The 288,358-nt window shown below is 43.6% G+C and overlaps 3 protein-coding genes and 2 long non-coding RNA genes across 7 annotated transcripts; 2 read left to right on the top strand and 3 right to left on the bottom strand.

The window, feature by feature from the left end:
• Positions 1-75,177: 75,177 nt before the first annotated feature.
• TMEM182 (transmembrane protein 182) lies at positions 75,178-123,773 on the bottom strand. Of its 2 annotated transcripts, XM_055539532.1 has the most exons (5): positions 123,449-123,769; positions 123,112-123,211; positions 121,399-121,497; positions 93,739-93,876; positions 75,178-77,314 (listed from the first exon to the last, which is right to left on the bottom strand). In XM_055539532.1, exons 1-5 carry the CDS (start codon positions 123,578-123,580, stop codon positions 77,094-77,096), a joined length of 690 nt encoding a protein of 229 aa, XP_055395507.1. In that variant the 5' UTR covers positions 123,581-123,769; the 3' UTR covers positions 75,178-77,093. The 2 variants fall into 2 exon arrangements, with proteins under 2 accessions (XP_055395507.1, XP_055395508.1); XM_055539533.1 differs by lacking the exon at positions 93,739-93,876 and having other exon boundaries at positions 123,449-123,773.
• Positions 123,774-140,434: 16,661 nt separating this feature from the next.
• Positions 140,435-143,963, bottom strand: LOC129622811 (uncharacterized). Its single transcript, XR_008700139.1, has 3 exons — positions 143,183-143,963; positions 142,089-142,290; positions 140,435-141,369 (listed from the first exon to the last, which is right to left on the bottom strand). It is a non-coding gene; the product is annotated as an uncharacterized LOC129622811 (long non-coding RNA).
• Positions 143,964-144,014: 51 nt separating this feature from the next.
• Positions 144,015-156,842, top strand: MFSD9 (major facilitator superfamily domain containing 9). Its single transcript, XM_055539531.1, has 6 exons — positions 144,015-144,259; positions 145,288-145,375; positions 146,496-146,539; positions 150,193-150,322; positions 152,050-152,259; positions 153,839-156,842. Exons 1-6 carry the CDS (start codon positions 144,086-144,088, stop codon positions 154,648-154,650), a joined length of 1,458 nt encoding a protein of 485 aa, XP_055395506.1. The 5' UTR covers positions 144,015-144,085; the 3' UTR covers positions 154,651-156,842.
• Positions 156,843-160,461: 3,619 nt separating this feature from the next.
• SLC9A2 (solute carrier family 9 member A2) lies at positions 160,462-250,663 on the bottom strand. Of its 2 annotated transcripts, none has more exons than XM_055539528.1 (12): positions 250,112-250,663; positions 221,509-221,972; positions 214,322-214,572; positions 195,218-195,435; positions 193,620-193,822; positions 183,699-183,788; positions 183,012-183,082; positions 174,525-174,686; positions 170,102-170,198; positions 165,927-166,058; positions 164,043-164,133; positions 160,462-162,836 (listed from the first exon to the last, which is right to left on the bottom strand). In XM_055539528.1, the coding sequence occupies exons 1-12, from the start codon at positions 250,389-250,391 to the stop codon at positions 162,466-162,468; spliced, it is 2,430 nt and encodes an 809-aa protein (XP_055395503.1). In that variant the 5' UTR covers positions 250,392-250,663; the 3' UTR covers positions 160,462-162,465. The 2 variants fall into 2 exon arrangements, with proteins under 2 accessions (XP_055395503.1, XP_055395504.1); XM_055539529.1 differs by lacking the exon at positions 250,112-250,663 and adding an exon at positions 234,026-234,125.
• On the top strand, positions 246,798-251,832 carry LOC129622809 (uncharacterized). Its single transcript, XR_008700138.1, has 3 exons — positions 246,798-246,932; positions 249,643-249,751; positions 251,225-251,832. It is a non-coding gene; the product is annotated as an uncharacterized LOC129622809 (long non-coding RNA).
• The last annotated feature ends 36,526 nt before the right edge of the window (positions 251,833-288,358 follow it).

Raw genomic sequence — 288,358 nt, 5'->3', positions numbered from 1 at the left:
GGACTGAGCGACTGAAGGGATGATGATGACTCAGTGACTCAGTAAGGAAGTCAACCTTGAATGTTCATTGGAAGGGCTGATGCTGAAGCTGAAGCTCCAATACTTTGGCCATCTGACGTGAAGAGTGAACTCATTGGAAAAGACCCTGATGTTGGGAAAGATTGAGGGCAGGAGGAGAAAGGGACGAGAGGATAAGACAGCAGGAGGGCATCACCAACTCAGTCGACATGAGTGAGCAAACTCCGGGCGACACTGCAGGACAGGGAAGCCTGTGTGCTGCAGTCCAGGGGGTGGGACGGAGTCAGATATGATTGAGTGACGGAACAGCAACAACAAATATTCAGTCCATGACAAGGGAATGTTTCTAAAATTATATGGCTCAAGTGAGATCATACAACTACTGTCCTAATTATGTTATACATCATCAGAAAACAGAGATGGAGGAGTGGGATGGGACCATGGTGAAGAGGCTTAACTGCAACCCGTGATTGAAGGTTCACAGCTGCTTCCTTGGACATTTGTGCTGAACGTCAGACAAGGAGGAGCCCACATCCACAGGCTCCTGGTGCCTCCAGCCCCGCATCCCCTATAGGGTGAACGCTCGTGGGAGACCTTCCTGGCCTTCTTGCAACAGGATGAACAATGATGCTATTTGTTCGCTTTGTTTTTTTCTGAAGACTTCCTCTTTCCCAGACTTCATTTAAACAAAACCACATGGAATTTTGACTCACCTAGAGCCAGACATCCTGGAATGTGAAGTCAAGTCGGCCTTAGGAAGCATCACTACGAACAAAGCTAGTGGAGGTGGTGGAATTCCAATTGAGATATTTCAAATCCTGAAAGATGATGCTGTGAAAGTGCTGCACTCAATATGCCAGCAAATTTGGAAAACTCAGCAGTGGCCACAGGACTGGAAAAAGTCAGTTTTCATTCCAGTCCCAAAGAAAGACAATGCCAAAGAATGCTCAAACTACCACACAATTGCACTCATCTCACACGCTAGTAAAGTAATGCTCAAAATTCTCCAAGCCAGGCTTCAGCAATATGTGAACCCTGAACTTCCAGATGTTCAAGCTGGTTTTAGAAAAGGCAGAGGAACCAGAGATCAAATTGCCAACATCCGTTGGATCATTGAAAAAGCAAGAGAGTTCCAGAAATATATCTATTTCTGCTTTATTGACTATGCCAAAGCCTTTGTGTGGATCACAATAAACTGTGGAAAATTCTGAAAGAGATGGGAATACCAGACCACCTGTCACTGTTGCTTCGTGACCTCCAGCTGTCACATCCGTACATGACTACTGGAAAAATCATAGCTTTGACTATACAGACCTTTGTTGGCAAAGTGAGTTTAAAGTTGCCTATTTTATGGAATAATTTTATTTCAGCCTCTTGAGAAACCTGTATGTAGGTCAGGAAGCAACAGTTAGAACTGGACATGGAACAACAGACTGGTTCCAAATAGGAAAAGGAGTACGTCAAGGCTGTATATTGTCACCCTGCTTATTTAACTTCTATGCAGAGTACATCATGAGAAACGCTGGGCTGGAAGAAGCACAAACTGGAATCAAGATTGCCGGGAGAAATATCAATAACCTCAGATATGCAGATGACACCACCCTTATGGCAGAAAATGAAGAGGAACTAAAAAGCCTGTTGATGAAAGTGAAACTGGAGAGTGAAAAGGTTGGCTTAAAGCTCAATATTCAGGAAACGAAGATCATGGCATCTGGTCCCATCACTTCATGGCAAATAGATGGGGAAACAGTGTCACACTTTAATTTTTGGGGCTCCAAGATCACTGCAGATGGTGAATGCAGCCATGAAATTAAAAGGTGCTTACTCCTTGGAAGGAAAGCTATGACCAACCTAGATAGCATATTCAAAAGGAGAGACATTACTTTGGCAACAAAGGTCCGTCTAGTCAAGGCTATGGTTTTTCCAGTAGTCATGTATGGATGTGAGAGTTGGACTATGAAGAAAGCTGAGCGCTGAAGAATTGATGCTTTTGAACTGTGGTGTTGGAGAAGACTCTTGAGAGTCCCTTGGACTGCAAGGAGATCCAACCAGTCCATTCTGAAGGAGATCAGTCCTGGGTGTTCTTTGGAAGGAATGATGCTAAAGCTGAAACTCCAGTACTTTGGCCACCTCGTGCGAAGAGTTGACTCATTGGAAAAGACTCTGATGCTGGGAGGGATTCGGGGCAGGAGGAGAAGGGGATGACAGAGGATGAGATGGCTGGATGGCATCACTGACTCGATGGACGTGAGTTTGAGTGAACTTTGGGAGTTGGTGATGGACAGGGAGGCCTGGCGTGCTGCGATTCATGGGGTCGCAAAGAGTCGGATACAACTGAGCGACTGAACTGAACGGAATTGAAGGAGGAAAGCACAAGTGAACCACCCAAGCTCTGAGAAGGGGTCTGCCCTCTCTGGTCCTTTGCCTGCTATAGTGATGAGCAGACATGTAGCAACGCTCATACGTTTTTGTGGAATGACCTTAAGAATAAAGAGATAGGGGAGGAGATTTTGGGGGAGAATAGATATATGTACGGCTGAATCCCTCGGCTGTTCACCTGAAACTACCATAGCATTGTTAATCAGCTGTGTGTGTGTGTGTGTGTGTGTGTTGCTCAGTCGTATCTTGATTCTGTGACCCCATGGAGTGTAGCTCGCCAGGCTCCTCTGTCCATGAAATTCTCCAGGCAAGAATATTGGAGTGGGTTGCCATTTCCTCCTTCAGGGGATTTTCCTGACCCAGGGATCAATCCCAAGTCTCCCAAAGTGCAGGCAGATTCTTTACTATCTGAGCCACTGGGAAGCCTGTAATCAGCTATATCCCAAGACAAAATTAAAAAAAAAAAAATTAAGAAAATAACAAAGAAAAAAGAGATAACTTTTACTGTGTACACAAACACTTCAAATACTTCCATGCACACTTATACCCAGCAAAACATCTCCCAGCTGAATTGCTTCAGACAGGATAACGCTCGGTACTTTTTGTTTTGTGTTTTGCTTGTCTGTTCGTTCTGTTTTTGGCTTTGTTTTTCCTCTTAGTGATTGGTCTAGCATCCAGAATATGCATCTTTAACTTAGAGTTTATTTACCTTAAAATAATACTATATCACGACACACTATGAAACTATATCATCTGTGATGATATAATATAATACTATATGATAATACACACACACTCCTCTTGATTTTTAGTATTAAAACTACATTAACTTATCTGAGTCTACCAATATGGCTTTTTAGCAAATGTTTTCATCGAAGATTATTTTAGGGGTTTCCCAGGTGGCTCAGTGGAAAAGAACATGCCTGCCAATGTTGGAGTCTCGGGCTTGATCCCTGGGTCAGGAAGACCCCCTGGAGAGGAGAATGGCAACCCACTCCAGTGTTCTTGCCTGGAAAATTCTATACACAGAGGAGCCTGGCAGGCTACAGTCCCTGGGGTCATAAAGAGTCAAACACGACTGAGCGACTAACACTTTCATTTTTCTTCTATTGTTTTTTAGGATATAAGGAGGGATTTTGCGTTCATTTGAAGGTCACATTTAAGGTGATGGAAAATGACAATCCCAGTGAGTGTTGCCAGGCAGACACCTGTTTTTCTGCCTAGGATCCCAGACACTGAGCATGAAATGACTGCATTTCCCAGCAGGAAGGCTTCTCCCCACAAATTCCAAAGCTTCCAGAGAACATTCTCATTCTTAGCCAGGCTCAATTCCTACCTGAACACCTACAGAATAGTTTGCAAGGTTGTGTTTGAGCAAAATCCTAAGGGAATTATTGAAGAATATCTGAATCCCAACATTTGAATCCTGCTGAAAGAGGAGTGATCAAACCATTGGAGCAGGCTCATGCACAGCTGACTCTGGTAAATAAAAGAAAATAAATTCATGAGAGAACCTAAAATCTTTTGACCTAAAGAAGGCTTAATAGCCTGAGAAGCTATTATGATGAGTGCTATTTGTTGTTTAGTAGCTAAGTCACGTCCAACTCTTCTGCATGAAAAGTCCTTATTACAGGAGATGACCAGTTATTTGACTGTGTCATGAAATTCCTGATGTATAGTGTTAAAACAACACCGAAACCCAGTACTGAGAACTCAAAATTCACAGAACGATTATTTTTGACCCAAATCCCCTCATGTAAAAGGATTAAATAAGACTGAAAGTGAAGTAGCTCAGTTGTGTCCCACTCTTTGCTACCCCATGGACTGTAGCCTACCAGGCTCCTCCATCCATGGGATTTTCCAGGCAAGAATACTGGAGTGGGTTGCCATTTCCTTCTCCAGATCTTCCCAACCCAGGGATTGAACCTGGATCTCCTGCATTGTAGGCAGCAGATGCTTTACCATCTGAGCCACCAGGGAAGATAAATAAGACTGAAACCTTTTCAAATGCAAGCACCCAATTTACTAATGATTTGTACCTATACACTAATCAAATTAATTGCACTCTTTCTGGAAATGTTACCAGTCAAGAGGGAAATCTCCCATTCATCAAACCCATTTAAAACCATTTGAAACCCTTTCTGAGGGGCATTAAAAAGATTTAGCTGTTTAAGGAGAGAGCGAGGCCATTTGGACACAATTATTTATAAGTATTACACATGCTTCTGGTTTCCCCTTCATTTACTAGCATGAAGCCCAGGACCTCTCAGGTACAGAGTCCATTGTAGGTTTGACACCGGCCTCGGTTGTTTCTTTCAGCAAAGATTCTGGCATCAAAAGAGCCCAGACCACTTACTCTTTCAAGAGACATATATGATTCAGTTCAGTTCAGTTCAGTTCAGTCGCTCAGTCGTGTCTGACTCTTTGCGACTCCATGGACTGCAGCACGCCAGGCCTCCCTGTCCATCACCAACTCCCAGAGTTTACCCAAACTCATGTCCATTGAGTCAGTGACGCCATCCAACCATCACATCCTCTGTCATCCCCTTCTCCTCCTGCCCTCAATCTTTCCCAGCATCGGGGTCTTTCCAACTGAGTCAGCTCTTTGCAACAGGTGGCCAAAGTATTGGAGTTTCAGCTTCTACATCAGTCCTTCCAATGAACACCCAGGACTAACCTCCTTTAGGATGGACTGGTTGGATCTCCTTGCAGTTAGGGACTCTCAAGAGTCTTCTCCAACACCACAGTTCAAAAGCATCAATTCTTCAGCGCTCAGCTTTCTTCACAGTCCAACTCTCACATCCATACATTACCACTGGAAAAACCATAGCCTTGACTAGACGGACCTTTGTTGGCAAAGTAATGTCTCTGCTTTTGAATATGCTATCTAGGTTGGTCATAACTTTCCTTCCAAGGAGTAAGCATCTTTTAATTTCATGGCTGCAATCACCATCTGCAGTGATTTTGGAACCCAAAAACATAAACTGTTTCCACTGTTTCCCTATCTATTTCCCATGAAGTGATGGGACCAGATGCCATGATCTTCATTTTCTGAATGTTGAACTTTAAGCCAATCTTTTCACTCTCCTCTTTCACTTTCATCAAGAGGCTTTTTAGTTCCTCTTCACTTTCTGCCATAAGGGTGGTGTCATCTGCATATCTGAGGTTATTGATATTTCTCCCGGCAATCTTGATTCCAGCTTGTGCTTCATCCAGCCCAGGGTTTCTCATGATGTACTCTGCATATAAGTTAAATAAGCAGGGTGACAATATACAGCCTTGATGTACTCCTTTTCCTATTTGGAACCAGTCTGTTGTTCCACGTCCAGTTCTAACTGTTGCTTCCTGACCTGCATACAGGAAAGGAATCAAGAAATAAGGTGTCAGCTGAAATTTATGATTTCATGAGTTTGAGTAAGCTCCGGGAGTTGGTGATGGACAGGGAAGCCTGGTGTGCTGCAGTCCATGGCATCGCAAAGAGTGGGACACGACTGAGCAACTGAACAGAACAGGTACAATGTTAAGGGCCACGATAATTCATTTTAAAATGCTGGCTGCAACGAACATTTTCTTTCATTTGGCTGTGATCACTTAACAAATAAAAAGCATTTCTGAGCCACAAAAGGGCTTCCCTGGTGGCTCAGATGGTAAAGTTTTCACTTGCAATTAGAGAGAACTGTGTTCGATTCCTGGGTTGGGAAAATGGAGGAAGAGGGCAAAAATGATATCTGAGAACTCAGGGGAGTGATGCTCAATGAAGTACTTTGTAGAATAGAAATTAATCGTTCTGATGAAACTAGGTTTTAGCCTTGCTCACCTGGCCTCTGTTTTATAGCCCCTTTGAGACTCTTTGGGGGAAAATGCAACCGCTTCCCCCCATTTTAGTGGCATTAATAGATGTACATGGGTAAGGCCGGGAGGGGGTGAAGTGGATGGAGAGGAGACCAGAGGCACCTGTGTGCAGAGCAAGCCAGTCTAACAGCACGCCTGCCATTCCTGGTGATAAAAATCACGCGCTTATAGCTGCAGTCTCCCAGTGGACAAGTACAGCACCCCAGCTTCTCATTAGAGAACTGCATCCCCCCTTTTCCACATTAAACACAGGGTACACTTTGAGAAGTAAACACCCAAGGTCTTGAACCAGGGATTGGGCTCCAGCCTCAGCTCTGTTTACTGCCCAGTACAGCTGCCCCTGCTACTTGGTGGTGGGAACAGACGTGTGCCGGCGAGGACAGCGAGCCTGGACACGCAGATCACAGCTCTTTAGGGAGGGCAGGCTCAAGATTCCGGGTGGAATTAGCTCTGCCAATTGCCTTATTCCATCTGCTCCTAGAGACCCATACACTACAGTCATTAACAGAAAGATTTCCTGTGACATTACAAAAAAGGAACCCAGTGATTTTTTTTTAAAAAAGATGTGTTTTGAAATGGATATCACTCTGAACAAATTGTGCAAACATGCCTGATGCCAGTCCCAGAGCTGACCCTTTGATGTTTTGTACTTTTATAAACCTATCCTCCTAGTTTTAAGAATATATTTTTTTGTTTTTTAATTTATTTATTTTTAATTGGAGGATAATTGCTTTACATTATTGTGTTGGTTTCTGCCATACATCAACATGAATCAGCCATAGGTATATACATGTCCCCTGCCTCTTGAACCTCCTTCCCATTCTCCCATCTCACCCCTCTAGGTTGTCATTTAAATTGACTTTTAAACATGCCTTTACCTACTGTATAGCACATGGAACTCTGCTCAGTGTTATGTGCCAGCCTGGATGGGAGAGGGGTTGGGGGGAAATGGATACATGCATATGTATGGCTGAGGCCTTGCACTCTTCACCTGAGACTATCACAACATTGTTAATTGGCTAATAGATCAATACAAAATATTTTTGGTGAAAAAAAAATTAAAATTAAAAATATCTTTATACTTAGCATGACATGGTCCCTACAGACTGGGGGATTTTTCACGAAGCTGGAATGTTAGGTTGACCTCCCATGCCTAACAGATCCTTTTTTCTCTCCATCATCCTAATTTAAAAGTGTAAAAAGTCCCGGTTGATCCCCTAGACTGTGTTCCGATCCAGCTTCATCTCTGCTCGCTGTTCTGGCGACCAGGTTGTTGTTTAGTCGCTATGTTGTGTCCGACTCTTGGCAACCCCATGGACTGTAGCCCACCAGACTCCTCTGTCCATTTGATTTCCCAGGCAAGCATACTGGGGTGGGTTGCCATTTCCTTCTCCAGGGGATCTTCTCGACCCAGGGATCAAACCCGAATCTCCTGCATTAGCAAGTGGATTCTTTACCACTGATACCACAATTAGCTCCTCAGTGTTTCAGCCTGTCACTAACATCTCCTGGTACCCAAGGTGCCTTATCTTCTTGAATCTGTTGATCCCTGAAAACAGGTAATATGTCCCCCTCTCTGGATGGGGTCAAATGTCATCTTATAGCCGAGTCAGCCAAGGGGTAGCACACTGCTCTCATTCCAGCATCTTCTCCACTATGAACAGCCCACAGCATGCCCTGTGACGCATTTGTTCTCAATTCCACTTTAGGATCTAATGCTTTTATTCTATTTCCACGTCTCCCGTGCTCTGGCTGGAGTTCAACAGCCTCCCAGGCCCTCATTCTGCCTCCACAGAAGCTTAACTGTTCACAGTTACTTTCTGCAATGCAGATAAATAAATGAGATAGCATCTCATCTTGGGCTTCCCTGGTGGCTCCCCCTGCCAATGCAGGAGATGCAGGTTTGATCCCTCGGTGGGAAAAATCCCCTGGAGGAGGAAATGGCAAGCCACTCCAGTATTCTTGCCTGGAGAATCCCATGGACAGAGGAGCCTGGTGGGCTACAGTCCATGGGGTTGCAAAGAGTTGGACGCAACTGAGTGACTAACACACACACACACACACAATCTGACCTTACTTCTCACTTTGCAAATGAGGATGCCGAAGGCGTGCTCATGGAGTTAGTTGTACAACATCACGGAGCTGGTCAGTGACAGAGCCGACCCTGAGACTTCTCACCGAGCGCAGTGCTTTCCCATTGTCAAGGCTGGGTCTTGCCCAGTGATCAGTTTCTCGTGCCTGTGTGATGGCCTGAGTGTTTAAGACAAAGAGTGTCCGGTTTCCAGAACAGGCAAAGACTGCAGCTTGCACTCCAGCTGAGGGAGGCAGGAGGGGAGGAGTCACAGACAGATGCCCAGGCAGGCCCCTCTCAACTGCACCCCTCCTGGCTGCCAGCCACTCCCACGGGGACCGCCGCCCCTGAGCAGAAAAGAGATTCACCACCAGCCCTGCTGCCATGGGCCTTTTCCTACAACACTGTCCTGGACTGTCTGTCTTCCACCCTCCAGTTTAACCTCCAAAACCTGCCTTCACCTCCCCGGACAAAGCGAACAATTAAAACAAATATCTTGTGGGGAGAGGCTTCCCAGGTGGCGCTAGTGTTGAAGAACCCCACTGCCAGTGCAGAAGACATAAGAGATGAGAGTTCCATCCCTGAATCAGAAAGATCCCCTGGAGAAGGGAATGGCAACCCACTTCAGTATTGCTGCCTGGGAAATTTCATGAACAGAGGAGCTTGGTAGGCTAAAGTCCATGGGGTTGCAGAGTCGGACACAACTGAAGCGACTTAGCATGAGCACGAACACACATCTTATGGGGAGTTTGGAAGTCCCGGAAGGCCAAGCCACCCCAGGATGCCTGAAAGAGAGCAGTGTCTGGGGGACGTGCTAAACCCCAACGCAGCCAAGGTCTCTAGGGCAGCCAAGGTTGCTAATGGTGGAGACAGTTGCAGCCCTGGCGGGTGTCTGAGCAAAGCACTGGGGTGGTCACATTTCTGCTCGCCCACAGGTAGTCACCCCGCTGGAGCCTGGCCACACACAGGACTACCCTCCAGGCCACAGACAAGGACCTCCCGCCACTGGGAGTGGTCCAGCAGGGGTGTGAGGGAAGGACTCCTGCCCCCATACCTGCTGGGGATTCCCTGTGGGTCTTTCACAGTCATGGCTTTGACTGTTGCTGTTGACACTGAGGCCACTGAGTTAGCAGCCAAGCCCTGACCACACACTGTGTCCACTGCACTGGTATGCTTTCTCCCACCGGCCACAGGGCTGTGGCTTTCCTGCCCTTCTAGTTTGGTTTCCATTTTAGCTACTCTTTCTTCTTCAGACATCAACGACTGTCTTCCTTTGTAAGGATGGAATGAGCACTTTGTAGGCAAAAACCCAGCAGGATATATTACATTATAATTTTTTTTTTAATTTTAAGGGGAAGGGGGGAATAAAATAATGCACACATTGCCAGGAAAAGTGAAACCTCTGAAAAGTAAGTCGATTTGCTTTTAAAATTCAAATAATAAAATCAAGTTCCCCTGCCAACAGTGCGTGTGTGTGCTAAGTCGCTTCAGTCGTGTCCAACTCTTTGTGACCCCGTGGACTGTAGGCCACCAGGCTGCTCTGTCCAAGGGATTCTCCAGGCAAGAATACAGTGGTTGCCATGCCCTTCTCTAGGGGAATCTTCCCGATTCAGGAATCAAACCCACGTCTCTTGAGTCTCCTCCACTGGCAGGAGGGTTCTTTATCACTAGTGCCACCTAGGAAACCAACCCATGCCAACCACCAACAAATCAAAACCTTTGCACCTTCACACCACAACTGGAAAAAGCCTGGACATCTCGGTGCAGAAAATGCCCTCGCTAGATCCACTTAAGACACAGTCACCTGACTCGTAAATACAAATACATATTGATATTTTCATAGCCACAGAAACTTATATGTGAGAAAGAAAATCACACATGCAAACACATTGGCTGCTTCTGAAAACTTGGCCCTGAAAGTCGACTATATTTTGCCATCGGCAGATGTTGTTGTTGTTTTTTATCATTTGGAGACGTCGGTATTTTTACACACTTCAGAAAGGATCGTGGAAATCACGAAGGCTTTTTTAAAACAAACTTGAAGTCATCATTTACATTCAGGGTCCAAAACAAGGTATCGGTAGGAGCCGGCCCTCTAATGAGATTTTTTTGTCTCCCTTCCCTAAACAAATGTGGAATGATATGCGATGCACTTTCCAAGCCAGGTCACCTTTAAGAGCCCAGGGATGGCTGTAGTCACTGATTTACCCGCCAGCCCTCCGCAGAGATGTCTGCCCTGCAAAACCTGTGACAAAGGACCAAAATGACAGCACTCTGACTCACTCCTACATTGTGTTTGTTTAGGAGGTCCTAGAAATTGTATTTCACCAACCACATTCGCTATCAACACACAATTATCTGGCTTAATCATGTGGAACAGTGGCAAATTCACCTGGGGCTTAAGAACTAATGACATTCTCGTCTGAGCTGCTTTAGTGAAATGGCCCAGCACCTGAAGCAGGAACAGCAAGATTGCTCAAGAAAATTTGGTTTTCTGTTTTCATTTCACAGCATAGGGCCTCTGCTCAAATCAACAAACACTCCTGATTAAATAGCCGCGCTGGCCGGCTTCTCCTCGCTCTGGCGCGTGGCTCGGAATGTTACATCGAGCGCCCCAGCCTCGACAGGCCAAGGATTGTCTGGAACTTTGTGGGTGATGCATTGTCTTTCTGATGGGGAAATGAGTAAATAAATTGGCGGTGCCTAATTTGGCTCTGATGACAGTTATTAGTGCTGGGCAACCCCTGTGTGGCTGAGAGCTCCGCCAGCCCAGCAGCCCCAAAGTCACGCCAGTACGCTGCTCAGGTGTGTATTTTCCTCCCACCATTTGGGGCAAGGGCATTAAGATTCTGCTTAGTCCTGAAAAACCCAGCCCCTACCTTCGGCCCTACTAACCCCTGTGTGCAAGGAGCTTTGTGGAGTCACTGCTGACGCTGCTATGAAAATCCCAAGGAGGGGAGGAGGCCAATTTTCAAAAGCTGGCAGTGGCGAGGGATGCAGTGCTCAGACTTCCAAATGTTTCAAAACAAGGAGGAGGGCAGGCATGGCGTTCCTCCTGGAGGGCCACGGGAGGAACGGCCTTCATTTTTCAGAGAGATGAGAATTCAAAGGTGGCCCGGGAGACCCCCAAATTTCTGCTTCCCTTCTTGGTGAATGTTCCACACCCAATGTCCATTTATTTTTTTAAACATCAGCTATGAACACCTGAACTTTATTTTATTTTTTAAATATTTACTTTATGTATTTGTCTGCTCCAGGCTTCATTGTAGCATGTAGGATTTAGTTCCCTAACCAGGGATCGAACCCTGGTCCCCCTGCATTGTGAGTATAGAGTCTTAGTCACTGGACTGCCAGGAAAGTCTCCCCAATGTCCTTCCATTTTTGTTTCATCTCTCTCGTGAGCATGGGCTGTGGGGCTCATGGTGATGAGCAGAGCACTTTATCTTCAGCTATAGCTTTTGCTCTCACTGCCAGCCCTGGGGCTGGGCTACCCGCATCAGAGCCAAAAAGCCTGCTATGTAGAGAAATCCCAAAGTCCTTAGGTTTGCCAGCTCCAAGGATAGTTCACCTGCTTGCCTCTGGCCCCCCACGTCCTCTGCTCCCGCTTCTCCTCTCATGACTTCTAACTACCACTAACACCATGACAATCCCTACCTCCAGCAAATAAGAAGGAATGCATAAACAGAAATATTGTACACAGAGCAGAAGCAAAAATAACAGTGATAAACCCTGAGCAGTAAAGGATAAAAGAGAGAGAGAGAAAGCAGGAAAGGTTAGGGATTAGCACAAGTATGGAGACTTGTTGTCACACTGACTTTGAATATTTTTTTTAAAACACAGGTGGCACTTCATAGGAGAGTCTTTTGATACTTAACACACGAAAGGGCTTTTTGATGGACCTCCCAAAGTAACCTGCCTCATAATAAAATGGCTAATGGCACAAACAGCAGCCCCCCAGGGCTTCTGAGTGGGTGAATTCACCACACTCTCACTCTTACGTGTGGCTTGTCGGTGGGCCCGACCACCGGTGTGACCACTTTAATCGCTGTGAGACAAAGTGTCGTCAACCTTCCTTGCACAATTCAAATAAAGCTGATGCACACTCACCACCAACAGCACACAGCTGCTGAGCATCAGCCAGAAGCCGCAGTTCCTGACTTTGTCAGAAAGAGACCATGATACAGCTCAAGATGACATGAGTTATGGGAAATTTCTCACAAAAAAGGAGGCACTTACATATGAGGCCATTTACATATGAGGAATCAGGGTTCAGATAAGAAATAACACTAGTTCAAAATCAACTAACTCTGAGAAGCAAGGTTATAACCGGCATCATGCATGCGTGCTCAATCCAGTCATATCTGACTCTTTGTGACCCTGTGGACTGTAGCCTGCCAAGCTCCTCAGTCCACAGGATTCTCCAGGCAAGAATACTGGATTGGGTAGCCATGCCCTCCAGGACATATTCCCGACATATCCCAACAGGGATAGAACCCAAGTCTCCTGCATTGCAGGTGGATTCTTTACCACTGAGCCACCAGGGAAGCCCAGCAACTGGCCTTAGTACTTTTCCATTGCTTCTGTGAAACCTCAGAAGTGGAAATGACTTAGACAAATCTAAAACCACTGTCTTCCAAAACTGCACATGAGGGCTCAGTGATTTGCTGCTTTTGCATTCACTGTGGCTTCAGTCTCCCCCAGGGTCTCTCCCTCCCCCACCCTTCTACCAGCCATCCACAATGCTGACGTGTCCATCATCCACAATGCGAAAAGGACCCGAAGTTTAACAAGCCACAGTTCTTCCACGAAGGGGACCACAATGTGGCTGCTGTTAGTGCTACAGAAAAATAAAACTAATGAGTTTTCAGCATCCACTGTAATTATAGAAACAGGCAAGGGCTTTGTTGGGCTTCCCTGGTGGCTCATATGTTAAGAATCTGCTTGCAATACAGGAGACCTAGATTTGATCCGTTGGTTGGGAAGATCCCCCGAAGGAAGAAATGGCAACCCATAACAATATTCTTGTCTGGAGAATCCCATGGACAGAGGAGCCTGGTGGGCTACAGTCCATGGGATCACAGAGTCAGAGAGTCAGACACAACTCAGCGACTAACACTTTACTTCTTTTCATGCAAGGGCTTAAGGAACGTACATGGAGATGACCATTCTATTAACAGAGGAAAGTACAGCAACTTTTCACACACACACAAAAAAAAAAAACCACCACGATATTTGCACCATGACTCTGCTCTTGTGAACAGGAAGGCTACTGGGGGAGACATAAAACAACCCAGTGATCACATAGATACAAACAGTTCTAACAACTTGAAGAAAAACAGGGACAGCAGTTCAGAGCAGCACCAGACATTGCTGAGGAGGCAATGTGTAAGCTTAGACCTAAAAGATGAACAGAGAGAGAGCCACGTGCATGGGGCTGGGGGGACAGGCAAAGGGGGAATAGACAGAGGAAGACCCCCTGCTAAGAGCCAGCACAGTGATGGCTAGACCAATTATTTGCTGACTATTGGCCAAGAGTCTAGACCTGTGACACCAAATGGACTAAAGCATGTAAATAACCCACTCTGTGGGATTCTGGCTTCATTCTTCTGTCACTGTTACATACTGCCTGTGACCATGTGTGAATCACTTCTCATTCATGCACCCACTTCGAGACACATGACCAAAACAAGAAAACGCTCAACCTGACTATAAATTAATAACAGAAAATCAATGATGAAAATGGTTTATCACCTGAAAGCAATGGGTTTTCTCTTGATGTGACCAAACGATTCCTCTCCCATCCTTCGGTCCTGGGGCAAAAATGATCTTCCACAGTCTCAGAGCAAGACGCTTTTACCATCTACCACAGCATGCTGGATTAGAAATCCCATCTGACCAACCAAATCTACATGAACTACTTGCCTAAAATAAAATTTTTATGTTGTTTCATAACCCACAGATTTTGAAAATTATCCCACAATTTTTAATTCAGTGGGATAAAGTAAAAATACCCAGACTAATTCATTACTAAAACAAACCTTATTATTCTCTAACCTTAGCAGCATATTTTGAATTGCAAAAAAAAAAAAAAAAAAGCATTCATGAGCTCTATGCTGAGTTCAGTCAGGTAAATGGTGAGGATAATTTATAAAGGCAACCTGTTGACCAGCTGTGACATCAGGTAAAGTCCTCTCAAATTCTATTTTTTTTTTTTTTTCTCCTGAGATTCTCCATCAGATGTAATGGTCCCTACTCTTCCAAACTGCTTTGTGGTGGTTGTTCAGTCACTAAGTCCAGTCCAATTATCTGTGGCCTCATGGATAGCAGCATGCCAGGCTTCCCTGTCCTTCACTATCTCTAGGAGTTTCCTCAAACTCATTTCCATTGAGTCGGTGATGCCATCCAAACATCTCATCTTCTGTCGTCCTCTTCTCCTCCTGCCCTCAATCTTTCCCAGCATAAGTGTCTTTTCCAATGAGTCAGCTCTTTGCCTCAGGTGGTCAAAGTACTGGAACTTCAGCTTCATCATCAGCCCTTCCAATAAATATTCAGGGTTGATTTCCTTTAGGATTGACTGGTTTGTCTCCTTGCAGTCCAAGGGACTCTTCTCCAACACCACAATTCGAAAGCGTGGATTGTCTGGTGCTCAACCTTCTTGATGCTCCAACTCTCATACGCATACATGACTACTGGAAAAACCATAGCTTCGACTTTACAGACCTTGTCAGAAAAGTGATGTCTCTGCTTTTTAATACACTGTGTAGTTTTGTCTTAGTTTTTCTTCCAAGGAGCAAGTGTCTTTAAATTTTGTGGCTATATGCACCGTCTACAGTGATTTTGGAGCCCAAGAAAATAAAATCCAAACTGCTTAGGCAATGAGGAAATCAAACAGACTGCCACGGCTTAAAAAAAAAATTATGTGCTTTTTAAGAATCACCTAACTAAATGCATGTAAGCTTATTATACTGTCATTACAGATAAGCCTCCTAGGTCATTGGGAGATGGAACCAAAACTGCCATCACTCTAGGTGAGAACAAAGATGAAGGAAACCTTCAGAAGAAAATAAGAGATAACACAGAAAATGCACAGTACCAGGAACAACAAACCCTTCTTCTTGTGAATTACCTCTAAATGACCCAGTATGTATTCCAGAACCATTCCTGACCCTTTACCAAAAAAGCCCTTTGCTGCTGGCAGTAAACGGTTAACAATGGACTATTATCATACTATTTCTTCCCAGAAAATTATCTGAGTGCTTTGCTCATTAGAAAGAGCTCCCCTAGTTTTGTTCCTAGAGATTCCTATTCGATTGATAGGGAGAAAGTCCTGAGGATCTGGATATTTAACACACACCACATGTTATCCTATCAGGCAGTTTTGAGAAACACCACTGCAGCCTGAGTAAGTGACTGAAGGGCCTTAGGCAGGAATGTGGCACCTCCAATCTATGCTAAAACCAATTTGCAAACGCCTCGTCTGGGAGCTTTATACTTTGAGTCAGCTATTGGCTTCTGGAAATCAGCTAGGGCACTGTTAAAAAATCCCAATACCAGGCCAGAGCACCATAGACTAATTACAAAAGAAGCTCTGGGGGTAGGATCCAGACACAGCGTCTGTAAAGCTCTCCAGGTGATTTCAGTGTGCAGCCAGGTTGGAGCAGATGAAATTCTGAGCAATATTCTCCCGGCTCCTTACTCAAACAGGACGGCCTCCCTTGCTGTCTCTGCAGGCTTTGGGTTCTAATAATAAAAAGTCAAGGCTCATTAGGCCAGCACTGAGTGTCACTTGCTTTATTTTTCTTTGTAGAACCCATCACAATCTAACACTGTAATATACTTTAGTAGTTTTTAAAACACACAGAATCTATCTCCCCTTTGAAAGTATATGTTTCATTCGATTGAAGACTTTTTCTGGAAGAGCAGCGCGTAGTACAGCTCCAGTACTTTGGAAACCTGATACAAAGAGCCGGCTCATTGGAAAAGGCCCTAATGCTGGAAAAGACTGAAAGCCGAAAGAGAAGCGGGAGACAGAGGATGAGATGGTTAGATAGCATCACCAACTCAATGGACATGAATCTGAGAAAACTCTTGGGAGACAGTGGAGGACAGAGGAGCTTGGTGTGCTGTAGTCCATGGGGTCACAGAATCTGACACGACTTAGTGACTACAAAACAGTACATGATTGAAAAACTTTTTGTGTTGTTACTGGATACTGCATATATAATATCACTTGGCAGAGGATGCGGGGGGAATATTCTTATTAGCCAATACAACCTTAACTAAGCAGATAGATTTTTTTTTTGGATGAAAAGAAAAAAATAACTGTGAATTAAGATATTGTTGACAATGATAATGTAGACAGACATCTTCCAGGCAGCAAGAGAAAGTGATCCAAAACATCAGTACCCTCCTAACAACATCAGCAGATTGGTGTTGAATTCCCGTCTTGAAGGGAAAAAAATCTCACAGCCAGCCATTAAATGTTTGCCTCCCAAAGTCATTTAAATCATAACAATATCTAAGTAGATCTCAACTCTTTATGTTCATAACCTCATACCTGTAGAAAGCTCAAATCAAACACAAAACCACAAACCAATAAAAGTACATTTAACAAAATTAATGTGGTACGTGATGCAAAAATAAAAATGCCAATTTTGTTTTTAATAGGAAGGAGTTTTACATTTTTTACTTTCAACTCGCCCATTTATCTCTCTTTATTTTGAGCATAATGGAACATCATCTGATCAACTTTGTTGAAATGTTATTTTCTTTTTGAACAATAAATGTGTAACTTATAGTTAATCCTTAACGTTAATGAACACATATATTTAAGGCACTTCAAAAGACAACACTAGCAAAAGGTAAAACTCCAGTTTAATCAAGTTCATCAATGTGTGGCAACTATGATACTGACATTAAATATAAGTCATCTGTGGAGCTAGGGTCCCCCCTCCACACACACACACACTGTAAATACAGTGCTAAGAGCAGGCTTGAGTGTCATAAAGGACTTGAGTCACCAAATGTTAATAGGTAAAAGGGTTTCCCAGGTGGCTCAGAACTCCCCACCAATGTAGGAGACACAACGGACAGCAGTTCCATTCCTGGGTCGGGAAGATCCCATGGAGGAGGGCATGGAAAGCCACTCCAGTATTCTAGCCTGGAGAATCCTGTGAACAGAGGAGCCTGGCAGGCTATGGTCCATAGGGTTGCAAAGAGTTGGACACTACTGAAGCAACTTAGCAATAGGTAAAATGTTTATATGTATGTGGTGGTGGTTTAGTCACTAAGTCATGTCTGACTTTGTGACCCTTGGGCTGTAGCCCACCAGGCTCCTATGTCCATGGGATCCTCCAGGCAAGAATACTGGAGTGGGTTGCCCATTCCCTTCTCCAGGAGATCTTCCCGACCCAAGAATCAAAGCCATGTCTCCTGCATCTCCTGCATGGGCAGGCAGGTTCTTTATTACTAGTGCCACCTAGGAAGCCCTTTAAGGGATCCATTTAATAGGAAATGTTTAATTTCCAAAAGTGGCCAAACTCTAACCATGCCTCTAACCATGCCCTTTGTCATGTGACTTTGGAGTCCTTATGAAGGCAGAGTGTATTCCTCCAACCCTCCTGTTTGGGTTGGGACAAGACCTGGGTTCGATCCCTGGGTCGGGAAGATCCCCTAGAGAAAGTAATGGCTACCCACTCCAGTATTCTTGCCTGGAGAATTCCAAGGACAGAGAAGCCTGGCGGGCTACAGTCCATGAGGTCACAAAGAGTTGGACACAACTGAGCAACTAACACTTTCCCTTTTTCATCAGGACATCAAGGATGCAAAGACAATAAGATGTGGTCCCTGCTCTTGAGGACCCTTCTATCAACTTGATGACATATTGGAAAATATAATGAAATAAGTGTTTTGCCTTCTCTCTTTTGTAAATTATAAGAATGAATTAATGGTGCTTTTTAGCACCTAGTGTTTAGCTTTTATAAATACTCTCTTCTAATTCTCTTTGAAAAACCAAATGGTCCAAATGAGAGAAAAGTCAATTTGTTTATTCTTCAGTTTGTAATGTCACACCTCAAGGTAAGACTCCCTTGAAAATATGAAACTTCTTGACATCGGCAGTATGGAAAAATAAAGTACGTGTCGCTCAGCGGGTGCCCAGGACCTATATTATGTCCTACTGTTGGTTACAGAATTTTCAATATTTCCTTATCCTTTTTCACTCATATGAACTGCAGCTTATAGCAGTGGTAATCATTTCCTGTGTTTGAAAAAGAGATGAAAGCATTCATGGATGAAAGTCAGTTGGATTTAATCTGCTTCTCTCTCATCCAGGGCACTGCACTGATCATTTTCCAGGAAAACAAGACTTAAGCTCATTTTTGTCATGACAAAACTGGTTTCCTAATAATCAGATGGCAATTCCTAGTGTACACAATTCTAATATAATTACCAGGAGGAAATGTGGAGGGAGTTGCAGGTTTGAGATAAAGAAAAGCCTGTGAATTTTGTATTAATGTCTCAGACTCTCTTATTTGTGCAAGTAATCAATCTTTCGGGGAGTAGAATAGTAATTCTTTGTGGGGAAAAAAAAATGACAAGAGTCAGAGGAAGAAAGGAGATAATCTGAGTTCCATTCGGTACACAGTGGGTCAGCTGTGAGTGACAAAGCTCATCACAAAACTATAGCTCACGGAGTAATCCCAGTAGCAGCGTCTCATTTGCAGCCCAAGCAGTGTTAATGACATGTTTAACAGCTGCTTGTTGAAGTTTGGAATCTGCATTAACCCGCAGAGCAGTGAACAGAGAAATGAGGGAGCGTATTGAAATCAAGCCTTCATTATGCTGACAGCCCAGGTGAAAGGCTGTCCGGAGATTGTACAGAGGCGGGGAGGCAGGTCTGGAGGGTGGAAGGTTCAACTGCCTGTGAGGACCATCTCGGAGATGACAGGGGCTGATCAATAGACACGGAGGACCACAGAAGCACATCGATGGCTCCTCTCCAAGACAATGAAGTGGGAGAGGCTGGCCATGGTTTTCAAGTCCTGGCGGGGTACACCAGCCACTTGGTTGGCATGACCGTCATTGTGGATCAGCTCAACCTTACATTCCATCAGCACTATCATAGTGGGGACACCAAGTGATGCCAAGTCTCAGGCTCCTTCATCCCCGGGAATATTATTTACTCATCACTGCTCCAAAAGCAGAGGAGTATAAGTGCCACTGTGTGATTCCAGACTTCCTAAAAGAGCGTTTGTCGAGTTAGCTTAAATGAATGACTAAATGTGTTTTCCTTTTGTTGTCGTTCAGTCATTCAGTCCTGTCTGACTCTTTGTAACTCCATGAACTATAGCCTGCCAGGTTCCTCTGTCCGTGGGATTCTCCAAGCAAGAATACTGGTTCCTCTGTCCGTGGAATTCTCCAAGCAAGAATACTGGTTGCCGTTCCCTTCTCCAGGGAATCTTCCTGACCCAAGGATCAAACTTGTATCTCCTGCATTGGCAGGTTGGTTCTTTACCACTAACCACCAGGGAAGCCCAAATACAACTCCTTATACTGGCCTGTTGTTCCCTGAAAGTGTTTCTTTGGCTTTTCCCTTGCAAGAGGGCATTTATTACTGAGGACCAAGAAGGAGGACACGGGGGAAAGAGTCATAGGATTTGGGGCAAATCCCAGCTTCTCTGCACTTTTTAAAAAGTAGACTTAGGGCTTCCTTGGTGGCTCACATGATAAAGAATCTTCCTACAATGCAGGAGACTCAGAATCCTTGGGTCAAGAAGATCTCCTGGAGAAGGAAATGGCAACTCACTCAGTATTCTTGCCTGGAGAATCCCATGGACAGAAGATCCTGGCGGACTACAGCCCATAGGGTTGCAAAGAGTTGGACAGGACCGAGCAACTAACACTTTCACTTTTTTACTTTTGGCAGCTCTGTATGAAAGCCCTGGCTTCAGTGTTCTTGCCTATAAAAGGAAATAACAACACCTACCTTACAGGGTTAAGGTAAGGATTAAAGTAAAATGTTGAAAGCCCCCAACACAAGTCGACATTTCATCACAAGTCACTGGGGTTTTTCTGGAGATCACCACCATCAGCACTGCAGGTGTGGCCAGTCTGCACAAAGGCCCTCCTTGGAGTGAACAGCACCCGGACACACATGGCACGGGCTTCCCAGGTGGCTCAGTGGAGAAGAATCCTCCTGCCAAGGCAGGAGAGGCAGGAGACTCAGGTTAGATTTCTGGGTCAGGAAGATCCCCTGGAGAAAATGGCACCCCGCTCCACTATTCTTGCCTGGAAAATCCCATGGACAGAGGAGCCTGGTGGACTACAGTCCATGAGGTCGCAAAGAGTTGTACACAATTGAGTGTGCATGCATGCACACACATGCGTTCGCACACACACACAGCTGCACTCTGGTAAATTGTCAACCCCATGAGACCTGTGCGTTTTTTTCCTACTTTACTGACTGATTCATTCCCTGAAAAATAAACAGTGACTAATCCATAATGGTCAAAACATATGTGTGGGTGACAAGCCTGCTGTCCCCATGAAAAGCACCTTTCACTCTGCTGTATGTTGCTTCTATATAAAGCTTTCTTCATTTAAAAAGGAAGAATGACGGGGCTTCCCTGGTGGTCCACTGGTTAGGAATCTGCCTGCTAATGCAGGGGACACAGGCTTGGTTCCTGGTCAGGGAACTGAGATTGCACATGTCATGGGGCAACTAAGCCCGTGCATCACAACCCATGAGTCACAACGGAAGATCCTGCATGCTGCAACTAAGCCCAGGTGCAACTAAATGAATGTTTTTAAAAAAGAAGAATGCTGGAATTGGTGAATTATAGTATCTTAGTTCTCATTTCTAAGAAAAACCAGCTCACTGGAAAAGACCCTGATGCAGGGAAAGATTGAAGGCAAAAGGAGAAGGGGGTGGCCGAGCGTGAGATGATTAGATAGCATCACCGACTCAATGGACATGAATTCGAGCAAACTCCTGGTGATAGTGGAGGACAGAGGAGCCTGGGGATGGAGTCCACGGGGTCGCAAAGAGTCAGACAGGACTTAGCAATGGCATGACAACATCAAAAGCACTCATTTCATCAACCACTTCATTTCGCAAATGAGGAACCAACCAAGGCTCAGAGAGAGGTTGATATACTCTGTGAAGAGCAGGCTAAGCAATGAAGATCTCACAGCCTTAAGGAGATTCCCATGGAACAGTGCGCTCCTATACACCATGTCTGGGATGCTTTCCCTTTAACCAAGGCCCTGAGCAGTGCATTTTCATGGTCATTCAGTCATGAAAGCAGGCTTGCCCACTGGTGTTCTTTCTTTGCCCTCAAGTCGTGTTGCCTTTCAGGTCTTCTGTGTCCTCTTGTATTTTATAAAATGAGGAAACTGGAGAAGGTTTTGTCTTCACACAGCTTACTGGAGAATGTAGTTCTTCCATCCTTATGTGTGTGTGTGTGTGTGTGCCAACTCACTTCAGTCATGTCTCACTCTGTGCGACCCCATGGAGTGTAGCCCACCAGGGTCCTCTGTCCATGGGATTTCCCCAGCAAGAATACTGAAGTGGATTGCATTTCCTCCTTCAAGGGACCTTCCCCATGCAGGGATCAAATCGTGGTCTCCTGCGTCTCCTGCATTAGCAGGTGGATTCTTTACCACTAGTGCCAGCTGGGAAGCCCCTTCCATCCTTACATTCCTACTCAAAATATAGCACCTCTGTCGTAACATCTATTTTATATACCAGATTCTAGGTAAGATTTGTTTAGGGTTAAAGACAGTTTCTCCAGCTAAGCAGCACTTGCCTAGATGACCTTGAGGCTCCCTTCCCTGTTGTTCCCCTTGGGAACAGAAAGAACAAAGTCAATTCCATGAGGAGGCACTGGATTCTGACTGCCACCCTCCCCAACTTCTCCTTCCCAAGGGATGAGGGTCTCAACAGAGGAGGCAAGAGGAAGAGGGAAGCGGAGGAAGGGGGTCAGAAGGAACTATTATAGAAGGTCAAGAAGAATAAGCAGAGGAAGAAAGCCAACAATTCTACAGGATGGCCAACAATTTTTGGCCCATGTATTTCTGCATCTGCCATCTTAGTTAATCCTCACAAAAATCCAGGGGTCTAAGTACCAACGGTATTAAAATGAAACAGTGGAGGCAATAAGATGAAGTTACCTCAGACAGTCAATCAGTCTGTCTTAACGTATTCATCCACCTGCCAGTACAGGAGATGCAAGTTCCATCCCTGTGTTGGGAAGAACCCTGGAGCAGGAAATGGCAACCCACTCCAGTATTCTTGTCTGGAAAATTCCATGGACAGAGCAGCCTATCAGGCTATAGTCTGTGGGGTTGCAAAGAGCCGAACACAACTGACTAAACAACAGCAGTCCAAAGGGCAGTGGTCAGTGGCTCGCATCTCTGAAGTCTGCAAATCCAGGCAGCACTCCTTCCCCAGAGAACACGGCTTAGGTCTGGAACAGCCAGATCTCTCCAGCTAACCTCCTCACCCCCAGCACCTCATTCATTCTTCTGCTTTGCATCCAGGTAGAGACGGCTCTGTTGCAGACTCAGTCCTTAGTCGTGAGGCCAATAAACAGTTAATTAGCAGGAAACAGGCTCAACTCCTTCTGTGGCATGCAAATAAGGATGACTAGATATTCTGAAAGCATGCCAAGTGTTCGGATCACTGAGCCTCTTGTTTCTGGTTTTGTGACATCCTGGGATCCTCTCCTCCCAACCCACCGCCCTCTACCCTCTCCTAAGACCTGAGGCTTTTCTTAAATTTTCTTAAAATGTCATCAAATACAAATAGTTTTAATTCACTTTTCACATATTCCTATATATATGTATGCTGGTGTAACTGCACATATTCCTTTTCACATATAACTACATATGTATATTTTTAAATGTACCTATAGAGGGCTTCCCTGATGGTTCATCGAGTTCTTACCCACCTGTTAATGCAGGAGACAGGAGATGTGGGTTAGATCCTGGGTTGGGAAGATCCCCTGGAGGAGGAAATGGCAACCCACTCCAGTATTCTTGCCTGGAAAATTCCATGGACAGAGGAGCCTAGCGGGCTACAGTCCATAGAGTCGCAAAGAGTCAGACACACCTAAGTGACTGAGCATGCATGGAGATCACATACCTTTATCCTTTATTAAAAAAATAAATAAATAAACTCAAGAGCTACCTGGAAAAGTACTTGGGTCTCCCTTGCTTCTCCCTGGTACAGGAACTTCCCCATTTGTCACAGTTTATCCTTGTATCCCTCCCCCACTCTCAGCCCTAAAGAGCCATGCTTCCCCTTCTCCTGCAACTTAGTAGTAATAATAATAGTACCTACAGCCTACAGAGTACCTGCTCTGTGTCAGGCACTACATTGGATATTTTATAGATAAGATCTCCTATACTTCCCCCCACAAATAATCCACTAGGATTATCTGCATTTTATAAGGAAAAACTGATGTTTATAGATTAAATGAATGTCTAAGGGCACATGACTACTAAGGGAGAGGATTGATACTCAAGCCTAGGACTAGTTTTCCCTAAAGCCCGTCATATTGGCCAGTAACCTGTGAGCCTTGCATCCATTCCTGAGGATCTTCCTGTGGATGAACAGTATCTTAATTCACTGAGCACGTGTTTACTGAATGCCTGTTTTCTGCCAGACACTCTTCTAGGCACGTCAGATCTGGCAGGAGACGAAACTAACAAACACCCCGGCATTTGTGGAGCTCACACTCCAGTGGGGAAGACTGACAACAAAAACATGAGTAAATCTGACACCTTGATTCCCGTTTCCGAGATGAACAGGGCTGAAACCATTACAAAAAGGGAGATTATTTGTCTTTCCATGTAGCCTTCTGGGAAGGCCCCTGCCGGTTGAAAGAGAGTGACTTTTAAAGGGAGGCGGGATGCAGGCACACTGGCAGGCAAGCTGGGGGGTCTCCAACAGAGCTTGGCAAGACCATCCCAGCAAACAGCTTCTTGCCTTGTGGGAGGGGAAGAAGAACACATTTGTAAAGTCTAGACTTTTAACCAAGCCAAGATGTGTGTGCCCAGTCATGTTCGACACTTTGCAGCCCCATGGAATGTAGCCCACCAGGCTCCTCTGTCCATGGGATTTCCCAGGCACTGGAGCGGGTGGCCATTCCCTTCTCCAGGGGATCTTTCCAACCAAGGATCAAGCCCACGTCTCTTCTGTCTCCTGTGTTGGCGAGCAGGTTCTTCACCACCAGCGCCACCTAGGAAGCCCTTGTCATGCTTATGTTCAGTCAAAAGCTATTCAAAATGCAGATACGGTAAGAATCTTTTCACAAGGCACTCACAGAATGTAGCCACAGAAGCTGTATAAACAATCTTTAGTCTGCTCCTCCAGGGCATCTTCCCAACTCAGGGATTCAACCCATGTCTCCTGCATCATAGGCAGATTCTTTGCTGCTAAGCCACCAGGGAAGCCCAGGGAATCTGCCTAAGTCAACACAAATCTTTTTTAACATTTTTTTTAAAGTCTTTATTGAATTTGTTACAATATGGCTTCTATTTCATGTTTTGGTTTTTTTGGCTGTGAGGTCTGCGGGATCTTAGTTCCCCAACCAGGGATCGAATCCACTCTCCCTGCATTGGAAGGCAAAGTCTTAACCACTGGATCGCCAGGGAAGTCCCCTCAACAAAATCTTGAATTGGGGAGCAGGAATTTGAATCCTCGCCTCCAAAATCCCAAACTCTTTTCTGCAACAAAGAGCTGCCAAACTTTTACTGAGGAAGCAGTGTACCATCTATTTAGAGATTTCTTTAGTTTTATTTGTTGGCAGCATATTCATAGTTGTAAATTGAAAGGAGAGACAAAGAAAAGGAATAACATGAAATAGCAGGTTTTTACTGCATAAGTCCTGTGATGGTATATAAAATTAGGAAATAATACTATGAAAAAAAGGTATACTGCCATAAAAATAATAAATACAACACTGATGTTTATTATTGTGCTAAAAGATAAAAGGAAAGGGACATTCCTTCAGAATATTGGAACTAAACATTTTTAATAATAATTTTTAAATTATCACTAACATTGCTGTTTATAGCTTTTCAGTAGAATAGGGAGGTCTGTGTTCCCTAGAATTCTCCTTTAGCTTGTTGCATGAAAATGGCTAATTTGAACTCACTATTCTTTTCTAGCCTGTTCATCCATGTGCAATGTCTTGAAAGGGTAAATTAAAAAAATATATATTTATGAACAAAAATAATGGCATCAAAAGTAAAAGAAACAATGTCCAAAGAAGGAGACCAAAAAAATAAGCAATGAATTTCAAACCAGCAACAACAAATTTCAAACAAAAGCTTCTGTGAGCAGATCACCAGGATGAGAGAAGTGTTCCCCCCTGCAATTCTCACTCCGACCAGGAGGGTGTGCTACAAACCTTCAAGGTTGCCCACCCAGCTGTTGCTCAGACCAGCCCTTTCCTTCCTGAGGCAAAGCCACTGGCTGGAAGTGAAGAAGAGAGTGTGGGTGTGTCAGGAACTGGCCTGAAGCTGACTCCCTAGCACCCTGAACAGTGACACCAAGGCGGAGATGTTCGTGATAGCTGCTCGAGTTCTCCACGAGGTCAGTCTGACACGATGCCAAACCCCAGCTTCACAGTTGGTAAATGAACATGCAAATAACAGAAATGACAAAGTCAAGCTCTGATCTCTTGGGCTAGGTGTTCTAAAGATGAAGTGAACTGAGAATCGTGGCGACAAGAGGAAAATCTAAGTATCTATCTGAGTACGTCAGGGTTAAAATAAATTTACCCTATTTCCCCCTTGAAATTAAAACCCAGTGAACTTGGCTCATGAATCTTTTAGTTAACGAACTATTTTGCTAGCAGGAGGTTTAACCAGAAAATGACAGAAACCGTTTTAAGTTTTTGAAGTCATCCTCTCACAGCAAAAAGGAAAAGACCCTCTCTCTTAAGAAAAATCTTATAACTGTATGTGGGATACAATTATAACTGGTTTTCTCTAAATTCAGTACAATCTTGTCTGTGTATTAAGCAGTTGAACAGTTTTTCTCCAGGGTTTTTTTTTTAACTTTCATAAAATATTAATTTCTTTCCCCCTCTAAACATTGTTCCAATCCACTTGGTTAATGCCATGAGGTGCGTGTGGTCGGGTAAGGAGAGCTGTATTATTATTACCACCGTGCTCTATTTAAGCAGTACAACATGGTCTTTCAGAGCAAAGGGCACATTGAAATAAAATCAACCCAAAAGTGTTCCTCTGTGTTTACATCTCACAATAGCAATCACCACCACCGTGCAGGGCGTTTCTTAGCGAGGCCTGACTGGCTGAGGTTAACTGCCCGGAGTACAGCTGAAGGCCAGCAATTCTCCCCGGCTACTTATTAACCCCCAGGAAATCTCCTGAACCCTGAGGGTCATTGTTCAATCCTTTATAAGCAGTTTTCCAAGTATTCTGAGTACTTGTTCTTTCCTGAACACCTACAGCCGGCCAGATCGTGTTTGTACAAAGAAACGCTCTTTTTTTTTTTTTCTCTTTAAAAGTGGATTGAATTTCAGGTCACCTTAAAGGCCAGTGGCTCAGGGAACCTTCTGTACAGCACAGGGAGCTCAGCTCGGTGCTCTATGATGACCTAGAGGGATGGGATGGAGCGGGGAGGAGTATGGGAGGGATGCTCAAGAGGGAGGGGATGTATGCATACACATGGCTGATTCACTTTGATGTACAGCAGAAATTAACACACTGTAAAGTGATTATACTTCAATAAAAAGAAAAACAAAAAAGAAAACAAAAGAATGGCCCTTACATTCTTTCAGAGGTATTTAGACCAGATGTGTGTGTGTGTGTGTGTGTGTGTGCTCAGTCTTCAGTCGTGTCCAACTCTTTGAGACCGCATGGACCATAGCCCACCAGGCTCCTCTGTCCATGGGATTTTCCCAGCAAGAATACCGGAGTAAGTTGCCCTTTCCTTCTCCCAGGGATCTTCCCAACCCAGGGATCGAACCAGCATTTCCTCCATCTCCTGCATTGGTAGGCAGATAATTTTACCACTGAGCCACCTGGGATTCCCAAGATGGCATGGAATGACCTGTAGTTCACTTCTGGCATGACTATGTTACCCAGAATTGTAGAGTCTTCTACATCCATGAAGTTGCTGTTCTTTGCATAATTGACTCAGGTTGCAGAGTTCGCAAAAAAGCACTACTAAACATAAAGAGAATTATTGGTGAAATATTTTGTACATGTCCCAAGAGAAGTCATTCTTTTTAGAGAAGGGAAAAAAGACCAGCAGCTCAGAGAAGGTCACTTTCATCACATTTTGGCTTCTCTTTTTTTTTCTAAGGACCAAGAGAATAGAGAGGGTAAGGGAAAGAGTGGAGACAAATAGAAGGCCGAGGAGCCGAGGGACCAAATTCCTCCTCCTCCCAGGAATCGCCCTGCGAAGGACAAGAGAGCAGGGAGGCTGCTGGTGAGGAAGGAAAGCCTCAGAGGAGATGAAGCAGACAGGACACAAGGAGGTCAGAGTCAGAGGTGCCACTCTGCCAGCCACATGGCCGGGGCCGGGCCAACCAGAGACCGCAGCTCAACCCAGAGACCAGAGACAACACTACTGATCTCCTTCTGCAAAACCAAGAGATTCTATCCATCAAGAGAGTCCCACGCTTGTGTGTTTTAATATTGCAAAAAAATTGAAGAGTATAGACTAACTTGTCAATTTATGACAATAAATAGAATTAAAAGTTTGTTCTGCCTTGCCAATAAAAATTTTATATTTCGCCTCAACATTTATTATCTTCTAGATCAGGTGTCTGGTATTAAGAAGTTGTGTAAATAATGGAGATTATTTTTAAACCACAAATTAATTAGAGAGTTGGCCAGTGTTAACTCATTGGGAAGTTTTGAGTACCCTGTTCGTTTTGTGTGTATGTGTGACCGAAAGGAGGGGAGTAAAAGAGAAGCACGAGAAAGAGGAGAGAGAAGAATCTTCTGAGTCAGTGACTTCATCTATTCTACGTGTTACTGTCCCTTCTTCCAAATCATTTTTCTATCATTTATTAGTGCCCATAAGAAAAAAAAGTGTCAAATGAAAATGAGGATCTTCTAAACAGATATTGTTAACAATAAGCATATCCCTGAAAGTGAAAGTGAAAGTCGCTCAGTCATGTCCGACTCTTTGCGACCCCATGGACTAAACAGTCCATGGAATTCTCCAGGCCAGGATACTGGAGTGGGTAGCCTCTCCCTTCTCCAGGGGATCTTCCCAACCCAGGGCTGGAACCCAGGTCTCCTGCATTGCAGGCAGATTCTTTACCAGAGCCACAGGGAAGCCCCAAGTATATCCCTATTATGACTTAAGAAATAGGGTCTCTTCCTAATCATTTAAAATCAAAGACAAAAGGAGATTCTCCTGGTGGTCCAGTGGTTAAGATTTCACGCTCCCAATGCAGGGGGCCCAGGTACCATCCCTGGTCAGGGAACCAAAGAGGATCTGACACAGCCAAATAAATAAAATAAATATTAAAGTCAAAGACAAAAGTCTAGATACATAGAAATGACACATATTTTGTTTATAATTTAAAAAATAAAAGGATGTTAAAGCTGTCTCAAAGGACCAATAAACTTTCTAAAGTCATATGGCAGAAACATCACCATAGTTTCTTCCTTTAGCTGAGAGAAGAGAGGAAAACTATATTCATAATCACACACATACCAAATTGCCCTACCTTGACGTACTGGAGATCCCTAGCTCCCTTCCAATCTAGTGGTGGGCTTCCCATATATGTTTATGAAACATTATGTTAAATCAGTCCAATGCAATTCAGCAAGCAGTAATGGGGCATCTGGCCGAAGGAGAATCTGGCCCTGGTATTTTTATGAGTATAGGGTGAACTGTGATATCCTAAATGCAAAGGGGATGATGGGCATTGCCTATTCAACCAGGGTAGAGCTGAAGGAAATTTCTATAAAATGTTTTCTAATTTGACAATGTCTACACAAGCAAGAAACATCACTTTGCTGACAAAGGTCCGTATAGAAAGCTATGATTTTTTTTTAGTAGTTATGTACAGATGTGACAGTTGGACCATAATGAAGGCTGAGTGCTGAAGAACTGATGCTTTCAAACTGTGGTGCTGGTGAAGACTCTTGAGAGTCCTTTGGACAGCAAGGAGATCAAACCCCTCAATCCTAAAGGAAATCAACCTTAAATATTCATTGGAAGGACTGATGGTGAAGCTCCAACACTTTAGCCATCTGATGCGAATAGCCAACATATTGGAAAAGACCTTGATGCTGGGAAAGATTGAGGGCAGGAGGAGAAGGGGCGACAGAGGATGAGATGGTTCGATGGCATCACTGACTCAATGTTCAGTGAGTTTGAACAAACTCCAGGAGATAGTGAAGGACAGGGAAGCCTGGCGTGCTGCAGTCTGTGAAGTCGCAAACATGACTTAACGACTGAAAAAAAAACAACAACACAAGCAAAATTATAGTATTGGGCAAAGCAAGTCCCATTATCTCTGCATCTTGGACACTGACATAAATACAGAGCAAGTCAGTAATTCAGTCAAACATAAGTAGTGTTGGGTTCAGTCTTTATAATGATATGGTATCCGGAATACATTTAATCATAAAAGGATTCTAACCAAGCCAGCAGCCAAGAACAGGGTTGAAGGAAGTGTTTCTTGCAGACATTAGGACTTGAGCATCTAGGACTTTAATTCAGAAAGAAGCAGACAGTTCAGCTCAATGACTCTTCCTTTCCCCAAAAAAGACTTGGAGTCCCTGAGTGAGAAGGAAAAATGCCTTCCATCCTGCTCACTGCCATCCTATCCCTGAAGGCTATCCTGTGACTAAATGTAGCAGAGCCTGTTGAAACCTGCACAGCTGTGATAAAAACACTTGGACCAGGACTTCCACAATAACTGTTTGCATGGCTAGGTACGGTTAATTATTATGTTTTTCTTCACCCTTTCAGAATTCATAAACTCTGCCTCAAGGTCAAGGCATGATTTTTCTGTACTTTTAACAGGTCATTTATTCTTAAAATGTTTGGGGATTTTTTTTTTTTTTTTTTTTGCGAGACAGAGTGAAACAGGTATATAACTTTAGGGAAAGCTCTAACAGTCCAATTTGAAGAGATGGTAAATGGTTGGGGGGGGGGGGATGTTGTTTTTCTTAAATATTTCATTAGTTTTTCACCTTGAGATTTTTTTAAAAGGCATATGTTTAGGATTATTATTATTATAGGCCTGGTATCCTGCGAAGAACTTTATATATGTTTTAGTTTTCACAATAACCATATGAAGAAATTTCATTCCCATTCTCTGTTTACATACTGAAGGTTAGAAAATTTCAAACCCTTTGCAGGAGTCCTGTTACTAGTAAGACACAGGGCTGAGGTGTGAATTCAGGTCTGTCCTGACTTCAAATCTCTTTATCTTAATTATTGAGTAATTCTGCAATTGAATTGCTTTTCAGAGGTGAACTACTTCAGATAACAAAATGAGGTTTGCATTTCCTTCCCTATTATCATGTTCAGTCAAAGGATAATAGTTAAAAACAACACTAGGGACTTCCCTAGTGGTCCAGTGGTTAAGATGCTGAGCTCTCACTGAGGTCGGCTGAGGTTTGATCCCAGATTAAGGAACAAAGATCCCACAAGCCATGCAGAACTGCCAAAAAAATATATACATAATAAAATAAAAACAACACTATATTAGATATTTACTGCCTTGTCAAGTTCTTCACTTTTACTAAGAGTCTAATAAAAAGTTTTATTTCAAAAGGCCATACAAAAAATCTCAAATGATGGTTTCTTTCCCAGTTCTATTTCACCTACAGGGAATCCTGCATAACTAAGGAAGACATTGGCCACTCCCCAATTTCACCCAAGCAAAGCTCTTCTCACCCAGGAGAGCTTAGTAGTGACATGTTGATATTAGAATAGCTGTCTATTTACCCTGGTGTAATATTAATATTGTTAACCAGAAAATTCACATTTATCAGTGCAGAAATGCTGCATTATCAGTTCAACCCTTTCGGTCCCCTTGGAAATGTTCAAGGGTTTACATTTTTGTAAATGGAGCTTTACATTTTACAAATAAAAGCTTTCTTTTGTACCCCCCGGAGCCCATCCAAAAAGTTGTGCCCATAGCATCAACTTTCTGCTCCCACCATAAACACACCCACACGCACACACACATGGGCACACACATGAACACACACCCATCTCATCCTTCGAGGGAGAAATAATGAATAGGGTAGTTGAATACGAAGCTAATTAAATGCACTTAGCCTACACTGCCATCAGCTTTCTATTCAGCTTAATGTATATTCCTTTACCTATGTAATCAAGGCATAGACCCCAAGCTGTCAACACCTCAGCCCAAATAATCAAAGCAGTTCCTGGATAACAAAGAAACGATATGCAAACAAAGTGTTTCTATAGCCTCATGAATTTATGTATGGCTCAAAGTTCTTAGATATTCGTTCTATGAACTTCGGATTCAGTCAATGTTCTACACTGACCCAAAACAAGAGTGAAACATCCTTGAATAGTTTCTTATGCCTGTCTATACCATTTATTCATGATCTACAAATTTATTTAATAAACATTTCATGTAAGCTTAAAAGAAGCTTCATGAGAAAATGTAAGGAAGCAGCATACACAGAAGATGGAAAGAAAATGTGTTCTTTTTCAAAGAAGAATCCAGGAAGATTTCCTGTTCCGTGGAGCAACTAAGCCCGTGAGCCGCAACTACTGAAGCCCACAAGCCACCACAAGAGAAGCAAGGAGAAGCCCTCACACTTCAACAAAGAGTTGAAGTTCCCCTGAGTGAGTTCCCCTGCTCGCCAAACTAGAGAAAAGTCTGCATGCAGCAACGAAGACCCAGCACAGTCAAAAATTAACAATTAAATAAATAAAAATTAAATAAACAAGAGTCCTAATCCAAATAAAAGAAGAGGGATTAAATTTATTTTTTAAAAAGAGTATGTTTTAAAAGCTCAAATGTATCCATGAAAATGGCTGTTTCAGCAATCTGAATGTTTCTTTCACAGAGAAACAGGTTACTCCTGACCTGTTTTGCAAATATACTTCACACTGATTATCAGATCACTATCAGTCTGGAAAGGATTGTTGTTTTACCAACTTTCAATAAATATGAAATAATCCTGGAGGAATAAATGCACAATAAAAGTCCAGTTGGAGTTGCTTTGTTTCCCAAATGCAAACGTTCATCTGCAGCCTGTTTATACACCACAGTTCTGAAAGGAAGAATTAGGTCATGAATGGATGTGGCTGAGAAACAGAGGTTGAATAAAAATGATATGACATTCCTCAACCAAGCACAAGGTATTATGGAAATACATAATGCAGTGTGATGCCCTTCCTCACGAAACAGTGACCAGTACAATTATAATGAATATACCCATGTCAGTGGTTAAAGGCCATGCAAAAGAGTCATGGGGAGATTACTTTCTGAGATAAAGAACACATTGCAGATGTATATTTATGTGTTTTCACTACAGTTGATAATAGGTTAAGGTTTGGAATGGCAAACATTCCGGCTATAAAATCTTTTTAACAAGACATGCTGTGTGCCGCGGAGAAGGCAATGGCACCCAACTCCAGTACTCTTGCCTGGAAAATCCCATGGACCGAGGACCCTGGTAGGCTGCAGTCTATGCGGTCGCTATGAGTCGGACACGACTGAGCGACTTCACTTTCACTTTTCACTTTCATGCACTGGAGAAGGAAATGGCAACCCACTCCAGTGTTCTTGCCTGGAGAATCCCAGGGACGGGGGAGCCTGGTGAGCTGCCATCTCTGGGGTCACACAGAGTCGGACACTACTGAAGCGACTTAGCAGCAGCAGAAGCAGCTGTGTGCCGAGGATATAGGACAGTGAGAATCAAAAAAAAAAAAGTGCTGATTTTGAAGAAGTTAAACAATTTGTTAGCTTTCTTTTATTCTATACTAGTGTACTGACATGTTAACTAAAAATTGAAGCTATCAGTGTAAACACACTATTGTTGTTGTTGTTCAGTCACTTAGTCCTGACTGACTCTTTGTCACCCCAGGGACTACAGCCCACCAGGCTTCCCTGTCTTTACTATCTCCCGGAGTTGGCTCAAACTCATGTCCATTGAGTTAATGATGTCATCCAACTGTCTCATCCTGTCTGCCCCTTCTTTTCCTGTCCTCAGTCTTTCCCAGCATCAGGGTCTTTTTCCAATGAGTTGGTTCTTCACATCAGATGGCCAAAGTATGGGAGCTTCAGCTTCAGCATCAGTCCTTTCAGTGAATATTCAGGGTTGATTTCCTTTAGGATTGGAAGAAAAAGAAGGAAAGTGAAAGTCGCTCAGTCGTGTCTGACTTTTTGCGACCTCATGGTATAACAAAATAATCCCCTTGAAGTTTTAATGTGATCCAATAGCTCTCTTGTGCAACACAGCCTTTAAAAAGTGCCGAGATTTATTGCTTTGGGAAAATACAATAGACTATAAATCAAGCTATAATAACAACTATGAAAATTTCTCTTACTGTTCTACACCTCTAGGCTCACCTCTGCCCAAGGAAGCTCTGGAAACCTTCTATTCAATAGACTGTCTACAAATAGTTATTTATCACACCTTGAGAGGTGGCTTCACCTCTGCAACAAAGTGTCTGGAGATTTCATTTGTCCTCACTCACAGTTATGAGAACAAAGGAAACTTTGATTCACTTGGTTGGGATGAAACGTATCCATATCATAGCAATATTAGGACCTTTTAATCATGTCTCCATAAGAAAAAATTAAAATGCCTTAGTTATGTGAGATTAAATGCACAGTCGGTAATTGCAAGGGACAGCATGCTTTCAGAGTGGAAGAATTAAATTAAAAGAAAGACAACTCTGGAAAATGTACTAGTGGTAGAATTAGAGGATGTTTCATCAGGTCCTGATGTCTCTACAGTAATGAATCTGCCAAAAGATAATAATATTTTAGTGAAAGGTGTGATTGGATAAGTCACATTATTTATTAACTGTTACCCTAAAATATCACTTTTGTCTTATTATTAAGAATGGTTAGAGGGCAGCTGGAATGCCTGACACAAGGTATTAGAATTGGATTGTGTCCATCACAGAGCCTGGAGGCATGATCTCTGAGCTTGGTACTGGAGCTCACTAGCTCCTGCTGGCTGAGTGTTCACAGACCAAGGCCTCAAAGGTCTCAATTACATCTCCAGGATCATCTAGTCATTCACATGGTCCTTTCCAATGGCCTCAACAAGAGCTGTCTTTAATTCCTAAACTTGCTCTTCAAAAAATTTCAAATAGATGCAGATATTGGAGAAGACTGTCAGAGACCAGAAAGACTAAAGTTACAAAAGTGGGAGGGAGGAACTTTCCTGGTGACCCAGTGGCTAAGACTCTGTGCTTCCAATACAGGGTGTCCAGGTTTGATCCCTGGTCAGTAAGACATATGCAGCCAAATAAACATATAAAAACTATTGTTATTTTTGTTGTTCAGTCGCTCAGTTCTGTCCCACTCTGAGACCTCACAGCCTGCAGCACGCCAGGATTCACTGTCCTTCACTATCTCCTGGGGTTTGCTCAGATCCATGTCCACTGTGTCAGTGATGCTATCTAACCATCTCATCCTCCACTGCCCCCTTCTCCTCCTGCCTTCAATCTTTCCCAGCATTAGGTTCTTTTCCAGTGAGTCGGCTCTTCACATCAGGCGGCCAAAGTATTGGAGCTTCAGCTTCAGCATCAGTCCTTCCAATGAATATTCAGAATTGATTTCCTTTAGGATTAGGTTTGATCTTCTTGCAGTCCAAGGGACTCACAAGAATCTTCTCCAGCAACAATTGGAAAGCATCAATTCTTCAGTGCTTGGCCTTCTTTATGGTCCAACTCGCACATCCTTACATGACTACTGGAAAAACCACAGCTTTGACTATGTGGACCTTTGTCAGCAAAGTGATGTCTCTGCTTTTTAATACACTCTCTAGGTTTATCATAGCTTTCCTTCCAAGGAGCAAGCATCTTTATTAATATTTTTTAATTCATAAAGAAAAAAGATTTGGTGGGAAAATGTCTTCGAAGCCCTCTCTGGAAGTTATTGACATTTTCCTGGGGAGCAAGCTTTCATGGACAGGTTAATTTAACTCCTTAGATTCCCAAAAAGCTTACGTGATAAAGACTATGAATGATGAAACAGACATACCAAAGAACAAAAGGATATAGACTTCTTCAAGCAAAGCAGGTCTGGAGGGTAAGGAAGCAACAGGAAATCAATCGGTAGTTATGCTGAATTTCCAAGGGCTTGCAATGGAGGAGGGCAGGGGGGAGGAGGACATGGGGAGAAGTCCAAGGGCCTCACAGCTATCAGAATTCTTTCTTGCTGGGTGGAGGTCAGTCTTTGTCCTACTCAGGCCTTCGACTGACTGTTAGAATCCCACCTTCATTACAGAGCCATCTGCTTTACTCAAAGTCCACTCATTTAGACTTGTGTCTGTTTGCTTTTGATTTGTACTCAGTTGCTCAGTCAAGTCCGACTCTTTACAGTCCGACGGTAGCCCTCCAGGCTCCTCTGTCCATGGGATTCTCCAGGCAAGAATACTGGAGTGGGTTGCCATTTCCTTCTCCAAGGGATCGTCCCAACCCAGGGATTGAATCTGCTTGTCTCTTTCCTCTCCTGCATTGGTAGGCAGATTCTTTACCACTAGCGCCCCCTGGGAAGGCCTATTTAGACATTGCTGTCTGTGCTGTGCTGAGTCACTCAGTCCTGTCTGACTCTTTTCGACCCTGTGGACTATAGCTTACAAGGCTCCTCTGTCCATGGGGATTCTCCAGGCAAGAATACTGGAGTGGGTTGCCATGCCCTCCTCCAGGGGATCTTCCCAACCCAGGAATAGAACCCAGGTCTCCCACATTGGAGGTGAATGCTTTACCATCTCAGCTACCAGGGAAGCCCTTATTTAGATGTTAATCTCATCCAGAACCCACCTTCACAGGAACACCCAGTACGTGGGATTAACTATTTGTCCCCAGTGGCCTAGCCAAGTTAACACACAGAATCAACCTTCAAGGTTTCTAAATGGATTCGATACTTAAGACCCAGTTGACTGACTATCTGAGCAAGGAGCCACAGCATCATTTATAGGGAAAAGATAAAAGAAATAAATCTGCAGATAAAAATGGACTCTTCCAAGTCCCAGACATGAAGAAGAGAAAAAAGCCACGGTGGGACTAATCATGATGAACGAATTCTTCACATAGTAAAATCATTTCATCATTTCAGCTTCTCTCAAATTGGGTCAAGTGAATAACTCTATGAGAAAAGCAGAAGATCATTTAATAAAATATTAAATCAAGCCCATGTATAGTAGTGTTACAGGGTGTGATGGTTAATTGTATGTGTAAAATTAGTTATGCTCTAGTGCTCAACTGTTTGGTCAAACACCAGTCCACATAAGGCTGCAAAGATATTTTTAGATCTGACTAACGCTTACATCAGTAGACACCAAGTAAAGCAGGTGACTCTTCATAATGTGGGTGGGCCTCATTCATTAAGTTGGAGGACTTCAGAGAAAAGTCTTAGGTCCTTTGAGAAAGAGAAAATTCTGCCTCCAGACTGCCTTTAGACTCGAAACTGTGACTTCTGCTTAAAATGTCCAACCTGCTCACCTGCCATACATAAGTCAAATTTACCAGCTCCCATATTCACACAAGCCCATCGTTGCAAATCTTTCTGTCTCTGTCTCTGTCTCTCACCCTCTCTTTCTCACTCATTCTCTCTCTATGTGTGTGTGTGTGTTAATGTTAGGCAGTCAGTCGTGTGAGACTCTACATGACCGCATGGACTGTGTAGCCCCCCAGGCTCCTCTGTCATGGAATTCTCCAGGCAAGAACACTGGAGTGGATTGCCATTCCCATTCTCTGGGGGATATTCCCAAACCAGAGATTGAACCTGGGTCTCCTGCATTGCAGGTAAATTCTTTACCATCTGAGCCACCAGGAAAGCCCGATAGGATGTGTGTGTGTGTGTGTGTGTGTCTGTGTGTGTGTGTGTCTGTGTGTGTGTGCATACATCCTATTGGTTCTATTTTTCTGGAGGACCATGACTAATACAGTGGTGGAGAGTTTTACGGCACGAATGGGCCCAGTATCTGAAACACTTCTCTTCTAAAATAGGTATGCTGTTCTATAAAGAATCCTTATATCTTATTTTTAATGTATATATTAACTCTTCTTTAACTTTGTTACAAACTTTAACACTTCTGTTTTAAATTCATAAACTCACTTTCTGTGTTAAGTTCATAATTGACCAGTACAAAATTCTCGGAAGAAGAAACTAAGATTGCCTTGCAATCTGTTTAGTGCCTTGCACACAGCAAGCACACTTTGAGGGGCTCAGGTTTACCAGTTAATCTTCCCGCATTACAAGGATATGGTTTCCCAGGTGACGCAGTGGTAAAGCATCCGCCTGCCAATGCAGGAGATGTGGGTTCGATCCCTGGGTCGTGAAGATCCCCTGGAGAAGGAAATGGCCACCCACTCCAGTATTCTTGCGTGGGAAATCCCATGGACAGAGGAGCCTGGCGGGCTACAAAGCATGGGGTCGCAAAGAGTTGGACGTGACTGAGCACACACACACAAACCATGTAACTAATCTGTTTAGACGAAGAGGTCTGTATCCTCTCTATGCATCTACAAGACAAGATGTGAGGTCTCTAAATACAATATGGCAGGTGGACAGCATTCCTTAGCTGATAGCCAGAAGAGGAGAGACATTTGACTGGCTTTCACCAGCTTCCACCCACCCGTGTTTCATATCCAGCAAGTTTTAAAGAACTCCAAGAAACAGAACTGACTAACTTCCTCAGGAGCTAATTCCAGCACACACAACATCCGCTTGCTTGCTAGAAATGGTGTTCACGGGATGCAGAGGCTCTTTAAGTGAGGTGCTCACTCAGTTAATGTTATGTAAAACCAAATATGCACAGGCAAATTATTAAAGATTTGTTTACTTGGAACTCTGATATTTGCCATGAAAATTCCTACAATTAAATTTGACTCAAAAAAAAGAAGTTTGTCCCCCCCCCCTTTAAAAATCAGTTTCAAAAAACCCTTGATAGAATCAGCTAATTAATTCTTGGCCTCTTTAACTAACACCACATTTGAAGTCACATGCCATAAATCAGTTTCAGTTGAGATATTAAAATCAGATTATAACAGAAAAGCCTTGTAAATATTTGCCTCCAAATGAGTTTAAGAATAAATATATATTCAGTATATCATCCATATTTAGCAGATATTAATAAGACAAAGCATAGCTTTAAATTCACTTATCATTTAATACAAAGGAGGAAATAGGAAAGTGGGCCTGATTAGCTTGTTTATTCTTGGGCTTGGTAATACCTTATTAAAATTTGAGGTTCAAAATTGATATAATCTGTCAAATGTCAGCAGAAATATTTATTCTGTAAATGAAGCTTTAGTTAATAGAACTTTAATTTGAAGTATTTTACATTTTCTTCTCCTCCATAAGGAAACTGGAAAAGGGGTGGGGAAGTCTTGATAGGAATGTGAAATTAACACATGCAGCATGCTCCGTCACTAAGTCGCGTCTGACTCTGCAACCCCGTGGACTGTAGCTCTCCAGGATCCTCGGTCCATGGGATTTCCCAGGCAAGATTACTGGAGTGGGTTGCCATTTCGTTCTCCAGGGGATCTTCCTGACCCAGGGATCAAACACAGGTCCCCTGCATTGGCAGGCAGATTCTTTACTTCTGAGCCACCAGGGAATAGGAAATTAACACTGAGGTCTGAATTTCCTTTCCGGATCTGTGCTGACACTAGAGGTCAGCAACCTTCCAGAAATGATATCTTGAGTCTTTACTCACTGTAATTTGTGATTTGACAGAAGAACCACAGAATTTTAGGTGAGGAAATGGTCTTACTAATGACTTAATTTGCTATCTTTCTAGAGGAAAAAGAGGTGAGCTCTCAAGAGCACCAGGGACTTGGCTGGTCTCACAGTTACAGGGAGTCAGGGCTGAACTCTGGACGCTGGGAGCTGATCAGTGACACAGTGCTGGGGCTCTTCATGGTCACCGAGATCCTATGTGGGTGCTTGTGCCAAGTCCCCTCAGTCATCTCCAATGCTTTTCAACCCTATGGACTGTAGCCCCGCTATGGACTGTAGCCCCCCAGGTTCCTCTGTCCACAGGATTTTCCAAGCAAGAAAACTGGAATGAATTGCCATTCCCTTCTCCTGGAAATCTTTTCGACCCAGGGATCCAACCCATGTCTCTTGTGTCTCCTGCCTTGGCAGGTGGACTCTTTACCATTGGCACCACCAGAGAGTCCCCAAGGTAGGCTGTCTATAGGACATCAAACACTCATTTCATATTTTACTGATAAAATCTACCCACTTCCAGTATTTTCAGCACCCCATAGACAGGACCTTAATGCAATGATTTTGAAGACAAATTAACCTCTGAATCTATCCTAACTCAGGTTTGTAAAAAAAAGTCTGCTTATTCTGGAATGGGAGCTGCTCAGCTTTAGCCCAAGGCTGCTCTCAAAGCTCTCCAGTCCATTGGGTTTAGAAGACACATCAGATTGGGAGACAATACCCACTGCTCTTCTTTACTCAGACAGGCTCAGACAGCTTCTGTTTTCTGCTGTTTTCTCCTCTGTCTTCCCGACACTGTATCTTTTGAAAATACAGAAGAAAAACTTAAGTTTGTGACTCCTGAAAATGTCTATTAGAAAATCACTTTATGTGAACATGGAAAATGACCTAAACACTCTAATACCAAAATTAAACATGTGGTGATGAGGATTTCTTTAACAAAATAATTAATTGGGCTTCCCTGTTGGCTCAGTGGCTAAAAAAAAAAACCCACCTGCCAATGCAGGAGACATGGGTTCGATCCCTGGATCAGGAAGATCCCCTGGAGAAGGAAATGGCAACCCACTCCAGTATTCTTGCCTGGAGAATCCCCATGGACAGAGGAGCCTGGCAGGCTACAGTCCGTGGGGTCGCAAAGAGTTGCCCTGAGTGACTAAACAGCAGCAAGGACAATCCCTTTTGAGTCACCCTGGGAAAAATACGCCCTGGGGGACCATTCCGTCTGTATCTGCAGCTTCCCTGTGGGCCCTGTGCTTCTTCCTTCTCAGCCGCAGCAGGTACACCAGTGATGGGACTCTGAGCCCGCACTTGCACTCCAGTGGGATGGGCCGCCTGGGAGGCTGAGTGTCTGTGTGGCACTTTCTCTCTGCACCCAGCTTTTGTCACATGGATTGAGGGACCAGTGCCTCACCTCCTCAGCCCCCTGTCATCTACCGTCACATGAATGTGACGTCATTTTAGTCTGTTAGAGCACTGTGACAAAAAAGGAGGCGTTAGAGCCTGACAGCACCTGTCAGAGTGTTGCAAATATTTATTTGAAATATTGGTTTAAACCGGTGTCATGTGACATTAGCGGTGGCAACTTGTCCCTGTAGAGTAAGTTCATTTATTTGCACAGTGTAAATGAGGGCATCGTACTCAGGCTATCATTAAAGAAAATGCCCCCTCGCCTAGTTATGGAATCAGAATTTCTAACACGGAGAGGAGCATCGGGACCATGAAGAACGATGCTACAGCATTCCTAAGCTCGTGGCTCAGTGCCGAGCAAGCCAGCCACTGTGCCCGTGAAGGCTAGCTAAGCTTCTCTGACCACACGGGTGGACATCCAAGTACTTTGATTATTTCCAAACAGGGTTTTAAGGCCATCACAGCCTTGCTCTGATCCAGCCTCATTTGAGCTTCTCCTGTTTCTTTAACTGGAGGCTCCCTGAGCGAGTAGGAACCATCTTGCCCTGTTCCTCTCCACCTGAGCATCCAGCACCATGGCTTCCTCCTGCCAAAAGCACAGTGTTCAGTGCCTGAAGATTGAGGGCAAACTTTTCTTTTTAACAGATGAGGGAACCAGTCAATGCACAAGAATTATACAGTGAGGGCAAATTCTTTAGTTGCATTCCTTAAAACTCACGTGGTTTTATTACACAGAGTGCCAGTCTCGATCCTGACTGAAAGTATACATTGTGGTTTCTTATCCTTTACTCACCAGGTTGTGTCTGAGTCTTTTGTGACCCCATGGATTGCAGCCTGTCAGTCTCCTCTGTCCAAGGGGTTTCCCAGGCAAGAATACTGGAGTGGGCTGCCATTTCCTTCTCCAAGGGATTTTCCTGACCCAGGGATCAAACTCGTGTCCCCTACATTGGCAAGCAGGTTCTTTACTGCTGAGCCACCAGGGAAACCCTAAATTAAGAATTTAAGTTTAAAGCCTTCACATCTAAAAATGGGTTGTGAAGTTATACATCTGGAAGTTTAAGACTTCAGTTATAGCCATGTATTATTACTAGATGAGTGAGTGAGTGAAGCTGCTCAGTCATGTCTGACTCTTTGCAACCCCGTGGGCTATAGCCTACCATGCTCCTCCATCCATGGTATTTTCCAGGCAAGAGTACTGGAGTGGGTTACCATTTCCTTCTCCAATTACTAGGTAGCTGAACATAAAATATTTACTTTCTTATAAAAAGACCCTGATGCTGGAAAAGATTGAGGCAGGAGGAGAAGGGGGCGACAGAGGTCAAAATGGTTGGATGGCATCACTGACTCAACAGATATGAGTTGGAACAAACTGTGGGAGACAGTGAAGGACAGGGAAGCCTGGCGTGCTGCAGTCCATGGGGTCACAAAGAGTCAGAAACGACTTAGCGACTGAACAACAATTCCAACTATGCTCTATGCTAGTGATGAAAGACTAGGAAGCATCAGCTCTTTTAGGTCACAGGGCATTAGAATAACTCCATTGGTGACAATGACCATGGTGGAGATGACAGTGAGCGTGGCAACATCAGCTGTAAGTAAGCTCCAGGGACCCAGATGCACTCAGAGAGGAAGGGCCTCCAGGCGAACGACAGCCAGATTTTAACGTCCATATTGTATCAGCCTCTTTCCCTCTGGTTTCTGTTTTCTCTAAGGGGGGATGTGAAAGGTTTAGAAGGAGAAATTGTGACATCATCTCCACACTCTGGGGTTCAATGAACTAAACATGAGAGTTTAATAAATTTAAATATGTTTACTGCAGCCTGATGACGAAACAGGATGCTACATCTCCTCGGAAGCCCCCTCCCTGCCCTCATCAAAAGTGACCACTGTCCTGACTTACATGGAAGTCACATTTTTTTTTCTTTGTGCTTGTATAATTGTTGTTGTTCACTCAGTCGTGTCCGACTCTTTGCAACCCCATGGACTGCAGCACGCCAGGTCTCCCTGTCCTTCACCATATCCCATAGTTTGCACATCTCATCCTCTGTTGCCCTCTTCTTCTTTTGCCTTCGATGTTTCCCAGCATCAGGGTCTTGTATGAAGATGTATTTTCCTAAACACTAAGGCTTAGTTTCACCTGTGTGGGAACATTTGTTCAACATTATGTTTGTGAGCGTCACCTGCTTTTTTGTCCAGCCGTAAATTTGTTAATTTTCAGTACTGTGTATCATGCCACTGTGTAGATAAACAATTTATTTATCCATTTTATTGATCATGTAACTTTTTTTCCTGCTTGAGATAATATTCATAAAGCTGTTAAAATATTCTTGTATGTGTAGGTAAAGAGATGGATACAGAGAGATATAGATATTTCTTTGTGCACATATGCATTCATTTCAGGGGCATATTTTTAGGTATGTCATTTCTGAGTCAGAAATTTTATTAGATAATTATAAACTTTTATAATTTTATTAGATAATTTTCAATTTTATTAGATAATTATAAACTATTTTCCAAAGTGATTCTACTAAGATTTGTCATCGTTAGCAATGTAAAAGTATTAATATTCCTTCCTTTTCCTGGGACACATTATCCGTCTTTCACAATTTCAATCATTCTGTTACGTCAGGTCATATAATGAAGACATGGGGAAGAACCAGAGCATTCTTAGTGCTATTTGGGGTCATTTGTGACCAAAGCACAATCTTGGGTGGTGGGATGTAAGGACAGCCCTCCAGGACCTGTGCCTCCTGGAATCCATGCCCTGATGTAATCCTTCACCCTGAGAATTTACAGACTCGTTTCCTGGAACAGAATGCAGCTAATGTGATGGGCTATCACTTCTGAGATTAGGTTACAAAACAACCGTGGCTTCCGTGGTGGCCACCTTCTCCTAGCCTCTGATTCTTTCTCTCTCTCTCTCTCTCATCAGCACCCACCACATCATGACAACACCCAGGCAGCCTATACAGAGACCCATATGGCAAGGACCTGAGGCCTGCCAGCAACTACATAAGTGAGCTTGGAAGCAGATCTTCTAAGGCAGGCACGGAAGTGAGCTAAGAAGTGGATTCTGCAGTCCCAGTTGACACTTGAGATGACTGCAGCCTCAGAAAATATTTTGACTGTAGCCTCATGAGATTCCCTGAGCAAGAACCCTCCTGCCTGGCCACTCCTAGACCCTTGACCCACAGAAACTATGAAATAAGAAATGTTTTTTTGATCTAAGATACTAAGTTTTCAGGTAACAGTTTGTGGAAATTTGCATGGGTGCATGCTCCATGGACTGTAACTCACCAGGCTCCACTGTCCACGGGATTTTCCAGGCAAGAATACTGGAGTGCTTTGCCATTTCCCCCTCCATAGCATCTTCCTGACTAAGGGATGTAGCAATAGCTAAAAAACATATACTTTGGTACCTGGAAATGGGGTGAAAGTGGTAGTTACTCAGTCATGACTGACTCTTTGCTACCCCAAGGACTATAGCCCGCCAGACTCCTCTGTCCCCAGACTTCTCCAGGCAAGGGTACTGGAGTGGGTAGCCATTCCCTTCTTTAGGGGATCTTCCTGACCCAGGGAGTGAACCCAGGTCCCCTGCATTTGCAGGCAGATTCTTTACTGTCTGGTGTCATGATGAAAAAATACCTTAAAATGTGGGAGTAGCTTTGGAATAAGACGGTTGGTGGAAGCTGGACTTTTGGGAAATGTTAGAGAAGGATACATTTCCTTGCACAGACTGTTAGTAGCACCATAGGTTTTGAGGACTCTGAGTTAGGACTTACAAGGAAATCACAAATGTATTTCTGGAAACCGGAGGAAGGGGATTTTGGTTAAATAGCGGTGGAAAGGTTTGCAACATTATCACCTGCAGAAACGTGGAAAGTAGAACATATGTCAGATGAACTAAGGAGGTTTCCAAGCAAGTTGTTGAAGGTACCAAATGGTTTCTTTTTGCTGTTTATAGTACATGCGAGAGAAAAGACATAAATTGTGGGAAGGACTGTTCGTCACAAAGGAGCCAGGACTTACTGGATTTGAAAGTTCTCAGACCCTCAAGATAACAAATAGCTATTGCTAAAGCTAAAAGGGCTTCCCGGTGGCTCAGACAGTAAAGAATCTGCCTGCAATGTAGGAGACCCAGGTTCAATCCCTGAGTTGGGGAGATCTCCTGGAGAAGGGAATGGCAACCCACACCAGTATTCTTGCAGCCTGCCAGAATTCTTGTATTTCTTGCAGCAGTATTCTTGTAGCCCGCCAGCCTCCTCTGTCCATGAGGTCATAAAGAGTTGGACATGACTAAGTGACTAGCACTTTCACTCTCTTTTTCAAAGTTAAACATAGTTTCCAGGTAAAAGTCAAATCCAGGGCACTCTCAGCAAAATATGGCCCAGAGACGAAGCTGAAGGTAGGAGTATAAAGTCTTCTGTTACATCTACAGAACAATCAGAGTCGATGCCCCTGAGTACTATTTAGTCACACAGGAGGTCCTTTCAAAGAGTAAGGGTATATGTGACAGGTCCTCTCTGTTGAACAACCAGACCCTGAAAAGGCTAAGGTCTCATTAGAAAGGGGTTTGGAGGCATGGCTTTTGTTTAATGGAATGAACCACAAAGAGATTCTAAGGCAGCCCACAAAATTTGAGAGGATTTTGTTAGGAGAAATATAATCGGGCTGGCATGAATATTAAGAAAGTACAAAATGAAAAGAGGCATTTGGACTCCTGAAACTCCACTGGCAGGAGGCAGGTCAAGAAGACTACTCAGCTGCAAACAAGTGCTACATTTCTTGAAAAAGGAGGATGGCTTGGGGGATGGAGTCAAGAGTCAGGGAGACTTTTTTCTGGGCCTTCATATCTAATCCCAGAACTTCCAAGATTTTTTTCCCAACAAGATTTCAAAACTGCTATGGACCAGTGACTTATGTTTTGGTCTGCACTTTTCTCATTTTTAAACAAGAATATTTATAGCGATTATCCTGTGTCTGACCCACCACTGTACGTACATGTAGAGGACACATAACTTCTCTCTTTAGACTTACAGATAGAAATGAGCTCCCCATCAGAGTTGCACTTAAGAACTATTCCTGAGGCACCTCCTCCACACCTGAACCTGAGTTAAATAATGGCATCCTGAACTTTGAGCTGAGTTTAGAACGCGATGAAACTGTTGCGGGCCTTGGAGAGTGCCGATGTGTTTCATAGGTTAAAGAGACAGAAATCACTGGGAGCCAGAGGGAAGAGGGCAAGATGCCTCCAAGTTAGTGCCACTTCTGGGTAGAACAGATGGCTCAGTGGTAAAGAATCTACTTGCCAATGTAGGAGACACAAGAGACTCAGGTTCGATTCCTGGGTTGGGAAAATCCCCTGGAGGAGAGCATGGCAACCCACTCCAGTATTCTTGCCTGAAGAATCCCATGGACAGAGGAGCCTGGTGGGCTACAGTCCACGGGATTGCAAAGAGTCAGACACGACTGAGAGTGCATGCATGCAATGCAACACTCGGGAGCTCCAACCCGAGGCTGAGGTGGTTCATCAGAGCAAGCCCTCTTTTAACAGGTACTGGATGCCAATCTTGGTGTCTTAGGTCCTAGATATTGGCAGAAGCAATGTTCAGTCTCTCCCGTTTTCAGCTTCTGCCTTATGAACCGTTAGTTATCCTTTGGAGAAAAGATGGCCAAAAGCCAATGCCAATTTTTTGGGACCTCTGCCCTTCCTTTAATCTCAAAATACAAAATAGATGCTGATGTCATTACTAAAACATCAGTAGGAAGCTCACTGGATTGTACAGAGACAAAGGGACCAGGGCTAACATTTGTGAGTCACATCTAAATGCACATGTTTATTATATGACATTGCATTTATGACTCACTTTAAAAGTGGTAATTCTTCTGTCCCTATTTCTACATATTGATACAGAAACACAAGATTCATAGTTATGATTTGCTTAGAATTACAGTTCCTTCCAATGAACACCCAGGACTGATGCTGAAGTTGAAACGCCAATACTTTGGCCACCTGATGTGAAGAGCTGACTCATTTGCAAAGACCCTGATGCTGGGAAAGATTGAAGGTGGGAGAGAAGTGGACGACAGACGATGAGATGGTTGGAAGGCATCACCGACTCAATGGACATGAGTTTGGGTGAACTTCGGGAGTTGATGATGGATAGGGAGGCCTGGCCTGCTGTGGTTCATGGGGTCACAAAGAGTCAGACACGACTGAGCGACTGAACTGAACTGAATGTTAGATACTATTCTGGTTTTGCTGAGCCTCTGATAAACTGCTATCTCTGCTTCTTGTGATATATGACATGCATAATAAAGGGAAGTATGAAGCCATAACAGTAGGATCTGATCTAGAGTAGGCTATACTCGCGCTACTCAGAGTTGTCTGCAGGCATCCTGGTCTGCTATCTGTCACCAGTTCACAGGGAGAGAAGGACAGAAAGTTGAAAGCCAGCATCCAGAGACCTGTGGGGCAATCTGCCATCTCCACGAGCTCCAGCTGTGTGGTCAGGGTCTCCTCAGCTGGACGGGGTTTAGCCAAATCTGGAGTTGCTGAGCTCAGGCATGAGCTACATGTGACCAGGCTCGTACCAGCCTGGCACAGCAGGACTTGTTGAGACAGGAGCCCAGGAGTCAATGAAAATTTTTAAAACACGTCATTCACAGCAAATAATCTGAGAAGCACTGATTACTGGCAGTGTCCACTCATGTGCTGCTCTGGGTTGGCGGCCCTGCCTTCCCCCGATGGAAGTTACCCTAGCAACAGCTAAACCTTGGACTGGACCTTGGAATGGGTCCCTCATGCTGGGAGCCTTTGGACCTAGGAGCCTGTGTGTGGTGCCAGCTGCCATATCTGTCCTCTGGCAGGCTTAGGTCCATGGAGGCTGGCTGCTCCAGTGGTCCAGAAAATGACATGACCCAGAAGTAGAAGAGGGCATGGAAGCCCATTCCAGTGTTCTTATGGGCTTTCCCAGTGGCTCAGATGGTAAAGAATCTGCCTGCAGTGCAGGAGACCTGGGTTTGATCCCTGGGCCGGGAAGATCCCCTGGAGAATGGAATGGTAAGCCACTCCAGTATTCTTGCCTGGAGAATCCAATGGACAGAGGAGCTTGGAGGGCTACAGTCCACGGCCTCAAAAAGAGTCGGACACAACTGAGTGACTGACACTATTAACTACTGCTACTACAATTGAAAACAATGCTGCATACCAAAATTTGTCATGATTTCTATATCTTAACCCCTATTTCCCTTTATTTTGGTTCTTCATAACTTAGACCAACACAGAGAAAACTAAACTTGGGACCATCCTGTTGTGTAATTTATTTATTTTACCTCTCATTGCATCCTTCTGGCTTCCTCTACCTTCTAAGATAGCTATCTAGAATTATAACTTTGTTTTAAATAAAGCATATTAACACTAATATTTAAATTTTTGCAACTCCTCAGGAAATCCCCAGGACACCTCCATGGTCTGCTGACAGCATCAGAATTTGGAATCCCCACTCTGGTCAGTACCTGGGGACAAGTTAGAGTCCTGTGTGTGTGTGTGAGTGCACGCTCAGTTGTGTCTGACTCTTTGTGATCCCAGGGACTGTAGCCCACCAGGCTCCTGTGTCCATGGGATTCTCCAGGCAAGAATACTGGAGTGGCTTGCCATTTCCTTCTTCAGGGAATGAACACACATCTCTTGCATCTCCTGCTTTAGGAGGCAGATTCTTTACCACTAGCACCACGTGGGAAGGCCTTAGAGTGCCCTGGGAGCTTTTAAAATAGACTCATACATTGGGCTGCCATCTATGGGGTTCACAGAGTTGGACACGACTGACGTGATTTAGCAGCAGCAGCAGCATACATTGCTGGAGAAGGCAATGGCAACCCCCTCCAGCACTCTTGTCTGGAAAATCCCACGGACGGAGGAGTCTGGTAGGCTGCAGTCCATGGGGTCGCAAAAAGTTGAACACGACTAAAGCGACTTAGCAGCAGCAGCATACGTTGCTTCCCTCCCCAAAGAAAACGACTCAGTTGGTCTGAGGTGGGACTAGGTTCTGACTATTTCAAAAGCCCTGAGGTGGTTTCCAGGGTTGAGAAACACTGTGAGGCCCCCTTCAGCTCACAGAGTGCTTGTTTTTTGCTCTCTGACCCCAGAAGCCTAGAACAAGCAACGATTCCAAGTATTTCTGTCTTTCAAAGGCAATTTAAACAACAAACACACTATCAATACCTCAGAACCATCAGGAAAACTTCTTCTAGTAACATGACATTCTGGAAGCTGAAGTCCAAGAACAAATCTGAGTCCATTTAAAATTACACTCAGACTGCACCCCCAGAGACATTTAAAATGATTTGCAGGGCTTCCCTGGTGGTCCAGTGGCTAAGACTCCACACTCGAAATGCAGAGGACCTGGGTGCAATCCGCGGTCAGGGAACTAGCTTCCCACAGGCCACAGCTAAGGCCTGGCATGCACGTGTGCCCAGTCGCATTGGACTCTCGGTGGCACCTTTGACACTGAGCCCCCCAAGAAGCCCCTAAGAACCAGCGCAGGCAAATAAAAACAAATGGTGTGCAATCTTCTTATAGAACTGTTACTGCCTCTTGTATTTCCAGCTTTGCTCCATGCTGTAGCTGAGGAAACCTGGTCTCCAACAATCCCAGCCCACTGACTGCAGCCTGGAGCTCGTCAAGGTAGAAGGAGTTGGGGCATGGCTGAGGGTGCCCTCTCTGAGGGAGGGGTCTACACGCTAGCCCAGAAGGTGAACTGTACAGCTCCAGACAGTTCCCGGGTGCAGCTCTAGGCTGGGGGCCAGCTCCCAGGAAGGCTTGGAAACCACCGGCCCTCCTGAGCCAGATTCTATACCAGGCCTGCTGCCTTATCCCATGAGTTGATTTGAGCTGAAATTTTGTGTTTGATTCTCACCTCTATTCCCTTAGTGAAAATCCCATTATCTCTAACAGCTGTGTGTCAAGAAAAGACATGGATTTTGTGTAACAACAGAAGGATACCATACTTGTTTTTCTAGGTAGCCTTAGGCAAAACCATTTTAGCTCACTTTCTTGGCTTATTACATAAAGACTTAAACTTTGTGTAGAAAGAGGGGAGTTACTTTAGTGTGGGAAACTGGAAAAAAGGAATTCAATCTCTATTACACAGAAGCAAGTTGATAACGATATTTAAAAAAAAATACAGCCTGGACCAAAAAGATGGCATAGAATTTGCCACTAAAATATTATTTGCAGTTTATTATTTCTAGATAAATTCATAAAGTGAAAGAAAACCAGGAAGGTGACATACACTGCTTGTGTAAGCCTTGAAATTGATTTCAGAAGCATCAGCCCTCACGACAAAAGAATTTCACAGTTTAATTAGGATGGCTCAAATCCAGTGTCTATATTTAGGATAAGCTGGAAATTACAGTGTAGAAATGAGAGTCATCCAGCAATACTCTAAATGGGGCCAAGGGATCTATGGAAAAAACTACCACAGCTTTTCTCAGCTAACCATAAAATTTCTCAGCTTTTGTTTTTCAGTGGATACAAACAGATTAATCTCTAAGGATTTTTTACCTGTTCAAACTGAGGAAGGCATTTTTTCTAAAATTCCCTAAATATGAACTTTTAAATCTGCACCTACACATATTACCTAAATTCTTTTTAATACCTGTGTGATCTGTGCTTAAGCACAGATCAATTTGGCATTTAATTTATAACATATCAGAGGAATCTCATTAAAATTCTGAACGTATATAAACATATTTTATACAGCTAATATTTTGGCTTCGTTTTGCATGTGGTTGGCAGAGTTCTCATGGCACTCTATCATTAATTCCTTAAATATTCCTGTTTTCTTCTCATCATCGGTGTATCATCAAATAAATCAGTTCAAACCCAAGATGTGACAGAAAGAACCATATGATTACTTTTTTTTTTAACTTCAGGAAATGTTTTAAATGATCTCGTACAAGTTATATTGGCTTCACATCCAACAATTTATTAGAGGAGCATATGATTATTTATGACCATAATTATGGTTTTTGGATGTCCAACGAGAGTGCTTTTCTTCTTTCTCTTTCTCTTCTTCACCGTGACCTGGGTCTGAGTTTATATATGCTTGTCAGTAATTTCCCTAAAAGCAGTTTAAACGCTCTAAATAATACACTCAAAATCATTAAGAAAATAAATCGCTGTAGCGAGCTGACCTCGGCAGCAAAGATGCTCAAAAGCACAGTGAATATGCAGCCAGAAAGACGCAGAGAGAAGTCAGAACCTCAGGAATCAAAAATCCTTTGACATTTAAGTTACTTGCCTTGGCTGAAGGTTTACTTTTAAATTACAAGGAAGGAAATAGTCCAAGTAAAACAGCTCTTAGCCAGTTGTAACTAACAAATCAATTGTAGATATCTGGTCCAGAAGCTGAGCGTGTGCCATCACTATTTGTGAATTACCTTCTCCTCATTTATTTATTTTGCAATAGTTCCAATACTGCCCCATGCTACCATTTGAACGTCAGGCAGCTCATTCAATGTGGTCATTCAGATTTGTAAAGGGCCTCCAATTCACCAAACTCTGACTCTGAAGACCCAGTGGAATTGAGTTTGTTTGCTTGCGTGTTATTGTAAATTAACAGGTACACTGACTACTCCTTTCATCCTCAAACTGTCACTTACAGATACGGGATCACACTCTATTGATGAATAAACTGAGGTTAAGTATTAATGTTTTCCACCTGTGGTGCTGGAGAACACTATTGAGAGTCCCTTGGACTGCAAGAAGATCAAACCAGTCAATCCTAAAGGAAACCAACCCTGAATATTCATTGGAGGGACTAATGCTGAAGCTGAAGCTCCAATACTTGGTCACTTGATGTGAAGAGCTGACTCATTGGAAAAGACCCTGATGCTGGGAAAGACTACAGGCAGGAGGAGAAGGGGACAGCAGAGGATGAGATGGTTGGATAGCGTCACCAACTCAACGGACATGAGTTTGAGCAAACTCCAGTAGATAGTGAAGGACAGGGAAGCCTGGCATGCTGCAGTTCACGGGGTCACAAAGAGTCAGACACGCTTAGCAGCTGAACAGCAACAACAAAGCACATGTCAGTAATCTGATGCCGGAGCCTTAATGGAGAACCCCTCCAGGTGCACGTCATTCCCTGTGCTATGCCTGTTTCTGTTCCTGGTCTCTGATGAAGCAGTTTTGGAAAGATGTTGGCCTATCCAGGAGGCACCTAACATTAGCAAGAAAAACTAAGCACGTCTTGCTTCCCTGAAGCCATCTGGTAACTGAAGGTGAAACCAACAAAGTTCATTTTTCTCTTTGTGGGAAAATGGGAAGTTGGGTAAGGTGATGGTGGCTGAAATGAACACCCTGGGCTGCCTTTGTGTGTGTGTGTTAGAGCTTCAGTCATGCTTTATTCTTTGCGACTACATGGACTGTAGCCCGCCAGGGGATTCTGTCCAAGGGATTCTCCAGGCAAGAGTACTGGAGTGGATTGCCATGCCCTCCTCCGGGGGATCTTCCCAACCCAGGGATCAAACCCACATCTCCTGTGTCTCCTGCATTAGCAGGCAGATTCTTTACCATCTGAACCACCAGGGAAGTGGCTGCCTTAATTTCCAATCAAATTAGCTAAAACATCCTGAATGTCTTATTCCTTCTTTTAACTCAAATTAAAAACCTTCAGCCTCCAACCAAAAAAACTTCCTTACACTTTGAACTAATCAGGAGGAGCACTGGTGATTTCTATGACAAGGCAGGCAAACCAGGCTGGTCAGATCTTGTTGGTCACCCTTACGATAGGCACTGGCACTGAGTGGACCCCAAGGAAACGGGTTTTGCACAAGAAGCTGCCAGCTGGCCTAGAGCTATTCATTTTGCTCATGCACGTGGTACTGTGTCTGGTGGGCACCCGGAAAATGCAGAGAATCAAGACCAGGGCAGGGCAAGGTCACTTTAACAATGTGGAGAAGCGCCCTAGGAGATGTTGTTCCCAACACTGTCACCAGGTGGTCATTCCTGGGACTTACCTGTGGCGGATTCATTTTGATATTTGGCAAAACTAATACAGTTATGTAAAGTTTAAAAATAAAATAAAATTAAATAAATTAAAAAAAAAATTTAAAACCCTCTGATGATTTCCCTTGCCTGGAAAATCCCAGCCTGGTAGGCTGCAGTCCATGGGGTCCCTAGGAGTCGGACACGACTGAGCGATTTCACTTTCACTTTTCACTTTCATGCATTGGAGAAGGAAATGGCAACCCACTCCAGTGTTCTTGCCTGGAGAATCCCAAGGACGGGGGAGCCTGGTGGGCTGCCGTCTCTGAGGTCACAGAGTCGGACACGACTGAAGCAACTTAGCAGCAGCAGCAACAGTAGCTGATGATTTCCTGCTAACGATCAGAATCTAGCCAGGTCTCAGATCTATCATAAGTTTACAGCCAAATGGAAGATTCGACCAGCCAAAGTCAGAACCCTGGATCTTCAGGACAAATAACTCACTCTGTTCAACTTGTTAATGGGAGGAAGAAAAAAAGAATGAAATGGAGAGTTTGTATGGAAGCAAGGAGGAGTAGGGGAGCTCCTTTAAAGGGCAGGTAAGAGATATACTGATGAGGACTTCCCTGGCGGTCCAGTGGGTAAGACTCCAGGCTTCCACTGCAGGGGGCACAGGTTCAATTCCCGGTCAAGGAACTAAGATCTACCCCCTGCCCCCAACACACACACCTATGAAAGGGACTGGATAGGCACATCGAATCCTGAGTCAAACAGATCAACTGTAACAAGACATTTTCTGAGCCAAATGGGGAAAACTGGTTACAGCCTGTTTGTCAGATGATATTAAAGAATCATGACTCATTTTGCTGATAGTAATATTGAGGTTTATTTGTAAAAGAGGGATGCTTTAACTTATAGATAGGCAGTATCCATCAGTAACTTAATATAGTATGGAGGATTTGTTTTAAAATAGTTCAGAGAAAAAGCAGGGTTGGGAGTAGATGAAAGGAGATTGGGAGAATGTTGGTGCCTAGAATCCAGGGTTATTCCCTTATGTTCCTTATGTTTATAGGTTTGAAAGTAACTTCAATAAAAATTCATTTCAAAAACCTGCTAATTTACAGGAAAAATATCAATAACTTTGAGTTATATACATATATGTTATGTGTGTTAAGTCACTTCAGTCATGTCCAACCCTTTGCAACCCCATGGACTGCAGCCTGCCAGGCTCTTCTGTCCATGGAATTCTCCAGGCAAGAATACTAGAGTGGGTTGCCATGCCCTCCTCCAGGGGATCTTCCCAACCCAGGGACTGAACCCATGTCTCCTGCATTGGCAGGCAGGTTCTTTACTACTTGAGCCACCTGGGAAGCCCTACAGCATAGTATCTGAACTCAAAGTCAAATTAGTCAAATTTGTACTCAAATTCCATTTTGCATTCAACCTTTGTATTGCTGCGCCCTCACAATAAGGCCTCATCTACTCCTACAGGAATTACAAAAAACCAGAGCATTTCAATTACATTGGGTGTCAGGTCAGTTTTGATTTTTTTCTGGTTTAAATTTCATAAGAACAAGGACTATAACACAGAGCAACCATTGGTTTACAAAAGGTAAGAGGTTTGAAGGAGAAGGAAAATTTTCCAAACAGGTAGAAAGATAACAAAGGTGTTTTTTTACACTGATTTCTTTCTTTTTAAATTTCACTTAAAAAATAGCTACAAAAATATTTTTCTCCAAAAACATTTCTTAGTGTGGGTGCTTTGTTTTATTTTTCTTGAGGTTGGCAGTGGGTGGAACACAAGTAAACATACCAAATATAACCACTGTCATAGTAACTCTCCTTATTAATAAAGTATTTTGTGTTTCTGAATCAATATCACTTCCAGTGATTAAAAGATGCCAAGAATCATTGGATACATTTCAATTTCCCCTAAATGGTGATTTCCCTCAATTTAAGAGAGAAGATAGGTTTTGCTTCACAGCTTTCAGAAAAGTCTCTGCCTCTGACCATAAACTTGCCCGATGGAACGTCTCTGGTGGATCAGTGGTAAAGAACTGGCCTGCCAATGCAGGGGACACGGGTTCAATCCCTGGTCCGAGAAGATCCCATATGGTGAGAAGCAACTAAGCCCGTGTGCCACAACTGTTGGGCTTGTGCTCTTGAGCCCGGGAGCCACAGTTAGAGAGTAGTCCCCACTCACTGCATCTACAGAAAAGCCCACGCAGCAATGAAGACCCAGCGTAGCCAAAAATAAAATTAAATTAAATTAAAAAAAAAAAAACAAAACAGGATAGACTTGTGAGCACCCAGAGGGCAGGTGCCAGGCTGGCTATTACCAAGATGCTGAGCAGAGCAATGGATTTCATCTCTTGGTTTCCTCGGTCTTAAAATGGGCAGAAATTGTGCCTTTGCTGGGAGGATCCGGGCAAGTCTACACCACCCGGTGCTCAGGGAGAAAGAAGAAGGTTGAGTACCCACCCCCTCGCCCAGGGCTCCGCCCACGTGCTCACTCCGCCCCATCAGGGCCCTGACCCTCCCCTCCCCACCGCCGGGTCCTCCTGATTCCAGGCTCTGCACCTTCCCGCCCCTCTGCCTGAACATCCACTTCCTGCTCGGCTCACTGTGCCAGCTCGCGCGTCTTCTTTGGGTCTCAGCTGCACCGTCAGCGCCTACGGAAGTGTTTCTATACCTCTAGTTGACCTTTGCTTCTGAGAAGGTGAAGTCCCCCAACCATCTCCAGTGTTTCTTGGGTTTTCGACATTTATTGGTGATTTCACAAATGAATGCCACTCCTCCCAGTCTCAGTTCCAACTGAGACGTCTTGCCCGTCTGTTCAGCGCTCCTCCCATGTGCTTGCACGTTGTACCAGTCGCGTGCTAAGTCTCTCAGTCGTGTCCGACTCTTTGCGACCCCGTGGACTGTAGCCCACCAGGCTCCTCTGTCCATGGGATTTCCCAGGCAAGAGTACTGGAGTGGGTTCCCATTTCCTTCTCCAGGGGATTCTTCCCGACCCAGGGATCAAACCTGGCTCTCTTGCATATCCTGCATTGTAGGTGGATTCTTTACCACTGAGCCTCCAGGGAAGCCCTCTATGATTACAAGGAAAGAATTAACTAGGAAGAGTACTTGCAGGAGTACTCATTATTCTTATAAGATGTTATTCTTATAAGACTAGAAGCTGTGCAACTTTGGACAAGTTACTTAACTTCTCTGTGCCTGAGTTTCCATGACTGCAAAATGGGATTGATAAGAGTCCCTTGTATGGTTGTCCTGAGGGTTAAGTGGGAACATCCACTATACATGCATAATCCCACACACCATCACTGAGTCGCATACCCTGGCTTCACTAGGACGAGCAGCTCCCAGGGACCAGGAACCCTGACCGGCAGGAAGATGGGACAGCATGTGATAACAGCCCTCAGACCTTCCCAGGGAGCATGGTCTCTGAGTATCACCCTCTAAAACCACAGGTTCTCTGCTCCGGGGACATAGGCAGCTTCGGCCCTTCGCTCCAGCCACTTCTGTTTACCCCCTCGGGGTAGAGATGTCACTCTCCGCCAAGTGACCAGGGGGCAGCTATAGGCAAGAACAGCTTTGGGGTTTGGGAAGAAGGGGAACAAGGCCACTCACAGCAGCAGCATGAAGAGTGTACACGTCTGGGTGAAGTGCCCTTTCACGTTGGGGGTGTTGTTTACTCACTTCACTCGTGTCCGACTCTTTGTGACCCCATACCATCAGGCTCCTCTGTCCTTGGGATTTTCCAGGCAAGAACACTGGAGTGGGTTGCCATTTCTCCAGGGATCTTCCTGACCCAGGGATTGAACCCAGGTCTCCCAAATTGCAGGCAAATTGTTTACCGCTGAGCCACCATTGAAGCCCCTCACATTGGACAACTGGACACCAAGTCAATGCCAGAGGAGTGGGGGACCCCTATTCCTCTCATGCTCTGCAGCTTCCCATTCCTGGCCATGGCTGGACCAGGGCAGAGCCTTAGCCTGAGATGTCAGCAAAAGGCAGCCCTGGTTAGAAAGCACCTTTGGCCCGGAGCAGTGGCCTGGTTTCAGTCTGAAGGCTCCCGCCTGGATACAATTAGCTTGGGACAGGCTCCGGGAATTGGTATGCAAATGTGCCGTAATGCAACCTTCCTTATTTTCTAAAGCTGTCATTTCTTTTTCTTTTCTTCTTTTTTTTTAAAGAAAAAAAAAAAACAACCTCATGTATGGATAGAAATATCTGAGACCAGTGGCCTCTGCTGACCACTGGGTCAGCATGGAGGTTTCTGGTCACAAAGCGCCATCCATTAATCACCCTGACAGGAGCAATTACAAAGCGGACGTGCTGCAGAGGGAACGTTGCATTTCCCTGCTGCATGTGAACTGTTGAGGGAGTGGATAATTGGAAGCATTTTTGGAAAAACAAATACTATAATCCCCAGCTCCCTTTAATTATATGTATAAGCAGGTATGCATTTCCTCCATTCATTCAAGAAACATTTATAAGACATGATATGGTATGGGAGAAACAGTTGAACAATAAGCATCAGGAATAAAAGTGATAGGGAAGCATTTAGGCATTAAAGAGAAAAACAGTTTAAAACAAATTCAAGATTTGTTCTCTGCTGAAGGAAATGGCAACCCACTCCCATATTCTTGCCTGGAGAATCCCATGGACAGAGCAGCCTGGAGGGTTACAGTCTGTAGGGTCCCAAAGAGCTGGACATGACTGAAGCAACTTAGCACTTAGCACACACACTTCAAATGACTTGCAACTAATTGGGAAGGAGCATTATTGACCAATGAAGTGATAAATGGCCATTACACCCCAAGGCAATGCTTGTTCAGTGCTGGTTTATACCAGCGATGGTGGAAGAGAGTGGAGAGTGGTTACCATCGACTACTGAAGAAGATTCAGGAGGGATTGGGACAGAAAGGCTTCAAGAGACGAGTAACTGGAAATTCCACATAAAGAGCGGAATTTATTAGGAGAACTGTTTAATTTTAGAGAAGAAATTTCTCAAGGGCTTGTGAGAAATAGTGTGATTGGAACTGTATCATTAACAGATTAAATCTCCAATAACATATCAGATTATGCTCTGTCAATTTGCTAACAAGAGAGATTGAATGACTTGAATAAGAAGGAGAAAAAAGACTAGTTACTGGGGGAGTTTCCAGGTGGCTCAGTAGTAAAGAATCTGCCTGCCGGTTCAGGGGCCACAGGAGACTAGGGTTCCATCCCTGGGTTAGAAGATCCCCTGGAGGAGGAAATGGCACTCCACTCCAAGTATTCCTGCCTGGAGAATCCCATGGACCTAGGAGCCTGGTTGGCTACAATTCATGGGGTTGCAAAGAGTCGGACATGACGAAGCATGATTGGGGGATGCCAGGGTGTCCCATAAGGGGCTGACCTGAGCAACTGAGGCTCAGGGGGACAGAACCCAGCTGTGTCTGGAAGCCTCAGCATCTTAAGGGATGGGCTGCTGTTCATGGGACTCAGAGGCCATGGCATCAGACAGCAATGTCTCTGTGTTTCAGATCTCCTCTTCTTGGCAGTAGCATCTTTCTGCATCCACTGAACCAGAAACCTGCTCTCTGCATCAGCAGCTGCGGCCCAGGGGCATTGCCAGTGGCCCTCCTGTGCATCAGGATCGTCCCTGGAAAAGGAAATGGTTGTGACTCGGGGGACCATGGAGAGGTATCTATTGTAAGTAAGTGAGGACCAGGTACCAGGTGTTTCGCTACATGATGACGTCACCTGACTATGACGTTAAGTCCATTCTCTATGAAACACACAGATGCACAGCAGGGAAGGGGCAAGATAAAAATACATCTTTAAGAAGAACATGATATGAGTGATGCACCCTTTGGATTTAAAGGTAGGACAGACTCGAGGTCAGAGATGTATGTGACAATGGTCCCCAACAAAATCCGGAGTGTATGTCAGTCACGTCATCCTGGACCCCCATACTCGACAACTCTGAGGGCATGGATCAGGCACGGGGAGCTGGAACTGGGGTTTGGGGCGCGCTCCCCAGCAACTCAGGAGTCTCTGAGGCAGGAAGCCAGACCAGTCACCCTGCCAACAAGCAATGCAAAAAAAAGCAGCAGACAAAAGAGACAGTGCAGGCTTTGGAAATGGCACTGACACTTCAGGGATGTGTTTGGAAATGGACGACCGTGGCTAAGAAGTCGAGGTGAGTCCCACAGTTCAAGGTCAGGGAAAGGGGACATCACCATCACACGGAACAAAGAGAGCAGAAAGGACACTGATCCATAGAGATAATGAGCTTGCATTGGTGTCGAGCAGGACTTCAGAGCACAGACCGTCAGGAGGCGTTTGGACCCAGATGAGCAAAGCATGTTATCATCCTAGAGGTTGTAATTTATACATGGGTAATAACGTATGAACAGAATCTATTCAAAATGAAATTAAAGTATTAAGATAATAATGAAATCTAAACAGTATCTCAGCAATGCATCTGGATTCAGATGTAACTAACCATACGAGGTGCCTTCATGAATATTATCTTATTTAACCTTCACAATTACCCTGTCATGGAACTGCGCTTCAAAGCTCTAAATTATGTAAATTGTCCAAAGTAACACACATGTCGGGTGGAGAAGCAAGAATCTGAACCCAGAGTTTGAATTCCTGAGTTCTCTCTGTAACATCTTTGTGCGTGCCTGCTAAGTCGTTTCAGTCATGTCTGCCTCTTTGGGACCCTGTGGACTCCAGCTCACCAGCCTCGTCCGTCCATGGGATTGTCTAGGCAAGAACACTGGAAGGGGTTGCTATGCCCTCTTCCAGGGGATCTTCCTGACCCAGGGATTGAACCCGAGTCTCTTACACCTCCTGCACCGGCAGGCAGGTTCTTTACCACTAGTGCCGCCTGGGAAGCCCATAACATCATCACTCCTTCCCATTAAGAAACAAACAAAATGTGTATATGGACAATCAGCAAATAGGAGGAACACAGTTACAGACACTGGGAAATGTGGCCATCTCCCTTGTTAGTGTCCCTGTGGGCGACTAAGTTTCTTAAAACTTAAAAATCCAGGTGAACGAAAGAGATCAAAGACAGCAGCCACTGCAGATTCCCAGCCTCAGAGTCAGCGAAGGCAGTGTTTCCAATTCCTCCGAGTCACTGCCGTGGCCTGGGTACGGTTATGGCTCAAGGTCTTTGGTTGGCGGCTCAGCTAACGTGCAGCTGCTTCTCCTCTCCCTAGTTCAATAATGACCCCTGCTGGGAAGAAATCATGGCTCAGTCCCAGCCTCCTCCCATGAGAGCTCCTGCAGGGCCTTGGTGGGGGCAGGAAAGTGGGGTGGGGGGGTCTCCCCGCTCCTCCAACGGCAGCTGCTCATCAGGTGAGGGTGAGGTTCTTCAGGACGAAGATTCACACCCACATTCTGGTGCCCTCTGAGCTGGGCGGGTTCCAGCCAGGTCCCAAACCGGCAGGATCACCACCGGCCCCACCCCCGCCCCAGGACTGGCAACTGGAGGGGACACAGCTGTGTCCTTGGACAGCTCTCTCCCTGGCCCCTGTGTGCAGACACCAGTCCCCTCCGTCACACCCCAGCCGTCACACCATCCTGGGGTCCCCAGGATACTGTACTTAACAACAAAGTGAAATTGGAAAAAAGAAGTCCCTCGGCGTAACTGAGAAGATGACTTCCGCAGAAAGTGCCAAAATGTTTTAGAAATACACAGCAGACAACAGAGTCGCTGCATATTTCACCAGGCAGGATCGTAATTTATGTGATGTATTTTTAACTGTGAGAGGTGATGGGGGAAACCACTTAAATTTCATGTGAGTTGAAGATTTGTCAGTTACGCAGTTCCTGTGGTGGCAGATCTGGAAAATGTTAGAAGGACTGAGCGATTACCCACAGAGTGTGCCTACAGCCGGAGCTCTTATTTGGACTCTGACTCCCCCTGTTGTCGGGAATTCACTTCTTTCTGGGAATAGTTTGCTTTCTGTGAAAGAAATTGGAATTTTACCTTGTCTGTCAAACATTCTTTTTTTAAATCACCTCTCTCCCACCTTAGCTTTTATCCTTCAGGTCTCTATGTCAGCCTCTGTGTGATGCTGAGATGGCCCGGCCACTAACCCTATTCTTTGTGCCCAAATAGCATCTTCCCAACTCAGAAAGTGGGCTTCCCAGGTGGCTCAGACGGTCAAGAATCTACCTGTAATGCAGGAGACCTGGGTTCAATCCCTGGGTTGGGAAGATCTCCTGGAGAAGGAAATGGCAACCCACTCCAGTATTATTGCCTGGGAAAGCCCATGGACAGAGGAGCCTGGCGGGCTACAGTCCACCGGGTCACAAAGAGTCGTACATGACTGAGTAACTAAATACAACTCAGAAAGATTGAGAAAGATGCTTGTGTCCAACTTGGTCCCTGCCCCATCTTAGGGGGACAGGAGCAGTCAACAGGTCTGGACTGCCCCCCTTCCCCCCTGCCAACACACACAGACAGAAGAGTTATGTTGGAATAAACAGCCTTTAGTTCATCCCTGTGGAGAAGACAATGGCACCCCACTCCAGTACTCTTCCCTGGAAAATCCCATGGACGGAGGAGCCTGGTAGGCTGCAGTCCATGAGGTCGCTAGGAGTCGGACCCGACTGAGAGACTTCACTTTCACTTTTCACTTTCATGCATTGGAGAAGGAAATAGCAACCCACTCCAGTGTTCTTGCCTGGAGAATCCCAGGGACAGGGGAGCCTTGTGGGCTGCCGTCTATGGGGTCGCACAGAGTCGGACACGACTGATGCGACTTAGCAGCAGCAGCAGCAGCAGCAGCAGCAGTTCGTCCCTGGAATTGGTGCTCTGAGTACTGAGGCTACAACAATCAGGAAACACTAGCCTCTTAAGCCTCGGGGACTTCACGCTGAGACACACACAAGGACAGAACTCTGCTGTCTCAGGCTGCCCTGGTCCTCCCCGCCCCCACCCCAGTTCCCACCACCCTTCCAGACAGGCTCAACACCCTTTTGGAAAGATACCGGGTTTCCGAGGGAAAATTTTCATTATAGATGAAGCGAGCCCTCTAGTGGCCATTTTGCAAGTTACAGCCTCTATTTTAAGATTTCAAGGGGGTGAGTTCAATTTCTTCTTTCTTCTAAAGAAGCACCCAGAGCTAGTTCTCTCTGTGAACGGATGGAATTCCATTCCTTTTTACTCCTTTCCTTTCCCCAAACAATTCTACTCTCCTTTCCCCAGTGTGCAGCATCCCTGAGGATCTTTTTGTCCGTTGTAATCCCTGCAACTCACTCGCACCCATCAGTCTGGGGTCCTCCGTCCCCGTGCTTTTCTCTGCTGGAGAGTCGCTGGTGTTCTGACTGCACAAGCCGCGTGCTAAGAACAGCGACACCACACAGGCAGCCGGACTAGCAAGCCCTTCTTTGACTAGTTTGGCCATGAGCTACAGCTACCGTGCATTTCAGTTTCAAGGTGTTCCAGTATTTACCCGCAAAGTCACACTGTTTGCCATGCTGGTCATATGTAACACTTCTCCTTTTGTAGCGCTCCAAACAAAATGAAAAGGAGCATTTTGACTGTTTAGGACAGGATGCTGGGGATGACGTGAATTTGCCAGGAGCAAAGAAATCAGATATCAGTGCTGACTCAGGTGGGCTGCAGGTCGCTCCAAACCATTTAAATCAACAAAGTAGATCCATCCAGCCTCTTAAACAGCTCTGGGGTCTTTTTTGGGATCCTAATCAGCCAGAAAATGGCATGTATTTAGCACCCACGTTTTATGCCATGTGAAACAAACATTAAATACAAAGGCAAAAAGAAAACTCCTGGTGACCAAAGTGCTCATGGTCAGATAAAGAAGAGAGAAAGATAAACAGGTGGAAATCGACTGAGAAGCAGAGCCCATCAGAGATATGAAAGAAAAGCACCGTCACTTCAGGTTCTTTGAGTTTCTATGGAGTTCTCCCAACAGTAAGTTCTGTTCCCCCCGCAGATGGAATCCAGGGCTTGGTTCACGCACTTTTGAGAGGATGAGCCATCCTGGACTCCTCTCCCCTCACTTCTCACACCCACGATGTATCTAAATCTATCCTCTGCTGCCCTTTGTGTGCCAGTGGCTTGGCTGTGCTCTCAGAGTCTGCCTGAACAGCTGAGACACTCTTCTGGGCTCAGGTCCCCACAGTCATTTCACCCCAGGCTCCCCATTCTCCACAGATCCCTGATTCTAAGATTCCCCTGCAGACCCCATCAGGGACCTCCTCATCCTCTGCACCAGTTTCCAGAGTGCGCTCAGGATTCTGACACCTTAAGACGTCGCTGCCAGGGCTTCCCTGATGGCTCAGCGGTAAAGAGGCTGCCTGCCAGGGCAGGAGCCGCAAGAGACACGGGTTCAATCCCTGGGTCGGGAAGATCTCCTGGAGGAAGAAATGTCAAGCCACTCCAGTCTTCTTGCCTGGAGAATCCCACGGACAGTGGAGCCTGGTGGGCTGCAGTGCATGGGGTTGCAAAGAGTCGGACACAACAGAGCAACTGAGCATCTCTGCATATGAATCAGCATTTCTTACTACTGATCTCCGGAGAAGGCAATGGCACCCCACTCCATCCCATGGAAGGCTGCAGTCCATGGGGTCGCTGAGGGTCGAACACGACTGAGCGACTTAAACTTTCACTTTTCACTTTCAAGCATTGGAGAAGGAAATGGCAACCCACTCCAGTGTTCTTGCCTGGAGAATCCCAGGGACAGGGGAGCCTGGTGGGCTGCTGTCTATGGGGTCGCACAGAGTCGGACACGACTGAAGTGACTTAGCAGTAGCAGTACTACTGATCTCACTGTGAAGGAATTTGTGCCCATGAATAGCAAGCAGGAGACTGCAGCTAAAGCAAGTCCTAGTGTGGAGATGACTCAGGCCCCCACCCCCAAGCCCTGAACCAGCACATCCCCACCTTCTGCTCAGCTCCCCTGCTGCTCCGGGAACCCCATGACTCAGGCGGGTTCCGGGGTCCCTCAAGTTGGCCTCCAGGGCCCCGGGGTCCCACAGAGCCCGCTCCCAGCATCACCATCACAGCACATAATGCTCCCAAGGCCCACACTAGCCTCTTTCACCCTAACTCTGCCATCAGTTTTACATGCTCTCATATATGCAAGAACAGCATCTCCATCCTGTCAACCACAGCAAAGCATTCACAAGAAATCTGTAAAAAAAGTCAGTCAGTGCTTTATGATTTTTCTTATTTGAATGAGCAACTTTATAATTCTTGACATTTGGGGAATTACAGCCACCTAAATTGAAAATAAATCCACAAACGTCACTCTGTGTCTAACATTTGTTTTTTAAAATTGAATTGGGTTGGAACTAATGTTCTAAGAATTCTCTATTACATATGAAAAAATCAGAAACACCACGGGGTAGCGTAGAGCTGGGGATGGAAACCACCTGAGAAGACAATTAGCCTTGGAGGGAGGTCCCGTAATAACAGAGGGTGCTCATCTGGGCCTAGAGTGCCCACGCAGGGCAGGGAGTATATTTCAAGCAGACAGCAAGGCGACAGTAAGTTCATGTGTTGCGCTCAAGAGAGGTCTTCCATCTCTAATCTCAGCGTTAAGTACATTCAAAATAAGCACTGGATTTGAGAAGCTTGGCACAGCCTGCATATATCAGGATTCTTCTATATAAAACCAAGGCCTGTATGCACGCATGCTCAGTTGTGTCCAACTCTTTGTGACCCCATGGACTGTAGCCCTGCCAGGCTCCTCTGTCCACGGGATTTCCCAGGTAAGAATACTGGAGCAGGCTGCCATTTCCTCCTCCAGGGGATCTTCTGTGCCCAGGAATCGAACCTGCATCTCCTGCATTGGCAAGCAAATTCTTTTAGCACTGGGCCACCAAGGAAGCATAAAGTCAAGGACTGCATACATTATCTTGGAAGCCAGTCCTGGCATGACTGATGGCTGAGAAGTTGGGGGCTGGTCTAGAAGGTGAGGCCTGTAAGGACCAGTTCTCTTACTGTCCCTAAATGGCCATGACCTCCAGGGGGCCCTTCAGAGATCTGGAGTCCACGTCCTTGTAAAAGGGGTCATGGAGGCACACAGCAGCACCCAGAAGATGAACTGTTTCACATTCCCAGGGAGCTCCTTGGAACACGCTCATCATTTACGGGGCCATGGGCAAGCAATGTTATCGTCTCTGAGCCACTGCTTCCCTCTCTGTGAGGTGGGAAGATGAAGTCATAGCACTTACTTAATAGGATTTTTGTAAGGATGAAATGAGAGCCTCATCTACAGTGCTTAGTCCAGTGTCTGCCGCATAGTCAGCCCTCGGAAGCTTCTGGCAGATTGAGACACCACTGCACACGTTTGAAAGTCCAAAATCCAGAGCACGGACACCACCAGATGCTGGAGAGGATGAGAGCAACGGGAACCCTCTTTATTGTTGGGGGAGGTATGCAAAGTAGAGGGTAGAGAGGCTTCCCCAGTGGCTCAGTGGTAAAGAATCTGCCTGAGAATGCAGGAGCCGCGGGTTCAATGCCTGGGTTGGGAAGATCCCTTGGAGAAGGAAACGGCAATCCACTCCAGTATTCTTCCCAAGGAGAGAGGAGCCTGGGGGGGCTACAGTCCATGGGGTCACAAAAGAGTCATACATAACTTAGTGACTAAACAACAACAATGCAAAGTAGGAGACACTGTGAATGATACTATGGCTGTTTCTTCAAAGGTGAACATTCTCTTACCATACCATCCAGCAATGGCAATCCTTGGTATTTACCCAAAGGAGTTGAAAATTTATAGTAAATAATGAGGACCTGGGCCTCCCTGGTGGCTCAGACAATAAGGAATCTCCCCGCAGTGCAGGAGACCCAGGTTCAATCCCTGGGTCGGGAAGATCCCCTGGAGAAGGGCATGGCAACCCACTGCAGTATTCTTGCCTGGAGAATGCCATGGACAGAGGAGCCTGGTGGGCTATAATCTGTGGGGCTCCTTAGAGTCAGACATGACTGAGCAACAACAGATCAACAACAAATCAACTAAGCAACAACAAATCAAGGTGAGTAGACTTAAAAATAAAAAACCTGCGGTAGAGTCACACAACAGAATACTATTCAGTGCTAAAAAGAAATTAGCTATCAAGAAAAGATGTAGAAGAAACTTAAATGGTATTGCTAAGTGAAAGAAGCCCATCTGAAAAGGCTTGTTGTCGTTCAGTCACTCAGTCATGTCTGACTCTGCAACTCCGTGGACTGCAGGCTTCCCTGTCCTTCACCATCTCCCGGAGCTTGCTCAAATTCATGTCCATTGAGTCGGTGATGCCATCCAACCATCTCATCCTCTGTCGTCCCTTTCTCCTCCTGCCTTCAGTCTTTGCCAGCATCAGGGTCTTTGCATCAGGTGGCTAAAGGATTGGAGCTTTAGCTTCAGCATAAAAGTCTGCATACTGTATAATTGCAACTATGCAACAATATGACACTCTGGAAAAGGTAAAACTAAAGAGACAGGAAGAAGATGGGTGACTGCCGGGAGTTAAGGGGAGACAGGGATGAGTAGGCAGAACACAGGATATTCAGGGCAGTGACCCTACTCTGTATGGTACTGTAATGGTGGGTACACATCATTATACGTGCATCCAGACTCACAGAAGGCACAGCATGAAGTGTGAACTGGAATGTAATCACAGGCAATAATGACATGTCAGTGCAGCTTCATTAATCATACCAAGTGTACCTTTTCAGTGGGGGGGACCCTGTGGGGATCGGGGTGCAAGCAGAGGTTCTATGGGAAATTTCGGCACCTGTTGTTCAGTATTGCTATGAACCTAAAACTGTTCTTAACAAATTAATCTACTAAAAAAATTTTTAGCTATGGTTATTGTTATATAAAATTGCCTCTAGCTTTAGATTCTGGCCTTCTATGTAGCCAGTATGTATTTGTAGGAAGAAGTTCATGTGTATGGAGTACTTGTGTTATCCTGGCCTCTGGTGGTGAATTTGCAGAGATGTCAGAATTTTTGACTTCTGCAGTGAGCATTTCCACAGCACTTTGCCCTGATGTTGGTTTTTCCTGAACTGTTATAATTTTTTGCGCCTTTCCCACCCCCTACAATTTCTTTGTGTGCCGCTGATGACTATTATTATCTTTAATTTCCGAAGGAGGAAACATGCGCAATAGGTCCTCATCTAGGAGGTGTTATTTGGGCATAAATAACACCTCAGGTGAAACAGGTGGGGCACAATTTGCATCTTGGCATTAAATTAGAAGTAAACCCCAGGAATATTTTATTCCTGAAATAACAACGACCAAGCGGAAAAGCCAGTGTGATTAACTAACCTTACTTGGCTTTCACAATTACTTGGTAACAAATTCGGAGTAGAAGCCACCTGCTTACGGGCTGGACTGTTTTGGACTGGCGGCAGCCCCAGGCTCTTCGGCTGGAGTGTCCAGGCAGGTCCGTGGACTAAGCACCAGAGAACCTGGGTCCCATCAGTGATGCGGCACCGCCACGGCGCTATAACCCTGCAAGTACCTGGAATTTCCTCAGCATCAGTTCATCAGTGTTTTGGTTTTTTTCTTTTTTTAATTTGTGGATAATGTGATGATAAGACTGATTTTTACACCTCAGTGGGTTGAGAAGAAAAAAGACAAATGTTAACACATGCAGATAAGAGAGACAACTCCTGAGGTGTAACTGGGGCAGTGCTTCTTCCCTCAAGCAGGCTGTTGTGCCTAAAGCTCATCAACGGATGACCCTTCGGCCCCAGAGTTAAGACCACAGCAAAGTGGGGTCAGGGCTTGGCTCGCCAGTGGCCGCAAAGAGCCATAGCCTCATCAGAGATGTGTTTAGACGTCTATCCATCATGCTGGCCACAAGTCACAGAGCCCTGACATGTAAAACAGAGGCCCAGCCAATGATTCAAGGCACTGAACACTTCTCACAGCACACACACGCAGTGTACACAAGGTTAGCTGAGCGCCTTTGCTAACTCAGGACCCCGTCACAGAAGTGGAATAGGTTATGTGCTGCTGACTTAGCAGATCCCACTCTGATTGTTACATCACCTAATGGGACATTAATGTCCTACACCTCAGGATACAAGGTACCGAGAAGATTCCATCATCCCTGTGACATTCTTTCCCCAAAGCCCTGGCTCCAATTCATCAAGATATCAGACAAAATCAAAATAACAGACACCTGAAAAGGTAACTGGTAGGTACACTTCAAAACTGTCAAGGTCGCGACCGACAGGGAAAGACTGAGGAAAGGTCACAGATGGGAGGAGGCCCAGGAGACCCTGCAACTAAATGCAGTGTGGGCTGCTGCCCCGGATCCTGGGACACAGACACCGGAGGAAAGGCTGGTGAATCCGAAAGGGCGTGCAGTCTTGGAGGTCTCGTTGTTGCTGCTATTGTTCAGTCACTCAGTCATGTCTGACTCTTTGCACCCCCTTGGACTGCAGCACACCAGGCTTCCCTGTCCTTTACTATCTCCCAGAGTTTGTTCAAACTCATGTCCATCAAGTCGGTGATGCCATCCAACCATCACATCCTCTGTTGTCCCCTTCTCCTCCCGCCCTCAATTTTTTTTGGCATCAGGGTCTTTTCCAGTGAATTGGGTCTTTGCCTCAGGTGGCCAAAGTTTTGGAGTTTCAGCTTCAGCATCAGTCCTTGCAATGAATATTCAGGGTTGGTTTTCTTTAGGATTAATTTGTTTGATCTCCTTGCTGTCCAAGGGACTCTCAAGAGTCTTTTGCAACACCACAGTTCAAAAGCATCAATTCTTTAGCACTCAGCCTTCTTTATGGTCCAACTCTCACATCTGTACATGACTACTGGAAAAACCATAGCTTTGACTATAAAGACCTTTGTTGGCAACGTGGTATCTCTGCTTTTTATAGCACAGCTAATTTCTCAAGAGTGGCCCTGTGCTTTCTCTGTCTACAGTTAAAACTGCTCTGTAAGTTCAAATTTATTTACAAATAAAAAGTTCTGAAAATATTCCAGTGCTCGGTATCCCAGGCCCTGTGCATGACAACTCCTAGGAGGTTCTGGAGCCTGGATTGCCTGTGGTGGGAGAAGGGAAAGATAGCTACCCGGCTTAGCTTGATGCAAAGGGTCAAAATGAACATGGCTGTTATCTCAGTTAATACAAAGAGTATATTCATAACCAGTTTATGCCAGACTGTGAACAAATAACTGAGGGTTTATTTGATAAGCTCCTGCCAGCAGCCCTCTTATTTACTAACACACCACCCCTCTTCCCACCTCCCACCTGCCTAGAAAAGAGAAAATCCTCCGTGAGATCATCATCTGTTCCGATTCTCATGTTGACTGTACTCTCCTTATATCTTTCTCGTGAAGGATGCCACGAGGGGCTCAGAATAATGACGACTGCTGTCATAATTAAGCTCTGGGATGCATTTCAAAGACTCAAGGAGGACCCAGCAGGTCATCCAAGCCCATCTCCCTGCCACTGCCCAAGGGCTGTACAGGATTTGGCAGATCCTACCCCAGGCTGTAAAAATTCTAAACTAGTCAAGAAATTACCAGCATGTACAAATGATGATTAAAAAGTTTACCTTCTTCCTGGATGATTCTAGAGGGAAGGGGCTGGGGGAAGGGGGAGTAAGGCATGAATAGGTCCCTGAAAACAAATGCTGTTCTCTTTGGAGTATATTTTCCAAGGTGAAAATGTGGTTATTTTCCATTCAGTGTGATAGCCAGGGCTTATTGTTATGCAAGAGTTGCCTCTGCATCAGATAAATTAAAATCTAGCACTGACCCCCAGCTGCCCCTCAAACGATATTATAAATGCGTCTGTCCTAGTTCCAACTTCTTCTGGCTTATACCGAAGTGCTGGACTTGAACACAGTTGTGTATGAGGCTGCCATTGGCTCAGACACCTTAGCAACAGCGTCAACATTGCCTAGGAATGAATGCTACAACAAAACCCGACAAGGGCCACCACTTGCTCAAGTGACTGTATGTTATCAAGATGAGTGGGGCCTTTTCCAGTGAAAATTGTGAAATGTAGTCACAGGCATATAAATCCAGCAGAAAAGGGCAACAACAACTATGATGTCAATGAAAACAGGAAGTATTTACAGGGGATAGAACTTGGAGGAAGATTGAGGAGAACGGTTAAACAGAAGAGTTAATTCAGAAACAGATCCTTGGAAGATGTCTTGATTACGTACAAAGTGGAAACCTGGCGGCGTAAACGACGAAGGCAGGTGAAGTCCGCTGAAAACTGTGACCACTGTGTCTATCCCGATCACTCTTCCATGCCGGGCACAGGGAAACAGAAGCACGCAAACACTAAATACGTCCACATTTTACATTTTTCTTGAGTGTTCTCTACTTGGCACATACATTCACCTTTATACATACAATACATAAGAAAATGTAGGTGTGTAGCCTATGGGAAAAAAATACCCACAGCAAAAACCATGCCTGGCCTTGCGTTACCAGTACCGTATGAGTTGGGCACATCATGTCTGTCATAAGTCACGGCGGAAACTTACATAAGAGTCCTATCCCAAGGGACTTCCCTGGTGCTCCAGTGGATAAGAATCTGCCTGCCAATTCAGGGGACACAGGTTCCATCCCTGGTCTGGGGAGATTCCACATGCTGCAGGGCAACTAAGCTGGGCCCCTGCTCTGCAACTGCTGAAGCCTGCACAGCTAGAGCCTGTGCCCTGCAACAGGAGAAGCCACTGCAATGAGAAGTTCGGGCACTGCAAGTAGAGAGTAGCCCCCACTCAGCACAACTAGAGAAAGCCCAAGCGCAGCAGTGAAGACCCAGCACAGACAAAATTAATTATTTTTTAAGTCTTAAAGAAAAAAAACGAAGCATATCCAAAGAACCATAGTTCTGTGTTTGAAATTCTTCACCACTCTTTTTTTAGAGCTTCCCCAGTGGCTCAGATGGTAAAAAATCCACCTGCAATACAGGAAACCTGGGTTCAATCCCTGGGTCAGGAAGATTCCATGGAGAAGGAAATGGCAACCCATTCAAGTATGCTTGCCTTGGAAATCCCATGGACAGAGGAGCCTGGTGGGGTACAGTCCCTGGGGTTGCAAAGAGTCAGACACGACTGAGTGACTACTAACCAACCAACTTGGAAGTATCATGGAGTCTGTGGGCATGTCGTTTAGCTTGCTGATGTGTTGCAATGAGCTAAACTGAGGCTCAAGGTCTAGTGGAAGTTGACTTGTCTGCCATATTGGACATATTTGGTTCGAATCAATTTATGTCATGTCCTCGGGCTGTGTCACCCTTTTAAAGGTTATGCCCTGCCCATTTCACTAGCAGTTTTACCATTTCTTTCCACTAGGGGTAGCTTTTATCATGAGTGACCTGAGAGGCTGACACCCTTTGATCACCTTTGGGCCGGGACTGGATTTCTCCTTCCTGATTAACAGCTGTGCAGAGTGGTGTCTCCTAACCAAGTCACATTCCAAAATATTTTTATTTGTCTCATCCTAAAACCACAGGTCACTGCTACCCTGTGTATGTATCAGCCAAATCGTTTGGAAGTTGCTTGTCTTTCTTGACCATTCTGTGAAATACACTGTATGATAATGAAGGTGAGGCTTTACACTGCTCCTCTAATGCTCAGCACTCCACCACATACTTCCAAGTCTTGCATGAGGCTTCTCAGGCTGGGGGAAAATGGTTTCTTTTCAAGAAACACGCTTCCAAGATCCCATGATACACAAAGCACTTCAGTTTGAAAAGAGGAGGAGAGGAAAGCCAAATAAAAAGAGCTCAGGCTGGAAAGTCTTGAAGCTGGGGGATTCTCTGAAATCATTCACAGATGCTGGATCTACCCTTGACAGGTCACTTCATCCCATTTAGCACTTTTTATCTTTGAGTTCCAAAGCTCTTAAGCAAATGGAGAAGGGAGGAAAGCTAACCTTTCTGATGATAGTTTATCAGACTGACAATCAAACAGAAGTTCCCCTGTGGTGCAAGTAAGACATGGTTTGAAAAAGAAATAATGCAAAAGAAAGGAAAAAGGGGATCATAGAGATCACACCTTCACATTTAATTTCAGAGAAGAAGACCTGAAGTTGATGTCTGTTTAGATCAGTTGTGCCCCAGTTGGAACATGGGTGCCCAGACCTGCAGTGCAGTAACATGAGCTATGCTTTAAATAGCTGCCAAATAGCCATGTGGGGGCTGGCAGCAGGCTAGGGTTGCGAGGAGACGGATCTGATTCAAAGTGAAGTCACATAACAAAGGGGCAAGTAGGGCTGATGTGCAGGAGAGCCATTTTTCATTATCATTCTGTGCTTTCCTTTATATATATATTTACATTTATAAATATATATTCATAATATATAATAAATATATATTATACATAATATTTATATATAAATATTATATATATATATAATACATAAATAATATATTATATATATATAAGGGCACTAATTCAATTTGTATATATATGTGTTTGTGTGTGTGTGTGTGTGTGTGTGTATTTTTTTCTCCTTTGGTTAGCCAACCAGATACGGAAATCCACCCCAGGAACTTCTGAGGTAACTTCTCTTCTTTGGCAGTCCTATTTTCTCTGTTGCTGTTGTTTAGTCACTAAGCCATGTCCGAATCTTTTGCAACCCCATAGACAGTAGCCCGCCAGGCTCTTCTGTCCATGGGATTCTCCAGGTAAGAATACTGGAGTGGGTTGCCACTTTCTACTCCAGGGGACCTTTCTGATCCAGGGATCAAACCTGTATCTCTTGTGTCTCCTGCAGTGGCAGGCTGATTCTTTACCAGCTGAGCCACCGGGGATGCCCCACCATGAGCAATGGCCACTAAAGATAAGGCCAGAAGGACACTTCTGCAAGGTGGCATCTGCTTTCTGATACTGGGCTTTCTAGTTTGCACTCAGGGTGGTATAAGCCATTCAAGTGGCTTCAGACTCCTACAGCCTCACACATATTTTAGGTCACTGATGTCACTGCGTATGCCCTGGGATCCTTGACCTCTGAACCACTCCGTTTAATGCCTGGAGCCCAAAGCCTGCAGCAGAGGGGCTTCTCAGTGGAGGATTTGGAAGTAGCTCACTTCAAGCTTCTTCATTCATGCAACCAACCAACATGCAACCCTAATCATTCACAGAAATCTGTTTTCATTCAAATATGCCCCAAATATTTTCCTTCCCCTATTAGGGAGCAGCCAAGAAGTGTCATAGAAAGAGCATGGAGTTCAAACACCTAGAGAACCATCTCCAATCCTTCCTCACCGTGTGGCCTTGGGCGACTTCCACACCTTCTCAATTTCAGTCCCTCAGCTCCCCAAGGGAGTGACACCACCAAATGGCGCAGGAATGGGTAGTGGCCCCCAGGAAGTGCTCAAGAATCGGAGTCAGCCTGTTCTTAGTCTTGTCTGTTCTTAATCTTGTCTGACTTTCAACCAGTGGAAGTCTAGAAAGTATCAATACAATTTGCAATTGTCCACAATTATTTAACTCAATAACCTAGGGTATGTGCTCAGTCGCTCAGCTGTGTCCAACTCTCTGCAACCCCATGGACTGTAGCCCACCAGGGTCCTCTGTCCACAGGATTTCCCCTGCAAGAATACTGGAGTGAGTTGTCATTTCCTCCTCCAGGTCATCTTCCTGACTCAGGGATCAAACCCACCTCTTGCATCTCCTACACTGACAGGCGGATTCTTTACCACTGAGCCACCTGGGAAGCCCATAACCTAGGGTGGACATTCCTTGTTATTTCTCCATTTTAAAATATGTCCACATGAAGAACAGCAAAGCGACTCAGAAACAGCAGGATCTCCAGAATCAGAGACTCTAACACAGACCAGGCGGGCCCATGTCTGAGATGTGTGGGCTTGGCTGCTATTGCGAGTGTAGATAATCTCTGAAATATCTAATGACACAAAATTGTTCAAGCTGTCATATTAAGTAAAAATCTAAGTTTACAAAGCACTTTTCTGTATGACCCTTTAAGTTATCTAATGTCCCCAGGTGGCCCTAGTGGTAAAGAACCCACCTGCAAATGGAGCAGACAGAAGAGAGGTGGGTGGGTTTGATCCCTGGGTGGGGAAGATGCCCTGGAGGAGGGCATGGCAACTCACTCCCGTATTCTTGCCCGGAGAATCCCCTGGACAGAGGAGCCTGGTGGGTTTATAGTCCATGGGTTCACAAAGAGCTGGACACGACTGAGTGACTGAGAACTTTAAGTGACCTACTAGAACTATTTATGTACTGCTTGACTCTACTGGTGGAGTTACAGATGAAATTTCTTTCTTTCTACTCATTTATACTTTCTGAATGGTTTAATGAACATGCATAACTTTTGCAAAGAAAAACAATTTGGAGAAGTAAACAAATTTTAATGCCTTTTTTTTCTGTCTTATTGTGTCTGTGAATAGGAAGTAACAGACCTTGGAAATCATATTTTTCTGGAAGCTGGGTAAGTGGTAAAATGGTAGGCTTTAGGGTTCACCATCTTATGATTAAGACAGCAACATTATGAAGCAAATGCATTAATTAGAAACGTCATGCTATCATGTGGACAGGCAAAAGTATTAGACATCATAAACTGTACTGATGATGCTGTATTGATCAATCGATCAAAAACTAAGTATCTACAAGCGTATGATGCGGCCCCTATTCCCAGCAGCCTTGAGATGGTCTGCCGATTGTGCTAGCAGTCAGTCAGGTCAAGTGGAGAGAAAGCAGTAGGAAAAAAAACCCCACAAAAACAAACTTACAGACGTAACACAAACACACACACACACGTTGATAATCGATAATTACCAAGCACTGACACCTCTTCCATCACATAAATATACTCTTATAAGTGGATTTAATCTTCAAATTCAGTAAATACATTTCATAGATTAGTCATAAAAGCAGTCAGTGTCCAGTAACAGTACACTTAACAGTATTAGCTAACAGCATACCTTCAATCCCAAATTAAACATCTTCATTCAGCATCTTTGTAGGGTTTTCCCAGTAGTTACCTGTGTTCTCTGTCACAGGACTGAACTAAACTGCTTGGGCAAAGAGGAGAAGGAGAGAACACAGTCTCCACCTGAGTCCAAGGTCACACCTCACTTTCCTCTCACTCTTTCTGCAAGTGTCGCCAAGAAGCTGTCTTATTCATTGAACTGTAACTTCAAGATGCAAATTCAATTCTCTTAAAAAAGATTTTTAAAACTTTGAAAGATTTGGAAATAAATCAATACACTAAATAGAGAAATAAAACGAAGCATACTATCCCAAATCAGATATAAGACCGTTACAAGAATATATGTGTATTTTACTCATTGACATAGTAAATACAACTCACCTTTCCTCCATGGATTGTTGCTGAAATAGATCAGGCAATATACTTGAATTAATGTGATCAGTGCATTACAACTATTACTTCCAAAGTGTGGATCTGAGTAAAAGTCTCATGTACATCAGATATTCAGCCAGTTACCCTAAGATAAATGTATGGTAGTCACACAAATATTAGAAAGTAAGACTAACCATCTGAAAACTACAAATATTCAAACCTTTACTAAAAAAAAAAACAAAAAACAAAAAAAAAACAGCTTGCACATGAAATTCTAATGACGTATAATACACTAGAAAAAGGCTCCATTCCAAAGTTCTACCAAAAGGAATTGTTTTTACAGATGCCATGAGTTAATCAAATACATCTAGCATTGTCTGGAAAACTTAATAGCATGCCACAACGTAATATCACAGTCAACGTGCATAACAGAACCCATAATTATTTTTTGTAATAATCAGGCCAAAAGCAAAGAAATAAATGAAGCAATATAAAAATGAAACAGAAAAACACAAAGGAAAGTACCAGGAAAACGTGTATGATAAAATTGAAACCTCCTGAGAAACCAGTTAAGGACCTGAAGTCTTTTCTTTTTTTTTTTTTTTAACAGGAAAGCCCGGTCGGTAGATAACCCCTAAAACGCCCCGTGATCCACATACACCTCAGACCTTCATTTTTCCCCCCCAGAGCACCCTCCCAGTAAACCAGGTCTAAAGGAAAGTACAAGGTGTGCAGAGAAGAGACAATCTGGGGACTAGGGGGTGAGGCACCGGGGGACCAGCGCCTCTGCCCCACCCCAGGCTCGGCTTCTAAGGGGTCACCCTCCCGGCCGCCTCCGACTCAAGCCCTTGGTGTCTGCAGCAGCTGCAGAGTAAAGTGTTGTGTCTGGAACACGTCAGTCCGTACACCACTCAGGGCCTCTGTGCCTTCACTAGGCGAGTCCTCTGCCAGGGGGCTTCCAAAATGCAAATTAGACCTAGGCTTCTCAGATGGATGTGATTTCCATCAAAACTAGTGCCAAACAAACATCTTTGATATGCAAAATGTCTACTCTAGTGAATATAATCATTCCTAAATGCCCACCCCCCCAGGTTTTCCTCCAAGAGGTTAAAGCAAATAGCAGATCCGTAAATGCTAATGTACTTGCTGTCAAGCTGAAGTCAGGGAGGGACAACAGGGAAGGGCATCAAATGGTGGGAAGAGCTACAACCCATAAGATCTTGGGGAAAGTTAACATTTCATAGTCTTTAATAAAGCAAGACTATTATCACCCTCATCTGGAAGCATTTTGGGCGTTTATAGTGAGTGCATATTAAAAACACATTTCATCAGTAAATCTTCACATGCTGGACAGATTAGCAATATAATTTTTAGCTGGGAATTTTAAAATATCAAATAGAATTATGTACAAAGCACAGGCGCTTGGTTTTTACATACTTTCAACCATATTCCATATACAATTAAGCCACTTTCAGTTCATGAAAAATCCAATCTGCATTATCTGTGATTTGGTATAGAGATTTGCTTCTTTTAAATATAGCCTAAGATTTATATAAGCATGCACAATTAAATGAATAACTTAACATAACCAAACTTAATTTTGGTTAAGAAAGAAGAATAAATATAGGTTGGTTTTGTGGGGGCCCATTCTAACTGATGAGTTTGTGTGGCTCCTGCTAAGGGAGCAACTTTGATCTATTTTTAAGTGGTGAATAATCTGCTCACAGGCGCTGCTACCTGTGTACGTGGGTATTTATGTACAGATAAAAGAAGCAGAGTTAATTTTCTGACAACATTTGTTTGTTGTTCATAATTACTCTCCCAAGATTTATTCTTAACAGCAGCAGAAGTGAATGCGAAGGAGGCTTAAATCAAATCATGATTTGACCCTGGTGATGGTATTTTGCACTTTCAGGCCCTTGTTACCTGCAAACTCCAAGTATGGTGAAAGGTATAAGGCCCATGTTACCTGAAAACTAGGTTCCTGAGGGCACTTAGACAAGACCGAAGCACCTGGAAAGTTCTAGGACCCTCTTATGAGAGAAAATCACAATGGCTAATTCAAATAGCAACTAACAAGTTACATCAACTCATTCTATGCCAGGATCATGGAGACAAAATGAAAAAAAAAAAAAAACCTCTGTTTTAAATCATTCAGGGAGACACTGGAGGCAGCAGTCTGACTAGTGATGTATCTGAATGTGCCGTCCAACAATCAGAAACAGTAATCCAGCTAGCAGGGAGAAAAAAATCCCCGCCGGGGCCAGGAAGAACGACCAGCCGTAGAGCACAGAGGGGCTGAAATCCAAGCAGTCTCTCATTTTCCTGTGTCTGTAGCTTTCCAAGTCGGCCACTGCCTGCACCCAGATGACGTACAGCATCACCACCAGGGCAAACAGGACGCCTGAGGGGACAGAACAAGACACCTTTAGCCTTTCTGAAGACGTCTGCCCGAGTGTGCTAGCAGACCAGTCACATGCCCGATGATAAAACTGTGAGAACGCAACTCTAGCTAAATTGCCTACTTGGTGTCAGACCTGCTACTACACGCTTCCTAGGCACATCACTTATCTTCAGTGTTCAGGGCACTGAGGGTGAGAGCTGCAGAAGAACAAGGACAGTGGCTGACCTGTGCTGACTGAGCGCTCACCGTGTGCCAGGGGCCACATCAGGTGCTTGCGAACCTAAGAGTCAAAGATCCCTTGTGCTATTATGGAAGCCACTTAGTCATCTCCGACTCTGTGGGACCCCGTAGACTGTAACCCACCAGGCAAGAATCCCTCTGCCCATGGGATTCTCCAGGCAAAAAAACTGGAGCGGGTTGCCATTCCCTTCTCCAGGAGATCTTCAGGGATTGAACCTAGGTCTCCTCAAATGCTGGCAGATTCTTTACCATCTGAGCCACCAGGGAAGCCCTGCCTAGCAGAATTTACTTTCCAACATTTATTCGTCTTTATTGTATGTCTCATTTGTGATGAGCATTGTTATACGTTATTTCTTTCAACATGTACAACATACTCATGAAACAGGTACTCTGAACCCCCAGTTTCAAGTTTATGCAAACTCAGCTGGTAGCTTTCCTAGCTGATTTTTAGTTCAAAGTCTTTCTGACTATTGTTATAACAATGTAACATTTATAATTACAGCTAACTGGCGCTGTAAATGTGACAGTGAAAACAGAAGCCAAGTAAGTAAGTACCAGAAAAAAAACAGAGATGGGAGCACCGAACTAATATAAAAGAACATATGTGACTCTTTAACAAACTTTCTGTGGATTTGCGATCAAGAGCCTTATTAAATAAAAGAAAGGAAGAAAGAAAGAAAGGAGGGAGGGAAATTACTAAACCTTCAATATAATTTATGAACCATTTCAATATAAAACTGCAATCCACCTATTCAAAAATACTGTTGGGATTATAAGGGCAGAGAAGTAGCATAGTGTTGGACCCTTGACTTTATCAAATAACAAGACAGAAGAGCTTTATGATGCGGAAATCTGAGACTACTACTAAGCACATGCTTTTCCATGTGACTGTTACCATGACATTAGAAGGAGGTGCAACTGCTGCACTGAGCTGCAGTCTCGAGAGCTGCTGAGCTGATTCACTATTGAATGAGGGACAGGTCCCCACACACGAATTTGTCCCAAAGCAAAATATACTTCCAGCAGTCATGTGTGGATATTGAGAGCTGGACCATAAAGAAGGCTGAGTGCTAAGAACTGATGCTTTCGAATCATGTGCTGGAAAAGACTCTCGAGAGTCCCTTGGACAGCAAGGAGATCAAACCAGTCAATCCTAAAGGAAATCAATCCTGAAGATTCACCGGAAGGGCTGGATGCTGAAGCTCCAATCCTTTGCCCACCTGATGCGAAAAACCGGCTCATTGTAAAAGACCCTCATGCTGGGAAAGATTAAGGGCAAGAGGAGAAGGTGGTGGCAGAGGATGAGATGGCTGGATGGCATCACTGACTCAAAGGACATGAGTTTGAGCAAACTCTGGGAGATAGTGAAGGACAGGGAATCTTGACATGCTGCAGTTCACAGGGTTGCAAAGAGTCAGACACAACTTAGTAACTGAACAACAACAAAAATATACCTGAGGTCACTTGTTATTTGTCCAAAAGTTCAATCCAAACTTGTTAGGGATCTACTGTACTCTTTGAATGAATGAACTGAACTATCGGGTATAAAAGCTCCACATTCTAATTGCTAGTCTGTCTGAAAGGTAAGCACCACCCTGTGATCAGGAGCAGAGGCTGGGAAACATGGAGAGAAGATTTAACATGGGTTACAAGCCTAGCCATCCATCGCTCCTGTGGAGTTAACCATGTTCCTGAAGTATTTAGGTGTCCTCACCCTCCTGGATCAGCAATTTCATAAAGAATCTTGAGAGGAAGGGCCCACACGTTATGTCAAAGTATGTCATCATCAGAGCTGAAACTTCACCCTGATCATGATACAAGCCACAGAGTTGTGAAGAGTCAATACAACAGCTTCACTAATAAGAACCATCCTTCGCTCTGCCTTCTGCACGTGAATGTAATCATTGCAGCACAGAACAGAGCAGTCTGATCACTGCACAACAACCGGATCGCAAAGACACAGTGAAGCCGGATCCGGCCAGCAAGCTCCTCGCAGAGCCATGCCCCAGACTGTGACAACAATATGGTGAGGCCATGTGTTGTCTAGCAACTCTGAGCCCCTCAATGCATTTTTTTTTTTCAGCAAATACACAGACATGTGCTCTGCTAATGTAAAGGTGTGGCTTGGTCATCTGCATACCCTTTGCCTTAGGCAAACACATTGCAAACCACTTTTTATTATTTGTTTATATATATATTTGTGTGTGTGTATATATATATGTGTGTGTGTGTATATATATATATATGTGTGTGTGTGTGTGTATGTATATATATATATATATAAAATCTTCCTTGCATCACGTGAATCTCTTTTGCTTTCAGGTATTTTAATTTTAAAAAGTTTCCTTCATGAAAAACTAGTAGCTCTATACATCTTTTCTTCAAGAATTGTAAACTTACTGAATTTAGACTATATTTTTTAAAGTATTGTAGGGCCTCCCAGGTGGCTCAGTGGTAAAGAACCTGCCTGCCAATGCAGGAGACATGGGTTCGACCCCTGGGCCAGGTGGTCTCCACACGCTGTGAAGCAGCGCAGCCCGTGCGCCACAGCTACTGAGCCTGTGCTTTAGAGCCTGGGACCTGCAGCTATAGAAGCCCATGTGCTCCAGAGCCCATGCTCTGCATCCAGAGAGGACACGAGCAATGAGAAGCTCTCGCACGTTGCTAGAGAGTAGCTCCCGCTTGCCGCAACTAGAGAAAAAGTCTAGGTGGCAGTGAAGACCCAGCACAGCCAAGAATAATAAATAAATAAATAAAATTATTAAAAAGTATTGTAGGACATCATGCAGACGATCCATAATAAGGAAGAATTCAGTTACATTTAATCACTGCTGTTCTTTAAAGAGCAATTATACCCTGAAAGCAACGAATAACAGTGGTTTCTATCAATACAGTCTTGTTCACTGGTTGGAGACATAGTCCATTTACTTCATAACAGATCAGCTTATGATTATACCCCTGGGGTAAAACAGTGCTTCCCTACTCTTCATAACCCATTACATCGCCAGTGTCTTGTGTGTGTGTGTGTGTGTGCAGACAGACAAACAGAAGTAAAATGAACAAACAAACCTGGGGAAACTATCAGTATTTACACCAAAAGCCAACAGATTAGCTAATATGGCAGCAAAAATTTATGACGGGGGCTGCTGAAGTAAGTAGCCAAAAGAAGAGTCAGGAGACCATTGCTTACAGTGGGACTGATCATCCACATACATATATTGAGGTGAACTGGAGTCAAGTTCTTCACTCCTGAAAAGGGAGTCACAAATTTGAAAAGGGGGGAAAGCTAGAATGAACTCTATGGTGTTTTTTTAGAGTTGAATGTGTTGGTGAGAATTTGTGGTTTTAGATAGATGGATAAATGAATGGATACAGAGGCAAATGTGTGCACACACCTTTGTGCATGTGTGTGCCTAGCTATACTTCCCGGCTGTTCCCTGTGAAAGTCTAGCAGCAACACCACCCCAGTTCCACAGAGCACACCGGGCATCCAGATCTCGGCTTCTAAACACAGGGTTCGGGGCATCTCTGAGAAACAGCTGAGTCCAGGCTGGGACAGAAAGTACAAGACAAATCTGGAACATCATGTTATACCAAAAAAGTACAGGTATGCTCAGAGAACAGTGTGGGCATTCAGAAAACACATTTTGGGGCTTCTCCTAGCCAGTTCTAAGAATATTTGACTATTAAACAAATAATGATAGCAGCCTATTACATCTCATCAAACAAAAGAGGGATCCAAGAGCCCACAGAGATAAAAATAAGCAAGTGAATAAATTTAAGTAGGGAGATGGGAATGCCTTTTATTCAGAATGCTGACATAAATACAGAAGGAAGAGCTGGATCAGAAATCACCGCTAGGCGATCATTTAAGTCAGAATTAATTCAGGCAAGAAACAAAAATGGATACTAAAACTAGTGGATGAAATTTAGATGGGAAATAAATGTTTACACTGGCTCAGAGTCTCTTCCCACAAAAACGCATATTAGTCGTAAAGAAAAACAGCAACTTTACAATGAAGAAACCTGGCAAATCCCACTTTACTCAAGGGATCAAAGTTGGTAAAACCAGGGACATGACAGACTGGTGTCACTTACCACTTCAAGAGATTCAGTGAGAACACAATGTAACGGCTGTGCTGCTGCAGCGGAAAGGGAAGAACCGAAATCCAGTACTGAGGAAGCATCAGGCAAACCAACTCAGGAACGTTCCAGAAAACCACAGGCCTGTACTCCTCGAAAGAGCCCAGCTCATGAAGGTCAAAGAAGGATTTACTCTGGTCTGATGGATACTCAGATGACACATCTGAACACAGGGCATGTTCCAGGACTCGATTCTTTTGCTTTCTTTAATAGATATTGTTGGGAAAATCAGAAAAATCTGAAGGCAGTCTCTGGGTGAAGGGGCTTACCATTTCTCTGTAAGTTTGAAAATATATCAAAACAAGAAACAAAATGTATGAAAAAAGAAGAAAAAAAAGTGTGGTGGAAGTGTGTGGCTACGTGTGCTGGAAAGTGAATGTAGTGGGGGTGGGGTGGGAGGAGAGGACGTGTGTTCACACCCAGAGAGATGCATCTCCTATTGATGGGATATCAGCAATATTATTGATGTATGGATCAATAATGTATGGATGTGAGAGGTGGACCATAAAGAAGGCTGAGCAATGAAGAATTGATGCTTTCAAACTGGTGCTGGAGAAGATTCTTGAGAGTCCCTTGGACTTAAAGGAGATCAAACCAGTCAATCCTAAAGGAAATCAACCCAGAATACTCATTGGAAGGACTGCTGCAGAAGCTGAAGCTCCAATACTCTGGCCACCTGATGCAAAGAGCCAACACTTGGGAAAGACCCTGATGCTGGAAACGACTGGGGGCAGCAGGAGAAGGGGGCAACAGAGAATGAGATAGTTGGATGGCATCACCTACTCAATGGACATGAGTTTTAGTAAATTCCGGGACATAGTGAAAAGACAGGGAAGCCTGGCGTGCTGCAGTCCATAGGGTCACAAAGAGTCAGACACGATTTAGGGACTGAACAACAACAATTATTGATTTGGTCCACCCACCAAGTGAAGCACTAATACTATGGAAAAATCTTAACTACAAAAAGAAATTCATAAAAACATAAGCAATAGCTGTCTTGAGAGATAAGTGTATTATATTTCAAACCCACTTGCCACAGTGATTTTAGCAGGCATAGAAAGTATTGCCAATTTTCAGGTAATAATTGTTTTAAATGAAGTTATATTTAAATTAGGTCATACATTTTGAAAGCATAACTTTTCTCCAATTGAATTTTATAATTTCTATTTTTTGAAGTCTAACAAAAATTCATAAAATAGCTTCAGTTCAGTTCAGTCCAGTCACTCAGTCGTGTCCGACTCTTTGCGACCCCATGAATCACAGCACGCCAGGCCTCCCTGTCCATCACCAACTCCCGGAGTTCACTCACACTCACGTCCATTGAGTCAGTGATGCCATCCAGCCATCTCATCCTCTGTCGTCCCCTTCTCCTCCTGCCCCCAATCCCTCCCAGCATCAGAGTCTTTTCTAATGAGTCAACTCTTCGCATGAGGTGGCCAAAGTACTGGAGTTTCAGCTTTAGCATCTTTCCTTCCAAAGAAATCCCAGGGCTGATCTCCTTTAGAATGGACTGGTTGGATCTCCTTGCAGTCCAAGGAACTCTCAAGCATCTTTTCCAACACCACAGTTCAAAAGCATCAATTTTTCAGCGCTCAGCCTTCTTCACAGTCCAACTCTCACATCCATACATGACCACAGGAAAAACCATAGCCTTGACTAGACGGATCTTTGTTGGCAAAATAATGTCTCTGCTTTTGAATATGCTATCTAGGTTGGACATAACTTTCCTTCCAAGGAGTAAGCGTCTTTTAATTTCATGGCTGCAATCACCATATGCAGTGATTTTGGAGCCCCAAAAAATAAAGTCTGATACTGTTTCCACTGTTTCCCCATCTATTTCCCATGCAGTGATGGGACTGGATGCCATGATCTTCATTTTCTGAATGTTGAGCTTTAAGCCAACTTTTTCACTCTCCACTTTCACTTTCATCAAGAGGCTTCTTAGTTCCTCTTCACTTTCTGCCATAAGGGTGGTGTCATCTGCATATCTGAGGTTATTGATATTTCTTCCAGCAGTCTTGATTCCAGCTTGTGTTTCTTCCAGTCCAGTGTTTCTCATGATGTACTCTGCACATAAGTTAAATAAGCAGGGTGACAATATACAGCCTTGATGTACTCCTTTTCCTATTGGGAACCAGTCTGTTGTTCCATGTCCAGTTCTAACTGTTGCTTCCTGACCTGCATACAGATTTCTCAAGAGGCAGGTCAGGTGGTCTGGTATTCCCATCTCTTTCAGAATTTCCCACAGTTTATTGTGATCCACACAGTCAAAGGCTTTGGCATAGTCAATAAAGCAGAAATAGATGTTTTTCTGGAACTCTCTTGCTTTTTCCATGATCCAACGGATGTTGGCAATTTGATCTCTGGTTCCTCTGCCTTTTCTAAAACCAGCTTGAACATCAGGAAGTTCACGGTTCATGTATTGCTGAAGCCTGGCTTGGAGAATTTTGAGCATTACTTTACTAGCATGTGAGATGAGTCCAATTGTGCGGTAGTTTGAGCATTCTTTGGCATTGCCTTTCTTTGGGATCGGAATGAAAACTGACCTTTTCCAGTCCTGTGGCCACCGCTGAGTTTTCCAAATTTGCTGGCATATTGCGTGCAGCACTTTCACAGCATCATCTTTCAGGATTTGAAACAGCTCAACTGGAATTCCACCACCTCCACTAGCTTTGTTCGTAGTGATGCTTTCTAAGGCCCACTTGACTTCACATTCCAGGATGTCTGGCTCTAGGTCAGTGATCACACCATTGTGATTATCTGGGTCATGAAGATCTTTTTTGTACAGTTCTCCTATGTATTCTTGCCACCTCTTCTTGATATCCTCTGCTTCTGTTAGGTTAAAATAGCTTACTGGAGGCATAATCAAATTTTGGTCCCAAAGCCCATGAAGCTTTGTGATCATAATAAAACAAATAAATGGACAAATAATTATGGCATATCAAGAACAAGGCGGATTTCTTATTGGCCGTGTGGTGAGGAGAGCATTTTTTTGTACAAAGGTCATTTTCTGGTCTAATGTCTTTAGTCAATGAAACCTATGCATTGGGTATTATCTATCAGATTTTTCAAATACTACTTTTTTAGATTGGCATGATAACTTCCGACACTAAACATCCTTTATATTCAATACTCTGTACTCTCTCTCTCTCTTTTTTTTTTTTTAAACTTTTTGGCCATTCCCCATGGCATGCAGGATCTTAGCTCCCTGACTAGGGATTGAACCCACATCTCCTGCATTGGAAGCACAGTCTTAACCACTAGACCACCAGGGAAGTCTCAATACTCTGTACTCTCTTGTGAAACAATGATTGATAGATAGAGAATGACTGTGCACGTATATCCATATCTACTCATAAGTAGTGAGGGGTTTGATCTGAGAAGCAGTTTCATTTAAGGCCGAGGAAGGGTCTGCTGATGGTAACTGAGTTTCAGGAAGTATTTGGTGGTTGAAGAGCACAGGGCTGCAATCTGTCTACCCTGGTTCAGGTTCACTGTTTAGAAAGTTTAAACTTTAGTAGCTGAGTAACACTGAGCATGTTTCTAACGTCTCTGTGTCTCCGATTCATCACTGGTAAAATACAGATGACACAAGGTGCCCACCGAAGAGAGCAATAAGAGAAATGAACAGAGGAAAGCACTCCAGGAGCAAGATGCCCCAGAAAGGACGAGCACATAGCCAACACTGAGCTTTGGCGTACGCTCTTGCTGTGGCTAGAAATATCATCCTCCGAAACCTTCTGAAGGGTCAGAGCTTCTCATGTGACAGGACTATTTCAGGACGGGCCAAGAGGCACGAGAAGCAGCTTGCCGTAGATTCTCCTTTCTGAGACTTCATGGAAGCAGAGAGGGAAAAGGTGGTTTCACGTGTCTGCCCGGGCCTTGCTGGAATCCTCCACCAGGTGGCGCCCGTCACATCACAGCCCCCGTCTAGGGGATATTTCAGAAAGCGCATCAGGTGAATCCAGACTGGAGCTTAGTCGTATTAAGGACGTTTTCTGTTTCCACTGTCCAGTCAAGCAAGCCTCCCTCCCCTCCACAGCAGCCCCTTGGTCATAGGAAGCAGAGATTCTTCCTAGGAAAATCCAGCCCCTGTCGATCTGATCATTCAGACACATCTATACCTCATGTGCTTCTCTTCTACAAAGAAAGTGTATGTGAAGGGAAAAAAGGCCTCAGAAAACATAACATAATCTAGTGAAGAAAGCAATATGCCTTGTCCACTCACTACTAGTTATCTTCCAGCAAATGACAGTGTGGGGAAAGGGTGTGGAATGAAACCGAATATTCGGAAACAAATTAAACCCCTCACAGTACCGAGTAAACAGTAGCCGTTAATGATGCACGTACTTTGGAAGAGGAAAATGAGGCAGATGGAAACACACTCTGCCCGTCCACCTTGGCAGAATTCACTCCAAACCAGAGATCCTATTTATAGGCCAGACAGTCTTGTTACCTGACGTGTTTAAGACTCCTCAGGCTGGAGGTTAATTATTCAGTGCATTCATTTGCAGGCCTGTTACTCTAGCTCTCAGCTCAGATACATCTTTTAAAAGGGGGTGGGGAGCATGTACTTATCCAAGTTTCAAATTGAAGCTTTTTTTCAAAAACGTTCCACCAAAGCTATTACTGAGCAGGCTTCTCACATCCTCGATTCACCTGGGCAGGAGTTGACCAGAGTCCAGATGGTCCCCAGCGAGGATGGTGCAACCCGCCAAGGCTGGGGTGGTGGGGGCGGGGGTGACCCCTCTCTCCCCCTCACACCCGCCTCCCCTCTGCAGCCATCATCTGGCTCAGAGGTTAAACTGACTGTGATGCGTCCTTTTTGAATTCCTCCTCCGGGGACTTGTCCCTTCGCTTTAGTGTCACATACACGCAGACCTTGTTTTACTGCCCTTCACTTGACTGTGCGTCTCAGGTACTGCATTTTGTAGTGAAGTGAAGGTCTGTGGCAACCTGCACCGAGCGAGTCTGTCAGCACCGTTTTTCCACACACCTTTTGCTCACTTTGCGTCACATCATGGCCGTCCTCACACTATTTCAACCATGTTTTAGACATAACGGTATTGCACACTAATGGATTACAGCAGAGAAGGGTCTGGAAGCAAACCCATCATCTCTTCGAGGTGTGCCTGAGTCTACCACATTGACTCCCATTCAAAACCAAGACAGGGCAAGTCTGATTCTAACAGTCTGTGCCACAAATCTCAGCTGAGAAGCAACGTGGAGATAAAGGAAACTTTCAAAGATGCTTCTGAGAAAGAAAAGTATTCTGACTTTAAAGTACTTTTGTAAATAACAACTCTTCTAAGCTCTTCCCTATTTAATACCAGCCAAGGTTGACTTACTCTGGTACTTGGTATTTATTAAAAAAAAAAAAAAATGTCAGATTGAGGACATTAAAATTCCCCATGAGAATAGTATCAGAATCCGACACGATGATTTTCCTAGACAAATCCCCAAATGTGACAACTGAAGATGCAAAGCAAGTGTACAAAAACAGGTACTTTTAGAAACATAAGAGTCACTGGTTCCTCTGTCCCTACTTAGAAGGCAGACCTGCACACCTGAGACTCTGGACTGAGCACAAGGAAAAGCTGAGCAGCCATTCTGCATTTCCGGAAAATCCGAGACACTAATTCTCCTTCAACAGTACATCTGCCTGACAGATCAGCAATGCCTAGTTATTATTCATCACTATTTCCCTCCACCGCCCACCTCCAACAGACCAGAACCCTGAATAAAATGCTCAAGTCCTGTACTTTGGTGTATATTTGGTTCCATACTGAGAAGTTATGCTTCTGATTTCCTCTGAAAGCCCACTTCTTGCCTGCTAAGAAGATAGAAACTTTAGCAAAGCCACCGGCAAGCCCTTGCAGGCCCTCCAGGCCAGTTTCCCTCACGGGGAGGTCCCCTCAGCTCCCCCGGGGCAGCGGCTATTTATAGTCTGGGTCTCACTACAGGGACTGGAGAGGGCAGGGGCACTCAGAGAGGTGTGTGTGCCTGTAAGTGGAGAACGCCTGCCTCCAGGCCATCAGCAGTTCTTCCCTGATCCCTCTGCTCTTGGTCTGTTTTCTCCACACTCTCCTCCGCTCTGACTATTTGGCTTTATCTGGAGGAAGATGGGAGGAGCCGGGCATGATCCCTGAGCCTCCTGAGAGCCACATGTTTGGTCTCAGCCAAAGGAGAGTGAATATCCAACATACGTCCCTGGGATTCTAGGAGCTACTTTTTCTGGCATTACAGTAAAAAATGTCTCCTGCAGTATGCATCCATCACATCTGTGTTTTCTCTAGAAATGAGTGTGGTTCACCATGAACTACTACAAATTCCACTGATCTTTTAAAGGAAATAAGAAAACACTTCACAAATCCGATGTGCTTCTGAGTCAGTTTTACCCTCTTGAAGAAGAATGTCATGTTCCCTTCACATCCACTTACCCCCCTGACCCGTTTTAAGGGGCTCCCATCCCTACCCTCTTAGAAAGCACTGTCCTCCAGACTGGAAGGACATGCTCAGGGTGTCTGCCACAGGTGGCAGGGGGTTTGTACAGCTCACCCCACTCACTCCACTCACGTCCCTGGTGAGCCAGGGCAGCGTGTGAAACAGCTGTCTGGACAAGGAAAGGATGTGCCCTGCGGTCACTGAATGGGGCAGGAGTCAGGCCACAACTTGGCTGCCATCACCTTCCAAAGGACTCACTGCACTCACTGCCAAGGTGTCCTTTCCTTTGGCTAGCATACCCTGGGCCTGGAGTGTGGGCTTCGATGTTCCTCTGACTTACGAGTGTGCAGTCTCACCAACATGAGATGCTAACAAGGCATTTAGCCAAGATTCAGAAGTTTCCCAGCCCTCTCGACCCAGGTGAGACTCTGTGGCACTCTACATCCAGCAGAAAAAAATATAATCCCAGGTTGTCATTCAGGAAAAGGTGATTTTAACTATGGAAGAGAAATTTCTCTACCCTGTTGTTCAGTCCTGAGTCGTGTCCGACTCTTTGTGACCCCATGGACTGCAAACAACAGGCTTCCCTGTCCTTCACCGTCTCCTGGAGTTTGCTTAAACTCATGTCCATTGAATCGACTATGCCATCCAACCATTTCATCCTCTGCTGCCCTCTTCTCCTCCTGCCCTCAGTCTTTCCCAGCATCGGGGTCTTATCTAAATAGGTGGCTCTTCGCATCAGGTGGCCAAGGTATTGGAGCTTCAGCTTCAGCATCAGTCCTTCTAATGAATATTCAGGGTTGATTTTAGGATTGACTGGTTTGATCTCCTTGAGGTGCAAGGGACTCTCCACAATTAAAAACAATCAATTCTTTGGCACTCAGCCTTCTTTACACCCTGATAAACTGATAAAATACTATTTTTAGCTGTGATGGATTATCACCCAATATCAGTGTCCCAGAACATCCCAAACCCTGTCCTCATTATTTCCTGTACACTCAGGGATCTTACTCATCCACAGCAATTCCTGCATTGATGTCGCTTTGGCCGGCGTTAGGACACTCAGCCACACAATTATTTTCTCCACATAATTCAAATGTTTTTTAATGCCACACCTTCCGACATCTTTCCTATCATATCGGGTATCACAGGGTGTGGAGAAGCCGTGAGTCAGCCCTCCATAGCTGCCCCACGGAGTTCACATTGGAAGAGAGCTCAGCAACTCTTCAGGCCTTGGAGTGGTGTGGCAGAGACTCACTTAAACAGACTCGGGGGCTGTCACGTCCTGACGATCACCTCGCACTTGGTCCGGAACTGAACTTCCATGGGGAACACATGGCCTGGCCGGAGGAGGCATCTGGCCCAGCGCCGGGAGTGATGACACCGGGCCTTCAGACTCTGCCTGAGCCGCGGACAGAGCGCGAGGAAGGCCGCGGACCCCGCCCCTGCTCACACCGACAGCTGTGACGTCAGCACGCCACAGCCGTGCGTGGGATGTGCCCAAGCAGCCTGCGTGCTGACACCAGAGGCCTTCTGCGTGCACACACCAGCAAGGCCCGTCGGAATGTGGTTCCACCCTCTCAAGTCCGTCTGTCCAAATAAAGAGAGAGTGTCTTGTTTGTGGTGTGTATAAAGTAGCTCCGGCAACTGCGGGCCCGGGCCACACCTGTTCCCGACTGCCAGGCCCAGCATGGAGAGTTGGCATGGGGAAACAGGGAGGTCTGGAGTGACCAGCAAGCCCTGAAAAGGAGAGGTTTTGGAATACTTGCCCCCTGGGATGAGAACTCTTCGTTTTGAAAACGTGATCTCTAACCACAGAAAGCTAGATAAATTCGATCCAGTTTAACTCAGTAAATGACTACATGCATGGCTCCATGTTAAATACAGTACAGGAAAATCCTGGCTGCCCCCAAAACCTAGTGATCAGAGCACATTTTCCTAATGTCCCTCTAGAATAGTCTGTGAGTTTCCCTTTCCAACTCTGACAGTATTAATTGCCTATTAAAATATCTGAGGGTGCAAATAGTAGACAACTGAAAGATTTTTAAAGTTTGTCTCTCAATAACACTCAGGCTTATGGATGATTTATTAAAGCCCCATAATTGCTTTAAAAGATGTGTCTCATGGTGGAAATTGCTACTAGACAGTAAGTTTCAGGTATTCCTGAGAACGTCACTTTTACTGTCCAACTGATAAAAAAAAATTGTAATTTAAAAAATCTCATTCAATGGAATACCTCCTTATGTTCTTAGGAAATAAATGGCCATGCACAAACAGTAAATAATTGGTCTGTGAAGGAAATTAAAAGTCAGATTTGAAGCTTTCTTGTAACTGTCTGGTTGAGTGGCTTTCAGGACTAGGTTCCTGGAACACATTGACTCCTCCCTTTCACATAAAGTCCTGAGCCAAGAGGACCTCAGCCCCATACCCAATGCAGCCAGTGAGAAAACCTACTGGTCAAATATGAATCAGATGCTTCATCTTTCTTCAGAGTCCTCAACCAAACTAATTCTTTAGATACACAATTTTCTCAAACAAATTATAAAATAAAAAAAAAATGACCATCAAACACACAAAAACACAATTCTCTAATAAGACAAAACCCAGGATCACAGTATCTCTGAGTTTAAAACAATCATGTTGCCCATAATGTAAGTACTGGACATATTCCCTAAGGAATATGCTAGTACATATTCCCTTTATGAAGAAAGGTTTAAAAAGATGGAAAAGCAAAGAAGAAGAAAGAAAGGTTTACACATTTTAGTAGAGGGAGATTATTTCTGGGAAAATCATGGGAAAATATACACCATAACTAGACCTTTGAATGAAATGACAGTAGAGTGTGATTTGGGTGAGAAAATATATTTGGTGAAGAATATGCTCCGCTTTAAGGCATATAAGGGATTCCAGTTGAGTTCAGTCACTCAGTCATGTCCGACTCTTTGCGACCCCATAGGCTTCAGCATGCCAGGCTTCCCTGTCCATCACCAACTCCCTGACACTGCTCAAATTCATGTATATTGAATCAGTGATGCCATCCAACCACCTCATCCTCTGTTGTCCCCTTCTCTTCCTGCCTTCAATCTCTCCCAGCATCAGAGTCTTTTCCAATGAGTCAGTTCTTCCCATCAGATGGCCAAAGTATTGGAGTTTCAGCTTCAGCATTAGTCCTTCCAATGAATATTCAGGACTGATTTCCTTTAGGATGCTGGTTGGATCCTGAACTGGTTGGATCTTCTTGCAGTCCAAGGGACTCTCAAGAGTCTTCTCCAGTTCAAAGGCATCAATTCTTCAGCACTCAACTTTCTTTATAGTCCAACTCTCACATCCATACATGACTACTGGAAAAACCATAGCTTTGACTAGACAGACCTTTGTCAGCAAAGAAATGTCTCTGCTTTTTAATATGTTGGTCATAGCTTTTCTTCCAAGGAGCAAGCATCTTTTAATTTCATGGCTGCAGTCACCATCTGCAGTGATTCTGCAGCCAAGAAAATAAAGTCTCTCACTGTTTCCATTGTTTCCCCATCTATTTGCATCCCTATGAAGTGATGGGACCAGATGCCATGATCTTAAGTTTTTTGAACGTTGAGTTTTAAGCCAACTTTTTCACTTTCCTTTCACTTTCATCAAGAGGCTCTTTAGTTCCTCTTCACTTTCTGCCATAAGGGTAGTGTCATCTGCATATCTGAGGTTATTGATATTTCTCCCAGCAATCTTGATTCCAGCTTGTGCTTCATCCACCCTGGCATTTCACATGATGTACTCTGCATACTACTTGGAAGGAAAGTTATGACCAACCTAGATAGCATATTCAAAGCAAATACATTACTTTGCCAACAAAGGTCCATCTAGTCAAGGCTATGGTTTTTCCAGTAGTCATGTATGGATGTGAGAGTTGGACTATGAAGAAAGCTGAGCGCCGAAGAATTGATGCTTTTGAACTGTGATGTTGGAGAAGACTCTTGAGAGTCCCTTGGACTGCAAGGAGATCCAACCAGTCTATTCTAAAGGAGAGCAGCCCTGGGTGTTCTTTGGAAGGAATGATGCTAAAGCTGAAACTCCAATACTTTGGCCACCTCATGCGAAGAGTTGACTCATTGGAAAAGACTCTGATGCTGGGAGGGATTGGGGGCAGGAGGAGAAGGGGACGACAGAGGATGAGATGGTTGGATGGCATCACCGACTCGATGGACGTGAGTTTGGGTGAACTCTGGGAGTTGGTGATGGACAGGGAAGCCTGGCGTGCTGCAGTTCATGGGGTCACAAAGAGTCGGACACAACTGAGCGACTGAACTGAACTAAACTCTGCATACAGATTTCTCAGGTCAGGTGGTCTGGTATTCCCATCTCTTAAAGAATTTTCCACAGTCTGTTGTGATTCACACAGTCAAAGGCTTTGGCGTAATCAGTAAAGCAGAAGTAGATTTTTTTCTGGAATTCTCTTGCTTTTTCTATGATTCAATGGATGTTGGCAATTTGACCCCTGATTCTTCTATCTTTTCTAAATACAGCTTGAACATCTGGAATTTCATGGTTCATGTACTGTTGAAGCCTGGCTTGGAGAATTTTGAGCATTACTTTGCCAGTATGTGAGATGAGTGCAATTGTGTGGTAGTTTGAGCATTCTTTGGCATTGCCTTTCTTTGGGATTGGAATGAAAACTGACCTTTTCCAGTCCTGTGGCCACTGCTGAGTTTTCCAAATTTGCTGGCATATTGAGTACAGCACTTTCACAGCATCAACTTTTAGGATTTGAATAAGGGATTCGCTCTAATGGAATTATGAAGTATAGAGTTATTTTTCTATTTGTACTATGATCATTTCAGTGGGACTTAGAAGGACTGGTGGACTTTCCTGGTGGCTCAGATGGTAAAGTGTCTGCCTACAATGCAGGAGACCTGGGTTTTATCCCTGCGTCAGGAAGATGCTCTGGAGAAGGAAATGGCAACCCATTCCAGTACTCTTGCCTGGAAAATCCCATGGACAGAGGAACCTGGTAGGCTACAGCCCATGGGGCTGCAAAGAGTCGGACACGACTGAGCGACTTCACTTAGAAGGACTAGTTGGAAAGCTGACTATTTTAGTTTAAAATAACTATTTTATTTTAAATGCAGGCTTTACAGAGAAGGTGCTTAGATAACACATATGAACCATAGTTATGAAAATGGAATGATGATGTTGTAGAAAAAATCGATTTTCAGCTGAGATAAACAAATCATGAGGGTTTGTAATATCCTAACAGGCTATCTTCTTAGGCACACACAAGAGGCTTCACAAACATTCAGATGTTATAGACAGATGTGTTGTGACTCCCATTTTACAGGTGGAACTTTAACAGGACAAGGGAGATTAAAAGGCTCTTACAGCAGAGCTTCCCTGCCTATTGTCTTCATTCACAGAACCTGGATACAATGAGCAAATGGAAAACACAAAGTCCCTGGAAAAGTGTGTGCCGCCCAGGCAGCACTCAGGAAATACTGTATGTGTATATTAGCATATTACTAACTCCTAGAAGTCTCACCTGTGAAACCAGAACTGGAGAATACAAAGACGTATTCCACGGCTAGAAATCACAGCCTTCACGCTGGACCTACCTGCGGCGATGTAGGCGCCTCCCCCGGCTTTGTAGAGAAGGTGGCTGGTGAAGGGTGCTGCGCAGATGATCAGAAAGCTTGCAGTCACCACGGCGACCACCCCCAGAAGCATCAGGACTGCCCAGAAGCCGCGGTAAACTGCAGGTCCCAGGAGAAAAGGAGAAGAGTCAGGCACGCTTAGATCGTGAACACGGCAGACTGTCGCACAGTAAGTTTCTCTCTTCTCTGTGTTTCTAGTTTCAGCCCCAGCACTGCTGGGCAGCCTCCCAGGCTGTGGTCCTGAGTTATCTTTGAAACGAAGCCTCACCAGATGACTTTGGATTCAATGATGCCGAACTTCTATCAACACAAGCTTGGTATTTACACAACGCACAAGCTTAATATACTCTGGGAGCTCTTTTTCTGACCAGCTTATCCATTTAGAAATGGGAACACTCAGAGTTCTAGAAAGACTCCTCTTGAGCAAGTTCCCAGATGGGTCACACACAGGAGTTTACACCAAATGGACAAAGACATAAAAAGGCATTCACATCCACAAACACTGCCTCTTACTTCCTGCCAAGATGATGCTTGTACTGCAGTGATCCCTGAGAAGCTGGTAACAGTCCCCCTAGTTTCCTAACAAAAAAGTGGGCTCTTGTTTAGATTGTGACTCTAGTGGAAAATAGTCTTAAGGTAATAAAAATGACAAGTAAAGCCAAAAAAAAAAAAAAAAAGGTTTGTATAGACTGAGATTTAAAATAAGATATTTTTAAGACTTACTACTTTCTATTAATATTTGTTCTTAGAAAGATTTAAAATGAAAAGTTAGAGTGGTCTCTTAGTCAAGGGTCAGTAAGTCTGAATTAATAGATGCAGCTGGTGATAAATAAATAGTAGATTTGGTGACATATAGTAATCGAATAAAGAGGAATTCTAATGATCATTTTTGAGTGGGATCATTACTGATCCACTAAACAAATTCATCATTTCCCAAAGGCTAAAACACAAAAACAAATTCCTACATGTGTAAATGAGGGAAAGCATAGCACCACATACTGGGGAAATTATACTTTTTTTATGAAAATACAGAAACTTCATAAGAAAGTAAAGAATGATTTTTCTCAACAAGCCCACCTGGCCAAAAAAAAAAAAAAATATATATATATATATATATATAAAAATCAACTGGAATCTTTAAGAGGAAAGAGGATGGGAAGATGGAATATTGAGGAGAGGAGCCACTGCAGTTAAACAGGAAAAGGAAGTTTACATTTTGTGTGAGTAACTGGGTTTTGAAGGCAAGAACACAAGGGCAGGCTTTCACCTCACACGCCGACATGCCTCGTGGGGCACGCTACTGGGTTGACTGTGTAAGGAGGCACTCTGTGGTTGTACTCCAGCTCCTCGGGGCACAGAGCAGGAAAGTACTGGTCGACTTGACTGTGGGAAGTAAGACGGAAGGCTTTGAGACAAACCTTTGCCTTCCCTGTCCGACCAGAGTTACTAGGTAACAGAGGAGCCTCACAGCTTACACCTTCATGCACCTCCTTTACTGCACTATTAGGAGGTGGTTTGGTGGCAAGCGGGGTATAAATGTCAATAAGCGGTGGTCCGGGGAAAGTGGAGCATGGCAAATTATAAAGCATAGTACAGTAGAGAAACACAGCTTTTGGAATCAGAGTGACCAGAGTATTCACCACTGACAGTTACTTAAACTTAGGTGTTAGTCACCCCACATTCTGTCCAGTGAGTTCAGGAAGTTAGTGACCCATAGGACACGTTCTGTACACACACAAAAACAATAATTTGTGGACCTAGCTTTACCATGCAGAGACAAGAATACTCGCCTGCTCAACCTCGAGGAGGAACTGCTGATGGAAGCATGACATCTATTCAAGAAAAACAAAGAAGCTCTTCTCCCCCTCCCCACTTCTCCTTTGATTATGAAACTGTAGCCCAGTAAGTTCCAGGGTACTGCATTTCTCACTTGTCTGCTTATAAAGCTCACAACTAACCTGTTCTAAGAAATCACTTCTTATCTGTCACTTTGCCTCTTGCTGAACTCTTTTCTGCACTGAGACTGAGAGCTCTGGGTACTGGAGCTCTTTGGAGCCCCTAAAATGACTCCTAACGATATCAGAGGAACTGCAAGAGAGAGAAAGCATCTGGTGAGGGTGAGAGCAAAAGAGAGCCAGAGGGAAATGGGGGGCAAATGCCCCCAAGAACTGCTCACCCTGATACCTGCTACTTCCTGCCCTGGTTTGCTCTAGCACAACCAACCGTCTGACTTTGGATTCTCAGTCCCTGGGAAAACGCAGGAGCAACAGACTGGTACTTCTTGGAGGGGGTCGTGGCTGCCTGGAGAGTTGTGACCATACAGACACAGCTTCCAAGTGAACTTCCTTACGGCAATCACCACAGCCTTTATTTCTGCCCGTGCTTCAGTGTTCCAAAGTGCGCAACTCTCAGCCTATTTCAAAATTTCTTGGAACTTCCTGTTTCTTAGCTAATTATATTACCTAGTTTGCATATGTGGCACACTGCGATTCCAGAATGGAAATGTTTGGTTGTAATGAAGAATCGTCTCAGAATTAGGTAGTTCCTTCACTGTCTGAAGTAAAACTGAGGCGATCCGAGAATTTTCAACATGAAGTGAATTACGCTGCATGTGTTTTGAGCGATTACTAGCTGTGTGACTCTGATAGAACACAGTTTTCTAAACCAGAAAGCACTATCCTTCAAATAAGTTTACAGGAAGGATTGAAAACATACATGAAAAGTAGTTACATGCAGTAAAGAATCAAAAATATTTGTTCCTACTATTATTTTTACATGCTTTGTAATAAAATGCTCTTGTCAACAATGTAGTTAGTATTTAAAAGATATCTATTAACCTCATGGATCTAGGATAGGGCAAGCTTTCAGTTCTAGTACATAGACACTAAAAAGTTTAAAGAATGTTCTTGTTTGGTTAGTGATTTATATACTGTTTAAGACTCCTGCTGCTGCTGCTAAGTCGCTTTAGTCGTGTCTGACTCTTCGCGACCCCATGGACTGCAGCCCACCACGCTCCTCCATCCATGGGATTTTCCAGGCAAGAGTACTGGAGTGGGGTGCCATTGCCTTCTCTGGTTTAAGACTCCTAGATCTTGAATGTATCTCTGAGAATACTCAATCTGTTTCCTTGTTCTTAATATGAGCCCCTAAAAACTGCAAGTTCTGTCTCTGAAAGCTCTGAACTGTGCCAAGTGAAAACACCTCTAAAAATCCATTTCTACTATTAAATACAATTCAAAGCTAAACTTAAATGATATTGAATTTCTATTAATTCCTTAGAACATGAAGCAAGATACACAATATGCATAGATTTACATGTAATCTACATCATCACAATTGGTATTAATTAAAGGAAAGCTTCATCCAAATCAATTTGTGAGAGGCCAGAATTAACTACTGTTTTCAAAGAAATGAAGTTCTGTTAATTCTAAATGAATTGGTGAACTAACCTAACAAAGTGGTCCTTGGTTGGGTGTTGTAATGAGAAGGATGAATAATTAACAACAGACATTGTTGTTAAATAACTAACAACAGAGGTTATAGAAATGGTTCTCCTGAAGTACTCAGTTTATTTTCCTAAATCAATTAAACTTTCACCCTTACAGTATTACTTTCACGGGCTTCCCTGGCGGTTCAGATGGTAAAGAATCCACTTGCTAGTGCAGGAGACTCAGGTTTAATCCCTGGGTCGGGAAGATCCCCTGGAGAAGGAAATGGCAACCCACTACAGTATTCTTGCCTGGAGAATCCCAGGGACAGAGGAGCCTGGCGGGCTACTGTCCATTGTGCCGCAGAGAGTCGGACACGACTGAGCAACTTAACACACTCACATCATTCCTGTAGATGGACAGAGAATGAACTGGCAGGAGAAAGGACAGACCAAGGCAAACAAGGGAAGCAGTTACTACAGCCTCCAGGTGGGGGCTGCGGCTGGGTGGGGAGAGGGGAGGGCGGCAGAGGTACCCTGAGCTTTAGTGATTCTGCTGTTGGGGCGGTGAGAGTCCAGCAGGACAAAGGCTGTCTTCAGGGCTGTGGTCTGTACTCCACACAGACTGTTCGGTTAAGGTACCAAGACACCTCGACTGGGTTTTGTAATATTTTAATTTACACAACAAACCCTCTTTCATACACAGCGCAGAGAGGGGAAAGTCAATCCAAATGATCAGGATTCCAAATCTATAGTGTTTTGATTAATTATTCTGTTGTGTCTATAAAAACGTAAATATTGTCTTTGCAGTTTCAAGATAAACTTCAGTGGTGTTCATTTTCCAAAGCTTGCGGTCTTGCCTCAGACACCTCATGAAGCTAGTTCAGAAAGCCAGTCCTGTGTTTCGACACATCCTGGAGCACAGACAGTGTGAAGTGCTGTAAGCCGTTCTAAAATGAAGCCAAAACAAAGCACTGCCACCCCCTCCCCATCCTCGTCGGCAAATGAGGGCCCGCGGCATATGCTGCGGTAGCTTCGGGCAAGCCGCTTCTGCTGCTCAGGCCAGCAAGCCGGCCCTGCATCTCCACACACCACTTGCCTTGGCGACGTCGGGCGGGTCTAAAAATACAGAGACGCCGGCACCGGAGCGGAAAGACAGGCTGCCCGGCGCGGCCGTCTGAGCGCCACAGCGGAGGATGTGCCAAGTCACGTGCTCTGCCCAGGCCGTGGACTTTCAGGACAAAGAGAACACTGAGAGGCCCGACAGTTTATTTCCTTTCCTCTTGTAAACCTGGCTGCGAAGGAATAGCTGAGAGGCAGAAGGTGCCTCGGGGGGCGGGGCCCCTGCCACCCCGCCTGCGGCGGCTGTGACCTTGGGAAAGGCCCCGACACCTACGCGAGGAGCGTGGCTTCTCTCACCAGGAGAGCTGGGGCACACCCACAGTCGCTAGTCACTGTCTAGGGTGCCCTTCTGGCATCCTCAAGGTGGTGGTAGGGAGGAAGCCAAGGTTCTCAAAAGCCCGGTGAAGGACATTAGAACAAGCCACCCCCACACATGCCAGGCTGGTACCAGGGTTACTGTGAGCTTGGGTCAAGTGGGAGCCAATGCACACAGAATCAACACACACTTGCAGGAATTTTCCTTCTCTGACCGAAGGAAGGAGAAACTTCGGAGAAATGAGGACCTCCAGAGGAGGCATTTTACGGCCATGAAGAAGACATGCAAGTCAGCATAACGATGGGTCTTCAGACAAACCTACCAAAACAACCCATCTCTTCTGTTAGTTTCTCTCATATATTTCTCCTGGTCACTTTCCCACAGTTTACAACCCAGGCTCAAATTACTTTTTCCTTTGTCTTGTCACATCTCCACGTTCATCACTCTGCTAAAAAGATATGTAAGTTCCCAGGCCTATCAGCTTCTTCAGGTCTCGCCTTTCTACGAAGGCCTCCGTGAGCACACATAATCGTCAAGCTTTCCTCTGTCAATCTGTCTTTTCTGTCTCTATAATGTGATAACACTGACAGCCATCCCACCACGCCCTTAAGAAGACTGAAAGAGCTACTGCAGGTCAGCGTGGAGAGGAGCCTGGCCTCACACTCTGTCAGAGTTCCCGAAGCCTGCCCATCACTGGACAGCACTCTGCACTGTCCTTCTTTACAGTCCCACATCCACTGCTGACCAGGGCCCTCCTGCAGGGCAAAGACTCAGTCTGGCCCATCTTTCCTACTCTAGAGAAAGCTTTATACCTGACATGCAATGGATGCTCAACAAAATGCGAATAGGTGGATGATTGCTAACTTATCACTCAGGCCCCATTGAAATCTCAATATATACAGTCAAGGTTGGCGAGATATTTAATGACCATGGGAAAGAATGAAGCACACGCATTCACAATGGCAACCACTCGATGGTCTTGGCCTCTGATCACGATGACTGGAGGGGGCCATTATCACTGGAATCACTGCTAGGGAGAAGCAGGCACAGGAAGAGAAGAGCTGAGCAATCAAGTGGGGAGATGTGAACACCTAGATGCTAGGCGCACCAAGGACTGTGTCACTGTCCTTCCTACACTCCCCAACACCCAGGGCACAGAAATGATCAAGAACACTGGGAACTTCTGTAGGTGACCCTGCCGAACTCTAACACTGCCAGCAGAGAGACAGATTTCCTCATTAATGGATTCCCTCTTAAAAAGTCAGGTCTACTCCTGAGAAGACCTGCCGTCCTTCATATTGAGCCAGAAAAGGAACAATCTTAGGATCCCTTTATTCACATACTTTTAAAACATTAAATATGAACCTGTTTACCCAAAGCTTTGGGCAGACAATTGAAAATAAGTATAGCAAATCCTTGCTTACTTGATGGTGAATATTCTGTTGTAAGTTTCTTAGGACCCCTGAGCCCATATCTTTCAGATGATTTGCCTCCAAAAATCTGTAATACCCTAGACACACATTTCTCTGAGGAATTTTATGGCCTTTTGTCACAACTGTACATCCAGGAATCTTTCTCTAAGGGAGTTGACTCAAAAGTAGTTTCTCTACTTCTTTCTCAGAAAAGTTAGTTTAGGAATTGCACAGCACTAAAATGATTTGATATTTCTCCTCTATTTTTATCATAAAATACCAACAAAAGAAGCGATTAACAATTGAATTAAGTTCCACTTTTTCCTTCACCCACGCTCAAACACGGACTAAGAAATCTACTGTGTACCAGGCACTGTGCTAGATAAGTACATACTGGTGGTGTGCCATGAAAAATGTCCAACATGTGCTACCAAGCAGTCTCCTGGGAGTGAAAGCCACAGTCAGATGACCGCAGCTGTGGCAAGTGCAAGGCAGGATCCCGTGGTACACCGCCCAGGAATAAACAAGGGCACGTGACCCAGTCTCGGCATATGACAGAAGGTTCCTTGGAGGAAGTGCCTCTTAAATGGGAGAGCAGGAATACAAGAAATGGAGGCAGAGAGCAGAAAGCATGAGCAAAAATCAAGGAAGAAAGGGCTGTGTGCGGGGAGCTTAGTGTGAAAGCATAGAGAGGGAAGGTGCTGGGGAAGTGGTGAGAGAGAGAAAAGGCAGGAGGGAGGTCACAAGGGTCCTTGTAGAACACAGTTGTTCACCAGGAGAACACTTCAGCCCACATTACATGAAACTTTCCCTACAAACAATACAACAAATCATTGACAAACTTAAATTAAAACAGGTGTTTTATCCACATAGAGCTTTAATCTATCAATAATCACACCATTGGCAAAAGGTTTGCGGTCTGGTTTTGGGGGAGGGGGCGTTGTTCAGAGAGAAAGAAAAACAAAGGCAGTAAAACACAAACTCCCTTCTCTTTATTTTATACATTTACATTTTCTTGATTTTTTTAAAAGGGTAAAATACTTAGAGATTAAGGCCCCCCAAAAGATCTAACAATACTTCATGGAAACTAGCCTGTCTTATGAGTAAAATGTAATGGCGAGAGCCCTTATCAAGCACTTGTAATAACAAAAGGGAGTTTAAAAGTTTCTAGGAAGAAAATAAAGGAATAGAGTTGAGAGCTGCCCGTTGGCTACTGCGGTGGGAGGGCCCTGCAGGCAAGCAGAGGCCGGTCTGTCAGCGAACACCTTGGAAGAGTAGCTGGCCAGCTTGGAACCCAGACCTGCATGGTTTGGGATGTGAACCCGCAAGGGAGGAGTGCTAGCTCGCGGGTGTGAAATGACTGTCTCCTGGGGACAGATAAGATGGCTTGTGTCCCTGGCAGGGCAAGCCTGCCTCATTCACTCCAAAACAAACTCTCACACTTTGCTTATTCACCAACAGACTGAGAGTCACAATTTCTCCACTGGTCTTTGCTTTCAAAGTCAGCATTCACTAAGGATCTAAACTCCTCTCCCCATCTCTCACTGACTAGGCCTCTTCTAGGGCTCAGTCTGAAGGAACAGGGCAGAGATGCCTATTGGCTCCCCTGAGTCTTCTCCGACTTATCATCTATTTGCTACGTGCTCTGAGAAGTGATCACTATCCAGCCTCCCTGGTTTTCTGTTTGTTTCCTGATGATAAAAAAAGGACGACCAGCAGTCTCAGGAGTCACTTCCAACTTCCCTGGTTAAAGTTTCAACAAGTGAATAGTCAATATTTCCCTTTGATAATGAACTGCATAGACTGAACTTCCAACTCTCCACTAGAGAAGACCAGCCTTCCGAAACTGCACATTTTAGGCAGAAAACCGTTGAAAAGATCAAACACAGCATTCCCATAGCTACTTTGTACATGGTGTAGTGGGGGATATGGTTTTACTTATTTATTTTCAGTGGTAAGATACATCTTCGGAAGACTTCCCTCTGGAGCTGCTCAAGGCAGCAAGCGATGAGAGCAAATGCCGTTCACATTGTGTCGCAACAGCTGTTGCTTCGGGAACAAGGGAACACTTTGCTTTCCACAAGACGTGCCACTTCCCTTAACAGCACCACACCAATGCTCTATCATGGCCACATGCAGTCTTGGAGCAATGAATCTGAGTCCTAGACAAAGCACTTTATAAAAATCAGTCATGTTTTAAAATAACTACATTTAAAAAAATCACTTGTTTTATTTCTATAACCCCAAACTTGTTTGTAAAGAGCAATAAAGAGTAAAAAAGAAAAGAAAAGAAACTCACATTGAGTCACCATACCAAAACTAAATATAGAAGAACTCACCAATTCTCTCCTAAATAACAAATAGATTTTGTTTTAAACTATATATTGCTTGTTAGAAAAATAAGGCATAATTTCCCTTACAATGTTATCAAGAAGGCGACTATGGAAATGGAGGCAGCTCACTGCAGAGCTGAACTCTGAGTTGAGAAACCCAAATGCTCTCGGTTTCCTTGGCTTTGAAAAGGCAGCAATGAATTCTACTTGACAATATGGTCTCAAGATCCAGGAAGGCAGTATTTGTAAAATAAAGTAGGTGGGTTTGTTCAATGACTGCACATAATAGGAGCTTGTCACAGGAAATGGAACAAGTCATTTTGTTGTGATATTAAAGATTTTTATAATATTTTTCTTCTTATACATTTGTCAGTAGATTAGTAGGTTTTAATACGCAGAAACAAGAAATATGGATATCAGTGAACAACTTTGAAGCAATGATGATGGTGTCTTTGAGCAATTAACAGCTGCAATAATTGATAAACTCACTGGATCTAATTAATCCCTCATGTCAGCACTGAAATTTATCAAGCAAGACTTACATGTATCATTCATATACTTTCATTTAAAGGTAAAAGAAAGAAAAGAGAGATTACACAAAATGTGATGTATGTGTTAAAGGGGATATAGGGGTCGTGAGCCTGAGAAGAAATAAATCTAGATTGCAAAACACGAGGTCAAGTTGTTGTGGACAGCCTGCTCAATTCAAGGGTCAGACCTCCATCCACACCTCACTCTACTTCCAGGCAGCACTTGGCCAAGCGTATCACTCCCTTCTCTTAGAAAGCTCCCTTTCTGGTTTGCAGAACACCACGCTCTCCTGGTTTTCTTCCCTCTTCCCTTGCTGCCCATCCCCAGTCTCCTCTGTGGGTCTCTCCTCTTCTTCCTGACTTCTGAACAACAGCTCATCTTAGGGCTCTGACTTTGGACCAACCTCCTTTCTCTCTATCTCACTCTCCAAATGGTCTTATTTTTCTTCATGGTTTAAATACACCCCCAAGCAATGTCTCCCAAATGCACACTTTATGCCCAAAGGGCCACTTTTAACTCCAAACTCTGGAAACCCAAAGCCTACATAATATCTCCACTAGGTGTCCTGAATTCAACGTGTCCGAAAACTACCCAAGCTTCCTCTTAGCAATCTATCTCAGCCTTCCCCATCACTAAAAATAACAGCTTCATCCCTCCAGTTGCTAAGAAAGTGTCCTCATTCACTCTGCTCTTTCCCTCAAACCTCACACCTCACACCAGGCCATCAGTGAATCCGGTCAGCTGTGCCTTCGGAATGTAACTAGATAAAGTGAACTTCTGCTTCCAGGAAGATGAAGCACACATACCTTCCCCTATTGCTTCTTTTAGTCACAACGAAAATCCCTGGTGATCATCTATGAAACAAACAGAAGAGGCAGAAAGACAGGAGAGAAGAAGAAGGCTGACAGGGAAACCTGGAGTCCAAGGAATGATGTGATGGTGAGTTCAGGTTTTCTTTTTGCTCATTCATCCAGTACTTAGAGCACAGGGAGCCAGCAACTGGGAAACAGCAAGGGCCACAGCAGCAGACCAGCCCTCTGCTGGGGTCGTGGCAAAGAAGGAAGGGAGGCGAGGCTTTTATCACCACCAGGCAGTAACATTCACCGCATGTGGAAAAGCAAGCAACCCAGAAATGCCAACAATCACTGTCAAAAAACTTTCCAACAAAAATAGTTTGCTTTGATCCCTGGGTCAGGAAGATCCCCTGAAGAAGGAAATGGCAATCCACTCCAGTATCCTTGCCTGGGAAATCCCATGGACAGAGGAGCCTGGTGGGCTACAATCCACGGGGTCACAAAAGAGTGGGACACGCTAAGCAACTAAACCACCACCACCACCAAAGAACCAGGTAAGGGACTGCCTATCAAAGCAAGAAACTTTTGGAAAATAACCACTTGACACAAGTCAAACACCACAGAGGACTTCTCTGATGGTTCAGTGGTTAAGAATCCTCCTGCCAATGCAGGGGACATGGGTTCAATCCCTGGTCCAGGAAGATTCCACATGGCGCCCGTTTACCACAACTACTGAGTCTGCACCCCAGAACCCACAAGCCACAAGTACTGACCCCATGTGCTACAACTATTAAAGCCCACATGCCCTAAAGCCCGTGCTCTGCAATAAGAGAAGCCACCACAGTGAGAAGCCTACACATCACAACTAGAAAATAGCAGTCCGCTTGAGGCAACTAGAGAAAGCCCAAGCGCAGCAATGAAGATCCAGTGCAGTCAAAAATAAAATAATTTCTTTAAAAAAAACACAGAATAAAATGTTGGCCCCAACCCTACTCTGATCAGCAAAACCCAGAGGGGAGCCTAGTTTTTGACTCCCAAGAAGCTGTAGTAAGGTGCCCTCCCCCCTCCACTCACATGCAAGGATGTAGAAGACAAAGCTGAATGTGGGGTCAAGACTTTGATTTCCGTAAACGGGACCACCATTCACAGTCAAAGCGGAGACCATGTGGGGACCCCTGCAATGTGGAAATTAGATATCCCTCCCCCTGGGGCGATATGAGAGAGGCCAGTGGAGATTTAGGACTTTCCCCACCAACCATAGTAATGAGGCCTCCTTTGCAAACCTATCATGTAAGTGGAAATCATGGTTAAAGTTGTAATGATTCAGTCCTGCCCCTCCTGGTCAGGATGGCATCAACGGAAGCATAGTGGGAAGCCAGAACTTTCACTATGCCCCAGAAGTACCAAGGAGGGCTCCTCCTTATGTCAACACAGTCTAAATGGGGAACCTGGAATTCCATCCCATCCGATTTTATTGAGGCAATGCCCACCCCTCCCCTGCAGGAGCAGTGTCAAAAAAGCCAAAAAAACCAGACGATCTCGACTTTACTAACATAATATGTCCAAATCCCTGGCTTCATTTTTTTTTCATCGTTCTTTTTTATTTTTTAAATTGTGAAAATACGATGACACATTTACAGGAGATTTGGAAAATACAGAACAAAGTTACATAGAGTTTCACTATATATTACAATTGTTTTAAGTAGATAAATTAAGATTTCTTAGTTGGAGTTTCAATATCAAACTCTCAGAAGTTAACTGAATGAATGTACAGAGAAGTAGAAGAATATAGTATACCTGAAGAGCATTATGAACCAATTTGACATAATTAAGATTTATACAATGTTCACACAACAGTAGGATACAAATTCTATTCAAGTTTCCATAGACTTTAAACTAGGAGACACTGGAATATATCCAGAGACTTAAGACCAGGTGCAACAGACATTTAATTTCCAAATACATGGGATTTTTTTTTAAGTATCTTTGATGTTAATCTCTCATTTGAATGCTTTCTTCTCTGCAATCACCCTCTGTGTTTTTACAGTATTCTAACTTTATTGAGGTTTTCAATGGCTACGTCAAAGATCTGGCTTCACTTTTAAATGAGGTCCTACCAAGAACCAGAAAAATCTCAACTTCAATGGAAAAGATCACTCAGTAGATGGCAATGAAGACAGAGATGTTAGAATTATCTAAGAAGGACTTTGAGCGAGTCATGATAAAAGTGTCTCAAAGAGTAAACATGTACATGCTTGACCCAAATTGAAGAGAAAACAAAAGTTCCTGGCAAATAAATGAAAGATATAAAAAAGAACCAAAAGGAAAATTTAGAAATGAAAAATATAGTAGCCCCAAATAAAAATGCAGTGGATGATCTAGACAGTCAAATGGCACAGAGAAGAGCTATACTCTAAAAACACTTCAGATAATTCTAATGGAATGAAATTTTTAAAAATCCAAGTAACCCTTAGAAAGGCAAGGTAAAGAAAAGAGAAATGAAAAACAGAGAGGAAAAAAAAAAAGAAAAACAGAGAGAACAAACAGAAAATGAAAATTAAAACAGCAGGGTTAAGATCAGTAAGAACGTTAAGTATAAATAGTATGAAAAACAGTAGAGGTGTTAGTCGCTCCGTCATTCTAACTCTTGCAGCCCCATGGACTAGCCTGCCAGGCTCCTCTGTTCATAGAATTCCCCAAGCAAGGATACTGGAGTGGGTTGCCATTCCCTTCTCTAGTGGAACTTTCCGATCCAGGGATCAAACCCAGGTCTCCTAAGTTGCAGGCAGATTCTTTACCATCTGAGCCACCAAGGAAGCCCCATACACTGTAAGTGTAGACTTTGCCTTAATGTGTATGTACATAGCAACAGAGTATTAAACTATGTGGGGCAAAAACTGATAGAACTTTAAAGAGAAGAGGATAAGGAGGATACACTGTTAAGTTGGGAGACTTAAACACCTCTCTATCAGAATGGACAGATCCATCTGGCAGAAAATCAGAAAGGACACAGCCAGGCTCAACAAGGTCATCAATCAACTGGCTACACAGTTGAAACCCTGGAACAACATGGGTTGGAACTGCATGGGTCCACTGATATGTGGAATTTTTCAATAAATATGCAGTTGTCCCTCCTAATCCATCAGGTCCACATCCATGGATTCAATCCATACGGCTTTACTGTTAAATTCTACCAAATATTTAAAGAAGAAATTATACCAGTTCTCTCTCTACAATATCCCAGAGGGAAAGAAGCAGATGTCATACTTTCTAACTCATTCTATGAGGCCAGTGTTATCCTAATATCAAAACCAGACATTTATAGGGAAAGAAAACTACACTCAGTATCTCTCATGAACATAGATGCAGAAATCATCAACAAAATATTAGCTAACTGAATCCAACAATGCGTAATTATACATGATGATCAGGTAGACTTTATCCCAGGTATTCAAGGCACCTTCAACATACAGAAATTAGTTAATATAACCCATCACATCACCACATCAACAAGGCTAAAAAAGAAGAATCACATGATTGTATCAGTAGATGTAGAAAAAATATTTGACAAAATCCAACACCAGTTCATGATAAAAACTCTAAGTAAACTAGGAATGAGGGGGAAATTCCTCAAGTTTATAATATATATTTAGGAAACCCTATAAGCACACACAGACAGCTAATATCATTCTTAATGGTGAGAAACTGGAAAGTTTTCCACTAACTTCAGAAATAAGACAAGGATGTCTCCTCTCACCACTCATTTCAACTGCCCTGGAAATCCTAATTATGCTATTAGATAAGAAAAGGAAACAAAAGGTAAACATATGGAGAAGGAAAAAATAAAGCTGTCTTTGTAGATGATATGATTGTCTATGAAGAAAATCTGAAAGAATCCATAAAAAAAAATTGCTGGAGTGATTATAACAAGGTTGCAGGATACAAGGTTAACATACAAAAAAAATTTTTTTTCATTCCAGCAATACACAAGTGGAACTTGAAATCAAAAACTTATAATTTAAATTAGAGCCCTCCAAAATAAATATTTAGGCTTAAATCTAACAAAATATATATCAGATTTATATGAACAAAACTATAAATCTGATGAACAAAAGAAAAGAATTAAATAAATGGAGAGATGTTCCATGTCTAGAGGAGTAAGATAACATTATCAGGCTGTCAGTTCTTTTTAACTTGATCTAGACATTCAGGCACCCCACTCCAGTACTCTTGCCTGGAAAATCCCATGGACGGAGGGGCCTGGTAGGCTGCAGTCCATGAGGTCGCTAAGAGTCGGACACGACTGAGCGACTTCACTGAGAAGGAAATGGCAACCCACTCCAGTGTTCTTGCCTGGAGAATCCCAGGGACGGGGGAGCCTGGTGGGCTGCTGTCTATGGGGTCGCACAGAGTCGGACACGACTGAAGCAACTTAGCAGCAGCAGCAGACATTCAGTACAACTCCAATCAAAATTCCAGCAGGTTATTTTGTAGATACAGACAATTGATTCTAAAATTTATACGGAGAAGCAAAAGACCTAGAATAATAAAACACTGAAGAAGAAAATCACCGTGGGAGGACTGACACTACCCGGCTTCAAGATTTACCATGAAGCTAGAGTAATCAAGATAGCGTGGTACTGGCAAAGGAACAGACATACCCAGATCAATGACACAGAACAGAGAACCTAGGAATAGACCCCCAGAAGTATAATCAACTGACATCCGACAAAGGAGCAAAGATAATAAAATGGAGCAGAGAAAATGCTGCTGAAACAAGTGGACATCTACATGCAGGAAAAAAGGAATCTAGAATCAGACTTTACACTCTTCACAATAATTAACTAAAACTGGATCATAGACCTAAAAGTAAAATGTAAAACTATAAAATCTTTAAAAGCTATTACAGGGAAAACCTTGGGTATGGTGATGACTTTTTAGATGTCCTTGGGTATAGTGGTGACTTTTTAGATTCAACACCAAAGAAACAATCCATGAAAAAAATAATTGATAAGCTGGACTTCACTAGAATTAAAAGCATCTGCTCTGTAAAAGACAATGGCAAGAGAATGAAAAGACAAGCTACAGCTTGGAACAAAATATTTGCACAAGACAACTGATAAAAACACTGATCTGAAGTACATAATGGACTGTTAAAACTCAACAATAAGAAAACAAACACCTTAAAAAAAATGGTCCAAAGACCTTGATAGACACCTCACATAACAAAGCTCATATCTCCTCCACCTCCGCACCCCCAGGCCCCTTAGTCTCCAGATCCTTTCCCTATCTTACGTTTCTCTGGATACCTGTCCTCTTCCAACGTACTATAAAATTGGTTCCCTTTATGTCACTTTTTCTGCTTCCCCTCACTAGAACGGCAACCCCATGAGCAGGGATTTCCAACTCTTTTGTTCACTGTTGTTTCCCAGAACTTAGAACACTGAATACACACAGTGTTTGTTGAGTCCATTTTCATCAACATTGTCACATAAATAGTAGCCAATCTTGGCCAGTACATGTGGTAATATTAACTCTCATGTACTAGGATGATGGGGATCATGACATTAATAATGAGCTTTATTTATGAAGTCCTTATTCTTGACCAGAAACTGTACCAAATGCTTGATGTGGTCATACACACACAGACACACAAACACACTCAGAGAGCAGAGAGCATTCCACTAGGGAGAAGCTAGGATGAAGTGACATGCCTTGGGGATGACTTCTTTAGGGTGTTGTAAGTTAGTACAGCATATTAAGAATGACTGACATTTATTGAATACCAAAGACATGGCAACCACTATGTTAAGCATTTGTACTATTCTCTCTTTCTATTTTAACCACTGTATGAGGTTGATATTAAGCTTATCTTCCTTTCACAGACAAGTGAGGTGAATCTGGGGGAGACCAGAGACAGGAAGTCACAGCTCCAGACAGTGGACGCAGACAATGCTGACCGAAAGCCCAGCTTGTAATGCCCACAGAACCTGTACCAAGAGCCAGTCCCTGTGCTGAGGACTCTGAACAGCATTTACCTAGTTCCCAAAAGAGGGGTCAGGAAACTGTGACAGTTTAGCTGGTGGCAGCCCCATACAACTCAGAGCTGTCAACTCGAAACAGACATCACCTTTTCTGTGCAGACTCCATCTCACCGCAGTTAATGCTGAGGTCCCCTCCACACACACTCTTTCTCCTTTTATTTCTCTCCAAGTATGTGACTGGTTTATTTTTTGCCTCCCACTGCAATGAAAGCCCCATGAGGGCAAGAACTTAGGGCTGGTTCTAGAGCACCCAGAACAGTGCCCAACATACAGCAAACACTCAACAATTTTTTTTTTCATCAAATCTAGTTAATACTGTTTTCTCAAAAAAGGTCTGAAGCCTGAGGCAGAAGCGATGCTAGTTAAAGATAAAATCGAGGCCAAGATGGTCTTCTTGCTCCTTTCTGGTTTAAATATCCAGTGTAAAAGAAGACAGAGGAAACTAAGCATTATTTGAGGTCCAGACTTGGAATTGGACACAGAGTTTGGATAATACAGGTATAATTCTGAAGAGGAACTTGGGCCCTGGGTCAGAAGTCTTGGGGATGAATGTCTAGAGTGTCCCAGAAGTTCTCACTGAGGGGGTTCTGTGCCCATCTAGATACCCCAGAACATTTGGCAATGGTTGGAGATGTTTTTGATGGTCACACCAAGAGGTACCTCTGACATCTAGTAGGTACAGACCAGAGATGCTGCTAAATGTCCTACAACGCACAGGACCGTTCTCCCACCACAGTCATCTGGCCCCAGTGTCCACGTGCCAAGGCTGAGAAACCCTGGTCAACGGTGCCAGGAGGTGTCCTTTCATTAGAGGGGGTTTCTACTTGCGTGTGTAGCTGACAGCGTCACAGATATTACCGACACCCTCTGTCCAGGTTGCATGCAGCCTGTCCTCTGGGAAGGGAAGCCAAGGTACACTGATGTAAATGACCAAACAGTCCTGTTTATAGGGGCTTCCCACATGGCACAGTGGTGAAGAACGCACCTGCTGATGCAGGAGATGCGGATTCTATCCCTGGGTTGGATCCCTGGGGTGGGAAGATCCCCTGGAGGAGGGCATGGCAACCCACTCCAGTATTCTTGCCTGGAGAATCCCATGGACAGAGGAGCCTGGCAGGCTACAGTCCATGGGGTTGCAGAGAGTCAGACACAACTGAGCAACTGAGCACAGAAGGTATTTCCAAATAACTAGGTACTTGACATTTGTGGCCAGAAAAGAAAAAAAAGACTGAATTGTATTTTCTATTAAACTTTGCAGAGCATGCTTTATTTTTCCCTACACAACTAACACAGAGCAGAAGTATTTAAAACTATCTTGTAAATTTATGACAATGTCCAGAATCATAGTATACAAACAAAAGAACTGGCAAATAAGACACGCTACACTAGCACACTGGAATTGCAAGTAGAATGCGGGGGTGTGGGCGGAGACGTTCCAGTGAGATTAATTTCCTATGACATGTTGGTCTGTCTCCTCAACTGTTTGAGCATTTATATTAACCCTAGACTCAAATCTTAATTCAGCTATTCACTGCTTCATGCTGTCCAGTACAAGGGCATGCATTTTTATGGTTTAGTTTGCCCTGCAGAGTAAAGCGTGGGACTGTTTTGTGGGGACCTGCAGCTTTCTAAAAGGCTGTGCTCTTTGAGTTGCTCTCCCAAGGCCCAGGGCTGGCTAACGGCAAAGGTCTCCACTTCCTCGCTGCCCGGCTCCCCGGACACCCGGTGTGAGGTTTCACGTGCTGTCCTTCTGCTGCCCTGCCCCTTGAGGGGGATCACTGCCTTCTGACCTCTCTCGGGAGAAGAGGAGGAGAAGCCTGGGGCAGGGCTTGGCTCCCAGGAGGATCCGATGTCAGAATGTGCAGGAAAATGACGGAGAAAAAGCACTGCCAGGGAGAGAGAGCTGGGCCCTGGGCTCAGCCCCAGGGAATGGCCCGTGCACAGAAAGGGGGACACAGAGCAGAAGGGCTGGGGTCTCAGGCCAAGCCAGAAGCACCTGCGGGTCTAGATTTCAAAGAAGCTGGCTTCACGGGCCTCCCCTTGGTGGCGAGGGAGCTACCAGGGCTCAGCAGAACCTCTGCACCATTGGGGTATTGCCAACCCTCTTGCTCTTCTCATCCTCATCCACTCCACGCCTGCACTGAGGTCAGCCTCGTCCTTCCCAAGACTGGTGCCTGTGCAGACCCCTCTGACAGCACACCAGCCAGCCATTGCCTCGACTCTCCCTGCTTCTCTCTCTTTCTCCTTCCTGGACTGTCTTTGCTTCTTTCCTTCTCCTAAGTATAACTGATATTTTACCACCTTCTTTACTATGACCTCTCTTAAAGATCATATTGTATCAAAAACCATCTCTGCAATTCTTGGTATCTGTCATGCTAATTGAAGTCTTTTAAATCAGTCCTGCACATCAAGCTAGTTGCTGAATTATTTCAAACTGGTATTCCACTATCAACCCAAACTTAAATGTGTCTAAATCCAAACTAAATCCCCAGTCTTCACTTCAAAACAGGCCCTCTCCTCCTGATTCTCATATTTCAGTCTTCCTACCACATTTTCTTAGTTGAAACATTTCACAGTACAGTACTGGTTGGCAAGCAATTTGGCACCTTGGTAAAATAATAAAAATGCAATTTTATTCCTATCTTTTGATTCACATTTATGTAAATATAATCCAAAGAAATAACACAAATTATAACAAATGTTACACACATAAAATTATTTTTAATGTGGAGGTGGCAACTAACATTTAAAATCTGAGAAACTATTAGGCACAAACATGGAGAAATATTAGCTAACTTAAAAATTAAAAAGTGAGATATATGTTTGTGTTTATAATGATCAAAACAATGTACAATATGCATGTAAAAAGGGATGGAAAGAAATACACTAAAATAATATTTATTGTCTGGAGGAAAGTGACCATTTTACCTTGACTGTATGTTATTTAGTAATTATATCTACTACTGTGGGCAAGAATCCCTTAGAAGAAATGGAGTAGCCATCATAGTCAACAAAAGAGTCCTAAATGCAGTACTTGGAGGGAATCTCAAAAATGACAGAATGATCTCTGTTTGTTTCCAAAGCAAACCATTCAATATCAGAGTAATCCAAGTCTATTCCTCAAGAAGTAATGCTGAAGAAGCTGAACTTGAATGGTTCTATGAAGACCTACAAGACTTTCTAGAACTGACACCCAAAAAAGATGTCCTTTTCATTATAGGGGACTGGAATTCAAAAGTAGGAAGTCAGGAAATACCTGGAGTAACAAGCAAACTTGGACTTGGGAGTACAAAATGAAATAGGGCAAAGGCTAACAGAGTTTTGCCAAGAGAACGCACTGGTCATAGCAAACACCCTCTTCCAACAACACAAGAGAGGACTCTATACATGGACATCACCAGATGGTCAACACCGAAATCAGACTGATTATATTCTTTGCAGCCAAAGATAGAGAAATTCTATACAATCAGCAAAATCAAGACTGGGAGCTGACTGTGGCTCAGATAATGAATTCCTTGTTGCCAAATTCAGATTGAAATTGAATAAAGTGGGGAAAACCACTAGACCATTCAGGTATGACCTAAATCAAATCCCTTATGATTATACAGTGGAAGTGAGAAATAGATTCAATGGATTAGATCTGATAGACTGAGTGCCTGAAGAACTATGGACAGAGGTTTGTGACACTGTACAGGAGGCAGTGATCAAGACCATCTCCAAGGGGAAAAAAAATGAAAAAAGGCAAAATGGTTGTCTGAGGAGGTCTTACAAATAGCTATGAAAGGAAGAAAAGCAAAAGGCGAAGGAGAAAAGGAAAGATATATCCATTTGAATGCAGAGTTCCAAAGAAGAGAAAGGAGAGATAAGAAAGCCTTCTCGTGATCAATGCAAAGAAATAGAGGAAAACAATAGAATGGGAAAGACTAGAGATCTCTTCAAGAAAATTAGAGATACCAAGGGAACATTTCATGCAAAGATGGGCTCAATAAAGGACGGAAATGGTGTGGACCTAACAGAAGCAGAAGATATTAAGAAGAGGTGGCAAGAATACACAGAAGAACTGCACAAAAAAAGATCTTTATAACCCAGATAATCATGATAGTGTGATCACTCACCTAGAGCCAGACATCCTGGAATGCAAAGTCAAATGGGCCTTAGGAAGCATCTTTATGAACAAAGCTAGTGGATGTGATGGAATTCCAGCTAACCTATGTCAAATCCTAAAAGATGATGTTGTGAAAGTGCTACACTCAATATGCCAGCAAATTTGGAAAACTCAGCAGTGGCCACAGAACTGGAAAAGGTCAATTTTCATCCCAAAAATCCCAAAGAAAGGCAATGCCAAAAAAATGCTCAAACTACCACACAATTGCACTCATCTCACATGCTAGCAAAGTAATTCTCAAAATTCTCCAAGCTAGGCTTCAACAGTACGTGAACCACGAACTTCCAGATGTTCAAACAGGATTTAGAAAAGGCACTGGAGCCAGAGATCAATTGCCAACATCTGCTGAATCATTGAAAAAGCAAGAGAGTTCCAGAAAAACATCTATTTCTGCTTTATTGACTATGCCAAAGCCTTTGACTGTATGGATCACAACAAACTATGGAAAATTCTTCAAGAAATAGGAATACCAGACCACCTGACCTGCTTCCTGAGAAATCTGTATGCAGGTCAAGAAGCAACAGATAGAACCAGACATGGAACAATAGACTGGTTCCAAATCGGGAAAGGAGTACATCAAGGCTGTATATTGTCACCCTGCTTATTTAACTTATATGCAGGGTACATCATGAGAAATGCTGGACTGGATGAAGCACAGGCTGGAATCAAGATTGCTGGGAGAAATGTCAATAATCTCAGATATGCAGATGACACCACCCTTATGGCAGAAAGTGAAGAGGAACTGAAGAGCCTCTTAGTAAAAGTGAAAGAGGAGGTTGAAAAAGTTGGCTTAAAACTTAACATTCAGAAAACTAACATCATGGCATCTGGTCCCATCACTTCATGCAAATAGATGAGGAAACAGTGGAAACAGTGACAGATTTTATTTTCTTGGACTCCAAAATCACTGCAGATGGTGACTGCAGCCATGAAATTAAAAGACACTTGCTCATTGGAAGAAAAGTTATGACCAACCTAAACAGCATATTAAAAAGCAGAGACATCACTTTGCCAACAAAGGTCCATCTAGTCAAAGCTATGGTTTTCCCAGTAGTCATGTATGGATGTGAGAGTTGGACTATAAAGAAAGCTGAGCACAGAACTGATGCTTTTGAACTGTGGTGTTGGAGAAAACTCTTGAGAGTCCCTTGAACTGCAAGGAGATCCAACCAGTCCATCCTAAAGGCAATTAGCCCTGAATATTCTTTGGAAGGACAGATGCTGAAACTGAAACTCCAATACTTTAGCCACCTGATGGGAAGAACTGACTCATTGGAAAAGACCCTGATACTGGGAAAGATTGAAGGTGGGAGGAGAAGGGGATGACAGAGGATGAGATGGTTGGATGGCATCACCAACTCAATGGGCATGAGTTTGAGTAAACTCTGGGAGTTGGTGATGGACATGGAGGCCTGGTGTGCTGCAGTCCATGACGTCACAAAGAGTCAAACATGACTGAGGGACTGAACTGAACTGATGTTATATAAACTGAATTACATCTTATTCAGAGAGCAGTTTCTTTATCAGCTTATATGCCCCTAGATTTCTTCTGTTTGGCTCTGAAATTTACATGTTAACTCTTTAATTTACATGTTAACTCTTTAATATTCTTTATGCCCACCAGTCCCTCTGTCCTTTGTTGCCCTGTCCCTTGTCCTGCCCTGATAAAATCCAGGGAGGACCAAGATGCTGGTCCTTGAGGAGGATCCTGTAGGTTGGTCCATCCACCCTTGGAACTCTTCTTCCCCCTCCCTCCCACCCCTTCCTCTCGTCCCCTGCCACAGAGCCTGGAAAGCAAGCAACTCCAAGCCTTAGCCCAGCAAGGCCATGTCACATGGTTGTGACAAGGGAAGCACTGGCAGAAATCTACTGGAGAATTCCAGGGACACGCCTGTTGTCCTGAAGATGGGAGAAGATGACAGGGCCTGTCCACCTGCCCAGGATGTGGAAGAAAAGGCTTTGAAAGGCCAGGGTCCCTGATAGCATCATGACAGCGGCTGCTTCTGAGCTTCTTACTGTGCGACAAAAGGAACCCTCATTCTCCGGTTGCTACTTGTTTTTGGCTACTTCCAGCTTCATGAGCTGCTGACTAACACCTTGCCTAGTTGCCTTCCTGCTTCTAGTCTTATATCATTCACATCACCCTACCTTTTTTAATAAGACTGAAGAATGAGCAGACCAGAAAAGAAAAGTAAATAAATATTGGCAATAAATGTGAAAGAGAGCTGACACATGAAAACAATGTGGTAGACCTAAAAAAATTTACCAGAAGTATTAAAAAACCATTTTAAGAGTAAACGAGGTCCACTGAGTAAAGATTTAAAAATTCCTACACACATCAGTGGTTATTCAAGGCCTCAGTGTCAGGACCACAGTCCAGTCTAGTTAGTGCAGACTCTCAAGAAATACTAATTCTACAAAAATATTCAGTCAAGAGTGGAAACAACGGTGAGTCAAACATAAAACACATTACAGTTGTAGAGCCTAGAGTTAAATCGGGAAGGGGTATATGAACAAAATAATTCTGCAGTAAATATTTAAAATCTGTGCTAAAAATTATCAAATGAAAGCATGAGTTTTATAAAGAAGAGCCTGGTCTAGCCTCCGTGTTAGAGGGGACAAGGGCAGCAAGGAAGTCTTCCGTAGGAACTGAAGTCTGAACTGGCTCGGTGGGTGATCCTGTTTCATCAAGGAAACGGGGAGGAGGGCGTGGGAGGAGCGAGGAGCACCTGGGGAGAAGGGAGGACACCCTTGGGCCTGCAGTGAGAGCACAAGTGCTACTTCTGAGCAACTCAAAGAAGGCCATGCGGCCGGCCTGTGGCCGCATGTTTGCTCCAACTCACCAGGAAGAAAACAGAAATTATGTTCAATATACTCTACTTCATAAGGAAGCCTTTTCCACTTGGAAGTAATAAAGTTAAAATAGTTTATCGCTGAAAATACAAACTGCAATTTGGCATTGTCATGTCATACAAACGCTGAAGGATCTTCTAAGTATCCAGCACTATGCTAAGGGCTGGTGATACCAATATGAGTAGGTCACAGTCTGTGCCTTTGGGGAACTGCAATAAACAATGAAGAAACCGAGTATTATGAACAGTTGCAGTTAGGTACAAGGAGCACCTTGGTGGGTGTGGTTAAAGGCCAAGGGGACGCCATAGAGAAATGACTGACTCACTCAAGGGTTGGGTTACCTTGAAAATTAATCTACGTTCAGTACATCATCACCCGATGTTAGCAAATTAATGGACTATGACTAAATTTAAGCATGAAACAAACCAGAAAATCTGAATTCTGACAGATATCGAGAGGTAATGAAATTGTTTAATGGACTTCGAAGTACACAGTCCTACTTCAGAAAACAATCCTGAGAATTAGATCAACCCCTCTAAGCTTGGGCAACCATCCAAATAACAAGATTTGAACATAACTGGATTTTAGAATATGCGTTTGGGATTAAAACAAAAATAAAGGAAACAGTGAATTAGACCAGACTGTACATACAAGTCAGGATCAAACAGAAAGGTAAAAAAAGCCAACATAAGTTTACTTTGTTCTTTTATTGAGATCCAACTAAAAGACTTTACTTTAAAAGATTTAATAGTAAGAACTAAAATCAGCCTTTTCATCCACTGTAGTTGATAAGATCATCAATAAACAAAACCCAGAGGCTTGGACCTTAGGTTAGTTCTGCCAGTGATCAACTGTGTGAAGACAGAAATCACATGGTTTCTCTGAGTCTCAGCCCCCTTATCATTAAATACAATAATTTCATCAGTAATGTCCAATAATTCTAAAAGAGTCTTTCCAGAAAACTATCCACCACTGTATCATTTTCACTGATTTCAGTATTAGCTAACTGTAGCTAGCTAATGGCAATTTTGCCAATAATTTGCCTGGCCACAATACATCAGATTTCACAAACAATACTTTGAATTTTCCCAGGGTAGGTTGACAAATGTACTGTTGTTGTTTTTTAGTTTCTAAGTCATGTCCCACTCTTGGCAACCCCATGGACTGTAGCCCACCAGGCTCCTCTGTCCATGGGGTGTCCCAGGGAAGAGCCATTTCCTTCTCCAGGGGATCTTCTCAACCCAGGTATCAAACCTGTGACTCCTGCATCGGCAGGTGGCTTCTTTAGCATCTGAGCCAGCAGGAAAGCCCACCAAATGTATAATGCCTGATAATTATGAAGCTATGAAGTTGACAAGTAGTTCTGGAGTCTAGTGAAATCTCGTGGCTTTATCAACTAGGAAACACACACTTTCAACCAGATTGAATCTTTTTGATGAAGTCTGTATCTTTCTCTTGGATAAAAGAAACAATAAAATAATCACCCAGATGTAATGTCAGGTATCATTGTACCAGTAGTAGGAAGATAAATGGAACTTGCATATACTATTTCTGTTGTAGGACATACCTCTTCTCACCTCAGTCATTTTTCCTTAGTGTTTTTGCTTAAAGTGAAGTAAGGAGTTGCAATATGTATGCCAAAGAGGAGTGTAACAACTTAAAAAAATGAAACACAGTTTTGTCACTTGATCCAAAAAGTGACATAGTAGTTATACGTAACGCAGCATAATTCTAAACATGACTGCAGCGCACTTGCGCTGACATGCACTCACCACCCTCCCCATCATCATTATGCACGGACAGCGTTACCTTGTTCTGCAAGTTCGCCACCATCCCCTTAGGGCTTCCCAGGTGGCGCTAATGGTAAAGAATCCACCTGTCAATGCAGAAGACTAAGAGACCTGGGTTCGATCCCTGGGTTGGGAAGATCCCCTGGAGGAGGAAATGGCAACCCACTGCAGTATTCTTGCCTGGGAAATCCCATGGACAGAGGAGCCTGGCGGGCTACAGTCCATGGGCTCGCATAGAGTCCAACACAACTGAAGTGACTTAGCACACACGCACTATCTCTTCGAGGTGCAAATTTTTCAAATATGAAGATTCAGTTTTAAGTATATGGAGCCTACTGCACCCATCTTATCACAGGGCCTCAACACACGAGTATCAGCAACAGCAATATGCAAATATTTATGCAAATAGCTAATGTCCTAGAAAGAACGACAAGCAAGGGATAGCGTTTCCGTAACTCTCTGTAATGTAACTTTTTATAACATAAAGCAGTGTATCTGCTTTTTTCCCACGCCATGCCCTCTGTCGTCAGTGAGAAGGTCCACATCGTAAATGATGTAAGAGAAGGTTTGGCAAGTGTGACTGAGATGACTGTTTTTTAAAACAATTATGAAAAGATGGGGGAACTGTACTTATCTAGTTTGGGTTGCAGCCAAGCAGATTTTTACGGGAAAGATCATCTGCACCACACTCATTATCAAGACCACCAGCCACAGTCCCTCTAAGCACAGGCAAGTCTGCTGGACAAGCACAGCAGCAGGTGTGAAAAGGTGAACCCTTTTCCTACCCGATCCACACCTGCTCCATAACACGTCATGTTAATAGTGTGATATAAGCAGATGCTATACCCTCTGACAATCTCAAAACAAAATTAAAATGTATGGAAATTCATATTTTACATAAAGATGAAAAAATGGATGACGGATGTAAAAGTTGATTGAGTTCTGTGATTGTTAATTTTCTGTGTCAGCTTAGTTAGACGATGGTGCCCAGCTGCTTGATCAAACAGTAGCCTAAAAACAGCTATAGAGGCATTTTGATGTGTCAGTGTTTACAATCAGCAGACTATGAGTAAGGTAGATGATCCCACGGTATGAGGGGGTCGGCCTTGTGCAATCAGCTGAAGGACTTAAAGAACAAAAAAAGGGTTTCCTGAAGAAGAAAGCACCCTCCCCTGGACTGCACCATAGAAATTCTACCCAAGTCTCCAGCACGCAGAGTCAAGACCTCAACATCAGCTGTTATCTGAATCTCCAGCTGCAGCCTTGCCCACAGATTTCAAACTTAACAGCCTTTCAAACAACAGCATGAGCCAATTCCTTAAAATCTCTCCCTCAATCAATCAATTAACCTCAGTCTCTCTCTCTGTACACACACACACACACACACACACACACACACACATACAATTCCTATTGATTCTCTGGAGAATCCTGACTAATACACATTTATCCAGAATTTTAAATGTTAAGTATTCTCTTTGAAAAACAGATTTTTTTTTTTGGCCCTGTTAATGATACCACTAAATTCTGTACCAACCCTTAGTTTTAAGCTTAGGATAAGCACTCTCCTATGAAAAACTTCATGAAACCAGCTGAGAATAAAGTTGACATACTGAGGTTATGTACTTTTAAAAATTAGATTTATGTGCTAAATATTGTGTACTTTCTACAGAAATTAAGTTTATATACTTTCTATAGAAAAAGTAGTATGAAAACATGAAAGAAGCTGGGCAATCATGATTCCCAGTTAACAGCACAGGACTCTCCTTCTTCTGCGGAATATCACACAGTTTCATCATTTGGTAGAAAGACAGTAACATAACAGCAGCACTAGTGGTCAAGACCCCGCCTGCCAGTGCAGGAGACATAAGAGACGTGGGTTCAGTCCCTGGGTCAGGAAGAGCCCCTGGAGCAGGGCATGGCAACCCACTCCAGTGTTCTTGCCTGGAGAATCCCCATGGACAGAGGAGCCTGGCGGGCCACAGTCTATAGGGTCACAAAGTCGGACATGACTGAAATGACTTAGCATGCAATCATATTCTTATGTATGACAATGGCAAGAATGTTTTAAAATCAGGGTGTATATTACAGTGGTTTCCATTGTAGGACTAGTTTTATTTCAGTTAAACTCTCTTACGGAGCAGTTCTTCCTGATGCATGTGTCTCAATTGTGTCCGACTCTTTGCGACCCCATGGATTGTAGCCTGCAGGCAAGAATACTGAAGTGGATTGCCATGCCCTTCTCCAGGGGTTCTCCCCAACCCAGGGATTGAACCTGGGTCTCCTGCATTGCAGGCAGATTCTTTACCATTTGAGCTACCCGGGAAGCCCATCCTCCTGATGAATACCATTATTTTCATATCAGAAAACAAACACACTTGTAAAAAATTATCATGATAAGCAACAAGCAAATGGGCTTTGATTTTGGACCACAGTTGCATTTTATTAAGATTATAAATGGTATTTTAAAAATGACGTCTTGGGAATTCCCTGGCAGTCCAGTGGAGAATACTTCACCTTTCAATGCAGGGGGTGTGGGTTCAATCCCTGGTCGGGGAACTAAGATCACACACGCCCCATGGCCAAACAAACATACAACAGAAGCACTAATGCAACAAATTCAATAAAGCTTGTAAAACAAACAAAAAAAAGTCCACATCAAAGATAAATAAATAAATAAAAATGACATCTTATTTATTATTTTATACATGACTGATATAAAAAAACACACATTGAAATTATAAATTATCTTTTGACTGCCCACAAAGCTGCTGTGGGGGCAGTGTTTCAGAAAGACCACCCTTCTGGAGGCGCCCTGAGGACTGAGTACTTACTGACTGCAGAGTCGTAGGAGGTGGAGTTGTGCTCGCCTCTCAGGAAGGGGTATGGCGACAGGTAAGCGTGGGTGCAGTTCTTCCACAGGGGCTGATTGGCTGGGAAGGAAGGCAAGACAGAGGTATTTGTTATTGAGAGGCTGCCTGAAGACTTGTTCCCAGTAGAAGAGAAATACAGGCTGTGGGGGGTACACAAGCAAAATAAAACTACAGATCAACTAACTCAGAGAATTACTGAATAGGGAGGAACTTCCTTAAAAGTCTCATATGGAATAATAGCACTGGAGACCTGGAAAGTGGATTCATCCAAATCATCAGGTTCATGTCTCCACCCCAATCCAGTGGAGAGATGCCCTTAATACCACCTACAATTGAAATCACCAGATTTCATTAATTTTCACAACAGTATTCTCCAGCTCCTAACATAATGCCCGGCACACACACAAAAAAGTTGTTGTTTAAAAATTTAATAAATTTAGATCTAACTATGATTGGTTCTAACAGGGGAAAGATGTAGATGATAGACCATACAAGTTAATAATTAAAGTTTATTTTTAGCATTTGAAGAAACCACAAGAAAGAACTTTAATGTTGTTTGAAATCTTGATGATTTCATCATATACCCTTTAAGGAGTAAAATATTTTTTCCTTCTCTAAGTCTTGGCAAACTCTTCCTCTTGCAAAGTCTGACTTACTTTACTTTACCAAAGCCTAGATCATTTTCATCGGCAGATTGCATGCTTATTCTCCTCCCACAAATGACAATCAGAAACTCTATGAAATATTTCTCTCAAAATGCCATTTCATCGTAACTTTGTTCCTTTAACATATACCAATTTACTATTGGCCTGTCTTCTGTGATCTCAAATTTTTATGATACACTCCATAATCTTGACTTGTTTAAGTGCCATACTTTGATTTATCACAGGAGTAGTTTTGATAAGAAGACTAATAATTTCAACCCACAGTAAGTCAGAAGGTAATAAACAGTTCTTTCATTGTTGGATGAAATAAGATAAAGGCTAGCTATTTTCAGTGAATTGATTTTCAAAGATTAACAAAAATATAGCAAATACATGAAAGAATGCAACTCTATTTTTAAGGAGCTATTCTATTTCAAAAAACAACTTAAAAGTTTCCGTGAGAGAATGGAAACATCAAAAGCAAAGCATTTCTTGATATTGCCCACAAACTTGGTTTAAGCCTTAATAGAGCAAGCTTTCATCTGTCACTGCTCATAATTTTCGTTATAAACAAAGATATTTTTTTAAAAATTTGAAGCTGTTACTATAAAATAAAACATCTCTAATTCTGAATTTTTTAATTTGTGATTTCAAGGATTTATAGCCCCCCAAATAAAAACATTTATTTGCAACATAGCAATAATAGACACTTCAAAAACACACTATAGATAATATTTGTTGTTTGTTAAGGATGATGTATTTTAAATGTGAGCAAGGAAACAGTGGATTGTCCAATTCTGCCATAAATACTGACTCCAATTTTATGTTAGAAAATAAAATAGTTATTTCTATAGCCAATTCTGTTTACTGAAAAGGAATCAGGAACCTTTCAAAGATACCCCATTGAGATTCCACAGCTAAGAATCCAATCCTGTTTTGTAAGTGACGTGTACCAAAATAAGAAACTGTTCTTTTTTATTGACAAGCCAGGGGTTGGGGTGGGGGGAAAACAAAGCTGAATTGTACTTACTGTACCAGAACTGCCAGATATTGGAATCATTCTCTCCCACAATCCCATTAAACCAACATCTCCAGAAGAATCCTTCATGGTGGAAAGTGACATTTTCTATCTGCACAGAACACAAATAAAATACTTGGTATCAACACAAAGAACACAATCTGAATAATTACATCTGGGAAATTTTTTAAGCAACATATTGTTTCCCAAATAATGATGATCATTAGCTTTCTACATGTCTCTTCTGAGAAGAAACAGACATTCCACTGCTATTTTTGGATTCTCAGAAGATACATAAGGCTATCCTCATTACCACCAAGTAGGACAGTATTTTGAAGAAGAAACGCACATTTTGTTCACCTGAACACTTTGCCACTTCAGTCACGAGAAGCCAGTAATCTGATCCAAAAGCCACCAGAAAGAGTAAAACCCCCAGAGCACCAAAGAGAGCCCCAAAGAAGATGGCAATATTTAGTCTCATTTTCAGTTCACTGGTTTCTGTTGAAATAAAATAAGAAAATAAATGAGAGCGGACACCCAGATCCTCAGTTTAAAAAAAAAGAAGAAAGGCTTCTGAGCAGGCAGGATCTTCTTGAGAAGCGGCTCTTAGTTGGTGTTTCAGTGGAGTCCCACTCACACGGGCGGTGGATTCGTGTTGCTTTTGAGTTCCCCTGGAGGGCCTCCAGTCCGGCAGCTGAGAATGGCAGGCTATTTTAGGACACTGACTGAGGAGTTGCCTCTCTCCCCAGGGGATCAAAAAATAGCTGACCTTCCCCTGACGGTGGAGGGGGTAGTATCAGGAACTGGCCAGAATCATCCTTATTGCTGTGGGGTAATCCAGAGAAGCGGGAAGATGACAGAATGGTGTGAGTTCACTGCCACACTGGCCCAAAGTCTTAAGTGAACAGGCTCCTCTTGATCCAGAATGACCATGACAACCCTGAAGACACTGAAGACCCTCTACAAGGGTAGATAAATCACACGTGTAAAGAACCACAAAGACTCTCTTGGATATAACTGGAAAAAAGGCGTGAGTAGTTCAATCAGTGGAGAAGGCAATGGCACCCCACTCCAGTACTCTTGCCTGGAGAATCCCACGGACGGAGGAGCCTGGTAGGCTGCAGTCCATGGGGTTGCGAACAGTTGGACACGACTGAGTGACTTCACTTTCACTTTTCACTTTCATGCATTGGAGAAGGAAATGGCAACCCACTCCAGTGTTCTTGCCTGGAAAATCCCAGGGACGGGGGAGCCTGGTGGGCTGCCATCTATGTGGTCGCACAGAGTCGGACACAACTAAAGTGACTTAGCAGCAGCAGCAGCAGCAGCAGCAGCAGTTCAATCAGTAAAGAATCCACCTGCAGTGCAGGAGACGGACAGCAGCACAGGACCTAGGTTCGATCCCTGGCTCTGGAAGATCTGGAGAAGGAAATGGCAACCCACTCCAGTATTCTTGCCTGGAGAATCCCATGGACAGAGGAGCCTGGTGAGGTCCTCTGAAGAGCGAAATCAGTTTCTTTTTGGATATCCTTGGAATATAAAATAGTGGGTCAACTGATCTAACATAACACCAAGTACAGTTCAGGTTCATAACCTAGAAATTCATAAGTATATTTAAAAGATCAAGAATATGGTAACATAAACCGTTAAAGTAGAACAAAATACTTTTACGTAGCACATCCTATGACATAAATTGCAGTTCCCAGATGCTGTACAAGGTATTCCAAATGATCATCCCCAAAGTAGACTCATGAAAAAAGTCTCAAATGTAATTATTTTCTAGATTAAAATGAGAATACAGCCCACGTTTTCTTTTCTTTCAAGTATTCAACCTCCTTAAAATAGGGAGTCTTACTTGACACCCATACAAGTCACCAAATAGCAATTTACCTACACATTCTTCATGTCTAGCATCTCTAGCTCATTTCTTTGTTTTCACTCCATGTCTAAATATGCCAGAGATAATTTTTTAAGTATTTGTGCAATATTTGAAAACTTTCACTGTCTCTAATGATTACTGTCTTTTGTATTCAGTGGTAACATGGGTCTCTGCATCTTCTTTAAGAGGCATCTGACCTCTATCAGCTTCCTTCACCACTTCTGTTTGACCTGGGATGGATCCTTAGAAACGAAATTGTGTGAGTGTGTGTCTGCGTGTGTGTGTGTTCGTGTGCACGTTCAGTCACTCAGTTGTGTCTGACTCTTTGCGATTCCATGGACTGTAGCCCACCAGGCTCCTTTGTCCATGGAATTTTTCAGGCATGAATATTGGAACAGGTAGCCATTTCCTCCTCTAGTCATCTTCCTGGCCCAGGGATCAAACCTGCGTCTCCTGTGTCTCCTACATTGGCAGGTGGATTCTTTACCACTGAGCCACCTTGGAAGCCCCGGATAGGCAGAATAATGGGTTCCCAAAGATGTCCACACCCTAATACTAAACATGACCACATAATCTATGAATATGTTACTTTACATAGCAATGCCCTAGATTATACAGGTTGGCCCAATCTACACACATGAACCCTTAAAAGAAAAATAGAGAATCCTTCCTGACAGTGGTCAGAGAAAGAAATGTGACTCCAGAAACAGTCAGAGACCTGCCAGTTTAAAGACAGAGGAGAGGGGCTACAAGCCAAGGAATGTGGGCAGCCTGTAGAGCATGGAAGAGGTAAAAACAAAAAACAAACCAAAAAAAAAAGCCAGATTCTCCCCAAGAGCCTTCAAGAAGGAATGCTGCCTACCAACACCTTGACTTTGGGGATTTCTGACCTCTGCAACTGCAGAAAAGGAAATCTGTATTGTTTTAAGCCACTAACTTTGTATTGCTACGTTTTTATGGCAGCAGTAGCAAACTATTAAAGATGCTGTTCTATAGTTAATGCAATATAAGATCAAATTAAGGGGTTTTTCTTGGGGGATGGGTGGGAAGAATGCATCTTCAAGAAGTGCTTATTGGGAGCTTGCGACTCTCCAGGCATTTTATTAGATACACAGGCCCTGACCATGAGGAGTTCATGAGCTAGTGGGGAAAAAATGATTCATTGGAATGAGGTATATAGAGGCTGTAGTAATAAGCTTCTGGTCACCCCTAACCCCCTCCCAAGATAACAGTAGTTGTGGTCATGCAGTTTTATTGTAGGTGACAATGTTCTTATTTGGAAAGGAAGAGGAATCTTTATAGGAAAATTTTACTTTATTTGTATCGTAATGGCTTATGATAAAAACCTATGCATTAATACCAAATCTTTAGCATATGCATTCACAAACACACACATATATACAAACAACTAGATTGGCACCCCACTCCAATACTCTTGCCCGAAAAATCCCACGGACGGAGGAGCCTGGTAGGCTGCAGTCCATGGGGTCGCTAAGAGTCGAACACGACTGGAGCGACTTCCCTTTCACTTTTCACTTTCATGCACTGGAGAAGGAAATGGCAACCCACTCCAGTGTTCTTGCCTGGAGAACCCCAGGGACGGCGGAGCCTGGTGGGCTGCCGTCTATGGGGTCGCACAGAGTCGGACACGACTGATGCGACTTAGCAGCAGCAGCAGCAACAGATTTTTCAAATAAGTAGAAAAGAGTGTAGGGTTTTGTTATTGCTACAATTCACCTCAATTTTGATCTCTGTCACACACAACATATCACCTTTCTGGAAGAGGTTCATCAACTAATATTTTTTTTTCACCATTTTTGGTTTATCCAAAAGTGAATAAGCATCATTATAAAAATGTGTATATATATATATATATACACACACACACACACACACACAGACACACACACACACGTTTGTGTGTGTACATGTATATCAAAGCAGCTTCTAATTAACCAATCTAATTGTTTTCAATCATTCATTCATGGGCAACTATTTGAGAAAAATACTAGAGACTAGTTCTGATTTCATAAAACTCCTTTAGCTCACTTATCGTTATCCTCAGTGTTTATCATGGTGCTTGACATACATGGAGCACTAAAGTAAAATAAAAATCACTTGTATTATGACTCTTGGCTGTGATATAAGTACACAGCCTGAGCTATTTAACTGGTGATGCATCAGGAAGAAATAGCACTCATCTTGCCTGTTCTTTGTGAAACCTGTAGAGAAGGATTTTAGCAGGGTCTGTGTTTCCTCTGCAGATAATCACAAACCATCTTTTAAAAAAATCCACCGTCGATTCTTCTTTAGAAATAAAATAATAATTTACCATCCAGGGGTCAAAAAGTTTCCATTTTAGAAAATTAGACTATTTGCCTTTCATTTGAAACACCTAATTTACCATCATTCCTAAAATATTCCCAACGATCATTCAGTTATCTTCCTTGAGGTCTCTCAGCAGCTTAAAACGTTGTCTAAGCGCCCACGTAACTGTTAAACAGCTGCTGTGTTCCCGTGATGTCTTCACAAATGCAGACACTGGATCTTCTCCCTTTGCATCTCTTTTCTGGTGAAAGACCGGGAGATGCGGGGAGACAGACAGACCTCAGCGTTGACCTCAGCTCACAGCAGTCCTATAGTGGGACAGCGCCATCACCACGGTGTGCTGTGCCTTTGGTGAACACTGAACCTATTTCACATTGACACGGTGATCACAGTGAACCTGCAAAGGCACAAGCACGGCGTTTCAGGTTCAATCCCTTGGGAGACCTTGACTGTCAGAGATGTAAACGGAAGTGAATAGTAACTGACATTAATGAGCATCTGCTCTGTGGCAGACACCATCCTAAGCATATTAGATGCCTTGAGTACAAATAAGCCTCCCGTTGGTAGAATACGAAATAATCCATTTCCTGGGCAGGAATCTCAGCATCTAAAGATCTTCTGGGTGGGAGTTAAAGACCTTCCTGGTGGCAATACAGAAGGCCAGAGGTAAGCAAGGGAAGCTCTGCATGGGGTCCTCCTGACTTCCTGGAAATAATATCCCACTGAGAGTCTCCTGTCTCTGAGAGAAATTATGGCAAAAACTATTTTTAAATTAATTTCTCAATCTAAAATGGTTTTTTAATCCATCTTTTAAAATCTTGAGGATACAAATATCATGAGCATTCCAAGGTAGTGTGGTAAATTCCTCCCTTGTTTTTTACAAATTAAATAAAACTTGACAACCAAAGGATAGATGGCCATAAACAATGGAAGACTTTGCCTGTTTTTATTCAGTGTCTTTTTATTTACTTAACTGTGTTTTTTTTTAAAACCAGTAAACACACTATAAGTTAGCAGAAATCCCAAGTCATGTTTAGTTTGTGAGTGATAAGGAGCAAAACATTTTTTCTAAGGTCATAATTTCCAATCTTGATATTGCAATAGTCTTAATTGTTTCAACATATCTACTGAAGCTATCTAAACATTCTACAAAAAAAAAATTAATTCTGGTTTACTTTATTCTTAAAAAATACAGGAATGACAATGCTCAACATCCAAAAGTGCTGAACAAATGTGTAAATAAAGAAAGAAATCAAACTTTCAGAAACCAAAGTGGTTCTGCGGAGATTTGAGGGAAAATTCATTTTTGTCTTGGAATACTATGTTATAGATCGACAATCTTTATCTGCCATTCCAACATTCAAAATTTCTGAAAACCAAAAGCTTTTAGCAAACCAACCCTGATTGGCAAGAGGATGCAAATAAACTATATTGTGAATTCTTATACATTTGAGTGCACAAGCACAAGCGCGTTTGGTTCCAGTGCTCACCAGGCTCCACGGGGGTGTGGTGGTGGGGGTGTCAGGTAATGTACAGTACACACATATTGCTACTTTTCCAAAATCCCCCAAATTCTGAGTTCTAAACACACCTGGCCCTAAAGGTTATATATAACGGTTTGTGGTCCCAAGTCCTAGACACAGACAATAGACTGAGTGATGACCCTAAAATCAATTGTTCCCCTTTGATCACTACTGAGACAGATTTTTACTGCCCATGAACCGTCACTGCAGGTCTCTGTGGCTCTAATGGCCTCTTTAAGTCTGTTTTGTGTTGTGGTTCTTGGGTCTTGTATGTCGTCCTCCCTGCTCCGTCCCCCATCCAACACTATGGCAACAGGACCACGGTCTGTAATTTCATGAGATTATTTTTACAAGCCTTCTCATCCTGAACATAGTATAGGAACAACAAATACACTCTGCGGGGGTGATAGAGGTTCTGTCTTTGTTTACTACTACATCCCTAACCCTAGCACAATGCTTTACGTAGGTTCTCGGTAGGTAGCTCAGCTGGTAAAGAATCTGCCTGCAATGCAGCAGACCCTGGTTCGATTCCTGGGTCAGGAAGATTCGTTGGAGAAGGGATAGGCTACCCACTCCAGTATTCTTGGGCTTCCCTGGTAGCTCAGCTGGTAAAGAATCCGACCGCAATGCGGGATACTTGGGTTCAATCCCTGGGTTGGGAAGATCCTCTGGAGAAGGGAATGGCTACCCACTCCAGTATTCTGGCCTGGAGAATTCCATGGACTGTATATATAGTCTATGGGATCCCAAAGAGTCGGACAGGACTGAGCAACTTTCACTTTCCCAGTAAAAACTTGGCTGACCAAATATTCATCTGATTGAGTTGAATTAAATTGGGTTGAACAGTGCCATCTGCTGGCCACAGGTAAAGTTTGCATTCCACGATACACAAGGTCCATTGGGATTTTTATCACACAAATACTGCAGTGCAAGGATTTGCTGTTTTTAGAGTTTGATGCTGACAGCCTTAACTAAGACGGTGTCATCCAAGTACTAAGGCTCTGATAAATGGCTTACGTTGAATGTAAGCGAATCAGGATCCATCCACAGGCTCATTCACTCATTCATGTGGGCAGTTTACACTCCACTGAATTGAGAGCTTCTTACACAAGGAACTCACACAAAGGGAGTTATATTACACAACTATCTTCCACATTGAAAAGGGGTCTGATGCCCAGCTCCAAGTTCAGTTCCCCAAAGAACTCCATTAGTGTGCTGAAGCGCATTAACTCTTGAAAGGGGAAAAAAACTTGGAACTTATTTTTTTTTAAACCTGCTTTTGACTAAAATCAACACACACACACACCACTTCAGAAACTAAACTGGGGACTAAAGGAGAAATTTTTTGATATATGAAAGCAGAAATGAAAAAAAATGTAACTTATAGGAATGCATGTATTATATAAACAAATACAGATTTAATGATGGCAATTTTGATTTTAACTTACTCATCCCTTTGTTTCCTTGTATTTCTTTCTGAAGGAATACATTATACTCCCTATACCAGAAGCCTTGTGAATGAGAAGATTCTCCTCTCTGGACCGTAGGCTGTGAAAGCGCTTTGCATGAATCTTGCATACACAATTTGAGTCTTAACTTAGAGAAAGACATTTTTATTTATCCTTGCCTCTGGGGTATGTTGCCTTCCCCTTAAAAACCTTTGTCACTGGGTCATTCTTTACCTATCAAAATGAACATGGACTTTTAAAATTTCCATTCCAAAGACTTTTCCAAGAAGGGACTTATAATAGGCTCAGATGAATCCAGGCTCTGTGAGCCAGTTCAAGTCGACCCGCAGAGGAAAGACAATCCAGTTCAGGAAAGGGTGGGAGGGCAGGGAAACACATCCCTGTAACCTTAGTGTCCCCAGGTCTCTGTTGGGGAAACAGCTGGTGTTGCATTGATGTGAACACAGTCAGAACTGCTGCAGGTACTTCAGCCTTCTCTTCATGTCCTGCTCAGCCAAGTCCCTGTTTAATTTCACCATACATGTGCTAAGGGATAAAGCTGGCTTCCCATGTGGCCCAGTGGTAAAAGTATCTATCTGCCTATCAATGCAGGAGACACCAGGTTCGATCCTTGGGTCAGGAAGATCCCCTGGAAGAGGAAACAACAACCCACTCCAGTATTCTTGCCTGGAGAATCCCATGGACAGAGGAGCCTGGCAGATTACAGTCCATGGGGTCGCCATAGACTGAGTTAGACATGACTGAGCAACTGGCATGCACGCAAAAGGGATAAAGTTAGAACCCACCAGGATACTCAAATAGCACAAAAGCTAAATAACAACAATGACAACAGCAACAAAACAGTAACACCCCGGGCACACACAGAGCACTCACTGTGTCCTAGGCACTATTCTAGGAGCCTTGGGCTTATTGATCCATTCACCTCCACGGACTTAGGACTTGTGGAAGAGGTAATTAAGGTTAAATGAAGTCATAAGGAAGGGGTCCTAATGTATCACCCCAGAACAGGGAAACAAAGTCAGGAGTGAGATGCTCTGGGCATATCTCAGCTCAGTATCAGTTGACAAATAAATAACATAATGTGACAAAATCAGTAAGACTTCCATTTCCATCTTGAAATTTAGAAAGCTGGAAAGAGCATTCTGCCACCTTTCCTGCAAGTAAAAGGTGAAGCAAACTGGCCCGCACCTTAAGCATAAGGTAGCACTAGGGCAGTGCTTCCCACCTGCAGCACCACGGACGTCAGACACGGGGTGACTCTGTTGTGGAAGTTGGGTTGCTGCCCTGTGAGTCGCAGGATATTCAGCAGCACCTGTAGTCTCCAATCACTAGATGTCAGTAGCACACCCCGAATTCCAACATGCCCCAGGCAGTGCCAAATATCCCTCGGAGGCAAAGTCACCCTCAGGTGAGAAGCACTGAGCTAGAGAAACGTCGGTCCTATGGTGCAGTGGGGTAACCATGGCAACAACAAACCACCCTCACACTACCCTGGACCCGGTTAACACATAACCTCACATTGAATGACTAGCCGAAGGAAAAGTGTGTGGGTGTGCGTAGTATTAATAGCATAACTTCACTACCTACTATCCTATACAGCATGCCAAACTTTCAACAAAATATCACGGGACATGTAAAAAGCAAGAAAAACCAGCTTGAGCTCTATTTCCAGAAGGGTAGCTTGGGCAGCTCCACGGATCCATTCCCCAGTGAAACTTGTGTAACTCGTGAAATCTATTTCAAACATCTGAACATTTAAAGTCTAAGGAAATTGTCTTAAAGGCAAATAGAACATTAATCAAAAAAAAGACTACTTAGATTTTTATAAGCACACCAAGTGTCCTTGACACTTTAGCCATGACCCACTCTCTCCTTATTTCACAAAATACAGAAAAATAATAATTCACAACAGACTACTGGCCTAAATGTAAGAATTAAAACCATGTAACGCTTAGAAGTAAACATGGGTATAAATATTCACGACCATGATTTAGGCAATGATTTTTTTATATAACCCAGGAAAAGCACAAGCAATACAAAAATTAGATAAACTGGACAATAATGAAATGAACTTTTGTTCATCAGTGGAAACTACCAAGTAAGTGAAAAGGTAACCTGCAGGGTGGGAGAAATATTTGCAAATTATATATCTGATAAAGGAGAGGGAGGAGCCAAGATGACGGAGGAGTAGGACGGGGAGAACACTTTCTCCCCCACAAATTCATCAAAAGAGCATTTAAACGTCGAGTAAACTCCACAAAACAACTTCTGAATGCCGGCAGAGGACATCAGGCACCCAGAAAAGCAACCCAACTCTTCGAAAGGAGGTAGGAAAAAATGTAAAAGACAAAAAAAGAGACAAAAGAGGGAGGGACAGAGTTCCGTCCAGGGAAGGGAGTCTTAAAAAGAGAGAAGTTTCCAAACACCAGGAAACCTTCTCACTGCCGAATCTGTGCCGAGCTTTGGAAGCACAGAGGGCAACATAACAGGGAGAAAAAATAAATAAACAATTAAAACTCACAGATTGCGAGCCCTACGGTAACTCCCCCAGTGGAGAAGCAGCGCAGACGCCTGCACACGCCATTAGCAAGCGGGGGCTGGGCAGGGAGGCGCGGCGTGGGCCGCATCGCTTAGAGTAAGAACCTGGCCTGAATACCCTGAGCGCTATCTGAGCGAAATAATTTGGGCTAGCAAACCAGACTGTGGGATATCTACCACGCGAAAAGCCAGCCCTAACCTAAGATACCGCCAGGCCTGCGCACGGAACAAAGGACTGAACAGAGATAGCCGGCTGCAGACCTTCCCCCTCCGGTGACAGGCAGCCAGAGCCAGAAGGGGGCAATCGCAGCCCCAGAGAGACATTATCTATAAAACTGTAAGCAGGCTTCTTTGCTAACTAAAACTTCTTGGGGGTCTGGACGGTCAACAGCTGCCTGAGAAGGTGCGCCGGTTTTACACCCAGATAACCGAGTGGCGGGGAGGCGATAAGTCGCAGCATTGGTGCCCGCCAAACACCTCATCACCTGAGCTGCTCGGACCTGGGAAGAGCACAAAACGCAGGCCTAACCGAGTCTGCGCCTCTGAGGACTACCCGAGTGCCTGAACCTGAGCGGCTTGGACCTGGGAGGTGCATGCAGCCCAGGGCCAGCCTCGAATGGTTCCAGGCGGAACAACCTAGATCCCGAGCAGTGTGGGCAGGGAGGCTACACGCGCCGTGAGCGGGGGCAGACCCAGTGTGGCTGAGGCACTGCGAGCGCATGCCAGTGTTATCTGTTTGCAGCATCCCTCCCTCCCTCCCCACAGTGCGGCTGAACAAGTGAGCCTAAAAAAAAAAAAAGAAAAAGTGTCCTCCACCGTCCCCTTTGTGTCAGGGCGGAAACCAGACACTGAAGAGACCAGCAAACAGAAGAAGCTATAACAGAGGGAAACACCTTGGAAGCTACAGGCCATAGATTAAAACCCTGTGGTTACTACGGACTACATAGGAAGGGGCCTATAGATCTTGAGAAATATAAGTCGGACCAAGGAACCAGCCAAAAATGAACTGAACCCACAATACTCACAACAAAACCAGAGAAAGACCTAGATATATTTTTACTATTTTTACGATCATTCTTTTTTTTTTCCTTTTTTAAAATTTTTTAGAAAAATTTTAAGTACTCTATTGTTCCTTTAATTTTCACTTTTATAACCTATTACTTTGCAAAAAAAAAAAAGACCCTATTTTTTTCTTCTTCAGCAAACTTCATATATATATTTTTTATAATTTTTTGACCTTGTTTTTTTTTTTCTTCTTTTCTTTAACATTGTATTTTTGAAATTCCAAACTCTAACTCTGGATTTTTAATTTTAGCTTTTTGGTATATGTTATCAATTTTGTACCTATAGTTTTTTTTATAATTTCTGTGACTTTTTTTTTTCTTCTCTGTTTCTTTCTCTTCTTCTTTTATATAACATTGTATATCTGAAATTCCAAACTCTACTCTAGATTTTTAATTTATGCTTTTTGGTATTTGATATCAATTTTGTACCTGTATTTTCTTTATAATTTTTGCGACATTGTTTGTTTTTGTTTGTTTGTTTTCTCTATTTTTCTTCTTCTTTTTTTTAACATTGTATTTTTGAAATTCCAAACTCTACTCTAGATTTTTAACTTTTGCTTTTTGGTATTAGTTATCAATTTTGTACCTATATTTTCTTTATAATTTTCGCGACCTTGTTTGTTTTTGTTTGTTTGTTTTTTCTCTTTCTTTTCCTTCTTCTTTTCTTTAACATTGTATTTTTGAAATTCCAAACTCTACTCTAGATTTTTAATTTTTGCTTTTATGTATTTGTTACCAATTTTGTACCTTTAAGAACCCAATCTTCAGTACCCATTTTTCACTAGGGAGGGAGATTACTGGCTTGACTGCTCTCTCTCCCTTTGGACTCTCCATTTTCTCCACCAGGTCGCCTGTATCTCCTCCCTAACCCCTCTCTACTCTACCCAACTCTGTGAATTTCTGTGTGTTCCAGACGGTGGAGAACACTTAGGGAACTGATTACTGGTTGGACCTGTCTCCCTCCTTTTCATTCCCCCCTTTTATCCTTCTGGCCACCTCTGTCTCCTTCCTCCTCCTTCTCTTCTCTGTATAACTCCGTGAACATCTCTGAGCGGTCCAGTTGTGGAGTGCACATAAGGAAGTGATTACTGGCTAGCCCACTCTCTCCACTATTGATTCCACCTCATCTCATTTGGGTCACCTCTAACTCCCTCCTCCCTCTTCTCTTCTCCATGTAACGCTGTGAACCTCTCTGAGTGACCCTCACAGTAGAGAAACTTTTCATCTTTAATGTAGATGTTTTATCAATGGTGCTGTATAGAAGGAGAAGTTTTGAAACTACTGTAAAAATAAGACCAATAACTGGAAGCAGGAGGCTTAAGTCCAAACCCTGACTCCAGGGAACTCCTGACTCCAAGGAACATTAATTGACAGGAGCTCATCAAACGCCTCCATACCGACACTGAAACCAAGCACCACACAAGGGCCAACAAGTTCCAGGGCAAGACATACCAAGCAAATTCTCCAGCAACAAAGGAACATAGCCCTGAGCTTCAAGATACAGGCTGCCCAAAGTCACCCCAAAACCATAGACATCTCATAACTCATTACTGGACACTTCATTGCACTCCAGAGAGAAGAAATACAGCTCCACCCACCAGAACACCGACACAAGCTTCCCTAACCAGGAAACCTTGACAAGCCACCTGTATATATCTGATAAAGCACTTGTATCTAGACTATACAAAGCACTCTAACAACTCAATAATAAAAAGATAAACAACCAGTTTAGAAATGGGCAAAGTGTCTGAACAGACATTTCTTCAGAGAAGATATGCAAATAACCCATAAGCACATGAAAAGATGATCACAAAATGCCACACAAAATCCTACACTCTTCCTGTCAAGGAAATGTAAATCCACCATCATTGGAAAATAAGTGTTGAAGAAGATGTGGGCAACCCACTCCAGTACTCTTGCCTGGAAAATCCCATGGACAGAGGGGCCTGGTGGGCTGCAGTCCATGGGGTCGCTAGGAGTCAGACACGACTAAGCGACTTCACTTTCACTTTTCACTTTCATGCATTGGAGAAGGAAATGGCAACCCACTCCAGTGTTCTTGCCTGGAGAATCCGAGGGACGGGGGAGCCTGGTGGGCTGCCGTCTATGGGGTCGCACAGAGTCGGACACAACTGAAGCGACTTAGCAACAGCAGCAGCAGCATATACTCCGAGGGACGGGGGAGCCTGGTGGGCTTTCGTCTATGGGGTCGCACAGAGTTGGACACGACTGAAGCGACTTAGCAGCGGCAGCAGCATATACTGCCAGCAGGAATATAAAATGGTGCAGGCACTCTAGAAAATAGTTTGACAGTTCCTCTAGTGTTTAAACATAGAGTTACCAAATGATCCAGAAGCCCCACTTTGAAAAGAAAACATGTATTTATACAAAACCTGTACACAAATGTCCATAGCAGAATAAGTCATAATATCCAAATACTGGGAACAACCCAAATGTCCATCAAAACTACCAATTTGGTAGCATGCAAATTATATCTTAATAATAAATCCCATGGACAGAAGGAGCCTGGTGGGCTACAGTCCAGACACGACTAAGCCACTAAACAACGATATTGTTTTGGAAAAAAAGAAAAAATGCAGGCTGGAGAGACAAAGCAATCATCACAATTAAACCCAGATTTAACAGAGATGCTGAAACTATACCACAATGGAATTAAAATAATTTTGATAAATATGTTAAAAATTATACTGGAAAAGATAGACAATGTGTAAGATAAGATAGGCATATTTAGCAGAGATGTAAACTATAAGTAAAATATCAAATGCAAATTCTAGACATCAAAACATAGTAACAGAGGTGGAGAATGTCTTTGACAATTTCACCAGCAGGCTAAAGACAGCCAAGGGACAAACCAGTGAACTTGAAGACAAATCAACAGAAATCATCCTAGCTAAAATGCAAAAAAGAAAAAAGGTGAAAGAAAAAAATAAACAGAACACATCATTCAAGGTCTACTGGGCAATAGCATTAGATCATGTTATCGTATCACTGAAATCCCGGAAGTACAAGACAGAAAATGGGGCAGAAGAAATATTTGAAGAAATAATGGCTGAAAGTGTTCCTAAACTAGAGACACATCTAAGAACAGATCAAAGAAACTCAGTGCAAATGAAGCAGGATTAAAACCAAGAAAGAAAAAACATACAAGTAGGCCGATCATATTCAAACTGCTGGGTATCAAAGAAAAAGATAAAATCTTTAGAGGCTGCCAGAGAAGAAGAAGTGGGCTTCCCTGCTAGCTCAGCTAGTAAAGGATCCACTGCTATGCAGGAGACCCCGGTTCAATTCCTGGATCAGGAAGTTCCCCTGGAGAAGGGATAGGCTACCCATTCCAGTATTCTTGGGCTTCCCTGGTGATTCAGCTGGTAAAGAACACACCTGCAATGAGAGAGACCTGGGTTCAATCCTGGGTTGGGAAGATCCCCTGGAGGAGGGAATGGCAACCCACTCCAGTATTCTGGCCTGGAGAATGCCATGGACAGAGGAGACTGGCAGCCTAGTCTATGGGGTTGCAAAGAGTCGGACATGACTGAGCAACTAAGCACAGCCTAGAGAAGAAAAAGACACAGAACACAGCAGACACATCATCAGGCAATATACAAATATGAAGACAACAGAGTGACATCTTTTAAGGACTGAATGAAGTAAAAAGCCACATTTCATCTCAGATTCTACATCCTTTAAAAGTGAGGGGAAAATCAAGCCTAGCCATACTATAAAAACAGGGAGAATTCATTGCCAGCACAGAAGATAAGAAATGTTAAAGGCTTCAGGAAGAAGGAATGTTATACAGATCAGGGAGTTGGTTCTAAACAAAGAAAATAAAATTGCTCTAACTCTGATTTCCTACAGTGGAAGCACTTATTACTAATTTAGATCTTTCTTGTTTCTGATGCGTGCACTCAAAGCTGTAAATTTCCCTCTAAGTGCATGTTTGTTGCATCTGACAACTTGGACAAGTTGTATTTTCATTTTCATTTAGTTGAAAATGCTTCTTTATCTTGAGACTTCAACTGTGACCATGTGTTATTTAGAACTGTGCTGTTCATCTCAAGATATTCCTGAGTGTTCCAGCTACTTTCCGTTATCAAGTTTTAGTTTAATTCCATTGGGGGTATAGAGCATACTTTATATTCTTTTTTTGAGATCGTTAATGCCTATTTTATGGCCCAGACTGCGGTCAGTGTGATCTTGATATGAACGGTATCCTGCTGATCTAGCTGAATTCTAGATCCAGTGGAATGCTGACGCTGTTCTTTGGTTTTCTGCCTTTGTGAATATGATGTATCTTATGTTGGCGGGGGGTGGTATTTATCCTGCTTGCTGTTCTGAGTTTGATGTGCCTGTGTGTACAGTTGCCTGTCATTACCCTTGGAAAATGTGAGGCTATTTTTACTTTAAATAATTGTTTTCTCTCCCTTCTCCTGGATATGATCTCAGGTGGCCTAGACCTACAATAGCTTGGAGTGGGGCCTGGGTTCTCAGCCAGAGATTGAGGTTGTGTCGGGGCAGTGAAAGCATCAGATTCTAGCCACTAGACCAGCAGTCGGTGCCAAGGTCTCTGGCGCTTCAGCTTTGCAGAAAAGAATCTCCATAAAGACGGAAAGTAGTGAAGTGAGTAAAGTATTGATTAGGAGGAAAAGGAGAACAGTTCATGTGGACAGACACACGGGCACACTCAGAGGGAGAGTTCCTGAGCTGTGCCCTCATGGTAGTTTGAATTAATTTTATGGGGCATTTCTTCCAGTTTCCTTTGGCCAATCATTCTGATTTGCCTGGTTCACAGTTCATATTGTGCTTCCCCGGTAGCTCAGTTGGAAAGAATCTGTCTACAATGTAGGAGACCCAGGTTTGATCCCTGGGTGTGGAAGATCCCCTGGAGAAGGAAATGGCAACCCACTCCAGTGTTCTTCCCTAGAAAATCCCATGGACAGAGAAGCGTGGCAGGTTACAGTCCATGGCGTCACCAAGAGTCGGACAAGACTGAGTGACTAAACCACCATCACAGTCCATATTTGATATATCTTAGAATCCTTCCATGGAGAAGGCAATGGCACCCCGCTCCAGTACTCTTGCCTGGAATATCCCATGGGTGGAGGAGCCTGGTAGGCTGCAGTCCATGGGGTGCTAAGAGTAGGGCACAACTGAGCGGCTTCACTTTCACTTTTCACTTTCATGCACTAGAGAAGGAAATGGCAACCCACTCCAGTGTTCTTGCCTGGAGAATCCCAGGGACGGGGGAGCCTGGTGGGCTGCTGTCTATGGGGTTGCACAGAGTCGGACACGACTGAAGTGACACAGCAGCAGCAGCAGCAGCAGCAGCAGAATCCTTCCATGTGTGCACACACATCTCTCAGCCAAGATGGATCCTACTGAAAAGGCCTATGGGTAAAACATCACTTGACATGACTCCCCTTTGGCCTCCAAGAAGCCTTTTCTGTGTGTGTATGGCTGGGAAGGTCTCCTGACTTTGGGAACAAGAAATATGCCATCTGTGCAGGGTTCAGCCTCCTCCCTTAATTGCCCTGCTATTCCTGTCTTGGAGTTTCGGTCAATAGAGAATGAATCTCAAGTTGTTTTACCCTGGGTTGGTGGGGGCGTCCATCTGCCTCCTGCCTTAGTATTCCAATTTTGTATATATGTTTTGAAATTGACTGACAGTTCTTCAACATTCTGATTAATTTTTTCTTTTTTTTTGTCTTTGCTTTGCAGTATGGGAATCTTCTATTGACTTATCTCAATCTCCATGATTTTTTCCTTGTCTGAGTCCAGTCCACTGATGAGCCCATCAAAAGCAATCTTAACTTCCATCACAATGGTCTTGCTTTCTATCATTTCCTTCTGACTCATTCTCAGATATTTTGTATCTGCTTATATTACCCACCTGTCCTCATATCTTATCTACTTTCCATGAGAGTTCTTAACAGTAATCATAGTTATTTTGAATTCCCTGTTTGATAATTACAAGATTTTTGTCATACCTGAGTCTGGTTCTGATGCCTGCTTTGTCTCTTAAAACTATTTTTCTTCTAATGAAATTGTAATTGTTTTCCTGAAAGTTGAACGTATGTATTAGGTACTAAAAACTCAGGTGCTTGGGCTTTTAGCATAAGGCTTTATGTGAACATGCATTGGAGCTAGGTGTTTAATATTTTCATAACTGTAGGTGCCAGAGACTTCAGTTTCCTCTTGTTCCCTTTTTTTCCCCCTTCCCTGTTGCCTTTGAACTTCCCTAGAAACTTGTTCTAAAATAGGGTCTCTGTCTTACATCTTTCTCAGCTGTAGTTTACTGTTACTATAGCAAAGCCCTGTTTATAGTTTCCTAAGGTGGGGGGACTTTTATAACCTTATGATTAAATCTCTGTGTTTCAGTGAGCTTGAGTCCTTGGATGGTGACTTCCAGAAGCATTTCTTAGCTTTCTCCCTGCTTCCCACTACGTGAGACCAAAAGACAGGCAAGGTGCTTGAGTGATCTAATTATCCTTTTCCCAGGTGCCTGATGGCTCAGACAGTAAAAGCTCGGCCTGCAATGCAGGAGACCCAGATTTGATCCCTGGAGGAGGGCATGGCAACCCACCCCAGTATTCCTGCCTGGAGAATCCCATGGACAGAGGAGCCTGGAGGGCCACAGTCCATGGGGTCGCAGAGTCAGACATGACTGAGCACACACTACTCTGGACTTAAAAAGTTACTGGTTTTCACTCTGTCATCTTTTTTTTTTTTTCATTTTAAGTGTGGGAGCTGCAACTGCCAAGCTCTTTACACAATGGAACTGAAACCAGAGTTCTCTAAAATCTTTATATGAATGGAATTATATAGCATATCCTCTTCATTTGGCTTCCTCAGTCAGCATAACTATTTTGAGATTCTTCCATATGTAGCATGAATTCATAGTTCATTTTTATTGCTAAGTATTAATACCACAACTTGTTCACTAATTCACTTGACAGATATTTGGGTTGTGTTCAGTCTAGGGCTATTGCAAATAAAGCTTGTATCAATAGTTGTGTACAAAATCTTGTTTGGCTATATGCTCCTTTATCTCTTCGGTAAATATCTCATATGCTGGGTCATCTGGTAGGTGTATATTTAACTTTTTAAGATATTTTCAATCTCTTTTCCAAATTGGTTGTGGCATCACACATTCCCATTATTGTTCCATATGCCACCAAATCTTGGTATATTCTTTTCATCTGTAGATATTCAAATAACAAACAGTTGTATCCCAATGCAGCATACTATAAATGAGAATGCTAATCTTAATAATATTCAGTCTTCCAGTTCATGATCATGGTATACATCTCTCCATTTAGTTATGTACTTTTTCATATCTCTCAGCAATGTTTTGCAGTTTCAGTGTACAGGTTTTTGTTCTTTAATCTTATCCCATTTAAAAATTAAGTTAGCTTACTACAGTTTCATAGGTGCCAGCAGAAGACACGAGACGCCTGCATCAGAAACAAAAGACTTTATTACTCATAATACAGTGAGCAGCATAAACATTAGCATGTTTGTGTCTGCTTCTCTTGCCTCCACATCCCATGAGAGTGATGTCCAGCTGCACATCTAGTGGATTTTCATTTCAAGTGAGAACACTGGGCTTAGAGTACCTATCATTTTATAATCTGTAAGTAAGCTTTATCTTTAACCAGTGGGGATATGAACATCTTTCAAAGCTATGGCATAAATAGAAACGGTTACAGGTTTCTTGGCATACCCCTAAGAAGGACAGGCATCAATTGGTCCAAAGAACGAGGAATGTCTCTTTGCACATTTGTTGGTCAAATGTATCCCCATTTCACATGTCATGTTTTCAAAAGGATTTTTAAACTCCAGTTTCTAATTCCTTTTTGTAGCATTTGTTGCTATTGTTTAGTCTCTAAGTCATGTCCGACTCTGCACCCACCAGGCACCTCTGTCCCTGGCAATTCCCAGACAAGAATACTGGAGTGGCTTGCCATTTCATTCTCCTTTGTGGCATATGGGAACAAAATTATAATCTGTATATTGATCTTGTATTCTGCAACCTCATTAACCTTACTTTATGAGTTCTAGTAAAATTTTTTGTAGCTTCCTTAGTATTTTCTACATAGATGACCATGTGGTTTATGAATACAGTTTTATATCTTTCTACCAAATACAGATGTCTCTTATATCTTGTGCTTACCTACTGCATTCAGCTGGGAAACTGATGAAAATCACTGGGAGGCTACCGGAGCAGTGCCTGTGGAAATGGCCAGGAAATTACTAGCTGGGGCACCTGGGAGGTTCTCCTGGAAACCAGCTGGGATGCCCAGGGAATGTGCTGCATATCACTGAACCTTGCTAGGGGCTAGGGACCACTAGATGTCTAACAAGTCAGCCACACACTGCAGGAACAAGAAGAGAGAAAAGCACTTTAGTGTTAGAGAAGCTCCTTCCCCATACAGTGTCCCTCAGCATCATCTACAGACAGAGTTTCACATTGTGCCAGCTAGCAAAGGAGATGTGTCTACAGAATCCAGCACCAGGATCACACAACAGAGCAACGATGCATGTATTTGGAGCTGATACCAATAAACTGATCACCGGCACAGTCCGTTCTTTGGCTACTTGACTTCCAAGTGCATCCTTCTGTTCACATTTCAATTTTCATAAAGCAGCTCCATGAAGGGAAAGCGTCGCGACAGTCACTGTACCCATTCTGGCTCTATACATTACTCCTCAAATTCAGTCTTACTGAATTTCCTGTTACCTAAAGACTAAATTAAGCTAACCTTACTAAAATTAAACTTTAAGGACTTGTAAAGTTATACTTGGAAGAAGACAGAAGAAAATAGTGAGCAAGTGCCAACACCCACATGTACAACAGAAAATACGCAAAACTTCAACAGTTCTCACCCTGGAAGTAGCCCCAAAGTCACAGCTGGGATCTGTGGCTTGTCTTTATTTTACTACCTACTTCTTTCTTTTTTCTTTTTAAGGCTAAGGTTCTTTATCTAAAAGAGGAAACTTTTCTAGAGATTTATTTCAGAAATAGTAGTAACATTAATGACCTAATTCAAACTGAGGACAGCATGAGAATTAACATATAAACTCTTCATGTCTTTAAAAGAAGTCTGCAACTAAGCGTCCTTTAATCATCTTATTGCTGAAAACACCTATTACAGGAGTAACAAGAGACACTGATTTCATAAATGAGATTTTTTTTTTTGCTTTTTTCTGCCTATTTCTTCTTTCCCTTGCCCTCAGCCTAAACATCAGCTGATCAGGGGTCTTTACCTCACGCAAGGATGAGTTTTTCTTCAGGAGTCCAGGAATTGATTCTTCCACAGTTCTATCTTCGTTTCCTTGTTTTTGGAACGTTCCACACAGTCCTTCCTCACTCCACTGGACAACGATCACCCAACTTGCCCTCGGTACTCCGGCTCCATCACTTCAGCCGGGAGAAGGTCCCTTTGGGCTTCCTGACAACCGTCGGGAAGCCCAACTATCCAGGTGATGGTCTCACGGCCCAACATAGCAGAACTTCTGCTCCACCCCTCGTGGAAGGTCAGCCCTCCTGGGATAAAAAACCTCCAAACAAGGAGGGTCCAAGTTGCCAAAACAGACGGCAGTGAATGTTCTACAAGTGAGCCGCCCTCTCAGGTCCCAGAAAAAGCGCTGGGGCGGTGTTTGTATTAATATATAGACGCCTCACCCTCCAGGAGGCTGGTCCACACTGGGTCCTCCTGTGTTTCAAGTGGGAATAACGAAGCTGGGAGGGGCCAAGGGTCTTTCTCCAGGTCAGTCACTGACTACTAGACACGCCCAGTCTGAGTTTCTTCCCACCAAAGAACGATCTCGTCGGACACCCCGTCACTTCTGAGCTAAAAAGCTCATCCTCGCAATCCCCTCCAGCCAGGCAATGGGAGGGGGAAGCGGGCTCTTTATCTCCAGGGTGCGCAGAGCATCATCATCACCATCACAAAACTGGCGCGTCCAGCACGCACACCCACTCTCTGGGTGGGGCGCGAACCCGCGGGGCCACACGGAGCCCACCTCACTGCGCCTGCGTCGGAAACACCACCCCCTGAAAGAAGGTGAGCAGGGCGCGCGGCTCTGCGCAGGCGCAGCCGCTCGCTTCCGCCGGGGGCGAGGCTGGCGTGCCGAGGGCGGGCCCCCCGCGCCCAGCCCCCCGCGCGCATGCGCATGGAGCCGGGGGACCAGACCAGCGGCATGGCCCCGGACCGAGGCTTGGTATCAGCAACACGGAGACCGCGGCAGGAGCCCGGGACAGGGACCCAGGAAGGGGCTCCTGGCCCCGGGGCTGTTCGAGCCCGCCGCTTCCTGCTCTGCCTCTACCTGGTAGGCTTCCTGGTGAGTAACTGCGGGGCTAGCTGGCTGCGTCGGCGACCTGGAACCCGACCAAGGTGCTTTTCCTTGCACATCCTGGGTGGTCGCCAGGCTCTTCGAGGACTGGAAACGTGCGATACGCCTGGTGATACCTCCCTACCTCTGAGGTCCCTTCTTGCCTCACACTCCCCCTTCACGCTGCACCTGGCCACAGATGAGGCTTGCCCCTCTCGCCCACGCGGGGTCCAGTTCGCCCCCACCCTCACCCCAGCCCCGCGATTTAAGACTCTCCAGCACCAGGCTCAGGTGTGACTCGGTGATCGAGCCACTCACAAGGGTGACCCCGGGTGGTTGATGCTGTGACAGGTGCGTCGCCCAGCAATGCGGTGGCTACAGGTGTGGTAGGAGCACACAGGCCCTTTTTACTAGGCCATGTAGGAAAGTCGCTGTTGATAACCCCGCTTGGGCAGAATTAGGTACATTTTAGAGCTTTCCAGGTGGCGCTAGTGGTAAACAATCCGCCTGCCTATGCAGGAGATGCGCCTTGGATTCCTGAAAGGCTAGAGTTTGATCCCTGGGTGGGGAAGATCCCTTGGAGAAGGAAATGGCAGCCCATTCCAGCGTTTTTGCCTGAAAAATTCCATGGACAAAGGACGTTGTAGGGTTATGCTTCATGGGGTCGCAAAGAGTCAGATACAACTGTGCTAAGAAGCATGCATTAAACTTTACAGACTGTTGAACACCTTGCATTGAGGTTGGGGGAGGAGAATGTCTTCCTGTTTCTCTCCTGGCTCAAGAGAGCTCAGCACCCTAACCTTAGTCAGGCACCAGACTGGAGAGTCATGGCAATGGTTGTAACACACTGTATATGGATTTCTCCATACCTTTAACCAGATGAGTGTATCTTACTGTAGAATGCAATTATGAGTTCTTGTTTGCTCAAAAATTTAGATATTGTCCTTAAAAAAAAATCAGTTTATAATCAGGATTCCACTTTAAAAATACCCAGGCCTCTGTTTCCAATTTGCATTAAGCAGCAATTTGTTGTTTAGGATTTGTTTGGTGTGAGCATGGTCGTCCCTTTACTGAGCGTTCACGTCAAGTCTCTTGGAGCAAGTCCAACGGTTGCTGGGATAGTAGGTGAGTAGGTTAATCCTGCACCTTTTCAGAGCACTGAATTTTGAGCCCCCTGAGCTGAGTACCTGGAAACAAATCAGTCTTTTAGCTAAGTAATGTCCAAAGGTAAAATGAAAAGGGTATAAGATGAATTTTCAGAATATTTCAAAGTCTGACCCTGGAGCAAATGTGATTCATCTTTTCCTGAACTACATATATTCAGAGAGGTTTCCCAGTACAGTTCACCCCCATGCCCTGCTCCACCAGTGCCGTCACAGGTAACTTACTGAGTCTCTCCAGGGGTTCTCGTCATGCCTGTTAATAAGTGTTAGGTATTGCCACCTGCCTACAGGGACGTGTAACCTAATGGGAGACCAGAGAGACATCACACCACAAGGAACAGATTGCTTACAGGCTTCCTTCACCACCACCAGAACACCTTAGAGAGCTTCTCTCTCTGTGCAGCATGGAATCTTCATTCAGAAGTTGTTGGTTTAGCCAGGGAATAGTGGGGGTAGGATTCTGCTAATTAGTGAGAAATTGATAAAAACTCATAGCCTTTGATCATTCACAAATGAGAAGAGCAGATGTGTTGGGGGAGTTTTGTACGTAATATTTGGAAACTCCTGAGCCATGCTATGGCTTGCATTTCCCTGGAAAAGTTTATGTTGAGTTATACTGGCCCACCCAGCAGAGGGAAGGGGTCTTTGAAGAGCAGAAGGAATGTATTCTGTGATAGGATGGAGCTGAAAGTGCTCCATAAAACTTTGTAAGTTCTTTACAAAGCAAGCATTTTATAAAACTGAAATGCTAGAGACATAGGAAGTAATGTTAACATTTTAAGACTTGGTCGAAACTTTGTGGGATTCAGATTTCTATTCCTGTGTACATGCCTCCTGCAGGGTAAGAAGCACTGTCTCAAGATCCCTAAGGGTGACTTCGGCCTTCAGTCTCTTTTCTGCTTTCCCTCAATTTTACTTTGAAGACCTGTGCTAAACATTGTATGACCTGACTCTTCCATCTGAAAAAAGTATGGGGTCATTTCCTTTTTAAAATGGTCTTTTTCTTCTAATGTTTTCTATTAATTTTACCCACCTTCTTGGCAAATCTAGCTTATTTTACAGATGTCACTTGTTTTTTGCAGGCTCGTCATATGGCATTTTGCAACTCTTTTCCAGCACGTTAGTGGTAAGTTCTCTTCCATCTGGCAGCACATCCCAAAAGCCCCCATGCCTCTGAGGGCCATCCATCATGCTGTAGAAAAATCATGGATTGAGGTTTACCCAAAAGAAAGTGTGTGGATGGCAAGGACCTAAGTGTCCTTAGATCAAGAAAAACGTGTTGGTCATCTCTCTCCCTTAGTCAACCTCTGAGAAGACATAGGCCTGAAGGGGTTGGATGGCTAGATCTGAAAGGACCTGGTTGAGTCAGAGTGAGCGCCTGCTTCTTAAATCATAACATGTTCTTCCCAGGACTCCTTTTTCACTAGGAGAAGAGGATGCAAACAGATGTTATGACCAGTCTTGTTTGTTTCAAGTAACTGACAGTCATCAAATCCATTCAGATCCTAGGATTCTATGTGAAGTTGTGCCTTTTGCATGACATGGCTTATCAGTTATAAAACTTAAGTGTATAGACAGAGGAGCCACTGGCAGTGATGGGTTGGACATTGACCACAGAAAGTAGAAAGACCCAGAGCTGATCTCGCCCACCCCACCCACTTCTTCTTTTATTATTGGCCATGCTGTTTGGGCGTGTGGGGTCCTAGTTTCCCGACCAGAGATCAAACTGGTGCCCCCTGTGTTGGAAGCTCAGAGTCTTAACCACTGGGCCTCCACGGCAGTCCCCACCACACCCGCTTCTGACCGTGCAGTGGCTTGAAATTCAGAATCCTACACTGATTCTGTCTGCCCTCTACATAACACTGGTCCTGGGGCCTCGGCCTCCAGAGGTTCATGCAGTTCAAACAGAGAAGTCAGGGACTGATCAGCTGTGACCTTGGTCTAAATAACTGGTCTCACCTCAAGTGAGCACCAGGTGTACAGCACTGTGCTTCCCAAAAAGTGGCTCATGTGCGAAATCTATTTTAACATCAAAGAACAATCCTGTGAGATTCCATTATGAATCTCAGATAACTAAACAGCTACTCCCTGATTTATCTTAGTTACAGTGTTTCATGCTTTAAATTGGCATAGCAGTAATAGTCATATTCTCATTTAATCATTAAAATGACCCAGGAAAGTAGTTAGTAGTCTACCTTTTATTGAGGAGGAAATTAAAACTTAAAAAGTTTAAGTCATTTGACAAGGTTATCTAATCTCAACATCTAAACTCTTCAGTGCTTTTTCTCTCCATGCCATCTGCCACTGCCTTAATGATCTAAAAAAGTAAATAGATAACAAGTATCAAACTGTATAGGAAACCAGTGCATTTACTTGTAGGGCAGCACGTCATATTTCATATTCTTTCTCATGAGAGAACAGTCTGGGATACATCTTAGTAAATATCTTTTCTGTTGTCTTTGGGAACTTCATACCAAAATATTTTATATGTGTGTGTATATTGGCTTCCCAGGTGGTTCAGTGGTAAAGAATCCGCCTGCCAATGTAGGATACGCAGTTTTGATCCCTAGGTCAGGAAGATCCTTTGGAGGAGGACATGGCAACCCACTCCAGTATTCTTGCCTGGAGAATCCCATGGACAGAGGAGCCTGGCGGGCTACAGTCCATGGGGTGGCAAAGAGTCGTACACAACTGAGCATTCACATGCATGTATATACTAGACCAGTTAAATGCCTTTCTCCTACTGGACTCTGACCTCCTTGAGAATACAGACCAGGCTTGATTTATTCACATGTGTTTATCAGCAGCCTTTTTCAGAGAACCTGGAACGCAGCAGCACTTTATGAGTTTTTATTGCCAGGCACAGCCCAATCCTGTTTTTCAGATTGATCCTTTGCTTTATGATTAGTAGTGCTTACAAAGCACATTTCATAGATCTCAGCTGTCATTTAATGAGACCCTTCCTTAGACGGGAGAAGGCAATGGCACCCCACTCCAGTACTCTTGCCTGGAAAATCCCATGGACGGAGGAGCCTGTTAGGCTGCAGTCCATGGGGTCGCTAAGAGTTGGACACGACTGAGCGACTTCACTTTCACTTTTCACTTTCATACATTGGAGAAGGAAATGGCAACCCACTCCAGTGTTCTGCCTGGAGAATCCCAGGGACGGCAAAGCCTGGTGGGCTGCCGTCTATGGGGTCGCACAGAGTCGGACATGACTGAAGTGACTTAGCTTAGCTTCCTTAGACATCCTTCAGTTACAGGAATACCTACTTAAAGTGTCCTCTTTAACCACTACTTTTGTAAGTACATATTTTAATTAAAAGTTTTATAAAAACATTTTAATTTTAAAAATAAATATTTTTGAAGAAAAGGTTTGCTAAATCATGTGAGGTTTAATGTTTTTTTCATATGTGTATTTTAATAAAAATGACCAGCATTTATTATCTGTGATACGTCAGGCTCTACCCTCAGCATGTTATTACATTTAATCTTCATAATAACGAGTCTCAACCACCAGTCTGGGAGTTGTGGGTTTTTAATGATTCATTTTAACTTAGAGCATGTAGCAGGTGTCAATGGGGAAGAGGAGTGGCTGAGGCAGATATGATTACTCCAACTTTATGGTAGAGAAACCGACCTCAGAGATACGCCTGTGTGTGTAATTACGTTGACTGATGCTTGGGCCGTATGTGGAATGACGAGAGTTGGGAGCTGAACCCGGACAGCCTCGCCCACGGTGTTAACTGCCGGATTACATCATGCTTTATGAACACGGGAGGCCAGTGACCTCTCCCACGTTGAAAGAGGAGAGAATTTCTAAAAATCCATTGAAATGAAAAGTGAGGAACAATAAAAGCAACTTTTTCACAACATGAAATGATGTTCAAGATGTACTGTTAAGTGGAAAAGCATGTTCCAAAATGGAATGCATAGGATGGTCATTTTGTTAAAAACATAGGGGGCTTCTCTGGTGGCTCATTGGTGAAGAATCCACCAGCCAATGCCGGAGACACAGGTTCAAGCCCTGTTCTGGGAAGATCCCACATGCCGCAGAGCAGCTAAGCCGGTGCACTGCAACTGTGGAGCCTGTACTCTGGACCTGTGAGCCACAGATCGTGGGCCTTGTACTGCAGCTACTGAAGCCCATACCCTCGGGCCCGTGCTCTGCAACAAGAGAGGATACCACAGTATCAAACCCATACACCACAACTGGAGAGCAGCCCCTGCTCTCTGCACCTGGAGAAAAGCCCGTGCAGGAACGAAGACCCGGCACAGCCAAAAGTATATGTATAAATGTTTTTTAAAAAGTATAAAGGGAAGAAATGATCAGGTCTCAAGGGACTGTTAAAAAAAATGTAGATTCAGGATTACGAGGTTTTATATTCATTTTGTTTTTCAGTGTTTTCTAAATTTCTAAACCATGAATATAGTTGCTAAGAAGTTAAGTTGCATAAAGTATTGAGAATGAAGACAAAACGAGGCTTTAGAAATTATCCTTCACCATCTCCACAGCCATTCTTTGTCATTAGGTCATCATAGATGCTTCCTTTGGTATCTTAGGCTGTTGAAAAAACAAAACTGTGTTGTATTTTCCCATTCCACATGGGAAAGGCCGGAGAACATAACTTACGTGGCAAGGGGCATAACAGAATTGATCTATGGATCTTAAACCCAGTTCCCCCGTGATTTCCACGGGGTCACATGTTGGGGCGTTTCCGGGGTGGCCAGGTTGTTTTACGAGGAGTCAGAGGCTTTCCCCTGTCCCCCGTTCCTCAGGGCTGCTGGAGCGATGTCATTGGAAGACGGTCTTCCTTACTGGTGTGCATCCTGTGCAGCGCCCTGGGTTACCTTCTGCTCGGAGCATCTACCAACGTGTTCCTGTTCACCCTGGCTAGAGTCCCTGCGGGTGAGTTCTCGCCCTGTGGCTGGGTGTCCGTCCAGAAACAGTCAGTTTATGCATCTGCATTGAGAGAGCCTGTTCCTGCCTAGCAGTGCCTCTTTGATCAGACTTTATTTTTTAATATTTATTTATTTTTAGCTGCACGGCGTCTTTTTTCTCTGCATGGGCTCTCTCTAGTTGCAGAGAGTAGGGGCTCTGCTCTGGCTGGGGTGTGCAGGTTTCTGATCTCAGTGGCTTCTCTTGTGGCAGAGCATGGACTCAAGAGTGCGTGGGCTTCAGTAGTTGTGGCTCTAGGACTTAATTGCCCTACAGCATGTGGGCTCTTCCCAGACCAGTGATCGAACCCATCTCTCCTGTACTGCAAGGCGGATTCTTAACCGCTGGACCATCAGGGAAGTCCCTGGTTAGGCTTTATGTGCAGAGCCTATCATGATGATAGCAGTTAGGACTGTAACACCGGCAGCTGCTGTCAATCAAGCACTCGGCACTGCCAGGCTCTTCTGACTGCTCTGGGATTACAGACCTTGCACTCACAGAGCTTGGAGCCCTCCTTGCCCCTCAGCATGAACACACATGCCTCAGTCATAGGAGCTGACTGCTGCGGTCCACCTCTCTCTGCATCCGGTCAGTAGGAATTCCCTACATGTCTTCAGCCAGCAGCACAGTTGCAGTTCTCTCCCTCGACGGGCTTATAGTTTTGAAATTGGGCTTCCTGACCTCAAATTGAGACAGTAGCAGCAGTCAGGACCCCATATGTTGGTCAGGACAGTGGATAGCCTGTGGCTTTAGCATCCACCCACCTGTGAGTGTGTGTGGGCGTTCAGCAGATGGAGACACACACACATCTGTTACATCAACACAAGCTTGAGGGATGTAAAGTTGTTACATACATTGTCATCTCTCAATAAGGCAGGTCACAGCTTTCAGTTTGGCAACAAACTCCCAAGCTGCTTGTGGTAGAAAGTTGGCATTGGTTAGATGACCATATCGTAGTGTTTTTATACTTTTAGTCGCTCTCAGTCTTTCATACCCCTGCTCTGTTTCTCTTTATAGCACTTAACACCCTCCCGTGTCTGTGTGTGTGTGTGTAAAATGATATGTAGCCTCTGTGAGGACAAGGATGAGTGTGTTTTATTTTGGTTTCTTGCCCTCTGTTCTTTCCGTTATCCTCAGGGTCACGGTGAGTGCTAGGCTTTCAGAAGGCATGTGGGAAGTGTTCATTTACGGAGCAAATAAAGAGTGGTCAGTCTCTGCATAGAAACCACCATGAACTGCACTTGGACCGCAGACATGGCTGGAGACCCTGGAATGTCCTAGTGGGAGGTGGACAAGCTGAGGGCTCCAGGGGCTTGGTTCAGATGCAGGTGGCCCACTCGGGTCTGGGGCCAGGCCAGGAGTCCAGCCACAGTGGGATGGGACCTACAGGCCTTACAACAGAGGTCCCCAGCCTTTCTGACATCAGGGACAGGAAGATAGCTTTTCCATTAGGGGTACAAGATGATTTCGGGGTGATTTAAACACATCACATTTCTAATGCACTTTATTTCTATTGTTATTACATCAACTGCACCTTAGACCATTAGGCATTAGATCATGGAGGGTGGAGACCGATACCTTAGAGGGTCACGAAAAACTGAGAGCAGAACTGCATCAGGGATGAGATGAAACTCAGGATCCCAAGTGAGATGCTTTTGGTTGGAAAATGCACAGACGTGTTTCTTGTCGCCTTGCAGGTATCTTTAAGCACACACTCTCCATCTCAAGGGCCCTACTCGCTGATCTGGTCACAGAGGAGGAACGGCCAGTGGTGCTGGGACAGTTCAACACGGCGTCCAGCATGGGCTTCATCTTGGGCCCAGTGGTTGGCGGGTATCTGGCTGAGCTGGATGGTGGGTTTTATCTCACAGCCTTCGTCTGCTCTTCTGTCTTTGTTCTCAATGCTGGTAAGTTGACATCAATCATGAGGAAGTGGTTTGCTTGATGTGATTATCCCAACCAGTCTTACCCACTTTCTCTCATTACAGTGACTTCCTTAGAATGTATTGTGTTCGTGCTCAGTTGTATCTAACTCTTTGCAACTCCATGGACCAGGCTCCTCTGTCCGTGGAATTTCCCAGGCAAGAATATTGAGTAGGTTGCCGTTCCTTCTCCAGGGGCTCTTCCTGACCCAGGAATCAAACCTGCATCTCCTGTGTCTCCTGCATTGCAGGATTCTTTACCTAGTAAGCCATAAGGGAAGCCCTTTCTTAGGATAGTCAGACTCATTACTCACAGAGGACAGTCAGGTCACATCGGCCCTGCTGGGGGCCGCACAGTGGCTCCTGTCATGTGTGTGGCTGTGGGTCTGTCTGTCTCACGCCCGCTTGGTGTGGGCCGGCCACCCTCTGCCTCCCCCGCGAATGTCGGCTTCTTCTCGCAGGAGGACTCTAATCCAGTCTTTCCTCCACCTACAGTATTCTTTTCACATATCTATACTGACTGTTTCTTGGCTGATCATTCAATTTTCAGATGTTTGCTTCCTTAGACTGGCCCTCCCTGATCCTTGTCTAAAATAACTCAATTTTTTGGTAGCACTTCTGAAATCAGCAATTTATTTTCTTATGTTCTGTTCCCCCAGTACGTACACAGTTAGAAAATAAAATCCACAAGGATAGGGGCATTCAGTCAGGATTCGTTGCTGTGATTGTGATCGTTTCTCATCATTTAAATTATACTCTTCCTCTTGGTTCATCAACAAGAGTCCTTTTGCACTTGTATCAAGATTCTGTGAAACGTCCAAGGCCCCTTTGTCAAGGATGAGGACAGATGAAAAGCCCTCACAGGCCCACGTTCTCTGGGGCTGTTTTCTGCATGAGTCAGTTGTCCCTCAGCCCCCAGCCCACTTACACTGTGTTTCGAGGAACCACGGGCATCAGTGTTGTTGGTGAGAACAGCCCCAGGCAGGTCTGAGCAGCACCGGTCCACATGGTGCTGAAGTGATGAAGGGCTGAAAACCACGGGGATGAATTCAGAAAGATGTCCAAGAAGGGCAGGTTTGAGTGTGAAAGAAAGGGTCATTTGCTCAGTCGTGTCCAACTCGTTGTGACCCCGTGGACTGCGGCACTCCAGTCTTCCCTGTCCATCACCGACTCCCAGAGCTTACTCAAACTCAAATCCATTGAGTCGGTGATGCCTTCCAACCATCTCATCCTGTGTCCCCTTCTCCTCCTGCCTTCTGTCTTTTCCAGCATCAGGGTCTTTTCCAGTGAGTCAGTTCTTCACATCAGGTGGCCAAAGTATTGGAACTTCAGTTTCAGCATCAGTCCTTCCAGTGAATATTCACAGTTGATTTTCTTTCTTAAGGTGAATAGCAGAATTCTGATATCAAAATGGAGCCTAAGTAGCTGTGGGAATGGTTAAAAATAGGTTTCAAAAATCCACCTAGTAAGTGGACTGATACAGGAAAACAGAGTAGTGGCTCCTCCCGAGGAGGCCCTGCATGGATTCTCTGAGGCTCTAACAGATTTTGTGCTGTGTTGACAGGTCTCGTTTGGCTGTTTCCATGGAGTAAAGTAAAACTCAGCGGTCCAGAGGATGACTTGCCACGGGGCAGGAACCAGGCGCTTTGGGAAAAGACAGACTCTGCCGTGCAGAGGGCAGCCAGTGCCCATGGGACCCCAGCCAGCCCCCAGGGGACCCCAGTGAACAAGGGGCCAGCCAGACTGCTCTGGGCGGAGGTGCTGGCCACCCTGTGGGGCCTGAGGAGCCTGGTGCTCTCCGCCCTGTGGGTCGTGTTCGTGGTGCGCCTGCTGATGGCCGTGGCTGTCATGCTGTACTACAGTAACTTCGTCCTGGCCCTGGAGGAGCGCTTCGGCATGGGGCCCAGGGTGGCCGGCTATGTCACCAGCTGCGGCAGCGCCCTGGGCGTCCTGGCCGGCTTCGCCCTGGGGCCCCTCCTGCGGCTGTACGGCCACCAGTCTTACCGGCTCCTGCTGCACTCCAGCATGCTCACGTCAATGCTGCTGCTGCTTTTCGCCTCGGCCCGCAGCCTGGACGTCGCGGTCGCCTGCTCCGTGCTCCTGTCCTTCTCCACCGCCATCGGCAGGACCTGCATCACCGACCTCCAGCTGACCGTGGGTGGGGTGCGGGCCGGCGGCAGCCTCCTGGGCATGGGGCAGTCGGTGACGGCCGTGGGCCGGGTCCTCGCCCCCATCCTCTCGGGGGTGGCCCAGGAGGTGAGTCCCTGCGGCCCTCCCGGCCTGGGGGCGGCCTTAGGCTTCGTGGCTGTTGTCATCATGTCACGAAACAGACCTCACTCCGGTGGCCAAGGGGGTGATCAATTAAAAAGCGAGTAGGTGGATTTAGACAGCAGGAAGAAACAATACCAGAGGTGTGTGGATGTGGGCAGAGGCCCCAAGATGGGTGCTATGGAAAGGATCGATGGTGAATAGAAATGACTTCTCTCCAAAAAGAAGCTCTGGTCGTGGGTGTCCCGTCAGGCCTGCAGGACAGGTAGAATCAAAGCAGTACATAGACACATGAAGACGGGAGCTGAGCTTGGCTGGAGGGGAAGGTAATCAGCGTTCCCCTAAGAGTCTGCTCTTCATCTGGCCAGTGAGCCCGGGGTTTTCAAGGGGAAATGGTGGTGGGCTCACAGAGCAGGACACGTGCCAGGAGGGGAGAGACCACAGGGATTTCCCTGCTGAACAAAAATAAGGAAACATAAATGAAATGCTGGTCAGCTGGATGTGGATGTCAGGTGAAGTTCCATAAGCTCCAAGGAGGCTTTTCTGCCACCAAAATGCCAGAGATCGAAGAAGCTGCTCTACTGAAACCAGTCGTCCCTTCTTCAGGGCCTCACAGCGTTCCATCTGGGGAGCTGGCTCAAAACCAGAGATGCCCATCTGAGCCCGTGGACCCAGGCGAGGCCCTGGAATCTGGTGTGTTTAGTGAATCCTCTTTCCAGTTTCTCCTGAAGGTAGAGAAAGGCTTATTCCGAGACCTGCTGGTTTGGATTAAAGTAAAAGAGACTCGGTGGTTATTAATAGTTAACGCGTTTGGATTGTCTGTTAAAATCATGTGATCACATACAATGGGTTCCACGTCCCCCGGCTCTCGGCAGTCACACTGTATACCAGGGGAACCCAGTCCTAGGGGCCCGTCCCCTGTGCCCAGGGTCCCCGAGGCCCCTGCCCTGCAGAGGCCCGAACCTGCCTACAGCTACATCTCCCGGAGACCGGGCGTGATGATCTATCTGCTCCTGCAGCTACATCTCCTGGAGACCGGGCGTGATGATCTATCTGCTCCTGAAAGGGGAAAGAACCTGGTGGAGAAACCAAACCACTTAAATGCTTTTCAGATGAACGTCTTCTTCAGGATAAGAGAGAGACTGGCCTCAGGCCCTGTCATGGGTGCTACAGTGTCTTTGTTGAAAATCATTTCCTCACTTTCATGTTGACATCACCCCTGAGAACAGAAGCGCTGTGTTGACCTACAGGGAAACGTTCTGGGCACCTCCAGGGGCCTCGAGCAGGCTGAGCACAGATGCCCGGGATGCTGCAAGCACTCACTGACTCTCCAAGGTGACGTCAGTTACTGGTACAAACGGTTTAGGGGCCTCCTCTCTCCACACAGACCTCCAGAGCTCACATTCCTTTCAGTCCTTTTAATCAGTCTTCTAGGGTTGGATTCCAGTCTTCCACCTGATGTGTGTAATTATAAATGATGCTTTAATACACTAATTTGTTACAACTTTAATACTTGAAGAGCAGAAAAAAATTGTTCTGCAGCTGCAGACATTGTATATTGAGTAAATTCAGATATTTATGATGAAGAATTAACTGCAGGTTTGAAGATTGTCCTTGTTCCTGTTTAGCTACAAGAAAAACGTCAGCTTCTTATTAAGTGCGAACTTTCGTACAAGTGCTTTTGAGGAAACCAAAATATGATATAAAATGGCCCCGCTCTGAGTAAGTGTACCAAGTTGTCACAGAGATTAGACTCAAAGGAACAATATATAATCAAGGGTTTATGTGATGAAGGAGAATTTCAAAAGAATTTCTCCAAAGATTGTCTTTTCTTTGCTCTCATTTTCTGAGAAGCTCTTAAATCTAGCCATGTGTTTATTTTTTTAAACTGTAGCACTTTACTTTTGAAGTTAAAGCCTGTGCACTTAATGAGGTTTTATAACGAACTAGAGACAGAAATACTGAGAATCCTAAAAATTGATCTCAGTATGGAGAGCAGACACACACTTTTGTTGTTCTCTACTACTACAAATTATAGTGTTTTGTTCCCATGATTTTTTCAGATGTTTATATTAAATAGTCTAACATGTTGCTACTCGAAGTGTGGGCCGGGGACCAGCCGCTTCCCGTCCCGGGAGCTCTCCGGACATGCAGACCCTGGCCCACCCCACACTTGCGGGAGTCATTTGCACAAGACACCCAGCTGCTTTGTTTGCACAGTGAAGTTTGAAAACCACCACCAGTCTGATGGACACTCTGTTTATAATATGGCCTCAGGGAAATTAAATCTGCTCAAAGTTTGTGTTTTGTTTTTTTTAATTTTGAGTATCTTCTGTCATCTTTTATAATGCGTTAGGTCAAGCCACATGAAATTACAGTTTTTATATGTCAAAAATATCTGAAGTTTACATCTGGTTCAACTTAACTGTTATGATGATATGATGAAATCTCACTTCAGAGACATTGAATGTGCCCAAGAAGTTTGTAAAGGAAATGGCCCCCTGTCCAGCACTGTGTTAGCAGAGCTGGTATATTCTGTGAAACAGGATGGGGCTTGGGCGTCCAAAAGACTTGGCCTTTTCCAAAGAGGAAGGCGCGCCTGTGTGCATGTCCACCTGTTCACATGTTCAGAGAGATGAGCAGGGAGGGAGTGGAGTGTGCCTGGCTAGCAGACATGTACCCGGCTCCACACCCAGGGACCTGTGGCCCTCCTGGATCCTGAGGTGTGGAGGGTTATACCTGGAGCACGGAAGCAGGAGGCTGGAGTGAGGGGCTCCTTTGCCCTGGCTCCATGTTCGAGTCACCTGATGCCCAGAGCCTGCCCTGCACCTCAGGGCAGCCCCAGGTGCTCAGCGCACACCCAGAGCTGAGCAGCGCAGGGCTAAATCACCAAGGGCTTACCCGCCAGGCTCAGGGTAACCTTGTGTGCTAACACAACTGGGAGCCCTAAGCATTCATGTTGAATGGTGTTCCAGGGGCCTTCATATTCCCCCTCTGGCTGCAGGGAGGAGGACCAGCTGGAAGCAGGGGAAGGAGTGGTCTGGGCTAAGCATCCCGGGGAGAGGGGGGCATGAGGCTGGAGGGAGACCGAGGGAGGGAAGAGTCCCAGAGGCTTCAGGGAGACCTGGGAGGAGCTGCAGTGCCACCCAGGTGTCTGGTCTGGCAGAGCTCTACCAGCTTTGAGAGGCTCCTCCCAAGTGTCCAGTACAGTGTGCCCTTCCTGTGTTACCTGGCAGGGAACATTTATGGAACATTCAGAACACTGAGAAGGCGTCTTTTCCTGAGGACATGTGTGAAATATGGAGCAATCTGTCTGGGTGAGAGGCAACCCACTTGGCGAAATTTTAGGCATCTGGACGAGAAGAGCTTTTCATTTAGAATCCACAGTAAAAGCCAACCTGAGCTTCCCAGGTGGTGCAGTGGTAAAGAATCTGCCTGCAGTGCAGGAGCTGAGGGAGACCCAGGTTCAATCCCTGGGTCAGAAAGATCCCCTGGAGGAGGAAATGGCAACCCACTCCAGTATTCTTGCCTGGAGAATCCCATAGGCAGAAGAGCCTGGCGGGCTACAGACCATGGAGTTGCAAAACAGACACGACTTAATGACTAAACAACAACATTCTAAAATACATCTTGATAGTAAAAACAACAAGCCCTTGGCTTGTCAACTGTATCATATCCAGTATATACATAATCTGAAATGTATTCTATACTGATGGTGAGTTGATTGTTTTCAGGTCATCACAGTAGAATTTATTTCTAATTTGATGTAAAAATACTAACTTACTTGAAAGTGAAAGTTGCTCAGTCATGTCCAACTCTTTGCAATCCCATGGACTGCACAGTCCATGGAATTCTCCAGGCCACAATACTGGAGTGAGTGGCCATCCCCTTCTCCATGGGATCTTCCCAACCCAGGGATCAAACTCAGGTCTTCCGCATTGAAGGTGGATTCTTTACCAGGTGAGCTATCAGGGAAGCCCAACTTAATTAAAAACATTATTTTTACTTTAGATCTGTTTTCCTCAAGTATCTAAACTCACCATTTTACAGATAACTGAAAAGAAAACTAACAAAATTTCTACTATGTTCTTGATTCAATCCATTGTAAGTGTGCCAGTGGATACTCTCAGATAGTTTTGTGTTCTTCCAGGGGAAAAGATAATTATGAACATTAGAGATTGTTAACTATTAGTAATGAACAGTATAAAAGTGGACTGTAAAGATCTTGTTAGAAAAAAGATTTGTATTTTGATTGTTGTTCAGTCGCTTAGTCGTGTCCAACTCGGTGTGACCCTGTGGACTGTAGCCTACCACACTTCTCTGTCCATGGGATTCTCCAGGCAAGAATACTGGAATGGGTTGCCACGCCCTCCTCCAGGGGATCTTCCCAACCCAGAGGTTGAACCAAAGTCTCCTCCTGTGTCTCATGCGTTTTCAGGCAGATTCTTTACCACTGAGACACCTGGGAAGCCCATTTATCCATATTTATTCTGGATATTCAGAGGTTGGGACTCACGCTGCCAGTTATGGCCACAAAAATTAAAAAATTTAAAAAAAAATTGCTTTAAAGATGACTTGAAAAAATAATTTAAAAAATAAAGTACCAGCAAGCTACACATTTTGCTCTAAAAGTGGGGAAAACAAAAATGGAAAACCCCAGAATACCAGTCAGGCTCGTGAGCCTGACCTGTTCAGGTTGATGAAAGAAATCAATATTGAGTGTTCAGGCCTCAAGAGATAATATCACAGCTACTTCAACTGGACAAAGAAACCCTTCTATCACTCTTGGAAGAGTAAAGTCAAGTATGCACAAGGAACTAATAAAACACTACAGTTCTCATGCTTGCTTGTGAAATGCCAGTTTTAACATAAACATGATTTTTGTGATGTACCAAATGCAAAACATACTGAACATGTAATAACCGTGCTTCTCTCTTTTTATATAAACAAACATGTCCCCCCGCCCCGCCCCCGCCCAGGTAAAATGGTACGCCCCCACTCCAAAGCTTAGCAAGAGCCCAAGGGAATTTCATTCCAGATGTTTGGGGCATATACAGCAAACACATGTTTTTAAGAAGTGCCAAACGGTGGGACCCACTTCTAACTGTCTGCTAACTGACATAACTGCTCCCAGCTCCCAACAGCCAGCCTTAGCATAATATACAAAGAAATCAGCTAGGTGCTCCTGTGGTTAAGACTTGGAGCTTCCAATGCAGGGGCCATGGGTTCCATCCCTAATCAGGGAACTAAGATCTCACATGCTGTGTGGTGCAGTCAAAATATAAATTAAATTAGTTTAAAGTTAATATATAAATAATATTATTTTATATATAAACAATATAGTATATATTTTATATATTTATATAATAATAATAAATCAAGTTAAAAATGTTCCCAAACCTAAAAAAAAAAAAAAAAAGAAATAAGCCCTGACTTTGCATTTGTAAATAGTTCAAATTTGTTACAGCAAACACCAAAGACACAGCAAAATTCCACGGTCACATTGGAACTTGATTGCATCAAGTGCTATTTGAAACGGGAATTATTCATAAGGGTAGGGATGTTTCTGTACCACAGAAATTTAGATTGTTATATTTAAAGGGTTTCAACTCCATATATGCTCCCATAATGTCTAGAATTACATAAAAAGTATAGAGAAAAGTTAAATAAAGTCAAATTTATTTTTCATTAATTTTACCATTCCACAAATAAGGAAAAATGATATTATAGATAAAATGACATGTGTTCATTTTTTTTAGAAATTGACACAATACCCGAGTTTTTTTTAATCTTTTAATTAGTGAAAGCTGAATTTGGTCTATGTACTTAACAAGAAGTATCTAATAAACATTTTTACGTTTTCTCCTTCAGTTCCAGAACATTAGATTCCTTGTGATATTGATTAATCTAGGACACCAGGAAAAATCAGGACATTTATTTTAAGGTTATTATTTTACATTTCAACTTTCCATTTCAGATTTCATTAACTGTAACTTACTCTTCAAATTCTCAAAAATATACATCACATCTCTTGATGAATCATAGTCCTATAATAAAGATTCTACATTAAAATTCAGCTTTAATTTATTTCCAGCAGATGAAATATATACTTTTTATATAAATATATTTCCATTTAAAATTAAGAATTTTGGCACAGAGTCCTAAGCGTGTAGTCTTCAAATTGTGTCTCCTTTGCTTTCCACCGATCAACCTGGGAGAGTTTGGGGAAGGAATCGTGCTCTTCTTACACGTGTACCTTGTGTGTTCACCCTTCCCTCCACCTAGTGCTTGACAATCCAGCAGCATTCAAGATTTTAGAACATGAGAAAAAAGGGTAGAAGATTTACTTCTCCACATCAGTGAGGGTAGAAAAAGGGACGAGATCTAAGCCTGAGAATTTCTAAGTACCGGATATTTTTGTTTAGTTTATTCTTGTTTTTCCAGCGATTATATGTGGTCACTTGTATCCTTTGCTATGTCTCCAAGGGAGAGACATAGCAACTGTCTCTCCAATGTGAGTCCATCGAGAGTGGCTTCATTTCATATCTAAACCCCAGAAATTCCAAGTCTTGTCAATTTTTATAGAAAGGTTTTTCGGGGAAAAATGACAGGCCAATAAAATCTACAGTCTGAGTGATTCCAATATTAATCTTTAATGGTTATGTTCCATTTCTGGTCTTTCTGCTGTACTTTTAAAAAGTACTCAGATGAGTAGAACTCATTTTTATATGAAGAATTTGAGCTACTACTTTCTTGACAGGGGAGAGGTAACAAATTAGACTAGTGCAAAAAAAAAAAAAAATAGAACTCCCACATTCTCCAAAGTGCTTCCTGTATGAAATTCAAAACCGGAATCCCCACCAGTTTGTTAAGGGTCAGAATATCATTTATCTCAACCTTTATCCTTGTCCGCTTGGAGCCTCTGTCCTGGATTCAAAGTTCTAGAATGTTCTACAGAAAAATCCTAAAGCAGGTGGTCGCAGATGGGCGTGACAGGGGATCTCCTGCACCATCCCCCCAGTATTGCACAAAACCTGCCAGCCAGCTGCAAGCAGGCACTGTCCTGTCACCCCTCACCCAGCACGTGAGGCCAAGCTCCGTCCCACGCTGGCCCTGAGTCTGTCATACAGCGTAAGCTGGTCCACCCACACCTTCCACCTTTCTCTTGGTACCATTTAAACACGACGGGGAGATGGAATCTGTACATCGCCCACAAACACAGTAGAATGAGGAACACATTAAAAACCAACCGACTCTCACAACTTCAGAGGACCTACAGTCTGGCAGCCAGGCCTCGTCCGCCCAGGTCTTCTAGCTGTTGGCGTCCTCAGGAATCTCTGCTCCATGCTGTGATCTTTCTTAACCAACAGCCATCAGCTCAGAATCATCAGGAAACACCCACCCCCCCACCACCAATCCGGAGCTGATGACCTACCCCCTATCCTATGGAAGCTGGCCTGGATGCCGTGGAAAGGTGTTCTGAGTATTTTTAGTGCCATTCACTGAAAAACTAATTACAGATATACATATGTTTTCATAAATAAAATCTGAGGCATATATGTATATATTAAAACTTTCACCAACAAGGGTGTGTTAAAAATTTCAAGTTCTGTCCTTCAAGTTCAATAAAGGCACAAGTGTTTTTTGTTTTGTTTTGTTTTTCCTCTCTCTTTCTTTAGGCTTGCAAAGAACACAACTGCCAGCAAGTCATCAAAGACACCATAGGGGAGTTTTCTTTGATTTTCTTCTTCCTGGGGTGACCATTTGCCCCATGGATCACTGGCCACTGGCATGATTTCTACCCAAGGACAGTATTTAAATGCATAGAGGGTTTAAGTGGATTCCATTGCTGTGTCAGGTTGCTAGGTAACACGCCACAGCTGGGCGGGGCCGGTCCCCCCAGGTCTGCTTTGGCCATTTCCATTAAGGCTTCTCGCTCCCAAATCGACCCTTCCGGTTTCCAGGTTCCGAGGCCCTTCGGACCAGCCTGGGGGGCGGCTTGGGTCGGATGCCTTCGTGGACACGGTCACCCCGCACGGAGCCAAAGTGGCCTTTGGAAAGGAGGGGCTGGCAGAGCACACCCGGGGTCTGGGGGCACCCCTCTTTACTGTGGACAGCTGGGGAGCTGCGGGGTTGATCCTGCCTGGAATCCATGTCCACCTCGTTCTTCCACTCCATTCTATAGGCCTGGGGGGCTTTCTTTGAGAACTGTTCTGGCAAGAAGCGTCTGGCCCGAGGCTGCAGGTTGAGCACCGTGGTCCCCGCCTCCAGGTCGGAGTCGCTGCTGTTGCCACCTGCCAGGGAGCAAAAGAAAGACAGCGTAGGCAGGCATTTTAGGGAGAAGACGGTACAAGCAACTGGTCTGGCACTTGCTTGGCCCTCCGTGGGGCTCTGGGTGTCACGCAGGAAGGCCAGAGGACTCGCCCTGACTCCATCTGAGTCCTTGGCCTGTGCATAAGCTCTGTGAACATCTATGTCCACAACTGTGCACACTTACTAGTTCTAAAGAGCTTCTGATGTACCAGCCGCTGTACTGAGCACTTTCAAATGCATTAACCTATGGAATCCTCACGATCACCTGCTTTACAGATGAAGTAACTAAGGTTCAAGAGATGTTAGTAAGGGGTGAATGAGCGTGCGTGTGCACTAAGTCGTGTCCGACTCTTTGTGACCCCATGGACTGTAGCCTGCCAAGCAGGCTCCTTTGTCCATGGGATTCTCCAGGCAAGAATACTGGAGTGGGTTGCCATTTCCTTCTCCAGGGGATCTTCCCAACCCAGGGTTCGAACCCGTGTCTTCTACTTTGGCAGGTGGATTTTTTTTTACCACTGAGCCTCCTGCTGAATGCCAAACAGACAATTTGGCAGCAGTTGCCTGCCCACTTGCCCCATCCAAACTGTCCTGGACTGCTCAGCTCAGTGTCTGGCACACAGTAGACAGATCAATAATTAGCTGCTATGATGCAGATTCTTGTCCTGATCTACAATCTCATGCGCAGGCTTATTTCCTTTATATTTTCATAAAATGGTCAAAACACCAGTATGGCTTGAAGTCTACATATAGATTACCATCAAATAAAGAGATATTAGCCTTCATGTAAAGCTTTAATAAAGAGAGCTGGAAGTCAATTATATGGTTGCCTTTATGAAAATATATTAAAATTATGAACATTTAAATTAGAAATATAGTAAGAATTACAGAATTCAATGTAAACCTTTGAAGATGGACAACTTTCTATTTACTGTTCACCAATCACACAGTGACAATATTTCCTTTTGCTATGTCAGACAGAATCATTATGGGATAAAACTAAATTACATACAGCGTGCACCCAACTCTATTCCAAAAGGATGCAACACTAATAAAGGTCACCATGTCATTATGTTTGCAAATGACCGAACTCATTGTCTTTAATAAAGAAGAAAACATGGAAAAGTTTTCTATTTTATAAACATCGATAAATAAGTTTAAAGTCTTTTTGCTCCAACTTCCTTCATTACCTGCATTAGAAACATTCTTTTTCTTCTGTAGCTTTTCTGGAAGCTTTGTATTTTTGGGTAAGGATAAATATCGGGAGGTTGAAGTGGAAGCCTGTCAAAAAAATAATAGAAAACCTTATTTAGGTGTCACGCCATTTATTGTATGTTAGAAGTTTACAATTCTACAGCAAATCTTGGTGTTAAAAATTAAAATCTTAGGTCTTGATTCCAAAACTACTGGGTGAGGAACTCTAAGGATGGGGAATAAAGTTCCAAGTGATAATCATTTGACTTAAAATGAGGAAAGCCTCTTTTAAAATATCACAGAAATCAGTACTATTAAGGAAAACAAATAAACTGGGACCCTTGGAACAGGATATGAAAACCTCTGGCTTTTCTTAAAGAAAAGCTATAGAAACATCCACTTATAAGAGCATTACTAAAAAAAGACTTAGGACCTACATATATAGGGAGGAAGATATGAAAAATGTAGCATGTTTAAGTTGTATTCACTTTAATAAATCTTGAAAATGACAGAATTAAAAATATCACTATAGCTAACTTGCTGGCATTTCCAATGCCACAGCCTCTGCTGCTGCTGCTGCTGCTAAGTCGCTTCAATCGTGTCCGACCGACTCTGTGCGACCCCATAGGCGGCAGCCCAGCAGGCTCCCCCATCCCTGGGATTCTCCAGGCAAGAACACTGGAGTGGGTTGACATTTCCTTCTCCACAGTCTCTAGTGTCTTTAAATTTTTTTCTTCTGTTTTCTATTAATTTCTATTGGAGTTTAGTTGCTTTACAATGTTGTTGGTTTCTTCTGTACAACAAAATGTACAACAAGGTCATATGTATACATACATCCCCTCTTCTTTAGATATCCTTCCCTCTAGTTTCTTTAACTTTTAACTTTTGCTGCCACATTTCACACATAAAATGTAATACTGTTCAGACATAACCATTTTGATCTCTAACAATGCAATACAGATCATTATTAACAATGAGATGCAGTGCGTGCTATATTAATTACAATATAGTTTTTAAAAAATCATTTACTTTTGGCTATTCTGGGTCTTCGTTGCTGCTTGTGGGGGTTTCTCTAGCTGCAGAGAGCAAGGACTACTCTGCTGCAGTGCATGGGCTTCTCTTGCTTCTGAGTACAGGCTCTAGAGTACTCAGGCTCAGCAGCTGTGGCTCATGGGCTTAGCTGCTCCGTGGCACGTGGAATCTTCCCAGACCAGGGATCGAACCTGCGTCCCCTGCATCAGTAGGTGGATTCTTATCCATTGTGCCACCAGGGAAGTCCCAGAATAGCCTTTGAAAGTAGCTTCCTTATCTAGGACAGGGCCCTGGACCAAGTGGAGTGCTGAGCACACAGCATCTGAAACTCTCCCGACACAGACACAGGGCCTTCTGGAAGTTTCTACTCACACTGACTGGCTCACCTTCAGGCTGCACCCTCTCCATGGAGAGAACAACCGTGACTCGCCAAATGAAGTCTGACCCCTCCAGTCAGTTTAACGCTGCACACTGCCTGAGCCTTCCCTGTCTTCCCAAACCTCCCTCCTCAGCCCTTTCTGGCTTATTTTGTCCACAGCATGTATCGCCTCTAACCCAACAATTTCCTTATTTGGTCCGTTCCTGGTGGGCTTCTCCCCACTAGAACGTGAATTCCACCAGGGAAGGGAGCTTTGTAGTTTTGTTCACCAACGTATTCCAAGTGCCCGGACAGCGTCTGAAACAGGACAGGTGTTTCAGAAACATCTGGAAAGGAGTTACCATGGGCTCCCTCCCAGGATTCCTGCGGGCCAGCCCCGCACAGCCCCGTCCTGTCACCAGCTCCCCCGGGATGGCTGCGGGCTCTGCCGATGGAGCCGGCCGCGTCCCAGGGGCGAGAAGCCCCTTACCCTGTGCTCCCGGTTCAAGCTGCTGTCCTTCCGAATGCTCTCGCGGAGGCTGTGCCGCCGGCGGATCAGGATCTCCTTGGCCTGCCTCTCACTTGTGTCCGCCGTCAGATTGTGTCGGTTGTAGGACAAGGTCTGAAATGAAGAAGCCAGTGACATTTTACTAAAACGCTGATCACTGCGCGGAAGTTCCAGCGCTTCACTACATTTGTTTGGCTTTGCACCTTGAAGAGATATTTAACGATGAATGTACAGAGGGTGGGCAGGGGGGGGGTGTGGAATAGAAGTTAACACTCTTTCAAATTTTGTTAACATTCAAAGGTGATTAATATTCATGAATTTTGAAAGAATTCATGGTCTATCAAATCTCAAATTTGGTAACAAATTTGGGTAACAACGGTAGTAATTTCAGGTTGTGTTGTTATGTGTTGTTACTCGCTCAGTCATTGTCCAACTGTTTGTGACCCTCTGGACTGAGGCCCACCAGGCTCCTCTGTCCATGGGGATTGTCCAGGCAAGACTACTGGAGCTGGTTGCCATTTCCTTCTCCAGGGGATCTTCCCAACCCAGGGATCAAACTCATGTCTCTCATGTCTCCTACATTGGCAGGTGGATTCTTTACTACTGCATCACCTAGGAAGCCCCACATATATTCAATAACTGTGTTTGATTGAACCAAATAAAATTCTCTACTTATGGGGAAAAAAAAAAACTCATGTTTTAGTAAAAGTCAGTGCATACTTTTCATTGAAAAGTATGATCTTTATAAATCGGAAAATGATTGAATTCAACAAGCATCCTTGACTTCTTTGAAGTACCTTATACGTATTTACTCATCAGTAGCAGCTGGGGAAAAAAAAAAATTCATACATTCTCTACTGATAGTAAAGACTGGTAGGAAAACCAACCACTTTGGGCCACTTGGTGGTGCTATGACCCTCTAATTAACTTAAGAGCGTTTCTTTTCAAATTGAGAAAAGTGGCTGTCTCCACCAGCAATAATCATATCCTAATATTTGAAGCCACACAACATAAAGTGGGGCTGTCCAGGGTATACATTTTTAGTTCTATAAGCTATCAGTCAGTTCAGTCGCTCAGTCGTGTCTGACTCTTTGCGACCCCATGGACCGCAGCACGCCAGGCCTCCCTGTCCATCACCAACTCCCGGAGTTTACTCAAACTCATGTACACTGAGTAGGTGATGCCATCCAACCATCTCATCCTCTGTTGTCCCCTTCTCCTCCTGCCTTCAATCTTTCTCAGCATCAGGGTCTTTTCCAGTGAGTCAGCTCTTGGCATTAGGTGGCCAAAGTATTGGAGTTTCAGCTTCAGCATCAGTCCTTTGAATGAATATTCAGGACTGATTTCCTTTAGAATGGACTGGTTGGATCTGCTTGCAGTACAAGGGACTCTCAAGAGTCTTCTCCAACACCACAGTTCAAAAGCATCAATTCTTCGGCGCTCAGCTTTCTTTATAGTACAACTTTCACATCCATACAGGACTACTGGAAAAACCATAGCCTTGACTAGACGGACCTTTGTTGGCAAAGTAATGTCTCTGTTTTTTAATATGCTGTCTAGTTGGTCAGAACGTTTCTTCCAGCAGCAAGCATCTTTTAATGTCATGGCTGCAATCACCATCTGCAGTGATTTTGGAGCCCCCAAAAATAAAGTCTGACACTGTTTCCACTGTTTCCCCATCTATTTGCCATGAAGTGATGGGACCAGATGCCATGATCTTAGATTTCTGAATGCTGAGCTTTAAGCCAACTTTTTCACTCTCCTCTTTCACTTTCATCAAGAGGCTCTTTAATTCTTCTTCAATTTCTGCCATAAGGGTGGAATCATCTGCATATCTGAGGTTATTGATACTTCTCCCGGCAATCTTGATTCCAGCTTGTGCTTCATTCAGCCCAGCGTTTCTTATGATGTACTCTGCATATAAGTTAAATAAGCAGGGTGACAGTATACAGCCTTGGCATACTCTTTTCCTGATTTGGAATCAATCTGTTGTTCCATGTCCAGGTCTATTGCTTCCTGAATCTGCACACAGATTTCTCAAGAGGCAGGTCAGGTAGTCTGGTATTCCCATCTCTTGAAGAATTTTCCACAGTTTATTGTGATCCACACAGTCAAAGCCTTTGGCATAGTCAATAAAGCAGAGGTAGAAGGTTTTTCTGGAACTCTCTTGCTTTTTCAGTGATCCAGCAGATGTTGGCAATTTGATCTCTGGTTCCTCTGCCTTTTCTAAATCCAGCTTGAACGTCTGGAAGTTCACGGTTCATGTACTGTTGAAGCCTGGCTTGGAGAAGTATAGCTACAAGCTATATAGAAATCCATATCCTAAAATAAACTATAGTCAGTAATTAAGTTCATTTTCTGATAGAATTAATGCATACTTCTTGGGAATATGCTTATCCCCAGAACTGTATCAGACCTGGGTTTCCCAGGTGACTCAGTGGTAAAGAATCCACCTGCCAATACAGGAGACAAGGGCTTGATTCCTGGGTCAGGAATATTCCCTGGAGAAGGAAATGGCAACCCACTCCAGTGTTCTTGCCTGGGAAATCCCATGGACAGAGCAGCCTGGCGGGCTACAGTCCATGGGATCACAAAGAGTCGGACACAACATAGTGACTAAATAACATATCAGATCTAGTAGAGATAAACAGAAGTACCACAGAACCACACTCATTTCCTGCTATCTAGTTGAGCATGTGAAACTAACAAAATAATATGAAATTGTGAAAAGAAATGCTAAGATGATGTGGTATGTAGGAGCTCTAAGATACAGCCCATTCAAAGACAGGCCGAGGAATAATTTAGAGGGTGCTGAGGAAACCTTAAAAATCGGAGAATATGGATCAACTGACAGGAAGGAGTGGGGCATTTCAAGTGGAGATGCAGAAGACAGCAACACAGTCTGAGGAATGAATCCAGACCCATAGCTCTGTGGGTGCATGGGTTGGGTGGGTGAGGGGCGGGTGGTAGCTCAGCTGGATAAGGGGGAACCTGAATACAGATCCCAAAGGCTGAAAGAACAGTTGAGCCTGGAAGCCACAACTGTTTTGTCTCATTTTAAATGGAAAGATGCTTTATTAAAAGAGGCTTTAAGGGACATCTCTGGTAGTCCAGTGGTTAAGACTTCGCCTCCCAATCCAAGGGGTGTGGGTTCAATCCCTGGTTGGGGACCTAAGATTCCCATATGCCTCCAGGCCCACAAGCCAGAACATAAACAACAGAAACAATATTGAATTCAAGAACGACTGAAAAAATACTTTCTATAAATAAAAAGAACTTTAAGAAAAGAGTGGAACTGCCGTGATGTCAGATGGAATGGGATGGGCTGTGAAGTCAGCTAAGAAGCTCCATTAAAGCCCTTGATGTGAGTGACCAGGATCCCTGACAAGCACTGCGTCCATGTACCAGGTCACCTCATTGTGCCTCAGTTTCTTCATCTATAAAATGGAGACAATAGTAACACCACTTGCTGGAGGATGAAGAGTTAAGACACAGAACACACTGAAATGGGGGCTGGCAAACCACACACACTAAGTGTCAGCTGTATTATTAGCAAACTATGAGAATGAGGCTCCATGATGGAAATGGGTTGAAAGAAGTGGCTCAGAAGATACAGCAAAGGAAGAAATGGTTGCACTCTACAAACAATGAAGAAGGTTACATACATTTTGAAAAGTCTTCTAAGTGATAAAGCTATTTCATTCAAAAAGTTTAAAGAGCAATCAATTTACTTTCTTCACCATTAGATAACACATGTTTTTATCTCCAAGTCTTTGGTAGCGGAACTCTTACCTCCCCGGGATTCCAGCCTCCAACCTTGACCAAGGTGTCTGGGAGGAGAGCTGTATGCTAACGGGACAGGCCCCTGGGGGGTGGAGGGTCTGAGGGAAGGAAGTACCTGGTGTGGGACCTGCAGAGGCTGGCACGATGGTGGCAACGGCCCCTGTAACTGAACAGCGTCAAGTCTGCAGGTACATTTTTAACCAAAGGCAAGTATGTACGTGCTCAGTCACTCAATCGTGTCCAACTCTTTGCAACCCCATGGACTATAGCCCCGCAGGCTCCTCTGCCCATGGGATTCTCCATGCAAGAATATTGGAGCGGGTTGCCATTTCCTCCTCCAAAGGCAAGGACATATTTTGATAAATAAATCTTACTCGCTGACGGATCTGATAGAGATTTCTTGACAATATTTCTCGGATTTCATCCATTTCACCAGGTGTGAGCTTCCTTACTTTTTCTTCACGGCAGTCACTGTGAACGTTTAAGAAAACACATTTTACTATTCAACAAGTATTAAATTCATTTATGTTCTTCCTTAGAGACGTAATACCATCATTTAAGAAGAAGAAACTTAATGAATAAAACTTAGGAATTATTTAGTAGTTTAAAATAATTCAAAAAATCTAAAACATTTATTTCAGTGTCAAAATCATTCACATAAGTTTAATCATGCACCAGTTTTTTCAGTCTGTTCATGCAACTATTTAAAGAGGAAAGACTAGAGTAGCTTGCAATGCTATCACTTTATTATTTCTAATGCTCCATAAATAAAGTAGCATAGGATTGTTATATTCCCACAAAACTTAATTAGCTGAATTTTACTATTATGGCTCTATTTTTTTAAATACCTCATTAGAAATATTTACAAAGACATCATTTATACTATGCATGTTCATACAGTTGGTCCTCTTTGTTCAGGGAGTCCATATTTGCAAATTCACTGACTTGCTACAATTTATTTAAAAACACATTACCAGTACTCAGGGTACTGTCCCAGTCAGTCTCAGACACTTGCAAACTGAGGTTTGCAAGGTTTCGAAACCTTGCACGCAGGTTTCCAAATGAGGCCAAATATGTCAACCCTTTGCCTCTTAATCTCTGTGTTTATGCTGTTAAAAAAAAAATGTCCTTTTCACCACCTAGTGGAATGTTCTTCACATTTTTGTGCTTTTTATTGGTGATCCTGTTGTTTTAAATGGTTCCCAAGTATAGTTCTGAAGTGCTGTCTAGGGTTCCCAAGTGCAAGAAGTTCCTAAGTTTTAATTCTACTTTTTTAAAGGATATTTTAGCAGGATATGGAATTCTAGGTTCAGTTACATTTTTTGAGAATTTTGAAGCTACCAATAGTGTCCACTGGTTTTATTGAAAAATCAGTGGTCAGGTTTTTTCTCTTTTGAAGAAAATAGGTCTCTTTTTTTCTCCTCTGAGTATGTTTAAGATTTTCTCTGTTTTTTTTTTTTTTTTTTTTTTTTACTTTCAGCAGTTTTATGAACCTGTATCTACATTTGGTTCTCTCCTTATCTAATCTGCTTGAGGCTGTCAGAATTCATGTCTTTTATCTGTTTGGGGAGATCCTCAGTAAATATTCCTTAAGACATTGCTTCTACCAATTTCTCTCTCATCTCCTTCTGGAGCTTTTCAGTATATATGAATCTATCCCATATATTTCTCACTTTCTTTTTCATCTTTTTTTTTTATACTGTTTTTCATCCTGGTCTTTCTTCTGTCCTATCTTTCAATTAATTCCTTTTCTCTTCAACTTTATCTAGTCTGCTTTGATAGCTGTCAAATGAGATCCTAAATTTAGTTACTTTATTTTCAGCTCAAATACTTCCCTTTGGTCTTTTTTGTTTATATAATCTCCATGACAATGCCAAAAGTGTCAATGCCACTTTCTTTCCTTAAACATGTTTTTATTTCTGTTTTAAAGTCCCTGGCTGACAATTCAATGATCTGAATCCCTTTTGTGTCGACTATTATTTTATATTTTGTTGATTGTTTCTCAGTGTTTTTTCAGTCACATTTCCTGTCTACTCATATGCTTGGTTATTTTGGATTGAGTATTAGACATATATAAAACAATCATGGGGATACTTTAATCATGGGGATACTCTTTACAATCTTATTTTCTTCCAGAGAAGATTTAAACTTACTTCTCTTGAGCAGCTGAGATAGAGGCAATTTCAGTCTCTGATGATTTAAACAATCAAGAATTGCGATAATTCTAGGCTGGGCTTCTTTCCCTTGAGGGTTAAGTTGTAGGATTTTGAAGTAAAAACCTATAGCTGAGTACATACAAATGGTCCTCCTTCTTGGTAGGTTCTGAATTCTAATTTTATTCTCTAAGACCAATTAGTCTGTCAAAAACCCTGTTTTAGCTTTTTAGACTCTTAAGACAGGTTCTCCAAATTCCAGACAGAAAATAGCAATAAATGCCAGTTCTATCCTCTTGAACTTCCCTCTTTTTTGACTTCTAGCCAAGAAATTCCTCACTGTATGGATACTGTCCAGCTTTCCAGCAGATATTTAAAATATGTTTTGTCCTTTTCCTCTAGTTTTCTTAGTAGTTTGGTCTGGACTCAGTTCATTATTGCCAGAAATATGATGCCTTACTGCCTGTCTTTTTCGCTTCTATCCTCCTCCAAAGAAAACACTTCAGAAGAGGTGGAATGGTGAACATGGCAATCATTTACCAATGTAAATGATATGTAACTATCCATCAATTTTTGTTACCCCCTTCCCTAACCCTAAACCTTTGCCTTTACTCCACTTTCGACTGGCTTCAAGATGAACTGTGAACAGAGGTAAAGCTGAGATTTCCTTCTTCTATGACCACGAAGTCAATGACTCCCTTTTGAGAAGCTGGATAGTTGAATTATTTTGTGCTGCACCCACAAAAGGAACAGTGCCTAAGAAAGATCATAAATGGTGAACCTGGAGTAAACTTCAAGGATCAAGTATAGCCCCATTTTCTACGTGAAGAAACTCAATCTCAGGGAAACAGATGGACCCGCTTAAGGTCACACAGTGGGTTATTTGCAGAGCTGGGACTATAAATCAGTCATTCTGCTCAATAACCACCATTTCCAGTGCAATATAATACCTTTATTTCTGAGTCATCCTGACCACTACTACTTTTTATTCTGGATTGTGTAAACTACAATAATTTTTATAGGGGACTATCATCCTAGTGAAAATCACAGTTTATATGGTTGGGTGTGATTTGGAGTTTCTTTCATTTCAACCCTTCCATAGCTAGCATTTTAATTTAGGTGACACTTTGCTGAAACAAGCTTTAAGCTCATCAATGAAAGAAGAAATCATTGTAACCTGAAATTTGTCATGTAGAGGAGGAATGATGCTTACAAAATTAGCAAATGAGTGATAAACTCATTTGCTAATTTGCTGACAGTACTTATTATTCTGCTATGGATTTGCTATAAGTGTTTAAGTCACTTTACATCCTGGGTATTCATCTTCTCGTTTTTAAATTTGGGGAGACAGACTAGGTCAATGCATCTCAATACCGGATTCCTTAGTATAAACTTCTATAAGTTTATATATTTTTTTATTAGAATATAATTGCTTTACAATGTTGTGTGAGTTTCTGCTGTACAAAATCGTGAATCAGCTATATGTGTACATATATCCCCTCCCTCTTGGACCTCCCTCTCACCACCTCATATACCACCCCTCTAGGTCATCACAGAGCACCAAGCTGAGCTCCCTGTGCTACACAGCAGCTTCCCGCCAGCTATCTATTTTGTACATGGTCATGTATATAGTCAGAGCTACTCTCTCAATTCATCCCACCCGCTGCTGCCCCCTCTGTAGTCACAAGCCCATTCTCTACATTGGCATCTCTATTCCTGACCTGCAAATAGATTCATCACTACCATTTTTCTAGATTCCATATATACAGGCTAATATGCGATATTTGTTTTTCTCTAACTTAACTTCATTCTGTATAACAGGGTCTAGGTTCATACACATCACTTATATATAAAAAACCTATACCTGAGCCTCAACAGCAAAGAGCCTGATTTTATTGGTCTGGGTGGGGCCCAGGCATGTGTGTTATTGAAATGCTCCTACAGTATTTCCAATGTACAGCCTGTGTTGAGCACCTCTGCACGAGATCGCCACTAAATGTTCTTTCCAAGCCTTAAATTATGACTCTGTGAATAATCCATGAGCAAATAGCTATGTAATTCCATGCATCTTTATAACTGCAAATCGTAACACACCTTAAACTATTCCATTTCAAAATGCTTGCTAAGGAGGCTTTACTTTCAGAACACACTGAACTGTCCAAAGCAAAGACAATAAATACGTAATCATCCTAAACATGACCAGGTACTTTCTGACTGGTCCATTCTACAATAACACAACATGACGTGACATGACATAATAGAAAATAAAGGACACACTACCAGGTTTTCACATTTTAACCAGTAGCTCTTTCTGCTGTGAGGTCTTAAGGACTCACGTTAGGACATAAGTCAAATTTCTTATTATTACTGGTTTCACAAAACTATAAACACCTACATAGCAATAAGTTGCTCAGATGCTCAGTCGAGTCCAACTCTCTGCAACCTCATGGACTGTAGCCCACCGGGCTTCTATGTCCATGGGACTTTCCAGGCAAGAATACTGCAGTGGGTTGCCATTTCCTCCTCCAGGGGATCTTCCTGACACAGGGATTGAACCTGTTTCTCTTGCACTGGCAGGTAGGTTCTTTTACCACTGAGGTACTTGGGAAGCCACATTAACTTCTATTTTCAAAATAGGACTTACTTTAAAGATGCAAAAGAAGGAACAGTGCTTATCATCCCAGTTTCTGCCATCTCGATGGCATGTTTTATTTCAAGCTTTTTGTATAAAGACACAATGCTTGACTTGGGTTGGTTCTCCCGAATCAAAAGCTTCCTCAGGTACTTGTCATCAAACTTCTTAAACCTGGAAATAAGCAAAATCAAAACTTCAATTAATTAACATGACACTGATTAAGAAAAAAAATCTGTTTTTACCAATAAAATAATTTCTACTACTCCCAGGGGGAAAAATAGTAGCAGTGTTTACTTAGTCTGATCATTGTATTTATTTTTGTAGGTGCATACCTAAATATATAGAGAGAGCACATATTAGTATATTTTTGTTTTAACCATAACACACTTATATCTAATGGGGCTTCCCAAGTGGCCTTATTGGTAAAGAACCTGCCAGCCAATGCAGGAGACATCAGCTTGATCCCTGGGTCAGGGAAGATCCCCTGGAAAAGGGGATGCCCTTCTCCAGTATTTTTGCCTGGAGAATTCCATGGACAGAGGAACCTGATGGGCTACAGTCCATGGGTTCACAAAGAGCCAGACATGACTGAGTGACTAACACTTTCACTTTTCATGCCCAAGACTCCAAATGTGTGTCTCCAGCTCCAACTTCTCTCCCAAACCCCAGAAATGAGTATCCAGACTCCTGCTCAACTTCTCCACTTGGACATCTCAAACTTGGCATGCTCTAATGGATCTTCTCCCAAGTCAGCCCCATTTCAGTTAGCGACAACTCCATTTGGTCAAAAACCCTGATGTCATCTCTGATTCTTTGCCTTCTCTCATATTCCACATTATAGCCTGAACTATGTTCCCCCCAAAATCCATATGTTACAGTCCTGGTCCCCAGGACCTCACAATGTGACCACATTTGGCGATAGCTGATTAAGTTAAAGTGAGGTCATTAGTGGGCCTGAATCCAATATGACCGGTGTGTGTATTGTAAGCGGAAATTCAGATACAGACATGTAAACAGAGAAGACGATGTGAAGCAGCAGAAAAAAGGACGTCCACAAGCCAAGAAAGGATGCCTGGAGGAGACCCTTCCCTCTCAGTTCCAAAGGAACCAGTTTCACTGACATCTTATTCTTGGACATCCAGCCACTAGAACTATGAGAAAATAAACTCCTATTTAAGGCACGGACTTGTGGTACTTTGTGACAGCAGCCCTGGCAAACGAATACTCTACATCCACTCTATCAAAATCTGCTGGTTCCGCCATTACCACACACGCATATCTAATCATTCTCCTGCCATCGCCCTGGGCCCAGCATTGCGTGCTAAGTCGCATTAGTCATGTCCAACTCTGTGCAACCCCATGGACAGTAGCCCGCCAGGCTCTTCTGTCTATGGGATTCTCCAGGCAAGAATACTGGAGTGGGCTGCCATGCCCTCCTCCAGGGGATCTTCCCAGCCCAGGGATGGGACCCATGTCTCCTCTGTCTCCTGCACTGGCAGGTGGGTTCCTTACCACTAGTGCCACCTGAGCATTACCATCTCTCAATGGGTTATTGCAACAGGCACCAAATTGGTTTTCCTGCTTCTGCCACCGTGTTTCTATAGCCTATCCTTGATGCAAACCAGCTGCTGCTAAGTCGCTTCAGTCATGTCCAATTCTTTGCAACCCCATGGACTGTAGCCCACTAGGCTCTTCTGTCCATGGGGATACTCCAGGCAAGAATACTGGAGTGGGTTGTCATGCCCTTCCCCAGGGGATCTTCCCGACCTAGAGAGAGAACCAGAGTCTCTTATGTCTCCTGCACTGGCAAACAGGTTCTTTACCACTAATACCACAGCGATCCCATTAAAGTGTAAATCAACGACTTCCCTGGTGGCCCAGCGGTTGAGAATCCACCTGCCAATGCAGGGGATATGGGTTCGACCCCTGGCCAGAAAAGGTCCCCCGTGCTAAGCCTGTGTGCTGCAAGTAGGGCTTGGGCACTACCGAGCCCAGGCACTGCAACTACGAACACTAAAACCCCTGCACCTAGATCTCGTGCTCTGCAGCAAGACAGGCCACCACGGTAAGAAGCTCACACACCAACGAGAGAGCAGCACCCACTCATGGCAAGGAGAGAAAGCCCACACAGCAGTGAAGACCCAGCACTGCCAAAAATAACAAATAAATAAAATTCTCAATAAAAAAGAAGTCAGTCAAACCACGCAACTCCTCTGCCTCTCACTGAGTACAAGTACAATGACCTGGAGGCCCTACACCACTTGGAGCTGCCTGCCTCAAGGCTGTGATGCTCTAACTCAGGTCCAGCCTCTCTGAGGCCGCCCCGTCCCAGAAACGTGCCAGCCCTGCTCCCACCTCGGGGTCTCTGTACTTACTACTCCTTCATTCAGGAACAGTCTTCCCCAAATACCTGCAGGGCTTGTTCTCAGATCTCCTCTAAGTCTTTTCTTGAAGGTCATTTTCTCACAAGAGCCTTTCCTATCTACCCCACTAGAATTGCACTCCAGAACTTGATCTTCTTCTTCCCAGACACATTTTCCTCCGTTGCAGTCAGCATTTTCTAATATGCTATCCAATGCTTATTTACTGATTTTCTTCTCTGAGCGTTAGAATGATCCATGGGCAGGCCGTGTTTTGTTTTGTTTGCCAATTTTCCTGTCTTCCCAGTGTCCAGGACACTGCCAGGTGCTTTGTTAAGCTTAGAGGCAGACCGGTCCAGTTCCCCCCTGGACCCACACCCTGTAACAGATCAGGTTACTTGGTGATGCCCTTCCACCATGGCTGAGGTGACCTGCTCAGTCTTGCTTCCTGCCACTGAGATCAATAATGTCACCTGCTTTGGTCAATGGGCAGTTAGGAGACACAATGATGAGAGCAGAGGCTATGAATGGGCTTGCTCACTGGAGCTCACTTCTTACGCTCCCACATGGCAGGAGAAGGATGTACATGGAGTGACTCCTTGGTCCCAGGACAAAGGTGAATGTCCCATGAAGCAGAGTTAAGTGACCCCACTTACATCAGAGAAGGCCGGCCAGGATCAGCCGAGGACCCACTGATGCTCTGAAGCTGGAGCAAGACCTGGCCAGATGAGCTGACTCTCTGCCTCCTAACTTAAGTACTTTATTTCCTTTTTCTGCTGCAAAAAGACAATGTATTTCATTTTATTTTTTCCTATCAAAAATAAAACATTTTCTTAAGCAGCATCATAGATTCTGAAGACAATTGTGCAGCATGTTCCTGTGGTGATAGAAGATGAATGCTTTCTGCATATGTCACCCTGAATTTGGTTCTTTGTGAAATATTGAACAATTTTTTCCCTCTGCTTTTGAGGGTTTTTTTTTCTTCTTTATTTTTTAATTGGAGTATAATTGCTTCACAATGCTGTGTTAGTTTCTGCTGTACAACAACGTGAATCAGCTATAACAAGTGACTGCTCCTGTAAGCAGTCGAATATTGAGTTGGTTTGTATATAACTATTATGCCAATGTTCAAGTGAATCAGTGCGCAGTAAATATTTGATGAGAAAAAAATTAATGTGTTACAGTGATCACTATAAGTCCAAGGTGGTTTATAGGCACACCTGTGCTATGAAAGTGGACAGTGTTAAGCTACATTCATGGTACTACTCCTTTGTTCCAAATACAGGAGAGCTAAGAACAACTGCAGAAAGCTATCTTGAAAGAGTTTTGCTACTGACTGGCCTCCACACAAAACACTAGGCCTATTTTTATCCAAGTTTATTTTGAATTTCATGTGAAGCTCACTGAACCAGGACACCTGGCAGCAACACAACACCTTTCCAAACTTGTATTAATATTATTGTTGTTGTTGTTTTAGTTTTCTTTCTTTTTTTTTTTTTTTGCCCAGCTGCGTCCGACTCTTTGCAACCTCATGGACTGTAGCCCTCCAGGCTCCTCTGTCCATAGCATTCTCCAGGCAAGAATCCTAGAGTGGATTGCCATTTTCTACTCCAGGGGATCTTCCCGACCCAGGGATCAAATCCACATCTCCTGCACTGGCAGGTAGCTTGTTTACCACTGTGCCACCTGGGAAGCCCAACTAGAGATTCACAAAAAGAATAAACATTAAAGACAGTGACAGCTGATTTAGGCAGCGTAGGATTTATAGCCTTTATTTGCTCTATCCCCATACTTTTCATTTCTACGCCAAGCTACACATACGTGGCTTTTTTACTATCATCAGACAACTTTTGCCAAACATGAGAAACATCCTTACTGCATGACCCTTTCATTTCATTTTCAAAGGGTCAAATGGCTCAAGAACCCTCTGGAAGGACCATTAGAAATCTACAGTAAAAGGATTTCAGAGAGAAGAACAGGATACCCAACACACCTAAAACAGTTGCTTGTTTTTTATGCCATTTTTGTAACGTCCACCATTATGTAGAGACCAGAAATGAGATCTGAGAACTCATTTCAAGAATGACCTGTGTCAGCATCAAATCCCTTCACACAAACTTCTCTACTCTACCTGCAGTGCAGTGTGCTTGACAATCCAGAAAATTATTTGTATTTACCTGGAAAACTTCATGCATGCAAATATGTAAGGCTTCATAAATTTCTTCAGTGAAGTATGTACACTGCAGAGAAAGTGTCACGTATGTCGCAATATTACCTTCCAGACATGAATCAAGGTTGGCTCCACCATGTTTTGTATTTATCATCCAATTAGCCCAGAGCTTACAGATGTCTGCCCAGAACAGACTCATATATAGAGATGAAGTGTTTTTGCCTAGAAGGCAGGATGAAGCTAGACTTTCTCTAGTCCTTCACCTTCTGGACCAAATCACATGATCACAGGGCTCACCTCTTCCATCACCTACCACTGCCCCAGGGCCAACCAACCTCATTCCTGCACCATATTTATGTTTCCTTCTGTTTGGACGTCAGGGGAGTGGGATAAATCAGTCTCCCCTTGGGAAAAGGACAAACTGCTCTGGATTACCGTGCTCACTTACCACTTCAGAAAAGGATTGATACGATGCGAGAGAAATAAAAGTGGTCGGGTTGAAAGGGATGCTGAAGATGGATAAAGGCATGGGGCTTCCCTGGTAGCTCAGAAAGTACAGAATCCATCTGCAATGCAGGAGACCTGGGTTCAACCCCCAAGTCAGGAAGATCCCTCAGAGAAAGAAATGGCTCCCCACTCCAGTGTTCCTGCCTGGAGAATTTCATGGACAGTGGAGCCTGGCGGGCTACAGTCAATGAGGTTGCAAAGAGTCGGACACGACTGAGTGACTCACTTTCATGCCAACAACAAAGAACAAGAGGCAGAAAAGCCTATATCATGGGCTTGGCATAGACATCCAGAGACCTAAAGCAAGATGATGTAGGGAGTTACAACAGGGTTCTCTGCTCTGCCTCCTGCCTCCAAAACAGTGAATACCACCAAGACAATTGGCCTTTTGTTTCATGTTTTTACAGCAGAGATTTTAATTCACTTTATTTTATTACTAAGTGCTCCCATCTCGCTAATCAAGTACTCTGTTCATACAAACAAAATATTCTTCCTTTAGTTATGAAGGAAGGCTATGTCCAGGGGCCTCTGTACATTAGCAAACAACGTGGTCAGGCTCGAGAAGGTTGTGCCAGCGCTTGTAGTCTCCATAGCTCATTACTTACTGATGTCACGCACACACACCCCGTTTGCTGTGTGACTGTTTAGTTGCCTTTACTATATTGCAAAATTCAAAGGCCCAAGTCTATGGCTTCTATTGCTCTTGTAGTCCACTGTCAAGTCAGAATATGTGAGCAAACAGTAAGCACTCAAAAATGTACTTATGTTAAATTATGTACATTGGTAGGTTGGTGAACTTCATGTAAATCTGCAAGGAGCGGGAAATCTGCTTGCAAGTTAGGAAAGAAAAGACAAGAGGTTGAACGGGGATCCACCAAATATATCTTGGGACCTGTCTGCCTCTCTTCAAGGACCAGCTGAAACACCCTGCTTCAAAAGTCTTTCCCAGACAGTGATGTGCCAGCAAATTTAACACATGTATGATTTGTAGCATTTGTCAGTTCCTTAGTTCACTCCCCCCATAGCTGAGTCAAGACACCAATGTGGATGGCATTGACTTAGATACACACAGTCAGCTCCCACCAGCCCATGGGAGCGGCTTCTGTACCACAGGGGTCCTAACCCTGCTATTAGAATTAAGCCTTATTTCTTGATCCCGTGAGTCTGTTTTTCAGTATATGTTAAAGTGTGCACCTAATTGTGCCTGGTAGTGTACCACTTGCATTTCAGCAATAAGGTCCTTGAGAAAGGTTCTGAATCTTTAATATCACACATGTATACACACTGTGTGGATCACAATAAACTGTGGAAAATTCTGAAAGAGATGGGAATACCAGACCACCTGACCTGCCTCTTGAGAAACCTGTATGCAGGTCAGGAAGCAACAGTTAGAACTGGACGTGGAACAACAGACTGGTTCCAAATAGGAAAAGGAGTACATTAAGGCTGTATATTGTCACCCTGCTTATTTAACTTCTATGCAGAGTACATGATGAGAAACGCTGGACTGGGAGAAGCACAAGCTGGAATCAAGATTGCCGGGAGAAATATCAAAAACCTCAGATATGCAGATGACACCACCCTTATGGCAGAAAGTAAAGAGGAACTAAAAAGCCTCTTGATGAAAGTGAAAGAGGAGAGTGAAAAAGTTGGCTTAAAGCTCAACATTCAGAAAACTAAGATCTGGTCCCATCACTTCATGGGAAAGAGATGGGGAAACAGTGTAAACTGTGTCAGATTTATTTTTTGGGGCTCCAAAATCACTGCAGATGGTGACTGCAGCTATGAAATTAAAAGACGCTTACTCCTTGGAAGGAAAGTTATGACCAACCTAGAGAGCATATTCAAAAGCAGAGACATTACTTTGGCAACAAAGGTCCGTCTAGTCAAGGCTATGGTTTTTCCTGTGGTCATGTATGGATGTGAGAGTTGGACTGTGAAGAAAGCTGAGCACCAAAGAATTGATGCTTTTGAACTGTGGTGTTGGAGAAGACTCTTGAGAGTCCCTTGGACTGCAAGGAGATCCAACCAGTCCATTCTGAAGGAGATCAGCCCTGGGTGTTCTTTGGAAGGAATGATGCTAAAGCTGAAACTCCAGTACTTTGGCCACCTCATGCAAAGAGTTGACTCATTGGAAAAGACTCTGATGCTGGGAGGGACTGGGGGCAGGAGGAGAAGGGGACGACAGAGGATGAGATGGCTGGATGGCATCACCGACTCAATGGACGTGAGTCTGGGTGAACTCCGGGAGTTGGTGATGGACAGGGAGGCCTGGCGTGCTGCGATTCATGGGGTCGCAAAGAGTCAGACATGACTGAGTGACTGAACTGAAGTGAACTGATACACACATATATGTGTGTGTATGTATATATGTACATATAAATTATATATTAGCTTAGACAGTAAAGAGTCTGCCTGCAATGCAGGAGATCCAGGTTTGATACCTAGGTTGGGAAGATCCCCTGGAGAAGGAAAGGGCAACCCACTCCAGTATTCTTGCCTGGAAAATCCATGGACAGAGCAGCCTGACAGGCTACAGTCATGGGGTCTCAAGAGTCAGACACAACTTAGCGACTAAACCAGCACATAAATTATATATACATAGAGAGAGATACACATTTATATGTGTGTGTGCATGGTCAGTCATGTCCAACTCTTTGTGATCCCATGGACTATAGCCCACCAGGCTTCTTTGTCCATGGAATTCTTCAGGCAAGAATACTGGAGTGGGTTGCCATTTCTTCCTCCAGGGGATCTTCTCAAACCAGGGATCAAACCCATTGGCACGCAGATTCTTTACTCCTGTGCCACCTGGGAAGCCCACACATCTATGTAAATGCACATAATTTTTCAGAGAAGTGTAACTTTAAAAATACTTGCTATTTTTGCAAGTCTATCTATCTCCTCAGGTGCTCTGGAGCTCTGCATTTGACAAATGTGTGGGAGAACAGACAGTAATGGAACCCCCAGTTTTAAACCAAACAGACTGCATTCCTCGGCCTCCCCCACAGTGAGAAATGCCCATATAATTAGTCCTGGTCATGCAAGGCCAGGCCATGTGATTCAACTGGAAGAAGTGAGTGAGGCCTCTGATAACTTTGATTAGGAGGAAGCTAGGACATATTCTTTCTTCCTGGAATGTGCACGTAATAGCTAGTGCCGCAGCAGCCGTTTCTGGTCTGAAAGGCAACCTTGGAAATGGAGGTTCCTGGTGGAGAAAGGGTCTTGGGACCATGAGGAGTCAGTGGAGCATAATTCACCTGTTAACCGTACACTGCCTACCTGATACTTACATAAGAGAGAAATAAGCTGCTACCTTGTTAAAGCTACTATGAGAGCCAAACTTTATCTTAAAGGACAGACTATGGCACAATAGGAAAGCTCTGAAAGTTTGAAAAATAACACAAGTCAGTATGTCCTGCTCCCAGACTGATCCAGAGCCACTTAAAGCCTTCTTACTTGTCTCTCCAAAAGTTGTGACCCCAATGACCACAAACATCTTCGATCCCGGTCTTCACGTGATCAAAAAACTAAAACAGAAAAAGCCAGCTGGTTGATTAATTTTTACCCGAAATCAGTCCTTTCTGTTTCTATTTACAGAAATTATTAATTCCTACTTATAGAAATGATAGTGATTATTTCTGTGTGTAGACATTATAACTATAGAAATTTACAGAATTCTAATAGAAATACTACTACTATTTCTATCATGCCTAAACTTCAAAGATGCTGATACTTTTTGGTTTTGGTTTGCTTGAGTTTTAACTGAAAACAAATAAGACAATTCATCTTCAAACCAATTCATGAGATGTTTGTCATATCGATAATTAGAATTCATAACACAATAGTTTGTACTTTTGGAAACTATGAAATATGGTCACAATTTTCCAGTAGAAACATTTCAGGCTGAAGTAAGGGCTAAAAGGGGATTCCTTGGCCCTGTATTCCTGCAGGTGTGTAGCCTCCATGGGGGGCTATGTTCATTCTACCCTCAATTCAGCTCTTCCTCAGCCCACCCCCCACACCCCATCACCCTCTGCCAGTTACCTCTTCTTCAGGAAATGAGACCATGGTGTCAAGCTGTCTGACTTAATCCCATAATTTTCCCTGTGACCACTTAAGTTGATCTGCTACATTAACACCTACCCGACAATGGATTTCCTCACTGACAGCTTGCTGCTTCTTATTGGACCTCTTAACATCAAGGAACTCCACCAGTGGTCGGATAGTTATTCCCTGCACAAAAGAAGGGGGGAGGAAAACCATATAAAATTCAAGAATAACTTGTAACCTCCTAATACTTGATAACCAACAAAAGATACCCTGCCCCCAAGACTTAACGGAGCATAAGTAACATTTTGTTCATTTTTCCTTCCTCTTTAAAAACTGGCATATTTTCAGAGAGCCATGTCCCAAAAGCTGCTATTACAAAAAAATGTGGACAGGATGCAAGAAATTGAAAATGTGATGCTCTGGAATTCTAAGAAAAGGAAAATCCTAAGAAATAATAAAGGCTCATCCAGTTCAGAGGAATCGTCTACTTGTCTTATTCACAGAAACCATTTCAATGATTCATTCATTAACCTGTTAAACAATCTGAATTGAGCTTTTACGGTGTCCATGTCAGAGGCTTGGGAATCGGGGACTCAGAGATGGACAGTTAGGAAACTCAGCTTGAGGACGTCGTCTTGTGAGGAGAAGGATACACACAAAACAGTTAACAAAGTAGAAGCAGGAAGAGAGGGATACACAGGGAGCAGGTCAAGGGGGGCTCTGTGGAAAGGTAACCCTGGAGCTGAGCCTTACAAGATCTTGTGCTGCTGTGCTGACTTGTGTCCGAATCTGTGACCCCATGGACCATGGCCCGCCAGGCTCCTCTGCCCATGGAGATTCTCCAGGCAAGAATACTGGAGTGGGTTGCCATTTCCTCCTCCCGGGGATATTCCTGACCCAGGAATCAAACCTGTGTCTCCTGCATTGGCTGGTAGATTCTTTACCACTGAGCCACCTAGGAAGCCCATTCTATACATAATACTGTACTAAATATATATATATATATATATATAAAATTATAATTATATACTCTCCCTGCATATGCATGAAATACATAATCCTACTTATGAAATGCACAAAACCTTTACAAAGAGAACTATAAATGTAATTAAAGGATACTGAAAATATTTGACTTTTAAAAAGACACAATTCCTAGATAGCACTATATAATACCATGATGATGACAATTTTATCTCAATGTATATGCAATACAACTCCATTCACATGTTCCAAATGATTTTAAACAGAACTTGAATATTTAGAAGTCAAGAAAATGTTCAAAATTAACCTGGAGGAGTAAATATAACCAGAAAAATTTAGACAAAATAGAATGGTGGTGAACTTATAGCTACCAAAATAGCGAATATGTTTAAAATTATGTGATATGGATACTAAAATAGGCCAGGGTAAGGATGGGGTGAGAATGTGGGGTCAAGGAGGATCCCCAAGTTACTCGCCTGGTTGGCAGATGGCTGCTACCACTGGGCATGAAGAATTCACAGGGTCACTGGACTTGGGGAAGGGGGGAATATGTTAAGGGATGCTCCCTGACACGAATTTGATTGCTATTTCATCTCTCTGCACATCTTTAAGTCTTTCCTTGGTGGCTCTGACAGTAAACAATCTGCCTGCAATGCTGGAGACCCAGGTTTGATCCCTGGGTCAGGAAGATCCCCTGGAGAAGGGAATGGTTACCCACTCCAGTATTATTGCCTAGGAAATCCCATGGATGGAGGAGCCTGGCGGGCTACAGATCACAGGGTTGCCCAGAGTGGGACACGACTTTGCGACTAACGCTTTCACTTAATAATATAAACTGTGAGACACAGATATCTTAAAGGAGGTCATTAATTTTGTTCCATCAATCCAGCTTCAAGCATTTTTCAGCTTTAATTTTCTAAAGCATGAATGATTTTAAGCAAACCTGGAATAAGACACACCTTGTGTTCTACCTGTATTTCCGTCTGCCACTTTGAAATAACATAGGTGGTAACAACCATTTTTCAATCAACACATTATCTGCCATTTTTAATTTATGTGATTGAAAATAGGTATCAGCACGTGGTTTGCAGTGATGGGTGATTTCATGAGTTTCAGATTCCATGAAGCCTCAAGGTTAATAATAGCTCTAGGGGAAAAAAATCAACAAAGTCCATGCTATTTATAAAACGATGTAGTGTGTTCTCAGTATACAAAGTGCTGTTTCATATGCTTTTACCTACCAGTATCCATTCAGTTAATAATAAGGCAGTGTCTTGTATTTATAACAATAAAGTATTGATGAGATGCAATGGAACATTAACACTGTCTTTTTTCTCACTCCCTAACTTTATTTTTTATTTTATTTTGGAGTATAGCTGATTGTTGTTGTTGTTCAGTTGCTAAGTCGTGTCCATCTCATTTGGATTCCGTGGACTGCAGCACACCAAGCCTAGAGTGCTTCCCTGTCATTCAGTTCAATTCAGTTCAGTTCAGTCACTCAGTTGTGACTCTTTGCAACCCCATGAATTGCAGCATGCCAGGCCTCCCTGTCCTTCACTATCTTCCAAAGTTTGCTCAAACTCATGTCCATTGAGTCAGTGATGCCATCCAATCATCTCATCCTCTGTGGGCCCCTTCTCCTCTTGCCCTCAATCTTTCCCAGCATCAAGGTCTTTTCCAATGAGTTGGTTCTTCACATCAGGTGGCCAAAGTATTAGAGCTTCACGCTTCAGCATCAGCCCTTCCAATGAATATTCAAGGTTGATTTCCTTTAGGATGGGCTGAATTGATCTTGCAGTTCAAAGTGAAAGTGAAAGTCACTTAGTCGTGTCTGACTCTTTGCGACCCCATGGACTGTCGTTGATGGAATTCTCCAGGCCAGAATACTGGAATGGGTAGTCTTTTCCTTCTCCAGGGGATCTTCCCAACCCAGGGATCCAACCCAGGTCTGACGGGCTACAGGAGCCTGGCAGGCTACAGTCCATAAGGTCACAAAGAATCGGACACAACTGAATCAATTTAGCGTGCACTTAGCACACATATTCTAGTTTTATATACAGTCTCTCTATTTTTCATTAGTCTTCTGTAGGTGTTTATGTTTTCTTTTTTAATTACCAAATGGGATGAATCTGTGTATGTTCATTTTATGTCTAGCCATGTGGGTTAAAAAATAAAGAAATCCCTTCGTTTTCCAACAAACCACTGAAAGACATATTTACAAAGCATAAGTTAAATTTTCATACTTCCACGCAGCTTTGTTACAATAAACACAACACCCTGGAGCCAGGCCTGGCAGAGAGGAATGGTTACGCAGTGGCCCCAGGGAACATATCAGCTCAGTGAGGTTTATTTTTCCCCTGGGCTTCCCAGACGGCTCTAGTGGTAAGGAAACCGCCTGCCAAAGCAGGAGACAAAGGAGACAGGATTTTGATCCCTGGGTGGGGAGACCCCCGGAGGAGGAAATAGCAGCCCACTCCAGTATTCTTGCCTGGAGAATCCCATGGACAGAGGAGGCTGGCGGGCTACAGTCCATGGGGTCACAAAGAGTCGGACACGACTGAAGTGACTTAGCATGCATGCACGGCCATCTCTGCTTTCTGCCCACCCTCAAACTCTCACTCTTCTCCTCCCAGCAAAGTGGGAAAGAAAAAGGAACTGCTGTCTGATTAAATAAGGTACATTCTTTGGGTTTGTTCTTTGGGAAGAATTTTCTTTTGTTTTCTTTGGAATTAAATTTTATATAAAAAAGGGGGGGGTGCTGTGGTGGGGGTGAGTGGGTATGGCTTTATATTTCTTTGCTGATTTAGCAGAAAACGTCCAGAACAACTTGAAGAAACTGTTTTCATTCATTAAAAAATATTACTATTATGCTATCCTGTATAAGGCTTTCTCACATTCCAAGTTTGATCAGAGAGATTCATAAATACAGTTGTACATACAGTATTTATTTTAGAATAATAAATAAATCCTACTTACCCCATTTTAGGATGAGGTAAGTAGGGTGACAATCATAAAAGTGTTCAAGGAGGAGCCTGTGAACTTGCAAATCCAGGTACCTCACAGTTCCAGACAATGACTTGACAGCTGGTTATGAAACCAGTCTACTATGGAGGCAAAATGAGGCTCCATTCTTGCAATTCCTGTCAACCATGCTCCTTGATGGACTTCCAGTTAATAACTGAACGAATTTGCAGAATTGTGACCATCTGCTCTATAATTATAAGGACTAACTGAATAATAATTATTGGGCTCTAAAATACATTGAAAGGAGTTGAGTTTTCCTTTTTTTTTTAATATCATTTTACTTAATGTTATGATGAAGACAGAGAAAATCCCCAGGTTGAACACTGGCATCAGATACTGTGTTTACATACATATTTCCTCCGTATTGCTTGGGAAGGAGGCTCCATGATTCAGATCTTACAGCAAAGCAAACAGGCTCATGGAGGCTGTTAGACCACGGAGCCAGAACAGCTTTACTCCAAAACCTGCACTTTCCACTACTGGGCTCCAGCTCTTCTCAATCTGGATGATCATTTGAAAACCAGAGAGACAGGTTATATTGTCTATGTCATTACCAATCTCATTTAAATGAAACGGAGTGTATACATACGACCAGAACTGTTTACTCATTCAATGTTCTGGGTCAGATGGTAAAGAGTCTGCTTGCAATTTGGGTTCAATCCCTGGGTCAGGAAGATCCTCTGGAGAAGGGAAAGGCAACCCACTCCAGTATTCTTGCCTGGAGAATTGCACGGACAGAGGAGCCTGGCAGTCCATGAAGTCTCAAAGAGTCAGACACGGCTGATCACAGCAGAGCACAGTTGATTTACAATGTTGTGCTATTTTTGGGTATACAGCAAAGTGTTCCCATTATACATTTACATGTATCTATTCTTTTTCAGATTCTTTTCCCATATAGGTTATTACAGAGTACTGAGTTCTCGTGTTGAGAAGTTCCTTATTGATTATCTTATTTTATATACATAGTAGTGTTTATATGTTAATTCTAAACTCCAAATTTATCACTCCCACAATGAACTTATTTACAGACACACTGCTCTTTTTTAACTTGACACATTAAAAACTTTCTGTTTTTACATGAAAACCATGTACATGGTGTTCATTCAAAGTGGATGCTCAGTCTTCTAACATGGGGAATCAAAGCCTTACTTGTATCTTTTGGTTGAGCTCCAATTCCAAAAAATCCAAAATACCAAGAGTGTAGTAATAATACCTTATATTAACCACCTATGCACACACATTCAAAGAGTCAATAGTATAAATTTATTGTAACATTCTCCTTTTTCCTATTGATGTCTGTTCTGATTGTAGAAGGGCAATTCTCCATCTGTCCGACCTATTCAGTAGTATCTAAAATCTGAGCTTACATTTTGTATGTCCTCTCTCGGGTTACATCTTTTTATTCAGCCTTTTTTATTTCATTTTACAAAGCCTCACCCATGGTGTTGGGGCAAGGGGCTGTTAGTACACTGTGGCTACTTGTGTAGATAATAAGAGCCGATGGATTCATCTCCAAACGCCCCGGCTGCTACTTGCTCTAGACTGACACGGTTCTATTTTTGTATTTGAGACTCAGACATGACACCTTGAGCTCTGAGAGTGTGGAGAGGAGTCCGGGGCATTGACTCAGCCTGGCCAGGGCTTCTGGTGGGCGTAAGGACAGAGCAGCAGGCTTGGGAAGAGGAGGAGAGTGACACCCTTGGTCTGACCTGCCCCCTCAACCACTCTGCCCTAAGCTGCTGTTGCAACATTAAAAAGCTCAAGGCAAAATGGATTCACTTTCTTTTTCAAATCCTTTTCCTACTTAGGCTGTTATGTAATATTAAGCATCGTTTAGAAAAGAAGAGTTACGTGTATAACTGAATCACTTTGCTGCACACCTGAACCTAGCACAACACTGTTACTCAACTATACTCTGATATAAAACAAAAAGTTACACACATGCATGCAATATATATTACCATATCTAAAATAGATAGCCAGTGGGAATTTGCTGTATGATGCAGGGAGCTCAAACCCAGAGCTCTGTGACAACCTAGAGGGGTGGGATGGGGTGGGAGGTGGGAGGGAGGCTCTAGAGGGAGGGGATATACATATACCGATAGCTGATTCATGTTGATATATAGCAGAAAACGATGCAATATTGTAAAGCAGTCACCCTCCAACTAAAAATAATTTTTTTTTTAATGGATTCATTTCACAGCATCATCTCCCCGCTACTCTGAGAGCAGCTACTACTTGGATGCTTGTGCCAAGGTTCCTGTAAACACAGTGTGAGCAGATGGAGACAGGGTCTCTGCTTCTCTCCACCCAGAGGCTCCATGCTGTCTCCCTGCATTTAGGACGGGAGCTCTAACCAACCCAGGATGTCTGAACCCAATTAGTATGTTAATCAACTGAACTATACCTAACCGTAACCTGGTAAAGACTATCTTCTCTCAGGGAGAATCCCAAGGTTCTGAGCCTGTCTCTGGAGACAGGGTCCCCAGCTCACCCCCAGCTTCCATCACTCACCAACCTGTGCCCTGATCAGCTCGCTCTCCCTCTCTGAGCCTCAGCTTTCTCAGCTGGGGGAACCGCTGGTCTCCTTCATCAGGGCTTGTCTGGAGGATGAAATGAGATCGTGCACCCAGGATAGCCCTTGTCTCAGTTTCAGCGTCAGTTCAGTCGCTCAGTCGTGTCCTTTGTGGCCCCATGAACCGCAGCACGCCAGGCCTCCCTGTCCATCACCAACTCCCGGAGTCCACCCAAACCCATGTCCATTGAGTCGGTGATGCCATCCAACCATCCCCTCCTCTGTCGTCCCCTTCTGCTCCTGCCCTCAATCTTTCCCATGCCCAACACAACAAGGAAGAAGTCACTGGAAGGCATGGCAAAGATGCTGGCGACAAGGACCTTGGGGGACAGAGGCCATTTCTCCACTCGGGGAAGGGTCTCCCCAGGCTTCCTCTTTCCGTCCTCCCCAGGATTCCTTAGACTGAACGAACTACCGTCCACAGTGTCGGCAGGTATGAGTGAGTGAAGGATGAACCGCTCTGTGGAGAGGTAACTAGGAGAAGAAAAGCAGGACATACAGTACACTCACTGCACTGGGCACTCTAGCAGGTACTTTGTTGCTTTATTTTTAAGGATTTTTTTTTTTTTAACATGGACCATTTTTAAAGTCTTTATGAATCCGTTACAATATTGTTTCTGTTTTATGCTTTGGTTTTTTTGGCCGTGAGTCAGGTGGGATCTTAGCTCACTGGGTTCCAAGGATGGAACCCACACGTCCTGTACTGGAAGCCAGGAGTCTTAACCACTGAACCACCAGAGAAGTCTCGCAGGCACTGTTTTTAGAGTTAAGACCAAACTGCTCTCAACCCCCCTGAGCCACCCTTTCCTGGCTGTGTAAACCTGGGGGAAGGTCTTCACCTGGGCTTCAGTGCCTCAGCTTCCCTGTCTCTGAAATGGGAGCAAAGACAGTGATTCCTCCCAGAGTGTGTGCCTTAGAACAGTTATGGGGATTTAAAGAGCTAACATCAAAGGTGCTTACATTTGAGTCAGGCACCTAGAAAGCATTCCGTGACTACCTGGCAAACAAAATATTTTTTTTAAAAATCAAACAAAACATCTGGTGTTCTTATGGTGAGTGTCATTCATCATGCTTCTTCGGCCTCCTTGCCTGCCTCGTCTCCTCCCAGGGTCTTAAGGTTGGGCTGCCCCAGAGCCCAGGTACTGGTCCTCTCTTGGTTTCCTCAATGGATTTTCACCCCCTTGGTGATCACTTCCAGCTTCCCAGCTGTGGATCCCAGCCCTGTGCTGCTGACCCAGCTCCTTCCTGGACTCCAGGCTCAGGTACCGCACCCTCCTGTTCATCACCCCCACCCGCAGGTCTCACAGCCCCCAACCCCTCCCACCCCACCACCCACAGCCCGCCTCTTCTCACATGGGGCCAGTCGGTCCATATAGTTCGGTCCCTCACGGCTCCTTTTCCCAACACCCCACACTGAACCCATCGGGGGTCCTGCAGGTTCCACCTTCAGAAGTCAGGTGGAACCAGGACCCCAGCCCTTGCGCCACCTGGCCGCCATCCTCCTGCTTTGTCTGCTGACCGGCTGCACTACCCGCCCCCGCCCCATTCCCCACCATACTGGCTCATCTTCACTGTCCCTCCCCACAGCGGCCGGTGGGATGCTCTTACAAAGCAAAGCACACCCACAGCAGCACCGAACTCCCCTTGCTGCTTCCATTTCACCTGGATAAGAGACCATGTCCTGACACCGGCCCGCCTGACCCCACATGACCCAGGACCCCAGACTCTCCCTTGCCTCCTGTGTCCCACACTGCACTCCCCTCCAGCCACGTGGGCCATGACCACACTGCCTTCAGATCTTCGTCTTTAGCCCTCTTTGCCTGGAATGTCCTTCAGCTTAGCTAATCCCTTTACCTCCTGCAAACCTTTATTCAAATACCACATTTTTCATTGTTGCCTTCTATGACTATTCAATTGAGAATTTTAACGCTGCCCCACCCTCCCTTGGCCTGAGCCCCATTGTTTCTTTCTTTTTTTTTTTTAATGATTATTTATTTTTGACTGCACTGGGTCTTTGCTACTTGCATGGGCCTTCTCTAGTTGTGGTGACTGGGGACTACTTTCTAGTTCCAGTGTACAGGCTTCTCAATGCAGGGTCATCTCTTGTTGTGGAGCACAGGCTTCAGGGCATTCAGACTTCAGCAGCTGTGGCACATGGCCTCAGTAGTTGTGGCTCCCAGAGCTCTGTCTGGCAAACAGCAGGAGCCCTGGGCATATTTTCTAAATGTGTGCGTGTTAGTCACTCAGTGGTGTCTGACTCTTTGCGACCCCATGGACTGTAGCCTACCAGATTCCTCTGTCCATGGGATTCTCTGGGCAAGAATACTAGAGTGGCTTGCCATTTCCCTCTCCGATTGTCTAAATGAATATCCACAAAATAGAATCTCTTAAGAGCTGGATGATTAACAAAGTGAAAGTTGCTCAGTCGTTTCTGACTCTTTGTGACCCCACGGACTATATATTCTATATAGTCCATAGAATTCTCCAGGCCAGAATACTAGAGTGGGTAGCCATTCCCTTCTCCAGGGGATCTTCCCAACCCAGGGATTGAACCCAGGTCTCCCGCATTGTTGGCGGATTCTTTACCAGATGAGCCACCAGGGAAGCCCAAAGTGAAAGTCGTTCAGATGATTAACCTAAAGAGGTTGGTAAACTTGCAAAGTCAGGATCCTGACTCAGGCCCATGCCCTCCTACCACAGTCTCTGCCCCTCCCCATGTTAAACTTGCACTCACCCCTCCCTCCGCTCCATGCACAGCTCTACAGTGAACCTACATCCCAGAGCTGCTGGAAGGTCACAGCATAACTAGCATGAACACGCACCTTTACGAGGCCAGCGAGGAAGACAAATGCCAAGGATTAGCAAGAGCGGTTAATAAGTTTCCAAGAGGAAGCTCAGCTCCCCCAGCTGTTTCCTTAAATAGTAATTCTTCTGTGCTGGCCAAGTGAGCAAATTGGACTCTCTGAGACTGCTGCACAATCTAGCGACCTGATGGAATACTGCCTCTCTCTTGTCCTAATGACCAAGCCTCAAGTTGTTGCTGTTGTTCAGCCACTAAGTTATGTCCACCTCCCACAGACTATAGGCCTGAAGAATTCCATGGACTATTCATGGCGTCACAAAAAGCTGGACGGGACTGAGCAACTTTCATTTCTTCTTCATAGCCCCCCAGGCTCCTCTGTCCATGGGATTCTCCAGGCAAGAATACTGGAGGAGTGGGTTGCCATTTCCTCCTCCGGGGAATGTTCCCAATCCATATCTCCTGCATTGGCAGGTGAGTTCTTTACCAATGAGCCACCAGGGAAGCCCACCAAAGCCTCAAGACATCTCAGCAACATGGCATCCTATGAGAGAAGTTCAAGATGACCCTCCAAGTGACCCTTTTTCCTCCCGGTAAAAGGAGGGACTTTGCTGGGAGACAGAGCTCTACTCACCAGGATGAAGACGGTGAAGAATATGACCACGATTGCTGCCGTGATGAACAACTTCTTCCGGGGGAACACTGAGGATGGAAGGAGAAACACCAGTGCGAAGCAGATGGCCCCCCGGAGCCCCCCGTAGGCAATGATGAACTGGTCCTTGAAGGTCAGGGGAATTGTCCGGAACCAGTTAATGACCTGAGTCAGGACGAAGACACCTGAGAAGGAAAACAAAACCGAAGGGAACGGAATGTGTCAGGCCAGGACACGGGAACAGGAAGGTGAGTTTTCTGTTTCAGGGCAAAGTACAGTTAAGTCCCCAACACAGGAACTTTCAGGTTTCGAACTTTCAAAGATGTGAACATTTGTTCCCATGTCTAACCACATAAACGAGTTCACTTGTCCGGCTTACACTGTGACTTGTCAAGTTTGTGCATTCTCTACAAGTGGCGGGGGTTTTGTACTTTACTATACAGCACTCTGCAGACTGGGCTTCCCAGGTGGCTCAGTGGTTAAAAAAAAAAAAATCTGCCTGCTAATGCAGGAGATGTGGTTTCAATCCCTGACTGGGAAGATCCCTTGGAGGAAGAAACGGCAACCCACTCCAGTATTCTTGCCTGGGAAATCCCATGGACAGAGGAGCCTGCCAGGCTACAGTCCATGCGGTCACAAAGAGTCAGACATGGCTGAGCGACTAAACAACAACAACTCTGTAGAGTACAGTTAGTATAGTATCTTCATTTTAAGCCCAGGATGTCATCATTGACGAGATAAAAAGAGCTACCACCTAGAAGTTACAGGATCATTTTTGCAAGAGGGTACATAGAATTGAACACAGTAAGGAACCAGAACGTGCGCAATGTCAGGCATGAGTGAAGTTGCAGCTCGCCCTCCGTCTCCTGTTGTTGACAATCTTTCAGCTCTACCATCTCTCATCTCCTCTCCCTCCTCCAGGAAGTAACTCTTCGTGCCTGTTCACTCGATGCGAGCCCCTGGATGCCAGCTGCTGTATTATCACTACCGTACTTTTCAAGGTAGAGTAAGATTAAAAATCTATTCTTTATTTTTTGTGTTAGTTTTTTATTAGTACTGTTTGTGTGCAAAGTATCATAAACCTATTATAGGAGAGTACTATATAGCCAATTGTGTTAGTTGGGTACCTAGGCTAACTTTGTCAAACTTACTAACAAATTGGACGTATGACCATGCTCTTTGAACCAAATTAGTTCATACACAGAGCACCTACTGCATTTCAGAAGAAGCCCTTTCCTACCATCCTGGCTCACATCACTGGGTTCTGGGCCCTGTGTTGTTCCAAGACAGTGAGTGAGAACATGGAGTCAGAGACACCAAGAGAGGTTAATTCCACTTAAAGCAAAAGCCATAAAAATACTCCAGGAAGAAAAAAAATATGTCAGGATGCAGGGAAAGGAGGAGAAGGAGGACGTGGAGAATAAGGAGGAAGAGGAGGAGCTGGAGGAAGGAGATAAAAAAGACAAGAACCTAAGATGAAGGGAAGTAACAAGATCAACCACAAAGCAGAGGGAAAGAAGGAGGGACCAGTCCTCCCATGCCAGATTCCCAGGCCCATGGAGGAGACACGTGCTTATTACCCAGCGCCCTCCAGATCAGGCAGAAGGCCAGGGTGAAGCAGACAAAGGCCCAGTTCCACTCATGGTTCTTCCCCACGGTGGACACGCCCATGAAGATGAAGATCAGGGTCTCGCTGACGCTGCTTAGCATTTTCATGAAATACTTGATGGTCGTGTAGGATTTCTGAGACACGTTCTCTTCCACGTACTTATTCATGGTCATCGCACAAGCCGTGATTCTGCAAGAAAAGATTCGCTTTTGTTTAAACAGGATAATGGTCCCAATCAGAATATGAGTAAGCAGGTAGCTGACTAGGCTAGCTCTACCCTTCTGCCCACCACTACATCATTGATTGATTTTTGTAAGTGACTGTAATTTGCATCCTTGGAAACCCTACTGTTTCTGGAAGTCTTCATCAATATCCAAGGCTCCAACTTGGCTCTGCCCAGCTTCCTAGTCTCTGGATATGGACATCAGTACATCAGCTAGTCTGCCAGCATCAAAAATAAAACGAGCTCCTAATAAATTCAAAACCCATTGTCTTCCTATAAAGCCAGTTCCATCTTCTTTTTTCCTCTAGGCCCCTAAATGCTGCACTATTGCCTAAAATCCTAAATTTTTAACTGTGGTCACACTGGACTTCTCTTTGCACATCCTGAGTGCCCCTCACCATTTGTCTGCTCAGCAGTCATCTTCTGTCCCTCATCCTGAATCTCCTGGACCCACTCACTCACTGTGACTCTGATGCCTTACTTCTGGTTCTCATTTCTATTGGGTTAGCCCAAAGGTTTGTTCAAGTTTTTCCATTAACATCTCATGGAAAAAATCTGAAAGAACTTTTGGACCAACCCAATGCTTATCTACTTTCACTTCTGGGAAATTCAAAATGTATTCATAGGCTCTGAAAATTACAAAAGGAAGGAAACTGTTTTGCTTGTTTTCCCCACATTTCCAAAACTCTGGGCCCACAGAGCTCTTTATGCTCCTTTCTCTTGACCTCTATGTTTTTAACTTTCTATTTTGTATTGGAGTACAGCTGATGAACATTGTGGTGTGCGTTTCAGATGTACAGCAAAGTGATTCAGTTATACATATATGTGTATTTATTCTTTTTCAAATTCTTTTCCCATTTAGGTTGTTACATAATATTGTGCAGAGTTCCCTGTGTTATACAGTAGGTCCTTGTTGGTTGTATAGAATTTTTTAAAGTTTTTTATTGGAGTAAATAAAACATAAAGATGGCCAAGAGGCACGTGAAAAGATGCTCAACATTACTAATTACTAAAGAAATGCAAATCTAAACTACAATCAAGTTATTATCTCACACCAATCAGAATGGATATCATCCAAAAATTTACAAACAATAAGTGCTGGAAAGGTGGACAAAAACGAACACTCCCACCCCGTCACTGGGAATGTAAATCAGTGTAGCCAGTATGGACAACAGTGAGGAGGTGCCTCAAAAAACTAACAGTAGAGTGGCTGTATGATCCAGCAATCCCACTCCCAGGCATATATCGAGAGAAAACCACAAATTAAAAAGATACACCTGAGTGTTCACTGCAGCACTATTTACAATAGCCAAGATGTGGAAGCAACCTAAGTATCCAATCACTTTTATTTTTAATAATAAACCATCAGCTACAGAATTGAAGAACCCACCAGTGCCTCAGCGGTAAAGAACACACCTGGCAATGAAGAAGATGTGGAGTTCCATCTCTAGGTTGGAAAGATTCTCTGGAGAAGGGAATGGCAACCCACTCCAGTATTCTGCCCAGGAAATCCCATAGACAGAGGAGAACGGCAGACTACAGTCCATAGGGTTGCAAAGAGTAGGACACGACTTAGCGACTAAGTAACAGGGGAGTATTGAAGCCCCTACTTGTCTCATACTAACCCTACTTCCCTCAGTCCCACTTGGATTTGGATTTTTTTCTTTATCATTCAAGAAGTGAGTTTTGAAAGGTTAAAGAGAGTTTTTTTGTAAAAGTGTTATTTATTCCCCTCTGAGATCATGCTCACATTCATTCACTGGGAAAAATATAAACCACACAGGCGAAGAGTAATCTTTAGTTCATTCAGGGAGCGATTTAACAAACATTTCTATTCAGAAATTATTGAAAACTACAGCTTTGCTGTAGGAATAAACGAAATACATGAATTTTACATGAATGTTCACAGGATCATTTTCCATTGCTTTGTGCCCTTAACGTGACACCGAGTGAGGCTTCTGTCTGCCAGACACCTCCCTGTGACTCTCCGCTGCCTCCACCAGCACAGCTGCGATCCTCCAGGGGAGAAACAGCCTCGGCAGCTTCCAGGGACCCAGAGCCCACGGCGCCCTTGTTTGGGAAACGTGGGCATCTTTATGATGTGGACGCACTGTTCAGGCTGTGGACGAGTGTTCCAAGGGTCACGTTCTAGTCTGTCATGCACAGGCTAGATGCACACGACCTCTCAAACAAAGGCCAGGAGGTATTGCCCTGCAAGGAGGGATCTTTTTTTGCCACAGGGTGCTCTAAGCCAGTCAAACCACCTCCCCTTCAATAACACCCTATGTACACAAGCTACAAATGAGCGTTGCTGTTGTTCAGTCGCTCAGTCGTATCTGACTCTCTGCAACCCCATGGATTGCAGCACTAGGTTCCCTGTAATTAGGGAGGCACACACATGACATACCTAGACAGTGTAATAAAAAGCAGAGACAAAGAGCCCTACAGTCAAAACTATGGTTTTTCCAGTACTCATGTACAGATGTGAGAGTTGGACCATAAAGAAGACTGAGCCCAGAAGAATTGATGCTTTTGAACTGTGGTGCTGGAGTAAACTCTTGAGAGTCCCTTGGACAGCAAGGAGATCAAACCAATCAATCGTAAAGGAAATCAACCCTGAGTACTCATTGGAAGGACTGATACCGAAGCTGAAGCGCCAATTCTTTAGCCACCTGATGCAGCAAGCCAAATCATCGGTAAAGACCCCGATGCTGGGCAAGATTGAAGGCAGGAGGAGAAGCGGGCAACAGAGGATGAGATGTTTTGATAGCACCACTTATTCAATGGACATGAGTTTGAGCCAACTCTGGGAGACAGTGAAGAACAGGGAAGCCTAGTGTGCTGCAGTCCATGGGGTCGCAGAGTCAGACATGACTTCGTGACTGAACAACAACGACACGTGACACTCTTATACTGAATATGTGATGCTTAAGAGCCTATTCTATAGGCTGAAGGGGAAAATATGAGATTATATCTTCAACCATATAATTAAAGTTTATCTCCACAACCCAACTGGAAGCTTCGTGGGGGAAACAGTGTCATCAATGCTTATCACAGTGCCTGGCGCCTCGTTAATGTATTCTCAGCCAATGACAACACAGATCCCAGGATGCCTTATTCGTGGGAATGGTGGAGTATCATCAACAGATCTGTATTTCAGAAAGAAATTGTAAGTACACATGCAGGACAGATCTGGATGGGCACGACCTAAAGACTAGAGTCACCTTCTTTCCCACAATGGTTGTTGGTTTTCAAAATCTGCTGCAGCACTTGGTCCATATAATCTCCCCAAACAGGTCCACCTTTGAACAGGTCTTAGGTTCTATTCCATGGGACTACGTGGAGGGAAGGTACATACAGAATTCACCAGTGCCCTCTGCTTTGTTAAACCCATATTAGGGTTTAACATATTATCACCAATTTAGAGATGGAGAAGCTAAAGCACAATAATTAGTGGTTTTGGGATTCACCAGCAGTTGAGATTTTTTTCTTCATCACTGTCCCACTCTCAATGCAGTATAGAAAAATTTCAGGCCAGCTAATACTGTCTCAACAGTCTTCAGGGGGAAAACAGACTTTCCATTTTGATAATCTGTCATTGGACTATTTTCTGACTAGAAAACTCCAGCCAACACTTTTTCCTTACTGTACTCCATGCCTCCACCCTGGATGGTCAATGAAACAATGTTCGCTTCCTTGCCACCAGCATGCAGGCTCTCCAGGCCAGGGTTGGCCTTCTTCCTCCACCGTGGCTCCCTGCACGCAGGGGTACCACGAGTCTGTCCACCTGCTGCTGGCTGAAAGTGAAAGTGTTAGCCACTCAGGCATGTCCAACTCTTTACGGCCCCATGGACTGTAGCCCAGCAGGCTCCCCTGTCCATGGAATTTCCCAGGCAAGAATATTGGACTGGATTGCCATTTTCTTCTCCAGGGGATCTCCCCAACCCAGGGATCAACCCAGACCTTCTGCTTGCAGGTGGATTCTTTCCTCTGAGCCACCAGGAAGCTGCTGGCTGAGTCTAGCTTTTCACTAGGCAGCTGGCAACTGTAGAACCAAAGAGAAAGGCATCCATACAGACGGTGGGTGGTGAAGGCAGACTTCTGGTTGTGAAGATAAAATACGTACACACCTTATCTGTGTTTACCTACATACTGTGTAGCCATGACTCAGTTCATTCACTTTATGAATACAAGCACTTTTATGTTTTTCAAGAGTGATCAATTCTCTCATTTCAATTGCAACATTGGGAGACCTGTTTAGAATTGAACTGTTTAGAATTAGAATTGAACGCATAGAAAGGATGTTGCAAAAGTCTTTGGTGTCCATGCCATGCCTGTGTGTGATCTTAAAATGTATGGATTCAGTTCCAGGAAAAGACAGCCCAAACAACAGCTGCATATTCTCCATAAAGTCTTCATCAAACATAAAAGCCTGCTCCGCTAATCAGAGCTGAGCGTTAGCAAAGACGAAGGACAATTAACAAGCTTTCTCTGCAATGATTAAAGCCAGGTCTGCGGTGACTCAGGGTATACTGCATGTTCTCAGAATAAAGTACTCACTCATGTGAGGTAAATTAATTATTCCGGGGCACGGATTACTGTATAACGGATCGCCTCTTCCAGTAAACCTGACAACCCAGAGAGAGTGAGTTTGACACATGAGAAAATGAAAAGAAAAAAAAAAAAAGTTTTGCAAAGAAATATCCAACCACAAAAACTGAACAATCTTTCTTACAATTTCCAAAATGAAATAAATTCCAACAACTATAGATGCTTGGTTATTCATGAAGTCTTGTCCATTTCATGGATTTTCTACATCCTTTGTATTTTTCTCCTTTGGACGTGTTCAATTCAACTATTATTTATAGTTCATTTTCTGGCTCCTAAAGTTTGGTCCCTGGGTCGAGAAGATCTCCTGGAGGAGGAAATGGCAACCTGCTCCAGTATTCTTGCCTGGAAAATCCCACAGACAGAGGAGCCTGGCAGGCCACGGTCCATAGGCTCGCAAAGAGTCAGAGACGATTGCAGCAACTTAACACACACAAAGCAATCATGATTTTGTGCAAAAACACATAAGAGGCCACAGCTCATTGTCAAAAGTATGATATGAAATACAAGGCATCAAGGGACCCACGGTGTCCACGGACTCTAGCTGAGGACTGCTGACGAAGGCATGAGTGACAGGAAGACTGGACCAAGATCACGATGATGGAATTAAAGTTTTCCAGCTGGAGAACACCTGGTGGACATTGGGAGAGGGTTGCAGACAGGTGTGAGAATCAGCTGCTATGTGACAACCCTGCACCAGTGAACATGCAGAGTGTTTCCAGGATTTAATCTGGAAGCACTGAGACCCTCATGGGAGGCTGCCACCTTCTGGAAGTCTTCCTGATCATCACACTAGTAGCCCAGAAGTATTTCTAAAAGTGTAGTTTGTAGACCACATGATTCTGAGTAGTCCTTAGAAAAACGCAAATGCCAAGACCTCCATCTGAGACCTATGGACTCAGAATCTCTGGTGGGGCCCTGGGATTCTGTATCCATAACAACCTTCTCAGGTGATTCCAAAATACATCAAAGTTTGAAGAAACCAAGGGAGCCCAAGAAGAAGGTTCAGATGAGGAAGAATGAAAGAGAAAAAGAGCTGACACTTGAATCCTGTTATTTAAAGATCTATTGGAGAGTGGAAACAAGGGCTAACATGAGATGTGAGGACTGCTGTGGATTTAGTTACGCTTTGCCACCTGTTTTCCCTTCCCTTCTCACAATATTCATTATCTGCATCTGGGTGTACATTCCCACCTTCTCTTGCCTAGACTAGTGTGCAGGTACCTTCGCTCTGCTGCTGGACACACATTCCCACACTCCTGCCTGGACAGACTCCTCGTTTCTAGGCATCCAGCAAGCCTGCAGCCCTGCCTTCCAGCTGCCACCGCAGTTCTTGTTGTTGTTCAGTCGTCAGGCTCCCCTGTCCGTCACTATCTCCTGGAGTTTGCTCAAATTCATGTCCATTGAGTCAGTGATGCTATCTAACCATCTTACCCTCTGCAGCCCCCTTCTCCTCCTGCCCTCAGTCTTTCCCAGCTTCAGGGTCTTTTCCAATGAGCTGGCTCTTCATACAGGTGGCCAAGGTACTGGAGCTTCAGCTTCAGCATCAGTCCTTCCAATGAATATTCAGGTTTGATTTCCTTTAGGATTGATTGGTTTGATCTCCTTGCAATCCAGGGGACTCTCAAGAGTTTTTTCCAGCACCACAATTTGAAAACATCAGTTCTTCTTCGGTGCTCAGCCTTCGTTATGGTCCATCTCTCACATCCATACATGACTACTGGAAAAGCCACAGCTTTGATTTTACGCAGAGGATTATTCAAACATTATCAGTCCTGAGGGATGGCGTAAAAGGGTTTAGAAGCTCTCCAATTATGGATTCACTAGAGAGCAAAAACAGAGCGAGTCACCTCCCTGCTTACAGTTTCCAAAGGCTCCTGAGTGTCTACAGAACAACATAAGCCAAGACTAGGCATCTGCTGGGGGTGGGGAAAGAACAAAGTGGGAGTTTGGGATTAGCAGATGCAAGCTTTTATATATAGGATGGATAAACAGCCAGGTCCTATTGTATATGATTAAGCTGGACTACTAAATAGCTTAGATATGGAAGCAACCTAAGTGTCCATCAACAGAGGAATGGATAAATAAGCTGTTGTCCATATATATAATGGAATACTGCTCAGCCACAAAAAAGAATGAATTAATGCCATCTGCAGAAACATGGATGGATCTAGAGATGATCATACGAAGAGTTTGGGATTACCAGATGCAAACTATCATATATAGGATGGATAAATAACAAGGTCTGACTGTATAGCACAGGGAACTATATTCAGTATCCTGTAGTAAACCATAATGGAAAAGAATCTGAAAAGAAATATATATATATATATTTATAACTGAAATATGCATATATGTATAACTGAGTCACTTCACTGTACAGCAGAAACTAACACAACATTGCAAATCAACTACCCTTCATGAAAAAGGAAAAGTAGGCATGTACCTCTCTTACAACCCTAGACTCAGTTCTTACGTGTAGGTGGTCGCTTCACCTGGGGGCCTTCTCTCTCTCCCCAGAATCTCTTCATCACTGAGGCTTCAACTCGGCACCACCAGCCCCACCCCCACTGTATTATTTATGTTTTATTATCAAGGATCGAGTTTCCCTTAATGATGTATAATTGACACAGGTGGAGACGGCCATCTCTCCCAGTGAGTTTACTCTCACTGCTTGCTGCTGCTGCTGCTGCTAAGTCACTTCAGTCGTGTCCGATCCTGTGCGACCCCATAGATGGCAGCCCCAGGCAGAAGAAATTGTGAAGGAAGGACTGTGATTGGCCCAGGGATTTGGAGAACTGTGATTGTATCATGAGACACAGGCTGATACAATCACTGGTGGGCTGGTGGGCTACAGTCCAGAGGGTCGCAAAGAGTCAGACAAGACTTAGTAACTAACACTTTCACTTTACTAACTGAGAGCCTCCTTCTATTGTTTTAGCTGGGCTCCTGCTTACAGAGTTTCTTTGATGGCTCTGCAGTAAAAAATCTGCCTGCCAATGCAGGAGACACAGGTTTGATCCCTGGGTCGGGAAGATCCCTGGAGGAGAAAATGGCAACCCACTCCAGTATTCTTGCCTGGGAAATCCCAAGAATAGACAAGCCTGGTAGGCTGAGGTCCGTGGGCTTTCAAAGAGTCAGACATGACTTAGCAAGTAAACAACAACTGGTTTTGGAAGCTGGATCTGCACCCATAGCTGAATTCCCTGCTCTAATGCTCTTGTGAAAGGAATGAAAATGTGACTTTAATCATGTGTTCAAACCTGTCATAGTCAAAAGTGTGAAGTGAGTGGTCCCTGTATACTGCGTTTCACTATGAGTTTTCTGAAAACAGAAATGGAATTATTTCTCAGCAATTATATCATATTTACATTTCTGATTATAACCTTGTTTTGCACCTTGGCCTACACAGACTTATAGCAAGTCTCAGACTCGAGAGTTTGAAAGAGGAAAATGCAACTTTAAATTGTAAGCTCTAGGGCCTCCCTGGTGGCTCAGTGGTAAAGAATTCACCTGCCAATACGGGCGATGCGGATTTGATCTCTGATCAGGGAAGATCCCAAATGCCTCAGGGCAACTAAGCCCATGCACCACAACTACTGAGCATGTGCTCTAGAGCCCGGGAACCACAGCTACTGAAGCCTGTGTGCCCTAGAGCCTGTGCTCTGCAACAAGAGAAGCCACCGCAATGAGAAGCCTGTGCACAACTAGAGAGGCGTCCCCGATCGCAGCACTAGAGAGAGCCCACGCAAGAAGACTCAGCACAGCCAGAAAAAAAAATTTGTTAAGCTCTAGACCAAGAGCCATCCAGTGATGACTTGATCAACAAATCAAGTTATTTTCTACAATTTCCATGAAGCATAGACCTGAAGCAATATAATCATTTTCAGGTAAAGACAAGACAAGAAACAGTTGGAAAAGCAAAGGGATGGCACAATCAGTATTATCCAGTTGTGTGAAAACTGTTAGGTCATTCAGTCATGTCCGACTGTTGGTGACACCCTGGACTGCAGCACGCCAGGCTCCTCTGTCCTCTACTCTTTCACTATGCCAAATTTTCCTTTCACTATGCGAAAATATCCATTCTTCAAACAGATCTCAGGGAATCAGTTCTTAATTCAACAAACTGTTACTGTTTCATGAAACTTAAATTTACCAGGAAAACACTAGATATTTTCCTGTCTAAGAATTCTCAACCCAGCCTAAAACTCTCTCGATTAGCTGCACTCACTGAGAAGAGCAGTGGCGGACTGTTCCTAAAGAATAACCAAAAAATTACTCACAGTCGGTCTTTTAGGTAAATGTCATTCTGAGAAGGTAATGAAGGGGTTTTCACAAGCTGCTTAAATATAGCATTTATTGGATTGACTATAACATGGTACCGATTCTTCTTCAGAAATTTAACTTTTCTGTTTGTGTTTCATATAAACTAAAATTATTGTTCCTTCAGCACAACTGATAAACACAAGATTCCAAAAACATTTTAGGAGATGGGGAGAACTGAGTAGTTTTAAAAATCGATCCCTGATCATCCACAACAATGGGGTACTTTATTTTACTTAGGTTTTTTTGTTTTGTTTTTGCCTCCACCAAAATCAAATCTTTTTTGAGTCTACCTAGAATAAGGCTCCTTGAAAATAACCCACTTCAGAAGCCACCACAAACTTGGATTAGAAAGGCCCCAAATTATATCGCTTTATTCATTTGGACTTAAATAGAAATCTGTAAAATATTGTTCACAAAAGAAAATGCTCTCTGGTAGCATTTATTACGGCAGCTATTTTAAATTTGTGTTCTCTGTTTTCAACTACTACTATGAAATACCCCATATACTATTTCTTGCATTCTTAACATACCTTAAAACACCTAATTACAAACTGTGTAATTGAACCACATAGGACTCATATAATTGAAATTTCACGGACTGCATAAGTAAATTGCATTTCCCATACAGACCAAAATATATAGTTGCTATTGATCTTAGTCTGCAGAACAAATACAGACAAAAAGAGAGATTAAAATAGTGCTTGAAGGGTTGTTTTACCTCTAAGAAAATGGGGTGAGAAAATGTATTATTCTGAATATTACATATCGGATAAGTTTGCAATTTTAGTTCATAAAAAATATGAAATCTCCAAACATAGGGAATCTGTTTTAAAGGATTTTGTTCATCCCTGTATTGTGTGTGTGTGTGTGTGTGTGTGTGTGTGCGCGCGCGCGCGTGCACATGCTCAGTTGTGTCTGACTCTTTTGCAACCCCATGGACTATAGCCCCCCAGGCTCCTCTGTCCATGGAATTTTCCAGACTGGAGGTAGGAGGTAGGTTGCCTTACCCTCCTCCAGGGGATCTTTTCAACCCAGGGATCAAACCTGGGTCTCATTATGTCTTCTGCATTAGCAAGTGTATTCTTTACCACTGGGCTATCCGGGAAGCCCATGCTTGTAGGAATGACAACTTTTCCTCAGAGAGAATCCCACCACTGAGCCAGATGTTGAAGGCGTTTATATCAAAACCCCTCCTCATACCGTTCACGGGGTTCTTGAGGCATGAATGCTAGGGTGGTTTGCCATTCTCTTCTCTAGTAGCGAAGGACGGGGAGCCTGGTGTGCTGTAGTCCACGAGGTCGCAAAGAGTCGGACATGACTGAGCGACTGAACAACAGCATAGCAAAACCCCTAAAGGCAGGTTTGGGGCAGCAGTTTTCATTTTTTATGGTAGCTTAAATTTGACTTCTTAATAATCTCAAGCTGCCTCAGAAGACCCCTCCACTCTCCCCTCAGTGATGTTCCCCTTCCTTTCTGATCTCCCTGTTCTGAAAGAAAGGTTCTTTATAAACCACACTGTTCCCATTGATGGAGAAATTGCACATCAGCTCTATTTTTCCCATTTTTTTTCACACCCTCATTTTTTTTTCTTTTACTTTATCAAAGGGAATAAAACACATTTCAACAAATCTTTAAATATCCAAGTAGCAAAACTAACACTGGTAATATATATGTTCCAGTGCCATTCTCTCAAATCACCCCACCCTCTCCTCCTCCCGCTGAATCCAAAAGACTGCCCTTTTTTTTTTTTTTTTTTTTTTTTTTTTTTTTAATTTTATTTTATTTTTAAACTTTACATAACTGTATTAGATTTGCCAAATATCAAAATGAATCCGCCACAGGTATACATGTGTTCCCCATCCTGAACCCTCCTCCCTCCTCCCTCCCCATTCCATCCCTCTGGGTCGTCCCAGTGCACCAGCCCCAAGCATCCAGTATCGTGCATCGAACCTGGACTGGCAACTCATTTCATACATGATATTTACATGTTTCAATGCCATTCTCCCAAATCTTCCCACCCTCTCCCTCTCCCACAGAGTCCATAAGACTGTTCTATACATCAGTGTCTCTTTTGCTGTCTCGTACACAGGGTTATTGTTACCATCTTTCTAAATTCCATATATATGCGTTAGTATACTGTATTGGTGTTTTTCTTTCTGGCTTACTTCACTCTGTATAATAGGCTCCAGTTTCATCCACCTCATTAGAACTGATTCAAATGTATTCTTTTTAATGGCTGAATAATACTCCATTGTGTATATGTACCACAGCTTTCTTATCCATTCATCTGCTGATGGACATCTAGGTTGCTTCCATGTCCTGGCTATTATAAACAGTGCTGCGATGAACATTGGGGTACTCGTGTCTCTTTCCCTTCTGGTTTTCTCAGTGTGTATGCCCAGCAGTGGGATTGCTGGATCATAAGGCATGTCTATTTCCAGTTTTTTAAGGAATCTCCACACTGTTCTCCATAGTGGCTGCACTAGTTTGCATTCCCACCAACAGTGTAAGAGGGTTCCCTTTTCTCCACACCCTCTCCAGCATTTATTACTTGTAGACTTTTGGATTGCAGCCATTCTGACTGGCGTGAAATGGTACCTCATAGTGGTTTTGATTTGCATTTCTCTGATAATGAGTGATGTTGAGCATAAAAGACTGCCCTTTACCTCTGTGTCTCCTTTGCTGCAGATGGAGGGACACACGTATGCCTTGCCAAAGTCACTTAGTTGTATCTGACTCTTTGTGACCCCATGGACTATATAGTCCATGGAGTTCTCCAGGTCAGAACACTAGAGTGGGTAGCCGTTCCCTTCTCCAGGGGATCTTCCCAACCCAGGGATCAAACCCAGGCCTCCCACGTAGCAGGCAGATTCTTTACCAGCTGAGCCACCAAGGAAGCCCGTATATGCCTATGGCTGACTCATACTGATGTATGGCCAAAACCATCACAGTATTGTAAAGTAATTATCTTCCATTTAACATAAATAAATACATTTTAAAAAGAATATGTAATAAAATCTCTAAACGCAAATTAAAAAAAAAAAAACTAAGTGAATGCTATGGAACAAAGCTATCAGAGATGGGATACAAGCTACATAAGTCATCTTCAATTTCCTAGTGGTCACAGTTAAAAACATAAAAATAAACCAGTGAAGGCAACTTTCATAATGTATGTATTTAATGCAACACATGTAACACATTTTCATTTCAACATGCAAACAAGCAATATAAAAAGCATTAATGAGATACTTTACAGTCTCTTTCGACTAAATCTTAAAAATCTGGTGTATATTTTATACTTAGAGCCCACCTCAAGTTAGAATGACTACATTTTAGGTGCTCAAAAGCCACATTTGGCCGATGGCCATAGGACTGGACAACACCCAAGGGAAAAACAGTGACAGCCCACCAGTTTTCTTCCTCCTTCAAAAAAGCCAAGCAAACGCTGGGGCTCAGTAGCTGGAATGAGTTCATTAAAAGTTTAAACCATCAAAACAAGTGAAAATAATCTCCCAAGTCACTCACACTTTGCTGTTTCAGTTGCTGCTCAGTCGCTAAGTCGTGTCTGACTCTTTGCGACCCCATGGACGGTATCACCCCAGGCTCCTCTGTCCCCCTGTCTCCAAGTGTTTGATCAAGTTCATGGCCACTGAATCGGCAATGCTATCTAACTATATCATCCTCTGATGCTCCCTTCTCTTTTTGCCATTTTTTAAAAATAAAAAACACTATTTTGGGTGAATTTACATACTTTAGGCAAATAGACTATTATTTCACTCACATCTCGAATCTTAAAAAAAAAAAAAAAAAGGCAAAGTCACAGAAACAGAGTGTCAGTTGGTGGTTGCCAGGGGTTTGGAGGGGGTGCAAGGGGAAAAGGGGAAAATTGATCACAGGCTACACATTTCCAGTTATAAGATAAGAACTTCTGGGATCTAAGGGGCCATGTGGTGACTGGGCCATCCGGCACAGGATGGTACATTCGGGCGGTTAATGATGCTGCATGGTGCACTTGGAAGTTCTCACGACACACACACAGGATGGGTAACTATGTGAGGCGATGAATGTGCCACTTAACTTCATGGTGGTGACCATTCTGCAATACACACCTATTATCTAATCATCACATTTTATACCTTAAATTTATACAGTGACGTGTGCCCTTCACATCTCTGTAAAGTTAGAAAAAAAAAACGGGTTATAATTTCAAATTCCTCCCTTCATTTTCTAGTTTTGCCATGTAGGTGAGGGAAAATTATACAAAATAAAACAAAAGGTAGGTGAGTCACCATTAAAAAATAATAATGCAGTTTTGTTTGTTTCTTTTTCACTTTTTTTATTGAACAGGGCCAGAAAATTAGGGGAGATATGATTTGTTTCTCTATTATTTAACAAATTTCCTGCCTCATTCTACTGTCTTCCTCCACTCCATTCAGTGATAGAGGTGGTAATAGAAGATGTTTTTTAATTTTTAATTTATATTTTTAATTGAAGTTGATTTACAATGTTTCAGGTGTATGGCAAACTGAGTCAGTTATATACTTATATATGTATTCCTTTTTTAATCGGAGTATAGTCATCTCATCTATGACAAAGGGGCAAGAATACACAGTGGAACAGATGGCCTCTTCAATAAGTGGTGCTGGGAAAACTGAAGTTACATATAAAAGAATGAAATTAGAACACTCCCTTATACCATACACAAAAATAAACTCAAAATGGATTAAAGATCTAAATGTTAAGACTGGATAATACAAAATTCTTAGAGGAAAAACATAGGAAGAACACTCTCTGACATAGATCACTGCAAGATCGTTTTCTGACCCACCTCCTAGAGTAATGAAAATACAAACAAAAATAAACAAATTGGACCTAATTAAACTTAAAAGTTTTCACATAGCAAAGAAAACCATAAATGAGACAAAAAACCCTCAGAGTGGGAGAAGACATTTGCAAATGAAGCAACTGACAAAGGGTCAATCTCCAAAATATACAAACAGCTCACAAAGCTCAATATCAAAAAAATACCTAAGATTTTAATGAGGTCTGTTTGGATCAGTCTAGGATATAACTGAAGGTACCAAAAACATCCCCCAAAATAAAGCTTTTATTTGCCAAGACAACATAAGGTACAAAGACACAGGGAACAGAGCAGGAGACTCAGAGCCATAGATGGAAGCCTGTGTTATGGTCCCCTCTCTCCTTCCCTCAACTGTTCTTTGAGATTCAGTGGGTTGTTCTTTGAGATTCAGTGGGTTGTTCATGATTCAGTGGTTTCTTCGATTCAATGCATTGATGTAAACAGGATGCTCTGTCTCTGCGAATGCGTTTACAGTGTGGCAGGGATTCACCCAGCAAAACAAACAAGGCTTGCTCTGAGCCTCTTAATACTTCATCTCCCTCCCCACCTCCCCCTTCAGAGGAATTCCCATCACAAATGCCCCGTGCCGATCTTGGAAAAAGAGACACCTCATCTGCAGCAACTGTAGCCTTTAGACCCCGAGGCTCTTCCAAAAGCATGCTCATGAATACTCCAAGCATCAAAGTCTAAAGAATTTTCTCTTCAAGTTAAAACTGGGTTCTTACTCATTCTTACAACACAGCCCATGTCACGTGCACCAGGGCCTTCCCTGGGACTGCTCTTTGGGGCAGTGGTCATGGGGTGAAGTATTTTGGGAAACTTCAAGATAAGCCTATATACCAGAGGCCATTGCTGGTTACATTTTGGATCTTTATAATTGTTGATATTCTGTAGAGCAAGTGTTTCTTTGTTCATCTTGACTTAATGATGTTAGAAATGAGAGTCTACCTTGCATATTTATCTATCTATAATTTTTTTCTGACTGCACTGGGTCTTTGTTGCTGCGTGGGCTTTTCTCTAGCTGTGACGAGCACGAGCTACTCTCTAGTAGCCATGTGCCAGCCTCTTGTGACAGTTTCTTTCATTGTGGAGCTCCAGGCACACACGGTCTTCAGTAGTTGCAGCTCCCAGGCTCTAGAGCACAGGCTCAACAGTTGTGGTGCACGGGCTTAGCTGTGCCATGGCATGTGGGATCTTCCAGACCGGGGATGGAACCTGTGTCTCCTGCATTGGCAGGCAGATTCTTTACCCTGAGCCATCAGAGAAGCCCCAAATAATTGCATCCTGAAGAGATGGTGGGCAAACCATCACCAGGAGGAACCAGGAGAGAAGCTGCAACATGGCAAGCAAAAGCATGGTTTCTTATTGTTCTCCAAGTTTTCAGTAGATGACAATCACCAACTCGTACAAAGGAAAACGGGAAGGAAAGGGAACATGATCTTCACACCTCAGCAGTGACTGCCACAGTCCAGGGACATCAGCCCAACACTTGACTTCATCCCTGAGCCTATCACTCTGGAAATTCTTGTTAAAGTCTCATTTTAAAATGTCATGGAGAGGATTTCCCTGGTGGTCTAGTGGTTAAGAATCTGCCTTCCAATGCAGGAGATGCAGGTTTGATCCCTGGTTGGGGAACTAAGATCCCACCTGCCATGGGCAACTAAGCTCCCACCGCAATGAAAACCCAGCACAGCTAAAAGCAAACAAACAAATGTCATGGAAAGGTGCTCATTTTTTTACTTTTATTTTATTGGACACATCCTGGGTGGGCCTGATACCTGGAGATGCAGGGTCCAGGCCTCACCCTACAGCCGAGGATTTTGCCCACCAGGGCCTCAGTTTGCTCATTCGTAAGATTTGTTGTTCTTCAGTTGCAAGTCATGTCTGACTCTTTGCAACCTCATGGACTGCAGCCCACCAGGGTTCCCTGCCCTTCACTATCTCCTGGAGTTTGTTCAAAACCATGTCCATTGAGTCAGTGATGCCACCCAACCATCTCATCCTCTGTCATCCCCTTCTCTTCCTGACCTCAGTCTTTCCCAGCATCAGGGTCTTTTTCAGTGAGGCAACTCTTCTCATCAGGTGGCCATTTCAGCTTCAGCATCAGTCCTTCCAATGAATATTCAGGATATTCAATGAATATTCATAAGATGGAATTGGCCATTAACATTTCCTACTTTCTTTGCAATACTGCTGCTAAAATCACTGAAACAACAGATCAAAAATATTTTGTGTGTGCTTGTGCTTAGTCGCTTAGTCATGCCTGACTCTGCGACCCCATGGACTGTAACCTGCCAGGCTCCTCTGTCCATGGGGATTCTCCAGGCAAGAATACTGGAGAGGGTTGCCATACTGGATCTTCCCAACCCAGGGATAGAACCCAGGTCTCCTGCACTGCAGACAGATTCTTTACCTTCTAAGCCACCAGGGAAGCCCAAAAGTATTTTAAATGTCCTCTAAAGAAGACAGACTAAGGAATTATTAATCAATGAAAACAAAACAAGAATATTGGGTGCCCGCCATCATATCAAAAGGAGAACTTGAACATTTTCTGAAACTCTTAGAGCATAGCAAGAGGTCAGTAATTGACCGGCGGGCTGCTGGCTGCCATGGGAACCAAGCATTCCCTCCTCGGGACAGGGGGTTCTCAGCATCCCACTGGCTGGATCCCAAAGCAACACAAAGGTACAAGGTGAGGACCAGAAATGGGTGATGTTCACGAGGGGGAACAGAGTCCCGGCTCAGTTCACATCCCTGTGGATCTGATTTAAGGAATTACATTAGGCATCTGTTAGTGTCCTTGGGTAAGAGGGACAATGGGAATTATCTCTGAGCAGTTTTCTGAACATAAAGTTCAAAACACATGAACAAAGGCATGAATTTCTAAAATCAATGCTATGAGTCCCTTCTCCATCCCCAGCAATAAAGCTACAGTACTCGAGGGTCCTATGCTATGGCCATGTGAAGGTTCATGTTTAAGAGACTAGAAACTTTTCATTAACCTTAGCTTCCGAGCAGTGGAAATGCACTCTGAAATACACATGCACAGACATACACAAGTATGCACCTTCCCTATTTCAACGACTCATCCCAGTATAGAATGAGCAGGAAGGTATCGGAAAATTAGAAAACAAGAACCTAGCTAACTCTTAATGTCTGAATTGAAAACTCTCCTGAACACTTGGGAAGCATGATGTGGCCCTAATTTGTCCCTAAGATCCTAGTTCCCAGAGCAAGTACAGCGCTGATCCCACCCTCGCAGAAGGTCAGGTACCTGGGGTATCACCAGCCTTCTGAGTTCTGTGGACTCCAACTCCCAGACACAGCTAAGCAGAGATGTACCAGGACTCTAACCCTGTTAGCACTTCACCTGTCCCCCTTACACTCAGGATCTTCCCATACCAGTTGCTGCTTTGAACATCAGGAAAGTTGACAAGCATATCCAGATAGCTCCGTGGATGTTCTAGAACTTTTACATATGCCCAGGGTCAAAATGAGGGCTTCCCTGGTAGCTCAGTGGTAAGCAATCCACCTGCCATTGCAGGAGACGCAGGTTCGATCCCTGGGCTGGGAATATACCCTGGAGAAGGAAATGGCAACCCACTGCAGTATTCTTGCCTGGAGAATCCCCTGGACAGGGGAGCCTGGTGGGTTATGGTCCATGAGGTTGGAATAGAATCAGATACGACTGAGCAATTAAACAACAAGGGTCGGGTTGTATTCATATACATAAGTTACATACGTTAAAGGTTCTTACACCAACCATTGCAAGGACACTGCTGGGAAACTAGATGCAAAGTCCCAGCCCTGTCATCTTTGCAGAGACCTTGTCACCAGCTGATCAGACACCTTCAATGACACGAGTCAAAGAACAGTGAGGACACTGGAGGTCACACAAATGATATGAATAGCCACCAGGAAGACGCTGCCCCTTTCATTACTGGGTCAGACTGGATTAGTTTGGTGCTTTATTTAGGTTCCCTGGGATACAGAACATCACACGACTTCCTAATGCATGGCTTTTATTACAGTGGGTTCCACTCTCCTTGTGGAGAGAGACGAACCTCACTGCTTCCGCTACAAAAGTGGTGATATGGGCAGAAAATAAACAGTCCATATTCAAAGCATCACCGGAATCAGACTGCAAATGAAAACTCCAAGAACTAGACCCACTTGTACAACACAAACCCTAAACATGGATAGCAGACCCCAGTAGAGAGTCTGGCGTGTATTAAGCTGTAAATAAATATTCGTCAAAATTAAAACCTTTAAAGGCATTCTGTTACAAAGCATTTCTCACTGGCCCTCTACAAGTTATGGCCATAATATAATAGGTTTATTTTTGGAAGCTGCAAAACACCCACGCCCAACAAGTAAACTCTGTCAAAGTGACCCTCCTAATAAGCTAACATTGGACCCAAATGTAACCATTCTTCAGCTACTTGTAGAGCTTTTTGAAAACATCCTTCTGAATCAGTTAGTGGGTGATACACTAGCTAGTGGATAGTGGATAACTAACTATCCACTCTTGCTTTATAACCATACTTCTTTCAGCTCAAAGGCCAGGATGGTGTGCCTTATACATTGAGTTTTGCTTTGAATGATGTAAAGCTATAACTTCAAATCGAATATATCACACAGAGTGAAGGTTTTCTACTACTAATGTTGTTCAAATGAATATACAGAAGCAATTGCAGAACTCCAGACTCAGCTTCGAAAACAACCTTGGAGTAAGCTGACCTGGGCAACACTAAATGGTCATCAGACTCAGAAAATTCTTGGTGCCTCACCATCCGCCCCAACACTTTCTCGTCATATTTCATGAGACCCAAGAGGTCACTTGTAAGTACTGTTCCGTGTCAGCACTGGATCACTTTAGTACAAATCTGGCTGACCCATACTTTCATTTCTTTGACGCAAAAAGTAAGCAAAATCTACTTTTAATTTTTTCTTAAAAAAATTCAAGAGCATCTACTCTTTTTACATAACATGTAAAACATAGCTTAAAACACATGAATTCCACGAAATGCCATCGTGTGCATGAGTCAAATACTTACGCCATGATGCCTGAGAGATGGAACATCTCGGCAGTGATGTAGGACAAATAGCTGTACAGGAAGACGAAGAGCGGCTCTATCACGCGGATGTTGTGTGTGAAGCGCGTGGTAAACGCTGCTATAAAGCCCAGGAAGATGCCAATCAGCACCCCGCCAATCCCCACGACAAAGAAGTTCGCGATGCCAGCAAACACGTCGACGGTCTCAATGGTCTTCATCTGGCAGAAAGACTTGAACAGGTTGTACAGGACCTGTGGGAGATGCAGAGGGAGGTCAGGACCTGCCAACTTCCCCATCATCCACGCAGCCCCTGCCTCCTAATAAGGGAGTGTCTTCTGTGCTCCAAAGTGGACGACAAGTGGGAACGACTGGGCATCTCTTTAATTCACATTTTAACAGTACATTTAATTGTTGTGTTTAGTTGCTAAGTCATGTCCCACTCTGCGACCCCACAGACTGTGGCCCACCAGGCTCCGCTGCCCATGGAATTCTCCAGGCAAGCATACGGGAGTGGGTTGCCATTTCTTTCTCCAGGGAATATTCCTGTCCCAGGGATCAAACCCACATTTCCTGCTTTGGCAGGTGGATTCTTTATCACCAAGCCACCTGGGAAACCCGGACATTCAATAGCTTTAAACAAAAAGTGTTGATGAAAGCGTGTCATCAGGAAATCTATTTTCAGACGTAAGAGAGAGGAGACTTCAAAATTATTTACATGACTTACTCCTAAAACATTATTTTTTAGACCCTAAAAGATTATTTTAAAAGATTTGGTCACCCTTCAACATGCCCTGCTTGTGTTCCCAATGCCCGACGAGGACTGTGTCACAGAGAAACCTTGTGGGTGTCGGCTGTGAATTCAGTGACCTTTCAAGGCCCCCTTGTGGAGTCGGTCTGCCCATCCATAGTGGTCTCTTCCCTGAAGACATCCTCCCCCTCTGTCACTGAGGTCCTCCCTTGGTCCCTGCCTCCCTGCCCTGCCCACCCACATACCTCTTACAAAACACAAGACCTGATCAGGTTTTCTTAAAGAGGCAGCAACCACTGCATGTGCGTGTGTGTCTGCTGTAACTTCATACACATCTGTCCTTCCGAAGTGATGGGACTACACTGGTGCTCAGTTTCTGAAAAATCTACAGTCTTTCACATAGTTTAATTAAGTATTCCGAAATAACAGGCATTCACACCTGTTTTCAAACATGTTTCTAAGGATCACTGAGCACACGGCACTGGAAACAATGCCTCACTCCTGAACATTTGTTTTTTGGTTTTTTTTTTTTTTTTTTTTTTTTTTTTTTTTTTTTTTTTTTTCACAAAACCAGCAAGTGACATACAGATGGGCACATGCTCTGTTTCTTTTCGTTGTGATGTTTGCAGCCAGAATCTCCAGGAAAGTCAGCTGATGGGACATGGGGGCAAAGACCTTAAGGGTACAGTCCATGTGACACCTTCCCTGGGTTTCTGAGAAACTCAGAATTAAACCCACTTATCCACAGGCAGTTGAAATACCAGAGGCGATACCAGAATCCAGGTATCCCACCTCTGGGTCAGTTCTTCAATTTTAACCACGAGAATGAGGCAGAGACTCTTCTAATCAGGGTGTATCCCAGCAAATAGCCATTTCACTCTTTTCCTCCTCATTTCCTTTATAGCCTACACTTTACAGGTTTCAGGGAATTTTCCTCTTTCTTATGCTATCATAGGGATTTCCCTGGTGGCTCAGTGGTAAAGAATCCACCTGCCAATGCAGGAAACACAGATTCTATCCCTGATCTGGGAAGATTGCCTGGAGAAGGAAATGGCAACCCACCCCAGTATTCTTGCCTGGGAAATCCCACGGACAGAGGAGCCTGGCAGGCTACAGCCCATAGTGTTGCAAAGAGTCAGATACAATTGAGCAGCCAAGCATGCACACAAGAGAAGAAATAAGCAACTTACAAACCCAAGGTATAAATATCCTGAAAGATTATCCTTTTCCAGGAAGGAACTGGCTTCAAGTCTTGCAGCTTCCTACTATCACCCAGAGCACGCCACACATCAGATTTCATCCACATCAACACAGCATGATTGCTTCCTGAGAGTGGATCAGAGATGCGCTATATTTATCCATTGCTTCTAAACAACCAGGCCAGACGGTGATGGTCACCTGCTGCCTGGGGTGAGGGACAGCTTTCCCAGGTGCCAGCTCTGCATGGACAGCCCCCCCACCCCGGGCCACTCAGGCTCTGGGGTCTGTTCCCAGGTGCCATGGCTTCCTCTGCCCTGCTGCCAGCCTGCTCTGCCCTAATGCAAACTGCATCACTCATTTGTGCAGTACTTCCTGAAGCCACCACAAGACTCACTTCCTTTAAATACTGCTATTCCATTTCTCGGGTTTCCCTGGTGGCTCAGATGGTAAAGAATCCGCCTGCAATGCTGCAACCTGAGTTTGATCCCTGGGTCAGGAAGATTGGCTGGAGAAGGAAACTGCAACCCACTCCAGTATTCTTTTCTGGAGAATCCCATGGACAGAGGGGCCTGGTGGGCTACAGCCCATGGGGTTGCAAAGAATCGGACACGACTGAGCATTGTTCCATTCCTCACTCTCCAATTTAAAATCGTTGGCTGCCTGACTCTGGGAAGAAGGCTGAATATGTCTGATGCATTTCTATTTTTGTCTGCACCATGGCGGCATGTGGGATCTTAGTTCCCTAACCAGGTATCGAACTTGTGCCCCTGAATTGGAAGAGTGGGATCTTAACCACCGGACCACCAGGGAAGTCCCCACCTGATGCATTTTTTAAAAATGCATTATAACACCTGCAGTCTCGGACAGGGTCTCATTACTGCTCCACAAAGTTCACTGTAATTATGCACCCCTGCCCCTGGCTTCTCTTGGCCGAAACCCAGCCTGCAAACCAGGGGAAACTTTATCTGTCTCCTGTGGCTCAGCTGAAGCTGCTGTTCCCCTCTGGCCTTTCTGGACTCCAACAGCCCTTGCAAATCGTCTTTCCCTCTGCCCTCCTGCATCGCAGGTGACCCCCCAAAGCATTCAGCATCTGGAGACGAAGCTTCCTGTGTTGTTGGTGCTGTCTCTCAAATGCTAACCTCATTTTCTCTGAGGGAGGAGAACTTCCTTGTGCAAAGAACTTGTGACTTCTCCTCTTTCAATCTCATCTCCCCACCCCACCCCATCTAGACACCGATGATGTCTCCAAAGGAAGTCAGGTGCTCATTCCTAAGGATCAACTCACTGGCAACACCCTAAACTTCCCCAAGCAATTCTCCTGGCAGCCCCATCCATCACGCTATTTAATGCATATTCTGTATTTCATATCCCTGTCGGTTTTCCAAAGTGTATGGCTGAGTCACGGGCTCCCCACGTTCAGCGAGCTGGCAGAAGCTCCTGTTTGATCATTCAGCTTCCTCAGATGCTGGACCACGTTAGGAGAAAGTATCTTAGGTAGAGACATTACCTTGACAACAAGAGAGCTTTCCATAACCTCCTGCCTGTTGTACACTGAACCTGATACCTCGAGATCAGCACAAGATAAAATTCTTTTAGGTACAACCAGCCATAACCCCATGGTGAGTGCATTCCAGTTAAATCTTTTCATTTTACCACAAGGGAACCTATACAGAAAGGTGCTTTTGAAGCTCTAATTTATATACAGTATATGTATACATATTACATACATGGCTACAATTATGTCTCTAGCTGGTCTGTGCAAAGCTCATCTCAACTTGACAACTGTATTTTTAGAAAACTGAAAAGCCAAGAGTGCCTGTTAGCTCAATTCTGAGATGGGCTAGTGTGAAAACTGGGTACTTTCAAATGTTTCAATTCATTGTTATTATTTTAAAAATACTTGTATATATTAACATTCATATGATCTGTTTTGAGTCAGTCCTTGTGCTCAGTCATGTCCGACTCTTTGTGATCTCATGGACTGTAGCCCACCAGACTCCTCTGTCCATGGGATTTCCAAGGCAAGAACACTGGAGTGGGTTGCCATTTCCTGCTCCAGAGGATCTTCCCTACCCAGGGATCGAACCCACATCTCCTGCATTAGCAGGTAGGTTCTCTACTACTGAGCCACCTGGAAAGCCCTCAACATCTCTGCCTCAATTCTTTAAGGATACCTGACTGGGATGCAAAATTGTAATTTTGTACATCATTTTCTAATTCTTCCTAACACCTGGTTAATTCAACCCACTATTCAGCCAGCCCACCTTCTTCTCCTGTTGTGTTCACAAATCCATCCTCTATATCTGTGAGAGATCTGATTCTTTTTTTTTTTTTTTAATCAGAGGAAAACTGCTTTACAATGCTGTGATGGTTTCTACAATAGAAAAATGCAAATCAGCCACAATTATACATATATCACCTCCCTCTTCAGCCTCCCTTCCCTCCCCCAATCCCAACTCCTCTAGATCATATTAGCACATATTTATGGAATCTAGAGAACATACTTGTGGACACAGTGGAGGAAGGAGAGAGAGGAAGTAGTATAGATCTGTATCACTATCATGTGTAAAATAGAAAGCTAGTGGGAAGCTGCTGAATAACACAGGGAGCCCAGCCTGGCGCTCCATGAGGTCTGATTCTTGACACGCTCAAAGACTGGACCACTGAGGTGACTGAATATGAAATCTCAAAAGAGAAGGGACAGCAGTGTAAAGAAGTGGCAGGTCATCCTGAAACAGACCTGATGATGCTCCCCTATTCCTAAAAGCAATGCATCAGGATACTGTTATCTCTTGGTGAGGTTTTCTATACACTAAATAGACCCAAGATTGTCAACTAAAATTTCCAGTCTCCCTGGTAACAGTGTATACATCGAACATCAGTCAGCAAGGAAAACATGATGCCTCCAGAAATTAGAATGAGTTATAAAACATCTTCATCATTAGGGCAGTTTCCCACTTAAAATTTAATACTGGTGAGTGAATGACTAACCACTATTAATGAATAATGGAATAAATGAAGTGGATTTTGTTACTTGAATGACGTGACTTCACTGTCTCAAAATAGCTCTCAGCTATTCTAAAAATGATGAGATGGTTAGACAGCATCACCAACTCAATGGACATGAATTTGAGCAAACTCCAGGAGACAGTGAGACACAGGGAAGCCTGGTATGCTGCAGTCACTGGGTCGAAAGAGTCAGACATGACTTAGCAACTGAACAACATTCTAAAAATGGGGTTTCCTTAACAGAAAATTATTTTTACATAATAATATCCACACAGAGTTAATGAATAGCCTTAAAGGTGATGTTTTATTCAGGTCAAGGGTGTGAATACAGGTTAACGGAGAACAATGTTAGTTTCTATCTTAACTTTTATTTTGGATGTCATATTATTGTAAACTTTAACTGAATTATTAAAAAGATAGTCTCAGTTTGCTTCTGAAGCTGATCACAGTAACCTATCTTTGAAGAGCCAATGCCCCGTGACCTACACACAGGATACTAAATATTGTGTGCGTGTGTGTGTGTGTGTGTGTGTGCGCGCGCGCGCGCACGCTCAGTCATGTCCAGCTCTTTGCGACCCCATGGACTGTAGCCCACCAGGTTCCTCTGTCCATGGGATTTCCCAGGCAAGAACACTGGAGTGGGTTGTCATTTCCTTCTTCAGAGGATCTTGCCGACCCAGGGATCGAACCTGTGTCTCCTGCATTGCTGGCGGACTACTGGCCACTCCACCACCTGGGAAGCTCAAACATACTAGAAAAGATATTATTTAAAGGACCCTCTCTCCAACTCAAATGGAGGGACTCTTTCCAGGTACTCTTAAGTTACACATACACAATAAAACCGAAGGGAACTGATTTTCTTTCCTTGTAATCTATGTGAACTTTTAAACAAATCAAGAATGCCATTTTAATGATAGGAACTAACAGAGGGGGTAAAGTAACCTACTTAAGTTACTTAAATACACTTTACTTAATATTTCCCTCAATTTTCCTATCTGCAAAATGGGAAGAATACCTATTTCATAGGCTGCTATAAAAACTCTGGACACAAGATATACATTCACAAAAGGTTACTGACTATGATCCTATCACCAGCTCTGCTACAGAATCCTGGCTAACATAAAACAGCATCACCAACATTCACTGACTGGTTAACATACCCAAGGTCACCTGAGTGTCCCTGACTGGTGGAGGAGCTCTGTGCAGCTGTGTGGGTGAGGAAAGAGGCTTCTTGCCTGAGCTCGGGAAGCAGGTCAATTCTACTCACATTAAGCTCATAAGAGCCTCTGACTCTAATTATGTATCAATTAGTGAGAATTAAAAACAATTTGCATTTTCTGAATTAATACCCACCTACGGAAAAATGAGGACCCAAAGTCTGCTGGCTGAGTAGGAATAGGAAGTGAGTTGGGTAACAAAAACTTTGCTTCAAATCAGGAAATAAAAAACACAGCATCCACAGATGGAGAACGGCACTCCGTGGGCTTGACCATTTCACTTGTACTACACATGTCACAGGCTTCTCTGGTGGCTCAGATGGTAAAGAATCCTCCTGTGATGCAGGAGACCCAGGTTCAGCCCTTGGGTTGGGAAGATCCCCTAGAGAAGAGAATGGCTACCCATTCTTGAGTCCCTTGAATTATGATCAAAGACCATTGTTGCTGAAACCGCCAGTGAGAAACCCCAGTATACACAGCTCATAGTCACGGTGAAGCTCCTCTGGCAGCAGCAAAGCTGTGCAAACAGGATGAGCCACACAGCTGGTGTGATCCAGGTAAATGAAGATGAGGTGCCTTTATATAATTACAAATAATTCATTGTTGTTGCTATTGTTGTTTAGTCACTCAGTCGTGTCCAACTCTTTGAGACCCATGGACTGTAACCCACCAGGATTCTCCTGGTGGGAGGATTCATGGGATTCTCCAGGCAAGAGTGCTGGAGTGGGTTTCCATTCCCTTCTCCAGGGGATCTTCCTGACCCAGGGATCAAACCTGTGTCTCCTGCATTGGCAGGCAAATTCTTTAGCACTGAGCAACCCGGGAAGTCCATGAATAAAAACAAATAATAAAGGTATTGAGAATTTTAGGACAGTGAGAACAGAGTCTGGAACCAAGCAAAGGGCCCTTCCCAGCACTGGGGCTGGAAACCATTCAGATGCCCAGTCTGTGCACAGGGCCAGTAGGTGGGGCCCCTGCCTGGTGGAGTGACGCTGCAGGAGCTTGTTACTCACCACTGTCACGGCATCGTTCAGCAGGGACTCTCCGAAGACCAGGATGTAGAGCTGCTCGTTGACGTGGATGTTCTCAAAGACGGCAAGCACGGCCACAGGGTCCACAGCCGAGATTAAGCTGCCGAAGAGAAGATTCTGGAGCAAAGTGATGTCACTCAGGCCAAAGGCTTCGATCTGGCAGATCCCGAACAGCGACACCCCAATGCCAATGGAATTCCAGAGCGTGCCGACCACAGCGTACCAGAAGATGGTGCCAATGTTCTCAAAGAACGGGCGGGTGGGCATGAAATAGCCCGCATCCAGCACGATGGGTGGGAGGAGGTACAAGAAAAACACATCAGTCTTCATGGCCGGGGGGGACTTCTCATCCACTCCAAAGATAATCCCCCCCAGCAGAAGTCCCACCATGATGAGCAGGCAGCTCTCAGGCACTATGGTGGGAAGCTTGTGATACAGATGGAATCCTGTTCAGGAAAACACAGGGACAAAATTCGGGTTATATAGGAATTATGGGGACTTCCCAGGTGGCACAATGGTAGAGAATCTGCCTGCCAATGCAAGAGACTCAGGAGATGCAGCTTTGATCCCTGGGTTGGGAAGATCCCCTGGAGAAGGAAATGGCAACTCACTCCAGTATTGTTGCCTGGGAAATCCCATGGACAAAGGAGCCTGGTGGGCTATATAGTCCACAGGGTCACAAAAGTATCCCTATGTAGGTATCTTAATTCACAAAGTAATCAAATATACATTTCTTAAAATAAAATTGCAACATGCAATAGAAACAGTGAGAAAATAGTAAATACCATTTTGATCAGATACATCAACAAGTTGCTATTACTGCATGATAATTCTAATGGACAAAGAGCAAGTAAGAGAATTTAACTCTAAAAATAAATAGAATCAGTGTAGACTTAGTGAGGACCAGGGACTCCCATGGCCATGCAGCAGTAATGAGCAGACCCTCAGTGGGCAATGGAAATGAAGTGGGGAACTTGAAAATCTATGCCTGCTGCTGCTGCTGCTAAGTCACTTCAGTCGTGTCTGACTCTGTGTAACCCCATAGACAGCAGCCCACCAGGCTCCCCTGTCCCTGGGATTCTCTAGGCAAGAACACTGGAGTGGGTTGCCATTTCCTTCTCCAATGCATGAAAGTGAAAAGTGAAAGTGAAGTCACTCAGTCATGTCCGACTCTTAGCGACCCCACAGACTGCAGCCCACCAGGCTCCTGCGTCCATGGGATTTTCCAGGCAAGAGTACTGGAGTGGGCTGCCATTGCCGAAGGCAGCCCTTCCCCATTGTACCCGCACCAGAGTGGTGCCATAAGAAGCCACCTAAAACAGAAGGTATAAATAAGACCTTTGGTCTCATAATACCCCAAATGTCTGTGTTCCAACAGGAAGTCATTAATCATACCAGGAACCAAGAAGATGGCAAGCTGAATAATAATAATTTTTAAAAAGATACCATCATAATGGCAGAGACGTTAGATTCATCTGACAGAAACGTCAATACTGCCATGATAAAAATGTTGCATGAGTAATGACAATCACACCTGAAACAAATTTAAAAAATGGGAAGCCTGAGAAAAGAAATTTTAAACTTGAGTAGGGAAATACATGATACAAAGAAAAACCCTATGGAGATTTTAGAATTGAAGAATATAATAATTGAAATCTTTAAAAATTCAATTGTATTGGCTCAAAAGCAGATTATTAATAAACTGGAAATATGAATTACTAAACAGGAAAGAATTAATAAACTAGAAGATCAAATGAGAGAAATTAACCAATCTGAATGACAGTGAGAAAACAGACTTCTTTTTTTTTTTAACGTGAGAGACCTGTAAAACTGTAGCAAAAGACCCAACATTCATGTCATCAGAGTTTCAGAAAGAGAAAAGTAAAAGGGTGGGAGTGGAAAACTACTCAAGAAATAATAGCTAAAACCTTCCAAAATTTGGCCCAAAATACATGTGCTTAGTCGCCCAGTTGTGTCTGACTCTTTGTGACCCCATGGACTGTAGCCCACTAGGCTCTTTTGTCCATGGGGATTTTCCAGGCAAGAATATTGGAGTGGGTTGCCATGCCCTCCTCCAGGGGATCTTCCCAACCAAGGTATCCAACCCAGGTCTCCCACATTGCAGGCAGCCACCACGGAACCCAGGGCATAAAATATAAACCTACAGAATCAAGAAGATGAGTGAGACCCACACAGGAGAAACCCAAAGAAACCCACATCCAGAGAAACTATACTCAAACTTTTGAATATACAGAAGAAAAAAAAATCCTGATAGTAGATAGTGAAAGGACCTTACCTATGGGTGAGAAAAGAGAGTTTGAGCAGATTTCTCTTCGAAAATTATGGAGGCTATCAGGAAGAGGCACAGCGTTAAAAAAATAAATGCCAACCCACAATTCTATATCCAGTGAGACCAGCCTTTGGTAATGAAAAAGAAATCAAAACATCCTCATTTGAACAAAAACTAAGAAAATGTGTTGCCAGCAGACCTGCCCTAAAATAATGGCTAAAGGAAATCCTCAAAATGGAAAGCGATGGAATTTTAGAACATCAAGGATTAAGAAAACAGAGGGAAAGAGTGAAAATACAAGCAAATTCAACACGTTTTCTTTCTCCCCTTGAATTTTCTAAATTCAGCTTGGCCACTGAAGCCAAAATTACAACACTGTCTGATGTGGTTCTCAATGTATATAGAGAAAATGTTTAAGACGACTATAAGTGGGGAAAGTAAAAAAAAAAAAACATTCGGGGGAAAGGTTTCTACACTCACAGGGGTAAGTGACAATAACAGTAAGCTGTTATTAGCTATATGTATCTACACTTTGTAAATATACATATATATGTATATATATCAATATATGATATAATACTTGGAGGAATCACTAAAAATAAAAAGCTATACAAAGCTCAAAAACACTATCAATAGATGGAAATGGAGTTACACAAAGTGTTCAAGTAACCCACAGGAAGACAGAAAAAGAAAACAGGGAGATGAAGAGCAGAGAGTAAACAGAGAGGGGAAAAAAAGTGGCAGATTTTTAAAATCTCAAACAGCACAGACACACCAATAGTTACCAAAAAATGTAGGTTATCTAAATGCATCAATTAAAAGATAGCTGTGAGCAGAATATAATAAAAAGCATGACCTAACCATATGTTGTCTTTAAAAAACTTTTACTCCATATGCAGTGGGGTAGGCAGGTTGAAAATTAAAGAATGGAAAGAGTTACATCATTACGTGTTAGTCGTATAGTCAGTCATTCAGGGTTAGTTGTATACAGCTCTTTGTTGTATGGGCTGTAGCCCACCAGGCTCCTCTGTCCATGGGATTCTCCAGGTGAGAATGCTGGAGTGGGTTGCCATCTTCTTCTCCAGGGGCTCTTCCCGACCCAGGGACTAAACCAGGTCCCCTGCATGGCAGGCAGATTCTTTACAGTATAAGCCACCAGGGAATACGTCATAAAAATATAATCAAAAGATCAAAAGAAAATGGGATTGGCTAATATCCAATAAAGTAAGCTTCAGAGCAAAGAAATTTCCCAGAGACAGGGAGGGACATCGGATAATTATAAAATGGGTCAATCCACCAAGAAAACATGGCAAGTCCAAATGCATATGCACCAAACAACAGAACTATAAAACATACGAGACAAAAACTGATGGAATTGAAAGGAGAAATAGGCAAATACATAATCACAGTTAATAACTTCAATACCTCCTCTCTCAATAATTGCTAGATCAACAGCCAACAGGATCTAATCCTATAGAACGGAGGTCCCCAACCTCTGGGATCTAATGCCTGATGATCTGAGGTGGAGCTGATGTAATAACACTAGAAATAAAATGCACAATAAATGTGCATTGAAGCACCCCAAAACCATCCCCCGTCCTCAGTCCGTGGAAAAATTGTCTTCCAGGAAATTGGTCCCTAGTGCCAAAAAGATTTTAGACCGCTGCTACAGAAGACCAACCAACAAAAGCAGATAGATACACATTCTTTCCAAGAATCCACAGAGCATATACCAAGACAGAACATTTCCTGGGATGCAAATGTCAAAAAAATTAAATTTAAAAGAACTGAAATAATATAGAATATATTCTTTGATCACAATGGAGTCAAAGTGGAAATCAGTAAAATATGGAAAATAAAAAAAATCTCTAAACTTGGAGACCTAACAACTCACTTCTAATTAATCTATGGGTCTCACACCCACCAAGATGGCTATAATCAAAAAGACAGAAAATAACAAATGTTTTTGTGGGTGTGGAAAAATCAGAACCCTTATACGACAGTGAGAATATGAGTTGTGCAGCCATTTTGGAAAATAGTCTGGAAGTTCCTCAAAAAGATAAACAAAGACATCATTTGACCTAGAAAATTCACCCCTAAGTATGTAAGGATGAGATGCTTAGACAGCATCACCCGCTCAATGGACATGAATTTGAGGAAACTCAGGGAGATAGCTGAGTACAGAGAAGCCTGGTGTGCAGCAGTCCATGGGGATGGGTTGCAAAGAGCCGGACACAACTTAGCAACTGAACAACAATCACTTTCCTACTTCCAACTTTTCTGTCTTCTTTAACCTTTAACTTTTCTCTTTTATTTCCCAGTGGAATGCACGGCCCACTGGTTTATATCTGATTACACTAAAGGTTTATTTGCACCTGTCTCAATTTTGTTAAGGTTGTATGAAAGTGAAGTTGCTCAGTCGTGTCCGACTCTTTGCAACCCCATGGACTGTAGCCGACTAGGCTCCTCTGTCCGTGGGATTTTCCAGGCAAGAACACTGGAGAGGGTTGCCATTTCCTTCTCCTACACTGTAAAAGTAATATCTTTACTGTCTCCAAACACAAAAGAGCAAATACTGCATGATTCAACTGATATTGACTATGTTAAACAGTCGATTTCATGGAGACAGAAAGCAGAATAGAGGTTACCCAAGGCTGGGAGGAGAGAGGCGAGGACTCATTGGTTGACATGCAGAGTTTCTGCTTGAGAAGATGCAAAAGTTCTGGAAGTGTGATGGTGGTACAACATCGTGAATGTACTTAACGTCGCCAAATTGTAACTTAAAAGGTCTAATGGCCAACCAAGTGTCAGAGGCATAAGAAGGACGTGCTGGCCTCTCGATGGCCACCCCAGCACTGTTTGTATGCACGGGGTCTTTATTCAAAGGGTAAAACATGAAAATGTCTCACACACAAATTCCATAACAGCTTCCCATTTTCATCAATGGTAAGAGTATGTCACCATCTGTACTGACTTATTTCTGTCTTTGTAACATGATCCCACTCTCAGAATGGCACTCATTTTGATTAAGTTGAATCAATGCAAAGAAATAGAGGAAAACAACAGAATGGGAAAGACTAGAGATCTCTCCAAGAAAATTAGAGATACCAAGGGAACATTTCATGCAAAGATGGGCTCGATAAAGGACAGAAATGCTATGGACCTAACAGAAGCAGAAGATATTAAGAAGAGGTGGCAAGAATACACAGAAGAACTGTACAAAAAAAGTCTTCACAACCCAGATAATCACGATGGTGTGATCACTCACCTAGAGCCAGACATCCTGGAATGTGAAGTCAAGTGGGCCTCAGAAAGCATCACTACGAACAAAGCTACCACTAGCTACCAACTGGTGATGGAATTCCAGTTGAGCTATATCAAATCCTGAAAGATGATGCTGTGAAAGTGCTGCACACAATATGCCAGCAAATTTGGAAAACTCAGCAGTGGCCGCAGGACTGGAAAAGGTCAGTTTTTATTCCAATCCCAAAGAAAGGCAATGCCAAAGAATGCTCAAACTACCACACAATTGCACTCATCTCACACGCTAGTAAAGTAATGCTCAAAATTCTCCAAGCCAGGCTTCTCCAGCAATACGTGAACCATGAACTTCCAGATGTTCAAGCTGGTTTTAGAAAAGGCAGAGGAACCAGAGATCAAATTGCCAACATCCGCTGGATCATGGAAAAAGCAAGAGAGTTCCAGAAAAACATCTATTTCTGCTTTATTGACTATGCCAAAGCCTTTGACTGTGTGGATCACAATAAACTGTGGAAAATTCTGAAAGAGATGGGAATACCAGACCACCTGACCTGCCTCTTGAGAAACCTATATGTAGGCAGGAAGCAACAGTTAGAACTAGACATGGAACAACAGACTGGTTCCAAATAGGAAAAGGAGTACGTCAAGGCTGTGTATTGTCACCCTGCTTATTTAACTTCTATGCAGAGTACATCATGAGAAACGCTGGGCTGGAAGAAGCACAAGCTGGAATCAAGATTGCCAGGAGAAATATCAATAACCTCAGATATGCAGATGACACCACCCTTATGGCAGAAAGTGAAGAGAAACTCAAAAGCCTCTTGATGAAAGTGAAAGAGGAGAGTGAAAAAGTTGGCTTAAAGCTCAACATTCAGAAAACTAAGATCATGGCATCGAGTCCCATCACTTCATGGGAAATAGATGGGGAAACAGTGGAAACAGTGTCAGACTATATTTTTTGGGGCTCCAAAATCACTGCAGATGGTGACTGTAGCCATGAAATTAAAAGACGCTTATTCCTTGGAAGAAAAGTTATGACCAACCTAGATAGCATATTGAAAAGCAGAGACATTACTTTGCCAACAAAAGTCCGTCTAGTCAAGGCTATGGTTTTTCCAGTGGTCATGTATGGATGTGAGAGTTGGACTGTGAAGAAAGCTGAGCGCTGAAGAATTGATGTTTTTGAACTGTGGTGTTGGAGAAGACTCTTGAGAGTCCCTTGGACTGCAAAGAGATCCAACCAGTCCCTTCTAAAGGAGATCAGCCCTGGGTGTTCTTTGGAAGGAATGATGCTGAAGCTGAAACTCCAGTCCTTTGGCCACCTCATGTGAAGAGTTGACTCATTGGAAAAGACTCTGATGCTGGGATGGATTGGGGGCAGGAGGAGAAGGGGACGCCAGAGGATGAGATGGCTGGATGGCATCGCTGACTCGATGGACATGAGTTTGAGTGAATTCTGGGAGTTGGTGATGGACAGGAAGGCCTGGCGTGCTGCGATTCATGGGGTTGCAAAGAGTCAGACACAACTGAGCGACTGAACTGACTGACCGACTGACTGACCGACTGACTGAAGTTGAATACACAACAAATTCCAAGTAACCCTAACTGTCCCAGACAATAGACAAAACTTCATGTAACATGAAAAAGTCTGGACCAGAGGTTGCAAACTGAGAGGCCATGGGCTATCATGGCCTTCGGGGCTATTTTGTTTTGTTCATCTGATGTTCTAAAATATTGAGCTAATATCTGGAAATTGAGTTTGCAGGTAGAAATTCTCTTGTCTGGTTTATCCTAGAAAATCAGCAGACTGGGCCCTCTGTCCCTCATCCATATCAATGTGTTCAGGGGGACAACTAGCTTTAGCCAAGGCAAGTAGTGGCCCTCCAGCTCACCTGCCAGCTTCCCCCATCCCTGCCTCCCTACTCACATCTCACCAGTGCCCTCCCTACTCATGTACCACTAGGTCCACCCTGTCTGCTACCTGTCAAGAGCTCAATTCCAAAAGTCAGTCTTAAGATGCAACTAAGACTGTAATGAAGATGAGGTTGGGAGGGGCCAGGGGAAACTTCCATTCTATTTCTCCTCACTGTTCTTTTTAGCCATGGGTACAGGCTCAGTTGCTCACTCATGTCTGACTTTTGCAACTGCATAGACTGTAGGCTGCCAGGCTCCTCTGCCCACAGGATTGCCCAGGCAAGAATACAGGAGTGCATTGCCATTCCCTCCTCCAGGGGATCTTCCTGACCCAGGGATTGAACCCATGTCTTCTGCTTGGCAGGCAGATTCTTTACCACTGAGCCACATGGGAAGCCCATATGTATGTATATATAAAGACTATTATTTCTCTGGATTTCAAGAAAAATCACAAATTGAAAACAATAACAAGCTATTCCTTCAAATGACAGAGTTCTTCGGCCCCAACCTTGGAGGTGCCTGGGAGGAACCAGGCTCTGACCAGGGCTAGGGTGGCCAGGAAGATGCTCCTGAAACTGGATCCCTTGGATCACAGGTCCTGGGGGTGCGGGGCTAGCAGACACACCCAGGGCGGGGGGGTGGGGCCCACGCTTCTGCTGCCCCAATCAGTCCAGGGCAGGCAGGTCACAAGGGAAGTTCTCTGGGCTGCTAAAGAGGCTAAACCATGGCGGTGAACTCAGGAACCACAGGGCAAAATAAATAGTCCACTGATACAGCCCCCTCATTCTGTGCCTTGTGGTATTTCTAGAACCCTCTAGTATCTCTTTAAAATCTATTCCAATGAAGGGACGAGATTGGGCCACATCTGCTAGAGGGCTACCTCTGTAGTCCAAGGGGGTCACTCTTTGTCCAGGGATTGTCCAAGAGACTGACATGAAAGAGACAGCTAATAGCGTCTATGTAAAGTACACATTTTATATAATGATCTTGTCAAAAGCAAATTGATCTCTTCCTTTCCAAGATAAGAAATTGTCCTTGAAGTTGGAGGAAAGAGAAGACAGTAAAGAAATGGTAAATAGATAAACAAATACACACACACTGTACTTTTCTGTAATCCTATTTCTCATTTCTCACTTAGAGTTATTCATGGTTTTGAATTTTATATTCAATTGTTTAACACTAACTAGTTTTCAAAAAACCGAAACCAATTATGTACTTGAAAGCCTTGATTACTTCCTGCCAAGGAAGTAGATTACTTAGAATGCCCTGGTAATGGGTCACATTCTCCTTTTTGAAGCTACAGCTGGGAGGGGACAGGGGGATGGGTCCCAAGGATGTTCAGTTCTTGCTATCAGCACACTCAGGGTCTAGGACAGACAACAGAGGAACAATGTGAGGCTTGTATCATATCAATTCTGCAAAATACTCTGTGAGCAAAGTGCAGTCGAGATGGAAGACACAGCCCACACCATGCAGACAGCCTGGAGACGACCACCCCACAGCCCACCTGGCTTCCCTGGTGGTCAGCAGTAAAGAATCCACCTGCCGATGCAGGAAACAAGGATTCGACCCCTGAGGTGGGAAGATCCCACTCCAGTATTCTTGCCTGGAGAATCCCATAGACAGAGAAGCCTGGTGGGCTGAAGTCCAGAGTCTCCAAGAGTCGGACACGACTGAAGAGACTGAGTACACAGAGCCCACCAAGGCAGCAGCTCTGCCCCAGGAAATAACAGTGACACTGGACAAAGTATTTCTGCAGATGGCAATGCCCTGGGATGAAATACGTGCCTGCCAACACCAAGTAAACTGATCCAGGGGCTTTCTAACACAGCCAGGTAGGAAACAGGATCCCTGATGGCAAAATGCTGAGTGTGAGCCCTGGCCACACCGAGTATTCTTATTTAGACAAGTCTTCAGGTTATGTTTCATGTGAACCGCAGCACTAAGTCATCACGGAATGTGCTCTGCATTCATTCTGCCTGCCCACTTACACTGTATGGCTATGAAGCAGATCCCAAAGCCCTTATTCTATGCTGGGCATCTTTTTTTTTTTTTAATATTTATTTACCGGACTGTGCCAGGTCTTAGTCATGGTATAGAGGTTCCTCAGTTGCCACATGCGGGATCTAGTTCCCCAACCAGGATTGAACCTGGGCCCCCTGCATTGGGAACACAGGGTCTTAGCCACTGGACCACCAGGGAAGTCCCTCCACATCTTTAATTTTACTGAGTTTCATCTCCTTGTGACTCTGGAGCCTCAATTTTTTCTTTTCCTTTTTCTTCATTTTCCATTTTAGTGATAGAAGGGGGATGACCAAGAAAGGATCAGGTCTGAAAAAATCATTCTGATGGTAAAGACTTTCCAGTGTGCAGTGATTGTGTAGGGGGAATTTCAGAATTCAGGGACTTAGTAAGTTCTGGTGACTGTTTACAGAACAGACCCTTTGCAGAGCCTGCTAGACGGGAGCACAGAGGGAGGAAGCTCTGGGCCGGGGGAGAGGTGATAAGATTCTGTAACCTAGATTCAAAACTGTCCATGCAGGCCAACAGCTGAAAGCAATTTTTATTTTAACCCCCGTGGGTTAGATGTTAAATCCTGGCATTTGTCTTTCAGCCCATGTGTTAGTAAATGATTGATGCTGCTTTTGGGTTTTGCCATTCGCCCACTGTCGTTGTTAAGCTCTACGAGGCTATCCAGGAAGCCTACCCCACCCACCCAACCACCTTGTGCCCAGGTTTTATTTTCTGTTTGGTTTTTAATCCTTGAAGAGCCCGCCTTCTAAATAAACTGACCACTTGCTTAAAATAAGTAGATCAAAGGGTAGGAAAGGAATCCACAATTGCCAGTAATTTCTTCCTGATTTCATTTTTCAATCAAGTGGTTGCTCGTATTCAATCACCAGTGATTTGCATGGTGGGGACCTATGGGTACACTGGAGCCTTGGGCTAAACTAAGAGACTGCCCTATTTGGTAAATTACACTATTTTCCAAACCAACTAGAATCATAGCACGTTCATCTACTCTGCCTCCTCTCTGGCTTCTGATTTTTACCAGCTCTTTGCACAACCAAGTGTCGTACCATTTGCCTTTCATTGCCAAGACCGCCAGGGTTTCAAGGAACATCAAGATGTTTGCATCTTAAGGATCCTTATGTAGAGTCATACGGCTCCACCTTCTTCATATATTATGTTTCATCAAAATAGCAGTCCAAAAAAAAAAAAAAAATAGCAGTCCAACCTACTAACACACTGAGGGGGGAAATGGAAGACTGGAGTCCTGCCAATGATGCACTTTCATCCAAAGATTTAGAATTAGCAACAACTCCCCTGGTGTCAGGGACTTCAAAACTCAGAAGTGAAAACAGCAAGATCAAATGAAAAAAAAAAAAACAGCAAACAAACAAAATAGCTGGGGAGAGAGTGAGGTCATTCAATACATACATTAACTATCCAATCAACCAGTCCTTTCGGCAAAACCAGTAGCACTCTTGAGACAGGTTAAGAATAAGATAAAACACAATAAAGACTTCCAGGAAAAGCAACATGGATGATAGATATGAAACAACTGAAAATGTAAAACAATGTAGACATCCTAAGTTTTATCTCTGAACACACCAAGCTCCACAGAGGTAGACAAACACAAAGATACATGGTTTCCATCTCAGGAGACTGTACCCTGAAGAGGGAAGGACACTGAGTCCAGCCTAGCCAATAAACAGCCATATGTCAGATAGTGACACAGAGCTCTGCAGAAACTCAGCCCCGGCCACAGGGCACAGAGGCACTGGGGCTGGAGCTTGTGTGCAGGCGTATGTGTTTTCTAATTCCCTGAAAAACATAAGCTCAAGCTGGAGGCAGCATCCTCCCTGCCTTCCAGATAGTTCACCAGAGAAGTCTCAAAGAAGGATGCCCATTCTCCCAAGTGAGAACAGCAGGTACCAACGGTATCCTTCCCCATCCGGCACAACGGAAACTCCAGTCAGATAGGAAAGAGGGGGCGGGGATTTCTCATCGTTCCTCCTCCTCACCATAGTGTCTTCTTAGAGAAAATGTGCACTCAGCCAACATGTGATTCTGCCTAAGGATGCTGGTGATAGAGAGGGTCGTGTGCACGCTAAGTCACTTCAGTTGTGTCCACCCCTTTGTGACACTATGAACTGTAACCTGCCAGGCTCCTCTCCATCCATGGGATTCTCCAGGCAAGAATACTGGAGTGGGTTGCCATGCCCTCCTCCAGGGGATCTTCCCAACCCAGGGACCGAACTCACATCTCTTTATATCTCCTGCATTGGCAGGCAGGTTCTTTACCATTAGCGCCACCTGGGAAGCTGAGAGAGGGTCGGTGGGTGGTTTTAAAATTGCAATAATGACTCTGAGTAGCACTTTGTTTTAAAACTCTTTCCCATCCAGATTTCTAAAGGAATACTTTTGTATTCCTTTAGAAAGGGACTTGGAAATACGCTGAAAAAACATGTTTCCCCTGCCCGTGTGTGAGCAGACTTGTCTAGGGACCTTGATGACACTGTAGACCCAAAAGCTCAGGGGGTGTCAGGAGGAGGGTAGGGAAGACAGGCTGCTGGTGCAGAGAAGGGCTCACCTGACCCCTGACCCTGGGTGTTGGGTTTCAAGACAGGAACCTGGGATAAAATAAAGAATTTTCTCTTCCGTTGCAAATTAGCTTACAAAAGCAGCATGATGGTTTTTTAAGGGTAGGCAACGTTGGACACTGAAATACACACAATTTAGAGAGAAACCTACACATAACACCAGCACCTGGAGACAGGAATGTCTAGGCAGTCTGACAATTGGCTGCAGAACCACTGGGCAGAGAGACTTCTGTGGCATAACACTGAGGCTCCAGAGAAGGAAACAGGACGTCTGCTCTCATACAAGGGCCAACCACATCTCAAGGTCTCTCAGGGAGCAAGCTTTCTTACGTGGATAAACTCTGTCTCAACAACCCAATCAGGAAGCTACAGTAAGTCTCCTACATACGAACTGTCAAGATGTGAACTTTCAAAGATGTGAACGTACGTATGGTCCCAGCAAGGAACCAGAAGCTGTGCCATTAACGTCAGGCATGAGTGAAACTGCAGCTCGCCCTCCGTCTCCTGTTGCTGACGATCCTTCAACTCTACCATCTCCCACCTCCTCCAGTCAGTGACTCTTCTTGCCACTTGATGCCAGCCTCTGGATGCCAGGTATTGGGCTGTTACAATGGTACTTTTCAAGGTACTGTACTGTAAGATTAAAAATGATTTATTTTTTGTGTTTGTTTTTTATGTATTATTTGTGCAAAAAGCATTATAAACCTGTGGCAGTACAGCACTGTATAGTCGATTGTATTAGTTGGGTGCCTAGGCTAACTTTCTTGGAGAGAACAAACTGGGCTTATGAATGCTCTCTCAGAATGGAACTTGTTTGTATGCAGGGGACTTACTGTACTGTCATTATCTACAGATGAAATAACTGAAGTTAGAGAGGTTCATTAACTCACCCCCAAATCCACAGCTAGTAAGTGGGTGCACTCAGGTTTGGGGCAACAGAGCCTAAGGCACCACTCTGAGCTGGTACAATAATAGCAGATGCATTGTAAGTGGGGTGACTGAGCGAACCACCATACAAACTAGTATATTTGAGAAGGAAAGGGCACAGAATTAAGACATGCGCTAGGACAACAAACATAAACCACGGACAGTTCAGGATGGATGATTCCCTTCAGGACCACGTGATTAAAGTGAGAGGAAACAAAAAGCATCTCTAAATATTACTTAGTTATTTAAACAACGATTGTTTATTGAGTACCTACTATGAGCCAGGCATTGTTCTAGACAGGGAGTCAGTAAGTAAATGCCCTTCCTGCATGACGCTTACGTCCTGAAGTGTCGTCTACACATGCACGTGTGTCTAGGTACATGTGTACGTGTGTCTGATTTAGTAAGTATGTATGCATGTGCAGCGGTGAAACAGATTCAACATCTTTTCTCCTGTAAATCCGTTAAAACAGAACTTTGTCCTATTAACATTTACACGGTGGCTCAAGTTATATGGGTTGAACCTCTAACCTATGAATCTCTAACATGTTAAATACATATTAATAAATAGCTTTTATTCAGAGATTTCACATATTTAAAGAAATATTCTACTCTTATGAAATTCTTTTTTTTTAAATTTTTTCTACTGGAGTATAGTTGCTTTACAATATTGAGTTAGAGGGGCTATATGTACACACACACACACACACACACACACACACACACACACAAACACACATATATATCTCAAAAGGAGAAGGGGGTAACAGATGATGAGATGGTTGGATGGCATCACCGACTCAATGGACATGACTTTGCACAAACTCTGGGAGGTGGAGGAGAGCCTGGTGTGCTAGTCCATGGGGTCACAAAGAGTTGGACATGACTTAGCAGCTGAACAACAATGTACACATATAGCTGATTCACTCTGCAGTACAGGAGAAACTAAATACATATTTCAAACACATGTTCAAATTCTACAATCCCTGAGTTAGGAGGTAGAGAAGGCCAGACCAAGATTCAGTTAGGGAGGTGGAGAAGGCCAGACCAAGATTCAGGAAGTCTAGACGCACATTGAGGAATTCTAGACACACATCGAGGAATTCTAGATGCAAGTTGAGGAATTCTAGGGTTACGGGGTCTGCCTTCTCAGTTTTCTATGCTAACTCAGCACAGAGTCACCATGTGTCACACTAACCTTAACTCTGCAGTCACAACTTGCTTTCATGTATCATTTCATTTGGTCCCCCCAGTGATCCTCATTACTGTCTGATTTTACAGTGAAAATCTCACAGTCCACACGAGATAATAAGGTTCAAGCGGGACCTCAGCGCAGGTCTCTGGGTCCAGGTTAAGGTTGAATGAAACCAGGCCGGTCAAGACATTCTGGAGACCATGGGCAGATTTCCAAACTTCATAGCCTTCTCCACAGAAGGCAGGCTGCCAGAGCGAGACACAGGGGAGTGCCCAAGTACACTCCCCATGAACCCACCTCTCCCGTCATAGCTGTGGCACCTAAGCTCTCTAAACCTGTTTCCTCACCTACTTTTTGAAACTGGGGATCGTAATGGTGCCTGCCTCCAAGAGTTACTGTGAGGATTAAAGAGAATACTGGGTGTAAAGCACCTGACTCAGATTCCTGGCATGAAAAAAGGCTCCGTCGTGAGCTATTATGACTCCATGAAAGAGGCCATCATACAGAGCCTATCAGCCTCTCCCATCTCCACCCTCTAGGCCACAGGGGAAGACACTGCCATGCTGGGGTGTGTAACACAGCTCAGGTGTCCCAGCCCACGCATTGCATGAAATAAGCTCACGAATTGGGAGTCACAGGACCAGCAGGGGCAGGATCTCAGGAATAAGGCAGAGGAGTGCTTCTTGGTCTTGGGCCTCAGTGACGAATGTCCATGGTTCACAAACCCTTTAAATGGCCTCAGAGTGCTTCCAATGCAGGGCGAGTATGTGTATGTACTCTGTTTCATTATCAGTCAAAATTGCTAAGTACAGTTGTGAATTTCGTTTCTCTTTCCTTGACACATGAGCCTCTGTAGGCCAACTCTAAGGAATAACATGAAATTCACCTTTAAAATATTACTTCTGTCCTTGTTAGTTATCTATGTTATTAATATATATAGGAGTGTGTTATCTGTTAATCCCAAACTCCTAATTTCTCTCTCCCCCATCACCCACTTTGGTAACCCTAAGTTTGTTTTCTATGTCTGTGTTTTGTATAGTAGTTCATTTGTATCATTTTAAAGATTCCACATATAAGCAGTATCATATATTTATCTTTCTCTGTCTGGTTTATTTCACTTAGTATGATCATCTCTAGGTCCATCCACATTGCTGCTAATGGCATTATTTCATTCTTTTTTATGGCTAAGTAATACTCTATTGTGTGTATGGACCACATTCTCTTCACCCATTCATCTGTCAGTGGATGTCTAGGTTGCTTCCATGCCTTGGCTATTGTGAATCGTGCTTCAACGAGCACTGGGGTGCATGTATATTTTCAAATTATGGTTTTCTCCAGATATATGCCCAGGAGTGGGGCACATGGTCACTCTATAGTTTTCTAAGGATCCTCATACTTTTCTAGATAGTGGTTGCACCAATTGTACAGCACAGAGAACTATATTCAATATTTTGTAATAAGCTATAAGGGAAAGGAATCTGAAAAAGAATATGTGTGTGTGTGTGCATGCTCAGTTACTCAGTCCAGTCTGACTCTTTGGCAACCCCATGGACTGTAGCCCGCCAGGCTCCTCTATCCATGGGATTCTCTAAGAAAGAATACTGGAGTGGGTTACCATTTCCTCCTCCAGAGGATCTTCCCAACCCAGGGATCTAACCCAAGTATCCTGCATGGACAGGAAGATTCTTATCGTGGTGCACCAGGGAGGCCCACATGTGTGTATATAACTGAGTCAATTTGCAGTTTACCTAAAACTAACACAACATTGTAAATCAACTATACTTCAATTAAAAAATTAAATTGAACTAAATTTAAAAATATGATTTTTTCATGACCACAAGAAGAGCTTATAGAGGGATTCCCATGCCCTCCCCAGGAACTACTGGAGAGAGAGGAACACACACATCTTCAAACAGGAATGAATCTATAAAAATCAAGATCAGAAAGCCCTTGGACACTGATGAACAATGTGCAGGATTGTTGCAGGAAGTACATCAATTATGACTCATTACATTTAAAAGATGTAATTGCAAGAGAGTAAGCTGTAATTGTGTATGTCTCATTTAGCATGATAAGACGCCCATGTTCACACAGCTCTTTAATATAATGAACACATGTTTCTCTTGGCGTGTTTTCTTTTGCTGTAAAAAGGAAAATCTTTGTTACGAATATTTTCCTTCCCTACAGAGTCTTTCACGTTATCCCTATGGAAATACTAAACAGCTGGAAGCAGATACAGATCCCTACTTCTATCCTTAAATGCGAGAACCAAGTAGGTGAAGACCTGCCAGGATCACAAGACAATATTAATGGCAGAACTGCAACTGAATACTGTCTTTCTATCTCTGTTTCTTACTCTGCCAACAAAGGTCCTTACAGTCAAGGCTATGGTCTTCCCAGTGGTCACATACGGGTGTGACAGCTGGATCATAAATAAGGCAGAACGCCAAAGAATTGATGCCTTCAAACTGTGGTGATGGAGGAGACTCCTGGAATCTCCCTGGAGAGCAAGGAGATCAAACCCATCAATCTTAAGGGAAATCAACCCTGGAGACTTGTTGGAAGGACTGATGCTAAATTTGAAGCTCCAGTATTTTGGTTATCTGATGCAAACAGACAACTCATTGGAAAAGTCTCTGATGATGGGAAAGATTGAGGGCAGAAGGAGTAGAGGGCTTTAGAGGATGAGATGGCTGGATGGCATCACTGATGCAACAGACATGAACTTAGGCAACCTTCGGGAGTTGTTGAGAGACAGGGAGGCCTGGTGTCCTGTGGTCCATGGGGTTGCAAAGACTCAAAAACAATTGGGCTACTGGAAAAGAAAAGCAACAACAACAATCTCTGACTGGGAGACATCTTTTCCAAAAGTAGGTCCAACACATCTTCAACTGCTGAGCTACTTCTCTTCAAGTATGGTAACTACAGGTCAAGAGAACAGTCAGGTTAACTCAAAGTGCGATGAGAGTGACAATGAAATTCTCCTTCACAACCAAAGAGAACAGAAAGTAATGAAATAATACCTTCCAGATGATAAGGCTTCCCCAATGGCTCACCAGGTAAAGAATCCACCTGCAGTGTAGGAGACACAGCAGACGCGGGTTCAATCCCTGGGTTGGGATGATCCCCTGGAGAAGGCAGTGGCAACCCACTCCAGCATTCTTGCCTGGAGAATTCCATGGACAGAGGAGCCTGGTGAGCTACAGTCCATGGCGTCACAGAGTCTGACAAAACTGCGTGACTAATCAGTAGCAGCAGATGATAAATGACTATCATTTCAGCTTCTATAAAGCACAAGCTGGAATCAAGATTGCTGGGAGAAATATCAATAACCTCAGATATGCAGATGACACCACCCTTATGGCAGAAAGTGAAGAGGAACTAAAAAGCCTCTTGATGAAAGTGAAAGAGGAGAGTGAAAAAGTTGGCTTAAAGCTCAACATTCAGAAAACTAAGATCATGGCATCTGGTCCCATCACTTTATGGGAAATAGATGGGGAAAGAGTGGAAACAGTGTCAGACTTTATCTTTTGGGCTCCAAAATCACTGCAGATGGTGATTGCAGCCATGAAATTAAAAGATGCTTACTCCCTGGAAGGAAAGTTATGACCAATCTAGATAGCATATTCAAAAGCAGAGACATTACTTTGCCAACAAAGATCTATCTATTCAAGGCTATGGTTTTTCCAGTAGTCATGTATGGATGTGAGAGTTGGACTGTGAAGAAAGCTGAGTGCCGAAGAATTGATGCTTTGGAACTGTGGTGTTGTAGAAGACTCTTGAGAGTCCCTTGGACCGCAAAGAGATCCAACCAGTCCATTCTAAAGGAGATCAGTCCTGGGTGTTCTTTGGAAGGACTGATGCTAAAGTTGAAACTCCAATATTTTGGCCACCTCATGCGAAGAGTTGACTCATTGGAAAAGACTCTGATGCTGGGAGGGTTTGGGGGCAGGAGGAGAAGGGGATGACAGAGGATGAAATGGCTGGATGGCATCACTGACTCGATGGATGTGAGTTTGAGTAGACTCTGGGAGTTGGTGATGGACAGGGAGGCCTGGAGTGCTGCAATTCATGGGGTCGCAGAGTCGGACACGACTGAGTGACTGAACTGAACTGAACTGATACTCTGTGATATTCAAGAGAATACTCAAAATAAAGACATTTTCATACAAAGATCAGGAGAATTTATCAATGGAAGCCTCCCTTCCCAAAGTATCCACTAAATTACACATTTCATTAAAAAGAAAACAATCTGGAAAAAAGAGGAAACAGAAGAAGTAACAATGAAGAAAAAATGGTAAGCATGTTTAGAAATCTATGTAGACATTGTTTGCAAAAATTAAAAACTAAGTCATGGAGGAAATTAAATACAAATCAGGTCTAAATTATAAGGTAAAAAGATATAATTCTGAAATTGGCAGATAGCAGGTAAAATTTTTTTAATATAAATATTATTCATGAAGACAACAAAACAATAATAAAACAGAAAATAATATGTTTACTGTGATCCCAAATGCAATTTTAACATTTTACATATATTAACAAACTTAATTCTCACAACAGCCTAGGACATTGGCACTTTTACTATCCCCATTTTACCAAAGGGTAACTGAGCTCAGAATTTCAGTTATGTACCAAAAAATCATACAACTACAAAATTATGCAAGAAAATGTTCCTGAGATGTGAGCCAAGGCAGACTGGACTGGGTCCTGTATAATCAGGTACCTTACTGAAATTGAAATGTAACCACAAAAAATATGGAAAGAGAATATATGATAATATATTAAAAAATGAAGGGAAAACTTGACTCAGCGAAAATATGACAAGAAAAGAAAACTGAAGAGACCAGGTAAAAGTGTAGTAAACAGATAGCAAAGTCCAAATATATCATTATGCAGAACATACATAATTATGCTTCTCCTTAAACTGCAGAGATTTGAAATTTTAAATTAAAGATAGAAAGTCTACTCACATGTGGTTTAACGAGATACAGCTAAAGGAAAATTACCCAGTTGATTTGATATGATAATTATGGTTAGGGAAAAAATATGTCTGGAAAATATAGGTGTGGAAAACATAGATACAGAAAAAAATACATGTGCAAAATGAAGTTTATTTTGAATAGCAATAGGAATATAAGAAAAAATAGACTTTGAGCCACAAGAAAAATGTTTAAAATAGGGACATTAATGAGTAACCTAATAAGTAAAGGCAGGATTTACTCAGAAGATTTTAACAATATTGAGCTAGTAGGTACTTAATAACAAAGCATCAAAATATTAAAGCAAAAAATAACAAACTTACAAACAGCAATTGACATCACAGTCTTAGAGAGTGGTTTTAATGTACCCCCAGAAACTAATAGATAAAGTAACCCAAAAAATTGGTAACGCTATTTCATATTTGCACTCCATAATTTGAAATTTCATCTAGTCCTCTGTGTATATGTACATATGTGTGCCGGTATATGTGTACAAGTGCCTGCATGGAATAGAGAACACACAATCTTTTTCGATCAAAGCTTGAAATGTAGTTTTAAATGACCACCTATTAAGTCAGTGTGTGTGTGTGTGTGTGTGTGTGTGTGTGTGTGTGTGCGCGCGCGCGCGCGTCCGCTCAGTTGTATCTGACCCTTTGCAACCCCAGGGACTGTAGCCTGCCAGGCTCCTCTGTCCATGGAATCTTCCAGGCAAGAATACTGGAGTGGGTTGCCATTTCCTATTCCAGAAGATATCCCCAACCCAGGGATCGAACACAAGTCTCTTGCATCTCCTGCATTGGCAGGCAAATTCTTTACCATTCACCCAGCTGGGAAGCCCCATTAAGCCACAGAAGATGTCTCAATCAATATAAAAAACCAACCAGGTCTATATAACCAAAATGGACTAAACTATGAATAAAATTTTAAAAATAACCATACATCTCGAAATGTTTATTACTATAACTCAAACTACAATCCTAAATACTTATTGAGCTACAATAAAAAAATCACAAGGAAAATTTAAAACACTGAGAATTGAGCTAAAGTGAAAACTCTATACATCAAAACCATGCAAAGCAACTGAAACAGGATCAGAAGGATATATTTCTAGCCTTAAATACGTATATTACCATTCCTCTAAATTATACACATTTGGATCATGAGAATTCATCTTTGAGAAGAGTTTCATTTAATATTCCTATTTCATCTCAGGAGGCATTGATTTGACTTCATAAAGACCAAACTGTATTTTACAGGTCCTGATGCATCATCAACAGTCATGTTTCCAGCTTTACCACTAATGTATGGTGTTAAGTTCTCCTCAGAATACAGATGGTTTGCAAGTTAAAAGCAGTAATGATTTCACACCAGTTATTAGGAAAGTGCAATTTCATTTGCATCATCTCCCCGAATTCTTTAGTCTTTACCATTTTCTTTATTGCTATTATTATAACTTGCAATAGATAAATTTACATAAATTTAGAGTACCATGAATGCTTTTTATTTTTATTTTATTTTTAAAAAGTTTTTATTGGAGTATCACTGATTTAAAATGTTGTGTTAGTTTCAGGTGTACAGCAAAGTGAATCATATATATATGTATATACATACATATATATATATACATGTATATACATACATATATATATATACATACATATATATATATATGTCTCCACTCTTTTTTTTAGATTTTTTCCCCATACAGGCCATTAGAGAGTACTGAATAGAGTTCCCTGTGCTATACATCAGGGTCTTATTAGTTATCTATTTTATACATAGTAGTGTGTATATGTCGGGCTTCCCGGGTAGCTCAGCTGGTAAAGAAGACACCTGAAATGCAGGAGACCCCGGTTTGATTCCTGGATCAGGTAGATCCCCTACAGAAGAGACAGACCACCCACTCCAGTATTCTTGGGCTTCCCTGGTGGCTCAGACAGTAAAGAAATCACCTGCAAAGTGGGAAACCTGGGTTCGATCCCTGGGTTGAGAACATTCCCCGGAGGAGGGCATGGCAACCCACTCCAGTATTCTTACCTGGAGAATCCCCATGGACAGAGGAGCCTGGTGGGCTCTATGGGGTTGCAGAGAGTCAGACACGACTGAGTGACTCAGCACAGCACAGTGTGTATATGTCAATCCCCAATTCCCAATTTTATCCCTGTTCACCCTAGTCAAGGCTATGGTTTTTCCAGTAGTCATGTATGAATGTGAGAATTGGACTATAAAGAAAGCTGAGCGCTGAAGAATTGATGCTTTTGAACTGTGGTGTTGGAGAAGACTCTTGAGAGTCCCTTGGACTGCAAGGAGATCCAACCAGTCCATTCTAAAGGAAATCAGTCCTGATGTTGAAGCTGAAACTCCAATATTTTGTCCACCTGATGCGAAGAGCTGACTCATTTGAAAAGACCCTGATGCTGGGAAGGATTGAAGGCGAGAGGAGAAGGGGACGACAGAGGATGAGATGGTTGGATGGCATCACCGACTCAATGGACACGAGTTTGAATAAACTCTGGGAGTTGGTGATGGACAGGGAGGCCTGGCATGCTACAGTCCATGGGGTCGCAAAGAATCAGACATGACTGAGTGACTGAACTGAACTCACCATATCCCCTGGTAACCATGTTTGTTTTCTACATCTGTGACTCTTGTTTTGAAAATAAGTTCATTAGTTACCATTTGTTTAGATTCTGCATATAAACAATATCATATGATATTTGTCTTTCTGTGTCTGACTTACTTCACTCAGTATAATAATCTCTAGGCCCATCCATGTTGCTGCAAATGGTTCTTTCATGGCTGAGTAATATTCCATTGTGCATATGTGCCATATTTTCTTTATCCACTACTCTGTTGATGGACATTTAGGTTGCTCCCATGTCCTAGCTATTGAAAAAGTGCCACAGTGAACATTGGGGTGTATATGTCCTTTCAAACAGAGCAATCAACAAAGGATTAATCTCCAAAATAGAGTATCATAAATGTTTTGTTTATAACATAGCTGTGAATTTAATGAGAATAAATAAATAGCCATGTTTTGGACAAGATGATGACAAGAAAATGGCTCAGTAGGAGTTATAACAACTAAACTATTTAAATATCTTTGTCCACTTTAATAAAACTAATGTCATATAGCCATGCCAACTGTGGAGCTTGTCAGTTCATAAAAGTATTTATCACTGAAAATATTGAAAGTAATGCTAATTATGTTTTCAATTGTAACTGTTTTTTCAGCGATTGATAACCCTTATAAGTTTGGAGTCAACATACTGGAAAACAAGTAACTTCAATAATTAATGAGGTAAACTTTCAATTCAGTAATTTTTTAAATAATGACAAAATACACCCTAATAAAGTAGAAGTAACTAAATAATAGAGAGCAGAAATTTATAAATTAGAAGCCAACCAGAACACAATTCTTTGAAAAAGAATAAAATAAATAAACTTCTATGAATTTTGATCAAAGTAAAGAAAGATAAAAATAACAATATTAGGAAAAATAAAGTAGAACTTAAATACAAATAAAGTTAAGATTTTTAAAATCATGAAAAATAGATTTCTTCCCACAAATTTAAAAATGCAAATGAAATAATGACTTTCTAGAACAATAAAAACAACAAAACTGACCTAAGAGGACATAGATAAGCCAACAGAACAATAAACTTTAAAGCAATTGGATCATTAGTGAAAATATATCCATACACAAAGCAACCAATTCACCTGGTTTACAGGTAAGCTTCTACAAGCCTACAAGGTACAAATAAGTTTATACAAAAGGTTTTCTGTATACCTCTTTAGGACTTAAGCTATGCAAAAGAATTCTGTAAAAGACAAAGCATCTCATTAATGATAAATATTATTCTCATTTTTAAAGTTGACCCAAAGACCAACATTTTTGGTAGGAAATCACCTGCTGTTATCTTAAAAAGTACAAAATTATATCTGTGGTAGAGTGCAGTGATAATTCTAGAAGACATGTGAAACGATCTTTAGAAAGACCCTTGAAGTCATCCTTTGGACAGAAAACAGGAAAAGTATGGTCGGCCCAATAGGAAAAGATGGTGGCTTTGAGAAAGTAAGAAATTAGACTTCTTCTTTGAGCTTTTTCAGGAACAAACACACGTCATCAGGAGCACCTGGCTTTACAGGTGTGTTCAAAGTAAGACGTGGTTCAAATAATAAATGAAAGTCATGAGCCTCATCCACTGACCAACCAGGTGGTGAATAGGCTTCAGGAAAGCCAAATATAACAAAGAAACAGATCAAAGGCAAGGATGGGTTTTTCCAGAGATCAAGATCTCAATAATCAGGTGGATATTAACTAAAGAAACTCTCTGGTTTCATATTTAAATTCAGAACTGCCTGGAGCCCAGAGGAGAAACATTCATGCACCAAGCTGCTTTGTCTTCCCCCTCAAATAACAATACAAGTTATTTCAAGACAACAGGATGAAGAGAAGACAAAAATTCTGCACGCTAACCCAAGTTCAAGGGCAAAGGTGAGAGATGACACCTGGAAGAGGCAAACAGGCCAGCTTCTCATGACTGCAAGAGTTGACAGAGTGTCTGGAGATCCACTGAGACAAACAAGGAAGCTGTGCTGCTCTAAACAGCAGAGGACACACTGCTTTGTCCCAGGACCCTGAACAGAGTTAGAACGTATGCCCAAGCTCACCCAGTCTAGGACAAATCCACTAACCCACTTCTTGGGCAAGGAATTCAGAGGAGACAAGCTTAGAATGAACAGGTTTCCCAGGTGGCTCAGTGGTAAAGAATCCGCTTGCCAATACAGGAGTCATGGGTTTGATCCCTCAGTCAGGAAGGTGCCCTGGAGAGAGAAAATGGCAACCCACTCCAGTATTCTTGCCTGGAAAATCCCAGGGACAGAGGAGCCTGGCAGGCTACAGTCCACGGGGTCATAAAAGAGTCGGACATGACAATGACTAAATAAGCAACAAACAATCTTAGAACACTCTAGGAAATTTTTCCCTTCTTCATCCTCTGGCTACCTATTATTCCAGGCTGTAGAATTCCATCCCTGTGTCCAGGATTTACCAGGCAAACTGAGCAGTTATAACTGTTTAAAAAAAATCAAGTCACTCAAAATATAAACATCCAAAGTGAAAGAACAATAAGAGTTCAAATGCACGAGGATCTAAGTGAAAAAAATTTCGGGAGATCTTTCTTGCCAAAAACAAAACAAAACACAACTTTTCAAAGGTGGAGCGAATCTGCTGCGTTCTTTTATTTACTTAACCCACTTCACACACACACATACACAACATCATCATCATCAATTTAGGAAACTTCAACTACAGAACTTTCTTTTTGATCAAGTCACTAGAAAGTGGACTGTCCCTGATAATCAAGTTGTTGTTCAGTTGCTAAGCTGTGTATGACTCTTTGCAACCCCATGGACCAGGCCTCCCTGTCCATCACTATCTCCCAGAGTTTGTTTAAACTTATGTCCATTAAGTCAGTGATGCAATCCAACCATCTCATTCTCTGTCTCCCCATTATTTTGCCTTCAATTTTTCCCAGCATCAGAGTCTTTTCCAATGAGCTGACTCTTCGTATCAGGTGGCCAAAGTATTAGAGTTTTGGCTTCAGCATCAGTACTTCTAATGATTATTCAAGGTTGATTTCCTTTAGGCTTGACTGACTTGATCTCCTTGCAGTCCAAGGGACTCTCAAGAGTCTTCTCCAACACAGTTTGAATGCATAAAGCTGGATCATTCCACACTACTAAAAATGCATTTTCTCACTTCTGATTGTAGTATTTCTAAGGTTACAGTAGACAGCAATCTAGAAAATGATTCTGAATTCACCACTGGAAATGATTTCAACCTCCTACAAATGCTATTAGGTGCCTCCGTTGGGGGCAACCTGCAATCCACATTCAGCTTAATCACTAGCGATGTTCCTCCATGTTCTCTGGGGCAGGTAAGCTCAGGTACGCTAGGTACACGCTAAAAAAACTGCCCCAAATGCAAACCGCAACATTTTGCATGAGTTAACACTCCCATTCCCCCACAGCCTCACATCTCCCTGCACTGACTGCTCAATTCATCACCCCACCCAAATGTGAGTTAATCACATCATACAAGTCCTGTCAAAGTGATAGTCTTTCCAGAGTGTACATGCTAAGTCGCTTCAGTCTTTCCAGTGGAAAAGTTCAAGTAGAATCTGATTGACCAGACTACTGTTTAATGGGCTGTAAAAATGTCTTAGGTACCTGCACAGTCTTCCCTAAAGCCAAAAAGAAAGTTTAGGGCCTTGGGGGCAGGGGGGCGGATCCCTGGGCATTTTATAGGTCTTCTAGGAACAGAGCTACAGCAGATGGACAGGGCTGGACTATATACTGGAAGAACCTAGAAAAGACCCCAAGCACTAGCTTGTGGCTCAGCTGGTAAAGAATCTGCCAGAAATGCAGGAGACTCTGGTTTGATTCCAGCATTGGGAAGATCCCCTGGAGAAGGGATAGGCTACCCACTCCAGTATTCTTGGGCTTCTCTGGTGGCTCAGATGGTAAAGAATCCACCTGCAATGCGGGAGACCTGGGTTCGATCCCTGGGTTGGGAAGATCCCCTGGAGGAGGTGATGGCAACGCACTCCAGATTCTTGCCTGGAGATTCCCCATGGACAGAGGAGCCTGGCAGGCTAGAGTCCATGGGTCGCAGAGTCAGAAACAACTGAACAACTAAGCACAGCACTAGCTTATCCTTATTTCTCTGAGAACCACACCCTCATCCCACCACGGTGGTCTCTACTCCACTCAGACCCTTCTGGCCAAGAGACATGAACATCATCTGTTTCCATCTGGATGCCGCATCACATGCAGGAAGGAAAGAGGAAGCTCTAAATTTGGAGGAGCCAGAGAGATGGGCAGAACAGCAAAGTGCGAGGGAATATAAACACATCTGGATGAGAAAACTGCCAATGGGAAGATAAATACATCCATGAGCTCACACAAGCAACAATGCTTTTTAATAAAACACTGTACAATTAACATGATAAGGTCAAATAAGATAGATAGATCATGACAGAAAAATAAAGCAAGTGTTAAAAGGCAACCTGAGATAAGAACACTTGGAAAAGGCAGAGCCTAAGACAGAAGCAGGAAAAGGGGAGAGGCGGCCCAGTCCAGAGGAAAAGGAACCATAGTGCCAGAAAACTGTCAAGAGTAATTTCTGCTTCTCTTCCACCACTTCTGATGGTGACAGTACTCAGTACTCACTGCATGCCCAGCTGTCCTATGAAGCTTATACACATCTCTTCTCATTTAACCCTGACACCAAACAAGCCTCCAGGGTAGACAGGAAGATGAGACAGTGAGCAGAGCTGGGTGGCATTCTGGCTCACCATCTGGCAGCAAGGTAACATCCCCATCTCTCAATTGCCTTGCATATGATATGCGGTCATCATTTCTGCCCCGGATGATTGTTAAAATTAGAGATAATGAACTTAAGTGCCTACTAGCGGCTGTTATTAGAGTGAGTGATCAGATGAAGATAATCAAGAGTGAGGAACAGAAGAAAGAGCCACAGTTGAATAGAAATGGCAACAGAGAAGCAGTCATACAAACAGAAAGGAAGCACTACGCCAGGGACAAAAGAGAACAGAGAACACTTGGCTCTCCACCTTGTGTGTCTGTGCAAACTGTCTGAGTTTTATTTTCCACCTCTACCAAGTGGGTATATGCTCCTCTGCCCTTCCTACCTGGCAGGATTGCCCTGAGGACCATATAAGGAGACGAGCACCTGCATTTACAAGGACAGGCAACACTTTTATGCAAATGTGCACATCTGCTTAATACATGGAGAAATCCTTTCTCCCTTATTCCATTTCCCAAGGGAAATTAAAACATTCAACCAGTTTTAATGTTAAAACCGGGCAATTACAGGCTGTAAAGCACATGTCTTCTTTGGGCACCGTTAACAGAATCTGGTTAATGTAATCTAACATCCAAGATTTGGCTTCTTTTCCGCAACTTGCACCTTCTACAAACTTGTTTTGCGCTTCCCTCTCAATTTATGTCTTTGTTTATTCCTCTCTGGAATGTTGTTCCCTTTCATCTGCGATGGACCGTCTTCTAGTCATCCCTGAAAACCTAGTTGAAATGTTTGTCCAGCATGAGGAAGTGATTCTCTTCTCCCTACACTGCATATTATCTTTTCTGAATGTCTTACTCCATCTAGCATTTTTCTGGATTATGATCACGGGGCTGTATGCCATCCACTCCTCCCAATCTTCAGGTGTGAGGATGCCAGCAATGTGTCTTTTTATCCTTTATGGAGACCTTAGAGCATGGGTCTTTTCAAGGGGCAAATCTATAAAACATATGCAATAATGCATAAATTCTGTCCACCTAACAACTTTTTGGAATCATTACAACAGTAACTGCTATATTCTAAGATTAAAAAGTATATACATATAAAGTAAAAATAATATAAAGCACCACAAGCATAATAAAATTTATGTGGGGTGAAAATAAATGAAGATGAATGAATAAGCCAACAAGGTCCTACTGTATAGCATAGGGAACTCTGTTCAATGTCATGTGGCAGCTTGGATGGGAGGGGAGTTTGGAGGAGAATGGATACAAGCATATGTACGGCTGAGTCCCTCCACTGTCCACCTGAAACTATCACAACATTGTTAATCAGCTATACTCCAATACAAAAAAAATTTTTTTAATTAAAAAAAAAAGGTGAGAAAATAGATTTGGAGATATATTTCCAAATGAGAGTTTAAGGTAGTTTTTGGAACTTGGGTTTTTTTAAACATGCAACTGGCTTCACTGGCCTTAGTCACCAAGAAAATGCTTCCTGGAGAACTGTCACTCTCCAGCCTTGGCGCAGAGTAGGGAAGGCACAGGGCCCCTTTTCCAGACACCCTGTCGTGCTGCAGGCACTCAGGTGCCCCTGATCCCCTTTTCCAGACACCGCAGCAGTCAGGTGCGGGCCAGGGTCTGCGTCGCTACCAAGGCGCATCCATCTCCAAGCATCAAGGGCTTTGACCATTCTAGCAGCACTGACGCTCTACTCCCAGTAAGTGAGACCCAAAATGTCAACCCACTCCCCTCCTCCCGCATCAACAGGTCTCCACTTTGCCAGAGGGCTGTCACTCGGCATGCCAGGCAGAGGAAGCAGCGAATCGCTAAGTTGGTTACAGGTTGCAACTCCGGGGCTATTTCAAGGCCAAGTTCCACAAGAACCAAAGCATAAAGCTGCTCCCCCGACACCCCGCCCCCGGGGAGGGAAGGTCTCTTTCGGCGAGATGAAGCCGCTCTGTCGCCCCTGCCCGGGTCCCCGGGGAGGCGGCCACGACCCAGAGGTCAATTCGCCGCAGCCCCTGGCGCCCTCCGGAGCCGGGCCCCTGCCCCACCCCCGCGAGTCCGGCGCGCTCACCGATCTTGGCCAGGGAGGCCAGCAGGATCCACAGGGTGATCTCGAAGGGGATCTGCACGTGGGGGTAGTCCAGGGTAAACACTGGCAGTCGGCTCTCCTCGAACGGCGTCGTGCCCGGAGCCACCACGCTGGCGGGGCTGGGCGGAATGGAGCTCGTGCCCCGGGCCCGCGGCGCGTCCAGCAGGGTCTCGGCCCGGGCGCCCGCCGGCCCCGCCGCCTGCAGGAGCAGCAGCAGCAGCAGTGGGGCCTGCCCGCTCAGCCCAGGGCCCGCCGGCTCCATGGGCGCTGCTCCCCGCGCCACTGTAGCCCAAGCGGTCGGCCCTCCGTGCGCTCAGCGCATCGCCCCTGAGCAGGCAGCGCTGCCCGCCGCCGCCACGGGGCCGGGAGTCTGCGACGCACCGGCCCGGTCCCTGCTGCGAGCAGGCGCAGCGCCTAGCAGGCGCGCACGGGACACTCGAGGCCACAGCGCGGACCCTCGGCGCCCTCAGCCGCCCGCCGCCGCCGGCCGCCGGCCCATGTCCCGTCCGCCGCCCGCCGCGGCTGCAGGCCCGGCCCCGGGCGGCCCGCGGGCGGGGGCGGGGCGGGGCGGGCGCGGCGCCCGCGGCCGCTGGGCGGGAGGACCGGCCCGGGGCGGGCGCGCGACGCACCTGTCGAGCCCGCCGGCGACGCGGGGCCCGGAGCCGCGGGGGCGGCGGCCGCGCTCGCCTGGGGCCCACGCCGCGCGGCGAGACCGGCCAGCCCCGGAGCCGGGGAGCTCTGGGCGCACGGGCCGCGCCGGGCGCGAGGTGACCGGAGTTGTCCCCGCCCCGGAGGCCGCGTCGGGCATCCATCCAGGGAAGGGGCCGGCGCACCCACGCGGCGCGCGGGGGAGACCCGGGGCGCGCGCCCGGCGCGGAAGGTCTAGAAAAGTCTCCTGGGGTCCCTCTTCCTATACTTCGCCAGGTTGTGCCTGGGGCACTCTCTGTCTCTGTCTCGGAGCGCCGTGTTCCCGCGCTCCCACCCGAGCCCCGGCTTTTCTTTACCACCGAGCATGGCTGTCAATCGCCGGACCCCTGTCGGTTCCACTATTCTTCCAGCCCCCGTCACAAAAAAGGAAAACATCTCTGATTTCAGGCTTCGAGGTGTTCACGTCCCGGAGCAGCAGAACCATCATTATTTCGTGGAAAGCCGGTGATTTGCAGAGCTCAGATGAACCCGCTCCGCTAATTACAGGACAGGCTGTGGTCTGGAGAGCGGAGGCGAGGAAGTGCGGTTCCCCTTCTGGATCGGAAGGAGCCCCGTCTGCCCACGCACCCGGTCGTCCTGGTTCTGAGATTCGGAGTGAGCGTAGAGGCCTCGCGGGAGTCGGCCTTGACCTTGCTGCCTGCCATCCGCTGTCGCAGCATCTTTGTCACCAGGAACTGAAGGCTCCCTGAAAGCAGACAAGTGGTCACTTTAGTACCTGAAACCGTTTTGCCTTCGTTAGGAAACCAAAATCTTTTCTCATTTTGTTAATGCGTCCAGACATGGCTCCTGCTGTTAAACGCCCTGAAGTTCAACATTTGAAGCAGATTTTACTTTCAAAGTTCTAACATAGGGAATCTGAAATGTCAGCAAAAGGGACAAGGAAAAAAAAAATTCCTTGACCTGAACAGCCGTTTTCAGACCTTGGAAGAAATGAGGAGAAACAAGTCCAGGAGAAAAATGGGAGGATTCTAGTAGAGGGCGCGGAACACTTCCCTTAATACTTGACAGAACATATCTGTTTAAAAAGTGCAACAGAGTGGAATTTAAGGATGGTATATCCTCTGTAAAAAAAAATAATAATAATAATTGAGCCATCCAGAAATCTGCTTCCCCCTCTCTATTGGAAATTGTCTGGAAATCTGCTGGAAATTTGTGTTAAAATGTGAACTTTAACATTTCCTTCTAAGGGAAGGAGCAGCAAATAACTGCTTTTAAAAAAGCAAAAGTGTATCTCCACATGGGAAGCTCAATGCAAGGTATTTTTTGTGTGTTGTTGTTAATCATCCTGAAAACCAAAGACATGCTATACCCATTGTACCCATTTTATGAGTGAAGAATTATGATGAAGGAAAGTAAAAGCAAACAAGCAAAAAGACTTACTCAAGCAGGGGTCTGAAAAGAATTCCAGCCCAGGCCTGTCCAAGTAACACTGGTTCCATCCCACCTTCCACTCTGTGACTAGTTGCTCCCCAAAGAGTAGGTTACTTCCTTAGGGGCTTTCAAATAGAATAGTGGAGATTCATTTAGGAAATATCCCCGAAAGCTGTAGCAGAATAAAGTATTATTTCCAGTAAGCGAATCAGGCCAGCTCTACACATTGAGTGAAATAATGGTAGGCCAAGGGCACATTCTGACAGTAATTTCTAGGAGTCTGACTCACGTAAACTATTTAAGGATAATGGCACCCCAGAACCAGGATGATGAAGGTCAGATCTACGATTCTGGGACCTTCCTGCCCATGGGAACTGTAATGACTGCAAACTCCAGGTTTGATCCCTGAGTCAGGAAGATTCCCTGGAGGAGGAAATGGCAATCCATTCCAGTATTCTTGCCTGGAGAATCCCATAGACAGAGGAGCCTGGGGTGGGGGGTGGGGGGTAGAGTGGGGTGGGAGGGGAAAGCTTCAGTCCACGGAAGCACAAAGAGTTGGACATGACTGAGCAACTAACACAACACTGTAGTTGAAGGTTATCAACTTTTTCTTACATTTGGAAAAATGCTCTTTTATTTATTCTTATCCACAGAAGAGGAATGTCTTGACTGTAAACACTCTTGCCATCTCTCAAACAAGAAAGGGTTAAATTACACCCCCTTGCTGACAAGGACTTGGCTGAGCCATTTCTCTGAAGGGCCCCCTGACTAGGAACTCAGCCCCTAAAAGTGATAAAACATCACCTATTACTGTACCCATGGGAGGAATGAAGTCTCTGTCAAGTTAAAAATCCCTGAGTGGCTCCTCAGTACCTTCGGAAAGACAGAAACTCTGCAGTGACCCACCTAATCTGACCTTTGCCCTTTCCTCTCACTACTTGATTTCCGGGCCCCACCCTCAATGCTCTGAACTCTGATCAATGTTCTAGGATCGCCCTCTCTTCAAGGCCTTTGCACACTGGTCCCTGTGCAGAGGAAACTTTCTGCCCTCTGCCGTACACTTTCCTGCTAGGGTCTCAGCTCAAAGGTAACTGGACCTGGCAACTGCATTTCTGGACTAATTAGGGCCCTTTTATGCCCTCTGATTCTCCCCCTACCTTTCTGTTTTAGCACTTCGTCATTTTCCTTTTCTCCAACTAGACAGAAAGCTCCATGAAGGTAAGGATGAGCTGTTTGGTTCACTCTTTTATTCTTAGTTCCTGACACAATGCCTGGAGCATAGTAAGTACCCACTGAGTATGTGCTGGGTGAATAAAAGTGGTCTGACCTGGAATGACTGTCCTCCAGCCTTGGGAACATGGGCTGCAGAACTTTCTCATGGTTGGATCAGTTTCAGGTTGGATGTGAATAGCTCCACGTGAAATGTTTCCTTCCAATGATCCTGGTTCATATTTTGGGAGCTCACATCTCCTTTTCTCTTTTCTACCCAAATGTGAAAATCCAATCACATGATGTGATTTCTAAATAATTTCATACATAATAATTACCTGGAGAAGGAAATGGCAACCCACTCCAGTATTCTTGCCTGGAGAATGCCATGGACAGAGGAGCCTGGCCGGCTATAGTCCATGGGGTCACAAAGAGTTGGACCCGACTGAGCAACTGAGCACACATGCATGCAGTCTCCAGATAATTGTTATGTTGTTATGTGTTAGTTGCTCAGTCATGTCCTACTCTTTGTGACTGCATGGACTGCAGCCTGCCAGGCTCCTATGTCCATGGAATTCTCCAGGCAAGAATACTGGAGTGGGCTGCCATTTCCTTTTCCAGGAGATCTTCCCAACCCAGGGATTAAACCCACTTCTCCTGCATTGGCAGGCCCATTCTTTCCCAACTGCACCACCAGGGAAGCCCCTTACCTGGAGAGAGTAGCACTGAGACACGCACTACCGTGTGTGAAATAGACAGCTAGTAGGAAGTAGTTGTGTAAATTGTGTAACACAGGGAGCCCAGCCTGGCACTCTGTGATGACCTAGAGGGGTGGGGTGGGGGGAGCGGAGGGAGGCTGAAAAGGGAGGGAATATATGCAGACTTATGGCTGATTCATGTTGTTCTATGGCAGAAACCAATACAACATAGTAAAGCAATTATCCTCCAATTAAAAATAAATTTTAAAATATCAATATTTTAATATCAAAATATCAAACTATGTAAAATATTTAATATTTTTGTAAAATTTTATAGATATATTTTTAAAATTATAATTTATTTTAAATTAATAAATTTAATATTGAAATTTTTAATATTTATAATAATTACCTGATTTGAGATGAACCATCACGTATTAGTATAAGAATGCTACCTACGAACATAGGAATCCTTTCAGAGAAAGTAGTAAATATCTTTTTTCTGCCTGTCTATCTAAAGTGGTCTATTAGAGGGACTTCCCTGGTGGTACAATGGTTAAGACTCTGCCTTCCAATGCTGGAAGCATGGGTTTGATCCATGGTCCAGTAACTAAGATCCCACATGCCATGCTGTGTGGCCAAAAAAAAACAAGACCGAAAACAAACAAAAAAATAAAGATCTATTCGAATTTTAATGTAATCATATTTAATGGATCTTTTAACAGGTATAACTCTACTGAAGACAGTATCTCTGGAATCACTAAAACTCATGAAGGATTTGGAACTTAGTTTAGGAGGAAGTGTACCTTAAAGAATAAAAATATGAGCCCTGCAGGGGAGATTAGAATTATCACCAAGTCCAAAGCTGGTCTTAAATTCTCCCCACCCCATGCCCCTTGCCGTGAAAGGTTCTAGAGGACCTGAGATTTAATTTTGTGTATTTCCTGGTGGCTCAGAAGGGAAATAATCTGCCTGCAATATGAGAGACCTGGGTCAGGAAGATCCCCTGGAGAAGGGAATGACTACTCACTCCAGTATTCTTGCCTGGAGAATTCCATGGACAGAGGAGCTTGACAGTCTACAGTCCATGGTCTCAAAGAGTCAGACTCAACTGAGCAACTAACACTTTCACTTTCTCTTGCTACACAGAACTCAGAGTGTAGAGATGTTGCTGTGTGTTGATCCCCCAGGAAGTGCTGTGCAAAAAGAACAAGCAGAGATCTTGGTCTCTGCACTGACAAACAGCTCCCGAAAGGGTGACTCTCCCAGCTCTGCTTATCAGATGCAGAGTGGAGAGTGGTGGAGGGGAAGCGATCTGATCCTAAATGGCAGTGTCCCCCTCCTCCACTGAGGGGCGCCAACACCCTCTCCACGGATCAGCGACTCCCTGAGCGTCCAGCCCACTGGGTGAGCTTAATCAATAGCCAGGAGACAGAGAAAGTCTTCATCATTATACTATTATAGTGTAATTGTCAGGGGAGTACATAGCAATAGTTAGATAATAGTTAGAACTGATATTTCACATTGTTTATTTTTTACACGTTTTTATAATATTCATCCCTTAACTTGCCCATCTTTGAAATCTGCATTGTACAACCATGAACACTTAGTTTCATAATAATATTGCAACTCAAAATATTTGCTTGTGAAAAGTCAACACTTGTGGTACTGTTGATTTTAGTTGCTTTTTTTTTAATTTTAAAATAGGTTAATACATTCATGTGTTCAGCACAATGAGAGGTTTGACTTTTAAAATATTTGGCTACACCGGGTCTTAGCTGCAGCATGGGGAATCTTCGATCTTGTTGTGGTATGCAGTTGATGATTTTATTGTTATGTTTGAAGTCAAAGTTTTAACTAGCTTTTTTTTAAAAAAAAAAAAAAACTTAGTTCTCAGCAAAAATCTAGATCCCTGTTCTTAGAGTGCAGCCTTATGAAGGATCGTGCTGTGGTGTAAATTGTTTTATTGATGTGCATGGAATTAAGTGCTCTTCTGTGTTTCTTTGTAACCAGAGGTATTTGTTTCATTTCAGCAGAGAAATGTCTTGCTATGTGAAAAGCTACTGCCTGCAAATTCCAGGTATAAGAGTAGTGTTATTAATATGGAAATCTCCTAATATATTTAAAATGAGATTCTGCCTTGAGATATTCGACTGGGAAGTCTTTCAGAGCCTCAGTTTTCCTTCATAAAATGAGAGATTTGGAATAAGAAAATTTGTTTCTTTATAAAAGGCTTTGCAGGTCTAGCATTTGAATCCAACAAGTCTATCGGAAAAGGACACACGCTTGCATTCCAGCTCACCTTCCTCAGGGACCTCAATGTCACCTGTGAGAGAAGGTCACTGTCACCCTGTCCTTCAAGCTTGGCCACGCTGGGGCTCTACCCTGATGTGCAATGCAGTCAGAATGCAAACAACAACGGATAGGACCTTCTGAGTGGCACTCCACTATTACATGTAAGGCACATCCATTCATCAATTCAACTTACATTTATAGAACCTCTGCAGTTTCTGGGCACCTGCAACTAAAAGTTTCTTGGCATCTATGGAAACCAATAAGTCAGAGTGCTTCAGTGGATTGTGGGGAGGAAAAGTAGTATTTCCTCCACCCTCCACAGTGGAAGCAGAGATATGACCAAACCCAAACCTGGAAATAAAGGAGCCAGGGTTTAAAACACTGATCTTCTTCTAAGCGTGTTCCTTTCTGCATGTTCATCTAAGCATCGTCATCCACTTCCCACTCCCTTCCATCTTGAATAAATCCTTAAAGGTTTTTGAGTTTCCATTTATCTGTCCAAAGGTCGCTCTAAAAAGCATGCTTGTGCAGATTTTATTTAATAAGAGTTCACTCTCAGAAAATCTCGTCGGCTGCTTCTAGTGTGAATTTTGGTCCAGGCTGTTCAAAGTGGACTGTTTCTGTGGTTTCCTAGTACTTCCCCAATGGGGAGGAGCAAAATCTAATCTATATACTTTGGAATTTCTGCATTTCCTATAGTCCTTGAACTCCTACTATTTTATGATCAGTCTTAAAACTTGAAAACAGCTTAAAGAGCCAGTATTAGTTTAAAACTTAGTGTGTGCTGTGCCTATCTTTGACCTATGTTTTCATCCACCCACCCGTTCGTTTATCTTTTCAAACAATCAAACATCAAGTAAACTTTCTGAGAACCTAGTGTGTGCATGCACGTTAAGTCGCTTCAGTGGTGTCCAGCTCTTTGCAACCCTATGGACTGCAGCCCACCAGGCTGCCCTGTCCATGGGCTTCTCCAGGCAGGAATACTGGAGTGGTTGCCCTCCTCCAGGGGATCTTCCGGACTCAGGGATGGAACCCGCTTTTCTTACTTCCCTTGTATTGGCAGGCAGGTTCTTTACCACTAGCATCACCTGAGAAGCCCAATCTATGTGCGGGGCGTTAATTCCTTCAAGAGATACAGAGACAAGCTATATGAATCTTGCCCTAGAGAACTACACAGCATGGTAGAAAAGATAGAATAATAACAATGGCTACATTTACTGAGCACAATGAGACAGTCTGTCTTCAAACACTGTATTGTTCATCTCACTAAATATGCATAATACCTTACAATTATATTATTATTAATGGTACAGCCCATTTCGCAAATGTGTAAACATGGAGAAGTTATGTAACGTGCCCAAGGTCACAGAGTTAGTCAGTGTTTTAATACAAGTCATTTAAGCCAGAAGCTACACCATTAAACACTATGCTATAAAACAACGGAGATGACGATGCTGGTGAAAGTGGGGCCGGTGTCTGATGGTGGTGATGGTCGCGGTGATGCTGCTGCTGATGGTGATGATATAACTACGATGCCAACATGAATTCAGAACTTTGAGGATGCTTTTGTTACTCACTGAAAACCATATGGTGAGCCTTATTTCCCCTTGTTTCAATATAAGAAACCTAAGACTCCAAAAAGTCAAGAAAGTTAATTCTGCTGCTGCTGCTGCTAAGTTGCTTCAGTCATGTCCGACTCTTAGTGACCCCATGGACTGCAGCCCACCAGGCTCCTCCGCCCATGGGATTTTCCAGGCAAGAGTACTGGAGTGGGGTGCCATTGCCTTTTCCAAAGTTGATTCTATTCAGCTGCTAAGTAACAGAGCTGATGCTGGACCAGGACTTTGTCTCCACTCTCCCAGACTGTGCACACGTTACCGTGAAAGTGCCTTAGATGTGACTCTTCCTTAATTTCCCAGGTCAGACTGTGCCTGAAGTGTGGTTGCTGCTGCTGCTAAGTCGCTTCAGTCGTGTCCGACTCTGTGCGACCTCATAGACAGCAGCCCACCAGGCTCCCCCGTCCCTGGGATTCTCCAGGCAAGAACACTGGAGTGGGTTGCCATTTCCTTCTCCAATGCATGAAAGTGAAAAGTGAAAGTGAAGTCTCTCAGTCGTGTCCGACTCTTCGAGACCCCATGGACTGCAGCCTACCAGGCTCCTCCGTCCATGGGATTTTCCAGGCAAGAGTACTGGAGTGGGGTGCCATCACCTGCTCCTTGCAAATGGACCAGGTGAATCAAACCCTTGTATTTTAAATCTTAAAAATAGGAAAATTAGATCTTAAATGTATAATAATAATGGGAGATACAAAATGGATGAACCTGATAAATATAAAAAAATAAGGACCATAAGAAAGCAGGACCAAGGAAATGATTCTATGTGTTCCCTTTTGGAAATAAAATTGGAAATTAATACAGAACCACATTATATTACATTTAATTTTATTAATATGCTACTTACATTTTCAATCTTTCACATTTTTAGAAAATAGTATCCATTTCCTGCCTATAGCATCTCCGGGAAGAACAGTTTGCTCATTCTGGGTTTATAGAGGGCTTCCCAGGCAGGGCTAGTGGTAAAGCTCCCTCCTGCCAATGCAGGAGATGAGGGTTCGATCCCTGGGTGGCGAAGATCCCCTAGAGGAGGAAATGGCAACCCACTCCAGTGTTCTTGCCTGGAGAATCCCAGGGACGGGGGAGCCTGGTTGGCTGCCGTCTATGGGGTCACACAGAGTCAGACATGACTGAAGCGACTTAGCAGCAGCAGCAGCAGTATTCTTGCCTGGGAAATCCCATGGACAGAGGAGCCTGGCGGGGCTACAGTCCATGGGATCGCAAAAGAGTAGGACACAACTGAAGCAACTTAGCAGGCACACATGGGTTTAGAGATTGAGATTATTCATATACATTGTTTGCAAAGATACCTGGCACAACGTCTACACAAATTGTGTTTCAACTATCAAGAAAGTTTTACTCCCTAAAACTATGCACATTTTATGATGTGCATTTAATAGTGTCAGTGTTCTTTTCAGTTAAAATGCAGATTTCATTTTATGAAAACTACTGTAATATCTTTGAAGAGATACCTATAATTTAGGCCAGCTAACAAGTATATAGTATGCTGCATTGGATATAATGATGATAATAATAATGATAATAAAATTACTCTCTTATTGTATTTTAAAAATCTACGTCCAATAAAATAAACAGGCTATAAACAGCCAAAGAGGATTCCTTTATAAGAGGCAATATGGCATTATCAACATGAATGACTCGAATAGGCACAGCCACTGGCCCTGGAAATGAAATTTCACATCACTGTGAGGCTCCCTGAGAGTTCTGTTGAGGAGGTAAAGTCACTCTTCTATGAATAGTCATAAATAGTCCCTTTTCTGGAATAATTGACCAAACATTAGACTTTTTAGTGCATATTATTATTACTATTCCTTTGACGACTCAACTTAAATTTTAAATCTATACTCACCATATTTTTGTCTTGAATTGCTCTTTATGGTGAGTGCCTTTTTATCCTAGAATTAGTTGAGAAAAGAGATGATGCACAGACACAATGAATGAATGGAAAGGAAACACGGTAGTTATCAAGCTGGTGAATGGTATTTGTGGGCACCCTTATGTGGACACAGATTTCTGCTGCTTCCCGGGTCTCAATCTCTATATTTCTTCACTCATGCTATTGAACTAATATCGTCAACCATAGACAGCTGCTGTCAGAGTTGATGGAAAAATGTGTGATCCAGCACCTGGCCTGTCTGCAAAGCGTGCACACAGAATGAAGGTGGCTGTCCTTCCTACATGGTTCCTGGAGGTCCCTGCCAGCCCCAAGATTCTCTGTATCACAGGAGGCAATGCCTAATGACCATCCATAGTGGATACTCGGGTCCTATATGAATCCCAGAAAGAAACAGGAATCTATTAATATATTCAGAGACTCTTCATTCCACTTACCCAGAGGGTCCCAGTCTGAACTAGTGGGGCTGTAGCTCCTTCACAAGTATAGATAGGAAATGAAATTTTTTGTCCTTATGATTCCAAGGGATTTAAATTTTCAGTGGTTCAAAATTAACTTGTAATCTTGCTTTTATATTTTGATTATGTAGGCACTATGGAAATAGTCATGAGGAAGTAAAAATAATGGGGGTGGAGGGTATAACTGTCTTCACCGTGTACTGCATCTACCTTTGAAACCGTAGGTACTGTTCGTCAAGAATGGTTAGATCCTGTTGGCTCTACAAATAAAAAATTTATTTTAGTTCTAAACTAGACAATTCCAGGTCTGCTAAGGTTTAAATTCAGGCTTTGAGTTCCAGATTAAATTCATCCATGTTTGGATTCACATCCAACTACTTGGAAACTTTGTTACGGTCACTAAGCTAACGAGTTAACGGTTCAAATATCCGGGAACACCGTGTAGTCCTTGAGGTTAAAGGCTAGCAGAAAGGACTTCCAATAGTGATTTAAGAACACATGAATTATAGCCATGGAGGCGGAGGTGGCGGGGGAAGTGCAGCGAGGGGGTGCCGGTGAAGTTACACTGGCCTGGGATGTTTCCCAGATGTTCGTGTTTTGTGGTTACATGATGAGCAGGGACCAGGTGATCCCGGCTGGTAAACTGACACCACGTGAATCCCTGAAGCGGAAAGGGCTCAGATGCCTCTTCAGTAGCGCTTACAGAAGGTGTGACTGTCTGCACAAAACGAAACAGTGGAAGAAACCCAGAAGGCGAAATGTCCGTAAGCCACTTCTAAGGAATAGCATGTTCAATGCCTCTCCTCTCATAAATGAATCTGTGGGCATCTGACTGAAAAGGATGAAGCTGAGGAAAAAAAGAGCTACATTTTCCTCTTGTGGGGAAAGCCTAGACATGATCTTTTTCCATTCCAACACCTGCATTTACAGGTGAAGAGAACGAATGAGGTCCTAAAAGACACACTGGCAATGCAACTTCAGTGCCACGTCCCAGTCAGGAATTCATAGTGAGGGTCCACACTACTCAATTGTCATTTTGAAATACTATATTTTTATCAAGGTAGATGAAACTTAAGGGGGAAAAAGTTACCTGAGAGTTTGTCAAGGTAAGTGAGATTTGGGAGAAGAGAAACAAATGATTTTTCTGATCCCCAAATCTGCAGAGGGAAGCCCCATGGCTCAGGGGTAAAGAATCCGTCTGCCAATGCAGGAGACGCAGGAGACTCGGGTTCAATACCTGGGTCAGGAAGATCCCCTGGAGGAGGAAGTGGCAACTCACTGCAGTGTCCTTGCTTGGTAAACCCCATGGACAGAGGGCGGGCTACAGTCCACAGGGTCGCAAAGACTTGGACACGACTGAGCAACGGAGTGCAGAGAGCAAGTCTACAAGATAACCTGGTCCATTCTCCTGACCAGCAGAAAAGAAAGAATTATGGAAAGTTCTTGTTGATTCACCATGAAAATACAGGCTCACTCAGAAGTTGAGGCCAAATCAGGCTAAACTCTTTAATAAATAAGAAACTGTATTTTGCAACACACGTATGCAGACACACACACACACACAGATACAGACATATATATACACACACAGACACATGCACACCCTAGCTCAGTGGTGGCCTGGCTTCTCAGCAGGAAAGCCAGGCAGGGCTTCACTGACACCAGCATCTGCTGCCCTCCTCGTCGTGTTTTCCAGACGCCCACAGACTGGCCTGCCCCGCTTAGCGGAACAGCTGCGGAGAGGAGGCCTTGGTGACTAAGCACAACGGTTCCCATGTGGTAAACCTTGGGAACAAAGGTCAGTTGTGATAAGAATCTCCATGCTTGTGGATAAGGAGGAAACAGAAAAGAAATCTCAACCCTGCTTTTCCTCTCCTCTGCATTTACTCACTTAATAAGATCCTTACTATTTTTCAGACTTCAGGTCTACTGAAATTTTAAATTATCTGGATGAATGAAGCAAAAGGAAAGAAATGGTTATGTCAATGATCATGCTTTTTTCCCTAAATTACCTGTATAATTAGTTCTCGTCTCCATTCAATTTTTATGATGCAGGACTGGCCTCCAATATAACCCCAACAAAAACAGTCACTCCCCATCCCTATCTGACTCTCTCATGCTACGTATGGTCCATATTAGGAGTTGTGTTTAAATGTATAGCACACATTCTTAAATTTAATTATTTTTTAAATCAGTTCTGTATGTCCTAGTGGCTCAGAATCTGAATCTTCCTGCAATGCAGGAGACTTGGGTTCAATCCCTGGGTAGGGATGAACCCCTGGAGAAGGAAATGGCAACCCATTCCAATATTCTTGCCTGAGAAATCCCACAGACAGAGGAGCCTGGCAGGGCTACAATCCATGGGGTCAAAAAAGAGTTGGACACAACTGAGTGAGTAAGCACACATGTATGTTGATGTGTTTTGTCTTTCCCTTTGCATTTCCACAAAAGCGAGTAGAGAAACTAGAATTACTCTCTAGGGTGGGCAGGGATGGTCCCCTGGGCATTTCACGTGTTTTCTCATGGTGTGTATGAGAAAACCTTCCTACCCCAATCCTCTGTCTTATTCTTCTCCTCCTCTTTCTCTTCCTTTCCTTTCACACACGTGTGCACACGTACACACGCACACATGCATACATACACACTTCTGCTTGAAGCCATGTATCGAGAACTAAATGATTCCATCTGATGATAATATATCAATGTCCAGCTTGCTCTATCTATCCATCCATCTATCTATCTAACTTCTCCCCTTCTAAACAGAAGGCACGCTTCCTTTTTTTCATGATCCAGTCTAAATTTAACCTGCTCCAGGGTTTTTAGTCTATTTCAGCTGGTCAGAGAGTGAGCTCTAATTACTCTCAACATCTTCATTTCATTAACATCATTTGCTATGGTCCCAAGAGAGAAGATATTCTAGGATTTAGGCTTGTAAAATGACCAGGAAAATCTGGAAATTAGACTTCCAGAAAAAAAAAAAAAAAAGGATATGTCCAAGTAGTGGCTAGACTGTATTCACAAGAACAAATTATTTGGCTTATTGCTGAGTCATTTTTCATCACTGGTGTTGCCTGCTGCCTGAGCCATAAGAGTATCAAGACAATCAAAATATATGGAATATTTGGCTCACTCACCTTGTGAATATTCAACTCAAGGCAAGAGTAAGTTTACTTTTGAAAAATATGCCCACAGTGCAGTCCAGTTCTTACTATTTAAGAACCAGTTACAAACCTGTTCTTAAGACCTATTGTTTAATTCACAGACATCAAGAAAAGCCGTAAAACCAGTTCTTCTGTTAGGCTGTTAACAAAAAGACAAGAACGTATTTCTATAAATCTTTTTATTAGATTGTGTAATTGTCTCTGTAAATAGGCCTATATTCTTCTCCTAGTCCCCACATTCCACCTTTTACAATTGTTGAATAGGTTGGGAATGGCAATGCACTCCAGTGTTCTTGCCTGGGAAATGGCATGGACAGAGGAGCCTGGGGGGCTCCTGTCCATGGGTCACAACGAGTTGGACACAACTGAGTGACTAAGCACTCATGCACACCCCCCCAACACACACATGCACGCACGCACGCACACACGACTTGATCGCAAGAGGCTTCATCACAAGTTTTGAATGTCATGGCACCCCCACGTTCCCACCCACATTTCAGTGTGTCTCTATCCTAAGATGCATTTTCACCCCAGGAAATGGGAAAATACTTCGTCAGTCATGGTTGTATTTTGATCTGAAAGGCTGTGGTTGAAATGATGCCTATTAAAACGTATATTTCCTAGTTAGATGTATTAACATGTAAATTGTTGATCTGTATCAATTTTTTCAAAAATTTTGAAAGTATAGTGGTCAATTAGCATATTAATATAGAGGCTTTTTCCTGAGGTATTTCTTATCTATACAGTCTATACTTCAACATCTGTCTATACTTAAATTTCTATTGAAAGGAATTTTATTTTCAACCTTGCTAGTAAATTTATATTGAATTTTGAGAAGTTGACAATCCTATTTACTTGGCTTTCTAGCTTAATGAATTTCTATATTAGTAAGTTCATTATAAAAATGCAATATTAACAATTATCTTTGACTCTTTCCTAAATAATCTTTGGATATAGAGAATAAGAAAAGCTAATAAATTGTGTCCATTGAAGTCACTTGAAAAGAAACTTAAGAATATAAATAAGAGATTGAAGGAGTAAGCATGCATTGTTATGGGAAAACCATTTTTGTTTCTTTACCATGGACTAAACAGTTGATTATTTTTGAGTAGCATCAAAAAAAAAATAATAAATTCTGAATTTTTAAATCAATTCTAAGAAAATTAAAAAAAAATAAGCTGGCTTTGAGCAAAGTAAACCCAGTGTCCTCAAATTTCTCCCTGCATTGTCCTTCTACAGACACTGCACTTGGCAAACTCTTGCCTGGGTGAAGCCAAGTGTCTTCTCTGTATGTGGCCGCAGATGTGGGTGGAAAACGGCACAGCTAGGAAGGCGTGGGCCATGATCAATTCGCAGTCTCCCACCATACCTGGACCCTTCATTCTGCCAGGACTCTGACTAGGTTTTCTTAATTTTCTCTCCCAGTTTGTATTGTTTCATTTTTTTTCAAACTTTCTCTACTTATCTCAAGGATAGTAATCACCTACTCCCCACACCATTTTATCCTTCTTAAAAACAGAAACCACCGGTGCAAACTCTCTCACTTGCACCAGATTAACGGCTTACTGGCTTTCATGGCCATCTTCTCTTTCCTACTGAAGCGGGCCATGATGCTGACCTAAATTTTGTTGTTCATATCTCATTCTCTGAGGCTTGGTATAGAGTTGCTGTCCTGATGATTCCCTAGCTCTTGGCTACTCAGTCTCACCTTCCAATCAAGCAGGGGTCCACTCTTGCCCTACATCCTTCATCCTGTGGGTTTGGAGGCACTTTCTTAGCCTCTCTGGCAAGATCCTTACATCTGTCCTTTAATCGCTGAGCTTCCTTCATCTGTCTGTTCTCCTATTCTTGTATTTTCCATGAACGTTTCCCCCCTCACCCCAGTGTCCAAATCTGCCAGTCTTGTGATACATAAATTGACCACAGCTCTAAACTTTCTGGGCTTCCTAGGTGTCTCAGTGGTAAAGAATCCACCTGCCAATACAGGAGACTCAGGTTCAATCCCTGGGTCAAGAAGATCCCCTGGAGAAGGAAATCGCAACCCACTCTTGCCTGAGAAGTCCCATGGACAGAGGGGCCTGGCAGAGCTACAGTTCATGGGGTCACAAAGAGTCGGACACAACTGAGGATACACGCATGCCTAAATGCTCTCTGGAACTCAGATTCATATTTATTGCAGAACAATGCCTTCAGGATATTTCACAGTTATTAAAAATAAGACAACAGCCCCAAATGGAATCACTTATCTAAGCTCCAAGTCACCAAATCCAGACTTGATTAAATTACAGTTTCAGCTCTCCCAGAAATGGAATCTTAAACCAGTTCATCAGAAATCACTTCACCAGCACTAGCAAGGTCACCTGCCTAATAGACCCTGCCATTCCCCTAAAGGAAAGGAATCTTGCCATAACCAGCCCGCTTTTTTTGCCTAGTCTAACTTCCTTGTTTCTGCTCTTGTCTACCGATAAAAATCTCTCCTTCTGTACACCTCCTCCGAGCTCCTTTCCATCTGTTAGATTGGCTGTTGCCTGATTAGAGTCCAGTTTTGCTCAAACAAATTCTTAAAATAATTTAAGATAAAATAAGTTATCTTTTCCCCTGGAGAAGGGAACGGCAACCCACTCCAGTATTCTTGCCTGGGAAATCCTATGGACAGAGGAGCTTGGTGGGCTACAGTCCATGGGGTCACAAAGAGTCAGACACAACTGAGCATCTAACACTATTACCACTACTACTAAAGTATCTTTTAACACAGGTAAGCAATATTTTTAGAATAAAGTTTATTATCTATTCCTCCCATCAGTTCCATGCAACCTTTCCTCTAGGCTTTTCCGATGGCTCAGTGGGTAAAGAATTTGCCTGCCAATGCAGGAGACTTGGTTTCCATCCCTGGGTTGAGAAGATCCCCTGGAGGAGGAAATGGCAACCCACTGCAGTATTCTTGCCTGGGAAATCCCACGGACAGATGAGCCTAGTGGGCTGCAATCCATAGGGTCCCACAGAGTTGGACACACCTGAGCATGCACACTTCCCTCTAATCCTTGTTTCATTAAATGCAAAACCATATGTTGATTGCTTAAGACATGTTGGCATTTCACTTGATTTCTCACTCCCCCTTAATCCTACATAGAATCAAACTCCATGACTCCTCATGGTGACTCCAAATCTCACCAGAAGCCATTTCTATCTGTCCACCCCTATTGCCTCCACCCATGTTTTTCACCATCACCTCTGGCCTAGATGACGCAGTAGCCTCCCTGCCACCTGTTGCTCCATACGTGAAATCCACTCTCCATTCTGTGGCCATCCTACATCCAACTATGCAACTTCTAAGTCTTCCTGCCCTCCACTATCTCTTGCACATATTAACAGTCTTCTCCACCTTTGTCTTTTTAATGCACGCTCACCTGTTAGGCTTTAGCCTAGATGTCATTTTCTTTGTAAAAACACTCCTTTACACCATGAATCCAGGTAAACAGCCCTTCCAGGGGCCTCCTGTAACATACTGTTGAACTGGAATTCCCTACTACGGAATTTCAGAAACCTTGCCTGTCTGGTTCACTGCTGTGATTCTAGAACCTGGCATACAGTGGTTGTGGCATAGAGGAAGTGCTCTACATAGCTCTATAATTCATGAATTCCTAGATAAGTGAATTGTTTTAGGATTTACTAAAGAAGGCAATGGCACCCCACTCCAGTACTCTTGCCTGGAAAATCCCATGGACGGCAGAGCCTGGTCGGCTACAGTCCATGGGGTCGCTAAGAGTCGGACACGACTGAGCGACTTCCCTTTCACTTTTCATTTTCATACATTGGAGAAGGAAATGGCAACCCACTCCAGTGTTCTTGCCTGGAGAATCCCAGGGACTGGGGAGCTTGGTGGGCTTCTATCTATGGGGTCGTACAGAGTCGGACACGACTGAAGCGACTTAGCAGCAAATGGAAATAAACTGGTTTGAGGGAGGAAAAATCAAACAGTGAGCTGGTGCATGAGGGCAAAATAGTCTAAAAATCATTTAAAATGCCTGCGTTCTATCATTAGTGCTTAAAAACACATTTGTAAACTTATAACATTTACTTGTTTGTGACACATGCTGAATCTCAGCTGTGTCCAACTCTCACGACCCCGTGGACTGTAGCCCACCAGGCTCTTCTGTCCCTGGAATTTCCCAGGCAAGAACACAGGAATAGGTTGCCATTTCCTCCTCCAGGGCATCTTCCCAACCCAGGGATCGAACCCATGTCTCTAACGTCTCCTGCATTAGCAGGCAGGCTCTTTAACCACTAGGGCCACTTGTGATTGATTTCCATTATTCTCATTCTCCTCTCCTCCCAGTATCTGTGTCATTTGTCACATGATTTTGCACAGGTCTCTAACTGTGGGCAGGAGACACAGTTTTCCCACCTCTGACTCTGATTTCAACCACGATGTCTGCTTTGATTAATAGATTGATGCGAAGATGACCCTGTGTCCTTCTGAGTCTAAGACTCAAGAGGCTGTGCGTGTTTCTCTCCGTCCTTTTGTGCCTCAGCCTCACCCAGGAGAATATGGCCATGTTCACCCACTGGCTCCAGAGGAGAATAAGAGACCCATGGAGCAGAGTTCCCCCAGCCAGGGTACTTCAGCTGACCTCAGCCTAACTCAGCTGACCCCAACTGACCTGGACCCATTGTTTTTATATAAAGGTTTATAGGCTTAAGTTATTGAGTTTCAGGATAGTTTTTTTTTTTTTTTTAACACTAAATTCTTGTAGCAGTCACTTCCTGATATGTCTGTCACTTGAATGTTTGGGTACAGCTATTCCAGAGAATGGTTATGATATAAACTTGCCACTGTTTATTTTTAAAAATGAACTTTTAGAAAAAGCATTTATAATACATATGTCTGACTAAAGAGTTGAATCCAGAATGTATCAAGAACTCGGGAAATTTCTGGATTAGAACTCCGTGCCTCCACTGCACAGGGCATGGGTCCGATCCCTGGTCGAGGGACTAAGGAACTTAAGAACCCACACCCCCCAACCCCGCCACCACCACCAAAAAACTAGAGAACCCATATCAAGCAATAATAAAAAAGACAATTTAGAATGGCAAAAACAAACTCCCAAAACAAAAAATCCATCTCACCTTGGGAGGAATATTTCACAAAAGAAGGAATACAAATGGCCAGTGATCACATGAAAAGGTACTCACCATCATCAGCCATAGGGAAATGCAAATTAAAACCACAATGAGATACTGCTTCACTCACACTAGTGGAGCTCTTACCCGCAGACTTGACAACCCGACAGAGCAAATGTTCAGAAGCCTGTGAAAACCTGGAACACTCCTCCATTGCTGGTAGGGGTACAGCGATGCTCGACCACACTGGAGAACTCCTTTGACATTTTTCATAAGGATAAGCTTTACCCCATGACCCAGCAATTTCACTCCTAGTTATTACTCACCAGAAGTAAAGACTTCCTGTCCACAAAAAAAAAAAAAAAAGTACAGAAGAATGTTTATTGTAGCCTTCTTCATAATTAGGGCTTCCCTGCTGGCTCAGATGGTAAGGAATCCAATGGTAAAGAATCCACCTGTAAAGCAGGAGACCTGAGTTTAATCCCTGGGTCAGGAAGATCCCCTGGAGAAGGGAATGGAAACCCACTCCAGTATTCTTGCCTGGAAAATCCCATGGACAGTGGAGCCTGGCAGGCTATAGTCCATGGGGTCGCAAGACTTGTGGACACAGTGAGGGGAGGAGAGGGTGGGAGGGATATAAAGTTTGCTAACAGCAAATTTCATGTTGGGAGCTTAAAACCTGGGACTCAGAGAAGTGAAGTGGTTGAGGTATCAAAACCAGTCAAAGTGGGTAAAGAATTTTCTCTGGTTTGCAGACTCCTAATCAGACTGCTAGTCCCCATTTTGTCCCAAGACACAACTGATCTGAGAGATGAGCTTTATTTTCTCCCTAAGAACCAGTACAAATTTAATTAGTATTTTCCCTCAAAATTTATGGACTAATATTCAGGTCGCTTTGTAAAAAAACTTGGCACTAATCAACTTGAAAGAATTGACCCCTTCATGGGCCAGTATCTCAACAGATTAATAAACATTAAGAAATTTTATACCTCAAATTTTGCTTTGTGAATTCAATAAAATTCTTGAATGTCAAATCAGTGATTAATTTTGAATTCTAAAGTATTGGGAGTGCATTTTATTATTACAGATAGAAAACTTTAGAAGGCAGACTTTTTAAATAATATTAATTACCTTTTATTTATTTATTTTTGACTACACCACAGAACATGTAGGATCTTAGTTCCTCAGCCAAGAATCAAACCCTCACCCCCTTCATTGGAAGTGCAGAGTCTTAACCTGTCCCTAGAAGACAGATTTTGAAAATTGTCTTTAAATATATTTAGCGAGTTGAATGTGAAAAGAAAATTCCATTCCCCATCTTGGTTATGTGTTTATGTGGATATGCTGAAACATGCAATACTTGATTTTTTTCAGGCTAAAATTAGTAGAATAAGTTATCAAATGAATACAGTAGCTCCATTTATCCTTCTTGATATCAACAACTAACCATGATGAGGGGTGATCCATCTAGGAAAAAAATGAGGAAAACTCACATGGCTTTGGTAACAGGAATTTTTTCCTAAGCATCTAAATTTAGTTTTAAAATGCCATACTCAATATTTCACTAGTGTTTAGAAATATTTCTAAGCTTTATTGTATCTGTAGCTAGATCTAATGCATTCAAACTTAAAAACACTTTTAAAATGGTCATTTTTGTCAAATGCGTTTTCTTCTATATTTTCTTTTGGAGTATAATTACTTTATAATATTGAGATGGATTCCACCATACATCAACATGAATCAGCCATAGGTATACATACGGCCCATCCCCCTTGAGCCCCCCTTCCTCTTCCCTCCCATCCTGTCCCTCTAGGTTGTCACAGAGCACTGACTGTCAAATGCCTCTTTATCAATAATCAATGCTTAAAAATGCATTTGGGGGACTTTCCTGGCAGTCTAGTGGTTAAGACTCCACCTTCTAATGCAGAGGGTGCCAGTTTGATCCCTGGTCAGAGAGCTAAGATCCCACATGTCTTGCAGCCAAAAAACCAAAACATAACACAAAAGAAATATTGTAACAAATTCAATAACATCTTTAACAAATGCTTGCATGCATGCTAAGTCACTTCAGTAGTGTATGACTCTGTGCGACCCTATGGATCCTATGCTAGCCCTCCAGGCTCCTTTGTCCATGGGATGCTCCAGGCAAGAATACTGGAGTGGGTTGCCATGCCCTTCTCCAGGGGATGTTCCCGACCCAAGGATCAAACTCGCATCTTTTATGTCTCCTGCATTGTCAGGCGGGTTCTTTACCACTAGTACCACCTGGGGAGCCCCTTTAAAAAATGGTCCACATCAAAACAGCAACAACAACAAAAGCCTTTTAAAAAATGCCTTTGGGAAGTCTCATTCATTTCTCATGCCCCATTGTATACATTGGAAGCATTGTTTTAAGGTATTAATCTATGTCAGTGGCCAGTGATTGTATATGGCACCGAACAGAAAAATAAGCAAGCAAAAACACAATTCCACAAACTGTAGGGGAGCAGTAATGACCGGCCTGTATAGTAGATTCATGTGCTTTCTAAAATGAAGTGAAGTCGCTCGATCATGTCCAACTCTTTGCAGGACTATGGACTGTAGCCTACTATGGCCCTTCTGTCCATGGGACTCTCCAGGCAAGAGTACTGGAGTGGGTTGCCATTTCCTTCTCCAAAGGATCTTCCTGATCCAGGGATCGAACCCAGGTCTCCCACACTGTTGGCAGACGCTTTACCGTCTGAGGCACGAAACCTCCCGTAATTCTTAACAGAAGTGCTTTCTCATCAGGTGGTATCACTTCTGAGCTCCTATGAATGTTTTTTCCCCTGGATACTTTCCCTGGATACTGGATGACTAAGCTACCCCACTGATCTTGCTGCTGACCCCTGCACACACTCATTTTCTCTGATCAATACTGCAAACACACACAGATTAGGGATCTGCATTTCTATACGAGGCCACTGCTGCCAGATTTCACAAATAGTACAGGATGCCAGCCAAATTCATATCACACTCAAAGAATCATTGTTTTATGAGAGTATTCTCCCCTGTCTATCTGGAATTCAAGTTAACCTGGGAACCCCATCCTGAGAAGTAACTTAAGGAAAAGTCCTATGAAAGTTTGTATTAATATGTTGTTTATTTTACTGTGTAGTTTCTTTTTCATAGGGACCGAGCATAAGGTGTGTATATGTGTGTGTGTGTGTGTGTTTTCTCCCTCTCTTGGTTTTAATATCAGGAAGCCTTGGTTGTCTTCTGTGAAATTCATTTGTTTTTATCTTAGAAGGTCTGCACAGGAGTCCTTGGTGAGGCTCCTGTTATCACCTTGGCTGCTGAAAGGCTTGAAGACACAAAATTGTGGCCCATCCAAGTCTAAGAGACACACGGGCACCATGTTTATGCTTATTTTTAGCCTTTCTGGCCTCATCTTTGGTTTCCTTTCCTCTGTTGTTTCTAACTATGTTATTGTTATTTTCTCAGGTTTTGTATCATTTTTAGCACTGTTCAGAAGCCTCAGGGACAGGGTGTGTGAGGAAAAATAAATAGGCCAAACCTGGCATCTTAGGCAGTCTTACAAAAATAATTTGATAATTTGATGAGGAATTTGTTGTTTTGAATTCCATCTCAAGTGGTTTTTGTGGCTAAAGATTTACTTATTGCTACATGAAGGTCTACAGCTTTGGCCCAAGGGGGTCCCACGGCTGAAGCCCTGAAGGTGGTGATGGAGTCGAGATTTAGTGTGTTTCCCTTCCATCCAGGAAAGAAAGTTCACCTGTTCTTTTGAATACTCTTTCCTTCGTTGCTGCTGCTGCTAAGTCGCTTCAGTCGTGTTCGACTCTTTGAGACCCCAGAGACGGCAGCCCACCAGGCTCCTCTGTCCCTGGGATTCTCCAGGCAAGAACACTGGAGTGGGTTGCCATTTCCTTCTCCAATGCATGAAAGTGAAAAATGAAAGTGAAGTTGCTCAGTCGTGTCCGACCCTCAGCGACCCCATGGACTGCAGCCTACCAGGCTCCTCGGCCCATGGGATTTTCCAGGCAAGAGTACTGGAGTGGGGTGCCATTGCCTTCTCCACTTTCCTTCGTTACCACCTCTAAAATCATCATTTTGTTCAAATAACATCATTTCTATTAATATCTTATTTCCAGTCAAATAAATACCCTACCTCCTGTTTCTTTCTTTAACCTCTAAGTTATCAGAAGGCAATGGCAACCCACTCCAGTGTTCTTGCCTGGAGAATCCCATGGACGGAGAAGCCTGGTAGGCTGCAGTCCATGGGGTTGCACAGAGTCAGACATGACTGAAGCGACTTGGCAGCAGCAGCATCAGAAGGTAACTAAGCCATATTATACCTCCTTGTTGACAGGGAAACAGAACAGCTGTCCATATGGTTTGCTTTATGTGTAGTTCCATCTGAAAGTTGAGTTAATTGGGCAGAAAGTTAAGGGATTCAGTCAGTCTAAAGGTTAAAATTCGAATACTCCATTGAGAGCTGAAGTCCAAGTTAACTCTTGGCTGGCTTGATACCCCCTAGCAGATGTGTTTATGATTGGTGTTCCCATTTTTACTTCTTTCATAGGATTAAAGTGGCTTACATTTAATTTCTTTTTAAAAAACAAATACAGCCCACGGGGTCGCAAAAGAGTCGGACATGACTGAAACGACTTAGCACGCAAACACATGCTTCTCCATCCATTCACCGGTTGGTGGATATTTAGATTGTTTCCATGTCTTGGCATGCATTGAATTTCTGAAATGTCTTCTAAAAGCTATCACCTTGACACTGTTATAGGAAGCCCTCTCTTCCATTTCTGTCTTCTCTTGGTTGACAGCGAGCAATAGGAGTATGTAGGAAGTTAGGGGGAGCTGGAGACGTGGAATTGGATGTGTGGTTCCACCCATCAGTACATAAACAATAAGAACAAATAAAAATTAAAAGAATATTTTTTAAAGCTACCCTAAAGCATTGTGACATTTTCTTTTAAAATGTGGCAGGGAGTTTTTAAACTGCCTAAATGAAACTACCTTGGGTGGTTTTTTCTTTTTTTTAAATGCACAGTACAAAATGTTTAATTCTTTGAATGATGAAAAATTAGCAAAATCATTTAAAAGAGTGAATTCAAACTTGGGTCTCTGGAACGTGACCACAGAGAGACAGAATCAGATAAGTTGTTAAGAAAAATGCTGGGCTGGGCTGCAGCTCCCAGCTCTGCTCACCCCATTGTCCTTAAGCTCATTCACCTCCGGTAACAGGTCCCAGCCTGACACGGGGAATAGCTCACATTTCAGCCTCAGCTACGCTCCTCTCTGGAGCTTCTCTCACTGCACTTCCTGGTTTCATCAAGAGAGGTCAGTGTGGCACTGCTGCTAGTACCAGTCTCTCTGGCTCCCAAAACAATGGGAAATGCCGTCAGTCAGTCAGTCAACAGCCAGGCGGAGGACAGACCCAGGCACCATGGCCAGCCAGCAGGGACAAAGAGGGGTGTAAAGGAGCTGGTCTGACGGCATAGGAACATGGAGCAGGAGCAACAGAGGATATAGTTAAGCAGGCTAAACCAGTGGATACGGGCCAGATCAGGGGGGAGATCATTAATATCCTATTTACCTTTGGTAGGCATTGTGTTTGACAGCATTTCTGTAAGGAGATAGTAGAGGACAGAGGAGCCTCACACGCTGCAGTCCATGAGGTCGCTAAGAGTTGGACACGACTTAGGGACTGAACAACAATGCAAAGCCTCGAACATGAAGAACTACTTTTTAAAAGATTTGACTAGCTTGCATCATTTTGATGCTGTCTCTATGTCAAGATACCTTGTAGGTATTTCTTTGAAACAAACAGGTTGAAACAAACCAAAAAAATCCTCATGAATCTCTTCCTTTGAGAAATAAACTACTATGTTATTATACATTTTTTATGAATAGAGGGCCCAACATAAGGGGACAGTAAACGACATCCGTTATCCCCCACCGGGGCCTCCCTTGTGGCTCAGATGGTAAAGAATCTGCCTATAATACAGGAGATCCAGGTTTGATCCTTGGGTTGGGAAGATCCCCTGGAGGAGGGCATGGCAACCCACTCAAGTATTTTTGCCTGGAGAATTCCATAGATAGAGGAGCCTGGTGGCCTACAGTCCATGGGGTCACAAAGTCGGACATGACTGAGTGACTAACACTTTCATTATCCCCCTACTAGAGTGCTGAGGGCTTCTTTACTTGGTTGAGGGTCTTATTGAAATCCCCAGGCCAATATATCAGAACCTTGGGGGTGGGAGTGGGAACATTGGTATCTTTTAAAGGCCCAGGAGAGTCCAGTGTGCAGCAAGGGTGGGGAATCCCTGCAGGACAATGTCATCAAATTGGCTTCTCATCCAACACTGAAATGATATTTTATAAATGATTGAAGAAAAAACCCATTTCATGGAAATGCTTGACAAATGGAGAGCCATTCAATTCTTCAAAAGCATTGTACAACCTGAATGTAGACCTGGTACTGCAGTTCCTTTGGAAGAAGTGTTGGAGTTGTGTGCTGGTATCCTTTTGAAGGCTGCCAACCATTATCATATGGTCTTTCCAGTAGTCATGTATGGATGTGAGAGTTGGACCTTAAAGAAGGCTGAGCACCGAAGAATTGGTGCTTTCTAACTGTGGTGCTGGAGAAGACTCTTGAGGGTCCCTTGGACTGCAAGGAGATCAACCAGTCAATCCTAAAGGAAATCAACCCTGAATTGTCACTGGAAGTACTGAAGCTGAAGCTGAAACTCCAGTACTTGGGCCACCTGATGCGAAGAGTCAACTCATTGGCAAAAACCCTGATGCTGGGAAAGACTGGGGGCAAAAGGAGGTGGGGTGACAGAGGGTGAGATGGATGGATAGCATCGCTGATTCAATGGACATGAGTCTGAGCAAACTCCAGGAGACAGGGAAGTATTAATAGGGAAGCCTGGTGCGCTGCAGTTGCGGAGTCCGACATAGGGTCGCACACAGTCAGGCATGACTTAGCCGCTGAACAAGAAAAACCATCATTTGTGGGTCAGGTGAAATGAGATTTATGTCAATAGAGCAGAAGCTGGTTTTTCTGTGCAGTTAAGCCCTTTTGCCTAGGTAAATAAGCAAACAAACGTGGGGCATCAGACAAGAGGGCTCCCTTTCCCTTAGTTTGGTCTCAAACAAAAACTGCGACTCCCACCTCCACCCTGGTTCTGTAATTGATTATAGAGAGACCTTTCTGCCCAGCATACTTACTGGTTCTCATCCCATCAAGGAAAAGAACATGACTTTATTTTTACTTCTTTCTTAAGTGAAACAACTACTCTTTTCACTGACATGTGCTTTAACCTATGTGAAGACTAACTGCAGGAAGAGAATCAGTTTTAGTTTAAAAAGCTTGTATAAAAATGTCATTTAATAAAGTTATTTTTTTAACTTTTATTTTATATTGGAGTATAGACTATTAACAATGCTGTGATAGTTTTAGGTGTGAAGCAGAGCAACTCAGCTATACATATACATGTATCCCTTCTCCCCTATATGTGGCAATTATTTTTAAGGCATAAAAATCACTAAAATACTTTCTATTGCATTATGGACAAAGTATGGGGAGGTAAATAAAGGTGTGTGAGTCAAGTGAAAATTGTCCAACTGCATTTACAGTGGAAGATCTCAAATGAAAGCAATAATAAAGTTCCTGCATAATTTTAAAAATTACAGTATGTGGTTCTGTTGAACATACAAATGGAATTGGTGTACCTGTCCATTGCTGGAGACCACATGAAGTAGCAGAGAATTTGAAAAATAATTTGAAAATACTTTTAAAAGCTTTGAAGAATTCATACCCTAGGTAATAGCAAGCAAGTAATATTTCTATAATATATGGTGTTTGTAACATTATATTTAAACACGATGAGAGAATAAGGTGGCACGGTGGTAAAGAATCTACCTGCCAACACTAGAGACTGAGGTTCGATCCCCGGGTAGGGAAGATCTCCTGGAGTAGGAAATGGCAACCCACTCCAGTATTCTTGCCTGGAAAATTTCATGAACAGAGGAGCCTAGCAGGCTACAGTCCATAGGGTCAAGAAGAGTCGGATATGATTGAGTGCCTGAGTACACACACATAGAATCATATGTAAGAACATGTATCCAACATGCATAAATATCTCCAGAATGTTCTTAAAATCTTTAACATAATTTATTTGTTGATAATAAGTTGTTTATATTCAATACATCATTGGTTGGGTCATACAGTTACCTTCCCCAAACTTTTCAAGCTGTGATCAGATGTTTCCTTTAAGATTCAAGGCCAAGTGACGTTCTTTCTCACATGTTTCTTCAGTGATTCTAAGAGGTTAGCACCCCCTCAGTCTCCATGGTACAACCAGTTCTGCCCTTCTGAATCTGGGGTGTTACTGGGCAATTGTTGACTTTCCAGATGGATCCCCATGGTACCAACCAGTTCTGCCCATGTGAATCTGGGGTGTTACTGGGCAATTGTTGACTTTCCAGATGGATCCCCATGGTCCCAACCAGTTCTCCCTTTCTGAATCTGGGGTGTTACTGGGCAATTTTTGACTTTCCAGATGAATAGACACTAACTGATTTATTCTTCTTCATATGGAACCTTCTCTACCATTTTAATCTTACAAAGTCCAGTGATTTGATGCATGGAGCTTGCCTCCCCCCGCTCTACCCCCTACGCAGGGAGAAGAGCAGAACAGGCAAGGGTAGAAAAGGAAGGACCAAGGGGGCCCCCGCCATAGCCAAGACCAAGAAAGAGGGTGAGATCCATGGTCCTGCAGATAAATTACACCCTCTGGTTCACCAAAGAATGGACACTGCATACATCTGTCAAAATGCAGATGCCTTGGCCCCAGCACAGAACTCGTGGATCATTTCAGAGGAGGTGAGAGGGAGAATGTGCCAATACTCATGCTTTGAACAAATTTCGCAGGTGAGTCTTATGCATGATAAGGTTCGAGAATCATTAAGACAAAATGTTGGTAGGTGGGACTTGCCTGGCAGTTCAGTGGTTGAGACTCTGTGCTCCGAAGGCAGGAGCCAAGGTTCACTCCCTGGTCCGGGAACTAGATTCCACAGGTCACAATTAGGGGGTTTGCATGCCACAAATAAAAAATCCCACACGCCAGAACTAACACCCAGCACAGGCAAACACAGAAATAAAAGTTTGAAGATAAAATGTTGATATGATAAGCAAGCATTACTTTTGCATGTAATTACACTTGCTCTTAAGAAAATATTTCATATTTCCAAACATTCAGAAAATTACATTTTAAGCTTTCAACTTGTCCTCTATTGAAAGACCTCCCAAAAGAAGGTGGTTTAAACTTGTGTGGCAAAAACAATTTCATTTTCTTTTCTTTTCATAGTATCTTCAACTGAGCTTAAAGAGACACTCCTAAGTGCTCTCTGGTTTTTATTGCACAAAATTGGGCTGAAAGGGGTGACTTCATGTCAGTTTTGTGCAAGGTCTGGTTCAGATCACTGTTTGGGTTTGTACACAGATCTGAGAATGTCCCACTTCTCTTCAGGAAGCTGTTATTCAGTTCAGTTCAGTTGCTCAGTCGTATCTGATTTTTTGCAACCCCATGGACTACAGCATGCCAGGCCTCCCTGTCTATCACCAACTCCCAGAGCCTGCTCAAACTCATGTCCATCGCATCAGTGATGCCATCCAACCATCTCATCCTCCGTCGTCCCCTTCTTCTCCCGCCTTCAATCTTTCCCGGCATCAGGGTCTTTTCCAGTGAGTCAGCTCTTTGCATCAGGTGGCCAAAGTATTGGAGTTTCAGCTTCAGCATCAGTCCTTCCAATGAATATTCAGGGCTGATTTTCATTAGGATGGACTGGTTGGGTCTTGCAGTCCAAGGATCTCTCAAGAGTCTTCTCCAAAACCACAGTTCAAAAGCATCAATTTTTTGGCACTCAGCTTTTTTATAGTCCAACTTTCACATCCATACATGACTACTGGAAAAACCATAGCTTTGACTAGATGGACCTTTGTCGTTTGTTATTAGTTTATTAAATTTTAGTTATTTGAAGGAAAAAATTTATTTATTACCTATTCTTCATATGGAAGTACATTTCATATGAATCCAAGAGTTAAATATAAGAATGGAATCATAAGAGTTAATTAAAAGAATGATTACAGAGTTTTCTGTATTACTCTGTGCAAACACATTTTAAAGCTTGGATTAAAACATAGATAAAAAGCTTTCCAAACCCAAAGGTGAATTTACCCGGCGAATCTCAAAAGCTAACTTGAGATCAAGTAGGTGGCCATGTGGGAAGTTCATTCCAGGACAATGAAGAAGCTGTTGCTAGAGTGAAGTCAACTGAAAAAAATAGAGTCATAACCTGAAAAGTAGTTATTTTATTTAGTGGGAACGTTTAGGACTCCAAGCCCAGGAAACAGCATCTCAGTAGCTCTGAGAAAATTGCTCCAAGCAGGCCGGAGGGGGAGTCAGGCTATATACAAGTTTGCAACAAAGGGAGCAGGCAGTCTGAACATCAAAGATCAAGTATCAAATTAAGGAATCTAGTATTCTATGTATGGGAAGATGCAAACCTCTGGGATCATTTAATTCATTCCTTTCATATGTACTTCAGCTATCTGGGGTCCGTTGGATCATAGAAAAAGCAAGAGAATACCAAAGAAACATCTACTTCTGCTTTATTGACTATGCCACAGCCTTTGACTGTGTGGACTGCAATAAACTGTGGAAAATTCTATAAGAGATGGGAATACCAGATCATCTGACCTGCCTCCTGAGAAATCTGTACACAGGTCAAGAAGCAACAGTTAGAACTGGACATGGAACAACACACTGGTTCCAAATTGGGAAAGGAGTACATCAAGGCTGTATATTGTCACCCTGCTGATTTAACTTATATGCAGAGTATATCATGAGAAATGCTGGACTGGATGAAGCACAAGCTGGAATCAAGATTGCTGGGAGAAATATAAATAACCTCAGATATGCAGATGACATCACCTTTATGGTAGAAATTGAAGAAGAATTAAAGAGTCTCTTGATGAAAGTGAAAGAGGAGAGTGAAAAAGTTGGCTTAAAACTCAACATTTAGAAAACTAAGATCATGGCATCTGGTCCCATCACTTCATGGCAAATAGATGGGGAAACAGTGGAAACAGTGTCAGACTTTATTTTTTGGGGCTCCAAAATCACTGCAGATGGTGACTGCAGCCATGAAATTAAAAGACGCTTACTCCTTGGAAGGAAAGTTATGACCAACCTAGACAGCATATTAAAAAGCAGAGACATTACTTTGCCAACAAAGGTCCATCTAGTCAAGGCTATGGTTTCTCCAGTAGTCATGTATGGATGTGAGAGTTGGACTACAAAAAAAGCTGAGCACCAAAAAATTGATGCTTTTGAACTGTGGTGTTGGAGAAGACTCTTGAGAGTCCCTTGGACTGGAAGGAGATCCAACTAGTCCATCCTAAAGGAAATCAGTCCTAAATATCATTGGAAGGACTGATGCTGAAGCTGAAACTCCAATACTTTGGCCACCTGATGTGAAGAACTGACTCATTGGAAAAGATTCTGATGCTGGGGAAGATTGAAGGCAGGAAGAGAAGGGGATGACAGAGGATGAGATGGTTGGATGGCATCACCGACTTGATGGACATGAGTTTGAGTGAGCTCTGGGAGTTGATGATGGACAGGGAAGCCTGGTGTTCTGCAGTCCATGGGATCGCAAAGAGTTGGACATGATTGAGTGACTGAACTGAACTGCTATGCTATGCTAAGTCACTTCAGTTGTGTCCGACTCTGGGCGACCCCAACTATCTGGGGTCAAATCCTGTTTCCTTATTTGCCTTAAGTAATGGCAGATGACTGCCTTTTGCATCAAACCCCAGCACCACCCCCCACCCCCATCACAGTTTTGGGAGCCCTCATTCACATTTGGAAGTCAGGAATCGCTGATGGCTATGGCATTTCTCATTTATTGATACGGCAGGAAATATTTCATTTCACAGGGAGAAGGAAATCTCTCTTTCCTTCAAAAACTCTTTTCAACGACTTTGATGCCTGAAACTCATTTTTCTCAAGCGAGGCTTAAATGCTAGGACTCTGAGAGATCTAACATGCCAAAATGTGAGGTGTTCATTCAGAACTTTCTTAAAAAGGGAATATTTAGTAAAAGGGGCAAGGGGAAGCCCGGAGGAGGGAGGAGGTCTGCACAGCAACAAGAGACTGAAGTGTCAGACAGAGTTGCCCCCTTCCTTTTTCTGGGGCCAGCCTGCTGGGTTCCATTTCCTTCCCCTAAAGGGAAGGGACTAGCGATTGGGAGGCAATGCCTTGGGCTACCGAAGCAAAACTGCCGGAGCTAAAGGAAGCCTAACTCTTAATTCTGGTCCCTGGTCTGAAAGGAACAGAGGCAAGCCCGTTTCACTTTAGCCAGATAATAGATCAAACTGGGGAGAACAGATAAATCCATAAAAGGCTTTCACCCAGACCATATTTGCCATACAGAAAAAGAAAGGCACTCTATTTCAGCGCCTCTGGGCCTCCTCCCGGAGCTGAGCTAATTAAGGGTCACTCCAGGATCTTCTGAGTTTTCTTTGGTGGCTTCAGAGGGGAAAGATAGGAGGTGGCTTTGAACAAACAGGAACCTCACCCATAAAGCCAATCTCAGATTTCAGCCTCAGTTCTTTTGCCAGCTAAAGCATCCACGTGGAGAAGGGAGTGGGCCATTCTGCCAGGGAACTCACCCTTAGGGAAAGACAAAACCCCAACAGGCACAGAATAACAAAAGGTAATCTCAGAAACACGCTCTTAAGCCTTGGTCCCTTATCATCAAGACCAAACGTGGAGAACTGGATCCCTCTGGTGGAAGAGTACGGCATGTGTTTAGGCTTATAGGTCCGGGTTTGCCAAACTGTAGGCAGAGGTCTTCTGCAGTCTCTTGAGAAATTTCCATTGATTCCCAAAGCCTCCCCTGGTCCTCGCCTAGCTTAGAGCCTGGCAGTGGCCACACACGCCAACCCCTCATCTGGTAACTCTTCACGGTCTTGGGGTGTCACCTTGGGATTTTGTCCTCAACTCCACACTGCCACCCCCAAGTCTGAAGGCATTTTCTAGGAGAATTTGAAGAACAGCCAAATGCAAAGTCAAACAGGCAGAAAGCTTAGCGAGAGATTAGTTCACATTAAATATGTGCGTTTTGGCGCCTGCAGGGCAGTTTTATACTATTTATACAGGGCAGTGGAAAAACTATTTGGAGGTTTACTTTGCATTTAAAAAGTTGGCAATAAATTCACCTGTGAGTGATTCGAGCTGGTGTGTGGCAGAGGCCAACACAATATTGTAGACAATTGTCCTTCAATAATTGTACTTTGTTCTATACTTTTCAAGATTGTACAATTATAATCTTTGATAATTAAAAAAAAATACACACACAAAGAAGCTGACAATAAATATATTAAAGTCACACCTTTTAAGTTTCTCTAAACATTTAAGGTGGATTCACATTCAAGGGGACTTCCCAAGTGGTGCAAGGTAAAGAATCTGCCTGCTAATGCAGGAGATGCAAGAGACACAAGTTCAATCCCTGAGTGGGGAAGATCCCTGGAGAAGGAAATGGCAACCCACTCCAGTATTCTTGTCTGGACAGTTCCATGGACAGAAGTGGGCTAGTGAATCAGAACTTATAATTATTTGAGAAAATTAAATTCTCCTAAACTTTCCATTGCTATTTGTAATCTTGCCAAGATGTCTATTCAAAAATGATTTGACTGTTTCAAGCGCTTAAGTTTTCACTTTATACTGGAATTTAAGTTCAATCTTTTGTCTCTGTCAACTCAAAATCTCAAACAATAGAAGTATACAGTTGCAAACATGCACAGTTTCCTTAATTAAGATATCAGTATCACAGATTAGATCTCATAAATATTCTTTAAATTTAGTTTTAAACTCAGCCCCCCCCCCCCCATTGAAAGATGTTTATCCATTATGGAAACAATGTTGTCATTTCACACAATTTGGGGATTTCTTTCCTATAGAATTTCAGGGGGTGCCTTCTCAACTTGGGAAGCTTCTTAATGGCCAGAGATTTCAGGCAGGACATGATTGATCCTTGTCTGATGCTAATGGATTATGTCTGACCACAAGTAGGTGGTGGCTGGTCCATGGATCCATTATTCAAAGGAGGTCATCAGATAGTCCCAGACTTACAATTAATTATATAAGAACTAACTATTTGAGAAAGACCTTCAGAAGTGGCACCATAATGCACAATTTTCATTAGATTGTCTATGTGCATCTTAAGATACATAGTATTTTTTCGTTTCACTGTGAAGATCTTTAGAACGGATAGAATCTCCACTTTTTCAAATATTTCTTCTACTCCTGATATTAAATGATCCTTGCTTGAATTTTGACTCTCCTCTCATGACTTGTCTGAGTACTTGATCATGGTGTTCACAGTTGCTCTGTTAACAAGGAGATCAAGTTGAAGCAGCATTGAGAGGCTGCCGAGAGAGTTATTTCAGGCTTATTCACTGGAATATACGTGGACAATAAACTAGAGGGCTCTTTTGCTAAGAGTTGAGCAAGTTTTCCGTGCTATTCTTTCTTTTTTTAAAAAGTATAGTTGATTTACAATATTGTATTAGTTTCATGTGTAAAGTAATTCAGATAGATATATATATATATATATATAGATATAGATATAGATATAGATATGGGCTTCCCTGATGGCTCTGACAGTAAAGAATCTGCTTGTGATGCAGGAGACCTGGGTTCAATCCCTGGGTTGGGAAGATCCCCTGGAGAAGGGAATGGTGACCCACTCCACTATTCTTGCCTGGAGAATTCTGAGGACAGAGGAGCTTGGCAAAATAAGGGTCCATGGGGTCACAGAGAGTCAGACTCAACTGAGCGACTAACACTTTGATACACACACACACACACACACACACGTGTGTACTCTTTTTCAGATTTTTCTCCATGATAGGGTCTAGGCACAGACCCACACATACATACACACACAGTGACTTTTGATTTACATATTTAAGATCAGGTAGATCAGTATGGAATCCATAGAGCTGAACTTACGAATTCAAAGCTACAGAGTTCCAGTAGTTGCACCCAACTGCAAGCGCTGGAGATGTGTAAGGGTGCAACTGTTTCAGTGACAAGTAACAGTGTCTTTAGGTAAGAAAAGCCAAGGTTTCCAGAGTCTGTTCAACAGCAGACTTCTTCCCTACCTTAGCATACCTCATCTTTCACCAGAAGTGGTTCTGTAATTCTCCCGGATAAAGGGAATCAAAGGCTATGATTAGAGAGTACTTAAAAAAAAAAAAAAATGACAGTGTGCTAGTATTATTGAAAGGCCAAAGAAAGTTTGAAAAATGTCCATATTTTGTTGGGAAATAATCATAGGAATAACATGGATTGAGCAGTTGTTACTGCAATACCTTAAATGCCTCCCAAGAAGTCTATTAATTTCCCAAATCACATGGCCACTATCATCAGTTTTGAGATGAGAAAACCAAAGATTACTTGCCCAACATCATAAAACCAATCAATATAAGTGTGTTTTAGTCACTCAGTCATGCCCAACTCTTGGTGACCCCTGGACTGTAGCCCACCAGGCTCCTCTGTCCATGGGATTCTCCAGGCAAGAATACTGGAGTGGGTCACCATTCCCTTCTCCAGGAGATCTTTCCCACCCAAGGATAGAACCTGGGTCTCTTGCATTGCAGGCAGATTCTTTACCATCTGAGTCACCAGTATAGGACCTTATATAAAAAAATTAGGCAGTCAGACTCCAGAGCTACCCTCATAAACCCTGGCCTATATCTACGCCCCCAAAACAAACTTTTTTGTCGCTTTTTCTCGGCATTTCCCTCCACATTTGATCTTCGCAATTCTTGTTACATTTCCCACTCGGACTATTTTAAAATAAACCCTAGAAACCATGAGGTATGTGTATCTGAGGATGCCTTCCTAAAATTCGCCAAATGTAGTTTCCACTTATTCACAGGGTTGTGTGTAATTGGATTACTTGCATAATACCGAGGCACAAGTGCCCTAAACATTCATATCAGAAACACCATTCTCATTTTTTCTAGCCTCCTTTGACAAACACTTCCCCACCCTGTACTCAGCCTGTTCTCCTTGTTAGCAGTCTATGCAGAGATGTACTGCTATATTTTCTGAGTATGACTGGTTACCTCTCTGAGTCATATTTACCATTATTGCTTCTTTGTTTCCATATTCTCCTTTGTATGAACTATCTAAGTTTCAGAGAAACTCGTGTTCATTTCCTTATCTTATACCAAACCAAACACTCTCTCAGAAAACCTACAGAATTCTTAAACAACCCTGATGGAGCAAGAACTTGATATGCATGCTTCCTTTATCTGAGTCTGTTTAATGTAAAGATGAAAATCATTTTGCTAAGTGTTAGGGATGGGGGAGCCTGGTGGGCGGCCGTCTATGGGGTCACACAGAGTTGGACATGACTGAAGCGACTTAGCAGCAGCAGCAGCAGGTACCCTATTAGGCTTTCAAGAAATAAAAATGAATAAGACCTGATGATTGCCCTCAAGCAGCTAGTGAACGATTCAGTGGCAGACCATTAACCCTCGTGTGGAGCTAGAGAAAGTCTAGAGAAGAAAACCCAACCAGAGAAGCAAGAATTCTGACTTCTCAGATTGAGACCTCTCAACTGCAGGAACCACATTTCCATATAGGATCAGGTGAACTGGTCATTTGCAAATACTAAATAAATATCAGTTGAAGGCATACCATGTGGAAGACTTTGTTTTATGGACTTTTTATTTATTTTTAAAGTCTTTATTGAATTTGTTACAGTATTGCTTCTGCTTTATGTTTTGTTTTTTTGACCATAAGCCATGTGTGATCTTACTCCCCGACCACAGGTTGAACCTGCACCCTCTGCAATGGAAGGCGAAGTTTTAAACCTCTGGACCACCAAGGAAGCCCCTGTTTTCAGGATCTTCAAGGAGAATTTTTAAAATTCACCACAATCTCACAAAGTAGATAGTAACTATTATTGCCCCCTTTTCATAGATAAGGAAACTGAGGCACAGAAAAGTAGAGTGACTTTCTGGGGGTCACCTAGCTAGAGAAGATGAAACCATATTTTCAATTAAAAATAGTCTGACTACAGAATCTATTTTTATCACCAATATCACATATTTTCACTCACTGGGTAGTCTCAGACAAGTTATTTTTCTAAAAGTGAAAGTAGTATTTGTTCTACTTCAAAAGAATAATTACCATTAATTAATTGCTAGATTTCTAGCCAATGTAGGAAATTCGGGTTTGATTCCTGGGTTAGGAAGATCCCCTGGAGAAGGAAATCGCAACCCACTCCAGTATTTTTGCCTGGGAAATCCCAAATAAAGAGGAACCTGGTACGCTACTGTCCATGGAGTTGCAAAGTGTCAGAAACGATTTTGCGACTGAACACACACATATTTCAAACATTAATTTTAGATTCTAGAAAAAAACAATAGTAAACCTTGCACACGTTAGTGTGCACCACAGCAGACCATAAATCAAGAAGCCTACTTAGATGGTTTTGTTGACTTGCCATTGTGGGCACTTGCCATCTACCTCTACAAGGATAAAGCCATGTGCTCCTGCAGCTGGGGACCCTCAACATTCCCTGAAGGAATTCAAGATGGATAGCAGAAACGAGGCACTCTGTGCTTGAGGGGAGAAACTGGCAGGGCAGGTCTTCAGATAGTTAGATATTCTCAGGAGCTGATTTTATGAGCCCGATTCCTGTATCTATTGAAATCTAGAAAAACACTAAAATCCTTCATGGTAATGACTGTTCATGACTAGCAAAGTTTCATGAGACTAGTAGAAACTTTCTACAAAAAAATATGTGCTTAATTAAGCATATACTCCTCCTTCATCAAAACCACATATATACTGACCTCCCCCCACCCCCGTCCCCCTCTTTGGAGCAGTTTTTCAGAGATGAGGTGCCATCTCCCAGGCTGCAGTGCTCATTTTTCCCCAAATAAAACTTAATTCGCAACTCTCAGGTTGTACATATTTTTAAGCCACCAGCATTCATTCATTGATTTCTTCATTCACCCTTGTGAAGGTGTTTAGGAAGACATTAGCATTCAGATTCGTGGAATGAGTAAAACAGACAGTCCTTCCCACTGTGGATGTACATCATCCAACCCATGATGGCTTGAACTGAACTGAGAAGAGATGAATTGGATCTCTTTGTCTGACGGTTTGAGCTGAGATAATGATTTTCTTTTGCCATTGGATTGAGACCTTCACCATCAGCATTCTTGGTTATCTTGCCTTTTTGGACTCAGTGGGACTGTACCGTTGGCTTTCCTGGATCTCCAGTTTGCAAAGATGTGTGTGTGTATATATATATATATATATATATATATATATACACACACACACACACACACACACCCAAATATATATACATATATAATCTATATTAATATATATGAAATATATAAAATATAAATACTATAAAATAAATAGGAGACACCCTGGTGACTCAGTGGTAAAGAACCCGCCTGCCAATGCAGGAGACCCAGGTTTGATCCCTGAATTGGGAAGATCCCCTGGAGAAGGGAATGGCAACCCACTCCAGTATTCTTACCTGGAAAATCCCATGGACTGAAGAGCCTGCAGGGCCACAGTCTGTGGGGTTGCAAAAGAGTCAGACATGACTTAGAGACTAAAGCAAACACCAAAACATAAAATACATAAAATAAAAATACTATAAAATATATTGCTGTTGTTCAGTAGTGTCTGACTCTTTGTGACCCTGTGGAGTGTAACCGGCCAGGCTCCTCTGTCCATGGGATTCTCAGGCAAGAATACTGGAGTGGCTTGCCATGCCTTCCTCCCAGGGATCTTCCCCACACAGGGAAGGAACCTGCATCCCTTGCACTGAAAGGTGTGTTCCAGACCACTGAGCCACCTGGGAAGCCCTACTTTGCAAATACTCATTTTCATTCTTGTCATGACTGAAATGTAATGAATAGTCTTTGCAGATATTTTTAACAGAGAGCTGCCTGAAGTCCCAAGTGTGGTGTAGCAAAACTGCAAGAATTCCATCAGTATTATCTAAATTCAGAACTTGAAATTCTGCTCCCGGGGTGTGGGTGGAAGGCAGCGAGCATTGTTTGCTAAACCCATGCTGGCTTGTGCTGCCTGCTCTGTGTGACTTTCCCGTGGGCGGGTCCCTGGATGAGGACCTGTCCTTTTGGCCTCTAAGAATACCTTTCCTCTTTCTGATTCGTTGTGTTATTGTTTTTTTTTTTTTTTTTAAACTCTGCATTTGTAACTTTGGGGACACCCTTGTCCCCTCCACACAGTCCCTTTTGAATACAGTATAGTTAAATAACAGGGTTGCCTCCTGAACCGGATCCGGGACAAGAACAAACTCAAAACAAGGGCAGCCTTCACCGGCGAAACAGAACACCAGCGAAACCCAGAATCCGAGTTTCACTTGCTCTTAGTCACCAAAAAAACTCCAGTGAGGAAACAAAATAAATGAAACCCCATGGAACCTTCCTTCCTTTTAAACTGGTCCAGAGCCCTGATGCTAGGTGACCCTTTATTTTATAAGTTTCTAACTGGCTCTATTTCTCATATTTCCTTGAGTTCAAAGATAATATGTCAATAGAAATAA

This window comes from Bubalus kerabau, chromosome 11 (assembly GCF_029407905.1).
Source record: "Bubalus kerabau isolate K-KA32 ecotype Philippines breed swamp buffalo chromosome 11, PCC_UOA_SB_1v2, whole genome shotgun sequence".
Taxonomy (NCBI): Eukaryota; Metazoa; Chordata; class Mammalia; order Artiodactyla; family Bovidae; genus Bubalus; species Bubalus kerabau.
The sequence above is the reverse complement of the archived record's forward strand: the minus strand, read 5'-3'. Positions and strand labels throughout refer to the sequence as shown.

What these genes read in the sequence shown, in the direction of transcription:
- MFSD9 (XM_055539531.1), top strand. Translation starts at nt 144,086, where the DNA reads ATGCGCATGGAGCCGGGGGACCAGACCAGCGGCATGGCCCCGGACCGA. An exon ending in TCTTTTCCAGCACGTTAGTG is followed by an intron (nt 146,540 to 150,192) that starts GTAAGTTCTCTT and finishes CCCGTTCCTCAG; the next exon opens with GGCTGCTGGAGCGATGTCAT. An exon ending in TGTCTTTGTTCTCAATGCTG is followed by an intron (nt 152,260 to 153,838) that starts GTAAGTTGACAT and finishes CTGTGTTGACAG; the next exon opens with GTCTCGTTTGGCTGTTTCCA.
- SLC9A2 (XM_055539528.1), bottom strand. Translation starts at nt 250,391, where the DNA reads ATGGAGCCGGCGGGCCCTGGGCTGAGCGGGCAGGCCCCACTGCTGCTG. An exon ending in GGCCTCCCTGGCCAAGATCG is followed by an intron (nt 221,973 to 250,111) that starts GTGAGCGCGCCG and finishes TTTCCTGAACAG; the next exon opens with GATTCCATCTGTATCACAAG. An exon ending in TCTTCACCGTCTTCATCCTG is followed by an intron (nt 183,789 to 193,619) that starts GTGAGTAGAGCT and finishes TCTTTTGTGCAG; the next exon opens with GGAATAACTATCCGACCACT.
- TMEM182 (XM_055539532.1), bottom strand. Translation starts at nt 123,580, where the DNA reads ATGAGACTAAATATTGCCATCTTCTTTGGGGCTCTCTTTGGTGCTCTG. An exon ending in AGTGTTCAGGTGAACAAAAT is followed by an intron (nt 123,212 to 123,448) that starts GTGCGTTTCTTC and finishes TGTTCTGTGCAG; the next exon opens with ATAGAAAATGTCACTTTCCA. An exon ending in TATCTGGCAGTTCTGGTACA is followed by an intron (nt 121,498 to 123,111) that starts GTAAGTACAATT and finishes CTTCCTTCCCAG; the next exon opens with CCAATCAGCCCCTGTGGAAG.